The following is a 288,358-nucleotide window of genomic DNA, read 5'->3' on the forward strand; positions in this document are numbered from 1 at the left end:
GTCGCTCGTCGCTTTATGTCCTCGTTTGTTCATTGCACTTTAATATGTGTGGCTCATATTATATATCTATATATGTATATACATATGTATATACATAATACAAATGTCAAATAACGAAAAAAGAGGGTGAGAAATGATAAGGTCTAAATTTTTTTCTAAAGGTTACATTAAAATATCTTGAAACAGTATTCAAGTTCAGGGATATAGAATTGCTTTAAGGCAAAAAGCTTTTTTCTCAAATATGCGCGCACACTTTCGTATATATATATATAGGTTCAAAAGAACTTCTTTATAAATATTTCAGCTTGAATTTTTACAAACCACTAGATGCAAAAAAATGTTTCATTTATAAAGTTTATATGGCACTTAACAAATTCTAAATATTTGTAAGAAAAAAAATTGGTACAAATTATTTTATTTTTTGACAAAGTAATTATTTAATGTTATATTTAACAATATAGTTCTAGAAACTAATATAAATAATTTAATCAATTATTAATTTTATATTAATAATTAATAAATTTATATCAAAATTAGTAGATTTATTTTAGAGATTGTTCAAGTATTACTTATTGTTATTGCGGGTTTTCAGGGTCCGGTGATTATGAATCTGATATCAGATTTTCAAAATTCAAAATGGCGGATCCAATATGGCGGTGAAAAAATTCACCATTTTGAATTTTGTAAATCAGACATCAGAATCGTTATCAGCGACCCCAAAAACTACTGGATACCAAGTTTTATGAACAATTAATAACTATTTAAAATTTTGACTACCATATTGGATCCGCCATTTTGAAATTTGAAAATCTGACATCAGATTAAGAGCATTTGAACCTTCGTGACGTCACAAATCATGGCGCATGACACGCAAACTTCTCAGGTATGTGAAAAGCACAATTTTGAATATTTTTTAAAAAAACCTTTTGGAAAATGTTCAGAATAACATAGACTCTGTCTGTTATGTGCGGAAAATTCAAAATTTTGCGTTTAAAACGTTTTTTAAACAATGTTAAGGTCACAAATCATGGCGCATGACACGCAAACTTCTCAGGTATGTGAAAAACACAATTTTGAATATTTTTTAAAAAAACCTTTTGGAAAATGTTCAGAGAAACATAGACTATGTCTGTTATGTGCGAAAAATTCAAAATTTTGCGTATAAAACGTTTTTTGAACAATGTTTAAGTTAGTTGTCACAAGTAAGGAAAAATACACGAATTGCTTATATGTAGGCATTGTTTAAAAAACGTTTTAAACGCAAAATTTTGAATTTTTCGCACATAACAGACAGAGTCTGTGTTATTCTGAATATTTTCCAAAAGGTTTTTTTAAAAAATATTCAAAATTGTGTTTTTCACATACCTGAGAAGTTTGCGTGTCATGCGCCATGATTTGTGACCTTAACATTGTTTAAAAAACGTTTTAAACGCAAAATTTTGAATTTTCCGCACATAACAGACAGAGTCTATGTTATTCTGAACATTTTCCAAAAGGTTTTTTTAAAAAATATTCAAAATTGTGCTTTTCACATACCTGAGAAGTTTGCGTGTCATGCGCCATGATTTGTGACGTCACGAAGGTTCAAATGCTCTTAATAATCAGCGAACCCGAAAACCACCAGATACAAAGTTTTATAAAATATTAATAATTTTTGAAAGATATCTTGTCACTTTTCATTTAGGGGTTGTTATCAAGTTTATTTAACAAACTTTTTTATTTTTAATATTTATATTATTATTTTTTAAAAAACCCATAAAATTAAAAACTTTATTATTATAACTATCTATACATATAACTTTAAAGTATTGCAACTTTTTATGCTCTGGATCATAAACTACAAAAATAGTAGATAAAATTAAATTTCTACAAACTAATGTAAACAAATTATTGTTGTTATTTATTACCTTTTTTGCAATTTACATAAAAATTTTCAGTCTATTGTATCCTAAACATGGAAAATTGCAAAAAGAAAAAAAAACTGCAAAGTTTTATATGTATTCATAAAAATCAGGTTGCTGCATTTACATTAAGAAAAATAAAGTGGCCTTTGACTTTGAAAACTGGGAATTAACTTGAAATTTTATTGACAATTTGTGATTGACACATTTTTCAATAAAACAAAAAGTAATAGTAAATAAATCTGTTTTTAAATTTGATTTTGAAATGAAAAATTTTTTCTTCTACTTTGTATACATATTACTCGAAAATTTCTCAACATTGCATTACGTGGTGTGATTTTACAGCCCTATAAGTGAACGAAAACACTGTGAATTTATTGTAAATAAAATCGAAGGTGAAGACAACCTTGAAAAAATAAATTAGATTACGCCGTACCTAAGCATATTGAAATGAAAAATTCTCTTTTTAATAAAATGAATTTTTACTTTGAAAGAAAATGTAAAGGCAATAATATTAATAAAAAATAAGGTTTATAGTAAAAAAACGTTTTGTGCGGCGTAATTTTTGATGCATCATTCTTTAAAGTTGATTATTTAAATTGCGTCGATTTTAAAGTCACGTTGTTTCACTAAAATCTGACGTGCGCCTCTCATCTGTCTTTCTCACCCTTATAATCACCCTTGAAACTATATGTAATTTCAAATGGTGGGGATAAAATTTTTCTATATTTTCGATTATTATACATAATATTATATTTATAATACATTCCCGTGCAGAAAATTTGTCCAGGCCTTGGTTGGGCCCAGACCAGGCACGACCGGGGCCAGATCTGGCAACCTAATATTGATAGTAATTGTAATTTTCAATAAATTATAATTATTTATCTAAATAAATAAATAAAATAATAAAACTAACCAATATCATTTTATTTTATGAATATGCATTTAAAAAAACACCTTATAAAATGAAGATGAAATAAAAGTTGAAAAAAATTATTTGAATAATTGTTTCGTTTACTCTCTAAATCTGAATTAGTAAAAATGTTTACTAATTTAAATTAGTGACTCAGTTTTTGCTTATAAATTAGTACAATTTTACTAATTATTAGTATCTTTTACTAACAATTAGTAAAATTTAAGAGAGACTCACTTTTTGCTTTAGAATTAGTTAAATTTTACTAATTGTTAGTAAAAGTTACTAATATTTAGTAAAATTTTTCTAATTCATAAGCAAAAAGCGAGTCACTAATTCAAATTATTAAAAATGTTTAATAAATCAGATTTAGAGAGTAAAAAATGTCATAAAATGCTATAAATGTATTTTCACTAGTTTTTAAAAATTTTTAAATATGGCAACAAGCCCTGACCCTGGTCGGGCCCATAGAAAAGGAAATCAGATCGGGGCCAGATAATCGGGATGAAAAGTGGCAATTTTTGCATGGGTTCACGGAAAGACTTTGTGCATCACTTTCTGTCAAACTTGCCAAGAGATTTTAGTAAACTCGCGACCAAACTCGGAAAAAATGGAAAACTATCATTTTATATAAATGTTTTCAACAAAAAATGTTTTCTCTTTTATCAAAATTTAGTAGTCACGCTGAGAAATATTCATTAACGCTGTAAGAAAAATTAAGAATAAGAAAAAATGAATGTCAAAAGTATATTCTTTATATTTGTAAGAACGACATTTTCGTTGCGTCGTGTTTACAATTTAGTAGTCTCACGATGAAAACAGCACGCATACAAACAAGCGAAGTTTGTCCGTGTAGCGTCAGCAGTTGAATAGTTCCGGCATAGATAGAAAAATGTCTACACAACGAACACTTTTAATAATCCTGCTGGCATAAAAAATTAATTCTGACATTTCCTAAAATTGACCTTATTAATAATATTAAATAATTTATTTTTTTGAAATTTTTTTATTGCACTTGAAATAAGTTTAAACATAATAAAAATTTTCTCGTAAGTGGAAATGAAATGGTGAGATTAGTATATAAGAAAAATAAACTGCCCTCTTGATATCGTTGATATGAATTGTATTTGCGTTGCGTCGGTTAAAGCGAGCGTTTACCCTATCTGTATTTTAGACGATTTTAGGTTAAGATGTGATCTCTCGTTCATAGGTAAATTGGATTTCTACATTACTTATCAATTGTCGATATATATACGTATATATGGAGTTTCAGATGGCAACTTTAGTAGTCACGCTATTAAAAGCTATGTATATGTTTTTTTAGTGAAACTTCAGATTTTATTTTTTGATCGACTGACTATTAAATTTTAAAATTCTCAACAATCAATTATTGTACATCAGTAACTTTTTTCTGATTTTAATAGTCAGACTACGAATTATTAATATCTTTCCTTTTTTTCCGAGTTTGGTAAAAAGTTTACTAAAATCTCGTGGCGAGTTTAACACAAAGTGATGCACAAAGTCTTTCCGTGTTGTAATTAAAAATAGAATTTTTTTTGTTGAAAAATTTATATATAAGATAAATATTATATTTAAAATAAAATTATATAGGAAAAATTAAAGAGTGTGAGAGATAAACAGAGTCGCATTTCTAGCTTTTTGTCTCGTAATTTTACCTTCCGTTTTTCTCTTTATGTGATTGGTGCAATATTTAAAATTATCCTAGCGCGTCTAATTTTTGTACTATCATGTGATTTCAAATTCTTTCAACAATTTTTCAGGGGTGGGATTACTTTAGTAGCGTCGCTCAGCTATACCGATACATTTTCAAAAAGTACCTTCGCATTTGCCTAAAGACCACGTGTTTATGAAATAAATTTAAATTTTCATGAGTGAAATTTTAGCTTTCGGGAGTGGTCGTATTTTTTAAACTCGCGATCGAGTGACATGTATTTTTTTGTGAATTAAAAATAATAATTTTTCAATATCGGGAGTGTTCGTAATATTTAAAACCGCGATCGTAGAAGCAAAAATTAAATAAGTAGGGGAGACCGGGGCTGAAAGTGCCGACTTTGAGAAAACTAAATAAAATGCTAGTAAAAATGAGAACTTTTTGTTTTAATCTATAGTCTATATATCTATTTTAAAATTTAATGTAGTTTTTAAATCCATTTTTATTTTTTGACAATTTTGAAGAGCTTTTTGTAAAAAATGATTTTGTGCTGCGAGGCAACACGGCACGTTGAACTCCGCGTTAGGGAGAGTTGTGCCGACGCCAGGGTCGGTTGTGCCGCTCAGATTTTTTAGTTGTTTCAGTTGGAGCAAATGATTTTACGCGTAAGAAATAAAATAATTATTGCCAATTTATGATTTACGATTATTTATTAATCATTTGTTATAAACTTTTAAAGGTTTTTAAGAACAATCTTAAGATTTCTAGATTTTAGTAAGTACAAATAAACAGTTTCTGACTTATATTCTATAATTGCATAGTCAGTCAGTCACTTAAAATATAGTTTTCGTAATAAGTATTTTTATTATAAACATTCAAAGGATTTTTCCAATAATCGTAACATTTATAGATTTTTGTAAATAAATAAACATTTCTGACTTAAATTTTACAATTACATAATTAGTCAGTTTTTTAAAATATTTTTTGAAATAATTATTTGTATCGTTAATTAATTGTAAAAACTCTACTTTCTGATTAATAAATAATTTTTAAGACATGAATACTTATTTCGAATGCAATTTATTGAAATTACAATTGACACACATATAACTGACCCTTTTTTTACCCTTCACACATTTTAAATGTGCCCAGTTTTTTCAAACTATATGCATTGAATCAAGTTTTCTCTTGATTTCGGGTTGGAATAACTATTATGGTTATGTAGAGATTGACAGCGGCACAACCAGCCCCAAGCGAAAGGCACAATTACACAGTAAAAACAAAATCTGAAACCGAATGTAAGCTTACTTTAATTTTTAACTTATTTTAAGCAAGAAACTTTATTTAATAATGAAAATTAGCTTAAAATAAGAGTTAGTGGTTCTCTTACTATAAATAAGCTTATAATTCGACTGATTTTTAATTCACTGGTCTTAAGTAAAAAAAAGACGACAGTGACTTTTTAAAAGTTTTTACTTGAGCTGGGTGTCAGTCCGCCGAGTCTTAAAGTGGTAGTTGTGACGTCACAGGCAAAACGTCTGTTGTGAAAACGCCATAGCGTACGCGTACAGTGAAGCGTGGTTGAGAAATGATTTTCTCGTGTTTTAATTTTGGTTTTATTCATTTATAATTCACAAGAATGGGTTTTTTTACTGGGTTTTTAATATCGGATATTCCAGCAAAGCACGCATATCTTTCACCTTTGTCTCAGCTATACTATTTAGAAAAAAAGTCGCTAAATATTACCAAAAGTACAAAACTGTGTGGAACTTGTTGGAAGAGCTTAAATTATTCTAAACTGTTAATTCCTAACTTTATATATATATTACGTATAATGTTATTTTTTAAATTTAGTTTGCAGAATTGAAAATGAAAATGACAAGATTTTTTTAAATATAAAAGTTCCTCGTCATTTTCATTTAAATAATGCAAATTTATAAATTAGAAAAAATTGTTATAAGTAATATAAATATATATATATATATATCAAAATTCTAATATGCTTTTAAGTCATAATTTAGGATTATTATCACACCAGGTTAACGCTGAAAGACAGTCTGTAAGGAAGCTTAATTTCAGCCCTCTTTTAACATAAGACTAAATGATAGTCTAAAACCTAACTGAATTTCAGTTCTTCAACAAGCTTAGAGCTAAATTTCAGCTCGTATGACATCTTACTTATAGTAAGATAAGGGTATTCTTTTTAAACATTTTTTGAGTACTGATTTTCAGTCAATATGATCTACTTCCGTTTACATCTTGAAAAAAGACAACTTATAAGCTTAAAAGAAGATTTTGTTTTTACTGTGTATTAACCTCCTTGCGTCGACGCTCACTTTTTATCATATATTAAAAAAGTAGATAAGTAAAATGTTAAGTTCAATACATCATTGAATCCCTCGATAAATTTGGATCATTTTTAAAAAAAAATACGTATCGATATCTTTAAAAATGAAAAAAAATAGACCAAAAAGTGTAAACATGAAAACTTGCACGTAAGTGACGCCAAAGCACCAAATTACTAACAACTAATTATTCCGTGAATCAAACAAAATCAAAATAGAGTGACTATACACCGTAGTGAGAAGAGAAACATTGTCATGCGAAAGTAAGAAACTTTTCTCATCGATGAGTGAGTGAAATCAAGGTTGCAAACCTAGAAGACGTGTTGGTAAAGTAGGTATTGAATTTTTTCTTAAAAAACTATTCAATACCTACCTTACCAACACGTCTTCTAGGTTGGCAACCTTGATTTCACTCACTCATCGATGAGAAAAGTTTCTTACTTTCGCATGGCAATTTTTCTCTTCTCACTGCGGTGTATAGTCACTCATAGTTGCGAAAGATGCGCATAAGTAAAACAATACTTCTCTCACTTCCAGTTTTCAAAAAAAAAAAAAAATTTGTTTTTGAGATATTCTTATCGGCACAACTTACCCCCGGTATTTTCAGCCCCGGTCTCCCCTATTGCTTTTTTTTACAGTTAACACGTGGTTCGGGAGTGTTTGAAATTTTTTAAAATCGCGTGTGAGTTGTTTTTTTTCTTCAACCTGGAAAACAACGTTCGAGTGTCGCTCCGAGAAGATCATCGGGTATGGGGGAAGGGTGTCCACGGTAAGATTTTGTATTTTAGAATTAGTTATTTAAATAAAATATAAAAAAAAATACAGGGTCGTGAAAAGAACTTTTGACGGACCTTTTTGCAATATTTGAATTATTAGTGAAATATTTTTTTACGAACATATAGCGACTCAACCTGAAATGTTTAATTTCTCAAATATAAACCCTATATTTTAGAAATTAATCACCAAAAATAACAAACAAATTATAATTTTGTAAATTGTTATTTATTTCAGGTCTATCTGTTTTAATTTACCTTAAATAATTTGAAATATTTTTCTTAAAATTAATATAAAGATTTTTTTAGAAATAAATTAAATTAAAATTATTTTCATTACAAAATGTTTCTTGCAACAAGAATGTAAGGAATTTTTAATTAAATCAAATAATAATCTTTAAATTAAATTAAAATTATTATTATATTCTTCCTGGTGTGGTTGCTTATGTGAGGCAACGGATGCGTTCCGGGACGTAATCCCTAATGTAGGCCTATTTGCACATGGGCGGTATATGTGTGTGAACGTTTATAGTTTTTAAGAATTTTTTATGATTTATTCGTATTGTTATCTTATTATTCACTTGTTTGAATGTTTATTTACAGATTTTTGGACAAAAAACTTTTTTTTTTAAATAAAACTGTAAATGTGCTAAAAAATTTTTTGTGCTGTTTATAATAATGCACATTTTAAACCCAATCACAAATTAAAAATTTAGATTTAATTTGAAATTGAACAAACTGTTGAAGAGGCACGTTAAAAAAATTCATCTGCACTGAAAAAAAATTTATTTGATTCAAATAATCTGTTACCAATTTATGCACAGAATTTTTTAATTAACGTTTAATAAAATTATTGATTATTTGTAGGGGAAATGCTTTAGAGTATTAATTTTTTAAATGAAATGTGAACTTTTGTTTTGTATATATATATATATATATATATATATTCTTCTGAGAAATATAAATAAATCAGAATCAATGCCATTAGCTCCAAATTTACCAGTACATTGATTAAGCACTCCCAGAAGCCTTCCGAATCGGAGCATAAGGAACGTGATAATGTTATCTTCAAAGATCAAACATATTCTATGTTCTTAAGATCATAGTCCTGAATCGATGTTTTCCGTCAGGCTAGTAAGAATGGCGTTCAATACTAGAGTCGCACGCGTGGAAAATTGGAAGGGGTTGATGAAAGTACTTTATAGTTTCATCAACTCATTTATAAGATGATGATAAAGCAAATGCCTAGAATGGGGAAAATTACAAATCACCACCTTCTCAAATAATCGTCTCTAATTGTTTAAATTCCCCAACAATTTCAAAGTATACACTGGTAAGAAAAGGGAGTTAGGTTTTAACTCTCAACAGGACTCTACATAAGTCCCATCCATTTGGAATTGAAGCAAAGAGACTAAATACTAATGGAGTTAATTTTATTCCTAGAAAGTTTGAATTAATCCAATGTTAACTAGATTTTCGGAGTTGATTGTTAAATTCCAAACTTTTACAGGCAACTCTGGTTGACATTAACTGACAAAATTTTTTATAGTGAATTTTATAACAATTAAGTCAACTCGTAATTACTGTGAATATACTATTGTATTTTTGAAAGGTATAATAATCTACTCTCTAAATATGAATCAGTGAAAAAGTCACTGGTCTCAAATCAGTCGCTAAATTCTAGCTATTTGAATCAGTGGTTTTCACTAACAGTTAGTGACATTTTACTGGAGAATCAATTACTTTGGACTGAAAATCAGTGAAATGTTACTGATTCAAATAGCTAGAATTTAGCGACTGATTTGAGACCAGTGACTTTTTCACTGATTCAAATTTAGAGAGTAACAACTTTCTAAATTCTACATTATATCTGGCAGTATTTCTTGTATTTTTATGCAATGGAATAAATTTCGGGAATTAATTAATTACTCCCTAACCGGAGTTGGGAGTTAAGTTTTTGGAGTTAAAAATCTACTCTAAAAGTGAGTTCACATTGGATTAAGTCTCTTAGCATTAATACTCCCTTCTCTCTTAATTTGAATCAGTGAAATTTCACTGGTGAAATAGCTAGAAGTCGGTTACTGAATCATTTAGTGAAATTTTCACTGAAAATCAGTCATATATCACTGATTTCCAGTGAAAATTTTACTAAATGAATCAGTCAATCTGTTTTACCCATTACCGATAATACAGATTGACTGATTCATTTAGTGAAATTTTCACTGGAAATCAGTGATATATGACTGATTTTCAGTGAAAATTTCACTAAATGATTCAGTAACCGACTTCTAGCTATTTCACCAGTGAAATTTCACTGATTCAAATTAAGAGAGTTAGCATCAACTTCCTTTGCTCCAACTTCAAAAGGGTGAGATTTTTGAGGTATTTCATATGAGAATACAGGGTCATGTCTCGGATTTTTCTCAAAATTTGGTAAATTGTAAGAATAGTGGTGCGAAAAAAGCGTATAAATTTTGAATTTGAAATTTTTAATATTTTTCGAGATATTTACAATAACAAATTACAATATTTTTTTGCTTTACTTATAACTCCAACGAATATCGAAATCCGCATTCAACGAGCCCTATTTGAACTATTTTGGATAAGCGGGTGTTAAATTAATAATTAATAATAAAAATTATTTAAATAATTAATAACATTTGAAGAAATGAAGATAAACCGTCAATTCTTTTTTTATTTGGAAGATCATCTAATTCTGCGTCATAAAGAGAAAATTAAGTATATTACCAAGAATCAAAAAATTAATTATAAAATGTTACTTAGAAAAAGACCGAGGGTGAATTTACTAGTTAAAAACGTGTACACTTGACTACCAGTAATACACCTCATATTACCCTTATTACTAATTATTACACGTTATTACAGACTATTACACATTATTACAGAGATATTACAGACTTTTTTGCGTTATTACAGTACCGTAATAACGCATTATTACACGATATTACACAAGTATTACAGGAAGAGTGTACGCACTTGACTATCTGAGTAAATTCCCCCTCGAAAAAGACTGAAAAATACCATGCCGAGTAGGTAGACAGCCCCCTCCAACTTGTGTCGTAGAGTGCGGAAACCTCAATTTTTAATAATCATCTGTTAATAATTTAGATTTGTTAAAAATGTTATTTACACTGGTTTTATTTAACACAGAATTAGATGATCTTCTAAATAAAAAAAAGAATTGACGATTTATCTTCATTTCTTCAAATGTCATTAATTATTTAAATAATTTTTATTATTAATTATTTATTTCACACCCGTTTATCAGAAATAGTTCATAATATATGTCTCGTTGGGTGCGGATTTTGATAAGCATTCTAATGGTGTTTTTAAAATTACTCTAATTTTATTTGTTCGTGTAAAATATTTCATTTTTTATTAACTTTTGTTAGTTTCTTAATTTATATCTCGAAAACAAAAAATAATGCCATCTCAAAAATTTAACCATCAATTTATTATGACTCTTTTGTTATCTTTTGCGTAAAAAAAAAATTTGTAACATTTTTCTCTATTTTTAGTAGGGAAAAAGTTATGAGTAAAGCAAAAAAATATTCTCAAAGTAAAACTTGCGCTTCCAACTCAAAAAGATACTGAAATAAAATCACTAATTACTGGACAAATGTGTACTTGCGGGACCTCTGATACACATATATATATATATATTCAATGCTATCTATTGTGCTGTTAGTACTTTAACCACAAAAGACTTTTCAATTTATAGCAAAAGTTTGCCGACGAGGAGTTGAATATCCTCCTAGCTTCTACTGTACAATATCGAATTAGAGAAGACGTGACGATGAACGAGCACAGGAGATGAAACACTCGTTTCAAGAAAGCTTTACTTACACTAGTCTCGTTTACAAAAAAAAAAGAAAGTATTTTTTAAATATTTTTTTTGCCAATCAATAATTATTTATATTTATTTTAAATAACAAATGTAAAAATTATAATTATGGTTATTTATTTTGTTTTAAAAACAATTGGGAGTAGAAAATATTTTTGCTAAACTTTTACCCTAATAAGATTTTTTTTTTATATTATAGTATACCTATAAAATTTTTCCTATATAATTCATAATGAATTGTACTCGCATGACGAAATCTCATCTCATCTGCGTACCATGCTGATGAAATACTATCCCCTATTTTATTCTACACGAAAAAAGCAGAGATTGAATTTTTTGTTTTTAAACTTACTCTACCTCTGACTAAGAAATAACAAGCGCTTGAAATTTGTAATAAATGAAAATTTTTTTTGTTAAAAAAAATTTTTGTCAATTTAAAAAGTGATTCTGTATGTTTGTGACTGTTCGTAAAGGCTGTCTTAAAAGTGCTGCTTCTTTTGAAATAAGACTTCATTTTTGCCTTAAAATAAGATATTCTTTTTACTGTATACAGGGTGTTCAAAAAGTATGAAAATATCTAAAAGTACGCATTATTGTGATACTTCTTTCTTCACTGTTAGGTCCCGGGCCCAATGCTTTGGGTTCAAAAATGTGGATCTTCTTGTTGGGAACAACTTTTGTGTTGAACATTTTTCACGAAAATGCGTACTTTTTGAGATATTTGCAAGTTTCCATACTTTTCGAATACCTTGTATATGTAATAGAAAATTTTCTTAAAGTGCTTAATTTTTTACTATTCTTTATCTTTTTTTTTTTTTTTTATGTTTTCGCATTTTGATGATATACAGTCGCGACTGATCTCAATAAATATAGCATTTTTTGCAACTATACTTTTAATATATGTGCTGTTAAACGACTCAAACATCTTTAGACGCCTGGGGTCAATGGAATACATTTATCGATTCTATATGTACTGAATCTGACGTCATTTTCTTGCAGCTCTTTACCTCGTTCACATAAAACGATCGACAGTCTATATATCATCTGCCTCTCTTTATATCAAAAGAGGGTAGGTACTTGAGACCTTGTATCTACTTTCTTGCGCAAAAAGTTATGCTATTTGTGAATAAATGCTTCCACAAAAGTATAGCTGAGAAAAAAATTCTATATTACCAAACCTCTATATAGACGTCAATGTTAAAAAGATATTTTTGTTCAAATTTATATATATATATATTTATATAAAATAAAAATTATTATCAAATTTTAGACATTGCACTTATTGTCAGAGAAAAAGTTTATTTGACTTAACTAACAGTTTAATTAACCTATTTTGTTTAACACAATTAAAAAGTTTATTTAATTCAAATAAAAATTTATGGTTCATTCCAATAAATACGTAAAATGCGTTTTTGCAAAAACCAAACTCTGTCTAAAATGAGAAGAGATTTTGAGCTAAAATTTTAAGGAATAATAGAGATTGGTACAATGCACTTCACTGTTTTCCTAAGAAAAATATTGTGTTAAATTATTAAAAAAAAAAAAAAAATTAAAAAGTTATATATTTTTAAACGAAAATGACAAACATGTCGACGATTATACATACGTCGCATGAATGTGTCAATGATTCGTAGTAAACAACGCCATTGTGATACAGTGGCCACTGAATGAACTAGAAAAGAATACATTAGTTTAGTCTCTCTATAATTTTTCTAAAATTTTAACCCCAAATCTTTTTCAATAACATTAAAAGGAGAGTTTTAAAAAATGTCTTTTTTCGCACATTTATTTATTTAATTTAAAAAACCCCTTTTTCTACACGAATTTAAATTATTATAAAATATAACTAGTTTCTATACGCGATAAAATAATTTTCATACTGAAAATAGATTTTTAAGAGATATTTTTAAAAAATGATATATGTTTAAGCAATGTGTCTTGCAGGAAACGTGGGAACTTTTACAGAATATAAATGGAAACTGATGTTAAATTATGCATGCTGTATCTGAATACATATACATAGAAGAAAAAGAGAATCAAAATTAGAAGTACTACCATTTCACTCCCTCACACTATAATAACGTATAAAATATATATGAGGCATTTCACCTCTAATGTCCTAAGTTAAAAAATTGATTTCTCAAAAAAAACTGAAACTTGGGGAAATTGTTGTCCTACCTGATGATAAAATATATTTCAAAAAAAAATTTTAATTTTTTTAAATTTTAGGGGTTATAAAGGGGGGGGGGGCTATTTTATCAGTTTTCGTTAACACCGCCTAATTTCAATTTTCGTTGTCTATACATGCAATAAAAATAATTTTGTCAATTATGTTTCACAGTTTTCTGAGGATTTCAAATTGAGACCATAAAGTGTATCAAATTGTTGATAATGCAACGTTTTGATGCTGTTTATGGTCTCAATTTGAGAGCCTCAGAAAACTGTGTTTTTGAAGATTCTTTGATGCTCTTTCCAATGGTGAATTTTGTTTTTAAAAATTTTTAAATTTTCACCTTGATTTTCTATAATTAAACATAAATTTGCTATTTTCACGAAAATCGTGACTTTTTTTCAAGTATTGCTCGTTTTTAAATAGAATACACATTTTTAAAAATCATTCATATATAATAAGGTCAAATTAAAAGTTTCACATTTGAGGTATGGAAAACATAACCAAATAACAAAATAATTATTTAAAGCAATAATTAATTTAATTTATTAATTTAAGCAATAATTTCTGTATTTGAAACAAATACCATTTAATTGACTCAAATAATAATTATTTGATACAAATAAATATTTATTTAATAATATGTCAAGTAAACAATTATTTGAAATAAATAAATTTTTTTTCAGTGTATAGTAATTTTATTTAAAGTTTTAGAAGTAAAATTAAATATTCTATTAAATAAAATATATAATTATCGAGTATAAATTTGTTGAAAATAATTACATTATAAATAATGAAATAATAAATAATTCAATATTTTAGAGGCTTATAAATTATATTTCTGAATAATGTAATCACAAGGGTATATAAATAGAGAAAAAAAGGTAAATTTGCAGTTGGAGTGTAATGCAATTTTGAATCCCGTGTGATATTCTTTCAATTTTCTGCAGGATTCCAGTTGAATTCTCGTAGGGATTCACGAGGGATTTCTGATGAAATCCCACGTGGTTTTAAACTGATCCCTGAAAGATCTTCAACAACGCTATTCAACTTTTCCAAGACGTTGATTAGCTTTTGTGTTTTTATTGTTTTCTCGCAAATTTAATTAAACTTTTCAAATTTTCTTACATACATTTAAAAAGCAATTTACTTGAAAACATTTGCCCATAATATAATTCAATTTTTACGATTCGTGGTTATTTATGGTTGTAAATTCTTTTTTTTATTCGTTCTAGTTGTGCAAGCAATTTATCAAAATAAATTATAAATTGTAATTATATCAACAATGTAGAAAAAAATTGTCACAAATAATTAATAATTTTTTTAAATTAGAAAATGAAAGTTTAAGAGTTTTTAATTTTGCTTTATTCATATTTTTTTTCGTAAAGTTTAAAAAAAAGAATATATGTATAATGTTAAATTAAAATAATTTATTATTACTTTGAATGAAAAATTAATTGAATTGCAAATTCTGAAGTGATTGCGTTATTATATGAAATAAATATTTATTTGACCCAGTTAAACATTTCTTAAATTAAATGAAAATTATTTGAATCACATTTTTTATTATAGAATAAATATTTCAACTGCATTTATTTAAAGAAGAATATTTTTTCGTTTATAATAATAATCAATTTGTACGGTATTTGATTAAATTTTTTTTTTCGATGTAATTTTCACTCTTGAGTATATATATTTTATTTATTGGAAAAACAAAAATGATTTATTTTCCTTATCCTAAGGTTTTGAAAACAAAATTTTGTAAGATATCATCTTTTTGAGGAAATATTGCATCATTGAGTGTGGAATATAAACTTCCGGTTCAGTTCACAAAACCCTGACGCAACACTCGATCATAGTAAAATGAACCGTATCATCTAGTTATCCATATTCATGTCGTCATCATCAAATCCTCATAACAGGGAAATTTTGCGTCCTTGATCCTTTGACCTCTTGCCTTTTCAGTAATTTTCCACAATTTAAGCTCATCCTGACCTAACTATGCATTCGAGAAATCAACAAAAACGATAGTTTTTTTTTTTTTAAAGTCTTTTAGAGAATTAATCCATTTTTTATTTGAAAAAAATTTTGCTGAGAGAAAATTGTGAAAGTGTCAGTTAAAATTTTATCTTATGCGATAGAAATTTTATTTAAAAAGCAGTATTACATGTATTAAAAAAGTTGTATCAGTTCAGTGAAAAATTATTTAAGTCAGACGTAGCAATTTCATTCAAGTATATAGAAAAAGTTCCTGCGAATGAGAAAAATTTGTTCGCAAAGTAGAAATTTTTTTAAGTTTAATACAAGATAACTTTATAAATAAAAATATAATATTGCCGTGTCACAAAAAAATTGTTTATATTTATAATATTCATTGGTAGATATTATCTTTCATTTAGGATAAATGTACTAATTACGGCGCGATTCGAGTTAAAATACCTTTGAAATAGGAAAATTCGACATTTCTATTGTATAAAATCAATTTAAGGCTTATTAAACTAAAAGCTTATGTTATTTAGATATTAAAAAAAAGTAATAATAAATCTAATAAAAAGTAACTAATACCGTAATTTTCTATTACGGCGCGCCTGTATCAGTTTCGGTGTATCAATTTCGGTGACCAAAATTACGTGTATTTTGAAGATACTTTGCCCGCCGTAATTGAAGCTAATGGAAATCTTAAAAATGTTTCAATTACGGCGCAGGAAAAAATTTGATCTCAAATAATTAAATTAATAATTGTTTAAATGTGCATCTTCATTAGTAATTGTATCAAAAAAAGATTAAAATAATTTTTTTAATCATTTTGCAACAGTTATATTAAATGTAATAGTAATAATAGTTATTTTTTATGAACGCGCCGTAATTAATACACTTGCCTAAACTTATTTTTGTTGCTGTTCAGAATGAGATAATGTTAAACGACATAGAACGTGGCGCCGCCTACTTGACTCACTTTTGTTGCACTGAAATTCAAACATTTTAAGTATAAAAAAGGTGTATCAGGTCAGACAAAAGTTTTCAAATTGAATTTGTCATTTTTTGTTATTATTTCTTTCTAAGTATAAACAGTAGAAAAAATTAGATAAAATTCATTTTGCAACTATAAATTTTATATAGAAACGAAGAAAACAAATATATTTTATGAGTAGAAAATAAAATCAAGGTCTCAAAGAATGTTGGTCCTCACAGAAAAAAACCTGAATTCAAAGTGCAGCAAAAATGAGTCAGTAAAATGGCGCCACGTTCTATGTCGTTTAGCATTGGTTCATTTTTATTGCACTTCAAATTGAATTTGATAAACTCATTTTGGGTTCATTTTCTATTATTATTAGAAGGTTGTTGGTTGTATCAAAAAGTTACAAAAATTTTCTCAAATTTTGAGCATGTGTAGGTCAGAGGCTGCAGAACTCAGTTTTCCGCCGTCACGTCAAGTTGCTTCACAAATTAATAAAATTCGCCAAAAGTAACTGTGAACACGATATAAATACTGCCCTACAACGAAAGAAAAAACATAAGCCACATTGTCGCTTCAGTCGCTCTTCCGCAGTGTTTATATACAGAACTCGACCAAAGCGACATTGTGGCTTATGTGTGTTCTTCCGTTGTAGGACAGAATAAATATAAGCAAAAGATTCTATTAAAAAACAACTTTAACATACTGAAAAAATATTATATAATGTTGAGCAATCAAAGAAACTCCTAAATATTCAAAATTGAAAATGGCGGATCCAATATGGCTGACGAATTTTATAAAAATTTATTAAATTTACCTGAAACTTGTTACTCGGAGGTTTTTGGGGTCGTTGAATACCTAATTTCACCTTAGGTTAAAAAACTCAGTATATGTCGGATCCTATATAGGAACGAATGGTTAAAAAATTTTCTAAAAATTTATCAGATTTACTTGAAACTTGTTACTCGACGGTTATAGTTTATAATATAGTATATTGTTTGGGATCAATAAGTACAAATTTGAACTCAGAAATGTTCAAATTTGTCATTATTGTCATTCTTAAGAATAAAACGTCGGTGAAGTTTACAACGTTTATGATCAACGATTAAAAAAAAAAATATATTTTCCACTCAAAAAATAATAACTAATTTTTTGCCTATAAATTTTTTTTCAAATAATTGTTGATTAAGAGACGTTGCAAAAATTTTATAGATCAAAAATAATAATAATTTGCATAGGAAAATATTTTTTCTTCTTAATCGTTGATAATAAACGTTGTGAACTTCACCGACGTAGAATAAAAGATTATAATAAAAAAGCACTAAGGTGAAATTCGTATTCAGCAACCCCCAAACCCCCGAGTAACAGCCAAGGTAGCGCAGAATTTTTCAGGAATTTAATAGGAAGTTAACGACTATAAGTTCGGAAGTTATCACTGTTAACTTTCCAGAAGTTTTAACTGTCCTCAGAGTTTAAGTTAACACTGTTAACTTGCTTTAATTTAATTTAAAATTTAAAAAAATATATTTTTTCAAGATGTATGTATTTCAGTACACGGAAAGGAAAGTTATCGTTGTCCCAACCATGAAAATATTGTTGGTCATAATATTTTTGAGGCATCGATACATATATAGCTGAAGCAGCTTTCAGTATGGATACATTGACAAAAAAAAATAGTTGTGGCAACCATATAATATTTGTACCTATGATATGTATATATCAACCATAGCTTTAGTTGAGGTAATAATATTGGTTTGGATTTTAACAATTTTGTTATCCTATTCATTTTTGAATTGCTAAGGCCCCTATAGACGCCTGCGCACCTTGTCTACGCGGTGATGTAATATATTACGTCTATATTATTCGCATTAATTCCACAGCCACACAAAAAAAAAAGTACCCGGGCCGGGGAATGAGACCACCATTTCTTGATGTATTTTGATGCGCTGAACACGAATCTGAAGTCCGTTTAGCTCCATCACGTCAGGATTTTGACATAACCTCAAAAAACATAGCTGATTTTAAATGACAGGAGAAATTTTTTAAATAATGGCAGATTTGTTTGAATCTTGTTACTCGGGGGTTTTTGGGGTCGCTGATTACGAATTTAACGTCAGATTTATAAAATTCAAAATGGCGGATTCAATATGGCGGGCGAATTTTTAAAAAGTAGTTGGATTTTTACGAAAATTAGTATCTAGGGGTTTTGGGAGTCGCTGATTACAAATTTATCGCCAGATTATTCAAATTCAAAATGGCGGATCCAATATGGCGGACGAGTTTTTAAAAAATAGTTGAATTTTTATGTAACTTGGCCGATACTGGGGTTCCGAGTCCCTCCATCGTAATACGTTTCCTACGTGTGTCTGCCATGATGGCATCAAAGCCATTATCCAGGGACTTAGCCGGATAGCGGACAAACTCCGTTGTCACCGTCACCGCGTGGAGGTACCCTGGATGCAGACACATGTAGAAACATAAAGATATTTGACCACCGTACTATATCTGCCATTTTACATTTGAATAATCTGACGTTAAATTCGTAATCAGCGACTCCAAAAAACCCCATGATACCAATTTTTGTAAAAATCCAACTACTTTTTAAAAATTTGTCCGCCATATTGGATCCGCCATTTTGAATTTGAATAATCAGACGATAAATTTGTAATTAGCGACTCCCAAAACCCCTAGATACCAATTTTCGTAAAAATCCAACTACTTTTTAAAAATTCGTCCGCCATATTGGATCCGCCATTTTGAATTTATTAAATCTGACGTTAAATTCGTAATCAGCGACCCCAAAAACCCCCGAGTAACAAGATTCAAGCAAATCTGCCATTATTTAAAAAATTTCTCCTGTCATATAAAATCAGCTATGTTTTTTGAGGTTATGTCAAAATCCTGACGTGATGGAGCTAAACGGACTTCAGATTCGTGTTCAGCGCATCAAAATACATCAAGAAATGATGGTCTCATTTCCCGGCCCGGGTACTTTTTTTTGTGTGGCTGTGTTCCAAGCGTTCCGGTTAATGTGTTTTTTAAGTTAAAAAATGGAAGCTGAGTGCATTAATTTCTTTAAAAAAATAGGCTTCGAAGTTGACTGCGTCCTTTTAAACAATTTACATTCACCTTTCTCAGTCATAATTTGTAAATGGGGAAATTCTTCAATGTTTGCGACACTTAGGCACGTACTATATAATTATAATACTATATAATAAAAGGTGCGATACGATTGTTTATTTTGTTAACGAATTTGTATTTGGCGATTATTTCAAAAAAATAAATACGTTTTTCTGGGACTCAATGTTTTAAATTAATCAAAAATAACCTTATTGATAATATTAAACAAATAAAATAAACATAAATTGTAACCATATAAAATGGTTGCTTCAACAATATTAATATGGTACACTAAATAATGGTCGAAGCATCAATTAAAAATGGTTGTCACATCCATATTAGCATTTGTATGTTTTCCAAATATATGGTTCCCACAGCCATATATTCTAGTTGTGCTAACAATTTAAAGCTAGCTATTTAATATGGCTGGAGCAACCGGAGGTATGGTTGGGACGTAATTTTAGATATAATATGGTTGAGACAACCAAAGGTATGGCTGTGGCAACCATTGATTTTTTTCTGTGTACATCCATAGCTTATCTATAGGGAAATGTAATCAAAAAGTATTGCGCATCAGCCCTTGCTGCCATAACAAACATCTGCGCAAGGAAATAGATTTTTATAAGTTCACCATAAAAATTTTGTGTAAAATTACAAAGGAAAACTTTCAGCAAATTTACTTTTCTAACTTTTCATAAGTTAACAGTGTTAACTTAAACTCTGAGGACATTTAAAACTTCTGGGATGTTAACGGAAAGTTAACAACTTTAACTTCCAAACTTATCGCCGTTAACTTCCTCTTAATTTCTTTTAAAGTTCGGTGCTATCTGGAAAGTTTCAGGTGAATGGAATGAATTTTTAAAAATTCGACGCCATATTGGATCCGCCATCTTAAATTTTTAATATTTACGATTTTCTTTGATTGCTAAACATTGTATAATATTTTTTCAGTGTGTTAAAGTTGTTTTTTAGGGTTTCGTGGCCCAGAGCCGAAAGCCTTATAGTTTCTCTTTGGCGTCTGTCCGTCGTACACTCGTATGGTTGCCATGGTAACAGTTACCATAGCAACCGTTTCCATGGCAACCATTTCTATAGCAACCATACATTGGAAAAATTAAAGGAACTCTGTTATCTTTGTAGAGAAAGTTGTTGTGTTTTACACGAAAGGGTAGCGTACTCTATTACAGAGAGAGAAAGAGCTGATACTCTAAAAAAAGCGAACTGCTACTCTTTTTAGCGATCAACTGTTGTAATTTGACTGATTTTTAATAGAATCTTCTGTTTATTTTTATTTATATCGTGTTCACAGTCACTTTAGGCGAATTTTATTAATTTGTGAAGAAACTTGACGTGATGGCGGAAAACTGAGTTCGGATTCGAATTCAGCGACCTAAAAAACATATATATAAAAAACATGGTCCGGTCAATATTTCCTTTAAAAAAAAATTTTGTGGCATCGTCATAAAACAAAAGGAAAAAGTTGAGAATACATGGTTTATAATTTAATTAAAAATTTTCCTACAATTTTGTGAAAAAATTTTCCCATAAAGTTATTTATATGTTATATATATATATATATAATTGGGGAGTATATGCGGAAAATTCGTCGACCCACCTGTGCGTTAAACAATTAAAATAGGAATCAATTTGTCGATTTTGGTGCGCTGAGGTTAATGAGGTGACCTATGCAACTTTCCCGACACCGGCCGGTGTATGTGGCATGGTAACTTTTTCTCATATAGTTTCCTTTTGCTATCGCTATCAGCTGCATCGCGCCACGGTGGTTAACGTCGACGCAAGGGGTTGTTATATATATATATGTATTGTCATGCGCTCCTTCTCTTATCTAAGTGGGGGGTCAAAATTTCTTGCGCACGCGCTTTCAATTCACACAGGATCGCCGTTCATTTTATATAGTGTGGGAGGGGGGGGGGTGTTGGTGGAATTGCTCTCTGGAACCGGCGAGGGGGTTGGAGAGGTTGATCGGGGTAGAGAGAGAAAGAGGAACCTTCTGTGTATGTGTATGTATGTATATGCGAAACCGACGCAGCAAGTGAGGGGCCGCTAAGACTGTCAGAGAGCCGGCAGCCCGCAACGCGAGCTGCTGTCTTCAATTTCCGCAATTTTTTCGACTTTCAAAAAAAAAAAAAAAATACAAATTACACGAGAAATTAAAAAAAAAATTTTTTTCTATTTTTTCACGAGCACTGCGATTTGTAATCCTTGAAAAAAAAAAATTTCCTCCTCCATCACCTTTTGTTCCGTTGGCGGTGGATAAAGTCGCGTTCATCGTTTCCGGGCTGACAGCAGAAACCGCACACTACAAGAGAAAGGGTAATCGAAAAATAAAAAAAAAAAGGGAGGAGAGACCGTCTCTCCTCTCGCGAGGCCTTTTCTGAACCTTTCCCTTCACTTCCAGGATTTGGATAGCCGAGAAAGTTAAGGTGAGTTATCAAAGGTCCAGTTTCATTTTTTTTTTGTTCTTGAGATCCCATTTTTAAATACCCCTTTGTGACTAGATCAGCTGATTGTGGATCATGTATAAGGGTTTTTTTTTCCCTAAATGTTTTATTACGGTGAAATTGCTTGCGGTTTACACTGGGAGGGGTTGTTGCCAAGGGAAGTACTACTGCAGTGTCAAGAATGAAGTGGGGCAGGTTCTAAAAGTTTAATCGGTGTTTTTTTTTCCCAGTGATTCAACCCCAGTGCGGCTTTGTTCAATTTTCAGTGTTCCCCTTTTTTTTCCTCGAGTGCTTCTTCATTATTGAAGTGGTCAGCGTTTTTCCTCTTAATGGTGATTAAACACGTCAAGTGGAAATTTAACCTATTATTTTGGATTAGAGTCTTTAGAAAATCCGGATGGACTATATAATACACTCTAAATCTGAATCAGTGAAAATTTCATTGAATTCAAATCAATGGCTCAGTTTTCTTTAATTCACTAGTGGAATTTCACTGGGTATCAGTAAAAACCAATGATTCTCAGTGAAATTCCACTGGTAAATTAAAGAAAACTGAGCCACTAATTTGAATTCAGTGAGATTTTCACTGATTCAGATTTAGAGTGTACAGATTCTTGTTTGAAATTTAGAATCTCAAATGAAATAAATTTTGTCAGTGATTTTGATTGCGATAAAATAATTTCAATGAGAATCAAAGAAAGAAGATAATTGTAAAAAGAATTATGCTGATAGAGGAAAAAAGTATAGAGAAAGAAATTAAAAAAGGGTATAAAACAAGAAAGGATTAAAATTTTAAATTAAATTTAAAAAAAAAAACAGTCGTCAAAAAATAAAATTAAAAAAGTTTTTTATTTTCAGAATTTTACTAAGGCAATTGATTCTATTCGTGAGATGTAGGATATATATGATTTTTCTTTTGAATCATCTTGTCTCATCTACTACACCATCTCTTATCATATTCATCTCGTATTCTGATTGCCCACTCATCTATTCAAAATCGAAATCAGATCTTCTATTGGAGTATTTCACCCTCGGGGTTATTTATAAATTGAACTCCGAGTCTTAAAATATCCAAGATATATTATCGTTCTTATCGGTGATATTCAAAACGATCGATTGACAAAAAAAAATATGATATTTTAAAATTTTCATTTGATGATATAATTATTGTACCTGATAGGGAGAAATTTTTTTTTCAATTTTCAGAATAAAATTATCAAAATTTATGTTGATATTTTGAATATATATAAAAAGGGATGGACATTAAGTCACCTGTAGGGTCATTTGATGATTAATTTGGATCAATCATATGCTTTGGAGTCAGTTAAATCCTTGCGCATTCGCGACTCCGAGTCCTTTCAATCTTTCCTGCTAAAAGGGTTTCCAAGATCATGCGCATTACTCGAAGCCGGTATCCACATTGACCGAGACACGTCAAAAATCGAACGTGAAAGGTCCTGAACAATTTTTTTATTTTTTTTTTTTATGATGATCCTACCATTGGTGGAGATTATTTTTGAAATATCCGTAAAAAAAAAGAATAGGTCTTTGTTTTAACGATCGACTATTCTATTCAGCTTCTTAACAATTGTTTTTTCGGCCTCATGGAAAAGAAAAGGATTATCCCTTTCAGAAGGAAACGCCATATTTTTTTTTTTTTTTGGTCATTCAATTTTTTTTGTGTACTTAAAGGATTAGGATGGATTTTTTTATGAAAGAAATTTTTTTTCGTTTAAATTTCCGAGTTCTAGTTTATTCCATCTTTTTTTTAGTATAGATTTTTTAGCAGATTTATTTTAGTATTTGTTTCTCTAAACATTTTATTCATCATTTTTAAGCAAATAATTATTAGGTACGCTATGTAATAATTTTTATTTTTATTATTTAGAAAAAAAAAAATTTTAATAATATTTGATTAGTAACGAACATTCTATATTAATTAGACAGAAGCTTCTTAATTTGAAATAAAAAAAATTTCAGTCAAAAAATAATGTGTATATGATTATGAAATCATTATGAAATGAAATTTATGAAACAACTATAAATATTGATTTAATTATAATCAGAAAATAATTTAAATTTTTTCTTATAATTTTAAACAGCTATTTGAATTTATAAGACAGGATTCAAATTTTTTCACTGATGCCAAAAAAAAAAAAAAAAAAAATTGTCACATTTTCTAACAAGGTAAACCAATCAGCTGATGAAACCTTGCAAGATAATAACGAGTCTTCATTTTTAGTTGGTAAGCTTAAAGGCCAGCTTTAGGTTTTCTGCATTTTTTCTTATAGTTTTACAAAGTTAATAATAATAATAATAACCATGATAGTAATAATAATAATAATAATTTTTTTGGTGTTGTGTGAATGATGATATTCTCTTTAAGTAATTATTGTTTAAATTTTATCACATAGAGAATCATCTTCGATAATTACGTAATGATTTTCTTCCTGGAATAAAAATAGTTGATTTGATCAAGACGTCATTTGGTTAAATTATTTTTATAAAAGCTCAATTTCCCTTGAACTTTCTAACGCATCAGAAATCAATATTACATATCTATGTGATCAAGTGCCATATTTTAATTCTTAAAAATTCGCCTTGTAAAAATTTTTATTTTGCCCTATATTTTGTTTCTGCTTTAATTTTGATTATTGATAGTGTGCTATGTTGATTTCAATTAAAATCAATATGTAACTTCAATTTTTAGTAATTTCAATTATAATATTGGTACAGTTACTGAAAGATTTATGAAATGGTTGTTTTTTTCAAATGTTGAAAGTTTCAATTGTTGAGAATTGCAACCAATAGAAAAACAATTCTTTGTTTCAAAGAACGTTTCTTTGAATCAAACAAATTTGTGCATTGTAAGAAAATCTAAAACAAAATTTTGCTATTAATAACAAATTGTTAATACTATAAATCCGATTATAATTCTTTATCTTCTTCTTAATTTAATGGCTACGACTAATCAGGCCAATTCAAATCCGATTATAATTATCACGCCATGAACACGCTACCATGAGGCACACACAGCTGTTTACTAATTTACGTAGTCTGCGCAAACTCAATCGTGGTAACTCTGTGTATCTACTTAAGTTCGGAAGAAATATTTTATTGATTCAAAAAAATTATTTTTGGGTTCAAGAAATGATTCAAAGGAAAAATTTTTTTAATTCAAGACACTTCAAAATTTACTTTTGGTAAAAGCAAAGAAAATTTTTTTTAATTAAAATAAATTTTATCTTTGATTCAAAAAGTGAATTTAAAAAAACGATTTCTTTGTTTCAAAGAAATCTACTTTCTGGGTGTTGCTTCAATTTCTAATGAATATTATATATATGATAATAATTTCAAGTAATTATAGTTAAAAATGTTGGCGTTATTTAAATACTAATCTCTAAATTTGAATTTGAAAATAATTAATTCGATAGCAAAAAGTTGAAATAGTAATTCTTCTACTAATCTTTTAGTTAAAAATAACTATTTATTAGTGAAATTTACTTAGGTTATGTTAAAGTAACTAAAATGTCTGGAAACTAATTCGATTAGTCAAATTTGACTATTTTTTCAGTTATACTTTTCCACTGAAAATTATTTAATTTTTAGTACCTAATAATTATTTATCTTTTCATTAATTACTGAAGTAAAAAGTCAGCCAAGATTTTACTAACAATTATAGTTATTTTTAACTAATTGAAATTTAAAGAGTACTTATTGATAATAATTACATCTCATATAGAAATATCAATTCTTTACAGATTGAATCGATATATATATATATATATATATTTATATATATAGCAATATAATTTTTACATATATTATTATAGCTTCAGTTTCCAGTCAATTGAACCTATATTTTCAATCGTCAATAGCTTCAGTTATCCATAGTTTTAAATAATTGTATAGTTTTAATTCTATATAATTTGAACCAATAATTTTTAACCAATGTAATTGAAGTTACTATACGCAGTTTAAATTTTCGATAGTTTGAAATAATTGGTACAATGTTCCATTTTGAGAGGAATTGAAGCGTTGCGATGATAATTGAGGATAGTTCTAAGCAATAGTAGTTTCAACTATTGGTAACTTTAAATAGTCAACAGGATGTGATTGTTAGGTCCATTTTTTTTCGGGAACTTTACTCTTAAAATATTAAATGGATTGATTTGCAATTTTGCAGGAAATGTCTAAAATATGATGAGGAACAGCTTATTGTGTGTTGGAAAACTGTCATGTTTTGTTGTATTAATTATTATATAATAAATTTTGGAAATTTTTAGAAAATGTGAGGTTAGGTGTGACGTCACAGTTGAGTATTTTATAATAATTAATTCTTGTATAGAAAATTTTTAAATTGATGATGATTTAGGAAACTGTACCTAACCTCCAAAATATTTCCTACATTGTCTACTCTCTAGGGTGCTTGATTGGTTAAAAATATGTGCGCTTATTTAAGAAACGTTTAGTTCAACAAATCTCACAGCATTCCGAGAAAAGTTCCGAACTATATTCGGCATATTTCGGAAACGTTGGGGAATCAGTGTTGGGTAGTAACTATTGTTACTAGTAACTATGTTACTGCAAAAGTTACATTATTTGTAACTTATAACGTAACTTAGTTACTATGTAACTTTTAACTTTAAGTTATTTCGTTACTTTCTTTGTACTTTTTTTCTTACTTTAAAAACTTAATAATTTCGTGTTTCAAAAAGAGCACACAAAGTGATAGTTCCATCGTGTTCGGTTGGTTTACTGTTATAATATAGGAGATATACCTACCGGCATAATTTAAATACTGGACAAGATTTTTTTTAATACAAGAAATTAATTTAAAAGAATGTCAGCAGTATTTAATTGTGATATTTTTTCGGTAGTAACGAAAACAAAAGTGACTAATTTTGAAGATTTGATTCCATGTGTAGGATTTGTAGAATTTTTTACGTTTACTCTAAGGAAGAAAATAATTTGAAATTAATAAATACATCTACTACAATAATATTTTACATTTTAATTTAATTTCCATTTAATAAAAAAAATTGAATTTCGATAATACAGAAAATTTTATAATAACTTTTCAGTAACTTGAAAAATAACTTCGCAGTTATTTTTTAAGTAACTGTAACTACCCGTGTAGAAATTTATCGTGGAAGTGTATGAGAAACTCTCCAGTTGTGCTAGATTCAACCTAGCATCTAGATGGGAAAACTGGACAGGCTTGAACGTGGGATGTAACGCTAGCAACGTCAAGATTTTGTACAGGTCTTCTGTCTATTCCTTGTCTAGTAAAATAAAGTGATTCTAGCCAGTTCCACGATAATAAAAAAAGCAGTTTCTACCTACATAGAATAATTGATATTTATAAATATAAAAGAATATTTTTCAATTTTACTCTTTCGTTTTTCTAACAGAACTTATATTACAAAAGTATTTTTTAATAACACAATTCCTCTTGCAATTATTTTTAAAATTAATTGTAATACAGTTTGTTAAATTGGATTTTTTCTTTAAAACAGATACACAGTCACTACAAAAATCGTACTTGTATATTGATAACTAATTATATATATTCTTGCAATCACAAAAAATTCACTCTAAATTGTCAAGTTTTATTATTTATTATATAAAGATTGTATATTTTGAGAGACAATCTCTGAGACTATAAATGTCCTTTTTCTAATAATTGTTTGTTTTATGCTGTATATTTTAACCTGCACGCTGAAACTGTTCAAAAATGCAAAAATATGGAAACTGATCACTAGATTTATAAATTTGATTTTTTCTTCACAAAAAAATAAATTCAACAATAAACCTTTAGTTTACTTTTACCGTGCACTATGTCAAGAACTGATTTCGTCTGCTAGATTAACGGATTCGCAGTGCCACCTTCTCTACGACATATTATACTAAATTCTTCAGTCAGGATCCTAAACTGGGCCTGGCTAATTCCTAGACAACCTACTATACGAACTTGTACTGAATTTTAAAATCAGTGTCCTAGACAAATTTTAGCTAGATTCTAGACAAGCATTTATATCGAAGAAAATAAAGGGAAAACTGTACATTTACTTTTCGGGGCCAGGACAGTTTTTTCAGAATAAATTTCGACGACAAATACTGTCTAGCATTAGTCTATTTCTAGGAAGGCCACGATAAATTTCTACATGGGGTTACTAAAAAAAGTAACTTACCCAACACTGTAGGGAATATATATACTATAATGGACTATACTAGTTTTCTGTACCTATACTGTTTTTTTTTCTTTATACTTAATTTTTGTTTTCAAATTAATTATTTTTAACTAATTCAAATTTATAGAGATGAGATTTATCAACCATGTTAATTTTATAATAATGAATTCTCCAAATAATACTAAATACTTTAATAAAATAATGGATTTTTTTTCATTTTCCTCTCACGATTCATGAAATTTTCTTGCAAACTCCCTTTTTGTGAGTCTGGTCGTTGAATTTTATAAAGGGAAGTTTGCTTTTCTGTAATAGACTTGAAATTGTAAAGGGTATGCATGCAGACAATAGAGGTAGATGAATTCCATTCACGCTGCTGTATAAAAAGAAGGGGTAGAAAAAAAAGTAACTGATATATAGATTTCACGTCAGATAGGTATATATATATATATATATATATATATTCACTATTGCGCTCTGTCGGTCGATCAGCGGTTATATAGTGCACGAGGTTTAATACCTGCGGAGAGAAGTTAGCCGGTGTTGTTAAGTGATTACCTAATGTGCAACATTTTGTTGTTTGTCTTGGTTATCGCATTATATTAAACGAAAGATAATGACTTTCTTATTTCACTCAATTATCATTAAGAATTTCTATATACACACAATTATCATTTTTTAATGATGTAATTAGTAATTATGAAATTAATTATTAATTATAATTAGTTAATTATTTAATTATTATTCTTTCATCGTACAACTCAATTTTATTAAAAGGAAATATCAAATTGTAAATTTTAAATAACAAAAATATATAATAATTATTATATATTTTTGTGAATTAAAATTTATTTAACATTATTTACGGTTCAAATTCAAATTTAATTGTCCCTTATTATTATTAAAAGCATACATTTTAAGCTTTATTTTAAGGGGTAAAAAAAAGAAATATAAACTGTCCTTTATTAAAAAAAAAAGTCAAAAATATTTTTGATTTTCAAAAAAAAAAAATTTTCACCATTCGAAAGAGTAGGAAAAAAATCTTTCGAAATCATATTGGACAAATTTTTTTTCATCCTTTTATACAATAGTTATGATTTTTTTCAAAAAATCCACTGTTCATATTTTGGCAATTGGATCACTTCAGGAATTTCGCCTCATATGTATATATAAAATTATTATATATATATATATATATATATATATATATATATTTTGTGTAAACGGAATTGAGATAAAAAAAAGCTTTGATACCCTTATAAGTATAAAATTTTATGATATAGTAAATTTTTCAGAAACATATTTTGATGACTGTTAATATGCAAAATCTAAAAATATATGTGAAGGGCTCTTAGATGTTCTTGAGACGATTAAATGTCTCCAGGACGTCTGGGAGGCAAAATTACTATCCAGCATGCCACATTAATTCGCGTCAGTAGTACTAGCAGTTCAACGTCAGACGGACTGTTCAGATAAAGTTTACTTTATCTGACCAACTATTTCACTCTTAAGTGTTGATAAATTAATTAAATTTTTCTGCTCTGCTAAATCTTAAACAAATAAATAAAGACTGTCTCTCGCAAAAAATCTATATAAGAATAATAATAATCATTATTATAAAAGAAGTGCCAAAAGTTTTATAACCAAAAGGAAATGGAATTAAATTTTACAGAATATGAGTTTTTTTTTTATAATTAGGTATAAATATTGAATTGAATATGTTTCAAATTAATTTATAATTTAAAGTAAATATAGTATAAAATAATTATATATCTAATACAAATTTTAGACTCGTATTTACAATTATACAAATTAATTTTTTTATATTTTACCTACACACGTATAACTAAAAGTTTTATTTATATAGAAATATTTAATACAAATTAATTAGTAAACTATACTGCTGCTAATTTATTAGTTGTGGTTACTATTTTTATTGGTTGGCATAACTATTTTATTAGTTGGTTTAACTAATTAGTTTGTTGGAATAACTATTTAATTAGTTACCTTCTTAACGAAGTGGTTAGGCTGACTAACTAAATGGTAACAGTATAATTAATATAAATTAGCAAAAATACTCTTATTAACAACACAGAAAATTAAAAGGCATTAAAAGAAGCTGCAACGCTTCTTATTTTAATCCAATTTTGCTTATTTTAATACCAAAATGGATTAAAATGAGCAAAATTGGATTAAAATAAGAAGCGTTGCAGCTTATTTTAATGCCTTTTAATTTTCTGTGAAAATGGTAATCGCAACTAATCGTTTCTCTCAGTGGCATATTTTTTATTATATCACTGAAAAAGTTTCATTTGTTTCAAAATAATCGGTTACATTTTCTCTAAATTCGCGAATCAATTATTTCTGTATTTATGCAATAAATAACATTTATAATTGACTCGAATAGTAATTATTTGAATCAATAAAATTTTTTCGATGTTTTATTAATATATTATCATAAATAAAAAAATAGAATCGTAAAGATAAAATGTCACTAAAATGAATTGATTTTGATATTTAAGAAATGAGTACTATGGATCCTGCTGGGGATGGTGGAGGGGGAGAGGAATCCGGAACTGACAAAAATACAACCGCGGGTACACCTTTGACTCAACATCAACAGCATCCACCACCTTCACCTCTCAGCGGATGTTATCTTCTCGTGGTGCTTCCAGAACCTCACACCGCACAACATAAGGACCTCATCTTAAGTCGCCTCGCAAAAGGTAAGTTTTTCTTTAATTTAAAAAATCAAAAATTTTTATTTCATTTTTCAAATATTTTTAAACAGTCGCATCTAAAAAAAAAATTTTAAATATACATCATATATGTGTATCGAAAGATACCTAAGAAGCAAATAATTTTAGGTTATATTTTGAAATTTTTAAATAAATATAAACAAAAAGGATCAACCCTTAATATACAAATGATTAATATTTAAATCTATGTTTCAAAATATTCAATAAAAACTTATTTCCATTTCATATATAAATTAAAAGGAACTTTTAATCAACTTAAAATTGTCGTAAACATAACCTATAATTCGTTTGCTTCTTATCCTTTCTTCGGAGCGCGATACATATTTCAAATAATATTTTAAAAAAAAATAATTTTATCACAATTTATTTGATTACTTTTGAACAATTAAAATTGTTCATTTTTGTTTGTCTCTTCGCTCGGGGGAAATTCGTTTTTAACACTAAATAAACGAGAATTTAATTTGCAATTAATGAATGATTTTGACCAAGAACAAAATTGTATTAATTGGAGCGGAAATTTCAACATATAAATAAATGGATAACTTTTAGTATATATACCTTCACGTATTAATATAAATTTCAAATCTCGAATAATAAATTTTATAAATAATTTCTTTCGTAAATAATATTAATTTATATATTAATTATCAGACATTTTATTGTTTTATTAAACTCACAATTATTCTGCAATACATTATTTCATATGTAATTTTTTCGCCACAAAACACATTGGATTTAAATTTTATTATCTTGTTTTCCTTTTGAAAAAACAGTTTTTTTAAAGCAATAAATTGTTATAGGAATAGTATAAACATATTTTTTAAACGAAATTTTGTAATTGATTATTTTAATGGGTTTGATGACTTAAAATAAAATATATAATATGTATAATTGGTAAGTTTTCATTGTTAGGCCAAAAGAGTATCGATATTTTGGTTCCAGGGTCACGTGACTTCCGCATGCGTACAGATATCTAACGGTTCTTCCTTCTTTGCGTGTTCCTTCTAACTTATGCGAGTCCCTGAAATTGACAACTTTCTTATATTGTTGCTAAGCGAGCTTTTTGATAAAAAGAAATTCTTTTTATTTTAAAAATTCTTCCAAAAACGATTTTAAGTTTTTAATAATAATTTTTTAAAAAAATTCCATTTTCCCTTTATTCAAATCACTTTTTATCCATTTCTTTTTTTTATTCACGCATTTTCAAACACTGACCTTAATTTGCCTTATACGTATAATCGGTTCAAATTTTCATTAAATTCTTTATTATTTAAAATTAAGATAAAAAAAAAAAAAAATCTGAAAAGATTTCATAACGCAGTTGAGAATAATTATTTATAAACTTTTACAAAAGTAATATAAAAAAAATATAAAAGAAAAATATAAATGGAAAATAGAATTCTATATGGGGGAAAAATAATGAAAAAGAGAAGTTATAAATTGCATAAAAGACAAGAATAGTCGTATTGTATATAGAGTCTGTGAAAAAAATATGTTAATTATATAAATTCTAGATGAAGTTCATATCAATGGAACATGATATTGTGACATAAATCAAACTTGATAATACGACCTTGAAATTTTAACATCTATTGTTATATACTATATGTATATATAGTTTTCTCACAGCTTCGGGCATATGGAGCGCATTTTTTACATTTTCTTTTCATATGTACATTGCTATTTTCATCTTGCCTAGAATGTCATGTACATTTTGGCATCACTTATGCAAAACGATTGAGCTTCATAGTGGAAATATACATTTAAATGAGAAGATATTTTTATTATATATATATATATTACTTTTTTTTGACAAATTTTGACAGTTGAATCTATGATTTTGCTGTTAACCGTGTGTGTCGAGGCACTCTGCAAATCTCCACTTGACGTTCAGTTTTTCCGCAATGCGCCAATGCCATTTCAGAATATCACCTGCAATTCATTTTCTGCTTTACCACGATACGCGTCAGACCTAATGACCTTCAATTATTACAATAATTAAATATTATTAGGCAATTTTTAACTTGTATTATCGCAGTTTATGATCTCGAATATGAACATATTCATATACAAAACATGATATAATATATGATATATACATATATTGGGAGGATTTCACGTGAAGTGATGAAGATGAAAAAAATGTCTCTTTTCAAAAACGCGCTCATTCTTATAAATATAATTTTTTCAATTGTTAAATAATAAAATAATTTTTTTTCAATGTCACTTATGATGGTTTTTTTTACCAAAAAAAAAAAAAAATGAAAAATAAACTAAATTTTTTATTGAATGAAAGGCACAATTTTTTATTTATTTATTTTTTTAAGGGAGAGGGGGGACCACTGAAGCTTTAATCTACTGAAATTTTTATTGTTATTAGGCAACAATTTTTTTTTCCTAATATTATTTTAGAATCTAAAAATGACCCGTGAAGTTTCAAATTTTATTTAAAATTTACATTATGTAGATATTTTTTTAGAGATTTTATTTTTTGAAAAATATTAAATATTTTTAAATACGATTGATTGTTCAGAATGATGAAAGAAGTGTTAAAAAAAAAAATTGTCACTGAAAAATAAAATCAAATAATTTTTTTGTATAATTTTTTAAAATTTGAAGTACACTTTTTAAAATATACAAATGTTACGATTAAATAAAAACAAATGATAAATTAATTTTTATGACTCAATCACTTTATAGTTTGATATAAAAAATTATACTGTAGATAAATATATTTTAGACTTGTATCATGGTTGTAGTAAAAGAGCTTTTATTGTCCTTGAGTAACCATAAATGTCGGAACCATAAAAATTGATAGTACTAGAGAAATGTTCCCATAAATTTCTATTTTTCCTTCGTGTCTCGTGTATTATCAAAAGAAGACGACAAACTTCATATATACGATATTTTTTTTTTTAACACCAAGATTTCTTGTTGTTTACAAATATATGAGAGCTAGGGGCTGGTTGTAACAGGGGTAGGTTGTAACATGTCATTTTTGACGAAAATTTCAACTTTTTAATTTTAATTCATTAGATTCAATCTTATCATAACCCCTCGCATTATGCAAGCATAGCAAGTATTTTATTTGATGGCGTAGGGCGTAGAATAATGCCTAAAATTAATTTATTAGAAAATTTTTATTTCATATAGAATCTCATTAGATAAAATTTTCTTTTAGCCTAATTTTTATTTGTTCGAATTATTTTTCAAAAAAAATTCCATTACACCAATTTTCTATATTACCGAATTTTTATACAACCGAATATTTACTTCACAGAATTTCTATTTGTTCGAATTTTCATTTTTTAGAATTTTTAAGAATATAATATTATATGACAGATTTTTTACTTAACAAAAATTCATTTAACAGAATTGCTATTTGATTGAATTTTTATTTGACAGAACTTTTATTTGTTCAAATAAACAATTCGGCCTGAATTTTAAAATTAACGAATCAAAATTTTCTGTGTAATTTCTGATTGGTTAATTTTAAAATTCGTGCACAAAAGTCTCTGACGAAAGTTAATTTGAACAAAATAGAAATTCTGTGAAATGAATTTTTGGTTATATAAAAATTCTCTAATATAGAAAACTGGTTTAATGAAAATTCTGTCAGAAAATAATTGGAACAAATAAAAATTCGATTAAAAGAAAATTCTATCTTTAGTTTTTCTTCTTATGACTCTACAAGATTAGTTTTTTTTTTTGTTTTTAACAATCTCAACAAAAATATTATAAAATGCTCAAACAGAGAAAATTTTACTTTAAAAATACTTATTATCTAAAGCCTAACTTTCGATTTAAAAAAATTTATTAGTCAACCCTAATATTTAAAATATTTTACAAAAGCGTTATGCATTATATTTATCATTTTGTAAGAAGAGCTTATCCTTTTATAAATTAAAAATTTCATGTTTTTTATTACCTTAATTGTATCTATTACAACTTGCCCCAATACGGGGCAGGTTGTAATATCTGTTTTTTTTTTAAAGAATATGCCTTTTCTGTGAAAATGCGGAATTTCGTAATGTTTGTTTTATTGCAATTTATTGCAGAAATGATTGATTTATTGATAATATAGCAATTATAATTATAAAACACTTGATGATTTTCATAATTTATTCAATATTCTGAAAATTGTTACAATCAACCCCAAGCTTTCTTTATATTACATGTAAATAGCAAGATCGTTTAAGATAAAAAGTTGAAGTTTTTTAAAGACAAGCTATAGGATGTTACGGAGTAAGAAAAAAAAAGTGCTAATGGATATCCGATTGGATTCAATACTGATAATCGCTTGAATGCAAGATTGGAGTTAAAATCGAGTCTTCATAGAATTGGAAGTTGTTCTCTTTTCCTCTTGAAATTACCCGGAAAGGATAATTTACTTGTGTATTAGATTTTTATTGTCTCTTTAAATAAAGGCTTTTATCGTACATGTTCACCTAAATTATATTATTATACTATTATTATTATTTCGATATTACCTTAATTGATAGTCATTATGTAATTATTAATCACTTATTGATTGTTATAAGATTCTTTATACATTTATGTTTATATACATTTCAGAAAGTCACAATAATGAATATTATAAAAAAGTAATAATTTTATAATAAATATATCAATTATCTTAATAATAGTTTTCGATTATTGTTATAAATTTATAAAATAATTTAGTTTTCATTAAGAATAGTGCAGCAAAAAACGTATGTCTTATTTTAAGATACTTTTGTCCTAATTTTGAAGATATTGGTGTCTTAGATTTCGATCAATGACACTCATTTTTGCACTGAAATATAGTCAAAATAAATTTCTTTTTAAATTATAAATTAAATTCTAATTGAATTCAAATTATTTGTTTATATCAAGCAAATTAAATTCAAAGTTTCAAAGAAAAAGGAAATTATTTCTAGATTAAATTTTTTTTTATGTCAAAAGTGTAAAAAAAAGGTGAAAAATAAATAAAATAAAATTTTTTGTTAGTTTATTAGTATTAATAATATTAATAATAATAGTAATAATAATATTAAAAATAAAATAATGAGATTTTGTATATAGGGAAGTTACAAATTTAATTTATCAAACATGAAGTTAATGAAATTATCTCTTATATCTAATTACCACTGCATTAAAACTCGTCAGATTCATCCAGTTTTCCTCTTAATGTAGATAATACCGTTGGGAAAATTAAATTGAATTTTTAGTCGAAAAAAAGATGGAAAGGGAGAAAGCGACGTATAAAAAATTTAAAAAAATATATACTCAGTACTGTTTTTGTGGTGAATTTCGCGCTTAAATTGTTGAAATGACAAAAAGAAGGAAAATATTACTTCCTCGTGTGCTTGAATTACATGTGTTTTTTAAAAATGCATATTTACCAACAGTATTAAAAAAAAAAAACTTGAAATAAATTTTTTACCAAAAGAATGAATATTTTTTCTTTAACGTATATTTATAAAAAATATTATAGGGAGTGAATTTTTTTTTCTTTTTTATTTTTAATTATTTTTTTTTGTGAATAATAAATGACAAAAAATAGTTCACTATATGGAATATTTATACATCATCAAAAAAAATATTTTCTAATGCTTTTAATGCAAATTTTTACAAAAGCCCAGAGTTGAATTTAATTATTTTTGTTGCATCAAAGTTTTGACAACGCTTCAAAGCGTTAAAGTGCCAATTTCACACAAATTCCACTAAAAGTGTATAATAAAAAAAAAGAATAGTTAACAATATATGTTTTATGATTTTACATTGATTCTGAAGTAGAATTTTTTTTATAACCAAACTTGTAAGCATAATTTTTTTATATTTATAGGGAATAGCGTAAAGTTTTTTTTACTATTGGTATTTAATTAGTAATTTCGTTGTAACAATAATTATAAATATTGAATTCTCGTTGGATGTAGGAAACTGTTTCTTTTTTTTTTTTTTTTTTGACAGTATCAGCTGGTTGAAAAACTAAATATGGATTTTCTCTGCAAAAGAAAATAAGAGAAGTGGTAATATTTTTTCAATAAAGAAAGATGAAATTTGAATATATGTTACATCTGCTGTAGAGTTGAAATTTTGAATTTTACTGACAGAAGCGTGTATATTGTAAGAAAAAGGAGAAAAAAAAAATTTCAAACAGAGGAAAATATTTAATTGAGAAAGTTAACTTAAATTCCTATAGCATATGGAAAAAAATTATTTTTAACTAAAACAGGTAAAAAAAATATTATTTTATTTAGTTTAGTATTAAATTTTCATTTTATTAATTCTTATATATTTAATTTAATAATTGAATTAAATGTAAACCAAAAAATAGCTATCTATATATAAAACAGCAATTGAGTTAGCTGTTGTAGCTAAAACTTTTTATTAGAACAAAAAATTGGTTTGAGGCACAATACAAATAGAATTTTTTTTTTTATTTTTCTTTCTTAGGTAAACTTATTTTCAAAAAAAAAAAAAAAGAAAAAAAAGAGTTACCCAATGTTCAGAAATGTCGGTTTATTTAACTACAAAGAACAATACTGAGAAAAGTACCTTGTCTCGTGGTCCATTTCAGTATGCAACAAATGGAGCAGCAAATGTTTTGAACGCTTCAACCCCCCGCTAAATTTACGCGACACCGCAGACGAGTCACATAGACACATCGAAAAAGCCACAACTCTCATCCTATACTAAAGAGAAAAAAATTCTCTATTACTTTTATTAGTTTCCTTAACTCGCTCTATACACTTTTTCATCATCTTTAAAGTGTTAAAAAATTTTGCACATTTTTAATATATAACATATTATGAAAATCAAAAATTTTTCCAAAATTATTAAAAATCCATTCACATTTTAGAAGACCGACATATTCTTTAAATATTAAAAATTTATTTTCAAACTAAATTTGTTATAAATGTTTTTAATTTAATTTAAAAAAAATATATATTTTTTAATGGAAGATTAAGATTAATTTTTTTAAATATAAGTTCGAAAAAGAAAAAATGATTCTTTTAAATAATCATATAGAAAAATTACCCGCTCGTTATGAAAACTCTTAATATGAAAAGGTGGAGAATTATTTAAAAAGTTTTTCCTAAATCAAAAGGAGAAAAATCACATTTTATTTAATATGAAGAAGAGATGAACATATTCAAATTTAATGAATATTTATAAATAGGACTTAAAGAATTTTTTAAATTTAAATTTAAATTACATTTTAAAATGAATATTATATAAAAACCTTTGAAAAATAGTTTAACTATTCATATTTTTTATTTTCAATGCGTTTAGTTTCAATTACAATTTTTTAAATAAATATTCAACATTTTCGTGTTTTAAAAATATTCAATATTTATACTGTGAATGAAAAATTTTAAGAAATTTTTTAATAATAAATATAGTAGAAGTTTTATAGTGTAAATATTTTGCAATTTAAGGAAAACTTGTTAAAATGTGAAATATATTAATATAAAAAGTACTAGGCTTCTGAAAATTAATTTCAAATTTTAGTAACTATTTACGAACTTCATTATAATTTTTAGTAATTTTAATTTAACTCTTTTCTATAAGATTTAGTATTTTCTTATATCAATTTTTTCCATTTTTACACGCTTTCCCTAAAGTGTAACATATTTACTAAATTTTCGACTTATGGAAATTTTTTCTGTATTTTCCTTCACAGGCAATTTAATTCTATGACCTACATAATGATATTTTTTTTATAAAACAAACTATAACTATATACATTAACTTTTTCTATATAATTATAGAAGAAAAAAATAACTTATAATACAAACTTTGTTATAAAAACTAAATGTTATTGAATTTCAACAATGTCATATTTATTACGGAAAAAATAAAAAAATAAAATTTATTGCATATTATTAAAAAAAAAAAAAAAAAATACATTTAGAGGGGCGCATGATTATCCCATAAAAATCATTAGTTAGAATTTTCACATTCAACAATTTTATTAAATATAATTATTTTTGAGCCAAATTTTCATTTTTTGAATTAACATTTGTCAGAATTTCTTTTTTAAAGAATTTTTAGGTACTAAACTTTTATTTGGTAGAATTCTTAAAACGCCGAATTTTTATTTGTCCGAAATTGCACATGGTCGAACAAACAATCGACAGAAAGATTTCGGCGCAATTTTTAAAATCCACCAATCACGATTTTCTTGACTACTTTTGATTGGTAAATTTTAAACATCGCGCCGAAATCTTTTTTTTTTTGTCGATTGTTTGTTCGGCCATTTGCAATTTTGGACAAATGAAAATTTGGTGTTTTTTAGATTTCTGTACAATAAAAATTCGATATATAAGAATTCTGTTAGGTAAAAATTTGTTTAAAAAGAAATTCTGTTAAATGTTAATTCGAAAAATAAAAATTTGTCTAAAAAATAATTATATCTAATAAAATCCTTTAAAATGAAAATTTTAACTAATTATTTTTATGGGATAAACATGCGCCCCCACATGTACACAGAAAAAACCGTAAACTGAAATTAAGAATATATTCGTGGCGCATATTTAAGAATATTTTATATTTAAACTTAGTATATATTATTCTTAAAATAAGAATATTTTATATTTAAATTTAGTATATATTATTCTTAAAATAAGAATATATACTGAGAATAAAATATTCTTAAATATGCGCCACGAATATATTCTTAATTTCAGTTTACGGTTGTTTCTGTGTAGATATTATATTAAAAAAATTTATTTGATTCAAATAATCGGTTACTTGACTATTATCAAATAAATAAATAAATAAATAATGAACCGATAATTTTTGTAATTGAAACAAATATCATTTAATTGACTAAAATAATAATTATTTAATTAAAATTATTAAAAACAAATAAAATTTTTTTTTCAGTATTTAAGTAGGTATTATAATTATCGCTATAAGTTGATCAGATTTTTATGTTGACTGGAGTGAAGCTCCTTTTTAATGAAGCTTTTTAAATTATGACCCAATAAAAAGATTAAGTTGGAAAAAGGATGAAAACATCATTTTCGCAGTGAAGACGTTGTATAGAATATGTACGCTATTATAGATACTTGATGGAAATTCATAGTATCGTTTTCTATCAGAGTTTCATCAAACTATGTACAGCCACCTTGAAAGATCATATAGTATATATAGTATATATTAAATCCGTCTGAGATTTTACATCCTCACAATATTCGCTTTGAAATTTTCATGGTATCTCGAATATATATATATATATATATATATATGTGTGTGTGTAATATGCTACATTAATGTTTGTTCACATATGTTGAGGAAAAAGAGATCTATGAAATCTCGTAAATCCTAAGCTGATTTTCCCTTTATGTCATATCCGCAAAATATATTCCCTTAAACTCCGAAAATGTCACATTTTCTTATAACACGTCAAAAAAGTTACGTAAAACATCAAAACAATTGGAAAATTTTATTTTACAAATTGCAAAAAGGTATAAAGAATATATATATATATATATATATATATATTTTTTTTTTTTCATAAAAATATACAATAAACTTTGTGTATTTTGTCAAAAATTAAAAAGAAATTTTTTTTTCTTTAAAAAATTTTAGAAAATAAACTTTATATAGCGGGGGTCTTAAAATTTAACAGAATAAAGTTCATGTCACAAAAAAAAGTTTATTTTTACGAGTGCAAGCGTATATTCAAACTGGTGAACTGAAAAATAAAAAAATTTGATATTTAATTTCGTTTTCAATTTTAATAATAACATATGATTCAATTAAAAATATGGACGAACATGATATTTTTTTTTTTTTTAATTTTGAAACTAAATTTAATTTAAGGGTATATGGTAATCTCCCACGTGATCTAGTATGGGAAAATGTGTTTTGCTAGTATACATTTCACTCTAAAATGAGTAAAGATTTTTGTCTAAAATTTTGAGGGATGATACATTAGGGTATAAAGAATCTCGCTGTTCTTCGAAAAATACATAATTTTGAGTTAAATTATTAAAAAATGATGTTTAAAAAGTGGCATTTTTAAACGAAAATGAAAACAAAGATACACAGACGTTGCTTGAGTGTGTCAGTGCTCCAGTAAACAGCGACAATTCGAGCAAGTGGCCGCTGAATGAACTATGATAAAACACATTATATTACTATTTATTGCTTTATTTTTATTATTTTTGCGTTAAGTTATAGTAAATGAGTAGAACAGCGAGATTACTTGTACCAAACTAAATCATTTCTTCAAAATTTTAACCCGAAATCATTTTTTATTTCAAAGAAAGTTTCAAACCACAGAAAAACGTCCTTTGCCCACATATCCTTAAAAATATACTGACATTTCTATTTACCACGTGATGCTTTTTTAATTATATGTACGTTCTAAGTAATTAGAAACCATGATTTAATTATCATGAATTTACTAACTGAAATTACGTAAAATATGAGATGTGAATTATTCATATTTTTCTTTGAATTTTTATTAATTATAAAATATTTCAAAAAAATGTTATTAAATTTTTTTTATCATAAAATTTTACCATTTTTTATTTATCATTAATTATTATTAACAATATATATAATTACATTTTGAGTAATTAAATTCTTAGTACATAATCGCGCGAATGCAATTTTAATAATTTCACTGAAAAAAGTAATTTATAGCATTTCGCCAAATATATATTTTCTTGTGATTCTTGTTCCCATTGAGTAACGATTCAATTATGCAGAAAGTTTACAAAAGTTGCATTTTATTTTTTTGATGATGGACACAAAGAAAATCGATTATAACTTACTGAGCTATAATATTGAAAACTGCTATTGATAATTAAATTAAATTTTATTGATAAATTAATAAAGTTGTGATATAATTCTCGCTTCACAGAAATTTGATTTCATTTAATTAAATTTGCTCTGCGAAATTCAAATATATGCAATTTTACCGCCTCACTCACTTTTTCACTGTATAGAGAAAATAAATTCAAGTTTTTTTTTTGTTTAATATTGATCTAACACAAAATTGAGTTACGAGGAATAGCAAAAAAAAAATTACTTTTAAAAAAAGAACAAATTGAATTAATATTGAATTTGGATAATTGAATAAAAAATATATATTATAAATTGTCAATTCGATAGGATAATGTAAATAGTATTGGAAAATTTACATTTTATTTGTAAATTTTATACTGTAAAAAACAAGAGTAAATTATTGATAAATTTATTTTTATAAATTAATTAAAATCAATTAACTTGAATATTTGTCGTTTATACATATAAAGTTATTTTTAATTAAATTCTCAGTTTATTTGCAAATTATTTGATTTTAATAAAAAAGATGAACGCACTAATTATCGACTAACTTATATTATTTTTATATAAATTATAGTTAATATCGATTAACTGAATATTTGCGGTTTTATATATTGCTTTTTGTTGAAATTTTTGTATTTTAACTAGAAATTGAAGAACTATACGGAAATGGAAGCGAAATGTAAAACTTTTGTTTATTTTTATTATATAAATAAATGGCAAATTAAATTTTTAAAAATTTTGCAATTTAAAACAGTGAAAGTTTTTGCTATTCTAGAAAAACATATCGCTGTTCCAGATAAAGATTTTTTTCCTTTTAAATCAAGGTATTTTACATATATTTTAATGTTTAAAATTTTGAATTTTTTTCTTAATTCTGCTTTGTCTTTCACATTGTCCTCTGAAAACAAAATTTTTTTCCTTTACATTAATAATATATATAAAAAAAATAAATAAGTAGTATAAAAATTCTTATTGAAGATTTTTTCTTTCAAAGAAGTATGTCAAATGTTTTGGTTTTTCTTTTTTGTTTAAGAATTTCTCTTCAGTAGTATAAGAGGATTAATCTCAAAGTTTGAGCTTTTATATATAAGTATATTTTATTTATCGTTTCTCAAAAGTTGAAAATAGTTTGCAAAAATTGAGAGCGCGTTTAACTATGTAAAATGAAAAATCACAATAATTATTAATAGACAAAAACCTAGAAACTATATGATTATCTATGTTTACAACATAATGATTAAAAGTGGAAATAAAAACAATTTTTTTTTTTTTTGCTATTTATGGAAATGAGTGACACGGTTTTGCACCTATTCAAGTCTGGAGGTCACCAGGCGAGACTGGTGGGGAAAGAGAGCCAAGAGAAATAATAATTGTAATAGGAAAGGTGGTAACTATAAGAGGAAAAGGGAAAGTGAGAATAAAATGAAAAAGATAAAGGAATAAGATAGGGAAAAAAATAAAAAAGAGAATAAGAAAGAGAAAGGAAGAAACTTTGGTTGAGTCAAAAGAGAAAAAAAAATGAAGAGAAAAGAAGAAGGTAGCTCTGTAGCTTTATGCGGCATGCGCACGTTGGTACCTGTCTACATAGCTACATCCCCGCAGTCCCAGAACTTCGATCAATACCCCATCCACTCTCGTTGAAACAAAATTGTCGCTAAACCGAAATAACGATGCCGATTTCGTCATATCACCTCTCTCTCTCTCTCTCTCTCTCTCTCTCTCTCTCTCTCTCTCTCTCTCTCTCTCTCTTCTCTCTCTCTCTCTCTCTCTCTCTCTCTCTCTCTCTCTCTCTCTCTCTCTCTCTCTCTCTCTCTCTCTCTCTCTCTCTCTCTCTCTCTCTCTCTCTCTCTCTCTCTCTCTCTCTCTTCTCTGATGACATATGCTGCATTTTCATACGTCACTATGCTATATAAAACCTCTCCTTCAATTTTTCCGGGTATTTGACCCTTTGACATGCAAATCTAAAGACGAGACAGAATGTTACATATGTGAAAATCGATACACGCACGTGGTTTTTTCACTGAACATTATATAGAAAACTAACTAAATGTGATAAAAAAAAAAAAAAAAATTGAGACTTGAAGAAAAAAGAATCGCTACAATTGAAACAAGGAGGGGGTCCTTTATGTTTATTTCATAAACATTTTACTTTCTCATTGTGTGAAGCAAAAAATTTGCTTCCTCGTGGAGGAAGCTATGAATTTCTCCAATTCGATTGATTGATTTAAAAAATTTCGAGTTGAAAACTGTTTTAAATTAATTAAATTTTTTGAAAAATTAAGAAAATTTTAATTAATTTTGGGTGTAACATATACTTTATATATATATACATATCGATTCGTTTCAATGCAAGGAATACAATTATTATATTTATTAACTTGAATTTTAAAAAAACACAAATTTTTTTTATCTAAAATATGAATTTTTGATTTTTCAATTTTTATTAATTCTCAAATTTTAAATCAAATCTATACTTTATATATACCAACCAATTCGTTTCAATGCAGGGAATAAAATTATTTCATATATAAACATGAATTTAAATAAACACAACATTTTTTAGTATAATGTGAATTTTTGATTTTTTAACTTTCATTAATATAAGACGATTATATTATATATTACCTTAAATTTTTCGATTTAAAAATGTTTTCAATTAAAAAAAAATTTTTGGAAAAAAGACGATAACATTTTTTTTTTTTGGGTATTTTTAAAAATCCTCTCGTCATTTTTGAGAGATTAATGTGTTAAATAAGCCTACAAAATTTTATTCAAATCCATTAAAACCTGTTAAAGATATCGTGTTCACAAAAACGATCCACACACACATACACACACACAAACACACTCATACATAAAACCGGACAATTGATCAGGATCTCATATAACATGTTTTTATATATAGAGGAAAATTTGTTTTCACCATTTTTAAAAATTTTATAAACGAAAGGACTACAAAGTTTCCTCCACGAGGAAGCAAAATAATAATACCTTCAGAAAACTAGTTTTAAACAATTATTTTTCTAAAAAAAAATGATTTTAAACAACTGTTTATTTTCTAAATTATGGTCGATATAGGTCAATCTAATTTTAACAAACGATTAAATTTTATTTTTCTAGATATAAATTTAAGGTTATGTGGGAACCTCCCACGTGACCTAGTATGGGAAAATGTGTTTTGGTAGTATACGTTTCACTCTAAAATGAGAAAAGATTTTTGTCTAAAATTTTGAGAGATGATACATTAGGGTATAAAGAATCTCGCTTTTCTCCGAAAAATACATAATTTTGAGAAAAATTATTAAAAAATGAAGTTTAAAAAGTGGCATTTTTAAACGAAATGGAAAACAAAGATAGCGGCGCATACACAGACGTTGCTTGAGTTTGTCAGTGATCCAGTAAACAGCGCCAATTCGAGCGAGTGGCCGCTGAATGAACTATGATATCCCAACAAAAAATTTCAGTATTATACCAGAGTTCACTATTGGCGCAGTACTGGTATTTTCATCGTATCAGTACTGGTGCAGTACCACCCATCCAGTACTGGCAAACCAGTACAGAACCGATATTGAGCCAGTACTGGCCCAAATAGATTTTCTTTTTGATTAATACTGGTTTACAAAAAGTTCTAGAGTGAACCTGATGAATCTTTTTGTTTAAATATTTTGTTTATAAAAATTTTTTTACTTTGATTTTATTTTTGAAAATTAAAAGGTATTTTATTTTGCTTTTTTGTGGGTAAAATTATTTAAACAAAAAGTTTCCTGAGACTAATTCTAAAACATTTTGCAAGTTTTTTTTTATTGTTTTCAGATATGCAATATACCAAAAAAAATTTTAAACGATCAAACTAAAAATAAATAAAATTTTTTATAAAAAAAAATTAATAATTTTTAAAATTAAAATTTATATGTAAAAATTTTCTTGACACTTGTTAAAAATCAAAAAACAACTTTTATTTTCTTAAAAAAGTTTTTCAAAAATTTATTTTGATGCAAATAATTAAAGTGAATAATAAAATAATTAAATAGCTAATTGTATGATTATATACATTATAATTATTTTATAAACATTTTTATTTTTACTGAACTGTTTTTATATATTATAAAAACTTTGGTTTTATAATAAACATATTTTTATATTTATTTTTTGAATTTTTAAAATAATAATTTGCAATATATTTTATACTTAATAAAAAATAAAAACTCTTGGTGTTTTCGATTTTATATATATTAATAAAATATTAATTAGTTAGTTGACTAATTTAATTAATATTTAATTTGTGTTGGGTTACTAAAAATTTCACACATTTTTTCGTAATTACAAAACTACCAGTACTCAGCCAGTACTGGTGCCAACTCTGGCAGCCAATACTGGTAAAATGTTATCATCCCAAAGTTACGCCAACTCTGGCGCCAATGCTGGGTGCCAGTACTGCGCCATTAGTAAATTTTTGATTGGGATAATACATTATTTTACTATTTATTGCTTTATTTTTATTTTTTTTACGTTAAGTTATAGTAAATGAGTAGAACAGCGAGATTCCTTGTACCAAACAAAATCATTTCTCCAAAATTTTAACCCAAAATCATTGTTTATTTCAGAGTAAGTTTCAAACCACAAAAAAAACGTCCTTTGCCCACATACCCTTAAAATAACATGCTTTTAAGTATAAATCAAAATGTCATATATTAATCACTTTTATAGTTCCTTTTAAAATTTTATATTTCTCTAAACGACACAATGTTAATATTCGAAAATTTAGAAGTACTAATAAAAGCTTTTTAGAAGTAAAATGTAGCTAGACAGTAACTAGATAGTAGTAACTATAGATAAGGAAATTTTTTCTTGTCATGATAATAATTGTTCAGAATTATTCTTTATTTTCAAATCGTACCACAGTGTATACCATGATAAAGTTCCGAGAATCTAAATTAACGAAATTTGAAAATAGAAAAATCCGCAATCATGAAGAATCGAACCCCGGACCTTGTTGTTGTAAATCCAGTAGTGAAGCCACTCAACTATCTCACTTGTTAGGAACTAAATATGTGTGACAAGATTGCATCAGGCTTACTTGACTATTGTCAAATATTTATTTGTATTAAATCATTATTATTTGAATCAATTAAATAATATTTGTTTTAAATACAGAAATTTAAATTATATTGAAAAAGTTAATTTTTTTTCAGTAATGATAAATTTATTTAAAAAAAAAAAAAATATTTTGTATACAAAATTTTATAATACAACCAAAAATATGTTTTTAAATGGACAAATTTTATTTGAGATAACAAATTAACCGAAGACACTTGTTTCTTTTAATTCAATGAAGTAATTCAATTATCTGCACTCTCCATATCTCCAGCCAGATTCTTTGTGACAATATCCTGAGTCACAATTGCCCATACTTCCATCAGGTTGACATTGTCCATGTTTAACAATAGCCATAGCATTAGGAGCCATCAACATAATAATTGCGACAATCAACATTATCAATAGTCCGGAAAATTTGATGCTAGCCATTTTGATTTGTGTTTCTTTAAAATTTAAATTTAAAAAAAATGATTATAATTTCCGTTACTTTTTTGTTCGAGACGCATGATTATGTTCTAAAAATCATTAGTTAGAATTTTTATTTTATATGGAATTTCATTTGTCATCATTATTTTTGAGCCGAATTTTTATTTGTCATAATTTTTATTTGCTCGAATTTTCATTTAACATAATAGGCATTTTAAAGAATTTTTATTGGGTAGAATTTCATTACATAAAATTTTCTTTCAGATAAATTTCCATTTGTTCGAATTATTATTTGACATAATTTCCATATAACCGATTTTTCATACTACAGAATTTTTTCTCTACCGAAAAATCATTTAACATAATTTCTAATTGATAGGAATTTTCATTTGTCCGAAATTGGAAATAGAATAACAAATAATCGACAGTATAAGATTTCCGCGCAATTTTTAAAATCAACCAATTACAATTTTATATAGATAATTTTCGATTGATTGATTTTAAAAATTGCACCGAAATTTTTCTGTCGACTGTTTTTTCGGTCATTTGTAATTTCGGACAAATAAAAATTTTATGTAATGAAATTCTATTAAATGAAAATTCTAATAATCGAATTTTAGAACTTATTCATGCATTGCGTTTTAAATATACATAAATAATTGGTTTAAATAAAATTTCTTTGATACAAATAAAAATTATTTGATATACAAATAAATATTTATTTAATAATAATATTATAATAATAATATTTAATTTTAATATTAATATTAATAATAAATTAATTTTAATATTTTAATATTTAATAATAATATTAATAATAATTAATAATAATATTTATTGAAATTAAATAAATTTTTATATATTTGATAGTAGTGTTAGATACTTACAAGAACTGTTGAACAATGGTTCAAGAGAATTGGAATAGAAATGAGTAAATTTTGCAAAATGCTTCGACTTTTTATACTAAGAGAATAATGTAAAAAAAATCATTTGTCTTAAGGAAATGCTATTAATTTAAAAATGATTTTAATCACACTATATTAGCATATACTGATCAATTTTCTCATTCTTATCTATGTTTTTTGTATTCTATATCCATCAATAAATTACGAATGAGGAAAATTATTGTATTGAGAAAAATTAGTTTTTCCTGTTTATGCGATGCATGAGAGAACATTTAAATTAGGGGTCAAAGATATGTAATGACCTGACATTTATATTTAACAAATAAAAAAATTCAATTATTTCCAGCAATATAAAACCAAAAAATGTTGCTATTTTAATTAAATTAGTTTTTTTTTATTCCTTTTTATATAACTATTTTTTATAAGTATTCGCTATATTACCCTCACAGAAAAAACCTGGGCTACTCATTTTGAAATGCAACAAAAATGAGCCAGGTTGGTGGCGCCACTGTCTATGTCGTTCAGCATTGGCTCATTTTGAGATGCAACAAAAATGAAACTATGTTTTTTCTGTGCTCGCTCTTATATGTTTTATTTAATATGATTATTTAAAATTTTTAATTCAACCTTAAATTAATTAAATTTTTCTATATACATTTTTGTTATCATTTAAATTATAGAGGAGAGTGGGGCGTGATTAATAAATTTTTTTGTATAAAAATGTTATTTAAATAGTAATAGTAGAATAAATAGTTTAATTTACGCATTGAGAATTGAATGAAAACAATTTTTAGAATGACATTTTTTGCTCAAAACTAAAAAAAAATATATATGGGCAAATCCACGAAACTTTTAACTTTTATGATTCTCGAATCGAACACTTAAAAATCTGAATTATTTTTTAATTAAAACTTTGGGTATCATTTTTTTTTTGCTAAATTATATACAAAGGAACATTTATGTACAGTATTATAGAAAAAAATATTTATTTGACAATTAGTTTTATAAGTTAAAAAGTAAAAATATGCTTAAATTTCATTTGAATTTCTTGAAAAAGTTTATATTCTTAACGTTTTTATTTTTGCGGCGTGTAAAATATCACTTCAGCTACTATGGAAATATCTAACAGACATATTTTGTCAACAAATTTTCAGTATCCCATTAGTGTGCCACCACTAAAACTAAAAATACGAATGTTCGATTGAGTGATAGCACTTTTTAAAAAAATTCAATTGAACATCTTCTTATGAAAATATCTATTAAGGCGTTGGATAAAAATAAAAGTTCAATGAATTTCTTAAAAGGTGATAAAAAAACAAAAATTTTAAGACCTTTTTCAATGATGTGCCTCTAATTTTATTCCTGTGGCAACAATTTAATGATGATAATAAAAATCGTGATTTCCTTTAAATTTATCCATTTTTGAAAGGCACAACTGCATTTTTGCTTTAAATAGGTCAATCTATGGTGTGATCGAAACATTTTCATACATATATTTGAAAACAAAAACGCCGCTTAAGGATTTTAAGTGTAATAAATTTTATTAAGTTAAGGATATGCTGAAAACACTTTTTTGAAGTCTTTACCCCCTCTTTTCTCAAAATCCTGACGTGCTAAGCAAATTTGGGTGCCAGAATCGTGTTCAGAGGACGAAAATACTTTGGAAACCACTCCGATATCAAAAATAAAAAAAGTTGAATTTTCCAATTTTATATTTAATTTATTATCATTAAGGAGTTTAAAGAGTTAAACATTGATGGCGTGAGCTAAAAATGAATCACGCATATGAATTTTTAATGCTAAAATGTACTTAAACGTGTATACAAAGTGACATCAGTGTGCCTGCAAATTAAAAAAAGAAATTTTTTTTCTTGAAAGTTAAAAGTTTCGTGGATTTGCCCATATAAAGTAGTTTTTTCATAAAAAATTTAAGTAGAAAATGTAATTTTTGACCGACAAAGTTTATTTTTAAATAAAGTTAAAGGCAATATTCACTTAGTAGTTTTTATAAACAAAATTCATTCAATGAATTCAGAAAAAAAAATGAGAAAAATTCATTCACAAATAGAAAAAATACATTTGCCATGCAGACTTTATTTATACATAAAAAGTATAGTCTTGTCAAAACGATAGTGATAGTTAGTTATTTTAAACAGTATACAGTAGCTACAAAAAAAAAATGCGAAGATAATTTTAGAAATAATTTTTAGATGTAGATACAAAATTTATGTATATATATTGGTAAATGTTTATCTAATGGCACTTAAATTTTGCGTGTTTGAAATTCTTTTTCCTTGACTATTTCTAAGAAAATATACATTTATGCAAGGTTTCCTTTTTATTTTAACTCATAAGAATAATTTTTTTTAACAACCATCTCCTATTAACATTTAAATTTAACATACAAGTTGTTCGATTTAAAACAAGATGTAAATAACATTATAAATGTTGTTTATCTGAATTTTTTCTCCTATTTTTTTTTTTTTTTTTGTAAAATTTATGAGAAAGGGGCGCGAGAAATTTAATGAATAAATAATGAGTTGAGCGTTTTCTTTTTCTGTTTTTAGTCCAAGAATAATTATGTGTGAGAAGAGCAGGGAAAAAAGGATTATATAAAAAGAGGGAAATACGTTTAAGGTTAAAATAAAAGAGAGTTCTCTGTTTAAAATATTATTTTTATTATTATGTTACGTAGAACTGCTTTTTATTCTTTTTCAATTGTTGAACATAAATACTTTGTATCTTCAAAATTATGTCTTAAGGGTATGTGGGCAAAGAATGTTTTTTTGTGGTTTGAAACTTTCTCTGAAATAAAAAATGATTTCGGGTTAAAATTTTGAAGAAATGATTTAGTTTGGTACAAGTAATCTCGCTGTTCTACTCATTTACTATAACTTAACGTAAAAATAATAAAAATAAAGCAATAAATAGTAATATAATGTGTTTTATCATAGTTCATTCAGCGGCCACTTCCTCGAATTGTCGCTGTTTACTGGAGCACTGACACACTCAAGCAACGTCTGTGTATGCGCCGCCATATTTGTTTTCATTTTCGTTTAAAAATCTCTCTCTCTCTCTCTTTCTATGAGAAACATCACTATTCCTTGTCGAGAACGTAATTTTTCATAATTAATTATTCAAAGTTTCTTCTAAAGTTTGAAACACGCTTTGAAACTTTGGAAAAGGGAAATGCATTAAATCGGCGAACCGAAACTTTACATAATTAGGGATAAATTTCAAACCAAATTTCGGTGAAACACTTCATTATATTTTCAGTAATGAACTATTGATTGTTTTGGAAAATGTCTTTAACAGCTGGAAAATATTGAATTTTATATAAACTTATAAATATCCGATTAAAATTGTCAATAAAATCAATGTTAATTTTGAAAATTGGTTTAACGAAAATTATTTTTAATTTTATTTACATACATTATTTTGATGTAAAAAAAAAAGAAGAATACATAAAAAAAAAAATGTAAAAGAAAATTTTCCTAGATTGGAAAAAGAAGAAAATGTAAAAAAAATGTATATCATGCATTTTGACATCCTTTGAGTAAACTTTAACGTGATAAGTTTGTGTAATGAAGTTGTGGTCCTGTGTGATATATAATGTAATCAAGTTGAGTGAGTATAGATGAAATATTACATTTCAGGATCAAATTTCAAGGTCACAAGCATATTTCCCTATGCAACAAGTTTATGCGATATATACTTTGTTCTTCTTTTTATATTATTCAATACACATATATAGCTAATCATTCATGCAAATTAAATATTTCGCATTAAAGAAAAAAAGTATTGTTTATTTTTAAAATTCAAAAAATATTTAGTTTATATAGAGCTTCAAAATGTGATCAAATAATTTTTTAAATGGATACATTATATTCTCCTGATGAACAATGTTATTAAATTGATTTAAAAAATGTCGAGCACAAGCATATATATATGATTACGTTAAATTATGTGTTTCTGTTTAAATAAATGAAGCGTATGTGATTGAGTTCTGTCGTCCAGTGTTGTTGCATGCAAATTATAACACGATTTTATCTCTTGACAACTTCATTCATTTAGAAAAAAATATATTTTTTAATTATTATTATTATTATTATTATATTTATAATAATGTTTATTTTTTCAATTTCTCTCCATTATATTTCTTAGGATGTTTATACATATAAGTAGTCTTATTTTTTTTTTAATGAAACTAAAATATGCTTTATACAAAATTAAAAATTAAATTAATTAATATTAATTAAATTACATAATCCAGAGAAATTATATATTTGGCTCAGTGCCAAATAAATATTTATTTGAAATAAATTTTTATTTGATTTGAATAAAAATTTTATTTATAACATGTAAAATTTTTTCTTTGCGTTAAATAAATGGTAGAGTAGGCCTGAGACAAATATACGTTTATTTAACTTAAGTATATATTATATTTGGTTCAAATAAAACATTTTTTTGGGTGTATTAATATTTTTTTTTACTATATTATCGTTTACTTACACTGAAAAAAAAATTATTCAATTCAAATAATCGGTTACTTGATATATTAACAAATAAATATTTATTTGAATTAAATAATTATTATTTAAGTCAATTAAATGGTGTTTATTTCAAATAGAAAAATTATTGGTTCAAATACCAGTTAATTGACTCAAATAATATAATGATTTAATAGAAATAAATAATTAAATCTGACGATGTTAATTATATATAAAAATCTACATTTAAAACAAATTTCATATACATATATGTGGTTTTATTAATTTCTGCGCCACATATGGATTTTTAACTAAATTTTATAGGTCAATTGTTATATATTTTTTTCTCTCGTGTCAAGGCATTATTTATCAGAGATTTTGTGGTACTTTTTAATTTAAAAAAAAATAAAAAAAATAATATAGTGAAATATTTCTATATATGCATCGTAGTCAGCGATTTAAAACGTGTATCTTCATTTTTTCTTTTTTAATTTTTGAAATTTTTCCTTGGATTTTTAAAACTATATATCGATCGATATAGAATATCAGCCAACAAGATTTTAATCAAGCTTTTGAAACCCTAGCTGTTATGCACGCTTGACCTGGAAAATATGCTTTGACACTTGCAGATAAAAACAATCTGTAGATGATGGGAACTCTTAGAATTTATTTGGCCTTTTTCGAAAGAAAAAAAAAACAGAGGTAAAAAAGGTTTCACCCTGCTCGAATCAATCATTTCGAATGCTTGTACAATAATATTAAATTTTTATTATAGAAAAATTAGTTTTATTTATAGTAATTAATAAAAAAAAAAAAATTTCACTTTTTATATTATTTGTTTCTTAAATTTTATATATAATTAAAAAAAAATTGGAAATAAAAATAAATTTTTTATTATTTCTTATTCAATTGAAAAATATGTTATAATACGAAATGAAATATAATTTAAACGACTTAACGGTTGTGAAATTACAGAGAATGAAAATTTTTTATTCACTTTAGTGTGAAAATAGAAAGGCTATTTAAAAGTTGCTTCGTAGACTGTATGTCGTTTTTTAAAAATAGCAAAATTAAAGGAGAACGTTTTGTGTGTGTGTGTGTTTTTTTTTTTCAATCTTAAGAACGCGCTTGCGTGTGTCACATTTTATTTATTTGACTTGATCGTTAGCATAAAACTCACGTGCGCAAGTTGGAAGGTTCAAAATGACTCACAAAGGAACCTACATTGTTATAATAATTTAGTTTGAATAGTATATATATATAGAAAATCGAATTATATGATTTCATTCATGCCTCCATTTTTAATTCTTTTACTTTGACAAAATTCCTCTGAAAAGCAAAAAAGACTTTCATTTAATAAATAAATTAAATTAAATATATTAGATAAATGAATCCTTTATTATATTAAGTTAGTGTTGTCATAAATCAAAAAAATTCGTCAAAATGTCAAAATTTTTAACATCAGTTTTTATCATTATTTTTTAAACAAATTACCTACACAATTACTTCAAATAGAAATTTCAGGCTCATTATAATAGGAAAATTTGACAGTTAAAATAGCATAAGTTTAAAATCGTTTTTTCAATAAATAATAATCCCCTGTGAACTTTAAAACCTTATAAAAATAACAAAACTAACTTATTTTATTTTAATACACATTAAAAAACTGCATTAAGATAACCAAAATTAATATTAAGGATATTTTAAATAGAAGGTCTGATATTATTACCTTATTTATAATATAACGGATTCAAATTCTTATAATTTTAAATATATCATTATTTGTTAAAATTATTTATTTAAATATAATTATATTTTTAAACATTTTTTCAAACATATGTAAAATCTTAAAAATAGTAGATAAATTTAAAATTATATAAAATGTTTACATTTAAAAAATATTTAGGTATATCAACTAAATATATTTTTTTGTCGAGTCTTTATAGAGAAAAAAGATATACGTATTTTTCTTGTTTTTTAAAAAGTGCCCCAATTTTCAAAATTTTGGTTTTTTCAAAGGCGTATAACTCTAAAAGTATTGAATTTAAAAAAATTTTTGCCATTAAGAAAGGACTACATTAAAAAAACCAAAAATTTAAAAATTCATAACACAGAAAAAACTTGGACTCATTTTTGTTGCAACTCATTTTCTTTTGGGTATCGAAATGAGTATGGGACAAACTTCATGTTATTCAAAATGATATTGGCTGGAATTTCAGATTTCTAAGTTGGCATCATAAGCAGAGTAATTTTGTATTTCAATTATTGTTTCTAATATTTCAACAACACCAGAAAGATTATTTTGACCAGTACGAATATTTAGAAGTTTTTAAATAAAAATTATTTATTATTATTTACGTAGATAATAATTAATTTCATAAGTTTTTAAATTTACCGCTATTATTTAAGTTGGCAGTACCGTTCCTGTTGTCAAAACACATGTTTTCATTTTTCTAACCTAAAAACATATTTCCTTTATTATTTTATTACGCGATTACAAGCAATTTTTAATAAAATTATTCGTTATTTCACAATATTTTTCCATTTTTCTTTTTCTCAAAATGAAACTTGCCTGTTTCATTTTGATACTTTTACCTTAGAACTCGAAATGAGACAACCAGTTTCATTTTTGTTGCGAATCAAATTGAGTATAGAATCTATACTCAATTTGAATTCAGGTTTTTTCTGTGTCAATTCAAAAATTCGACCACTTTTATGAAAACATAAAACAGTAGACCAAATTCATTTCAAATCAGACAGGCAGAAGCTTTTTCAAATGAAAAAATAAAAAAATGAGTTATCTAAATTACTTTAAAAGTTATAACACATTTAAAGTTTTTTTTTCCCCTTAAATTTTAGATAAACGACCGACACATTTCAGCCTGCCAGTTTTGAAATGAATTTGGTCAGTACGTATACATTTTTTATCTAAAAAATAAAAAAAAATATATATATTTAATCGAATTTAAGAGGTCAACTTAAATTTCACGAATTATGTACAACTCAGCGAGAGACAGCAAGCGAGGAATTTATATAGAGCTATAATTTAACAATAAAATAAAAATCAAAGTTCGTTGTTTTTTTTAATCTTTTTGTTTTTAAAGTAGTTAAAACTAGGTGAACTGTGAAATTCCTGCTTGAAAAAAAATTAGTGAGTAATAATGTTATATACATTAAAAGCGAGAGAAAAAAATATTCGAATAAATGTATATAATAAAAAAGATAATTAGTCCATAAATGATGTGAAATTTATATTTTCGTTGATAAATTTTAATTGAATGAAATTGAGAATATATGAAATTACATGAATTTAATTATTACTATATATATATATAATAGGAGTAATGCGTACAATGTTGATCGAATAACGAAATAACGTGAAATGACCGTAATTCGATTGATTACTTTTGGGTAACTGAGTTTGTAACAGAGTTTGTGGTTCTTCTATATATACATATATATGAATGGAAAAAGTTATTCAAACTTTAAAATATTTTCCGATTTACGAAAAGAGAATTATCAGGAAAAATACTTGAAACTTTGAATATGAATTTTGCTAATTTCCCTTTTGTTCTATTCTTTTCTTTTTTTCTTTTTTTTTTTGCAAAAACTCTTTTCTTGCTCCCAAATCAAGTATGATTTCGAATATAATTATATTCCACTCATAAAACAGTATTTACTTCAACAAAAGAATATTATTTTTTAAATTAAATTAAACAATGTTCTGTTAAAAAAAAAGAAAAATTCAAAAAAAAAAATTGAAACATCATACTCAATAAAGGTACCGAAATTTTATTTTAAATATAGATGAATTCAAATGAATATCAGTATTTTGAATATACTTATCCGAAGTATTTTTTTAAATATGTTTTTTATCCATAGGTATAAGAAATTGGTTTGGGTATTTTATAATCGCTATGACGAGAATATTTGATTTTGACGATTATACAAAAAATTGATGAAAAAAATAGAATTTATATTATAAATAAATATGTGAATAATTCAGGAAATTTAAATATTTTTGAAACAAATCAGAGTCACACGATTTTTATTGCATAAGTACATACACCAAATGTTGGCGTCCTTTCAACTAATATTGACCCAGTCCTGACATTTCTGTTTCGTTTTTTTTTTTTTATTTTTTTTGCACGGGAACGCTAATTAGGTTACAGTCTATTCGAATTTAAAATCGCTCTCATATTTCCATTCGCTTTTCTCTTCCTCTCTGTATATATATATATATATATATATATATATATATATCTCCGTTTTTTTTCTAATGAAATCGTTTTATAAAATTGTTGCCTCGTCGAGATAAATACAAATAAAGTTTTTTTTTTCTTCACAAAAAAGAGTTTTCATTTCAAGTGAAGCTATAAAAACAATAATAACGTCCTTAAAAATTATATACAAGTTTTTAGCGACGATTAAACTGTGGAAAAGTGAAGCACAATTTACTTTTTTAATTACCTTGCCAATTAGGTGTAATAAAAGCATTTTCATGTTTTATAAACTATCAATAATTTCCATTTTTTAATTATTCATCCTTTTGCAAATTTTGTATATTGAAAATTGTTATTCAACTTTTTTGCAAATTGCGATCATAAATTAATATTCATTCTTTTTGGAAAGTTGATTTTTAAATTATTCATTGTTTTAAAAGATTTGGTAGCTTAATTAATACTTTTTTTTTCAATGTCGTTAATAATAATTGCTTTTCATTTTTTGAGATATATATAATTTTTTTTTCATTTAATTTTAATGTACTTTAATTTTCTTTTCAAGTTGCTAATTAACATTTGTCAGACAATCTTCTTTATTTAGCTCAAAGATTATTTTTCCACGTAAAATGTTTGTTTTATCAATCTCGGAATTCTATCGAAACATGAAAATCCTTTTTCCCTTTCAATATGTTGTAAATACAACATATTTCCTTACTCCAATGTCTGATGGATAAACTTAAAATTGATTTTCTCTTTGTGTTAAAACTTTAATGCTAGCAAACATCTTCTTTTTCCGATTTTCTCTAAGCTTTCAGTACTTCTCAAGAGTATACATATGTACTTACAGCTTATAAGCAAAAAGCAAAAATTATGTATATATTTATTTTTTCGTGCCTTCTTTTCATCGTTTTTTTGAAAATATACTTTTCATTTAAAAATTATTATTCAAATATCTTTAGTAGTTTAAACTTTATTAGTTTTAAATTTTAGAAGTTTTAAACTTTACTACACTGAGAAAAAAGGTTTGAGCTGACAACCAAATATTTCATTCAATATATGTGCAACTAAAATTTTTTGGTTGACACAACTAAACTTTATTTTGACAACAACCAAAGTTTGTTTCAGACGACTAAATAAGAAAATAAAAAAGAATTTGGTAGTCTCAACCAAACTTTGGTTGATGTCAACCAAAAAATTTTAGTTGCACATATATTAAATGAAATATTTGGTTGTCAGCTCAAACCTTTTTTCTCAGTGTAGTTTTAAATATCAGCAGATTTTTCTTTAGTGATTTCACACATTGATATTTTAATCTTTAGTAGTTTGAGAATTTGAACCATAAGTAGGTTCAAATTTTTAAAGTTTTTAACTTTGCAGATTAAACTTTGGTATTTTAATTTAAGTAATTTTAAACTTTGGTAATTTAAAGATGTTACTTTAATTTTTGGTAGTTGTAGGTTATAGTTGTTTAAAATTTATGTATTTTAATCTTTATAGTAGTTTTAAACTTCAGTAGTTTAACATTTTTGAAGTTTGAAACTTCGTTAGATTAACCTCAGTAGTTCTAAACATAGGTGTTTTAATTTTATAGTAGCTTTAAACTTTAGGAACTTTAAACATCAGTAGTTTAAAATTTTTGTAGTATTTTAATAGCTTTAAACTTTGGTAATTTAAAATTGTTACCTTAATTTTTGGTAGTTGTAGGTTGTTTAAAATTTATGTATTTTAATCTTTATTATAATTTTAAACTTCAGTAATTTAAAATTTTTGAAATTTTAAACTTCTGCGGATTAGGCTCTAGTAGTTCTAAACTTTGGTATTTTAATTTTAGTAATTTTAAACTTTGGTAATTAAAAGTTGCATCTTTAATTTTTGGTAATTATAAGCTAAAGTTGTTTAAAACTTAGATATTTTAATCTTTATAGTAATTTTAAACTTCAGTATTTATTTTTGAAGTTTTAAACTTCATTAGATTAAATTTTAGTAGTGCTAAACTTTAGTATTTTAATTTCAGTAGTAGCTTATAAATTTGATTAATGTAATCTCTAGTATTTTTTAATTTTAAATTTCAGTACACGGAAAACGGAAAACAAAGTTTTTCCGGGTATTTTCAAATTTTTTTGTATATTTAAACTTTTGTATAATTTAAAAACTTTTTAGTTTTAATTTTTGATTGTTAAAAAAAATTTATTAATAGTTTTTAACTTTTGTGCTTGTAAACTTTGATATAGTTGTCGACAGTATGAAGTATGAGTGTGTATTGTAAAGAGTGGGGACTATTGCACAGTCCTTTAAAACTAATGCATAAGCAGGTGTGGTCAGATTAATTAGTCGCTACTCAAAGTGATAGCACGGTTAGTAAATTGTCTTCCAAAAAGACTCAGTGAAGCTTTGAAAGGATTGATTATCTCCAAGTTTTTGTACTTTGCTTGTTAAATAAATAAAGTAGAGTTTGTTCTCAGTTGAGTAACCAACTCACAAAAATAATATTATTAGTTGTTTCTTACGGCGACAACATAGTAGTTTAAAATTTTTTAGTTTTAATTTTTGGTAAAACTATGGTACAGTTTAAAATTTTGTCAATATGCAATTAAAAAATTTTCAATTTTGCTAATTTCAGCTTTTGTCATTTTATATTGAACAGATGATAATTAAAGTTTGGTAGTTTTTATTGTATAAAATTTACAATTGATAATAGTAGTTAATTGCATGAAAATAATTGTATTTTCCATTAATGTCAGTCTCAAATAATTTGTTTGAGTTCTCAAATTTAATTAATCTGGCACTGTATGTATATATATGGTTCTTATTAATACTGTCTATAAAGAACCGCCCTATATATAGTGAAACTTGGCTAATTCGTATTTCACGCTACAAGTTCTTTACTTTAAACCATCAGCGGATGTAGAGAAATCTGGGTTTGCCCCAACTATGTTTAGACATCTCTCGACTTTTTTGCTTGCACCGTAAGTTCTTACGCTTTTATTCGTGAACTCCAAACTACATTGCTGGGAAAACAAGAAAAACTCGCATTTCCACTTTACTTTTTTTTTTTTTTTAATTATAATTATACTAATGAATTTTAAATTGAAGAAAATTCTTTTATTTGTGCGGTAAAATATAGAAAAATAAAATGCACTTTAAAAATATTACGGTTTAATGTATATGTAATATATCCTTAAAGCTCTGAATTATATTTGAAAGAAATGTTTAAATAACCTGATACAACATTTTTTTTAGAGATCTGTGGCATTTTCAATATGCATTTAGCAGAGCTTTTATAAGTACTGGTGAATATACAGAAGCTATTGTTTCGAAAGAAGGTCAAAAACTTTCTTTGAACATCGCTAACAACCCTTGTTAATCACACTGAATATATATGTAAAGATTCGATACAATAGCTTGATATTTGTAATCCTGTCATTTTTCAATTTCCTTCTGGTGTATATGATTCTCATTTATGAAGGTTTTTTGTAATAATTTTTCTTTCAAGTTAGGTACATTTTTTTCGGGATATTTTTCAAGAATTTTATTTTAATTTTACATATAATAGATATATTTTATTTGAACTTGATGATGAAAGAGAATGCGGAAATGTATAATAACCAGAAAGTCAAATACTGCATTTGCTAATGTAAAATCTGTGTGCAAAAATTTGAAACAATTGACAAAGACCTTGTCAAAAGAAAAGTATATGAATAATTATTAGTCAAGTGACATTTTTTACTTTGATGTTACGATCAACTTCAGTGGAATCTATTTTTACGTGTACCACACAGAAGAGTAATAAGACTGAAGAGAAAGGAAAATTTATAAATACAAAAAATAAATTAGAAGTAAAAAATACGATTAAAAATTTAAAAAAAAAGAAAAATTCCGATATTACGAAAACTGAAATCGAAGTATCTTGAACATAAAAGCAATATTAAAGTACCACTCAAAGAGGAAGAGAGAGAGAGAGAGAGAGAGAGAAGCTTTGAGTGTTTTCAAGAACAACATCTTGACTTTTATCTAACAAGTAACAAAATCCTGCTAAAGAATATTCTTTTCAAGGTCGTTAGGTTTCGAAAGATAATAACTTTAGACGTATCTACTAACCAGTCGATAATCTGATAATTCAAAATATTAAAAAAATAACATATTTTAAAAAATATTTTCAAGTTATATAATTATGTGGACATCCGCATGAAAAGGTCCCACTTTGTCGATTACAATAAGGATTATTTTTGCGTTTAATGTTAATGCGAATATAATCCTTATTGTAATCGACAAAGTGGGACCTTTTCATGAGGATGTTCACATATACTATAGTTTCCTAATACAATAGTAAAGTTGTGAAATTATAAGGGAAAATAACCTTTAATAAATATTTCTTTTATGAATTATGAAATTCCTCAAAAGAATATTTCAGAAAATATTTCTTCTATGAAAAGAAATTCTGTGCGAATTTCTCATAACGATTGTATATTATATATATATATATATTAGCCTTTTACTGACACTTGATTCTTTTAACCCCTTGTTTGCAACCCTAGACACTTCAAAAAGTTCTGTCGTTGTATATGCTTATAGATCAAAGGTTAAAAAAAAGTCCAAGCAGTTAATGTCACGTTCGCACTTCAATATTCATCCCTAATTTCCCATGTGAGATTCGCATTTTATAAATTTCAAATTACATTTTTCCTTTATTTTCACTTTTTCACGATATAACCCACATTTGACAACTGCATCTTATTTATATTCTGTCATATTTTTTTTTACAACAATTAAAGACAGAATGAATTTTTTTTTTAATTTTTATCATTTTGACTTAGAAAACTGAAATACCGCCATATTGGATCCGCCATTTTTAATTTTTAAAATCTGACTTCAGATTCGTAATCAGCAACCTCAAAAACCCATCAAGTTTCATATAAATCCATCAATTTAAAAAAAAATTTATACTACCAAAAATTTGACACGTTTTTTGAGATTATGTTTGACCTATGAGCTACAATTTTGAGGTTATGTTGTGTTATGTCCTATACGATCTTTATATAAATAACCTCAAACTCTGCGGTCCCTTGGCTTCACAGAAAAAACTTAGTCTCATTTTGATATGCAGCAAAAATGAGTCAATGCTAAACGACATAGACAGTGGCGCCATCAACCTGGCTCATTTTTGCTGCTTATCAAAATGAGTAGCATACATTATCATTTTGAGTTCAGGTTTTTTCTGTGTTGTGACCTTAAATTTTAAGGTTATATTGGACCTAAGGCCCTACAATTTTGAATTTATGTTTGTCGAACATAGCCTCGAATTCAACGGTCCCTTGAAATCGAATTTTAAATTTAATTTAAAAAAAAAATTCTCTCTCGAAAATGACCAGTTTGTGGAGAATCAACCCATATAATGTTTAGTGTCTTGAGGTCAGGTTCAAGAACAGAACAACTCACAGCTTGAAGTGCATGATGAGAGGTGTATAAGCGCGAATGCCATGATAAAATTAGCTCTGCCATTTTCGTTTAATCTCGCGAAACGACACAAGATCGTTCTCCCGATAGTTGCCTCGAAGAATTTAATTCATGAGTATCATCACTTTGTAAACTTTTGTCGTAATTTTGGATTATCATAAAACTCAATTAGGTAATATTAATAATATTAAAATAATAAATTATAATCACTTATTATCTTTTAATAATATAGGTAAAGGTATTAGATATTAGATTTATTAGGTCACATATTATATTAATTTTTATAATAATTTTGATTAAAAACAAAACAAGAAAAGATGTAATTTTAAACTTAGTAACAAAAATTCAGAAAATTTTACATTATTTAATAAAAATTTACTTTTATTTTACTTTAATAAATATTTAATAAATAGGTATTTTTGTTAAAAATACAGAAATTATAACGGTTTGCGAATATAGTTTATTTGATAAAAAAAAATTAATTGTTTCATTTAAATATTTATTTGATAATAGTCAAGTAAACGTAAGTCGCAAATTAAAAAAAATATTTAAGCATAAAATGTATAATGAATAATTAATTAAATGAACAATACATAAAAAAACTATACTTACGTAAGTATGAGACAAGATGAAGATTAAAGAAATAATGATAATATTAAAGGAAATAATAGTAATTAAAATTAAAAGGCCAAAGTGTATCAAAGACAAGTTTTGAAGCATATATATATAGTCCTTTGACATGTATACTATATATATATATATATGCATAATAACCACAAAGAGACTGTGAGCCAAACTTATCAGTAAATCTTTCAGGGTTGTCTATTCTAAAGAGAAATGCTAATTCACCCCTAAAAACAAGAAACAGAACAATAACAATTACAAAGTGGATTCAAATCGAATTCAAACGTATGATAACTTCACTCTGATTGTACTTTACTAAAAAAGTAAGGTGCATAAAAAAATTGTACTGAAAAAAAAATTTTTAATTATATTTTTAATTTTAATATACGTATATATATAAACATATTGCAATTAAAATTCTCTTCATATACGCACATTGTTCCCAAGGCAGTAATTAAAAAACAGCTTTACATAAAATAATGGAATTTACAGCCTTTTTTTAAAAAAAAGAAAACTCTTGTCTAAAGGGATGCAAAAAAAATAAAATTTCTTAACGTTGTTTTATTTTTATAACCGCGTGGCATCTGACCTATTATAAAGGATGGTTTTAGAGAATTCTAGATTGTGCCATTAAATAAATAATTATTTCAGCTAAGACTAAATGAGAATAACCAAAATAGATGTCTTCCCATTACACACGCGCAAAGTCTAAAGTCATTAATTAAGTAATTCTCTAATTATTCAGTCTAACCTGATTAACAATTTTTGGAGGAGAAACAATTCTCTCTGGATAATTTCATGTATAAATTAATCTTCCTCGAGTTAAACTATTAATTATATTCTTGTTAATTAATTTATAAGAGCAACCTAACGGAGTTAAATAAATAATTAATTTAATACCAGCTTATTCATTTTCATCTAAACTTATATATCAATTTAATTTAACATATTATATTTACAATTTGATTCAAATTAATAAATTTAATGACTTCCTTTATTATATTACATTTTTTTCTATGATATTTCCTCTCCATATTATATTTTTTTTTCCGGCTATAAAGGATGATTAAATTTATTAAATTTTTTTTTATTTGTAATTTGTTTATTTAGAAATATACTTTTTAAATTTAATTATTTGTTAATAAAATTAAACTTAAAGTAATATGAATTTTCATAACAAATAATCAGGGAAATTATATTTAAGCTTAAATTTATATAATATGTTTTTTTATACGCATTCTATAACATTTCAAAATTAAAAAGTGACAAATTAAATTTATTACATTAAAATTAATAATTAATAATTAAAATTATTACAAATTAAATTTTAAAACAAAAGATAACAAAAAAAATGTTTAATCTTTTTAAATAGTTTATGTAAAAGAATTTTTTAAAAAATAAATTTCTAATTTTTGTTTTACATTAATTTTTGACTAGGATTGATCGATATCATCCTTGCTGTATTATTTAAAAGATAACAAAATTATAAATAAATATATAACATCCTGACACATTATTAATTAATCCTCTTCTAATGTAAATGCTGATGAAAATAGGAATTAAAAATTGATACCATACTTATAAATACAAGTAAAGTTCAAAAGTAAAAATAAATAAAAAAAAATAATTTCCAAAATGTTATTATTGAAAATTTAAAACAGACAATTAATCATTTATTTTAACATGTGCGATTATAATTAATTTAACAATTATAATATATATTGAGAAAAACCTCAAATTTATCAAAAATTAACGGTTTCAAAACAAATAGTACGACTTTTGTTGCAGATGGTTATTTACATATATATATATGTTTCATGCACGTATAAAAATATTTAAATATATATATTTCTCGTATTGACATTATTTATCGATTATTATAGTATAAATGTGTTATTATAAATAATTCTATTCAATTATTATCATTATTTATTCATATAAAAAGATACTAAAGATTGAATATCTATTATTATAAATTACTTTATTATTTCCTCCAGTATCACAATTAGAAACAGTAAAAACTTTGTTTGAAATTTAAATAATAAAATAATGCAACTGTAAAATATATATTCACTTAATTGACTGTAAAATAATCAAAATTTTTAGATTCCTTTTGAAAGGATTTATAAAAAAAAATACAGGTGCGTTAAATATTCAATTATACAATATTTGTTCAAAGAGTGACGCTAAAATCTACTGTTTTTTAGTCCATTTTTGGGCCATCGAATTTCGTATTTAAACATAGTCCAAAGTGCTTTATACTGAGGGACGATAATTCCATAAACGTTTAGAGTTGAGGATAATCTTTGTTTTGATGCAGTGTTAAAAAAGGGTTAAAAAAGAGTTAAAAAAGAGTTAAAAAGTGGTTAAAATATAACAATTAAAATACGCTCAGATTCGCTTGAAACTTATTACACGGGGGTTTTTAGGGTCGCTGATTATGAATCTGGTGCCAGTTTTTTAAAATTCAAAATGGCGGATCCAAAATGGTTGAACGATTTTTAAAAATCTTGTCTGCAATTGTGGATCCGCCATTCTGAATTTTGAAAAATTAACGCCAGAATCGTAATCAGGGACCTCAAAAAACCCCCGAGTAACAAGTTTCAAGCGGATTTGAGCGATTTTTAGAAATTATGTCCGTCATTTTGGATCCGCCATTTTGAATTTTTGAAAACTGATGCAAGATTCGTAATCAGCGTATATTAATTGTTATATTTTAACAACTTTTTAACTCTTTTTTTAACACTTTTTATTTTTTGAGGTTATGCTCAACTCTAAACGTTTATAGAATAATTGTCCTTCAATATAAAACACTTTGGAGTATATTTAAATTTGAAATTCGAAGGCCCAAAAATTGGGCTAAATTTGGCGTCACTCTTTTGTGATGTCATTAAGAAAATATTATGAATATTGTAACAGTCATAAGTGCTGCCACAGTAAAAATTGTTTAATAAATACTTTTTAGTTTCTTCAATTATGCATATTTCAAATTTTCTAAATTCTCTTCAAATTATTTATATTGTTACACTTTACACCTGCATTAATGGTGATGGATCTATTTTACAATCTCAACATATGCCGTCTAAAATTAATGAAACTTTAAATGGCACTGAATCAATTGAGGAACAATTGACAAGAAAAAAAGAAATTGCACATCTCACAAATCTAGGAATGGATGAGCCAGAATTATTTTATAATTTAACGCATCCAAACAATTTTCCAAAGAACTGCACAAATTTGAAACAAAAGATGAGACATCTTTACAAGTCGACGAATTATTATTCTCATTCTCGTGCATTGTGGTTTAATTTTGTATTAAAATGGGCAATGAAATTTTACAGAGAAGGTAATTTTTCTTCTTCTATAAGATTTGAAGATTATTTTGCCATTCGATACTACACCATCAAAGGATATGGAGAAATGATATTTGATACAGATGTATCGAGACGAATTAAAAATGCACTTTTTAGTTTGGCAATTACACAATCCAGTGATCCAAATGAACAAATGGATTTTACTCTATTTAGAGGAAACACCGAACTAACATCATGGTACAAGGAACAATTTAATGAAACAAAAAATGAATTACAATGGCATACATTTATTGAAACAACATCAACTCGTAAAGAGGCAGAATTTATGACTGAAGATGGAAAATTTTCAGATGCATTTCTTATGACTGAAGGTGTTTATGAAATGCATTTTTCAAAACCATATCTGAGAGCAAACATCAATAATTATACTTCTTTTGGTGGAAATAACGAGACCGTTCTAATTCCAGGAATGAAATTTTTCATTAACGAAACAATTTGGAATAAAGAAAATGGGACTAACGAACGTTTAACAATTAAAATGACACACAATGATGAAAATATAGATTTATTTGATCAACAAAAGAAAGTTATGAGTGAATTAAAAAAATTACGTGAATCTGGAACTCAATTTTATGTATGTTAATTATTATCTTTATCCAAGATATGCAATCCATATTTTTTTCATTTTTTTTTTTCAATTTAGATAATTTGTGAAATTATTTTCTAATGTTATAATTTATTATTATCTATAAAAATGAAAAAAGGAAAATTTTAAACAAGTGTGTAAATACTTTTATTTTTTAAATTAACAAATAATACATATCATTTTTGACAGAATTGGATATTAATAAGTTTTTATTTATCTTTCTTGTTTAATTTTAATGAATAATTTAATATTACAAATATGATATCCAAGTGAACATTAAAAGTAATTATTCTTTATATATCTAAAAATATATCTTCTTAATTAAATAGAGATTTTTATTTCTAATACATTTATATTGACACTTGCAGGAAATTTCAGTCACATTGTAGAATGTAAATAAACATTTATTTAATTTTTAACAATTTTTTTGTCCTTTCAAATTTTAGATTATAAAGATTCCATCTTTAATTTTAAATTCGTAATTGCCTATCACAAAAATAGAAACTTTTTTAAAGAATAAAGTTGTATAAAACTTATTTGTTATATTGCACACAAATTTATGAATTTTTTGAAAACTGTCACGCAGATAAAATTCCGATTATTTTTTCGCATTTTTTGAATAAGAAAATAAAAAAAAATCATTTCGAAAACAAACAATTCGACAATTTTACAGGTGATCATATTTACATATTATAATATACGTTTGATATATGTAAAAAATTTAACAAATATGTTTCTAATAATTATTTACACGACATTTTGATGAAAAATTTATTGGAGATAATTTAAAATTATAATCATTATTTTTTGTGTATAAAAGACAAGAATTTGAACTCCCTAATATCAGAATCATAGTAAAACATTGTTAAACATTTAAACAGTAAAATAATGCAAACGTAAAATAAAAAAGTATTCTTTCATTTGACTGCAAAAAAAAACAATTTTCAATTTCATCTCAAAGGATTTCAAAAAAAAATACAGGTGCACTTAATATTCAATTATAATTTTTGTTTAAATTTCATGACGCGCTAGAAAATAGAAAAAACTTCATTAAACAGTAATTTTTATTTTATTAACATTTTAGAAAATTTAAATACTTTTTGCTCTTTTTTTTTGTTTTTTGATTGTTTAAATATAATAATCATCATAATATATTTTAGCAAAATCAAATTACGATAGTGAACATTACGAGAATTGAGATTTTTCATTTTTTAATTTATAAGACTTTCCTGAGGAAAGTTTCCGATTTTTATTTTAATCTGTATCAAAATTTTACTGATCAATAAGTTTTGATAAATATTATTTTGAGGCATTTCGAAATTTTTTTTTCGAAATCTATAATCAGTTTTTAGCCGAATTTAAGTTTGTATGTAACTTAACAAAAAATTCTTTACGGATAATTCCGAATTAATTTTTATTCCGAAGCTGAATTTTAGATTTTAAAAGCATTTTAATTCAGCTTCAGAATAATATGGAATAAAACAAATTTGTTTCGAAAAGAATTTTTGTTTATTTATTTAAATATATACAAATTTAGATTTGGATAAAATTTGGAATGTCTCAAAATAAAAGTTATTAAAATTTATTGAATATATCATTCCAAAATTTTGGTCAAGGATTTTATAATAAAAGAAATTTATTAAAGTATTTGATCTATATCTAAATTTATATTTAGATTGAAAATATAGAAAAATAAGGTGAAAATGATTGTATAAAAGTTGTATATATATATATTATTTATTACTGAAAATAAATAAAAATTCTTAAAAAAATTTTCAGTTCCCCAAACATGGATTTATTAAATTTTCTAAACACTCTGCAAATTATTCATATTATTACACTTTACACCTGCATTAATGGTGATGGATCTATTTTACAATCTCAACATATGCCGTCTAAACTTAATGAAACTTTAAATGTCACTGAATCAACTAAGGAACAATTAATAAGAAAAAAAGAAATTGAACGTCTCACAGATTTAGAAATGGATGAGCCAGAATTATTTTATAATTTAACGCATCCAAATAGTTTTCCAAAGAATTGCACAAATTTAAAACAAAAGATGAGACACCTCTACAATTCGACTAATAATTCTTTATCTCGCAAATTATGGTTTAATTTTGTTTTAAATAAGTCAATTAACTATTACAGAAAACGTAATCTTTCATCTTCTTTAAGATTTGAAGATTATTTTGCCATCAGATATTATTCCATTAAAGGAAACCATGAAATGAGATTTGATACGGATATATCGAGACGAATGAAGAATGCTCTTTTTAGTGTGGCAATTACACAATCCAGTGATCCAAATGAAAAAATAGCTTTTAAATTATTTAGAGGACAAACTAAACCAACAACGTGGTTCAACAAAAAATTTAACGAAACAACTAAGGAATTAGAATGGGATGCAATGACTGAAACAACGTCAACGCGAATAGAGGCACAACTTAATGCAGGAGATGGAAAATTTTCAGACGTATATAATGAAATGACGGAAGGTGTTTATGAAATAAATTTTTCAAAACCATATTTGAGTGCAAATATCAAGGATTATATTTATTTCAATGAAAATAATGTGACAGTTCTACTTCCAGAATCAAAATTCTTTATTAACGATACAGATTTTTACAAAGAATCAGAGACAAATGATTATTATAGATTTTGGAGTCAACGAAATTCTCCGTCAAATCAACTTTTGACAATTAAAATGACATACAATGATGAAAATATGGATTTATTTCATCAGCAGAAGAGAGTTATGAGCAAATTGAAAAAATTACGAGAAACGGGAACACAGTTTTATGTATGTTAATTATTATCTTTGTTCAATATTTCGGAACGAATGAATAAATTTTAAAAATCATTAGTTAAAATTTTCAGTTTCTAGAATTTTATTTAATATTTAATTATTTTTGAGCCGAATTTTTATTTGTTCGAATTATTATTTTGCAGAATTTTCATTAAATTCTATCAATAATAATTCGAAAAAATAAAAATTCATCTAAATTAAAATTCTATGTAGTGAAATTCTACACCATAATAAAAATTCATTAAAATGGTTATTATGTTGTATGAAAATTCGAGCAAATAAAAATTCTGTAAAATGAATTTTCGGTTATACAAAAATTCTGTGATACAGAAAATCGGTTTAATGAAAATTTTGCATAATAGTAATTCGAATAAATAAAAATTCGGCTCAAAAATAATATCAAAAAGGAAATTTTATAAAATGCAAATTTTAACTAATTTTTTTTAGAACTTATTTATGCGTTCCAATATTTCTTACTCCATATTTTCTTTTTTGTCCTTGAATCTAATGTTTAAATATTTATGAGTTGACAAAAATATCTAATTTCCATTTATTTATACAAATACATGTGTTGCAAAATAAAAATCGATCACTATTCTCTTATCTTTTTACCATTTGTCTTTTTTTTAAACTTATACACGTGTTTATAAAAATATTCAAAAGTTGAAGGAAGCAAAATTCAGATTTATTGAAAAGTTATTTTTATTAAGTATTTCTGTTAAAATGTCCGATATAAGACAGAATTTCAACAAAAAAATCATTTCATCTTTTAATTGCTTCTGGTCGGACAAAAAAGTTTCCACCTGCTGATCTTATTGACATTTTATTCGAAGTATATAAAAAACGGAAAAAAATTAAACATGCTATATATAACTTATTGTGTAATAAAAGAAATGTATCGAGGAAGCATCTATTCTCATAGGATTATGGAAAACGTGTATTGGCATTGTAAGAGAATATTTTTGATATTGCTGCAGTCATATTGTGAATATATATGTATCTAAAGATATCGGAAGAAAAAAGTGAGAGGGTCGACGAGCATTAAAGTTTCAACCCCTGAAACGGCTTCTCTTGAATCACCCTCAGGGCTTCCGATCAATTTTAGCCGGTGCTTTTCCTATACCACACAAATTTAAATGCATAAAATCAGTGCGTCCATTCTCCAGTTACATTTTCTCAGGCAATAAATATTGACACCCTTGTACAACAATTACACTTAACACAAACGTTTATATCCCAAACATATTCACTTTTTTTTTAAACAAATTTTTTAAATTTATTTAAAAATTATTAGAAACGAAGGTCATAATTACGATTTGTATCATAATTATTATTACGTAAGCTGTGAATATTCGGAAATTGGTTTCTTTCTTTAATTGACATTTATAAAAATGGAACATATTTTTCAAATATACTTCGAAAATATTACTTAACTATAAGAAAGAAAGTTATTTAAATTCCAGTAAGTTATTATTACTGTGTGGGGCGCATTTTCGGGTGTTTTTTAGGTTGAATTCCCTTGCCTTTCATTAAACTAATTCTACAGTTTACAAATATACGTCGAAAGTAATACGACTGAATCAATTTCAAATTTTATTTTTTTAGAATTGCCGCACTTTTGTAGATTGTCGATATCAGCGCTCTCGGTGGAAAAAAGTGGCACCATTTGTCGTCTGTTACTGTGATTATTCAGTGCAGATGTTGTTTTTATTAGACAAACAAATTATTAGAAAAATAACTAAACCTAAAAAAATAGTTAAATAACCCGACAAGTAAATTTTATAATTCTATTTAGGAAAAAACTAATACCAGCCCAGGAATTCCATTATTGTTACTTTACAGCAATTATAGACCGCGGAGAGAGGGATAAGGATAAACATCATTAATTAGACAAAATTTATAACAATAACACTATTTATTAATATTCACTTTAAATTTTAGAAAAAGTTAAATAATGGCAGAAGGCCGAAAGACAAGATTTATATTTTATGTATTCAATTATACTTTAATAATAATGAGATCGATCCTAAAGGAAGCGACTCCTAATTAATTTATTGGGACTCGCCGTCCATTTGACGACAACGATAACACCTCGTCTCATTTTTATAATTTTATATTTTAATTATTTTACACAAAAAAGAGTAGAACACAACTTGACTTTACGAACACCAGGATCAGAATGAGAGTAAAATGGCTGACGAGTCAAACTCGAAAGCATCGCTTAACAGCGGCCTTTCTTTTCGGTGTCATTGAGATCAATTAATATTCAATAATATAATACCCACGACCGATAATCGATACACAGTCGTCGGTAACGCAGATCCCTACACAATCCGATGTTAAATTGATTGATGCGAGAAGTATATAGGAAATTGAGTGCCAGTATTGATTTGACAGATCGTGTGAACAAAACAGCAATTTCGTCTTCTTGGCGTTCTTGAATATTCGGGACTCTCATCCAAGTATATACACCAGGAAGCTCATCTTCTAATTTCAATTATGGATAGTGATGTCCTCAACGTCTTTGTGACCCATCGAGAATCCTCAATGCCTCGCGAGAGTTTTCATAACAGTACAAAAAGACAAATCAGAATCGAATTTATTTATTACGAGTCGACTATTAATCTGACGACTTTGGCAAGTTGGTTTGTTAATTAGTGAATTTATTATATAAACAAAATGAAGTAAATATCATAAGAAAAATTTTTTTATAATTCATAACATTTTATAGCTATTATGTCTAGAGTCCCAATCTGGTGTCGTTTATTTACAAAATTTATTTAAATTTATCATTAGTATGTATGTATATATTTAATACTTTTATTCATAATTAATTAGATGTTGAAATAATATTTTTGTAAATAAATGTTATTTATCCAATATATATATATATATATATATATCTTCCTATATTACAAAAAGATATCGCCGCCGCCTCCGCTGTTTCAAGAAATCTCGACCTAGGAGGGGAGGAGTCCCCCCCTCCTAAATTTTGAGGTTATGTTCGTTTCAAGGCTCTGTATATAGCCGCAAGTCCCCCCTCCCTCCTCTCATTTCCCCTCCTCCGCCAAAATGGCCTAAATTTTAAGGTTATGTTCGTTTCAAGACTGAATATAGGCGCAAGTCCCCTCCCCGCCAGAAATGACCAAAATTTTGAAGTTATGTTCGTTTCAAGGCTATGAATATAGCCGCAAGTCTCCCCTCCTCCGCCAAAAATGACCTAAATTTTGAGGTTATGTTTGTTTTGAGACCCTAATAAAGCAGTAAGTTTTTAATATTTAATATTCATATTCAGATTTCAATGAATTTGTAATATGTAATAATTTTTTGAAATAGATGGTTCATTTGGAAAAATAAGATCAATAGAAAATTTAAAAAAAAATGATTAAAACAGGGGGGTTGGCGCGCGAAGCGTATATATATATATATATATATATTACAAAAAGATATCGCCGCCAACGCCGCCGCCGCCGCCGCTGTTCCAAGACTCTGAATATAACCGCAAGTCAAGAGAAGGGGGGGGTAGAAGAAAAGGGAGGGGGGGACTTGAGGCTATATTCAGAGTCTTGAAACGATCTTAACCTTTAAATTTAGGGTTGGGGGAGGGGAAAAGGAGGGGAGGAGAGGAGGGGGGATGGGAGTTGGCGCGCGAGGCCGCTGTTCCACGACTCTGAATATAGCCGCAAGTCAAGAGAAGGGGGGTAGAAGAGAAAGGGGGGACTTGCGGCTATATTCAGAGTCTTGAAACGGTCTTAACCTTTAAATTTAGGGTGGGGGAGGGGAAGAGAGGAGGGGGGATGGGGGTTGGCGCGCGAAGCGCGCAGGGGGCATAGCCCCCTAGTATATATATATATATATATATGAATTGAAACAGGAGAATCTGTCAAAAACAGGACGAAACCTAACGATAATATTTTGACAATATTGAACTTTGATTATTATTTATCGTAAACTCTCGCTTGAATGCAAAACTAATTTTTAATATCAGTATAGTAAATGTCAGTTTCAGAATTCCTCTAAGTTTTCTCATTATAAATAAATGATTCATAATTTTTTTTTTTTTTTTTTTTGAAAGAAATCATATACATATAGCAAAAAAATAAAAATAATATTGAAATTCATACATTTTTCAAAAGAAATCATATACTGTGGAAAAAATAGAAAATATTAAGATTAATCTTATGAGTAAATAGATATATATGTATATAGTGACTGCTATCAATTTTATCTGAAACTATAGAACGATAAACATTGGAACTGACACGAAGTTACTCTTCTTTGTGTTTTCGCGTAATTGAAAAGATCTATTCACCTGTTTCTATTCATAGTGTCAAGTTACATTTGTGGGAGTGGTGTGCGAAAATGGGGGTATATCCTTTAACCTTTTCAAGCATGCAAAGCTTTAAATATTTGTTTTAACATTATATATATTTCTTTCAATGATTTTCCTCGAGTTTTACAAAATAAGTTAAATAAAAAAAAGGTCGTTAAAATCTTACAAAGAATAATTTACAGATATTAAAAATTTCCTACAGAAAAACAATTTAATAAGTAAAATAATGTAATATAATATTTAAAAATTTATGTTTTGATTCTATAAAGAAACTATTAATGCAATAATAATTATAGTCAAAGCTCTTATCCGCAATCGATGATTTCGAATTATATATACTTTATATTTTCTTTGTTCATTAATAAAACAAATTTATTGTTGAATTTTGTTCTTTTAAATTATTTAATATTTTATTCGAGTGCTTTTCTTTGAATTTCTATATGTATATAAAATTATAATTTTTATTAGATGGCCATTTGAAGGGAAAATAAAGCCTTAAAATCCATGTTATGTTGAAAAATAAATTTTCTTCTATTATACACTTTGGTTTTTGGGAACATCAATATTACATTATTTGATATTCTTATTTTGGCTGTTTACAGAAACGATATGTTGTCCACGGAAAGAAAGTTTGTAGCAATATTTGATATTATGGTGTTACTTTTTAGTATATTTGGTTACAATTGCGGAACATTTTGGCATGATAACGATTTTCGATACTATTTTTAAGAATGATTGAGATTAAAATAAGAATATTTAATATAGTTAGAAAGAAAATTTGATATAATATTTACGAAATCTGAAATCTTTTTATTGCAACACAAAAATGTCAAATTTTAATAAGCTCTTTATCAATTTTTCTAACCAAATATTTCAAATTTCGTAATTAAAATTCTATAAAATGATATAATTATTTCAGATTTTGATATATTTGATATGAAAATTGAAAAAGAAATATCAAAGTTAACGAGATTCGACGAAATTTGCCGAAGTTGAACGTTCGGAATTGCCCGATCCTCACCGAGTGGTAACGGAGACTGACGAAGCTCTTTAGACAAGCCCCTTTTTACTATTATCTTGATACAGACCTGAATTTCTTTTATATAATTAATTTCGAAGATTTTACAATAAATCAGTAAAAAAAATTGTTCTTTAAAAAATAATAAAATATTTAATTATTTCCCAATAAATAATGATTTTTATTTATATTTTTAAACATGTTTTAATATAATTTCACCTTTCTCATAAGCGGTGAAAAATATGTCTGGTTAGTATATAAGAATGGTCACATCAGTTTTTCACATGAGCGTAAATTTGTATATGAAGCGTTATTCTGCGAATGTTATACGTATTATCGTTAGTATAGGTTAGGAATAAAAATAAGCCAATCGATGTAAAACAATGCGGTGTATGTGTGTGTGTGTGCATTTAAAAGTTCATATCCTCGTCTATCCTCGAGATGAGAAAGAGATAAAACTTTGGTGTAGAATCTATTGGTGTTTCTGTCGTCATCTGTCACGACTGAACCACTTCGAATTTTTAGTATAGTTTTAACAAATTTCGAAATAATCTTTCCAAATTTTCATATAAATTTAGTAAATAACGAAGTGCGCGTCGGTTTAACTTACTTCTGGTTTTTCGTATAAATTTATCAATTTACGAAATAATAATTTCAATTTCTGGAATATATTTACTAAAAAGACTATTGGTAAAAATATACCGATTTTCGTTATCAAACCCAAATGTTCCGCGTTTGAAAAAGAGAATACTAAAATTTCCTATCAGATTTATCAAATATTGCTACTAAATTTCTTTCCGTGTCATTCATAACGCATAATATTAGAAGGGAGTGACGTTTAACATCCTGATTCGACACTATTATTTTACTTCTATTGATCGATACTGAATTATGAATATATACGTATATTGCTTTGATGGATAATACCATATGCTCATATAGTATTGACTTACTAAACTTTACTATATCTATACTAAATTTCAAAAATGTCCAGTTCAATGTAGGTAATTTTAATAAAATTATAGAAATATAAATTTACTTTATTTACATAAAAATTAAGGGGACTTTCTGATTAAGAATTTGACAAAAGAACACACTTTTTAAAAAATTTTTTTATAAAAAAACTTTAATAGTTATTTGAAATTATTATGTGACGCTCCATGAGAGAAGGGACCTTAAGTCAAAAATATTTTAGGTTATGTTTGTGGTTTTTTGAATTGAAAACTTATGTTTAAGTCTCCATTACAATAAAAAAATTTAATAAAAACTAATTTTGATTTTATCTAATTAAAAAGAAATTTTTTATTGAGGTAAAACTATTACTATAAACATAAACATAAAACATAAACTATAAACATTTTTTAAAAATTACCCTTTCAAACTGGTGAGTAACTATTTTCAAAATTTATTCAACCGATTTTAAAAAACCATAAATTATTCGATTCATTTTTTATAAAAAATTATAGTGATGCATTCCAGAATCTATCTATCCTTTCATATAAGAAAAAAGACAAAAACTATGCATTTATTTGTTTTCAATGTATACCTATTTTTCACGAGATTTATCGTTCTCGTTGATTTTTTCGAGCGATTTCTCACTCGAATGTAATAATAACAAAAACTACAGAATATACCTTTGAAGTTTCATATTACTTCCCTCTATTTTTAATATATAGGGGAAAATTTCTACAAAAATACAAAGTTTTTTTATTCATTTATTTTTTTTTAGAAAAAGAGGTATAAAACGATTTAAAAATTGTTTTTTTTTTACATTTATTGTCTATAGTATTAAGTCTTGTGAATAGAATTCTATTTGAATTTTTAGTTCATATGTTATAATAAATAATTTATCCGAAAGTTGACTATAAAAAAGTACCTTTTAAAAATTATAAAATATTTCAGGAAATTTTTATTCGCTGTTTATATGGATTATATTAAAAGTATGTGCCTCAAATTCTGAACGTTCAAATGAACGAAATCGCAATTTTTTTTTAAATTACTACAGCAGTTAAAAATAAAAAAGTTAATTAAACATTTAATAAATTATTCATTTATTTTTGAATCCTGAAAAGAAAATTTTATAATAAAATATTAAACAAATTTTTCGTTCATTTGAACGTTCAAAACTTCAAGCACATTTGAAGGTGATTTTGAACCGAAATGATTAGTAACAGACAAGTATATTATAGATTCATTTAATGTTGAAATATACGTGAGGAATTATCGATAATGGTTATAATGAAAAATTCAATCAAACTTTAATACGAGAAATAAATTAGAATGAAATTTTAATTGACCAATCACAATTTTCTTGACAGTTTCTGATTGGTCAATTTTAAAATTGGCGCCGAAATATTTCTGCCGTTTGATTATTTGACCATTTTCAATGTAGAATAAATGAAAATTCTGAATTTTAAGATTTCTATTATAAATTACATTTTTTGTTAATAAAAATTCGGACAAATGAAGATTTGGTTTAATGAAAATTCTGGCATTTAAAAATTTGAGTCAGAGGAAATTCTGTTTCTGAATAATCATGCGCCCTCTAATTTTTGTTTACAAATTTGCAAAACTCCAAAACTTTTTCTTTGGATTTTTTTTTATTTATTTAAAAATAATATTGTGTAGCGAAAGAAACGTTATTTGCTCTAAAGCAGACAGATAAAATGTGTTTTCGCCTGTCAGGTGAAATCGGCAAAATCGACAGAGAGATCAAATATGGGGTTTAGTCAGCGGTGATTGATTCACAGTCGCTTGGCAACGTCTTTATTGCTTGCACGTATATAGTACAAAATATGCGTCGAGTCTAGAAATTATTCCTGCCTTTTCAATGGCTTAACAACAGGATTTTACTCCCCTCATACAAATATATATATATATACATATACGTCATTTCCTAGAAAATTATTATTCAAGTAATTTCGAGAAATTTTGTCCCTTTATAAATGTAAAGTTATATTTTTTAAATTCGAAATTTCATCGAAAAAAAAAATAAAATCTCATAGTGAGAGGAATATTTCTTTGGTAAATTATTTTTACATTTTATTTTTAATAAAAAAATATTTATCTTAAAGAAAGAAAATTTTTCGTTTGAATTTGAGAGGAATTTATAAAATAATGACTATTAATTTTTCCCTCTCGGATTAAAATTCATTTTTTACATTTAAAATTACTTTTTCTACTAAGATTATTTTTCTATATAAATTTGTTACACTAAAGAGATCTTTTTAAACGAATAGTTATTGTTTTCTTAGTGAAATTTATGGAAAATGGAGATGAAATTAAAAAATATATACAGTTTAATAAAAAAATAAATATTATGATTACCATTTTTTAAAACATTTGTTAAGTTTGTTTATTTAAAGATTATTTATAAAAAATTATAACAAATTATATATAACCTGTGAACAACTATTTTGTGGTTCGTATTTGTAATATTATAAATATATTGTACAAGATTTTAAAGAAAATTAATAAAAATAAATATATATTTTTTTCTGAAAATTAATTATAAATATATTAATTCAAGACAAATACATATATTTTCATTTAACTCAATTTAGTTTGAATGTCAAATTTTGTCTATTGATTAGAATATATTAATATATTAACGTTATTGATTATTATACATAATATTAATAATTATCATGATACAAGTATAATTAAGAGTCGTTTATATAAAATAAATATATCAAGTGGAATTTGTAATTCCACAGAGGATTCAAGAATAATTACTAATGAGTTGATAAAAGGAAGTTAGTTATTTGAGGTAGAATCGTGTAATTGTCTTCAATGTGAATTCATGTTTCTGAACTAAAATAATTAGCACTCACTGTTGCATACTAATGAATTAATCTAAGCAATAACTTCGATGAATGCACAACAAATTTTCAGTAAATATTACAATTTATATATAATTATATATAGACATTCTCTAAAGTATATTTTAGTGGGCCATTCAATTTGGAAAATTAAATCTTCCTCAATGTGCATGAAATTACAGTTTTGAAATTTCCATTCTAGATCACGTTCTGTTCATCATAATAATATGAAATATTTTACATGTTGAAATTTACAAAGTTTTCTCTCCATTTCATGAATATCTCACTAGAAAAATGTTAATTTGTACTAAAAATAGTCGCCGTTTAAAAGTACAAAGAATATAAAGATAAAGGGAGAGTTAAATTATTGAAAATTTATTCAAAATATGTATATCGATTAATGTTCCTGCAATTTGTTTGAAACAACCAAATTTTCTTTTAAATAACCAAAAAATTGTATATTTTGTTCAAACAAATGCAACGAAACAAAAATAATAGTTAATATTTATTATTATTCATAATAATAAATTATTACTTTTCTATTACTAAATATTTATTTATATTTTTCGATAAGGGAAAATTTTTTTTTTTATTTTTTCAATGAAAAATACCCCTTTTCCTCTGAAGCATATATATTTTTTTTTTCATATTTAATATAAAAAATTCTCGGTGCTTTTTCTACATAAGAAAAGAAAGTAAAGTCCTTGGAAATAAAGATTTATGCGAAAAAAATTTTTTTTTTTTTTTTTTTTTTTGTTGAACAACTGCGAGAATTTTTACGAAAAGAATATGAGGACTTTCTTGAAGTCAGAGGCGGTACGGTGTTGAGGTTAGGTCTTTGAGTGGGGTGCCCTCGGATCGATTCCCGGCTGGTAAGAACCACGTGATGGGGTGCGGTATTCATGACGTCACTCTGACCACCCTAAGCAGTTTTTTTGAACCCTTCATACTAATTTTAACGCTCATTAAAATAATTTTTTCTTTGAAAAAACAAATTTTTTCACCCACACTATAAGATCCCATTTTTTTTTAAATTCATAAAACTATTTTATCTATCAGTATGTAAAAATTGAGTAATAAATAAAAAAATTAGTTAATATTACATATGACATTGAATATATAATTTATCTTCAAATTAAATATAAAGTTTTACTAATTTTTTCCCCTCTTTCTTCTTTTCAAATTCTCTCAACTTTATAAATAAAAATTCTTAATTGAAGAAGAATAATATTAAAATATTAATTGGTTTGTTATACTTCCAATGAATTGGCAAAATATAAAATATTTATTAAATTTAATTTATTAAAAAAAAATTTTTAATTAAAATAAAGTGTATTATTCTTGTTTTGAGAGGATAAATAGAAAAGAATATAGAAAAAGGAATTTTTATTAATTTTTTTTCTGAATTTCCAAAGAAATGATGTGTATAGTTTATACGGGCAATCTTTTTTTCTCACCTACTTAACCTTAACCTTACATCATCAACTCCTGGGCGACCCTCACTTTATGAAGCCAAACGTGTGCCCGTCTTAGATATAGCAATTGGCGGTTATGACCCACTATTGCCCTCCTCCTTAATGCGCAATGAAATAATAACCCAACTTGTATATTTTTGTGGCAAAACGCCATTTTGGCGAACTTACTACGATAAGTTTATTTTCAAATCTTATTTTTTTACTTTGTTACGGTCATGCTCATGAATTTAAATTTTCTTTAAATATAAAATATTACAATTTGCATATAAATGAATATTATACGCTCTTGACGTTTGACCAAATTTTTAAGTGTATCCTTATGTGTTATTATCTTTGTATGGAATTTAAATTTTTTTCTAATTTTATTAGTCTAAGTTAGTTATAAGTGAGTTAATTCCCTTTTTATTCACTTGACGAGATATTTCACTTCTAATATTTCCATTTATAATTAAACCAAATTTTCAAGATCACGTAACACTTATTTTATATATTTTTAATTCTTTCACTCAAATTACAGTTAAACCCGCTGAAGTGAGACTCCCTAAAAAAATGCAACACTTTACTTTGAAAAAGTATCTCTGTTGTATATTTGAATTCAAACAATTCTCGCGCCATTTGTATTGCAGCGCCACCTTCACTATCTAAGCTTTTTTCTTAATTACTTACTTAAAATTCTGAGTTAATAATAAACGAATATTTTTACATCTGGTTTGGAATTTTGTAAGGTTTTAAAGTAATTATTAGCAGTTTTTATTATGGAACATTTTCCTCGATGGCAATAGGAAGATCTGAAGGCAAACTAAAATTTGAATAGGCGTTAATTTGATAAAACTGTATACAATATAATTTTTAAAAGAATCGAAAAATTGAGTTTATTTAAAATTTTATCGATGAATTTTTTTCGTTTTAATCTTAAAATTATCGCGTGGCATCACTGAAACGATATTAGAAAAAAAAATTGGATGAGCAAGAACTTTTGAGTTGAACTTAGTCCAAGCTCACCGTGTGAGTTTATTTGAATTTATTTGAAAAGATATTTTACTTAAACAATAACTTAACAATATTTCCAAATTGTACTTTCTTTACATTAGAGGAATAGTGTCAGGGTTGGACAGTTGGCTTTTTTTAAATAAGAACACTAGCGCCACCTGTGTGCGTACGTGACGAATCTTCTAGTAGTGTAACCTAACTTTTTGTGGCATTACATTTTTGGAGAATCAAAAGTAGCGTCTCCTGTGACTTCGGTGCAATCTAAGAGACAAAAAAAGTTTTGTTTGACTTGTGAATAAATCTAAAAAATATGTAAAAAAAGCTAGAATTCGGCAAGGTAATCTTATTGAATGTATTGTGGGGTACATAATTTAAGAAGAAAAAAAGTGAAAAATCGAATCGCGACACATGCCTGGTTATGGTTAGCACAATTCGAAAATGATGCTTCTAGTTAGGGTTGGACACTTTATACAGTTAGGGTTGGACACCCATATTAATTATGAATTTGACACAATTTATAAATAAATAAATATACAAATAAATTTTATTTTATTGATATTTCAGTGCAAAATTGTGCCAAAGATATTAGAAAAATAATACTTAAATTGTATAAATTTTGTTCATCATTTCATTGAGTTATTTGGAACAATAAAGCGTTATTTTTTGTAATTTGAGTTCATTCCTTTTTTAAACCCATGAAGCTTTACAATTTGTAAACAATAAGTAAAGATAAACATGAAAAAATAAGAATAAAAAACATTACAAATGTTATTTTACGTTTTTACCAATAATGCGTTTCGATTTTCAAAAAGTGTCCAACCCTGACTGAAAAGTCCAACCCTGACTAGATTTTTTTTTTTTTTAAATTTTTATAACTTTTTTAATTTTTATTTATTTATTTATTTATTTAAACATAAACGGGTTACAAAAAAACCCTTTCGTACAGAAGTACTTAATAATAATGGCATACAAAGCCTAGTTACAAATGACCAATTAAGGTAATATACTTAACGCTAGGCTTGGCTGTATAACAATTGTCTCAGACTAGAGATAAACCTGGTCAGTGAGGCGTCAAAAAAATCAAGCGTACCAGAACTAGTATTAGCCTCTCTGCTTATTCTTGCAATCAGAGAATTTTTCGCATAATTCGTTCTATGATACTGCACATAAAAAAGTGAAAAATATCTAGACGATTTCGTTGGTACTGAGAATTTAATCAATGACAAAAGTACTGAGCAATTCGTGTAATTGTTTAACAACTTGTACAAAAAAATTAAATCTGAATATAAAAATCTAGTGACAATTTTGGGCAAATTCAAACGATTTCGTAATTCATCATAATTATGTTCAAAAAAATTGAAAGGTATACCCAATTGTCTTGCCGCAAACCGAAGAAACCGATTCTGAACACGCTCCAATCTTATTAACAAATATGCGTAGTATGGCACCCAAATAACTGACGCATACTGCAATATACTCATGACGAAAGCAAAAAACAAGATTTTAAGAGTACGCTCATTTCGAAACAAGGATGCATTTCGTGTCACAAAGCCAAGCGACCTAAGTGCCCTGCTAATAACATCAGAAATATGAGAATTAAATGACAGTGTACTGTCAATAGTAACACCCAGGTCACAAACTTGAGTCACTCTCGGTATTACATCTTCACCAAATGAATACGAGTAAATAAGTGTACTTTGTTTCCTTGAGAAAGATATCACCGAGCACTTTTTAATATTAAGAGACATGTTATTTTCAGAACACCATGTTTTAAGATTGTTCAAATCTGATTGTAAATCAGCATAATCATTATCTGTTTTTATTACTTTATATAATTTTAAATCATCTGCGTACAAAAGAAAATAACTGTTTTTAAAAATAGATTTCATGTTATTAACATATAAAATAAACAAAAGTGGTCCCAAGTTAGATCCCTGAGGAACACCAGAAGTTGATAAGAAAGGATTAGAATTTTGGACCAATCAATTTACGGTCCACAGCAAAAGTGTTCCTCTTTTGTAGATCTTTCCACCCATATACCACAATTGACTGAATTTATCTAAACAAAATATTTATAAACAAAAAACCAAAACTGTGTCCAACCCTGACACTATTCCCCTACTTTTTTTATAATTTCAAATTTTTCACTGAAATTACAGTCGAACCTGCAGAAGTGAGACATTATGTTTATTTTGATTTAAATTCACTTGAATTGCATAATGTAAAACTTTCGACGAAATTGTACAAATATTTATACTGATTTTTCTGTAAAAATTTACGATTTTTTTGCGTTTATAGTTGCGCAAACTTTTTATTAACACGGTTTAACTGGCTTGCGGTGAATTCCTTTTGTGGAGCTTTATAATGATGATAAATACGTCAGGACATGAGCCAGGATGTCTGCGTAGGATTTACAAAGTGATATAGGGATATCACATGTGCTCAGCACTGTCGCTTATGAAAGGACTTGTAAAGGTGACTGGTTCTCAGTTTTAGAGCCTAGAGCAAAATAATCTAACCCAGATTCAACACTCATTGTGAATGTTTTATATTACAAGGATTTATTGGCATTTTTCAAAATTTTATCCAGTCATTTAATTTTCTCTTTATAAAAAGGATAAATTTAGAATTTATATAATGAAAATGATATTTCCAAGCATATATATTTAGAAAATGAAGGGAATAAATTATTTTTTATACTTTTTTTAATTCCTTGAATATTCTAGTGAAAATTAAATAATACTTATTTTTAGAATAAAATTAATTTTCCATTTTAATGATTTTTTTCTACTCTTGTTTTATATTTAAAACAATATTTCAAGAGCATTTTTTTTTTAATAAAATTTAGTTAATGAATGGTAATTAATGATCATTTTGTACGAATTGCGTATGTAAGTAGGCAATTAAAAAATTTCCTGTTTTCATTTTTCAAATAAAGATTTTAAATATTTTATTTCTCCTTTTTTCTGAACCATATAAATTATTCTTAGAAAATTTTTAATATTTACCGTTGTTACTCGCGTTTATACTCATATTGTTATTCAGATATTTTGAATAATAGTCACATTGAATCTTTTTAAAAGTTCTCAACTGCGAAATCATTCATAGATATTCCTCGGTTTTATGACAAAAATAAAACTTTTGCAATTTAAAGTTACATTTAGAGCTGTAAATAATGTAATAGAATGTTTTTTTACGAGGACAAAAAATTATTTCATTTTTATAAATAATTTTTATATTTTTAAGATTTTTCATTTTTTTTTTCATTAATGTAGTCTGTACTTTTTACATTATGGTCAGTTTTGAAAAAAATTTATCTTTTTACAAAAAACAATATCATTTCTAATAATATGAAATATTTTATTGTTGCAGGATTTTTGTCCTGGGATAAGGACAATTGTCATGTCGACCTTGAGAAGGAATTGCAAGCTCTCACTGCACAGGCACCGGAAGGTGAAGAAGCTAGAAATGGTGAGAGGATTTTTTTTATATTAATATAATGATAATAATAATAATATATTATGTAAATTTAAAGAATCACAAGCATAATTTTAGTAAATTATTTAACAATCAACAAGATGCTGAAGTTCACAATGTTTATGATCAACGATTTTTAAAGAAATATTTTTTTTGATTTTTTGTAAAGTACTACCCATATATATATATATCAATTTTGTGAAAAATAAAACTTTAGTTTGATGAGCAAAACTTTTGAAAACTTCTATATATTAGAGTTCTTTGGTTGTGTAAATAAAATACGAGGCGAAATAATAGATATGTGAAGAAAACTCCAGACTCAATTGAAAAATAAAATAAAAAAAACTTCTAACTTGTATTTCAATTCTGATTTCGTTATGAACATCACTAATTTTAAATGTGGTTTTTTCATTATTAAAATGAATCAATTTGGTTTTATGTCGAAATATATTTTAAATGAAGACAAAAAAAACGTGTAAAGTTGCCTTAAAAATAAGACTTCCTTTTTACTGTGGCTAAAATAAAATTATTAATTAGAAAAGAAATTTGAATTTGAAATATATAACGAGAAATTTAAATTTGAAGAGAAACTTATTAGCTTGTAAAACAAATTTTTTATGTGTATACCGCGAAATAATACAGAACAACCAAAACCCAATTGAATGACAGTTGGAAACTTTCGTAAGGATTTTGCAACAAAATTTTGCGAGGTTTCTATATATGTGTTTCAAAATATATATTTCAAAGTTATCAAATATTTACGTAAGAGTTCATACACATCTGTTATTGCTTCGAAATGGTAGTGGAGACTAAATGTTTGCTCAATAGAACTGGAACTCACTGTTGTGAGAAAATAGTATATATATCCCAACGTACAATGAAAGTGTATAAAAAGAAGAATCTCGAATTTTTATTTTGTATTGTTTTTTATTTTATCTTCTATTTTTTATAAAATTGATAATAATTTTATGTTGTAAAATAAAATAACAAAAATTTTTTTTTTCATCAAGAAAGTTTGTAAGAAATGTAAATAATAATTTTACTATTAAAATCATTTAGAATTTTTACTTTTTTTTTATTGAGCTCTCTTTATTTTTGCATTCTCTTGAAAACAAAATGAATAATTTATTGAAGGCTTGTTCTCAAAATCTCATTAAACCGAAACTGTACATGACAAAATGATATTTGCAGGCGAACGTCTTATTCAATATGCAACGGAGAACCTCGTGACGGAAGTTCTGATACATCCCCAAACAAATACTCTCTTACAATGCATACGCAATCTTCTCGCAAGTTTCACGAAACACCGGCACATCATTCACGCTGGATACACTTTTGGCGGAAATGGTTCCTGGATACTGCAGGTATACATTTTCATCTAATTTTTTTTTATTATTTTCCTTTTACATTCACGAATGACAAATTCATAAATGTTTGATGAAAACAAAATTCCTTATTGTTCCTTCATTAACCTCTTCACTGTTAGAGGAAAAATTGATACTGTGGTCTCAAAATGTCCAACAAATTCTGGACGACAAATTTTTTATAAAACATATATAAGGTTTTTTGGGGTCTCGAAATTCAAATATGACCTCAAATAAAAAAAAAATTCAAAATGGCGGATTAAAAATGGCTAACATTTTTTTTAATATATGCAGAATTTCATAAAACTTTTTATATAAAGGTTTTTGAGCTCATTGAATTCAAATATGACCTCAAAAATAAAATTTAAAATGGCGGACATATTTTTTTTATTTTATACTAAAATCAAGTTCCATTAAAATCCGTTAAAATTTTTAAAATTATGTCATCCATTTTGGATCCGCCATTTTGAATTTTTCAATTTGAAGGTCAAATTCGAATTTAGCACCCTCGAAAACCCCCTTATACCAAGTTTCATTAAAATACGTTAAAAATTTTTAAATTATGTCCTCCATTTTGGATCCACCATTTTTAATTTTTAAAATTGAAGGTCAAATTCGAATTCAGCACTATCAAAAACCCCCTTATACCAATTTTCTTTAAGATCCGATAAAATTTTAAAAATTATGTCCTCCATTTTGGATCCGCCATTTTGAACTTTTGAATTTAAAGGTCAAATTTGAATTCAGCGCCTCCTAAAACCTTTATACATCTAATGAGGGTTAAATATTGAAAATAAAATTTTTTTTCGTGATTTTTACTTATTTTTCAACTGTTATATTACTTAAAAATAATGAATAATTATTTCATTATTACTTAACCAAATATTATTGATACCTTTAGTGTGCGAATATTGATATATAATAATTTATTTTACAATTTACACAGAAAATTTCATTTATTTTGTGTTAAGGTGATCACGACACAACGTATGTGTCGCTAACAGTTAAGGGGTTAATAACAGGATTGAGAATTTTTTGTAAATTCTCATATATATTAGAATCGAGAAAATTTTTTTATTTTTATTATGAATCTAATAAATTTTACACTGAGTATTATTATATTGGTGTGACATTTTTTTCTATCTCGTTAATTTTTCCTAATGATATTTATTTTCAACATTTAATCTCCTTTTACAGGATGGAACCTTTAGTTATGCAGATTTTGTAGATGCATTTAGCGAACATGAGGTGCAAAGAGTGCTTCGTGCTTACGAGAATAGTGTAACTGTAGATATTCATTGCGCGGGTGTTGGTGAATGGTCGACTGCAAGATTATCCAAAGAACCCTGTACAAGGTTTGTTTAACTGATATTAATCTCTGTAAAATTCATTTTCAAAATTTATTCTCATTCTCAATTGTAGAAAAATTCTTTAGAATTTTATTTTTAAATCGCTGCAGCTTGCACAGTCTTTATTACATGATAATCATAATAGTGATTTTATGATAAAAATAAAAGATATTTTAATGATGATGATTTTAGGTCCTGTCAGGTAAAGGTGAATCCTGATGATGTTCTTACGGCAGGTGTTCCAGCCATTACTAGTTTTACACATTATATTGAACAATATCTTGTACCTCAAACATTAGATCAACTAATGGAACCTTCCGATGTTGTCGGAAATATTCGCTTTAGTCATCCAACCCTATACGTCTTCCCGGGTGGACAGGGGGACGCGGCTCTCTTTGGAATAAATGGTTTCAATATGCTTGTCGATGGGGGCTTCGCTAGAAAAGCCTGTTTCTGGGACTTTGCCAGACATTTAGATCGATTGGATGCCGTTCTGGTCACGAGGATAAACAACAGCAATATTGGTGGCATGTCCAGTGTTCTTCGAAAAAAGAAGGAGATGCACGTTTATCCTCAAATTGGGCATTTCTTCTGTAATCTCGTGGTAATTTTATTCATTCTCATAACAGTTATTTAAAATTATCATTGATTAATTTGCATTTATTTGAAATTATCTTCATTTGAATTTTGTTTTAAAATTACTAATTCACTTTGTTATTATACAGGAAAGAAGACACTCAAATTCACCAGACGGCGACAAGGATATTGATCCCTTAGTTTTGGATTTAATTGACATGGGTCAGGAGATGATGGTTAATCTTCGACACATAAGTCTCAGATCTCATCACTGCTACAGGGATCCAGATCCAATAAATCTCTATCATAAAGTCGGTCACGGAACACTTGATATGTATGTTCTGAGTCCCAGTAAAGACAGTAAGGAAGTACGTGAATTTCTCGCCAAATGGCACGCCTCGGATTCGAAACTATTTTCCGGTCCTCATAAAAAGGATTCAAACAATCTTGTCTTTCCTATCCAAAATGTTGTTTCCATCTGTGCGCTATTAGTCTGGCAACCTGCAAATCCCGAGGGTACAATTACAAGGATTCTCTTTCCCGGAAGTACGCCTCAACATAAAATCTTTGAGGGATTGGATCGTCTCAAGCATCTTGAATTTTTGAAACATTCAACATGCTCGGCCAAAAGTCTCTCGCCATCGACTTCGCTCGTCGCTCTTAAGGACAAACCCTTAAAGAAGATGGGTTTGATCGAGAGAGAAGTGAAAAAATTCGAAGCAAAACGCGAGAAAAAAGAAACATCAGAAATAAAGACTGTTAGAGGAAGTGATGAGTCGCCTCAAAAAACAATTTCACAGAGGATATCAAAAGTTGAAGGAAAAACGAGAAAGGTTGCAGAAAATAAAAAGATTGAATCTGAGTCGAAGAAAATTGAATCTGATACCAAAGATGGTAAGAAAGTTGATGAAACCAAAGAAGGTAAGAAAATTGATGACATGAAGAAAAAAATTGAAAAGCCCGAGAAGCAAGAAGGCGAAACGAAAAAGACTGATGTTATTAAAGCGGAAACTGAAAAGACTGTTAACAAGGAACAGAAACCGAAACCAGAACCAAAGAAGAAGGACGTTAAAGATGTTAAACCTATTGTGAAAACGATCAAACCCGAACCACCAAAACCAAGTGCTAAACCAATAGAGAAGAAGATTATGAAACCAGCTGATAAGAAAGATGTCAAATCATCACCAACGACACCAAAGAAAACTCTCAATGGAACTGCTACCAAAACGGAAATATCAAAAACAACACCTAGAGTCTCCATGAAACCAATTACCAAAGCACCATCTACTGCTCCAGCTAAAAGTGCAAAAGATGCCAATAATAGAAAAGTTGTTGAGCAAAAGAATATAGAGATGGCTGGATCAGTTGCTTCGGCATCAAAAGCACCAAAAATAAAGCCCGTCGAGAGAAAACCAATCAGTCGTCGAACAAAACCCGTGAGTCCCAACAAAGCCAGAGTTCCCATTAGTCCAGCAAAATCAACAAGAAGTACACCAACCACATCTGTTAAATCCGATAAGGATGGCGTAATTAGAAAAGTCAAAGGTGACAAAGGAACAACTGACTCTTCCACCGTGTCAACACCTTCCGGTATTGAGCCAGATTCAGTTATAAGACTTGCCGAAAAGAATCTAACCGAAAAATCCGAAGACATGTCATTGGATTCAATTGAAAGTAAAGTATTGGCTGATCTTAAGGAAGAAAGAGAGGTTGTTGAGGAGATTGAAGCAGTTCTACAAAAAGCCGAGAGAATAGAAGAAGCCAGAAAAGAGGAACGATTCGAGGGCGATGATGATATTACCGCTGAAGCTACTGATAAGAAAGAAGAAGACATGACTGAAGAGGATGTGACAGCTGAGATTGAAGATGCACCGAAAAAAGATAGTTCGAGAAAAGCCAGTCAGGAATTAACAGAGGAAGATGAATATTTAATTGTTGAGAAAGAGGAAATTTACACAGAGGACTCCGCTCAGAGTGGCGAAGGCGAACAGAAGCATTTTCTGGATGAAGTTGAATCAGAGAAAGCTAAAATACTCATGGAAAAGAAAATGCATCAAGATGATGAGGCTGAGGAGAAGAAAGATGAGATTCCTGAGAAGAAGTTAGATTTTGCTGAAACATCGGCCATTAAAAGGGAGGAAAGACGAGCTTCAGAGTTATTGTCTCCAGAACATAAGGAACAGCTCAAGGAAGAGATGAAGGAAATTATCGCATCAGCTACAGAAGTTGTTCAAAAGTCCGAAGAGAAAGATGATTCCGGAAAGAAAGACAGTGAGGACATAACAAAAGAACCTTCCAGTTTGAGTCCCGATAAGTTGGATTCTTCCGAAAAGAAAACAGATACTGACGTGAAACCTGAACTCGATCAAAAGGAATTAATACCCGAAAAAATGGAAGAGTCTCAAGAAAAAATATCGACACTTGAATCTGGTGCAACGACAACTGCTCCCACTCTTCCAGAAGATGAGCGAATCACTTTGGATGATATTAAAGAAGATATTGATGAGAAACATGTAGCTGAGGAAGTAAAAGAAAAAGTTGTTGCTTCAAAAGTAGAGGAAGTTATTCCGGTCGAATTGCCAGCACCCGTTGTTCGTCAGTCCATTCCAGCTCATCAGCGAGACTCTGTTAAAACTCCAGACGAAGTTGCTGATCTTCCAGTTCATGAAGAAGTTGATCCTAAACTTTATGCAATAGATGGCTTTAGTAAGGACAGCAAGGATGAAAAGGCTCAGTCTCCTCAGGATCCTAAGGGACCTTCCACTCCTTCAGCAAAGGAACAAAAAGGTGTATTCAGTTTCTTTGGAAAAGTTGCCGATAAATTTGAAAAGGGAATTGACAAATTAACCAAGAAGAAAAAAGATTCGGATAAAGATGATGATAAATCATCGTCGAAATCCAGTTCTCCAAAGGATCATAAACCAGAAGCAGCTGACTTTGAAGAAGTTGATATGGATAAAGTTTTCCAAAAAGTAGGAAAAGTTCATGAGAAAGCTGAAGTTTTCGAACAAGTCGAACCAATAGTGCACGACGTAAAGATGGCAACAATAAAAGAAACTGCAACATTCTTACAAGAGGAAATTCAAGATCTTCGAAGAACAAGTATCCCTGATCTAGAAGCAAAAGCTGTGTGTACGACTGTTGATGATGTCGAAGCAGAAAGAGTCATTCATGATGATAAATCACCTCTTGAAGAAATGAAAAATAAAACTTCACCCAAGCAAGAGAAGAAAGAAGAATCAGAAGATGCTGAAGGCATCGAAGAAGTTGAAGCACTAATAAAGGAATCGTCCAAGAAATTTAAATCTGTTAAAGACAGTCTCAGAGATTCTTTAGAGTCCCTTGAAGATAAGGGTCCAAAAGAGAAGGGAATTAATTTAGCTGATCTTCCTCCGCCAACTGACATTATCACAGACACTTTAACTGGGGTTGCTGAAAAATTAGAAGAAATAAAACCGTCAATCGAATCTGTTTCTCCCATTTCCAAAGAGCCTGAGAAAGTCAAGTTCTCTATTCCTGAAGATGTTGAACTTGATGATGAAGCAGCTGATGAAGACGACGACGATTATCACATTCCGGATCTGAAAGAAGCTGTACGAGATGTTGGCGAAGTCCTAGCTGGTACTGCTGGAATTCATTTTGAAGAAAAGCCCAAAGATGTCGTTGAAATTGTCAAAAAAGTTGCTGAAGTCCTTAAAGAAGACGATTTCTTATCGGAGAAAGCTCTTTCGGAGATTCCCAAAAAGGAGGAAGAAGGACCATCAGCTTTGGATACGAAATTAATTGAAGAAACGAAAGCAAAAGTTGAAGAACCCAGACCAAGTTTAGGAGACATTATGCCAAAGAAAGTAGGGGTCACTGAACAATTACCGTCTCAGGAAGAAGTTGAGGAGATGATAGTAAGTGACTTTGTTAAGCCTTTACCAGTTTATGAATCAGCAACCGGAGTTGAGGTTCAAGAGGAACCTTGTATGAAAGTTATCAGAGATACTAAAATCACTTCTCCAGCAAGAGAGGAAGCACCAGATCGAGAAGAAATTCTAGCAATGGGATCAGGATTGCTGTCAGATGTTAACATTTGCGAAAGAATGGGTGTATGTGCTGATAGAGAATTAATGGATGTAATGGACGCTGGATTGGAACAAATTTGTACCAAAACAATTCTTCCCCTCAAGCTTGAAGATACTGATACCAAAGAAGAAATAGAATCATCTGAGATTGGATTTGAGCAAAAATTATCACCAGCAAAGGCAGAATTGGTTATAGTCACTCCTGGATCAACGCCATCGTCTCCTAAATTTATAGAGAAGATATCTGATCAAGAAGTACAGAAAGCCTTAAAACTTGATACTTTGCTATCGGATCATTTAAAGCAGGTAATTAATCAATCGGAAAGTGTTGATGAAATAATTGAAGAAATCATCACATCGAAGAAACAAAAGATTACAACGGAAATTATAGAGTATATTATGTTCATAAAACGTATTTCTAGAGAAAGGATAATTGAAATAATTGAAAATGTAATTATCAGACGAGGCATTCGTCGTGAGAGTGCAATGGATATTGAGGATATTATAAAAACCGAAGTGGTAATTAGTCCTCAAAAGAGAACAGATGTTGAAGATTATATTGAAAAAGAGTTTGTTAATAAAGGAAAGAAAATTACTACATTAATTATCGAGGAGATCTCATTGTTAAAAATAATTCCCAAAGATGTTATTATGGAGATTATTGAGAGTATCATAATCAAAAGAAAAATTACTAAAGATTCGGTGCTTGATGTAGCCGATGAGAAAACTCAGGAAGTTAGCTCAGAAGATGTTCCTTTGCAAGAGACAATTGTTGATCAAAAACTAAAATCAATAACGGAAGTTGTCGAGAAAAAAGAAGTTCCACATATTGAAAGTGCTTTGGATATTGAAGATGAACTTGTTGAAGGATTTGTTAGTATTCCTTCTAAAGATGCTGTCACGGCTTTCATAAGTGAAGAAAGAAGAGGTACCCATGAAGAATTAGCTGTTGAAGCCAGAGGTTCCCCATCAGGCAAGACTCTTTCAGAGAAAGATGATTTTGAAGCTGTTGAGAGAGAAGAATATAAAGTCAGTGGTTCGATACAGTCACCAGATATATCGAGAAAATTGAGTGAATCAAAAACAGAAGAAGAAGAAGACTCGAGTGATGTAATTGAAGCTGATGAAAAATTTGTGAGAGAAACTAAAGAGAAAGAAGGAAAGGAGTTTGAACTTGATGACATCAAAGAAGTGGTGGAGGAATTTGATGTTCGAGTTCGTGATACTGAAGTTTCTGAAGCATCAGAAGTTGTTGATGCTACTGAAAAGTATCTTAATGAAGCCAAAGAAAAAGTTGTTGCTCCAATGAAAGAATTTGATGACAAAAAAATTCAGGATGTTGACAAAGTCATTTCAGAAAAAGAATCAGTTATTAGTTCGTCTGCAGCTATTGATGAAAGAAAAAAGAGTATTTCTGAAAAAATTGCTAATAGAGTTCCATTAACTGAAGAAGAGCAGGAAATTTTTGATCAGGATCCACAGGATGCGGCGGTACGTAAAATGTTTGTAACAGCTAGTAGTGAAGATGGTGGACACGAGACAGAGATTTGTGCTCCAGGGACAATTACATTCACAAAAACCGTGACACCGGATGATTCTTTAAAAGATGTTTCTACTAAGTCTACTCCAGAAAAAGATTCTTTGGTGATGGACAAGGATTCTTTGCATTCCGAAGAAAGTTCACTAGAGAAAGACAGTATTTCTGATAAATCGCCACTACAAGCTAAAGAAAAAGTTTCTCCAGTTGATAGTTTAGATAAGTCACCAGTTGGTACTCGTGATTCTCAGGATCTAGATGATAGTTTAGAAAAAAGGGATGAATTGACTGAAAAAACTCCAGAAAAATCGCTTACAAAGGAAGAAGAGTTGAAAAAAGTAATGCATCTTGACGATCTGAAGCCTATGGAATTAGATAAGTCAGGTGATATTTCTCCTGCTGATAGTGTTTTTTCGAAAAGTCCCAGTGAAAAGCCATCAATTCCTGACCAAACATCAATTTCTGAAACACCAGATCAAGCGAAAATTCCCTTTACTGAGGAAGATACAATAAAAGATTTACCTAAATTAGATGCTGAGAAATCTCTTGATAAATCTCGCTTCACAAGTATTGTAAGCGTTAAGGACGAAGAAAAACCTATTGATCGGTCTAGATCAACAAGTATTATCAGCGAAAAAGAATATCAACGAGAATCACGAACAGGAAGTATTGTAGGTGAAGAGTTAGATCTTAAAGAAGGCAAAATTTCTGATGAAAAGCAAGAATTAAAAATCGATGAGGATGAAGCAGCAGCAGACCGATCAAAGTCTCCGAGCATTGCAGGAGATAAGCCTGATGATAAAGACATTATTGTTGAAGTTAAATCCAGATCTGCAAGTATAGCTGGTGAAAAACCGGTAATAGATATAAAACATGATAAGGAATCATCTGATCCTTCAATATCTCCAAGTGTGGCTGGTGAAAAAAAGGATTTAATAGAAGAAAAAGTTTCAAGGTCATCCAGCATTGTAAGCGAAAAATCGGAAACAAAAGATTCTTTAGAAAAGTCAAAATCTCCAGTATTGAGTGATAAATCTGACGAAAAGGAAGCTCTTGATCGATCTAAGTCTCCTAGCATTGCTGGTGATAAACCAGATGATAAAAATTTATTTGAAGAGGTAGACAGTAAATCAAAAACCTCAAGTATTACCAGTGAGAAACCTGATTTAAAAGAAGTTTCTGATCGATCAAAATCTCCAAGCATTGTTGGAGATAAACCAAGTGATAAAGATATTATTGTTGAAGTTAAATCCCGATCTGCAAGTATAGCTGGTGAAAAACCGGTAATAGATGTAAAACATGATCAGGAATCATCTGATCCTTCAATATCTCCAAGTGTAGCTGGTGATAAACCAGATGAGGGAGATTTCATTGAAGAACCTCTTGTTAAATCCAGAACGGCCAGTATTTCCAGTGAAAAAGCAGATCACAAGGATGTTGATCCATCAAAAGTTGCCAGTATTTTAGAGGATAAGCCTTCTGCTAAAGAAGAAACTAAAGAGGCTGAAGTTAAAGATAAAGATAAAGATTCCAATCAAATTAAATCACCAGCATTGAGTGCTAAGCCTTTGGATAAGGATTTAATAGAAGAAAAATTTTCAATATCATCAAGCATTATTAGTGAAAAGCCTGAGATAAAGGATATTTTAGGAGAGTCAAAATCTCCAGTACCCAGTGATAAGTCAGATAAAAAAGAATCTCTGGATAGGTCGAAATCACCTAGCACAACTGGTGATGAATCATGCGAAAAGGATTTAATTGAGGAATCATCCGACAAGTCTCGAAAATCAAGTATCACTAGTGAGAAACCAGATGCAGAAAGTAATAAACCTTCAGCAATTGATATTGATAAATCGATTGAAAAGGAATCGAGAGATATTTTTAAACCCTCTAGTATCGCAAGTGATAAAACTATTGTAAAATCTACTGATCAGAAAGATACGGATAATCGAGCACTGCTGGATTCTAAAGATGATGAACCAAGTGATCGTTCTAAGTCACCTAGCATTGCTGGTGATAAAGAAAATGAAAAAGATTTTGTGGAATTCAGCAAGTCAAGATCATCTAGCATTGTTAGTGAAAAACATACACCAGAACCGTTAAGAAAATCTTCTTTGCTAGCAGACACCAAATACGATGAGAAATTCGAAAAAGATCAATTTGAATATCTCAGATCAGGTAGTTTAATGAGTGATAAACTGGATGAGGATTCTATTGACAGAACTAAATCACCAAGTTCAACCAGTGACAAGTCCGATGATAAAGATACATTAGAAAGATCGAAATCACCAAGTATTGATGGTGATAAACAGGATTATGATGGAGATCGAGGTAAATCTAGATCTCCAAGTGTAATTAATGAAAAAGTCGATCATGATAAATTGTTAGAAAAAGATGAATTGAAAGTCGATGATCGCGATAGGTCAAGATCATCAAGTTTTGGCAGTGGTATAGTTGAAGAAAAAGAATCCGCATTAGAAACAGAAGCAGTTCCTGATGTTGATTCTAAAAAACAGTCTGATAAAGAGGAAATCAGATCCAGGTCATCAAGTATCATTAGTGAGCAGCATGATGAACAGAAGCTCAGATCTAGGACATCAAGTATCACTAGTGTAAAACATGATGAGAAGGAACTTACATCAACGAAAGCTACTCCTCATGTTGATACTGAGAAAAAGGTTGATAAAGATGAAATCAGATCTAGGTCGTCAAGTATCGTCAGTGAGAAGCATGATGATGTGAAGCCTCGATCTAGATCATCAAGTATCGCTAGTGTAAAACATGATGAGAAAGAACTTGCATCAGCAACATCAGCGACTCCTCTTGCTGATTCTGAGATAAAGTTTGATGAAGATGAAATCAGATCAAGGTCATCAAGTATCGTCAGCGAGAAACATTTTGAAGAGAAACCTAGATCTAGATCATCAAGTATCGCTAGTGTAAAACATGATGAGAAGAAACTTACATCGACAACAAAAACGGCCCCTCATGTTGATTCTGAGAAAAAGCTTGATAAAGATGAAATTAGGTCTAGATCATCAAGTATCACTAGTGTGACACATGATGAGAAGGAACTTACATCAATAACAAAAACTGCTCCTCTTGCTGATTCTGAGAAAACGATTGCTGAAGATAAAATTAGGTCAAGATCGTCAAGTATCGTCAGTGAGAAGCATGATGATCAGACGCATAGATCTAGAACATCTAGTATCGCTAGTGTAAAACATGATGAGAAGGATCTTACGTCAACAACAAAAACTGCTCCTCATGTTGATTCTGAGAAAATGATTGATAAAGATGAAATCAGGTCCAGGTCCTCAAGTATCGTTAGTGAGAAGCATGATGACGAGAAACCTAGATCAAGATCATCAAGTATCGCTAGTGTGAAACATGATTTTAATGAACTTTCATCAGCAACAACAGCGGTTCCTCTTGCTGATTCTGCGAAAAAGGTTGTGAAAGAGGAAATCAGGTCCCGGTCGTCAAGTATCGTCAGTGAGAAGCATGATGATTTGAAACTGAGATCTAGATCATCAAGTATCGCTAGTGTGAAACATGATGAAAAAGAACTTGCATCTAAAACAGAAGTTGCTTCTAATGTTACTGTTGATCAAAAAATTGAAAAGGATGAAATCAGATCAAGATCGACGAGTATAGTCAGTGAAAAGCATGATGACCAGATGCCTAGATCTAGAACATCAAGTATCGCTAGTGTAAAACATGATGAGAAGGAACTTACATCAACAACCAAGGCTACTTCTCATGTTGATATTGAGAAAAAGGTTGAGAAAGAGGAAATTATGTCTAGGTCATCAAGTATCGTCAGTGAGAAGCATGAAGACAAAAAGACGAGGTCTAGAGCATCAAGCATCGCTAGTGAGATACATGATGAAAAGGATCTTGAGTCTGTAACAAAAGCTGCTTCTCATGTTGATTTAGATAACAAATTTGAAAAAGAAGAACATAGGTCAAGGTCTTCAAGTGTTGTTAGTGAGAAGCATGATGACAAGAAGCCTAGATCTCGAACATCTAGCATTACTAGTGATAAATCTGACGATAAGGAACTCGTCTCTGCAAAAAAAGTTTCAGAAAGTTTTCCTCATTCTGATAAATCGGTTGAACAGGAGGAAATCAGGTCAAGATCATCAAGTATCGTCAGTGAGAAGCATGATCCACGTGTTGTCAATTTACCTAGAGCAGAATCACCAACACATGATCAAACGCCTAAAGATCGATCTCGATCTCACAGTTTGTTTGAAGGGGCTGAGAAAACACCTTTAACCAGATCAAGAACTGGTAGTTTATTTGAAGATAAACCTGTTGAAAAGATTCATCTTATGGAGCAACTGAGTGGAGCTTTGGAAGATTCAATTCATTCAACTATTCTAGAAGAGAAAGATGAGATAAGAAGCTCAACAGAGAAACTTCCTGGATCCAGGAAGCAGAGTGAAGCAGAGATTTCACTATCAAAGGAACCTGTGAATTATCAAAAGGACTTAAGTGAATCAAAGTCGCAAATAGTACCTGATGTAGAAGACGTTTCGCAAGTGGATCCTAATGAAAGGATATTGTTAGAAAATTATGTGGCGCATGAGTTTTTGGGTAAGAAGAAAAAAATAAGTGCACAAATACTGGATGAAATGAGTGTGGCTCATTCACTTCCAAAATCAGTGATAAAAGAAATAATTTTGAATATGAACATTCCTAGAGATATTATTGGATTTGACCAAGAAGAGCAATTTTCTGACTCGGACGATGATGACGTGTTGGGAAAGTTGCAGGCGGATACTTTAAAAAATATAGAGAAATATATCATTGATACTTACATTGACAAAAATAAGAAGTTGTCCTTGAAAGTAGTGGATGAAATCGCGAGTGTTAATTTAGTTTCAAGGAGAATTATTATCACAATTATCGAACAGATTATTCTAGTAAAAAAATTAACGAGACAAAACATTCTCGACAGTGATATTTTAGAGCTTGAAAAACCTTCAGTTGAAGGGATAGATACTATTGTCGAATCACAGACCATTGAAGAAAAAAGTTCCGAATCAAAAGTTGGTGACGGGATCACTGCTGTGCCTGATTCGAAGCGGTCTAGTCTAGCTAGTGTTAAGGATCACGAAGACATTAAGAGCGATCTCATACCACATGATACGGAGGATGTAGCTGATAAATCACTCACAATGGAGCAAGATGTTCAAGGCCTTAAACCCATTTCCAAGAGTCCTAGTCCTGAAGTGGAAGAATCCTCTTCTCGATCAGTTTTCCAGCAAAGTTCCGATCTCTTGGAAACACAAATTCCTGAGGAGATATCTATATCGGAAGAGAAGCGCACAGAGGTAAAAAGTCTTTTGATAGAAGATTATATAACCAAGGGAAAGAAAATTACCGAGATATTCCTCCAAGAGATCATCAATAGAACCCGGGTACCTCGATACATCATTTTAGAAATAATCGATGAAATTATTTTTAATAAGAAATTATCAAGAGATAGTGTGATTGACAAATTATTGTTTCTGGAGGAGGACGATTCTCTTGAACGATCCCTCTTATCCACTCCAGATAGAAAGTCTTCCGGATATTCAACACCAGAAATTAAGCATTACGATGACAAGGTGACCAAAACAATTCCCTCGTATGTTGCTGATTATGAAAGTCCTTTCCATAAAGCATTTGTCGGCGGCATGACTGAAATCAGAACAACACATATTACAACTCTTTCTGGAAAATCAACTCCGGATCTAGGAGGACGGGCTGATACTCCAGAGTCTACTTCTGATGTTACTAGTACAACGGGAACTACTTCCCAGGACGTTACAGAGAAAAAGCATGAAATGAAAACGATTCAACCTGATGGTTCAAGTAAAACTGATGATGATGATTTGAAAACTACGGTTCTTAAAACAACACATTTAACTAGTCAATTTGAAAAGACTGAGGATCTAGTTGATTTACCAAAAACTGTTAAACAAGAAGTTGTGGTTTATGAGGAAGATCCAGATGTTTTGGAAACTGTGACAACCAAAACTACAAGAACTGTAATAATCGATGAAGGATCTGGAGAGACAGTTGTCACATCTGAAATCGGGAAGCCAGAACTCTTCACTTGCATCATTTCTCGCGATGGAACTCCACAAGTCACCTCAGATGTTGTGACGAAAGTTATTAGCAGAGAAACCACTCCTGAGATTACAACTGATGTCAAGAGAATCGTGACAACTGTTACAACCGTCACTGATTCCAATGGGAAAGTCACGACTATGAAAGATGTGACACAAACATCTGAAACATTGGATAGAGAAGAGCTTTTAGATAAACTTATTGATTCATCTCAAGGAGATAAGGCAATCAAGTCAGAAGTAAAATCCCAGGGTGCACTAAAATCCGATAAAATGATGAAAGAAACAACCGCAACTCTAACTTCAACATCTGGTGTTTCAACACCTGATGTGAAAATGTTCTACGATTCTGGAAAATCAACACCTGATCATCAAGAAGAAAAACTCGAGGTACTTGGTAAAACATCTGCTGAACGTCTAGAACACTCGATTTCTCCATTGGTACGCGACTTAGTATCAGATGAAAGGAGTTACTCTGGAAAATCTTCACCAGACATGTCGCTTCCAAAGGACATTGCTTACAGTGGATCCACTGGAAAATCAACACCAGATATTCCTATTTCACCGTTGATAAGGGATGGTGCACATCCTTCTGGAAGATCAACACCTGATAAACGGCTGGAAGGCAGGTCCAGAACAAGCACACCTGAAGGATTTCGGTCAGGTGAAGTTATAAGAACGACAATTACAACCACCAGAACTATGTCTGACGATGGAGAGATAATCACAACTACTAAGGAAGTTACAGAAGCTACCAATGAAAAAGGTGAAACTGTCGTGATTACAGAAAAAACAGATGTGAAAGTTGATAATCATCTACCAGAGAGTATTGGAAATGTCATTGGAGAGTTGAAATCGGCCGATATTCAACGAGGATCAAGTCCAGGATCAGATGCAATGAGTGAAAGGGACGCTGGACCAACAAGTCCACGTAGTGATCAAAGCAGTAGTCACAGCAGAGCAGCAACTCACGTCTGGGGTAGCAGTGAAGAAAGGCACACTTATTCTGATGATGAACCACCTAGTTCTCCACTTTCAACAACTTCACACGTTGGACAATCTCCTCGTCACTATGAAAACCAATCAATGACCAGCAGCTTCTACGGTGAATTGCCAACCACCGTAACCAAAACTGAAACTAGCGTTCGCTTCAGTGATCCTCAAACCGAAACCAAAAAGCTAACTGTCGAAATGGAATTCACAGGTGGATTCAGCGAAAAATCAGATTCCAAAAAGTTTATTGACGAAGCTGACTTGGATTCAGATAAAATTTTATTAGAAGAAAAGGACACGAAGGCTGGAACTTCTGTCGCATCTTCCCAAGATAAGGATGATAAAGATAAAGATGATCCAATTGCCGGTTGGGGCAGTCCTTTAGGTTTACCTTCACCTGAACCGCCAAGAAAATTTAATTTACGAACTCTTGTTCAACGGGACTTGAAGGATGATAAAGATGAATTTGATCCAATTGCTGATTGGGGAAGTCCTTTAGGTTTACCTTCACCCAAACCACCGAGAAAATTTAATTTACGAAGTCCTGTTCAACCTAGTAGCAGTTCCTGTGATCTGTCACCAGACAGCTTGAATTTTGATCTCCATGATTGGGGCGAGCCATTGAAATTACCTACTCCGATTCCATTGCCGAATGAGGTTTCTAATAAAGCATCTCCCGCAACTCCAAAAAAAGAGCGAAAACAAACGAAAAAAGTTATTTCAGAAAATATAAAAAATAAAAAACGGTCTGAGAGTCCTATTAAAAATGAGAAGAAGTTGAAGGACTCAAAGAATAAAGTTCAACCCGTTTACATGGATTTGACATATGTTCCTCATCATGGAAATTCTTACTATACGGCTTTGGAATTCTTCAAGAGAGTGAGAGCAAGGTATTACGTTTTCAGTGGAACTGAACCCAGTCGTGAAGTTTATGACGCTTTGCTAGAGGCGAAGAAAACTTGGGAAGATAAAGATTTAGGTAAGTTTATCTACCTCCATTTCATTCATTTATGTTTTATTCCTTCTACATATTTTTTTTAATGACCTTTTCTTCAATATTTTCTCTACTCCTTATTTCTTCATCTATTTCACCTCTTCTTCTACTTAGTTCTACAAAATAAATATTCTACACAAGGGGGAAATAACTAAAAAAAATTTGGTGTACACTTAATTCATAATTCATGATAATTCACGATACTTCAGATAATTCAGGATAATTCATAATACTTAAAGTTAATTCAAGATAAATCACAGTAATTTGAGATAATTCAAAATAATTCATGATAATTCATATAAAAGATAATAATTTATATACTTCAAGTTAATTCAAAATTATTCATAGAAATTCGAGATAATTCGAAGTAATTCGAGATAATTCAAAGTAATTCAAAGTATTTCAAAGTAATTCAAAATAATTCGTAATAATTCGAGATAATTCAAAGTAATTAAAGATAATTTATGATAATTCATGGTAATTCATATACTTCAAGTTAATTCAAGACAATTCATAGTAACTCGAGATAATTCAAGATAATTCATGATAATTTATGATAATTCAGATAAAGAATAATTCATATATTTCAAGTTAATTCAAGATAATTCGTAGTAATTCGAGATAATTCAAAGTAATTCAAGATTATTCATAATAATTTAAAGTAATTCATTATACTTCAGATAATTCAGGATAATTCATAATACTTCAAGTTAATTCAAGATAAATCACAGTAATTTGAGATAATTCAAAATAATTCATGATAATTCATATAAAAGATAATAATTTATATACTTCAAGTTAATTCAAAATTATTCATAGAAATTCGAGATAATTCGAAGTAATTCGAGATAATTCAAAGTAATTCAAAGTATTTCAAAGTAATTCAAAATAATTCGTAATAATTCGAGATAATTCAAAGTAATTAAAGATAATTTATGATAATTCATGGTAATTCATATACTTCAAGTTAATTCAAGACAATTCATAGTAACTCGAGATAATTCAAGATAATTCATGATAATTTATGATAATTCAGATAAAGAATAATTCATATATTTCAAGTTAATTCAAGATAATTCGTAGTAATTCGAGATAATTCAAAGTAATTCAAGATTATTCATAATAATTTAAAGTAATTCATTATACTTCAGATAATTCAGGATAATTCATAATACTTAAAGTTAATTCAAGATAAATCACAGTAATTTGAGATAATTCAAAATAATTCATGATAATTCATATAAAAGATAATAATTTATATACTTCAAGTTAATTCAAAATTATTCATAGAAATTCGAGATAATTCGAAGTAATTCGAGATAATTCAAAGTAATTCAAAGTATTTCAAAGTAATTCAAAATAATTCGTAATAATTCGAGATAATTCAAAGTAATTAAAGATAATTTATGATAATTCATGGTAATTCATATACTTCAAGTTAATTCAAGACAATTCATAGTAACTCGAGATAATTCAAGATAATTCATGATAATTTATGATAATTCAGATAAAGAATAATTCATATATTTCAAGTTAATTCAAGATAATTCGTAGTAATTCGAGATAATTCAAAGTAATTCAAGATTATTCATAATAATTTAAAGTAATTCATTATACTTCAGATAATTCAGGATAATTCATAATACTTTAAGTTAAATCAAGATAATTTATAGTAACTCGAGATAATTCAAAGTAATTCAAGATAATTCATAATAATTCAGATAATGAATAATTCATATATTTCAAGTTAATTCAAGATAATTCGTAGTAATTCGAGATAATTCAAAGTAATTCAAGATTATTCGAGATAATTTAAAGTAATTCATTATACTTCAGATAATTCAGGATAATTCATAATACTTTAAGTTAATTCAAGATAATTCATAGAAATTTAAGGTATTTCAAGCTAATTCATGATAATTCAGATAAAAGATAATAGACATACTCCAAGTTAATTCAAGATTATCATAGTAATTCGTGATAATTCAAAGTAATTTAAGATCATTCATGGTAATTCATATATTTCAAGTTAATTCAAGATAATTCGTAGTAATTCGAGATAATTCAAAGTAATTCAAGATTATTCGAGATAATTTAAAGTAATTCATTATACTTCAGATAATTCAGGATAATTCATAATACTTTAAGTTAATTCAAGATAATTCATAGAAATTTAAGGTATTTCAAGCTAATTCATGATAATTCAGATAAAAGATAATAGACATACTCCAAGTTAATTCAAGATTATCATAGTAATTCGTGATAATTCAAAGTAATTTAAGATCATTCATGGTAATTCATATATTTCAAGTTAATTCAAGATAATTCGTAGTAACTGGTAGTAATTCGAGATAATTCAAAGTAATTCAAGATTATTCATAATAATTAAAAGTAATTCATTATACTTCAGATAATTCAGGATAATTCATAATACTTTAAGTTAAATCAAGATAATTTATAGTAACTCGAGATAATTCAAGATAATTCATAATAATTTATGATAATTCAGATAATGAATAACTCATATATTTCAAGTTAATTCAAGATAATTCGAAGTAATTCGTGATAATTCAAAGTAATTTAAGATCATTCATGGTAATTCATATACTTCAAGTTAATTCAAGATAATTCGTATTAATCGATGTAATTCAAAGTAATCCAAAGTAATTGATAATAATGATAATTTGCAATACTTCAGACAATTCAGGATAATTCATGTATTTCAAGATAATTCTGGATAATTCAACACAAGTGTACACCTTAAGGTCAGGTCCAAGTGAGGCAGCGCCATCTACATTGAAACTAAAATTTTGGAAAATTTTCAACAGCCTTTTCTTGGAAACAAGAAGGTAAAATGCTTTTTCCTTCATGGATAATTGATTATTGGCAAGATATACACCAGCTAAAACTTTTTTTGAGTTAAAATAATAAAAAAAATTTCATGTCAATAAATTAAATATGAGCACTTTTTTCACAAAAACTGTAACAGTACTTTCTCAGAAATTACAATCAAAAATGCAATTTCCATTTGGAAAATTAATAAACGCTAAAAAATACACTACCTAAGATTTACCAATCACGAAAATAACAAAAAAAAAGTTTTTTAACATAACATATTTTACTCATTATGACAGCCGTTTGGCAGGTTATATATGTCACCAGACGTTTCGCGGTTTTGCCGAAAGGAGGAGATTGGCGCTGTTGCTAACCACCTGAAATACATAATCTACCAAAGGGCTGTCACAATCAGTAAAGCAGTATCAATATGTTAAATATTTAATAAAATTTTTTTTTGTTATTTTCGTGATTGGAAAATCTTAGGTCGTGTATTTTTTAGCGTTTATTAATTTTCCAAATGGAAATTGCATTTTTGATTGTAATTTCTGAGAAAGTACTGTTACAGTTTTTGTGAAAAAAGTGCTCATATTTAATTTATCAACATGAAATTTTTTTCATTATTTTAACTCAAAAAAAGTTTTAGCTGGTGTATATCTTGCCAATAATCAATTATCCATAAAGGAAAAAGCATTTTACCATCTTGTTTTCAAGAAAAAGCTGTTGAAAATTTTCCAAAATTTTAGTATCAATGTAGATGACGCTGTCTCACTTAGACCTGGCCTTAATTCACAAGTTACTTCGCCCTCGATTCTGCAGAATAAGATTCTATCAAATGTTGTGTAATCTCATTGAGAATTTGTATAGGTGTGACAAATGAGGGGCTGATAGTAAAAATGGTTTAAAATAACATTGGGAGCAAAAGTGGGATAAGTGACTTGGGAGCAAAAACGGGTTAAAATGATTCGTGTAATTTATTGATAAATTCATTATATTAATGATTAAAAAATATTAACAATAGGAAAAAATGCATATTTTATTATAATTAATATTTTTTAATCGATAATATAATGAATTTATCAATAAATTACACGAATCATTTTAACCCGTTTTTTCTCCCAAGTCACTTATCCCTCGTTTGCTCCCAATGTTATTTTAAATCATTTTTACTATCAGCCTCTCAAATATGTCCCATAAGTGTGAAAGTGTTAACTTTTTATGAGAAATTGTAATCTTTAATATTTTTGTTAAAATTTTTTTTCTTATATTTTCGGGTTTATATTGCAGAGGTAACAATGATTCCAACGTACGACACAGACACATTAGGATATTGGGTGGCAGATAATGAGGAGGCATTGGCAGCTCATCACATAGACCTCTCACCATCGGCATCACGATGCACAATCAATCTTCAAGATCATGAGACGAGTTGCAGTGCCTATCGACTCGAATTCTAGGGAATAGCAGGCTGCTCAGCCTTCATAGTCGAGTTCTGAGCCGCGTCCAGACAAACTTCCAATTCACTTTCTGGATCATTCATTCCATTGGAGATTGATTTTAGATCAATCGATCGTCCCGTCCCGTGGCTCCCGAAAATTGTACTCGCTACTTTAATAAGAAAAAAAAACGTGGACAGGCAATATATTTTCAAATCTCATATATTATTTACTATACATCAAACGAGGAAATTCATATGTCCCTTCTTTGTTGCGAGAGGAGAGTATGGGAGTTTTTTACTTTATTTAACAAAATTGTTGCTCTAATATTTACCATTGAATTTTTGAATAATTTTATTCGAAAAAACATTTCTTCAATCATCACCGATAATAATTACCACTCTTTTTATGAAATTATCAATAAGAATAAATTAAAAATAATTTTCTTATTTATTATCATTCAGATGATTGATAAAATTAAAAATATTTTTTTCTATTTTTTAATTTTCTTAATTAGAAAAAGGTAATTTACTGTGAAAAAAAAAATTATATAAAAAAAAAAACTTTTTTCTATTTTATTGATGAAAACATGTTTTTTCTAATAAAAGATTCAAACGCATATATAAAGAAAACGCACGATATATGAGGAGTATCGCGACGAATTTGCGCGATAGGTATTATTAACTGAATTTACAGTTGTACCTGCCGAAGCCTATAATTAAAAAGAACAATACTGAATAAACAAAGATAGAAAATACACTGGCATTCACTCGCACATAAAAAAAAAAAAAACAAGACATATTATGCACATTTTTAAAGGACTGCTTTAGTGATTGTATGACTAATACAAATATAACAATTTGAACAGTGAATGTTGATTATTGAACAGTAAATAATTGAATAATGAACAATGAGATTATTTAAATATTGAAGATAATGACTGATGCGCTGACGGGAGAAATGCACCGAAGTGACCTCGAGTTGACCTGTAGTGAACTTACCGATTATGGGACTGAATCATTGCATATTACTATATAGTTAATCCAATAAATTTATTTAGGAATTTTTAAATTTTGACGTGGACAAATCGTTATCGATAATATATGGCGTTTACGAACGAGAAGATGCTTCATTGATGCGGATTTCTCTGCTCTCATTCTCTCCTCGATCAACAAGATATAAACAGTTTAGTCTCTCGATAAGTGATCGCTAAAAAATTTTAAAGGAAAATTAATTTTCATATTAATAAATATTGAAAATTAATTTAAAGTTGTCACTTACCGAAAGTTTAATGTAGAATATGTGACTCATAAATCATGGAGTGGTAATAAAAAGAAAAAAGTGTCTTGATTCTGACACTTTATTGAAATAATCAACTCACCGAAATCTATTCAATTTAATAATTCTTAAATTTACAATTTCTCTTTTTGCAAATTACCGCTTGTTAATCGAATATCAAAAATACGAACATTTGATTCAAGTGGAAGTTCGCGATTCTACGAAAATATTTTACAAATTCTTTTCTTGAAGAAATTTTTCTTATATTATTTAAAAGTTTTTCCATGAATTATTCTAATTTAATTTGAAAGAAAAAAAGCATTTCAAGAATTCTAAAAGTTTTTCAAAAAATGAATTCAAATAATTAAAATTTGTAAAAAAATTTGAAAAAGAAATGATTGAAATCTTCAAGAAAAGTTTCTTTAATAAAATATATATATATATCTCTAAAAAAAAAAACAGCGGATAATGAGAAGTTTTAGGCGAGTACATAAGCCACTTCCTGAAACGGAAAGACTTTCCGAAAGTAGAGGTATAGACTATCAAAAATTAAAAATCCGTGGAACCATTTCCATTATTATCTGAAGTTCGAACAGCGTTCCGTTCACAGTAGCACAAGTCGCAAAACATCCATCCAAAGGACACGCCGCGATCTAAAAATGATAACGATAATTCTAATATTGCGATAATATTTCGTTTCCTCATGAATAATTGACGTATTATGAGAATCATTGTTTTTGACACAATACATCAATTGTTCATTGAATCAGATGAAATCTACTTCTAGAAAACTTAAAATTACTTACATAATATTAGATAATAGAAAAGAGTGCAAGAAGTGGTAAATGAATAGGAAAACCAAAAAAAAAAAAAAAAAACAAAAAAAGTGATTGAACTTTTGTACTTATTCCTCTGTCAACGATAACAATTACCAGTGATAATGATGAGGATAGGCTGTCGATTATATGAAGGTGATAACGCATTAAAATGACGATAATGATGATGATGATCAAGACCATTTATTATAATGAATGTCTCTTAGCGCTGTAATAGAAAAAGAAAAGATAATGCAAACAAAAGAATGTGGAGAGAATTTTTCACAAAGTTTTTAAATAGTTTTGAAAATTTTTCTATATGTTTATTTCAAATATTTATTAATTGTTTCACTTTGTTATATATTATAAATATATATAAATATATATTATATATATATATAAAAAATGAGCTATGCACTATTCTACGTTTTGAGCGATTGTGTGGCAATGTCAATTTATAAGAATTTGTGATTTTATAAAGTTAGATTTGCAAGATTTTAATAGGGGGTTATATTATGCCTTTCGCTAAGGCCTTCAGGTGCACCATTATTGCATAAATTTGACATAATTATATAAAAATAAATAAAAATCCATTTTTTAAATATTAATAAAAAAAAATTCCTATTTTTGTTTATTAAAGATGAATTTAAAGAAAATATTGTTAAAAATAGATTTTTTAAATAAAAGAAAAAATATTGAGTTTCAAAAGAAAACAGAAATTTTTTAACTTAAAAATATAAAAGAAAATTAAAATTATTAAAAAATTAAAAAAAATAATTTAACAAAAAAAAAATAAAAAATGGTGCGTCTGGAGTTTAAATTTTATGAAAATTTGAATGCTTGTAGGTAGAGTTTAATGACGTAAGATTTTTACCTAGATCAGTAAAAAAAAATAATACTATGTTACGGAACATATTATAGATTTTTTTCATTAATCGATTGAAAGTCAACGATTTTTCATGGATATCAGGGTCACGTAAGTTGAAGTTCGGAAAAAAAATAGATTTTTCTACTGCCCGCCTATTTCTTTTTTCTGGTGGTTTTTAGAAAAAAATAAAATACATTCAATCGTAATTTATAATACATAAATATTCAAACTTTGTTGCGCTAAATAATTTCCATTTATTTTTATAATTCATTAACACTTTTTATAATAAAAATAAAAAAAATGTAGATATGCGTTAATGTAAATAGGTGAAACTAAATCTTTTTTTTAAAATAGGAAAATTTTGTTAACTTATTTTGGAGGGAAGTTTTTTTTAAAAAAAAAGAGTACTCTTTCACAAGGTGAAAATTCTCTAATTAATTTTAAGTAATATGAAATTAATGACTTCAGTGAAAATTATTACTAGAAAAATTAATTTAGTTATTCAATTTATGAATTTGGAATAATATTTATTTTTTAAATAAAAATAATTAATAATTAAATTTATGTCAAAATATATCGAATTATTTTATATATAGATGAAATTTTTCTTTCGAGAAAGTAAAAATTTAAAAATTTTATTATGTATCGAATTATTATATCACCTTGTGCGCGTGTGTGTTTTTAAGAACAAAATACAAACTTGAACAATCGGCAGACATCGAGATTTAATTAATTAATAATGTTTATTATGAATTATCGCTATATTTCTACGTTGTAAAGTAATAATTAAGGTCCATGTCATCATCGTCATTATCATCGTTTCTTTTGTTTCGCGAATTAAAGCTTTTTATAACGTACATACTTACATACGAGAGAAGTTTAAAAAAAAAAAAAAAAAAAAAATTGGTGAGCAGAATACCTAAAAAATAAAAAGCAAAAGCAAAAAAGGATGAAAAAAGTATGTACTTATGTATTTATGTATTATTTATTGACAAGTAATAATGACCAGCTATCTAGGTAGGATGTTACAATTATTAAATAAAATTAAAGAGATGATAAAAGAAAACCTAAAACAGTGTCGAAGAATATTATAATACACTGGATGAGTTAAAAGCAAAACATTAAATTAGCGAGCGAGCTTTCACAGAAAATCAATTTTAGGGATGAAACTATAATATGACAGATGGAGAGCGGCAACACTATGGAAAAAAAACGTTGATTAAAAATTTTAAAACCAAAAAAAAAAAAAAAAACCCTAAATATGCGCTATGCGTACGGAATGGGAACGACGAAATTTGAATGTCAACTTTATCGGCGTATGTAATTAATTGCGTATCCGGATTTGTGGAAAGATCTTTATAGCTTACAAATAATAAAAGAGGGTAAATTTTCACGAAAATTATTACTGAAAATTTCTCTGGTCGTATATTTAAAAAAAAATGCGTAAATTCTAAGGATATTTATTGAACTGACTTTACTATTCCACCCAAATATATTAATTATAATTATTATTATATTAAAATAAAAAAAAAAATAAAATAAAATAAATTCTCTGGCCTAAAATAAAAACATCCAAATACAATATTGTAGCGTCCAATATTTTATGTCTTTCCGCATCAAACAATTTTGAACAAAAAAGATTTTTTATTGCTAATGTGCAAAAAAATAAAAGCGCCTGATTTTAATCAGCTTCAATTTTTGTTTTCTCGCGTAATAACGTATATATATAAATATGCGATATTTTTGCAAAAATCCTTTGTTCAGGATTGTGAGATTTTCGGATACGCGATAGTCTAGTCAGTAATTTTTGCGAAGTATTTCATGCGATTATAAACAAAAAAAAAAAACAAAAAAAAACAAAAAAAAAAACAAAAAAGAAAGAAAAAACCTCTAGTCATCCTTTATGTTCTCATTCCTCCAAGTGCACCAATACATCGCGTTTTCGAGTACGGAATTTAACTAAAAAAAAAAATGTACTGTGGAATGTTCATGGTGCTATATGATAAAAATTATGCTATATGATAAAAGGAATAATATAATAAATATAAACCATACCTAGAATTATTATGTTTTTTTTATTTTTTCTCCCTTGTGTACAAATTTAGAGGGCCATCAGGTTATGCGTTTTTTTCAAACCCAAAGTTTTATTATTGTTTTTTTATGTTAAAGCAAAAAAAAGGGAAAAAACAACACAACACAAATTTTTCAAATATATTCTTATAAATACCATAAAACGTTTTTTCAAAAAATAATTGTGTTCGCTCAAAAAAAAAAAACACTAAAATTACGTTAATTTTCGGAACTTTGGACTAGAACCTCCCTTTAAAACAAAGAAATACAAGTATATGGGTGATTCTCCGCGTAGCGCACGATTTGGTGTCTGAAACTTTAAAAACCGTAAAACGGTGTTATTTCGCTCATTGCGGATAAATTTGCTTACCCACTTTTATGCTTTATTTCAGCTTTAAAATAAAGTTTTTAACCTTTATTACCAGGTAAAAATGTTAAATTTGTTAATAGCAATACTAAATTTTAGTTTAAATCAAATTTAAAGCAAAAAACTGGGTGAGCGAGTTTACCCGCACTGAGCGAAATTACCCCGTTTTACGGAATATTTTTTTAACGAAATGATAAATATCAATATATATTTTTGAAGATAAAGTGTCAAGAAATAAATATCCATAGTGGGCCGGAAATTTTTTTTATAATTTTTTTAAACACATTAAAAAAAAAATTCTTTGCCTTTTGAATTCTATAAAATAGTTGAAATTTGATTTAAAATGTTTATGGGAATTTTTGGGGTAATTCACAAAAATATATATAGCGCGAACTACAATTAAAAATTTTATTTCTGTAATTTACAGACATTTTCGAGGTAATTTATGGAAATTTTTGCTATAATTCATAAAAATATGTAAAGCATAAATCGCAAATAAAAATTTTAATTTCGGTAATTTATGAAAATTTTCGCGGTAATTTATACAAAAATATAAATAGCGCGAACGACAATTAAAAATTTTATTTTGGTAATTTATGGAGATTTATGCGGTAATTTATGGAAATTTATACGGTAATTTATAGAAATTTATTTGGTAAGTTATAGTAAACTTACCGGAGCTATGATAGTTTATAATAAATATTTTTAATTTCGTTTGTCTCATTGTGTATTAAACTTGGACTAGTGACGGTCGAAATTCTGTGGCAGGTCGGTCGAACCGGTGGAACTGATGTTAATAATTTTTTTTTTTTTTTTGAGAAAATTATCATTTATTATTAATCGGTTTCATATGTTTCACATATATATATATATATAAATTAATCAGCATGTCTCTATTATTTTTTTACCTAAAAACAATAAGGAAAACCTTCAAAAAAAACCTACCAATAGAACCTAATTTTCAGTAGACTAAGAATATTCAATTTTATTCCATTTTTTGAATAGAATGTTTTCCTGGAAAGTGAAAAAAAACTTTACAAATTCAAATAAAATTAATCAGCATGTCTCTATTATTTTTTTGCTTAAAAACAATAAGGAAAACCTTCAAAAAAACCTACCAATAGAACCTAACTTTCAGTAGACTAAGAATATTCAATTTTATTCCATTTTTTGAATAGAATGTTTTCCTGGAATGTGAAAAAATTCCTTACTAATTCAAATAAAATTAATCAGCATGTCTCTATTATTTTTTACCTAAAAACAATAAGGAAAACCTTCAAAAAAACCTACCAATTAAACCTAAATTGCAGTAGACTAAGATTAATCAATTTTATTCCATTTTTTTGAATAGAATGTTTTCCTGGAAAGTGAAAAAAGTCCTTACTAATTTAAATAAAATTAATCAGAATGTCTCTATTATTTTTTTGCTTAAAACCAATAAGGAAAACCTTCAAAAAAACCTACCAATAGAACCTAATTTTCAGTAGACTAAGAATATTCAATTTTATTCCATTTTTTGAATAGAATGTTTTCCTGGAAAGTGAAAAAAAACTTTACAAATTCAAATAAAATTAATCAGCATGTATCTATTATTTTTTTGCTTAAAAACAATAAGGAAAACCTTCAAAAAACCTACCAAAAGAACCTAATTTTCAGTAGACTAAGAATATTCAATTTTATTCCATTTTTTTGAATAGAATGTTTTCCTGGAAAGTGAAAAAATCCTTATTAATTCAAATAAAATTAATCAGCATGTCTTTATTATTTTTTTACCTTAATCAATAATTATTTATTTAAAAAATTGAAGAATAATCTGCTTTTTAGTTATTATTATTAACAACATTGAGATAAGTAATTTGAAAAATTTTTCAATAACTGCTTTTTTAAAAGAGCTTTTGGAAAATTCAATATGTATGTGTTTTTTTAATAAAAAAGAATAATTAATGATTTAAAAAATTGAAAACTAATTCAATTTTTAAATATTACGTTTCACAATTTTTAAATTGGTAAATTTCAAAATTAGAAAAAAACTTTTTTTTCAGAGATTTTTTGAAAAATACATAAAAAGTATTAAATAATTATTTAGTTAAGTAATTGAAGAATAATTCAATTTTTGAACAAATATTTTTCACAACTTTGAATTTTGCAAATAGCAAAATTAGGAAATAACTGCATTTTTGTGTGTTTTTTTGTTTAAAAAAGTAAATAAACAGCAACAATTTATTTTTTAATTAGTAATAAACAATTTTAATTATTATTTATAATAAAATTAATTTAAATATTTGATAAATTACATGAGAATTTTCCAATTTTTATTCTCGTCTTTCCAAAAATGGCCTACATATAAGCAATTCATGTATTTTTCCTTACTTGTGACAACCAACTTAAACATTGTTTAAAAAACGTTTTAAACGCAAAATTTTGAATTTTCCGCACGTAACAGACGGAGTCTATGTTATTCTGAACATTTTCCAAAAGGTTTTTTTTAAAAAATATTCAAAATTGTGCTTTTCACATTCCTGAGAAGTTTGCGTGTCATGCGCCATGATTTGTGACGTCACGAAGGTTCAAGTGCTGTTAAAACTTTAAACGGTTTTGTTGAGGTCTTATCAATTAACCCATTAACACATAGAAATATCTGCAAAATCAAAATTGGAAATAGAACTGCGGCTCAAACAATGACTTTTGACGTTAAAAATTGTTTTAAATATAATTTGTTTAAACAAATTGTTATATTCAAAAATTGCGCCATACATGTCTAGTTTTGATATTTTTTTGTCTAGGTGTATTATATTTCTATACTATATTATTGAATGTGTGTGTAAGGCTGATTCGTGAAAAAATCAAGGTAAAAGATATTTTTAATATGCACTTGATTTTTTATGTATGTATATAACATTAGTAAGTTTGTTTTATGTTCTTTTATAAAATATTTTTTTTTTAACCAAGCTTCTTAATACATCTGCAGCTTTCTTCCTGGATAACTGTATATAAAATTCAGTGATATTTTTAATTTGCTGCATATTTCCATTTTTTTAGATGTAAACACAGTCTTGTTTAAATTGAATTTGAAGAATTTCATTCAGTTTTATAATTCAAAAATATCCAATTTATATAGGTATGGTTCATCATTGTTTTAAACTTCATATATAGTTGTACTTTTTAATATATTTTTTTTACACAGCCTTAAATCTTTTTGATCAAAATAATGTTATTTTTTAATTATTTTTTTTTATTTTTATCTATATCTATTATAAACAGACGGGGATTGAAATTGTCTAATATTACTTTACTGTTTTTTTTTAAATATCACAATTTTTAACAGTAAAATAAAGAAATTATAAAATGAAAAGAATATATTTATTTAATTGAAAAAAAAATTACTGAATAAAAAACGAATATTAAAAATGAGTGGAAAATTTATATTCTGTTTGTAAGTGGATATGGCTTGTTTTCAGTTTGAAAACAAACAATACGAATATGGTATTATTTGTCATACCTATATATTTTGTCTTCAATTTAACCATATGTATTTCTTATAATTATTTACATAGTCTAATAACATCTTTCATGAAAACGTTATTAAATATAATTTTACATAACTATTATCATTATTAGTGTACATTAAAAGTCAAGTATTGAAATTATTTCCTCTAGTATCACAGATTATTTGAAATAGTATAAAACTTTATTCAACTTTTAAACGGTAAAATAAAGCCATAATATAAAGTACAAAATACATATTCTTTTAATTAACTGCAAAATAAAACTGTTATTTAATTCTCCTGAAAGAATTTTTAAAAATTAAAGGTGCGTTAAATTAAAAATTTTTAAATCACAATTAAGAATCGCGATTTCTGTCTATTATAAAAAACACTTGTGCGGAAACTTTACTCATAAAATATTAAATGTATTGATCTGAAATTTTGTGGAGATGTCTAAAATATGATGAGGAACGACTGTTATTTGCGAAAATTTTGAGATTTTGTTGAAGTATTTTATACTTCAATTACGATAAATAGATTTTTTCGTTTTTAGTTCTCCATAATTATGGATATATCAAATTTTCTCAACTCTGTGCAAATTATTTATATTGCCACATTTTACATTGGATCTGTTTTAACATCTGAAAATATTCCTTCACCAAATAATGAAATTTTCAAATACACCGTATTTAATGAAAAAGAATTATCGAGAGTAAGAGAAATTACACGTCTCAAAAATTTAGAAATAGATGAGCCGGAACTTTTTTATAATTTAACGCATCCAAACAATTTTCCCAAAAACTGCACGAATTTAAATGAGAAAATGAGAAACCTTTATAATTCGACTTTTAATACTCGTAATCGCAGAAGTGACTTTAACTTTATCTTCCGACGTACAAGTGATTTTTACAATAAAGGCAATCTATCTTCTTTTGTAAGATTTGAAGATTATTTTGCACTTAAATATTACAGCATCAAGGGATACGATGAAATTCTAAAAAAATCGGATATATCTAAACGAATGAAGAATGCCCTTTACAGTGTGGCAATTACTCAATCCAGTAATCCAAATGAGAAATTTCATTCAATATTATTTAAAGGAAACAGCGAACGCAAATCGCAGTATAGAAAAAGATTTAATCAAACAGGGACAAAATTCAAATTATCTATATTTAACAAAGTAAATTTAATCCAAAAGAAAGCAGAAATTGAGGCAGAACTTACAAAAAAAGAGTCGAACAATAAATTTAATGACATGGTGGAATGTGTCTTTGAAATATATTTTTCAAAACCATATTTAAGAGTAAATCTTGATGACTATAATTATTGGAATAATATAGAGGATAATAGATATGAAACCGTTCTACTTCCAAAAACTGAATTCGTCGTTAACGAAACAATATGGAATAATGTGAACACGACAAATGAACGTTTAACAATTAAAATAATACATAACGATGAAAATATGGAATTATTTGACCAACAAAAGAAAGTGATGAGCGAATTAAAAGAACTACGAAAATCAAAAACAAAATTTTATGTATGTTAAATTACATTGTTTTTTATTACACAATATTTTTCTTCAAACCAATTCATAAAATTTTGTTGAAATAATTTGTGAGCTGATAAAAATATGTAAATTTTATTTTCTTATACATGCATGAATAATAAAAATATTGCATATTGATATTCAGTATCATTCTTTTTTTTTTATTTCTTTAGCATTTTTTCTTATAAAAACGTGTTCAATATGTAACAATCTTTTCACGTGGATCGAAGTTATGTTTTAAATTTTCAGCTTTATTAGATTAGATACTTCTATTTAAATTTTGATTATTTATGTCACCAATTCGATAAGAGAAAACTGGGTGAATATTAAACATTTTATAGAAACTCTATCCGTTACAGACTTTTTATAAACTCACAAAAAACTCATTCAGTGCGAGTTTTCAAGGAGTTTCCAGTGAATTTCCATTAATTTACTATCAGTAGAAAAAGGTATTTTTTCTATAATAAGAATGCATTCCTTATAATATATTCATAAATTTTTATTTCCATAATCTCCTTATGGTTACTTATAATTACAAATGAAAATAATGCTTTTAATATTAATGTAATGAATAAATGCACTAAAATGTAAATATCACACTATAAGGTTCTCACTTGGTTAGAATCGAGATCACAAAATATTTTTGTGTCTCGTCTTCTTATATGACATTAGAAATTAATTTCAAGTTGGTTTTTTTTTACCACTTCTTCTCGAATTATTATCTTTCGATAAGATTTTTTTATTAACTAATTACACAGGCCAAGAAAATTTTGTCCAAGAACCAGACTATACTTTTTCGAAGCATTTTGACGTGCTGAATCCAAATCTGACCTAAGAATTGACCACGTAAGGTTTTTGAGATATTCTAACTTGAGAGCATGTAACATCAAGAGATAATTTTTTTTTTAAAGAAAAAGTACTATTCGTACTCTTTAAAATACATTTTGAAACTTTAAAAAATCTTTATTTGGCTCTGAGTTAGTGTCGTCATTTGATTTTTTCGAGTTTGGTAAATGTTTCAATATCCGTAAACTGACAATGAGTAGTATCAGATAACACAGGCCGACAAGATTTACTTTCCAAGAATCTGACAATACTTTTTCGAAGGTTTTCGACGTGCAATGAATCCGAATCCAGCCTCCGAATTGACCCTGCACGTCAAGTTTTCGAGATATTCTAACCTTATAATGTGCAAAAAAATCCCTTTTTTTAACTGCATTTGAGGACATGCAACATCAAGAGACAATTTTTTTCCAAAAGGTGTATATTGTATCTGAAAGTGCTATTCTTCCTCTTTAAAACATATTTTGAAAATTTAAAAATCTTCATTTTTCTCTGAGTTCATTCAATTTTCTGAGTATGGCGAATTCTTCGATATTCCAAAATTGAATAGGAACAGATAAAATTTTGATAATACAGAAATAACAAACATCTAAATTTCAAATAGTTCAGCAGATTTTCGGTATAACTGAACACGAATTCGATGTCAAATTTTTAAAATTCAAAATGGCAGATACAATATGACGATTTTTTAAAAATCGGTTGCATTTGCTTGTAATTTGTTACTCGAGGGTTTTTGGTCTCGCTGAACACGAATTCGATGGCAGATTTTCAAAATTCAGAATAGTGGATTTAATATGGCGGACGATTTTTTTAAATTTCGAAGAATTTGCCATACTCAAAAAATTAAATGAACGATTACTCAGTGGCAGATAAAGATTTTTAAAATTTTCAAAATAGGTTTTAAAGGGGAAGAATAGCACTTTCAGATGCAATATTGACCTTTTGGAAAAAAAAATAGTCTCTTGATGTTGCATGTCCACAAATGTAGTTAAAAAACGGGTTTTTTTTGCACTTTAAGGTTAAAATAACTCAAAAATCTGACGTGCATGGTCAATTCTGAGGTCAATTCAAACCTTCGGAAAAGTGTTTACCTGATTCTTTGAAAGTAAATTGAATCAAATTTTGTTGGCCTGTGTAATACTTCAAAAATTCAAATGTCGATAACTCAAATAAGCCGAATAAAGATTGTTTAAAGTTTCAAAATGCATTTTAAAGGGTGATTAAAACATTATCTCTTGATGTTACATAACCTCAAATATGGTAAAAAAACGTCTTTTTTTTGCACTTTTAGGTTACAATATTTCGAAAACCTGACGTGCTGGTTCAATTCTGAGGTCATATTCAGATTCAGCACGTCAAAAAGATTTGGAAAAATATAGTCTGGTTCTTGGTTCGAAAGTAGGCCAAAATTTTGTCGGCCTGTGTTTCAAAAGAATGTAATTTATTTTTTAAAGAAATAAATAATAATAATTTAAAGATTAAAATTTTCTCTTAGAAGATTCTTCTTCTCTTAGAGATTATATCTCTTTTTTTAAAAAAACTAAAATTTTCTTTCAAAACATTATTTTAAAATTGGAATTTGTTTTGTAAATTTATCTCGTAAAATTACACACCTCTATTAAAATTGTACTCTCTTTTTTTTTAAATTACACTTTTAAAATGGCACTCTTATTCAAGAATTATATTCCTCTTTTAGGAATTCCATTTGTAAATAATTGAACTTTTTTTTAGAACTCCTATTCCTGAACTGGAGTTTTCATTGAATAGAAATTTAGAATTAAACCCCGTTTCTAGAAATGAGATCATCTAGAACGTAATTAATTCTCTTAGATACGGAATCAAAATCTGGTATTGTCGGGCATTTTGACAAAATAGGCAATCTGAACGTCTCTCACTTTATAATTGTGTATCCATCTGGAACCCTTTCTGAGACTTCCATCAATACCATCTCTCCAAACACCAGCTGGTAAATAGACTTCTCTCTGTCGACTTCCCGAGTACAAAATAGGAGCAACTATCAATTCTTCGCCAACTGAGAATTCATCAACGACAACGTGACAAGCCGGATCAGTTGGATCCAGCATCCACAATGGTCTTATTATTGGTAGACCAGTGTCTAAAGTATTATTTGCATATTTTTTCAGCAGCGGCGTAACAGTCTTTTGACGTAGAATTGTCAGTTGACGTGCCATATCGAGAACCTCAGAATCCGCATATTTACTTGGCAAATGGGTAAATCTAATCACGGGCAAAAAGGTTGATAATTGCAGCCATCTGACATAAAGTTCTTTATCTGGTAAACTGACTTCAAAATCATTATCAGGATTATTGTCGGACATTGGTAGAGCAACATCACCACCGACAGCTCCAGGCATGATGAAAGGATAGCCAATCATTCCGTAACTTAAAATTGTTGGAATAACCGTTTTTATTGCCTTCCAAGACGATGGAAATGGTGGCAAGGAAACAAAAACTGGAGCTCTGGGTCTGGAAATTGCCCCTGAGACACCAATTACCGGCACTGAATTTAAAATTGCTTTGCTGAATATTGTTTTGTAGTGATCAGGATTTGTCAAGGGATATTCACATTTGTAATATTGGGGCATATCATGAGCAGTTCCCATATCTAAATAAAAGGAATCCACATGATATTTAGAAATGAGATTCTCAAGTTTACTCATTAGCCAAGGAAGAGTTTTATTGTTGGTAATGTCAAGAACACCAGCGCTGCTAATATTTTTGTATCTTGTCAATGCTGGTATTCTGGGATCACTGCCTCTCTCGGAAATCAAAAGACGATTTGTTACAGCATCCTGAAAATTTTGTGACTCTGTGGAGATGAACGGTTGTATTGAGAAGACAATACGAAAGCCTCTTCGATGCATTATATTGATTGTCTCCTCCATTGAGGGAAATCGAGTCTCATCAAGAACAAAATCACCAGGATGCGTTTGCCATTCTTCACTGAGTAAAACGTGTCCTTGTCGTAGAAAACCAAGGAGAATCACATCCTCAGTGTAATTGTAAATTGCAGCTTCATTCGTGGGTGATATTTGCCAAACTGGTTCAGTGAGAAGTGCATGAACGGCATGTAATTCATCGGGCGTTAAACCATCCCAGAGAGTTTTTTCCGCCATTGTTGAATGAAGATTTTTCATATTATCAGTGGCGCATATCGAATAGCTTAAGGACGGTAGTGGAGTGGGATGATTAATGTAAGCGAAATTATCGTATTTGGCTTGAAGGCAAAATTCTTTGGTTCGATTGGCATTGATCGAGACATAGAGTGGTGTGTCTGGATCGACAAGAATTGTGGCACCTTTTGAATTGAGAAAATATCGTTTGAGAACATTACCAAAAGGATGTTTTTGAATGTCACCAGTTATGAAGGGACTCAACTCAAGTTTTCCTTGTTCGAGTGGATACGCCATATTTTGAATTTGTCCACCTCCATACCAATGTCCACGATTGTGTGACCAGTCAAAGCAATCCTTGGGGTTGAATGAAGGACTGAGACTTTGCCAAATGAATTTGTAACAATCCATTGAATCGCGCTCACCATGAGATAAATAGAGTCGAGTTTGATCCAACCACTCGAGACATACGGATTTTCGTTTCTGATGCTGGGGTAAACATTCGAATACTCCACTTTCTGACGAAATTCCTAGACCTAGTCGGGCTGCTATGATTTCTGATCCAGCTCGATTGTAAATGTGCATCAATCTTTCATTGTTGTTGAACCTGTAAGATGAAAAGTCACTCAATCATGTTATTAAAATTTAGTATTTAGAATAGTCATGAGCGAATTATCTAATAATTATTAATAAATTAGTTTTTCAATTTTTTGGAATACATAAAGATAAAAGAAAAAACAATCTTTCACTTTTTTAAAATTTAGACAACGTTTCGGTGGTCTAGTTCATCATCATCATCAGGTCACTTTAATAAAAAAATATATTTAAATAAATACAACACAAATTTAGAATCAAAGTTATAACATTAAATAAAATATAAATTTTTACCTAATTAAAATCAATAAATAAATAAAATCAAATAAATAAACAAAATACAACAAAAATATAAAATATTTCAATTTACAAATCACAAACATATTAATAGAAGTGATTAGTCAAACTGACTAAAAAAAAAACTATTGCATTTAATGTGAATCATCTCAGTAATTAATCGTTTTTTATAAGTTTCATAATCTAAAATTTCTGCATAGTCAAAATTAAAAGAAAGATTATATTCAATTGTATGTTTATTCACTACAGAGTCGAGATTTTTGTTTTTATGTTCACCAATTCTTTTTTTCAAAGTACGTTTCGATTCATCAATATACGTGGCTGGGCAGTTATTACAATTCATCAAGTCCTTTCAATTTTATTACAGAACTTAAGCATTTTTCCACAACAGGAATTGATAGTAAATTTTTTTTTATATTAGATAATTAATAATAAATATCATTAAAAGGAATACAGACTTTAGGTAGATATTGATAAATATTAACGACATTATTAGTTTGTTTTTTATCTATTTTTTTTTGAATTAATGAATGTTTTTGGTTTTTAATACTTTTTTGTATAAATTCTAAAGAATAATCGTTGTTCTGCAAAATTTTATAAATTCGTTTAATATTTTCAATATGAAAGGACTCATGAGACAATAATATAGTCTTGTCATATAAATTGTAAACAATGTTCTTCTTTTGTTATATTGGATGAGATGAAAAATAATTTATTAACCTATAAGACGAAACGGATGTTTGGTACCAATTAGTGATAAGTTGATCATTGTTTTTTATGAGAAATTAATTTTTTATCCACCTCTAGTTCATAAGTGAATATCAAATTAATATATTAAAGGAATTAAAAGTATATATGAAAAGTTCAACTTGATCTTTATGGACACACAAAAGAGTGTCGTCCACATATCTAAAATAAAATATATGCAAAATTAAAATTATTTTTGAGTAAATTCAAACAATCAGATTCTAAGTTATCCATCACAATATCCGCAGAAAATGGTGATATTGATGAATCCATCAGAGTGCCGTAAATTTGTTGATAAATTTTTTCATCAAAAACAAAATAAGTATTATCAAACAGAAATTTAGTACAATTAATAATATCAGCAAAAGGAATCTTACATTTATTGTGAATGATATTGTGTCTTCTATCGAGGCTCTGTATAACTAAATCGCATGGAATGTTAGTAAAAAGTAAACTAACGTCCAGAGAAAGTGAAACAAAATCTTGTGGTACAGTAATATTCTTCAATTTTTTCTTTTAACTTGAAACTATTGTTTACATGAGATTTTGGTAAAGGAATTACAGTTTTAACTCTTCGTATATGATTTTAACCAAAAAGTGAGTTGGACTATTTTTGAGTGAAATAATAGGACGAAGAGGTGCATTGTCTTTATGGATTTTTGGTAAACCATAAAATTTTGCCAAAGAGGTATTAGTCATAGTTAACTGATTATTATGATATTTGTGCTTAAGAAAATCATTGTCATTTAGATTTTTAAGAATTTTATAAGTTCTTGATTGTAATTTGGATAAAACTCCTTTCGTTAAAATTTCTTTATAATAATTATAATAGAAACTAATAATTATTAGTTAGAAGAATTTGAATTACCTGAATCTATCGAAATAGGCCCTTTGAAGAACATGTGTGTTATAGTAGGCGTATGCAAATCCAACAAGAAAAACAATGCAAAGAAAGAGCATACCAACAAATGCTCGGAGTCTAAAGGAAAAAATAAAAGAAATATTAATGATTTTTTTCTACTTTTTTTTTTATATTTTTAAATTATTATAATTTCAATATTTTTTCATCTTCTTACCTGTAGTCCGCATTTTGCCGTTGTTTATTGTTTCTCAGTGCTTGAGGCAACGACAACTGAAATTTCTCCTTTAACAAACTTTGAATACTATTTACACTAGTTATTGTAGAATGAGGACTTGGTGCTCCAGGAGGATTTAAATTATCATTTTCTAATTTCTGATTTGACGCTGGTGACGTTGATTTTCGTCTGGGGGGAGGTTGCACGGGAATTCTGAAAAGATGGTTTTTTTCTTTTATTACGTACAAGGTTAGTTAATTAATATTCCTGTTTTGTTTATTATTTTATTTTTATATAATTATTATTTTAAATATTTTTTGTCATTCTATAAATATATAATCTTGTTTTGAGTAAAACCCGAAAAAAAACAATTTTCGGTGAAAGTATTTGGACACTGAATATACATATATTCCACATCGTGAATTAATTAGAGATAAGAATCTTTTTTAATATTGTAAATTCAAATACAAATCACAATAAATGATAAAAAACAATTTAAAAAAATCGTGAAAATAAAAAATTTAATTATTAATTTAATCATTTACAATTAAAGTTATTTTTAAAAAAAATTTAATAAAGTTGAAATATATAATAAATGTAAAAATAACTTTCTTTTTTTTGTCAATGTACCTTTGCAGAGATACCGCACTCCCGACGTCATACCTTGGAATCATTCTCACTCGACAATAATTTGGAAATTATTAACCAATAATTGAAAAACTATTTTATAAACTCTATTATGAAACAATAATAAATGTTTTATATTTAAGATTTATGAAATTGAAAAATATATTTCTTTTACAAAACATAATTTACAAACAATATTAATAGATCAATTAATTAATTAAATTATAGAAAAATATACAAATAGAAATATTTTTTTTGCATCTTTTAACAGAATTTTTACCCTAGACTCGTTCAAAGATAACAGATATAATTAAAAATATTGAATTTCAACTGATCGCATTGGATTTATAGTAATGAAAAAAAAACATTCGATAACCCTGAAGCGATACCGAAAGAAATTGTGGTGACGTTCACTCGTGAAGACCCTGAACGCGACTGGCATTCATCTCTCACACGGTAGTATATTGGAAAAAATAAATATTTCCACAACTCTACCGCGACTTGAACTTTAAACATGTTTTTAAAAAGTCGAGTTTACATTAACCGAAAAAAGCGGAAAAAAAAGAAGATTTTGATTGAGAACCACTCACACTTTGATATATCACAGTGAGAACCTCGAAAAATAATGATAGTAACAGATCGTTCTAATATATAGGAACTTGAGCTTCAATTATATTACAAACGAAATAATTGGCCCTTATTGCAGATAGTGTAACAGACAATGATACGGAAACTAGCAATACATTTTTAAACTTCAAATATTGTTACACAATTTTTTATTTTTTTTTTCAAAAATGTATTTAAAGTGAATAAAAATTAATTTAATAGTACCTAATTAATTTAATTAATTAATTTTCACACAGCACCTGAATTTGCATAACATTACTCTCTAAATCTGAATTAGTAGTTTTCTACTAATGAAAGAGTCGTTTACCAATTGAATTAGTAACAGTTTTGACTCTTTTTTAGTAAAAAACTACTAATTCATGGAGTAAATCGGCTTACTAATTTAAAATAGTAAAAAATACGATTTACTCCATGAATTAGTAGTTTTCTACTAAAAAAGAGTCAAAACTCTTTCATTAGTAGAATACTACTAATTCAAATTTAGAGAGTAGTCTCAAAATATTCTAATATTGCAAAAATAATGGTAATTTTTTGATAATATATTACTTCAATTTTAAATTTTGTAGCGGTTTATAAATTTAAATACATATAGGTATAAATTACCTATAAATTATTTAAATAATTATTTTTAAAATTATGTTTTAAATAATTTTTTTGTTTTTATTTTAAAATAACGTTTTATTAACCCATTGTCTTTGAATTGCTTGAAATTTTTTGCTTACTTTGAAAATTTTTCATCATTTTCTTCATCTTCAGTTTCTGAACACAATTCACTTCCGTTTGGTGTTGATCCACTGTTACTAAAAGTTGTACTGCTATCACTTTCTGGTCTCGAAAATTTAGAAGGAACTCCCTAAAAAGTGCAGAAAAAACTGTTAAAAATCATAAAAATTGTACTATTTAAATAATAACTATAATAAAAATAATACCTAATAATTGAAAATAATTATAAAAGAGATAAAATTTTGAAAATATTTAATTTTTATAATTTAATTATTAAATGATAGAATATTACATATACAACCTTTAATAAAACTTTTTGTTTAAAATTTAAAGAATTTTGTGTATGTTTCATGATATTAATTCAATGTTTTAAAAATTAGAAAAATTCCTTTTAAAAAAATATCTTTAAAATTTCCACTTTATAATAAAGATTTTGCACAAAACTGTCGTCTGTAAAATTTTCCTACTAACTGAATTAAGGACAATTCACTTTTTACACGACACATCCATTTGGTGATTAAATTTGTTATATAATAACGTTATCACGTGCAAATCAAGTTTTCTGCAATTTAATATATAGATTTGATTTACTCAAATGTCAAAACCAAGTGTTAATTCTTTAATTTATATTCTTACTTGATTTTATTTATTATAAACCATAATAAAATAATTAGAAAATCGAAAATGCAGCAATAAATTATTTAACTAGAAAATTAAAAAAAAATTTCTTTATCAATGTTTGATTATTTTCATTAAACAAAGTGAAAAGAATAATTTTTAATTTATTAAAGTGACAATTATTAAAAATTAAATAAATAAAAATAATAAATATTTTTAAAGTTTTGAAAAAATATTATTACTGACTGACCTCTTGTATCGTATATAATTTATAATTTCCCTGATTCAAAAACATACGTTCCAGTGAATAAATAGAACTGTATTTATGATCCTTTTTATGATCCTTATTCATTTTTGTTAGAAAAATATAAAAACTACCTTTGCAAATAAAATAAAGTATAAAAAATTAATTCGTAGGAGTATTCCTAAATTAATTTTTCACAAATAACTATAATAGACACGTGAGTCATTTCGTATAATTTACGCTAAACACATATATATAATAATAACTTATCATATTATATTATTTTATTATATTGTCTGTCTGATTCATAACAGAAAATTTTCAAATATATTGGTATTATTGGAAATTTTAATCATTCGTCGGATAAAAATAAAAGAAAATCTATATTAATAATTAATTTTTATAATTATAACATAGTTTTATAAATTAATTAATTTATTCATTTTAATGAATTAAATAATTCTAATAAATTACCTTCTGATCATTAATTCGGAGATCATCCATGTCATCTAATTTACTTGGCATAGATATACTAGTTTTCCGAATTTTTGATCCGAGACCTATAATTTCCGTTGTGGATGGTGAATTTGAAGAATTTTCACTTTTTTCTTCTGTTCTTGAATTCAATGGAATTATTTCAATTTCGTTGAATGGAGTTAATGGAACGTTTTCGTCTGTAAATTATTAAACTAAATTTCATCATTAAAAATTAAATATTATCTTTATACTAAAAGTAGCAAATTTTTTTTTAGTAATTAGTAATTTAAAAATTATTAATCAAATTAATAATTTAATTACTATATTATAACAAATTAATTTAATTCATTAATTATAATTATTGTCAATACAATACAGTTTTTGTGGGATTGAAATAACAATAAGTAAAAAAAATTTTTTGAAATCAAAGTTTGCATACTTTAATTGCAAAAATGTAATCAAATTGTGTATTCAGCTAATCTTTTATTTAAACACCAAGAACTCAAGATGCAAGTTTAATCACTGTAATTTACAAGTGATTTGATAAAAGATATGATAAAAGATCAAAAGACTTACAATTGTTTACCGATTAAAAATAATTGAAGTCAAAAAAATAGCAAACTTCATTAAACATGTTGACTTTTGTAAATATTAACCTTCTATTTTGTGTAACTTTATAATTTCCTTTTCAAACCTAGTAAGTTATGAATTGTTCGAAAAAAATAGTTCATCTATTTCATAAATGGTCAATCATTTCAGAAATAAAAAATTTTGTTTCAGATTTTCCGATTATTATTATTAAAGTATTAAAAAAAAATTGTTTTCATCTTCTATTTATATAATATACAATTATTACCATACATTTGAAGCACTTTTTAAAAATAAATTTTTTTTTATCAATTTTTCAGTTCTTTCATTTTATCTAGAATGTCTGACGATTCAGAAGAAATAGAAAAATTAAAATCATTGGAAAATGAATCGTTTGAAAAATGTATGGAAGATACAATGGAAAATGATATTTTAGAAAAAAAAATTGTTGTCTGCAAAGATAGAATATCACAATCGGAACCCTCATTAATTTATTATAACACAAATGATCCACAATCAAGCTCCTCTGGCTCAAGCACTTCTACAAATACTGTAAATAATTCTCTAATAATTATTAGTTTTATTTTTAAAATTATACATTTTTCAACAAATTTTATTTTATTTATTTAATAAGCTTGAATTATATAAAAATTTCTCTTAAATGAAAATTCATGTAAAATCTAAAGAATTTGACATAATATAAAACTTAAACGTAATATATTACGTGCTACGTGGGCTTAAACCTAGTATGAAAAAATTTTTTTTTTTTTATCATAACCAAACTTTCTCTAAAATCAGAAAGATTTTGGGGTAAAATTTTGAGGGATGATAGAAAAAGGTACAATAAACCTCATTGTTATCTTAAAAAGAAATAATTTTGCGTTAAATTATTAAAAATTTAAGGTCAAGAAGTCTTATTAAACGAAAATGATAAGAAACATGACGACGAATATACGGGACGTATGATTATATTATGTTCTAAAAATCATTAGTTAGAATTTACATTTTATGGAATTTTAATTATCATATTTAGTTTTGAGCCGAATTTTTAATTGTTCGAATTAGTATTTTACAGAATTTTCTTAAAAACCATTTTCTATATAACAGATATATAATCGAAAATTCACATCACAGAATTTTTATTTGTCACAATTTTTATTTGCTCGAATTTTTATTTCGTATAATAGGCATTTTAAAGAATTTTTATTGGGTAGAATTTGATTGCTTAGAATTTTCTTTCAGATGAATTTTCATTTGTTCGAATTATTATTTGATGTAATTTCCATATAACCGATTTTTCATACTAAAGAATTTTAACTTAACCGAAAAATCATTTAACAAAATTTCTAATTGATAGAATTTTCATTTGTCCGAAATTTCAAATGTCCAAACAAACAATCGATAGTAAGGTTTCGGCGCGATTTTTAAAATCAACCAATCACAATTTTATGGATAATTTTTGATTGGTTGATTTTAAAAATCGCGCCGAAACCTTACTGTCGATTGTTTGTTTGGACATGTGAAATTTCGGACAAATGAAAATTGACCAGGGATGGGTAAATGTCGCAAACTCAAGGTTTGCTACGTATGATACCTAAAATGTGTAGTATACGTAACAAATTGTCGCAAACGTCGCAAACCATATTATAAATATAACCTCACTTTTCGGATGTCAACTCGGACTCGCCTCATCATCATAACAGATAAATTATAATAATGTCTCAGGCAACTCAGGTAAATAGATCTACTGGTAAATATAAAGAGATGAAATATTCTTTAAATAATAATTTATTGCACTTCAGTTTAATAATTTTTATTAAGTTAATAAGTGTTTTTATATGTCTTTACTCTTTACTTTGAATTTCTATAATCCTACAAAAAAATCTCGAAAATGCTTCTGAAAAATTAAATATAGATCTTTTTGATTTTTAGAAACAGCAGGAAGAAGCGGATGAAATTTCGAAGATATTGAATTTATCAAAAGGAGATCTTCAACTAGGGATGTTCTTTTTTGGATGTAATATTCCATTCGCGGTAGTTGAATCCGATTTTTTTAAAAAGTTTGTCAAAACTTTAAATCCGAATTACTCGCCGCCTACCAGAAAAACTCTTAGTAATTCTATTTAAAAAAAATTTATAATAAAATGTTAACTGATCATTCATCAATACAGACATTAATGTTGAGAGGCCTTCCACCTAGATTCATTTTTAAAAAAAATGTCCACAAAGCAATAATAATCAAACGAATCAAACAAAAATTCAAAGACTAAACACATAGCGGGAACCAACTAGATTGAGGTTATATTTGCTTCTGACCATTACGAGTGCCTACGTCATGAAATGTAACAAACGTTGTGTAGCAAACTGGACAAGTTGTATACACATGTATCATACGTAGCAAACTTAGGTAACATACATGAAGTATGTTACTTACCCATCTCTGGAAAATTCTATCAATTAGAAATTTTGTTAAATGATTTTTCGGTTAAGTTAAAATTCTTTAGTATGAAAAATCGGTTATATGGAAATTACATCAAATAATAATTCGAACAAATGAAAATTCATCTGAAAGAAAATTCTAAGCAATCAAATTCTACCCAATAAAAATTCTGTAAAATTCATTCCATAAAATGAAAATTCTAACTAATGATTTTTAGAACATAATTATGCGTCCCGAATATACAGACTTCACGTGAGTATATCTGTGGTCGAGTAAGCAGCGTCAATACGAGCTAGTGGCCGCTGAATGAACTAGGAAACAACACATTAGTTTACTATTTCTTTATTTTTATCATTTTTGTACTAAATTACAGAAAATAAGTATACAAGAACGGTGTTTCTTATACCTTTCTCTATTATAATTCCCAAAAAAAATTTTTTCATTTAAAAAAAAGTATAAGAATTCTAAAAAATGTCTTTTCTACACATTAAATCAAAATTTAACCTTATAAAATTCGAATTAAGGAAAATTTTTGACATAATTAATTTTAAGAAATATTAATGAATTTGTTAAAATAATCATTAATTATCAACAAACAGTATAAATGCGTAGACCCTATAGAAAATTATTTTATGAGAAATGAAGAAGAAGAAGACGAACAATCCCGAATTATTTGTGAGCCTTGTGTATTGGATGAAAAAGATGAGGAACTTGAAGAAATACCGGATGTAGAATGCACTTTAGCAATTATAAAACCGGATGCTGTGAATTATCGTAAGGATATTGAGCGTAGAATTTATGAAGAAGATTTCGAGGTGTATCAAGCGAGATGGTTGCAACTGAGCCCAGAACAAGCATCAGAGTTCTACTCTGACAGTTATGGGCAAATTAATTTTGCTCATCTCGTTGCGTATATGTCTTCCGGACCAATTGTCGCGATGGTATTAGCCAAGCATCAAGCCGTTCATGAATGGAGAATGTTAATGGGACCAAAAGAGGCAAATGATTCATTCTTTGAGTTATCATATTGTTTCTTTATAACTGATATATACTTGAAAATATTCTCGAATTTTTTTTTAAGAATCTAATTTTCCACTAATTTCAAGTAATATCAGTTATGGTAGTTAATTGTAATTTCAAAAAGAACCAGTATTATATAAAAAATTGTATAGTGTAAAATTAAAAATTATTTATTAATAGTTCATTAGAAAGATTGTTTCTTTATGGTATTTTCAAAAATATTTTTTCTTTTTCTTCAAATATTAATAATTATAGTTTTAACTAATAATAATTTCGACTAACTTTATAGTTCCAATCAATGATAGTTTTAATTATTTATACTTCTGGAAAATGACTTCCAAATTGTTAATGGTTTCGAATTAAATTGCAATTCTTGATGGCTATACTTTCAATGATATTGTTTTTTTTTTTTTTTAATTTATACGATTATCGTTAGAATAAAATAATTATATATATTATTAGTAATGATAATTGTAGTGTTTCCAAAAAAGTAACTTGAATAAAAATTGATCATCAAATCTAGAATCAATGATATTAATTTTATAAGAAAAAATAATATTAGAATGGCTAAAAAATAAAAATTATCTCATAGGTCACACAGGCCCAATTGTATTTTCCTGACAGTATTCGGGCCCAATTTGGAAAAAATGACGATGAATTTCAAAATGCTGTTCATGGAAGTAGTAATCGTGAGGAAGCAGAAAAAGAAATTCACTTCTTCTTTCCCGAATGTAAGAATATATTCTATTCTAATAAATATGTCAACAAACTTATTAGTACATAAGAAAACATAATATAGGTAATAATAGATAAATAATAAAGTAAGTAACAAATAAATATAATAAATAAATATAAATATGTGTCGCGCTCCGAAGAAAGATATAAAGAAGCAAACGAATTATAGGTTATGTTTATGCCCCCACAGCACCGAAACTTTCCTAAAGAATTCCTAAAGATTTATTTTGAAATGTTCGGAATATTTCATTGCAATGTTTTAGTGAAAATTGTGTAAATATTTAAATGTCCCGATTAAATAAATGACATTTAAATCTTTACACAATTTTCACTAAAACATTGCAATTAAATATTCCGAACATTTCAAATAAATCTTTAGGAAAGTTTCGGTCCTGTGAGGGCGATAGTTCTATCTTGATTAAAAGTTCCTTTTTTATTTATATGAAATCGAAATAAGTTTTTATTGCATTTTTTTGAATATAACGAAGACATAAATATTACATTGGCACACAATAAAAAAATTGAAATAACCTCAAAAAAACGCAAAATTTGACACAAAAATTTCGAAATCAAGAAAAATTCTTATCTCTTTGTCTCACTATGACTGCTTTATATTTTTGGAGTCGCTGAATCCGAATCTGAAGTCTATTTAACCCCATCATGTCAGGGCTTTGACATAACCTCAAAAAAACTAAAATTTAGGAGTTTTTTGAAGTTATTTCAAAACCCTGACGTGATGGGGTTAAACAGACTTCAGATTCGCATTTAGCGACCCCAAAAACATAAAGTAGTCATGGTAAGACTTAGGGCGCACTCACACCTTTGTGGCTGCCTGCCTGCAGGAGTTGTCATGGCAACGTGCAGGAGTAAGAGAAAGAAAATTAAAATTTGAATTTACTATCTTTATTACTCCTACACGTTGCCATGACAACTCCTGCAGGCAGGCAGGCATCCAAGAGGTGAGAGTGTACCCTTATAGATCCAAATTTTTCTTGATTTTAAAATTTTTGGGTCCAATTTTGGTTTTCTTGAGGTTATTTCAAAATCCTGACGTGATGGGGTTAAATAGACTTCAGATTCGCATTCAGCAACTCCAAAAAAATAAAGTAGTCATGGTCTGATCAAAAGCTCATCAGTTTATCAATTTTTTTTGTGTGCCAGTGTAATTATTAATAATTTTTATATTGAAAGTTGATTTATTTTTACTTAAAAATTTCAAAATATAACCTAAAATTCTCCGTTATTAGTAAAAAAAAATATTAGTAATAATACAATAACTTTTTTATTGAACATTAAATATTCATTTTCAGTTATTGTTGAACCTATACTCAAGGGGCAAATGGCTGTCGATTATTTATGGGAAGTAATTAATTCAGTCCTAGTAGAAGGTTTAAGCGAGGTAATAATAATAATAATTTATAAACAAAAAAAATTATTTATATTCGACAAACTATTAAATTATCAAAACAAAATTTTAATAAAAGTGTTGCAAAGTGAAACCGGAAGATCCGATTTTATGGTTGGCAAATTGGCTCCTTACGAACAATCCTTACAAGCCAAAAATGTCCACGGAACTAATGATGATTCCCACGTAATTTAGTATTTTTTCCAAAATATTTAAGAAACAAAAATTTATCTCCGTGAGAAATGAATAATAAAACATATTTTTTGTATTAAATATATAGCGGATAGTGGACAAGAGTGTATCATTTCAGTTTTCTAGAAAATGATTTTAAAAACTCTAAATATAAATGAAGTTTACGTATACCGATTTATTTATATGAAAAGTTTGGTAGCATTTTTATAATTCATTTTCCAGAAAAATAAAATGTTACCCATAAATAATAAAAATAAAATTTATATAAACTTACCTGTTTGATCAATTTTGAATGGAGTTTGAGACGACAGAAGTCTTCTCGAACGTTTATAATGTGGTGATGATGGTGTGTATCTAAGAACAGAAATTTCGTAATTTTATAGTAAAAAAAAAAATATGCAAAAAAATATTTCTTCTATTTTTTAATTTATATTATAATTTTTAAAAAACACATGATAATTATTACTCCATATTACCTTGATTCCACCAATTCTTGAACAATAGATCTCAGTCGATTGCTTTTGATTTCTGGTTTTAGTTCATTGTTTTTTGTATTGTTAGAATTTTCATTATCACAATAATCCTCAACGGTAATTGTTATATTATGAGGAAAATGAGGTTTAAAATTGGCAAAATTTTCTTGATGACCTACACTAATATCATTGAGCTTAGGTGCCGTTGGATTTATTAATTTCGAACTTGTTTCTCTGCCGTTTGCAAAGCGTACTCGTGATGTATCAGTAGGTGAATTGTTATTATTAACATTTATAAACTCTTCAAATCCGATTGGAAAATTACTTTCAACTTTTGTATTTTTATTATCCTTTATTGATTTATTCGGCTTAAAAGTTCCATCCGAAGAGAATGCTCCCGTATTCAGTCCAACGATTACTCTGTGTGATAATAAATCAATTATTTAATCGATTGATGATTTGATGACTAAACTGAAAATCTAATAGAAAAAAAAATTTTATAAGAAAATTGACGACTTTTTAAAAAAAAAAACAAAATCTTTTGTACTTTAAAGACATTTAAAATAATTAATGACACAGATTATTATATTTTGAAGATATGAATCTTTCAAGATTTGTGTTTTTCATTGAAACGAGAGTTAAAAATATTTTCAAATGACAAGAATGACGCTCAATTGTTCTCCTTCACATAATGTGGTACGTGATCGATGTTACAATTTGTATCTCAATTCGTCTCTCATTCGACCTACAAATATACATAAAATAAAACGTTGAGCATAAACTTTTTAATTTTCAATTCTTTTCAAAAACACATTTTTTCACGAATCTTAACATCTTTGGATTTACAACTACCAAAACATTTGATTACATTCAAAATATGATTAAATTTGTTTCCCGCAAATTATTTAATTAAATTCCTGGTAAATTTATAAATTGATTTTTTCTCAATTTATAATAATTAGGTACTATTGTACAGTCATTTGATAAGTATATCCTTAAACACTGTTAATAAATTTAAAAAAATGAATTTATACCTTGGAATACTTTTCAAATCGCATGCTGAATGTGATTCAAATGGTTTTCTGGCATCACTGTAACAAAAAGAACTGCTTCCTGGTTTGTACCAAGGTGATGGTATCTTGATAGGACTATTGGATGAGGGCCAAACTTGACTTCCGGTATTCGTAGATGTTGGTATATCGGATAAGGAAATACCTCGTCGTTCATGCAGACGAATTGGATCGACACTGGCCACTTTGACATCCCAGGGATCGACAATGGAGAGCAACACTTTCTGTACCGATTGAAAAGAGACAAAACTACACTGACCATATAGTGACTATATAAAGTGATATAAAGTGTAGGAGTAGAGAGATATTATTAAGGCTCATTACAATCATCAAGACCCTACAGTCTATACTCAAGCCAGAACATTCAAACAAACAAAAAGTTTCGTCCAATATTCGATATGGACAAATTCCATGGTATCGTACGATTTAAAAAATTATAAATATCAAATTTTTTAAATTGCAATCCCAAGTAGCACGTAATATTACAGCAATATTACCCGGTAACATTACAGTGATATTAAAATGTCCGCCTCATGGTAATATTACCGGATAATGTTACTGTAATATTACACGGTAATATTAAGGCATTATTACTGTAATATTACAGTAATATTATACCATAATATTGACACGTAATAATACACGAGAATATTGCAGTAATATTAGAAGAATATTATTTCACGAAAAAAATTTACCCAACAAGGGAATCGAACCCCGAACTTAAGGCACACAAGTCCTGAATTTTACCAACAAGCCACACTGACTTACAATATATTTATGATTGTGATGCTTTATGAGTAACTTAAATCAATTTGTAATATTACACCGTACGACACAATTTTTGATCCACAAAAAAATTTAACATTTTCGGAAACTAGGACCAAAAAAAAAAATACCCGTATCTGACCGATTTGCTAGATCAAGTCGTTTGTGGTTTTTAGAGGTGAAAACAACCCCTAAATGAAAATTGACAAGATATCTTTTAAAAATTATTAATATTTTATAAAACTTGGTATCTGGGGGTTTTTGGGGTCACTGATTATTAATCTGATGTCAAGATTTTCAAAATTCAAATTGGCGGATCCAATATGGCGATCAAATTTTTAAAAAGTTATTAATTTTTTATTTTATATCCGTTATTTTGAATTTTGAAAATTTAACATCAGATTCGTCATCAGCGACCCAAAAAACTCCCAGATACCAAGGTTTAAAAAAAATTTAATAACTTTTTAAAATTTTGACCGCCATATTGAATCCGCCATTTTGAATTTTGAAAATCTAACACCAGATTAATAAAAAGCGACCCCGAAAACCCCCAGATACCAAGTTTTATAAAATATTAATAATTTTTAAAAGATATCTTGTCACTTTTTATTTAGGGGCTGTTTTCACCCCTAAAAACCACAAATGACTTGATCTAGCAAAATTGTTAGACACGGGTATTTTTTTTGGGTCCTACTTTCCAAAAATGATGGATTTTTTTGTGGGTCAAAAAAAAAGTTGAATTTTGTCGGACGGTGTTACTGTAAGATTACCGTAATATTATGTACTAGTTGGGAAGCACATATTTTATTTATAGAAATGGGTGATTCCAATTTCCACGTGAGATTTACTTATATAATATTTTAAATTCGGATAAATATATTTTTTTTCGTTCTTTGCAGCAAAAAAAGGTATTATACGTATTTTTTAGTTTTTTGCTTCCTCGTAGAAAGCTTTATAGATAGTGATGACAATTTTCGAACTTCCTAAAATCAATTATTTTAAGAAATTTTTAACTAATATAGTTATATTTCGACATAAGGAACAAATGTCCGGATGTATGTGTGTGCCACCGCTTCTTGTGTACAAATTATCTCAAACAAATGTTGACGGATCTCCCTGAAATTTTGCATGCTAATTCTACTTACTAATACCTTCTACACAAGGATTTCCAAAAAATATCCACACAATTTTTTTTGGGACAATTTTTTCAAAAAGTTAAAAATATATTTTTTGATAAAAAAGCTTTTTATTATATAAATTCTCACTTTATTTATTTTAAAAACGTATTCTTTGCGTTGAAACGAATTTTTTAACCTATATTAAGTTCATACTCTCTAAATTTGAATCAGCGGAATCTCGCTGATTCTCAGCTATAAGTATACCACTGATTCTAATCAGCTTATATGCACTGATGAATTAGTGGAATTTCACTGATTTTTCAGCGTATATCCGCTGATTGGTACCAGTGGTATACTTATCACTGATTCAAATTTAGAGAGTATTTTATCTAAATTTATAGATAAAATCATTATGTTTATTTTTTCAAAAAATTTAAATTTTATGTTTTTGTTAAAAAATTTTTTTCTTGTTTCTTAATAAAAATTTTCAAAAATTTGAGTTATGACAAATTTTACGCAAAATTGCATTCCTTACATAAGAAACTAATTGATTGATCTATATATTTTATCTTTTATAAAATTAATCGTTATTTTTAACGTCAACAAAACGTAAATAAATTCGAAATAAATTATTCGAAAGAACTTAAGAAAAATAAAAATTTAAGAATTAACAACAACTTCTTCAGAAAATGCAAAATTGAAATAAATTAAATTAAAAGTATTAAAACATTTTTTTTTTTTAATGTAAATTAAATATTTCCTAAAATAATATATTTATTTATTTTTTTTAATATTTATTAATAATATTTCCTAAATATTTCCTCATAATGTTCGTGAAATGAACATCACATTTATGTAATATAAATGTCCACCCCTTCTTGTTTATTAAATTTTCCAGTTATCAATTTTTAAAAATCTGGTTTTTTCAAGGCAGACCTAATTTCAATGATATCTAACTCTAAAAGTATGTATTCAATTTAAAAATGTTTTTCCAAGAGAAAAAAAAGTTTCAGTTATTTTTTAAAAATATAATAATTAATATTAGGAGAGAGTGGGGAGTTGTATACTCCAGGTTTTGTTTTTTGATCAATAGTGTTACATAAATTTTTTTTTTTTTTACTATTCATAGAACTTTTAGTACATGTACAAACAAAACTTTTGGTATAATTGATTAATTGAAATTCAAAACGGAAATAGAAATTTTTCTTGTTTTTCGAAAATACTGGTTTTATGATTTTTCAAAAACAGTGAGGAGTTGTGCTCGACTGTTGAAAATTGAAGAAAAAGACATGTTTAGAATATTCTTTATTCAAATTATGAAATGTGAAAAAGTAAAATAACTTACATAAAATAAAGTAATAGATAAGATAATAAAAAATTAATTTTAGATAATTTAGATAAAATAAAATTATTTTAGAAATAATTGAATTAAACTAGGTAATTAATTTCATTAACAGTGAATACAGATGTAAAAAGTTTCATTTCATTAAAGAACAATATTTAAATTGCATAAAACATTCTAATTATTCATAAATAATGCAAAATAAAAATAGAGAGTGCGTATTAGAATTAAAAACTGTTAAATATAGATGTGAGGCACAACTCCCCACGAGGCACAACTTTACACTATCCCCTACTACTTGTTTAAAATTAAATTGATATTGCTTTGTAGAAAACAAAAAAAAGTTGTAAAAAATTCTATCATTTAATTTGTATGTGTATAGAAGTGTTAAAATGGAGTATACTTCAATTCTTTGATTCATTAAAAGTCAACGAAATTGTAACGGTTTTTGAAAATTTTATTGGTATTGAATTTCACTATTTAAATGATAAAGGAATTATAGTGTAGATTTCTGTTTTTCAATTTGAATGTTCAAAAATCATTGAATTGAACGCAATACTTAAAATTTAATTGATATTGCTTTGTAGAAAACAAAAAAAGAGGTTGTAAAAAATTTTACCATTTAATTTGAATGTATAGAAGCGTTATAAAATGTAGTACACTTCAATTCTTTGATTAATTAAGAGTCAAAGAAAATGTAACTATTTCCAAAAAAATCGACTTGTTTCTTTTTTTTTTATCAAAGTACAACTTTTTAGAAATATTTTCCCCAAGTTTTGAATCAATTTGAAGTAAATTCATAATATTATAATAAATATTAATTTTTAACATAAATATACACGGAGAAAAAAGATTTCTTTTATAAAGTAACTTTTACTACTTTCAGAGTAAAACTGGACCAACTCGAAGTTTCTGCGCATCTCTGGCAATTTTTACTCCAAAAATAGTAAAATTTACTCTAGAAATAGTAAAACTTACTACGGAAAGAGTAAAATTTACTACAGAAATAATAAATTTTACTATTTTTGGAGTAAAAATTGCCAGAGATGCGCAGAAACTTCGAGTTGGTCCAGTTTTACTCTGAAAGTAGTAAAAATTACTTTTTCTTTTTCTCCGTGTACCATTAGTTGTGTGCATTTTTTATTCATTAAGTTATATAAAGTAATTAATATTTTAAATTAATTAAAATTAAAATTAAAATTGTATTGCATAATTATTTAAATAAATATTACATTGAACTAAAAGTTAAATAAAAAATTTTATTGAACTCAACTTGAATTGTCATTATATTGGAGAAAAAAAATTGAATAAGAATTAAATGTTGCACGAAAATTTCAAAAGAATAATATAGCACAACTTTCTGAGTTAACATTTTATTGTACTGGCATTTGAATAAATATTTCATCAACGGGGGTAGTTGAATTAAAAAAATTCCATTTGTTTAAAGAAAGTAAATTATTTCATAGAAAGTTAAATAGAACAAAATAAATTACGTTTAGTAACGTAAGAGGAAAAAAATAAAAGAAAAAAAGTAGTACAAGTAAAAATAGTAATTTAATCAATTTCAAAGACCTTATTAGAATTTAAGATATAGTAATGTAATATATTTTACTAGTATGGGTAATCAGATATTGCAAAGTACTGATGCGATTTTATATAACCATTATACGATTTATATTAATAAATAATATTGCATATAAGAATGTAGTGACAGGCGATATTTGCAGATTGAATATAACTCAGTATATAATGAAAGCTTTCAATATTTTATTCCATATTTGGTCTCAAAAATGTTCATGAAGCAATTTACATGTAAACGAAAAAAAATTATTTCTCATAAATTTGAAATTCAACCTTCATGTTTAAAAAAAATGCTTCTAACATAGTTTTAATTTGCAAGAAAATTGAAAATCTCTTTTTTTATTTTAATAGATGGAAAACTAAAAAATAGATATTTAGTTTTAATTTTAATAATAACGTATATTTATATACAGAAATTTGAATTCAAAAAATATGACAACGCCACTGTAATTTAATTTTATTTTACCAGTTACAGATTAATTCTTCTTGTATGTTGAAATCTTTGAAAAAAACTGCTTTTATGTACAAAAAAAAAATGTTTGTTATACTAAAAAAAAAAAAATACAAACATTTAAGTTGATATTTAATGCAAGTTATATATACATATTTATATTTATTTATAAATTATATATAATTTTATTGAATTTAAAATATTCAATGATGATGATAATAATTATTACATAACATCACGATCTCTATTTCACGTGATAACATAATAAGGTCTAGTATTTTCAAGAAATTCCCTGTATCGTAAAACAAACTCTGACTCACTTTTTATATTAGAAAAAAACTTATTAACTCGTCTTTTTATAAACTCGATAGGCAAAGAAAAAATTTGAACCATAGTTTTTAGAACAAAATATTATGAATTTGGTTCATTATATCTTATATTATATAGATTGATGCGAATTTAATTGGAAAAAGTATTGCTGTTAATTGTGACAAGTTCAAGTCTATTAACTCCATAATCTGATTAAATGTAATGCGATAAGATATACAGTTATGAAGAGTGAAAGGACGAAAGTTTTTCATTTAAAAAAAAATATATAAAATATAGATTCAAGAAGAGAACAATAAAGTTTAATTGTTATTTAAATTAAATACCTATATTCAGATTATTAAATAAATTTTATTATTTTTAATTTAATTATCAACTTTTATATCCGAAGAAAAATATAATGAATATGTTTTTTATATTTTTAATTTTTTATAATTTATAATATAAGAAATCGCAGTTATTTAGTTCTAAAGAATTACAAATAGCAGAACTAATTTTCTTTGACGTAATATCACTTACAATCTTTGGATTTTAATTGCATTTTTGGAGCACGTGTTGCAATTTACTAGTTGTAAAAACTTGTGATTAACTAACTAACCGTGTTAAATTTAAAAAAAAAGAATTTTAATATGAAAAAAATAATCTCAATCTTTGTTAAAAAATTCTATTAATTATTTTTCAATCTATCTTTAAATATATAAACTATTACAAAAACAAAAATTTCAACTATTGACAATATTTTATCATTTTTTAAAATTTCAATTTTCATTTAAAAATTTTGGAAAATCCTACCTTCTCCTTTAATGGCTTCTTCTTTTTCTTCTTTGTCCCATTCATTCTTTCACTTATTTACAAGAAGATGGTCCAAAAGTTGATTATTTGATTTGTTTTGAAGGAAAAAATTTAAAAAATTAAAAAAAAAAAAGAAAACTATATTAAGACCATTTTGAAAATCAGAACTAACTTCTTGAACAGGTACTTGTAGACTGATCATGTAAACTGTATATTGGTAACCACTTAGCGATATCTTCTTAGCGTCTTCTATTGTCTTTGTATAAGTTTTATGTATACATATATCTTACACTTACATACTCAAATGCCCATAAGTATGTACGCAAGTTGAGCACAAATGAGTAAACATCTTTATGTACATGCATGACTGCATTTTATGTTCCAGTTGAGAAAGTTTATGTTTATCAATAGTTTATGATATGTGTCTAAGGCAGAAATGCTCATTGTTGAATATATTTTGCTTTCTTGATGACTTTTCGTTGGAGATTAAAAAAAAAGTTTCAAAAAAAAATTCCCATTTTAATATACAAAAGCTTCAAAAATTTATAATTAATTAAAAAATTTTAAATATAGCAACAAAAATCTAGATTAAAAGAAATAATAATAAAAATTACAAAAGACTGTAAAATTATATTTAAAAAAAAAAAAAACATATTTATACAAATTATTCTCTAAAACTAAGTTTTACTTCAAAAAATTTTTCTAGTAAACACTTTAGTTATCCCAAAATGTTTGAATCATATTTTGCCTTTGTTTGTTTAAAAAAGTGAGATTGGTGATTTTTAATGACTATTATTTTACTATTGTTACACAATATCAATTTTCCTGTACGATCAGTGATGTGTGCCTCTATTGTCACAAGTGATCAAAGGAAAAAAAAAAAACAATTGCATCCATATGACAATATAAACTTCGCATTATCTTCGGAATTAAAGTATAAGTTTATTTTTCACGTTATTTTTATAATAATATGTTTCTGCTAAACTCATAAATAATTAAATTAACATATATCATTTTTCAATATGAGTAAATTTGAATCACATTTTCCTTAACCTTGATAAAAATGAAAAATTTCAGATTCAATTGAAATCGACATTGTTTACGGAACGTGACTTTGAAATTAATTAGTAAATTAATATTGAAATTTAAGTTAATTCTTCCAAAAAGAATTATTTTCTAAAAAAAAAAAGAAAGGGAATAAAAAATAAATAGAAAAAACAAAACAATATTAAATAAGAAATAAAAAAATAGTGAGAAAAAAAGAAAAACTGAGAAGAATTTTTCTTTTCTCTTTGTAATTAACAAATAAATAAATTAGAGAAAATAGAAATAAAAAAGAAGTTTTATAAAAATGAAGAAAATTGAAACAGAAGAAAAATGTAAAATAAGGAAATTATAGGACTAAAATGAAAGGAATGTCTTAAAATAAAAAAACTTCAAATTTTTGGATTTGTTTACTTTTAATTTCTCACTTTGTTCGCTAAAACAATCAATCGATAAGGACACGAACAATTTTCTTAGATGAAAGTTTATAATATATATATATAATATATATCTGTTCAGCAAAAAAAAAAAAACTATTTTTTTAATTAATAAATTGATTGACAACTTGAAATTGGTAATCTACGTCTAAATATTTATATATATATAATTGAATGTTAATTAATTACTATTTAACGCCTAAATATTTAACTGTAATGATATGATCTTGATACAACGATAATTAAATTACAAGCTACTCGTCCTTAAAAGTTAATTATGACCGATTGACGACTAAATAATCGAATTATCAGGTCCTACTTCCAGAACGAGATAAATCACAGAAAAAATAATAATCTAAAAGAAAAAAAAAATACGGACAGATTCTTGATATTTCAAAACAATAAATTGTCGGAAAAATCAAATATTCTTATACATATAATTACTCTTATTCTCATTGTCTCTCATCAAATAAAGTGGATCAATTATATTAATTTTAGATTGCACTTATCATTAATTAATATTATCTTTAATTACTATTTAAATCCAGTAATAAAAATCTATTATATTCAGTGAACAAAATTATTTGAATCGTGTCTCTTTTTAATAAATCGGTCACTTAACTATTATCAAATAAATATTTACTTGAACCAAATAATTAAATTAAATAAACTGTATACTTGATCCAAATATTTGTGTATTTGAAACAAATACCATAAATTTGACTCAAATAATAATTATTTAATATAAATAAATTTTTTTTTTGTTCAGTGTAAGTGTAGTTTTTCAAAACTTTATAGAAAATAAAAGTAATAGACTTTAAAAAAAAAAAAATCGTCCAATAAAAATTTGGTATTGAGAATTTTTTAATTTCGACAAATTTGTTTTTTAAAACAATAATAACATTTAACAGTTTATTTCAATATTATATTGATTCGAAAATGTCTAATAAAAATTATTATAATTATTGCCTTAAATACTAGATATGTGCTAATATATTGAATTTAAATTTAATTTTATATATCGAAATCGTATATTTTTGTTCGTCAATTTGTTAAAATTCAAATTTTTCAAAATTTGAAACGTATTTTATTTTTCCAATTAAATATTAATAAATTAATATTAGCACATTTCTAAAATATCTTATATAAATTTTTTATTAACAATTACAGGAGCGACGATTTATAATGAAGAAAAATTCGATATGTTTCAATAAATATATAATTAACATTTTCAGCGAAAAATTCGTTTGAAAATCATCGCTCATTACTTTTATCTATGGATTTTTAATATTTTAATATTATCATTGAAAAAATGAAAACACTTTTCGTTTAATTTTTTCTTTTTTGTACTGCTTGATTTTTGAAAATCTTATACAAGAATGAGTTAAATTGCAATTTCACTGGAATGAGAAAAAATTCAGTGTTTCATTTGTATAATACAATTTTTTTTTTCAATATCGATATTGTTCGCAATGAATACGGGTTTTTTTTTTTATTATCACTTTTTCATATTTACAATTTTCTTTCGAAACAAAAATAATTCCAGTAAAGACGTTTACACATAACACGAAAAATTATTTTTTATATCACTACCTAAACTCTTTATATATAATTATTTATTATGCAATAAATTCATATTTATCTGACTATTTACATTATCAATTTCTCCGGATTCAAAGATCCATACAATTACATAGTATTATTCACGTAAATTAACATTAAAACATTTCAAGTGTAATTTCTATAATAATTTTTTCTTTTTGTTTCAATGAATAAATTTTTCAGTGACTTTATTAGTTTCAAAATTTTCAGAAAACAAGTAACATTCAACAAACTAGTTCTCTTAGAACTTTTAATAAATAATTTATTTTTTTTCTTCCATTATTTATATTAATCATTATTTTTTGAAAATGATTGTTAATATTAATAATTTGAAATAATCGTTTTATGAGAAAAAAAAAATTAATAAATAGATATATTAATCAAAAATAAAAATTATAAAACGTTTTTTAAAATATCTGAAGATAATGTAACTAAGAAAGTCAACAAATATTTCCTAAAATTATAATAATGAAATATTTTAATGATTGTAAATTCTCGATTGTTATATAAATATCGCGGTATTATATTTTGTAATTATTGTTTCCGCTTTATTTTTTTTTTCCACTTTCTTAAATGGAATTTATTTATTTTTTCCCTGTTTCAAATAAACACTGACGAACACTTATAAATATACTTTTCATAATTTTTTTTTTTTTGTTAAAACTTCAAAAAAGTTAGAAATTTACTTCTATTTTTAACGTACAATAAACATCAAAAATAAATTCTATCTTCATTAACAATTAATCGGGAATGTTGATAAAATAATTTAAATATATTTTCAGAAGACAAAGTAATTTGTCATTGATCATTTCAATGTTTTGCGAAGTTCCATATTAAAATTTTACCATACAATTTATTAAATTCGTGTACTGTTAACAATCATTTTTCTCGTTTTCATATTTTGTGAAAGATAAAATTGAAATAATGTAACGTAACCAAGTGAGAATAAAAAAATATTTGATAAAATTGCTTAAAAAAAAAAGGTTACGTGTGTTTAATTTCTTACAAATAAATGACTTTCCCTATATTGATTATATCTTTCCAAAAGTACAATGGATGAGATTATAAAAAAAAAACAGATAATTGGAAAATGTTTATTTAAAAATTTAAAAACAAAAACATTTATTGTACTCTATAAATTGATTCTTTTTCATGAAAAGTTAAAGTGAATGAAATAATATAAACTTGTCTTAAAATAACACTCGTCCTAGAATCTTCTAAGTTCTACCTAATGCAAATCGCTATTTTGCGATTGTATACTTTTACGGTAAAGATTCATTATTATCAGTACCTGTCTTATTATTTTTACATAATAAAGTGAGTATTAATTCTCTTCTCAATGAAAATAATTTTGTACACAAACAAAATTATTATTTCTTTTTTTTTTAGAATATAGATATATATAATTTTTTTATTACTATTATTTAAGTCTTCCTACCACAAATAAGATACAAATAGCATTATTTTCAAATTGAGAATATTTTCCCATTTTTTTTTTTTTTTTTAAATAAATTCAATAAAATTTATTTTTTCATATAACTTCTTTTTCTCAAATCTCTTTATATATATATATATATATATATATATATATATATATATAAGAATTTAGTAAATAAGAGTTTTATTTAACGATTTTAATAATCGATTTATTTAATAAAATTATATAAATTTTAAATAATTTTCAGTCAATTAATATAAATAAAATCAATTTAATATTTCAAAATAATTTATAATTTAAAAAAAAATTTGGACAATATATCTTCTTTTTAATTAAGAGGACCTAAGTAATTATCGTAATAATTATGAGCAGGCAATTTTTTTTTTTTTTTTTTTGCTAGTACTGTGTATTTATATATTTGTGAAATATATAATAAACAGTATAATAAAATACTAATACCAAATTTTTATCATTCTGCTGTCCGAACTGTTTTTTTTACAAAATTTAATAAAACTGACTTTGTATTTTAAGTTTTAAAAAATAATTGAGTTAAAAGAAATTTTTTGATCATGGCACTTATTAACCAAAAAGGAAAAAATTTTATTTTTAGTTTCACTTTTTAGTAATATTGACAGAATGTTATTTAAAAAGAAATTGTAATATTTCGTTGATAAATATTAACAGTCTTATATGGCACAATTATAAAATTATTTATTTTATTTTAAATTATCTCCTTTAGATTTGATTCAATTTTTACATATAAATATATATGTATACATACGGAAAAATCGTTAAGTAACAATATTGTATATAAATTAATTTGTACACTACTTGAAAAAAAAAATTCATCTATGATGAGTTACAAAATTAGTAAGAAAATGACAAAGGTTAACAAATGAAATTAAAATAAATTATTAAATATAAATTGAAAACAAAAGATAATAAATATTTAAGTTGGATAGCAGAATGATTCATGGCTCACCTATGTAAATAATAATAGGTAATTCTTTTTATCGTTTCTAAAAAATATATGTGAAAAAATGCTAACAAGGAAATACCTTCATTTTCTTATTGCTTTAAGAAAGAAGAAATTAATTTACGGTTTTTTTTTTTTTAGTAGGCCAAGTGAATTATGATTATAATAGGCGACTATGTATTTATTGTGCCTTTTTTTTCTTTTACGTATAGAATACTTTAAATTGTTTTCCCATTATAATAATTATTATTTTTTCGGGAACGAAAGACTGCTTTGCATATTTATAATAATAATAATAATAATAATAATAATTATATATTAAAATAAAGTGCATCTATAACGAAAAATTTAACTAACGCATTCATATTAAAATAATATTTTTTGCGATGTTCAACTGGTTTATAATTTGAAAATTCATGAAAACTTTAATCTCAATATTGATAAAAGTTTCTATAATATTATAACTGCTATTTATAATTTTTCTAACAATTATATTCTTGCCTCAGATCTTTGAGTCGATAATAAATGTAAAATTATACTGTATATATTGAAGAGTATCGGTATAATTGTATGCAAACACAATGCACACATATGAGGAATTTGCAAATAAAGAAATATTAAGAAACATATACTTATTTTTTTGCATTTCGTCATTCGCCCGAATCATCCCATTTTCCCTCCTCAGATATTCGATCAAAACAATCTGCCAGGAACGTAAACTGCGAAAATAGTTGTCAAAATATTAATTAAAAAGTTTTTTTTAAAAAAAAAACAGAAAATTTGAAACGAAAAAGATTTAAAAAATAGTTTAAATTAATAAATGATTAATTAAATTTAAATTATTATGAAAAATTATCTTACATAGGGTGTGAAGACTTTGAGCCAACGAGGTGGACGATTATCGGACCTTGTATATTGGAAGCAAAAAGCCATTCCCTCCTCATCGGTTTCCCATCGAGTAATGGTATTCCATTGAAATTCGACCACTTGCGATTCTAAGGTGCCGTCTTCTTTTGCTGCGTGCAATTTAAATGACGCAGTTCCAACTGCCGCAACTACGTGACCCTCTTTTCTCGAATCACAAGCACAATGAGGAAAAACGATATCACCATAGCCACTTAATTCACGAGCTAATTTCAGATACTAAAAAGAAAACAAAAATTAGTTGAGAATTAATTTAATTTAATTTACAATCAGAATTAAATAAATTTCAATGAATTTTAAATAGTTGAAAAAAAATTTGCACAATAACAAAAAATTATTTTTCTTTTTACTTAAAAAAAAAAAAAACAAAAATAATTGAATTTAATTTTATTATAAAATTAAATTTTTATGAATTTTACCTCATGTTTTCTAGAAGCATCTTGCAAAGCTTTAAGTTGATAGAGTCTCTCGCCTGCAGAAATATGTCCCCTATTAACTTCGTCGACAGTTTGCCAAAATATCCACGTCAAAGCTTGTTCGCTGAGGGGTCTCGAAATATTGAAGAGCCATCTTCTTATACATAGACAAGTTGCACTTGCCGTTGAATAATTTTGAATATACAAAGTGTGTGGATGTTCATGTGGTTGTAATTTTCTCTCTGAAAGTAAAATTTATTTACATATTACTAAATTTATACTTGTTTTTAAAATTCAATATTTGTCTTCGTCAAAGATTTTAATTTTGGCATTGAATTAATTTTCGATTAAATTTAATCAAATTTGTTGCTTATCCTTTTTGAACCTTTATTTTCTTGAATTTTATTTTATTTTTTTATTATTTTTATTTTTTATGAAACTTTTATCTTATTAAAACAAAATTCGTAAATGACATTATTGTCATAAAAATAAAATGTGTAATTTGTTATATATGAAAGACGAAAACAAATTTTAATGTCAGTAGTAAAGTACAGTCTTAGTCAGACAACAAATTTCGAATATTTGGAATTTTAATATTAGTCATATTTCCAAATTCTAATAAAAAGAATCAATTACAGTCAGTGTTATAAATTTTTAAAAATTTTAATACAATTACTAAAAGACGTCAGCGAATTTCACAATATTCATGATCAACGATTAAAAATTAAAAAATATTTTAACAAAAAATAAAATTTTTTGCATAAAAATTTTTCTTTTAATTTGTTGATCTAAAAACGTCGTATAAATTTTTTCAAATAAAAAATTACAATAATTTATATAGAAAAATATTTTTTCTTCTAAATCGATGATCATAAACGTTGTGAACTTCGCCGACAAAGTAAAAGTTGAGTGTTTATTCAAATTTTTAAATTCTTGTTAATACGGTCAGGCAAGATTTAAAATTTTTGCAATATTTTAATATCAGTATGGTAAAAGCCATTTTCAGATAAATAAAAGGTTCTTAAATTTTTGCAAATATTGAAGTTATAATGGAAAACGTGAGTTTTATTAAAACAGAGATTTTCTAGGTTCTTGTAATTTTCGTATCAGTGATTATAGTTAATTTTAAATAAACAATAAGATTTAAATTAGTGTAATTTTTATGATCAATTGTTTTGAAAAATCATAAAATAATGAAAATTTAAGTACCGAAATTATATTCAACGATTTCGAAAAGATAAAAGTATTTTGCAGTCTCTGCGTCTAATCCAACTCGGCAACAAACAGCATCGTAAACATCTTTTACAGGTGAAGCTTTAGCAACAGTAACGGTGACAACTTCACGATCAGGAAGTAAAATTTTTAAATCCACTGCCGGTCCTTGATCGCCATCCTCTTCTAATCTATCCGTAAGAAATTCCTGCATTGCATCACTTTCAGCAATGACCCTAACTGCACAAACTTTTTCTAAATACTGTTCCAATCCTCGTCTTCTTGCATCTAATTGTTGTTCGCTTAATCTGAAAAATATCCATTTTTTTAATTTACAAATTATATAATAATTATTTTTTAGACGAATTTTCATTTTTCAAATAAAATAAATTTGACAGGATTTCTTTTTGAACAAATTTTTTTTGCTTTGTCAGTATAATTATTTTACAAAATTTTTCTTTACCAAACTTTTTATTTAAAAAATTTTAATTTAAAGAAACATTAATTTAGCATAATTTTGAAAATGATTCGAATTTTTAAATGTCAGAATTTTCAATTCACCGAATCTTCATTTGTTCAATATTTTATTTGCTCGAATTGTTTGACAGAAAGATTGCGGCGCAAATTTTAAAATTAACCAATCACAATTTTCTTGATAATTTCTGATTGGTTAATTTTAAAATTCGACGTTTTAAAAATTCTATCAAATAAAAATTCGAACAAACGAATGAATGAATTCTGCTAAATTAATATTTGGTTAAATTAGAATTTTTTAAATAAAAAGTTTGGTAAAACAAAGAAAATTCTGTAAATCGAAAATTCCTCTAAACTATAATATTTAATTAAATTCTTTAAAATAAATAAATTCTAACCATTGATTTTTATAGGAAATTCATATAATTAAGAATTACTTAATAATTTGAAAATAATCATAAAATGAAAAATTAATTATAAGACTATCATCTTTGATTAATACAGCAGATAATATTGAGAAAAAGTTAATTAAACATTTGAAAACAAATATTTTATAATTGAGTTTGATTTAGTTCGTTATTGAGCTATATATATATATATAACGGAAGTATTGGCAATTTTCTCTCGAATAATGAAAAGTTGTGATAGGATACGAATGATGAATCTTTTATATTCGGAATTAATAGGTATTATAAATATAGATTTGAATCGAGTTTCAAACTAAATAAACTGTCGATTCAGTATATGGAAAAGACAACCAATTTGTTTTTAACTGCTTGAAAAATCATATTCTATCTGCTTGAAACTTTTATTATCTCACTTTATTCTTTTATCTGTTTAAAAATATTACTCGCGATTTTTTCCTGGTTTGGATGATTTAAAACAGTAATTTTTTTTTTTTTTCTTAAAACTTTTTACATTTCATCGGTTTTTTAAAATATAGATATTATTTTACGTCTAAACAAATTTTTACATGTATTGTTTTATCAGTTTAAAAAATTTTTACATAATATTATTTTTTTTTAATTTTCATATTTCATTTTATTTCTTTGAAATTTGAATTTAACATTTTATCTACAATATGGCAATATTGTTATATAGGTCTAAGATTATTTTCAAATAGAAACTTGAAGAAAAATCGTTCAATAAAAAGTACTAAACTGAAAAGTGATGCCGGATCAAATACTTTAATTAACTCTTTCCTTCCGTTTGTACATTTAATTGGTCCTTAAAATACTCAAAGAAGATATGTACAATTTCTTAGATATAACCAGGGACTGTCTCGAAATATTTGTGTCGTGTCCGTGTAGTGTCGCGACTCGACACGTTTGAAAACAATTAAAAGTATCGTGGCGAGACCCGACACTTTTAAAACTTTTCAAACGTATCGTGGCACGACCCGACACAGTTAAGAAATTCATAATTGTATCGTGGCGAAGCACGATACGTTTAGAAATTTGTAATCGTATCGTGGCAGGACTGGACACGTTTACGAATTTCCAAAAGTATCGTGGCGCGACTAGACACATTAACAATTTGAGAATCGTATCGTGGGGCTGAACTACACGACACAATACAAAAATAATTATGAATTTCGTGTCGCATACAATGAAACTTGTTGATCAACATCTTGAAAGTTTATTAATCCTTCAATAACATTTCAAGAAATAAAATTAAAATAAAATAGATATAGATTAAATATATATCAAATGTAAATTATTAAATTTATATTAAATTTATATTATATTATATTAAATTTATATTATATTATATTATATTATATTATATTATATTATATTATATTATATTATATTATATTATATTATATTATATTATATTATATTATATTATATTATATTATATTATATTATATTATATTATATTATATTATATTATATTATATTATATTATATTATATTATATTATATTATATTATATTATATTATATTATATTATATTATATTATATTATATTATATTATATTATATTATATTATATTATATTATATTATATTATATTATATTATATTATATTATATTATATTATATTATATTATATTATATTATATTATATTATATTATATTATATTATATTATATTATATTATATTATATTATATTATATTATATTATAATTATTACAATATTATATTATATTATATTATATTATTTCCACGAATTTCTGTTTTCATCCTATACTGTTTATTTTCACGTATTTCTTTTTGTATTATCAACAACTTATTGTCTAGTATGTAAACAAACCACACTTAAAATTAAAAACAATTTTGTTCAATAAACTTAATAGATTAATTTAATTTATTAACATTTTAATATTATTATGATTTAAAGAATTGAAAAAAATGTAAGACTTGATTACGAATTCAATATCAGTTTTTTAAAATTCAAAATGGCGGATCCAATATACCGAATCAAAATAACTAAAAATGGGCAAATTCGTCTAAACCATGTTACCCAGGGGTTTTCGGGGTCGCTGATTACGAATCTGACATCAGTTTTTCAAAGTTCAAAATGGCGGATCCAATATGGCGGAAGACAAAATAAAAAATTAATTGGATTGTATTAAAAACCTATTACTCGGGGGTTTTCAGGGTCATTGATTACGAATTGTGACAAAAATTTTTTAAAATTTAAAATGGCGGATCCAATATGGCGGACGACAAAATAAAAAATTAATCGGATTGGATTGAAACCGGTTACTGAGGGGTTTTCAGGGTCGCTGATTACAAATGTAACATCAGTTTTTTAGGGTTTCGTGGCCCATGGCCGAAAGCCTTATAGTTTCACTTTGGCGTCTGTCTGTCCGTAGTATATTTTGGGGCACCACAGCTCCCAAAATCAAATTTTAGGGCACAGATCCCAAATTAAAATTTTGGGGCACCACAGATCCCAAATTAAAATTTTGGGGCCCCACAGATCCCAAATTAAACTTTTGGGGCACCACAGATCCCAAATTAACCTTTTGGGGCAACACAGATCCCAAATTCAAATTTTGGGCAAACATAGCTTCCAAATTCGAATTTTGGGGCACCACAGATCCCAAATTCAAATTTTGGGGCACCATAGCTCCCAAATTCAAATGTTGGGGCCCACAGATCCCAAATCTCCATTTACTGAATGGACATTTTCCCGAATGGACATTACATGAATGGACATTACATGTCCCATTAGTTAACATGCCCCTATAATTGACATGTCCCAGTAGTTGACCTGTCTCAGTAATTGACATGTCCCAATAGTTGACATGTCCCAATAGTTGACATGTCCATATAGTTGACATGTCCATATAGTTGACATGTCCCTATAGTTGACATGTCCCAGTAGTTGACATTAAAATTTAAAGCGCCACGAAACCCTAGATGTAGGCGCAATTGCGCCTAGTTCTTTTCCTATTTTTAATATTAATTAACCCCTGGGTAACATGGTTTAGACGAATTTGCCCATTTTTAGTTATTTTGATTCGGTATATTGGATCCGCCATTTTGAATTTTAAAAAACTGATATTGAATAATATTAAAATGTTAATAAATTAAATTAATCTATTAAGTTTATTGAACAAAATTATTTTTAATTTTAAGTGTGGTTTGTTTACATACTAGACAATAAGTTGTTGATAATACAAAAAGAAATACATGAAAATAAACAGTATAGGATGAAAACAGAAATTCGTGGAAATAATATAATATAATATAATATTGTAATAATTATAATATTATAATATAATATAATATAATATAATATAATATAATATAATATAATATAATATAATATAATATAATATAATATAATATAATATAATATAATATAATATAATATAATATAATATAATATAATATAATATAATATAATTCGATATTATTATTAGTATTATTATTATTCCATATATACTATATTATAATAGATAATACATAATAGATAAGTTTAAATTAATTGAACAATTTTTTTTCATGCGACACGACATATTTATGCAGAATTATCGTGTCGTGGCAAGTCATGATACGATACGATTCTCAAATTGTTAATGTGTCTAGTCGCGCCACGATACTTTTTGGAAATTCGTAAACGTGTCCAGTCCTGCCACGATACGATTACAAATTTCTAAACGTATCGTGCTTCGCCACGATACAATTATGAATTTCTTAACTGTGTCGGGTCGTGCCACGATACGTTTGAAAAGTTTTAAAAGTGTCGGGTCTCGCCACGATACTTTTAATTGTTTTCAAACGTGTCGAGTCGCGACACTACACGGACACTTTCTTAAAATTCAACAACATTTCGTGTCCGAGACAGTCCCTGGATATAACAGTTTTAAATTTCCAGAAATAATTACGACTCTCAAAATACAATGGTATTAATTTCTTTTGTATTTAAGACAAAAAAAATCTTTTCTATTCAGAGATTGTGTTTTAAAAATTTTATATTAACTTTACAAAAATTTCTAAATTTTTAACATCGGTGAAGTTTACAACGTTTATGATCAACGATTGAGAAGAAAAAATATTTTTCTATGCAAATTATTATTATTTTTGATCTAAACAATTGTTTGCAACGTTTCTTGATCAATAATTTTTTGAAATAAAATTTGTTGGCAAAAAATTAGTTATTATTTTTTGAGTAAAAAATTATTTTTTTTTTTCAATCGTTGATCATAAACGTTGTGAATTTCACCGACGTAATTTTTCTATGAAAAAAAAAATTTCTTTTTTACACTGAAAATACCAAGAGTGTTTTTTAAAGTTAATTTTTTACCTTATGGTTTATTCAAATAATGATTTTTCGCAAAGAATGCGATAATAAACAAAAAAAATTTATCAACTCACTGAAAAGGCCATTTTCCGGGTAATTTTGGGAAGTTGAACCCAATAAATTCCTTCTTCAAGGCCATATGGAGTGCGGCAAATTCCCGATAACGACGAGAGCACAAATGACGTCCTGCCATGTGAACATTAAAAACGACATACCGCTCATGTTTTCTTTCGCGAACATGGTAATCCGGTACACTAATTGGTAAAGATCTTTTCTCACTGTAGTCAACCGAAGCATAACTGGAAATAAATTTTTTTTTTATATAACTTTTTGTGCACATAATAATAGTAATAATAATAATTTTTACATAAAAAATTCTTTAACGTCCAACAATAATTTATTAAAAAGAATATCGATCGAAAAAAGAAAAAATAATAAATACACAAAATTTATCATAAAATAATAAAAACTTTTTGTATTATTTCAATAAAGTTACTTTGTTATAATTTAATTAATTATATAAAATTATTAAATCACGCTTACTTGACTATTATCAAATAAATATTTATTTAATTATTATTTTAGTCAATAAAATGGTATTTGTTTCAAATACAGGAATTATTGGTTTAAATACAATTTATTTAATTGAAATAAAAATTATTTGGTTCAAGTAAATATTTATTTGATAATAATCAAGTAACTGTTTATTAGAATCAAATAAATTGTGACGCATGAATATGTTCTAAAAATCATTAGTTAGAATTTTCATTTTATAGAATTTCATTTTGTCATAATTATTTTTGAACTGAATTTTTATTTGTTCAAATTAGTATTTTGCAGAATTTTCATCAAATCGATTTTCTATATATTACAGAATTTTTATATAACCAAAAATTCATTTCACAGAATTTTTATTTGTTCGAATTTCATTGTATAGAATTTTCATTTGTTCGAATTATTATTTGATATAATTTTCATATAACCGATTTTTTATGCTACAGAATGGAAAAATCATTTAACAGAATTTCTAATTGATAGAATTTTCATTTGTCCGAATTTGCAAATGGCCGAACAAACAATCGACAGAAAGATTTCGGCGCGATTTTTAAAATCAACCAATCACAATTTTATGGATAATTTTTGATTGGTTGATTTTAAAAATTGCGCCAAAATCTTTCTGTCGATTGTTTGTTTGGACATTTTCAATTTTCGAGAAATGAAAATTCTATCAATTAGAAATTCTGTTAAATAATTTTTTGGTTAAGTAAAACTATTAGGAAAATCGATTATATAGAAATTATATCAAATAATAATTTGAACAAATGGAAATTTATATGAAAGAAAATTCTATACAATGAAATTCTACCCAGTAAAATTTCTTTAAATTTGCCTATTATATTAAATAAAAATTCTGACAAATAAAAATTCGAACAAATAAAAATTCTGTGAAATTAATTTTCGATTATATAAAAATTCTGTAATATAGAAAATCGATTTGATGAAAATTCTGGAAAATATTAATTCGAACAAATAAAAATTCGGTTCAAAAATAATTATGACAAAATGAAATTCTATAAAATGAAATTTCTAACTAATGATTTTTAGAACATATTCATGCGTTTCTATAAAATTTAGATTACTATAATTTAATAAAGTTGACGCTACATAGAAAGCAGTGGCTAGAGCTTCAGTTTCAATGTTTTTTTAAAAAAAAAAAATTATAAAACTTAAAAATCCTTTACTCTTTTACGAGAGTGCTGCATTTATATGTAATTGAATTAGAAAGTCTACTAAAGTTGATTTGCAAATAAACGTAACAGGATCTTCTTTAAAAGAGGAAACGTGTACCTTATATCCTCGCATGGTTCCAATCTCTCTGCTTCCTGTGGTGTTACTGAGATCACAGTTAAGGTCAAAACGTCGCCTCCAGACTTTATCAGGTCTACTACCTGCTTGTGAGTTGCACCCTCAACGTTAACATTGTTCCTGAAGAAAAATAAAAAAAAAGTTTATTACATAGAATCAAGTTTCACCGGAAATTATCTTTGTACAGTATATTATATTGTCAATGTAACTAAGAAAAATTATCCGTCAATATTGCCAATTAACAAGAAAAGTATAGTTTATATTCTATTATGTAATAAATTAAAAAAAAGTGGAAATTTTTTTTTTATCATTATTTTATATTACTTTTATAAGTATATATCCATTTAAATTTAAGGAAAACTATATATATATATATGAGGAAAGGTCAGGAATATCAGGAAAACGAAGAAAATAAAATTGAATGAAAAAAAAATTAATTTATTAAGAAAAATTAGAAAAAAAATAGGAAAGTATCTATTTACTTTCAAATCTATATGTATGAACTATGTAAGAAAAGGTCAACGAAGTAGCATCTTATTAGAATTAAAGATGCAGATAAAAGAGATAAATATACCACTTGATTAATATATAAATGTACAATCATTCTATTTATAACTCAGATAATAATAATAATAATAATAATAACAATTTTAATAACCTAAGATTTTGTATAAAAATATATTTCTATTTTTAAAAATTTAAGTATGTACTTTTAAAAAAAGAATATTATCGTACACGACTCATTTTCTTCGTCGTCAAAATGTATACCTATATATTTAAATACAACATAGCCTACTTCAAGCTGATAATTGTTAACAATTTTAGTCGATTGCTAATTAACGGATATCAATGTCTGCGGGTTAAAATTTCTACTTTTCACATAACAGTTTCACTTTTTTATTTATCGTTTCCTTACTGTTTTTATTACTTTTTAATTTTTTTAATTATGTTTATTATCATAATTGTTATTATTCCACGATAATTTTTATATTATAAAAAGACATTATTTCTAATAACAATAATAATAATAATATTTATCATTATTATAAAAATATGTTAAGTTGAATAAAATTATATTGATATTGCTAGAATTTAAAAAAATATTAAAATAAAATAAAATTATTAGTTCAGTGATAAAAATAAAAGTATGTTTATAAATTTTCAAATTTTTCAAATTTTTTTTTATATATTCAGGTAATGTAGATAAAAAATAGACTCGAAAATTTCTAAATTTATTATCAATAATAAAACTCAGTGTTTAGTAAAGTAAGACGTTATTTAAATAATTATGATTTTCGTATCAGTAGTAAAAGTTGTGACGTTATAAAATTTAAAATCACAAAAGTTTATTTTGTTTTCAATATATTAATTAACTTTTCTTCATTATTCCCGAAAAAGATATTTCAATATAAAAATTTACTAGACGAAATCACATTATAGATTCGAGAAATGGAAAAATCTTATTTAATAATAATTTAATATTAAGAATTAATGTTTGTAATCCCTTTTTTATTTATGTACTTTTGAGCCAACATTCAACTGAAACAAGAAATTAAGATAAATATTAAGATTTAAGAAAACTTTGAGAAAATTAATTATATTGGATATATTTTGTATTGGTCAACCTAACCTCAATTTTGATGTCAACAATAATTGGATATTTTTGAAGTTTATTATCGAAAATTTGGATTCTTGAATATTTACTTCCGATGTACCTATTAATTGGATAATTAAGAGATGCCAAGTATTTTCATGTTTTATGCAAATATCACCCTGAGAATATCATTGACTTCGTTTCTTGGCGAAACACATAAGATTATTATTGATTTTTGGAAGGCTTCTTTATATTTTTAAATTACAACTATTTAAAACTTCTATTGCTGCGGGTTAGCCAAAACCCATATGAAATATTTGCGATCTTTTGGATTTATGTCAATTTGAAGTTTGAAGATTTTTACCTGAGTGTCATCGTCTTTGTAAATTTCAATATTAATTCCGAATTCATTGATGTTTATATTGGAGAAGAATTATAAAGATTTATTATCTTGCGTCGAATTAACGTATTAAAATCGTTAATCAAGAAGAAGTATTATTATTATTCAAGAAAACAATTTTTGTCAACAACATATATTATCGAATTTGAATTTTCGCACCTTTTTAATGTGGACCAATTGGCATCAAGTTTCATGAGAAAACCTTTTTACCGATCGTCGAATTAATTTTTTTTGTCCCAATCTTTTTATTCTTTTTAGATATTCATTTTTTTTTGGTTGGCAACGAAAATCTCCTAGGACTAGGAGAAAACAAACAACGTTTTCTTTAATCATTCTTTAATGTGATTTCGTGTAAGCTAGACGCTTTTTATTTCTATCATTTAATTTCATTTGATTTTGGAATCTAAATATAATAATTGGAGAAAATATATAATAAATATTTTAAAAAGGAAATATAATATAATTAATAAAGAAGAAAATAAGGAAATTAATTTAATAAAAACAAGGAATTGTTTGAAAATCTCTATTGGAAATTCCTTGCCAACAACCATTTTGATTCTATTAATTTTGGAATTCTCTGGTAAAATTTTATTTCTCATTTATGAATGATATCTCAAAATTAATTATTTGTTAAAATTTTCCAATAATGAATTTTCTTTAGATTTTAATTTAATTTCAATTTAATTTAAATATGATTTCTTTTCAATTTAATTGATTTTTACTTTTGAAATTATTCAAGAATGAATTTAATTTATCATTTTTATTTTTGAAATTGATTGAAATGTCATTCATTTAATTTTATAAATCCTACTTTTTTAACATCACAATTTTATTATAAACTATTGCCTTATTCAATTAAAAAATAAATTAATGATAATAATTAATAATAATAAATTAAACTCGACATTTAAGAAAAGAAAGCCGCAGTTATGTTCCTATAATTTTTAAACTCGCTGATTAAGAATCTGACATTAGATTGACAAAATTCAAAATGATGAATCCAATATGGCGGGTTTTCACTGTCGCTGATTATAAATCTGATAATAAATTTGTAATTAATGACCCCGTAAACCTCAGAGTAACAAGTTTTAAGTAAATTCAATGAATTAAAAAAAATTGTTCAATTAACAAGTTTCAAAGTATTTCGAAAAAATTTTTTAAAATAACTTAATTTTTTAAAAATAAGTAACTAAACTAAGTAAATCGTGAGCAAGGATTTATAAACTGCAAGTAACGTGTGACCTAAATAAATTTGTTCAGATCTACTTTATTTGATTTTATTGGAGGTATAGTAAATAACTTTTTCTAATTATACAGTTAACTTTAAAGTATCAAATTGATCCAAATTTTCATATCAATCCGATAATTTTGATATCAATTTGATACTTTTTAAATCAACTGTTTATTTTATGAAATTTCAATAAATATTTACATTTTTTTATAAACAATAGAAAGTCTTGAACAAAATCTGTTTATATTTTTTGATAATCAGACTTATAAATTCTTATTAACTTTTTAATAATGGAAAAAGTCTGTTAAAGTAGGACAGGGTTTTAATTTACTATGGTATCAAATTAATTAATTAAAAAAAATTTTTAATTAAGACAGACCAAAGTTTCTGAAAATTTTTTATAATTGAAATGTCAATAGTTAACGTGATTTTTATTCAGACAGAATATTTTTATGATTTTTTAATTTTATATCAGTATAGTTGAAGTTAATTTTAATCAGACAAAAAGTTATAAATTTTTTTTAATTATTCTGGTATCAGAATAGTGAAATACGATCTATGCTTTTGTAATTTCGGTTTCTTATATTTTGATGTTAGGGAGTGAAAGACAGTTTCAGCCAGACAGAATTTTAACTCTTTTTAACGGGTCACATGATTATCCCATAAAAATAATTAATTAGAATTTTCATTTTAAAGAATTTTATTAGAAATAATAACTTTTTTTAAAAGAAATTTCATTTTTCGAATTAGTGTTTAGACAGAATTTTTTTTTTAAACAAATTTTTATTTAACAAAATTTTTAGATAACGAATTTTTGTTTGGCACAATTCTTATATTTTATATTCTATATTTTAAATAAAAAAATTAAAAAAAAAAAAATTGCGCCTAAATCTTTCTATCAATTGTTTGTTCGACCATTAGCGATTTCGGAAAAATGAAAATTTGGCGTCTTAAGAATTCTATCTATTAAAAAATTCGTAAAAATTAAAATTCGATAAATTGCTTTCATTTAAAAATTCGAATCACATATAAAATTCGATTGAATGTAAATTTTGCTAAATTAAAATTCGCTTAGATTAAAATTCTTCCAAATAAAATGTCATATGTAAAGAAAATGATTATAGAATAAAAATTTTGTCAAACAAAAATTCGGTAGCTAAAATTTTTGTTAATTAAAAATTTGTATAAAAAGAAATTCTGACAAATTTTAATTCGAAAAATGCAAATTCGTCTAAAAAATAATAATGGGCAACAAAACCTAAACAAAAAAACAAGTTACACAGTATTTAAGTTTTGCACGGCAGAATAATCAATTAACCGATTATTTTGAATCAAAAAATTTTTTTTTTCAGTATATAAACTTTAATTATTTTTGAATTTCTAAATTTTTAGTAAAAGTTAGTTTTCGATTAAAAAAATTAATATTTATTTTTAACTTATAATAGAACTTGAATTACCTTTTGGTTTGATTAACTTGGGATTTTTGGATGGTTTTAAATTTTTCATTGTTTTGTCGATTTGTCCAATTACAGTGGACCGCGACTATATGATAATTGAGCATTTCTTAAAGTTGTTTATATATATATATGTAGTATAGTGAAAGAAAATAAGAGCAAATTATGTATGACGGTATATAGCATATGCTATGTAATACGTGCGCAATTGGTGCATTTTAACACTCAACAAGTACCCACGCTTGATATATATATATAATTTTTTCTCGCGAACTTGCATGATGGGTAAATGAACTTTTTCCGGGTTTAGAAATTTTCTCTGATTAAAAGGCTTTGCACGACTTTCATGGAATGTGACTCCCGTGTGGATACAACTTCCTCGATCTTCGTTGAGACAGGTGACTGGCCTTGCCAAGGAGAACCTTCGCAATCACTCAGTGAAAGGTAAAGTCCAACTTGTTAAAAGTGGAAGTTAAAAGTTCAGTTTTAATATATTCTACATTTCTCCCTTTGTTTTGGGATCCATTAAAAAAAAAAAAAAATTTATTTATAGCAAGTTCAACATTTTCCAATCGGTAGGAAAATTTTTCTAATATTCTGTTCTAGAATATATAATTGTGAATTATTTAATTAATATTCGGTTCATTGATTTAGTGCAAATATATAAATTTAGTAATAAAATAAATAAATCAATATTGGTATAATATTTCATCTAATTATTAATAATTCCACAATAGAATTAACAATTATAATTTATAATTGAATTTCTTCAATGTTATTTTAAAATCCAGATGTTATAGTTATAAATATTTGCCAAAGTTTTTATTCAGATTTAAATCTCTGTCTTATATTTAAACTTTGAATTCAGAGAAAATCTTTGAGAGTTCTCTCTTTCTCTCTCTCTGAGGGAAAATCCTTGACTTTCTATACGACTTTCCTTGACCGGAAAATACCATAAATTTTCTCGTGATTTTCAAGTTTTTCCTGACCTGCGTGAACATATCGTGATTTTGATATAAAAATGCGTTATTTTTTATTAAAAATATAGAAAAAAAAGATTGCCTATATAACTTTTTTTTTATCTTGACGGATAAATAAACATTATCTTCATTTAAATACATACAAAGTTTATCTACATAAAAAGTTTATTATATTCAAGAAAATAATTGTAGTTTTTCAACAAGTTTAAAAAAAAAAAGATTGTAAAATTCTAAGAAAAATAAAAAATCTTGAATTTTCATTTATATACGTACATATACATATGCAAAATTTATTTAAATTTCCTGATTATCAAAAGTTGTATTATAAAAATGTTAGGTAATATATAAATACAAACTTTTTTAATTTATTACTTTTTTAAGTAAAAAATTTTTTTTAATCTTTAATAATATTATTAATCTTATCTAATATGCATAATATAGAAAAAAATTATTTTTATAATGATAAAACATTAATAAAATATTTTTTCTAAATTAATTTTTAATTAAGTATTGCAATAAAATCAAATTTTTTTAAATTTTCCAGAAAATTAAAAATCTTATAATATATCTTTATTTGAATCAAATTGATTTGAAATATATGTAAATAAATATTTAATTAATTAATAAATTAATTTGAGAATTTTATTAATAAATCTCAATTTCCAAATAATTATAATGCATATTGTATATATATATATATATATATATATATATATATTTCAGAGATGAAATTAAATGATGATAATAATGATAATTTTAGTTTACGACTATTTCAGTAATATTGACTTTCACTCGGTAAAATTTGAAATGATTTTTATTGAGAAAGATATGTCTCATTCAAGGCTAAACATTTTTTTTTATTGAGATTTCTATTATAGAATCGTGATCAAGTATTGTTCCAGCGTTTCGAACATTACATGCGTCGAGGGTGTATTATATATATTTTCAAAGAATAGTAACATTTTATGACCTTGACCGTTTGTCGATTCCATTGCCAAGCCATATTTAACAGAAGCCTTTCATAATCCAAAACCTTTTAAGACCCTCCAATAATGTTGTTTTAATTTCAAAACTCCACAATATTACCAGATATTTGTTAAAAATAAAAAAAAAAATTATCAAAAAATATTTTTTCTTTTTGAAATTTTGTTGTTGTCATTATTATCATTTGATGTATATTTCTCTCTATATTTGAATTAATTGTTATTTAATTATACTAGTCATTTACCTAATTAATAAATTATTAAATAATTGTATTATAATTATTAATTATGAATTTATTTAATTATTTAATTACCATCATTAAATTTATTTATTTAAAGAAAAAACCATGAAACAGTATAATTTATTGTTTCTTGATGAAAAATTAATTTAGTTCGAGTAATTTTTTTTTTTTTTTTGGTAATTTTATATGATATATGTTTTTCCTTATATTTATAATTAAGATATGTTCATCATTAGTAAAATATACTTGGGAAGACATTTATCATTTTTATCACAACTTGATATATTACATTATGATTATGTCAGAAATTCTCTAAGCCTATAATTAATTCATTATTTTTACTCATAGAGCGAGATTCCAGGAAACCCCTTTTGTCTTTCAATAATGAAATGGACCGTGAGTAAATTCCACTGTACTTATTAATTTTAATTACATAGAATTTCGCAAAATTTGCACATTACAAGATTTCAGTTTGGGAAATTTTTATTATTCAACTTATATCATAAACTTTTATTTTCATTATTTTGCCTAATTTTTTAGTCAATTTGAATTCAATTTTTTAACTGGTAAATATAATTAATAATAATAATAATAATAATAATAATAATAATAATCCTAAATTTTTTTATAACTAATGTAATTATCATTAAATTATTATTTTTATAATTAAATTTTTTTAAATTTTAATTTTACCAGTTAGTAAAATTGAACAGCAATTGAAGTTACTGGAGTTTGAAGATTTTTTTTTTTTTTTTTTTTTGACAAATAATGTAATTAAATGAAATGAATTAATTGAAATACAATAATTTGAATTTGTAATTGAAAGCCTTATAGACAAGTAGCATCGATTTTAAACGAAGGTTCATTAATGTTAAGTCGATAACTGCTGTAAGGCGATCTCACCAGAAATGGCGTCGAGGATTAATTTAGATGGTAGTTAATTAAAGGGGCGTTTAACTACGTCGTTACAACTCATTGCCAGAACAAAATATTATTTATAGATTATATTAAATTCAAATCTATGAAACAGAATTGGATTAAATTGAAATTTATTTTTTTTTATTATAGCTTTTAAAATAATAATTTAAATCAATTTCATAAAATAAAGTACAAACAAGTGTTTAACAGAGTTATATATATTTCAAGCAATAGGTATAATTAATCAAGTTTTACGGATTTTTAAATAAAAATTTTTTTTAAATAATAATAATAATTTTGAAAGAGTTAAAGTTGAAATTTTTAGAAATAATTTTTCAGACAATAATTAAATTAAAAAATAATTAAATTTTACAGAACTAAAAATAATTTATTAAATAATTTTAGATAAAATTTTTTAAAAGTAATTGAATTTTCAAAGATTTACAATTTAGAATTTTGAAATTAATTGAACTTCAAGTGATTTTTAATTTAAACTTTTTGATGATTTCACTAAAAAATTTATTAGAAATTGCAGACAAAAATACAATAATTTGAAAACTTTTTTGGTAACTTTATTTGCTAATTTTTTTAAAATTACATATAAACAATTTATTAAATTTCATAAAAATTTTAATTGAAAAATAGTTTACGATAATTGAATTTGTGAAGAATTTCATTAAAATTATTAAAAATAATTAATTTAGTCAAGAGTTTTAGTTAAAAATTTGTTAAATAATTGAAATAAATAAGATCTGAAGAAGATCTGCATTGATAACTAAAAAAAACGTATTTTGTTTAAAAATTTTTTTTTAAAAATGTAAAAAAAAAAGTCGAAAAAATCGCATTTTATTAAAATTAGTCGAAAAAAGTCGTATAATCCGAGGCTTGAGACAAGTAAAACGAGCAAGATTTGTATGCCTCTAGCTTTGTCGCGTTTAAAACGTAAAATTTTTCAAATTTTTCCAGAGAATTTAACGGGTTGTAAACAATTTTTGCTGTCGTTAAAAATGCTTTGGTATCTTTCTTTTGAATCATTCGTGCCTGTCGTTAGAACAAGAATGACTCTGCTAAATTGCAAAGAATACCAATTAACTTACAGATGTTCCATTGAAAGATCATTGAGAGAAATTGTATGTTTCTGCAGTGCACAAAAGTCTTAAAAAATTTATTCTTTCATGACTTCAGGGAACATTGATCTTTCTACTATATTATAGAATTGTAGAATACAATATATAGAAGAAGTTTTCTGTGGCAGCGAATTTTTCACTGCAACAGCAAACTATTTTGCTGTTGTTGCAAACTTTTCGCTGCCATATATAGTAAAATTGTTCGCTGTTCTAGTAAATTTTTGTAGTTGCTTTATGTAGAAAATTTTGACTGAAAAAAATCAGTTTGCTATACTCGAATTCATTTTTTTCCGTGTATAAAAAAAATATTTTTTAATCAATTGGAATTCAATTTAACATCAAGTTTATTATATTTTAAAAAAACAATATATTCATAAATATTCATTATACAAAATTTGAAATTCATTTTTAGAAAATTAGTTTTTTAAAAAAAATATGTTTTGCTGCGTATACGAATTTGATATGCACTTTATTAATAAAGATAATAGAATTGTTGACGTTTCCTTGTTTAGAAGGAAAATTAAATGGAAATGAGTAAACAAAATTGGATCACCTTACATTAACTTCTATATTGAAGATGACTATTGAGTTCTGATTACGGTTTAAAGTTCAAGGACATTTGTCACCATTTATCAGATCGTTGACTTATAGACAACAAATAGATACGATCGTAAAATGATTTTTATTCGCCGAGAGCGTATTTCTTTATAACAATTTAATATATTCATTTTATTTCTAACTGTAAAGATTTTAAGTGAATGTTGTTTAAAAACTAATTATAAACATTCAAATTATTCTAAACCAAAATTCAACCTACATTGGACAAACATTGAACATATAATGGATCTACTACTACACAGTAAAAACAAAAACTGAAACCGAATGTAAGCTTACTTTAATTTTTAACTTATTTTAAGCAAGAAACTTTATTTAATAATGAAAATTAGCTTAAAATAAGAGTTAGTGGTTCTCTTACTATAAATAAGCTTATAATTCGACTGATTTTTAATTCACTGGTCTTAAGTAAAAAAAAGACGACAGTGACTTTTTAAAAGTCTTTACTTGAGCTGGGTGTCAGTCCGCCGAGTCTTAAAGTGGTAGTTGTGACGTCACAGGCAAAACGTCTGTTGTGAAAACGCCATAGCGTACGCGTACAGTGAAGCGTGGTTGAGAAATGATTTTCTCGTGTTTTAATTTTGGTTTTATTCATTTATAATTCACAAGAATGGGTTTTTTTACTGGGTTTTTAATATCGAATATTCCAGCAAAGCACGCATATCTTTCACCTTTGTCTCAGCTATACTATTTAGAAAAAAAGTCGCTAAATATTACCAAAAGTACAAAACTGTGTGGAACTTGTTGGAAGAGCTTAAATTATTCTAAACTGTTAATTCCTAACTTATTATTTTTTAAATTTAGTTTGCAGAATTGAAAATGAAAATGACAAGATTTTTTTAAATATAAAAGTTCCTCGTCATTTTCATTTAAATAATGCAAATTTATAAATTAGAAAAAATTGTTATAAGTAATATAAATATATATATATATATATATCAAAATTCTAATATGCTTTTAAGTCATAATTTAGGATTATTATCACACCAGGTTAACGCTGAAAGACAGTCTGTAAGGAATCTTAATTTCAGCCCTCTTTTAACATAAGACTAAATGATAGTCTAAAACCTAACTGAATTTCAGTTCTTCAACAAGCTTAGAGCTAAATTTCAGCTCGTATGACATCTTACTTATAGTAAGATAAGGGTATTCTTTTTATATGCGTGCTTTGCTGGAATATTCGATATTAAAAACCCAGTAAAAAAACCCATTCTTGTGAATTATAAATGAATAAAACCAAAATTAAAACACGAGAAAATCATTTCTCAACCACGCTTCACTGTACGCGTACGCTATGGCGTTTTCACAACAGACGTTTTGCCTGTGACGTCACAACTACCACTTTAAGACTCGGCGGACTGACACCCAGCTCAAGTAAAGACTTTTAAAAAGTCACTGTCGTCTTTTTTTTACTTAAGACCAGTGAATTAAAAATCAGTCGAATTATAAGCTTATTTATAGTAAGAGAACCACTAACTCTTATTTTAAGCTAATTTTCATTATTAAATAAAGTTTCTTGCTTAAAATAAGTTAAAAATTAAAGTAAGCTTACATTCGGTTTCAGATTTTGTTTTTACTGTGATACTACTTCAGATTTAGAGAGTGCATAAATTGAACCAACTTGAACCTACATTAGATCTACATTGAACTTACATTGGACCTACTTTTAAAACAAGTTGTTTCATATGATCATGATTTCATATCATCATAAAAATAGCGATCAATTTTATAAATATTGGTAAAATGTAAACTTTATATACTTTATTTATAGATGAAAATGATTCCATATAACCTTCTTCTGAAAAATTTGAAAATTATCACGAATGAAAAGCTTTCTCATGAGGATCTCTTCGAAATAGTTCATAAAGGGCTTGTTGGATGTGGATTTCGATAAGAATTGAAATTGTGTTTTTTAAAATTATTCTAATTTTATTTGTTTCTCAAATATTTAATTTTTTATTAATTTTTATTAGTTAATTAATATCTCGAAAATAAAAAATAATGCCATCTCAAAAATTTAACCATCGATTTATTATAACTTAAAAAATATTCATGATTTTTTTCGCGCTTCTAAATGAGGGAGAACATGTTTAAAAGTTATAAAAAAATTTTATTTTTTAAACAAATTGTTTAAAAATTAATATTTTTTTTTTAAATAATTTTTATCTAAAAGTTTAAGATCTTCTGCGTAAAAAACATTCTTAACATTTTTCTCTATTTTTAGATAGGGAAAAAGTTATAAGTAAAGCAAAAAAATATTTCTCAATGTTATTGTAAATACCTCCAAAAATATTAAAAATTTCAAATTCAAAATTTGTACTAATCGGTACAATGATTGGCCACCCTACAATGATTGGCCGTCTTGATGAAATATAAATATAATAAGAAAGAACTAACATCAAATCATTTTTCAATTTATGCTTAATAAACTTCACACAATTACGCTGCGATCATTTCAGTCGGGATTATCTGGTCCTTCATTATTAATTTAAATTTAATTATTTATTTACGTGTTCTGAAAACAAAGTTTGACAGCAAAGAATACTATGGTGATCAGTAGTGTACCCTAATAAAAGATTAGAAATTTTGTAGTGTAAAAATATGTTTTTAAGAAAATTTGTTCTTATATAAACTTGCAGTGGTTACAAATACACGATAAAATAGTTTTTTATTTAAAAATATAACGTTTTTTTAATTTATTGGGAGGCCAATAATACCCTCTTTGAATTGTACGAAAATACAATGATTGGCCATGGTGGCTAAAGAGGCCAATGACTGTAGTTTTCAAAAATATTGTAAAATATTATCAAACATTTTTTACAACACTTAAATATTTGTTTTTAATAAGTCTGTTTATGTAAAAATGTTAAATAACCTTAAATTACAATTTTTGGCCACGGCCAATCATTGTACAACGATAGGGGCCAATAACTGAAAATTCAACATTTTATTTTGCCACCAGTGTCGCCTCTGTTGCTTTCAAAAAAGTACAGGTTATATTTATTTGCTGTCACAAAAACGTTTACCTCATGTGAATGCAAAAAAGTGATTTTATTTAGCTAATTTATTTATTTAGTGTTTAAAAAATGCCAAAGACAAAGCACGATTCAGAGTACTGTAAAAAGTACAAAGAGATATTATATATTAAATAAATAATTTTTATTAATAAAAAATAAAAAGATATAATAAATTAAAAATTTTTTAAATATAATTCTAATAACTTCATGTTAATAGAAAAGGTGGCCAATCATTGTATTTAAAAACTTACAGAGAGGCCAATGATACAATTATTGGCAACTGCCAATCACTATGTTTTTAAGGCCAATAAATGTATTTTCTGACATTTGCATTATTTTCTTAACATATCTGTTATTTAAAATTTTCCTATTTTTTTCTAATTACTAATATTTAAAATAGAATAAATTTATGGGCGATTAGTGTTTCTCAAATATTTTTTTGACATATGGTGTGAATTCGACAGTAAGTCAAACATAAAAATTTTCTTAGGGGGGCCAATCATTGTACCGATTACCCTATTTAGCACCACTATCACTACAATTTACCGAATTTTGAGAAAAACCCTATACATGACCCCGTCTATTCATATGAAATGCCTCATATAGAACCTACTTTAGATAAATATTGAACCTACATTAAATCTACTGCAATGTTATTGAGGCGCCGGTGTAGAATGTACGGACAAACAGATGCCAACGTTATAGGGTTTTTGGTCTTAGATCACAAAACCCTAAAAATATGAAATAATATAAATTTTACATAAACTAAATTTGTTAATGTATATAATATAAATTTGTAAAAAAAATGAAAGAATTTTTTGTTATTCTTCATGAAATGTTACTTCTGTCCTTTTGTCAATAAAACTATTTAGCGCGACATTTAATTTAAGAAAAATAAACTGTTGCTTGATTCATCCGTTCAAAAGGCAACACTTTAGTAGTATTTGCTTTTGTATAGCTTGACAATTGCGAAATGTGCAAAAAGGTGAATGTAAAACTCGTTGAGAGTGATTAACATTGAGAAAATGAGAACTCATTCACATATTTATATACAGTGGAAGTCGTATATTTAATCAATTCAAACTAAAATCTATAGTTATTATTTAATCATAATGGGTAAAAATATAAATAATATAATTAACATCAATAATGATTAATTATAATAAATTAATTAATTTGATAATTAAGTGAATGAATAAAAAAATACGTAACAATAGATATATTTTCAAAAGCGAGTTTTTTTTGTTTCTTCTAAACAAAAATATTGTCTAGATAATTTTTTTTTAGTTTTCTACCCACCAAAGATAAGGATTATAATAAATTTTTTTTTCAATGTAGGTTCGTGAATCATAAAGTGAAAATAAGAAGAAATGTGTAAAATTGTATATAGGAAATAATTGAAGTCTTGAAATAGAGGTATACAATTATCTGATAAAATTAATAAGCATAATTTGATAGTCAAGTGTTGATTTGACAAATTCTTAGCTTTACACAAAAGGCGCGCTATTATAGTTACAAAAAAGATAAATGTGAACGTGTCATTTCTATTCACATTATAACGGAAATAGTGAGAAAGGAATTCTCGTATATACAAAACTATAAAAGAAAAATTTAGAAATTTCTGCACAAATTCACAATAAGAATTATAAAGTTATTATTTAAAATTTAATTTGAAACAAAAACTTCAATAAATATTCGAATTAGTGAAAATTTGTCCACTATTTTTAAATTAGTAAAAATTTCTACTAATTTTTAGTCATTTTTCACTAAAACTTTAGCAAAAAAAGAAAAAACAAATATTACTATATCAAATAGTAATAATTTACTAAAAATTAGTGAAAATTTCTACTAATTCAAATTTATTAGCATAATTTATTTTTCTTAAAATAAAATCTCTCACAATATCACATTGTAATATTACACCAAATTATAAGAAATAATATTACCTCCATATTACATGTAATATTATCTTGAAGAAGACATTTTAATATTACAGTAATATTACGAATTTTTCATATAATATTTATAATATTACGTGATACTTATTAGGATATTTATTTATTTATATAAATATATGTAAATATATTTTTCAACTATATTTAGCGAGTAATTTATAAAAATAATTTTCTAAAAATATTAATATATGTATATATATAAGCAGCTCTTATGCTTTACTATAAGAAATTATTGAAAAACTGAATATTTCATACTTCCTTTATGTAAATTATTTAACCGTAATTCACATTTATAATATTATAATTGTAGCTCATAATTATTTTACAATAATTAGTGCATTATTAATTTGCTAACGTTCTACTTGCGATTTATAAAAATATATTTCAGTTAATTCTGGCAAAATTTATATTTAATTCAATTATTTAAACAAATTATGGTAATAATAATAATAATTAATAATATTTAATAATAATAATAATAATAATAAATGAAAAAAAATTATTAAATAAATAAAAAGTAAGTCGATAAAAAATTTGAAAATCATAAATTAAAATGAAAAGAAATTTTAATTCTATAACTAAATGGGAAAGTATTGAAATCATGTCAGTTTAATTTTTAAAGTTCATTTAGTAGCGAAATTATTTTTTTTCTTTTTATCAACGTGTCATACGTGTTCAGAGCGCAGTTATATGAAAGTATTACTACTGCTGATATGTTAGAAATAAAGGTGAGAGACACATTTTTAGTGATAAGAAGCCATTGCTCTATTTTTATACATGCGATTTATTTTGTCAAGATATATATTATATTTGTATTGCATAGATTGCAGTTGAAAAAAAGTTGTTACGTTTTTTTTTTACCTTTTATATTAATTAAAATTTTAGTAAAATTACTTAATAGTACATAATTAATTATAATGTAAAATGATTTTATTTTGTGAACCATGAGATGATATAAAATTGAATGTTAAATTTTTTGTGACTTTAAATCCTTTATTAGAAATAAATTATTAGTCTTTTCTTTATATGTTTTCATCGTCTTCGTCAGTAAAAATGTTTTATTTTTCTTTTAATTACATAATTTTAGATAAAATTAAACTGAAATAAAAAATTATTTAATTTACAGAGAAAATAAATTTTTTTTTTACCTTTTCTACAAGGGTCGAACCATTTAAAGAAAAAAACAATATTTATTTTAAATAAAGGACCATAAGATTATAAAAAAATTCAACAGTCAATAATTAATTTTTTCTTTTTCTTGATTGCTAATTATAGAGTAAATAAATGTGATAATGCATAATGAAATTTTAATTATAGTGTCAGCTCCGGTTAAATTTATCTTTCATTTTGATATTAATGTTTTGATGATTTAACGATAATTATCCGCCAAAAATATTGTCTTATCTAAAAACGATAAAAAAAACATTTTACCAAAATGTATGATGATTTCCCACATATATTCATATATATATCTAATATATAAACAAATTAATATCAATTTTAATTTCGCGCTGTTAATTGTAGACAATCTTCACTTCGGGGGGTTTGTTTTGGAAATTGAATTTAATTGTTAAACAAACGCGCAACTATATCCAATCAAGTGAAGATTAATCCTTTAATACTCGCAGAATATAAAACATTCTTTATGGGATTTTCTATTGTGCAACGATGTTAAAATAAAATAAAAAATTTATATGATGCTCCGCGACAAAAGGTACCTATAAGCTCCCAAAATTTTTAGGCTATATTTAGTAATAGTTTTACCTTAATAAAAATTTCTATATTTTAATTAAGCAAAATCAAAAGTCGATTTTTTTAAATATTTCAGATGTAATAAAGACTTTAATAATGTATAAAGAGTTGACCATCTTTATGTATTTTCACTTCAAAAATCAAAAATGTAACCTAAAAATTTTGGGAGCTTACCCAATGAGCAAAACTCCATATATTATTATTAACATTAACATTAATAATGTTCTAAAACATTATTTGAACATCTATATACTCTTTAAATCTGAATTAGTAACTTTTGACTAATTCAATAGCACCGATTCGTTTGTTAAATGAATTAGTAACAGTAATGATTAATGTGTAGTCAAAAATGACTAATTCATAAGTTAATCTAATTTTTAGGTTATGTTACATGACTAAAAAATTAGTAGATTTATGTCTACCAAATATTTTAGTATTTTTTTGCTTCCTCATGGAGGAAGCATTATAATACCGAAATTTTTCAAACTTTATTTTTTTATGTATCTTTATGTTTTTCGACCTCAGAAATCCAAAAAATCACATTTTTAAAAAATGTTGTTCCGTGTGTGTATATATATATATATATATATACACTACATTTTCTTAAATATCTCGAAACTACCCAATCAGCCTGAAAACTTGCAGCAAACTTGCAAGAAGCTTGCAACAAAATGTCCTCTTGTGGCAAGCTTGCAGGGCAACGTTGGCGCAAGCATGCTGCAATTTTGCAAAACTTAATACGATGCGCAGTTGTAAACGGAAGCTTCTACGGCTGCGCAATAAATTTTTTAACCTCAAAAGCAGGGTGCCCTTTATGTTTATTTAGTAATAAATTGTTTCGAAAAATTTTTTTTTAGTATTATACAAGCTTGCAGCAAGCTTTTTGCAAGTTTGCTTAACTACCTTGCTACAATAGGACACTTTGTTGCTTGCACCAAACTTGCTACATGTTTGCACTGCAATCTTGCACATCTTGCACGACAAACTTCCTGCAAGTTTGCTGCAAGTTTTCTTGCTGATTGGGTATAAGAGCTAGAGGGATATTTTTTTTTTAAATTGTAGGTCTCACTGACGGACAAATAATGAGAGTACTTTGAGCAATATTAATAAAAATTAACTATTATTTTTTTGGATTTAAAAATTTTTGAAAAATCGTTTTTTGACCCATAAATTTAAAAAAATGTTAGCGAACATTCTACTGATATTCTATCCAAAGTTATTGAATTTTTAAAAATTAAAGAAAAACGTTTTTTGCCCATAACTTTAAAAAAATGTATTGACACCAATAAATATTTATCTCTAGTTTTGTAGAGTTTTTCAAGACGCATCTTTTGACCTATTAGCGAATATCCTATTGTTATTTTATCTAGAGTTATTAACATTTTGAAATTGAAAAATTTTGAAAAACCTGCCTGTTTTGCCTTATTTGTTAAAAAATATTGATGTATCTTTAAAAGTATTATGAACAACTTGGAGAATATTTAAAAACGAATCAATTGACCTATTATTGAACCTTTTATTGTAAAATATTACGAAGTTATTGATGTTAAAAATCTATCTCTGCAAATACCCAAAAATACAACTTAACACCTTCTTAAAATAATTATAATACCAAATAAGTTACCATAAATTGATCACAAAAAATCTCCATGGGGAAGCAAAGTGTTCATTTTATGAATACAAAAAGTTCATACTTCAACTTGGCAGCGGTTTTTACAAATAATTAGTTAAATTTGACAGTTAAATTAGTTGTTTTCTATACTAATTGAAATAGGGCCTATTCGTAAACGGTTTTACTGTTAATTAGTAGTTTTCTACTAATTCAGATTTAGAGAGTATGTTCTTAAAATGTTTCAGAACATTATTTGGCAGACATCATACTGCAAAAAGAAGTATCTTATTTTAAGATGTTTTGGTAGCGTTTTCAATAAGACACCATGATATCTTAAACATCTTAATGTCTTAAAAACGCTACCAAAACATCTTAAAACAAGATACTTCATTATACTCAAGATACTTCTAAAAACGTTCTAAAAACGTTCTTAAAACGTTTTTAAAACGAACATGGTTTTTTGCCCACTGGGTACCTTTTATTGCGGAGCGTCAAGTATACTCAATAATTCTGAAGAAAAAATACAAATGAAAAAAAATATAAATGAAATCTATTTATTTATTGAAAAAATACAATTTTTTCGGTCACGTATTTTCAATTGTTTACAAATTTCTTTCAAAGAAAAAACGTTTTATATAATTTACTTCGAATGAATAAATATGACTATTGATCTTCAATTCCATATAAATGTCGCATGTAAATTCTCTGATCGTTATATGTAAATGTTCTAAAAATTATTTATGGTTTTAATTCCTTTATAATATTTTTTATTTATTTATTTATACAAAAACTGACCCATTTTTTTAACTGTTGTCGACATTTAATAAAATAAAAAAAAAATGCAGTAGTGGAAAATTCTTATTTGATTTGCGAAAAATGTTTTTTTTTTTTAATTACAAACAATTTGTTTAAGTACATGTTTTATTATAAAGAAGCTTAAAAGTTAAAACAATATCTTTGTATAAAAAAACGAAATGACAACTAATAAAATCCAAAATATTATTTTGTACTATTGTTATACTTTTAATTTGAAGAATAACTTAACTTGTTATTTTCAGTTGTTACAAATAAAATTTAAAATTTTAATTGTACAACAACCACTGGTTGTACAATAAAACAACCCCTACAGCACCGAAACTTTCCTGAAAATTTAGTAAATATTTACTTGCAATATTTGGAATATTTAATTGTAAAGTTTAGTGAAAATTGTGTGAAGATTTAAATGTCCCGATTAAATAAATGTTCAGGAAAGTTTCGCGCTAAACATTTATTCAAGTGGGACATTTAAATCTTTACATAACTTTCAATAAACATTGCGCAATTACATATTCCAAATATTGCAAGTAAATATTTACTAAATTTTCAGGAAAGTTTCGGTGCTGTGGGGGAATTTTTACAAAAAATGTTATGTCAAAATAATACTATAATCAAAAATTTCTAACTTATTTATCATTTTTTTTTTTGGGTTATAAACAATTGTTTATTATTATAAAGATGCTTGACAGTTAAAACAGTATATCTACGGTAATTAATGTAAAATTCTCCATAATCAAAATATTTCCAATGTTTTTTTTTCTTTTATACGTCATAAAAGCTATTCAAAAATTAGATTACTTATATATTTTTTTATGCTCAATTACCACTTGACCCGCAAATAACGAGCACAATTTTATGAATATAATATATATATATATATATAAGATTATGATCAGGTCGCAAGTCCATCAAAAAAGATTAAAGAAGACCAAACAAATATAGAAGCTAAATTCCAGAGCCTATTTTCGAACAATCAATTGTCTCTCTTTCTCTCTTTAGTGTGTGTCTATATCTTTGAATAATTGGCAAAGAGGTCTATATAAGCATCCTACACACAATCAAAGCAATTTTTTTTCAAGTTAGCATTTGATTCATTGTCTCAAGTGAGTAGTAGATGCGGTAATTGCGTATTCGTGCGTATATCATTGATGGATAAATGATAAATAATTTATAATGAAGAAAACGTCGAGAGAAGACATGGTATTTGTGTGAGAATCCAGGATAAGAATAGAGTGGAGTAGGTATTTACTCCAGTAGGGGAAGAGTATGTATATGATTGTCAAGAAGGTTTAAATACTTACACTTCGAGAATGCGATCGCCCTTACGAACACCGGCCTTTTCAGCAGCACCTTGGGCCAAAACAGCACTGACATGTTGAAGTGGTGCATAAAGTTCCCCGTTGATGCTCCTGAGTTGTCCACCCTCGCTGACCTGGCCGCGTACGTTGAACCCAAACCCGGTTTCAGTCTTGTAAATTGTGACGCACCTTGGTCCCTGTCCAATTGGGTCCGAGGTGTTTACTGTAGAGTGCTGATGAGGCACACGGCCATTATTGACCATCGTCACTGACGTTGTATTCATTCCGTCAAAGTTGGTCACTGGCGTTCGAGGCTGCTGCACTTCCGACTCGCAGTCTGCCATCTTATGCTATGACTATCCATTGATGTTTCTCGGCTGATGGCCCACCACGACACTGCGCCTGTGCTGTGATCACGATCCTACGAGATATTCGTGGTGTAGCCACGGTGCATGCAACCTCAAGGATCAATCTATTGTGAGACTTGGTGGTAAGGGGCAAACAGTAAAGGGAAAGTTGCGGCCAGGAATGGAGTCACCAATCGTTGAACCCAGGGATATTCGTCATTCTTCAACTGGTACATGCTGATGCGATGATAATGATGATTTTTATCCTGCAAATGAAGATTATGTTTGAGGATTTTGAGAGGTGAAGATATGTGATAATTTTGAAGAAAAGTATAAATATCATGATAATGAACAGTTGTATTGCTAATGATGATAAAACAAGATACTACTAATATAATGATAACTATGAGGATATAACAATGATAATGTGATTCACAGAATCATGATCAGAATTTTGATGAAGATATATTGATGATGTCAATGTTATAATGAAGATTATTATGTTGAGCGGGGTTAGACCACTGTGAAGACCGAAAATCAGACGAATTTTTAAGATTTTTTTTCAAGATCAAAATAAAATGAATTAAAAAATCAATTATATGTGTCTTAAGCCCCTCTGAGTGAAAAATTTGCGAAGTTATAGAGATTCAAAGTTAGAAGTGCCAAAAATCTAATTTAGACAAAAACGAGTTTTAAAGTTCAAATCTACCATTAGTTCCCATGTTAATTAAAAATGAGAATATAAGTTGTTTTAATTACTACGAAGTCATTGTGAACACTTTGTAGTTTGACTTTCAATAAATCTGAATCTGAACCACTTTTAGAAAATTGCGATTATCTCCTAAAATAAAATCGACAAAGTGGTCCCTTTTCATGCGGACGTACACATATATTATTGTTAAGTACATATTAAACTACTAAAAAATTATTTTCAAAAGTTAAAAAAATAAAATTGCAGCGCTGTAAGTCGATCCATAAAAACCCTTTTTTATGCAGAGGTGTACAGCCGGTAAAAAATCTTTTTCAGTTTTTGACTTAGAAAAAATCAAATTTTTTTTTCATTTATAACTCAAAATCTTTGGAAGTACGTAAGGAATAATTTTTTTGTAAAAAAAAATCGGTACAAAATTGTTAATAAAAAAAACGCAACGTTTATGATAAGCGATTTTAAAGAATTAATTTTTTAAAATGAAGAATTCTATAATTTTTCGCTTAAAAAATATTTCTTGTAGTTTTCATTAATTAACAAATTATAAAAAAATATTTTTTAGGCAAAAAATTATAAAATTTTTCATTTTAAAAATTATTACTTTAAAAATCGTTTATCATAAACGTTGCGTACTTCAGCTTCATAAGAATGTTATCTTAAAGCTGTAAACCAATTTTTAGCTAATTTGGTCAAAAATTATACGAAAAAAGTTACTGGCCAGTTTGAAAAACTTGGTTTTGAGAAAAACGCGTACACGTATACGTTTCTGTGATATACAGTGCCTTTATAATCACAAGTCAACAAAATTAGAAATTTTTTTTGGTGTGGCAAATGTCAAAGCTGTTTCTGATAGGTTTTTTCCTACTGAACACGAATCCGTAAAGAAAAAATTTCTATCAGCTCTGATGTTTGAAAAAAACGGGTTTAAAATGTCAAGAAATCGAGTTTTTGTCAAATTACCTCTAGCAGTGAAACAAAAGGTCGTAGAACCTTCCACGTGGGTTTAAATTGAAGCTTAATATTTCAACTATAATCCCCAAAAATCACCTTTCTTACACCATGACCTCAAAGTAATTTGTAATCCATTTTTGAGTTGCAAAAATTAATTTTGGAATAATCTGAGTGCGTACCTACAGCGATGAAATGAAAGGTCCTATATATAACCTTTTTTTTGGCTTAAACTAAAGTTTGAACTTTAGAGTACAATCCTTGAAAATTAATTTCCAGCACCTTAACCTCAAAGTCATTAATAATAAATTGTTTTTTTCTACAAAGGAAGCTATTTTAACAATGGTTATTGTTGCATCAATATAATTTTTAGGGATTGTAATCTAAGCCCTTTTGTTTTATTTATAGCGGTACGCGCTCAAACTTTTCTAAAATTAATTTTTGCGACTCAAAAATGTATAATACAAATGACTTTGAGGTCATTGTCCCATAAAGGTTCTTTTTTTGGGGATTATAGTAAAAACATAAAGCTTCAATTTAAGCCCAAAAGTGGAAGGTTTTACGACCTTTCGTTTCAGTGGCTAGATGTACTAAAAGTTTGCCAAAAGTGCGATTTTTTGACACTGTAAACCGTTTTTCTCAAAAACTAGAGCTCATAGGATCTTTTCTTATTTATAACACCCTAAGGCACTTTTTTAGCAAAAAAAATTCGATTTTTTTTTAAATTTTACAGTGTGTGGTCTAACCCCTTAAGATAATGATAATAATAATGCTGATTATAACGATGTTGTTGAAGATGATGATGAAAATGTCGATATAAGTAAAATGTTGAAAACGATGTTAAGTAAGATGGTAATAACAATGTTAATAAATTTAATGATGATAACAAGTTTAATAATTAAGATCATAATGTCGAAAATGATGATAAAATATGTTCATAAAGATAATTATGATAACGATGCTAAGGTTAAGAGAATAATGTTAAAAGTGATGGAAACAATATTGAGGATTATGACAATATCTATGTAGATAAAGATATTGATCTAAAAGAGGATGAAAATCCGACACACAAATTTTATTGAAAAAGCACAGAGGATAAACTGAGGACTAATTATGAATAAAGAAGAATTAAAAGAGGATGCTGAGGACTAATTAGTATTCAATCAGCAATAGGGAGAATTAATCGAGTATTAAAATTTCGACTCGGGATGTTAATGACAATAAGATATAATTTGATATGACTATGATTATAATGACAATGTTAATAAATAAAATTAAACTAATACTAACCTTGAAATTTAAAGAGATAATAATATTTACAGGGTTATTCACTCAAAAAGAATAAATCACGTTTTCACGGTAATTTGTTCAAAAATAATAAAATTAATTGAAATTATTAAAAATTCTGTTAGCCATACGTTAAGATTTAACAAATTTCAATCGGATCACTAAAGAAAAATTCAAAAAAGTTCAAATAACTGAAATATTGAATATAATCTGATGTTACGGAGGGGAGTTTTAACACTACTTTTTATTAAATAATTCAGTTATTTGACTTTTTTTTTGAAATCTTCATTAGGGATCCGATTGAAAATTGTTAAATCTTATCGTATGGCTGGCAGATTTTTATTAAATGGAATTAATTTTATTATTTTTTAACAAAAACACCGTCTAAAATCGTGCACGCTTTGATTTGTCCTTTTTGAGAGAATTAACCGCATAATTTACCATGTTGATAAAGACGAAAATGCTATGAAAGTTGATGAAAGATCACAATGGTAATCATAATGTTAATGGAAATAATGATATTGAGAATAATAATAAAAATGTTGCTGAAGATATCTAATGATATTTGATATTATATCCACTAATGATGCATATTTCGACTATTATCAAATTATTTATTCAAGTTACAATTGAACCTAACACATTAATTAGAGCATGCGTATATTTTTCTCATGCTGCTATTATTGTGGCTCTATGTATACATAGAGAGCATAAAACCTAAAACTTTTGGCACTGACTCTGATGACGCGTTCTGCGTCTGCGTACACGGACAGTGAGAGAGAAAAAGATCCCCAATTATTGTTGTCTGTTGCAGGACCGTTTTCCACTTATTTTTAATTGTTGATGTTGTTCAAAATGATGATCATTTTTCTGTAATAATTATGTAATGATTCAATAGCTAGATTATAATAAAAAGTAATATTGGTAATAATTAATACTAAACATACTTATTCCTTTATCAAGAAACAATATGTCATCAATAGTAAAAAATTATGACTATAATGTTCTTCTGATAATAATAAAAATAATAATATAAATAATAATAATGATAATAATAATTTTGTTATATAAATTTAAGTTTAATTAACAATTGGAAACTAAATAAAAATTTTCAAAAATTACTTTTGAAACTCTTGATATTGAGATAACCTGGGCAATGAAGAAACTTTGGTCTTTCGACAGTATCGTATTAACTCATGAGGTTTTATAAAGATAACATTTTTCTTTAAATTTAATTTCTGATTTTATCGCGAGATATAATGCGATTTCCCTTTGACAGATGAAACTAATATAAGCAGGGTATTTAATTAAAACCATTCACTATTCGTTAACATTGCAGTTAAGATTAAATTTTCTACATAAAATGGAAATTTTGCACATATTTGAGAAATTTATAAGCAATTTGTAAAATAAGATTTTGCAAAGTTTTAAAATAAATTATACATTTTTATTAAAAATAAAACAACTTTTTATTGTAAATGAATACAAATTCAAAAGAAAATAAAAATTTATTGAACACTATTTGTATAAATTAGATTCAGACTAAATTTAAATTTATTGTAATGATTATAAATAAATTTACCAATAGTTTTTTAATTTAAGAAATAGTTCTTCTAATACTGATAAATAATAATAAATAATTAATTAAAGTATAGAGAATATAAAATTTTTGTATTATATATTTTAGGGTCTACGATTTTAGTAAGAAGAGACAATAAAGTATATATATATATTTGCAATATATTAAATTATTATTATTATTAATAATTAGATACAATGTGCGACATTAATTCGAGGTCACGGTATATACAATTTTTAATTTTTTTTTTTTTTATCTTCACCTTCAACGTTTCACTTTCACGTTTCTTATCATTGTATTTCTGACATATACGTGGTGTTATACTTCGCATGAATATTTTTTTTCATTTTTAAACTGTATTTAAAACTAGCAGCAATCAATTAAACGCAGGACATAATTTAATGTCCTGGAAATTTCTTTTCTAATTCGTTAAAAATATTATTAAAAAAAATCGTTTTTTTTCCCTTGATTTTTCATTATTTTGTCTAAAAATTGCAATTTAAACGGAAAACTTTTACAGAAATACAAATTAAATGAAACGTTTAGACTGCTTTTTTTTGCTATTTCATATTATATTTCTGAATAAATCAGAAAATCGACATAATCCATACAATATATAATCATTCTTTTCGCAAACGTTTTACACATCTTCTCAAAGAACAGAGTGACGTGGGAAAAATTTTCTTCTATAAATTTTTTTTTAAACTCTTTTTTTAACGTTCTCAACGAATGAGAAGGTAGTTTTAAATAATTTTTTTTTATTACTTAATTAATTTTTTGTACCAATCCGAAGATTCAATATCCAAAAGACTTTCTGAGAAAAGTCATTTTGTGAACACTGACATCACCTGACTTTAAACAAAAAAAAAAAAAAAAATAAATAAAAAAAATGGCTCATTTCATTCACACAGTTCTAAACAAATACAAGAACCAAAGATAAACTATTGTTATTATTTTCATTCCTTTTTTTTTCTTGCTAATAATCGAGTTTCGTATAAAAAAGAATACTGTTAAAATCATGTCCAACAAAAATACAATTGATTTTTTTGGAGGTATATAGTACAACCCTCGAAAAAAGCAAGACCACAATAGAATTCTTTTTTTTTTCCTTGACAATTTGCAATAAATAGCTAGTTAACATATCTAATTATAAATGTAGACAGTAAATAATAAAATAATGCGTCAATAATGAAATTAATAAGTATAATAATAATAATTGTAATATGCCCTGGACAGGTATTCACATTCATGGACCCGTGTTAGTCAGTATAGTATTAACGTTTTCATCTTTTTCTATATCATCGAAAATCATTTCTTCAAGTTGCTTTTCGAAAGTTTCATATTTTTAAGAATATCAAAACACAAATATTTTACGAATCACAAAGATATAAAAATGCATATAAAAATGCATTTTAAAAATCCATGAGTGATATTCCTCACTGACATTGTACATCAACAATATTATCAACACCATACATTTATGTCTTCACACTGGAAATAAATTATAATTTATGACAATGATTACATTTGTTTGTTTTTTTTTGTTTTTTTGTTTTATTATAATTATAACAATACGCTAAATTTTCGCGTGAGACGGAGAACTTGATTTTTTGACAAAATTTCACACACAATTTTGTATTCAATCAATTATAATTGTTTATTTAATTTATTTTTTTAAACTTGAATTCAATATTGTGTATCAAACATGTGGACGCATCACTAACTAGAATCGAAAAAAAAATTTCTTTTCAAATTTGAGCTTATTTTTCTTAATTCTTTTTCGATATATATATATATATATATATATATATATATATATTTAAAGCTCAAATTTAATAAAAAATAATATTTTTTTTACTCCAATTTCAGATCATTTTTTATATAATAACCAGTCAGATATCGCGCGTAACAGCGAATGGAAGAACACAAACGTTAATTTCAAGTTTACAGTCGTATGACAATAGTTTCCAACATTAATGAAGCTTTTTTTTTTTTTTTTTTTTTTTTGATAAAATTTATTTCTATTGTTTTATGCAAAATCTTTACCCGCAAATACAAATCTACATTGTCTTCTAAATTTACTACTGTTTTTAAAGTATACTATTCATTATGATTTGTTTTTTCTTACAAGTCTGCAGATAAATTCTTAAAAAAAATATTCAAATTTGAACAAAAATATTCTTGTTTTTTAAAAATTACTCAGATTTTTTTAAAAGTACTGAAACTTCATCAAGAGGACTTAAAACTTTTAATAAAATAATAATCTTCAAGTTTTAAACAAATAGTGATATTTTCCCAAAAGTTATTCAAAAGTACTCAGCTTTTTTTTCAAGTATACTCAGATTTCATTAAAATAATAATAATAATTATTATTATTTTATCCAAAGTATTATAATTTCAACAAGAGAATACAAATTTAATTAAAAAAAAAATCATTGTGGATTAAGAAGAAATAAATTTCATTAAAAATATTCTAATTTAAAAAAATACTCAGATTTCAGTGTTAGTACTCTAATTTCATTAAAAATAGAGTTTAAAAAAAGTATTAAAACTTTATCGATAATATTCAGATTTCATAAAAATTGCTCTATTTTGATCAAAAGTATTCAAAATATTGCATTATCCACATAAAAAATATGTGTACCTTAAATAAAAAATAAAATTTAATATAAAAAAAAACATGTAATATAAATAAAAATTCATTAAAAAATGAATAGAAATTAAAATCTGCAGGCTTGATAATCACATTTACAAAGTAATTTTTTTTTCTCTAAAGGTATCAGTCAAGAAAGCTTCTGCAAGTAAAAACTTCGTGTAAAATTTCCAAAGTACAATTGGATGTTTTTTTTTTTTTTTTTTTTTTTTTTCTTTTAAATCACAGGTTCTAGCACATCTGATAGAGTGGGAGGGGGAAGGCGTTTATCATAAACACGTATCGAGTAAAAATCGACTATTCATAAATTACAGGGTTTCATTTTTCCAAAAATGACACAGTAACAAGTTTAGTTTTTCGTAGACAATTATCATTTAATAATAATATAGAGAATTTTTGTTTTGAGTTTGCAAACTGACAAAGTAGTATTTTTTTTTTAATATAATGATACCATTGGTGCTTTTCTCCTGTGTGTACTTTGATCAACATCCAATGGATTTAAGAGGAACACTGTTTCTAGGTAGACATTTGAATAGGCACATCGAAGCTATAGATTAGAAAAGAGTTTATAGGCAAAATTAAAATTCATTTGCATAATTTTTTTAGGGAGGGAGGGACTCCTGTTTTCAAATATTGTCCTGACTTTTTCTTCTTCTTTTTTTTTTTTATTTTTTGATGTATGTCTAAAATTCTAAATTAAAAAAATGTCAAAGTGATTCTTGATTTCAAGTCCTTGGAAGATAACATCATTTAGGACCAATACATTTTATCATTGGCAAGTTTTGATCTCTATGGCAGAATAGAAAGTAATCTTTGGTTACCCAAAAATGCCTATCTGGTTTATCATCAATCGCCTAGCTCTTTAAAAATTGGTGCTTATTGTAATTATTAATTATTCCTTTTGTTTTTGTCTTTTTTAAAAAAAGAATTTTTTTTTCTTATCCTCTCTGATGCTTAAGCATTTTGATAATTGAAAAACTTGAAAAATTGAAATTAAATTTCTTTACAAAAGAAATTCTCTCGTGTTCGTTTTTTAAGAAAACGCTACTTAAATTAGCCTTTAAATTCCTTAAAGTTTAGTCTTTTTTAAATTCGTCACTTTTTTTTTGGGTCAAGCTCAACAAACTGCATTCCTCAAAATATTTTCTTCTTTTGTAAGATATCTCATCAAGAAGCGGAGAATTCCATATACAAACTCACGAAAAGAGAAAAAAATCCTCTTCTGGAAATATACAAATGTGTATATAATTTTGGAAATTAATAAAGATTTAATCAATTTCTAAGTTTAGTTTGGCTGTATAGTGGATTATAGAGAAAAAAAAGAAACTTGTCTGAAACATCTTACTGATCCATTCATTTTGATTGATTTGCATTTGATGATCAGAGAGAATTCCCCAAAAATTATAGAGAATTCTCATCTGCTTATATATTTCCGGTATCTTGTGCTTGACGGGAATTTTTTTTTCGTCTTTCCTAGCTAACAGGCCGACTTAGGAGAACATGAGAAATATTATTCAAAGTCATTTATATATATATATATATAATGGCGATGATGATAGCAAACTGATGATTTTAATTCGATAACATTATTATTATTATTTTCATTCGTTATCTGATGATGATTTGGTTTGAAACCTGACAAAATGGAAGGGAAATGCAAGAATATACCTATTATTGGTAAGTATATCAATCTAAAAATGTGTTTCTAATAAAATTAAACCTAGTCGGAGTCCTCTTCGATGGTGGGTGGTAACATGGCAAGATGCTGTGGACTCAGCATACCTCTGGAAAGAGCATATTCCGCCAGGGCACGATGACAAAAGACATATTGGTCTGGCATTTGAATACTGTAAGCCCTTTGTGTTCGAATTCTTTCAACTGTTCCTCGGATATCTACAGTATTTGTGTCTTCCAGTCGAGATATGCAAATATCCAAAGTACAAAATGTTCCTAAAAACAATTTATTGGTTTCATCAAATCTTCCAACAGTTAAGTTACGTCTTTTTAAAAAATTTTTAAAATTAATTTTTCATTTAAATATATCTATACTCAAATCTTATCCGAAGTGATTACAATCAAATTTTATTGCCAACTAATTTGGATTTTAATAAAATAAATATTTAAATTTTACTAAATTTTCTTAAATTTAATTAATATATTAATTTGATATCATCAAAATATGTTTAGAATAAAATATTATTATTATTGAAAGTATAAAGGTCATTATTTAAAAAAAAAAAACTGTAAGAGTTTATTTAGTAAAATATCTTTTATATTTTAAGAAAATAATTTTTAAATTTTACTGGATTAAAGCGGGTTAGTTTTTGGCAATATAGTTGAAATCAAAGAAGAAATAAAAAGATATATTTTTGAAAAGTAGATACTAATTATATCAAAGTAAACATGAATTTTTACAAAATTACTCAACTAAATATTTAAATCTCTGTTTTAATCGTATATTTAATAATACAAATTTAACCTAATTTACATTCAATTTTTGTTTGATATCTAGAATAAAGTTTAGATTGATTAACTTAAGTGTTGATATTCAACAAAAATTGAATCTAAATTAGATTAAATTTGCATTATTTTCAGGGTTTTTAAAATTATTAATGAGACGAGATCCCATTAAAATATCACTGTGAATATAATTGTAATTTTTATACAAATTAAACATTACTTTTTTTAAAAGTTTAAATTATAAATTAATTTTTAAACTTTTTATTTGTTTTTATTGAAAATATTCAAAAATGAAAAAATCAATTTATCACTGTACAAAAGGATTAAAACCGTGATTAAAATATTTGAGCAATTTTCTAAAAATTTATGTTTAGTTTGACATAATCAGTGTGTATCTACTTTTCAAAAATGTTTGATTTAATTAATTTTTTCACTTTTTCTGTGTTTTTTTTTTTAAATACTGTCAGAACTAACTTATTATAGCCGATTAAAATAGAAAAATTATTTTCTTAAAAAATAAAAGATATTTTACTAAATAAACTTTTGAATAAAAAGCAATGTGCATAGAGAAATATTGTATATTGATTGCAAATTTTTTTTAAAATAATGACGCAACCCAGTCTAAATGATTTTCGTTGGAGTAATCCAAATAGGATTGGTTGATTGGTTTGGGTTAGTGGCCTAAGTAAAAGATTTGATGAAAAGAAGTTGTAAAATTATAGTAAAAATTTGAAATTTCAGTGAAAGACAAATTACTATAATTATGAATGACTTACCTGTTCTGCCAATACCTGCGCTACAATGTACAACAATAGGGGGTCCCCGAGGATGTCCAGCCCAGGTATCGCCTCTACTAGTTAAAAGTGAATTTTGTTGCTGTCGTACTAATGAAAGGAACTGTAATAAAGCCCTTGCTGACTGAGGTACTCCATAATCTGGCCAAGCAGTATACAACATGTGACAAACTTCTCTTGTCTCTTCAGTCTGTAATTAAAAATTGCAAATTTTCATTTATAAGTTTTTTATTTTAAAATCATTCAAAATTCTCAAAACTTCATTTTAAAGTAATTATTTTCATAGGGGGACACTTATATATTTTTGAACTTTTTTTGGTATTATAAAGTTTCAACTCTTTTCTCGACAATGTACATATTCTATAAAGATTATATTGTGATTAAATAAAAAAATTTTTAATTTTTGAAACTTGATACATTTTTCTTGTTTTGAAGGTTTGTGTTTAACAGTGGGACACCTATTATTAAGAACCGAATAATTATTTCAATAATAATATTCTGCTTCATACTTTGTAAATATAAATTTTTTGCATTAAATAACGTTAACAAATGTTGCAAAACACTCATAATTTAATAATATTTTACATTTTTATAATACAATGTCAAGTTTCATATAAAAAATTGCTATTATTTTTTTTCACGTTTACAGTACTGCTGATCATACGTCATAATTTGGTCATAACCTAAAAACAATTTAGGGCAAAATTTAAATAGTCGTTCTCTTATCGAGTGTTACTTTTTAAATGTTGTCGAACAATAATTGTAATAATTATTAATTATAAATTTTGAATTTTTTTATTGTTTTTTAGCATAAAAAATCACATTTTTAGTCGCTGTGTAAGTATAAATGCGCATGCGTATAGCTGACACAACTTATAATCAGTGTTGCCAAAATCCACGTTTCATAAACTTAAATTTTTGCCTGTCCCAGTGTTTAATGTCCCACTGTTTAAATTGAGCAATCGCAAGAAATTATTTAAATAAAAATTGTTTGTGAAATTTTAAAATATTTTAAATTATTGGATATTATACTTAAAAACATGAGTAAACGAAGTAACAATTACACTTTTTTTTTAAACTGTTCTATCTATATAAAAATCAGCACTGTATTTCAAGAAAAAATTTACTCTGGTACGTCAAAAACAGTTTGTTTCAATTTTCTTTGTAAATAATGAATCAACGTGGTTAAAATTTTTGGAGATAGTGTGTTTTCATAAACATGGTTTACATTTAAATTTTGGTCTAGTTTCTTTAAGTAGTTTTTCAGAAAATTAAAGTGTTCTACTGTTTAAACTGTCCCACTGTTTGTCACTCTCCCCTATATGTACATTCAATGTATTTTTTTTTTTCATTCAACTTTAGAATTCAAATTCCTATGTGAATACAAAAAATTTTTTAAAATTATTTCCAAAAAGTATTCTATAATACAAATACATATAAATACAACATGTATTTAGTACAAATTATTAAATTTTTCTAAAAGTAGACCACTATATTTTTTATGAAATATAATGGATTGAGCCAATAATAATTTAAATTAATGGTAATTTTATTATATTAATTGATAATTTGAAACAATGGTAGTTTTGAAAAATGGTATCTTTAAAGTGGTAATTCAAAGTAATCTCAAAATAAAAATTTTTAAGTTTTAATTATTAGTTTCACACAAATACCATTTTTTATTTCTATTTTGTACTAAATTTTTTTGCTCTAAATTAATATACACTACTATGTTATTTGAAATTTTTAATTTACATTAAATTTAATTTGAAGGAATATTTAAATAATTTTTAAATTTAAAATAAAGTGTGAATAAAAACCTTGTTATTGGCGAGTAGGAGTTTTGATATTGTGTAATCCGGATTCGTGTCTACCTCCAAGGTAGTTACAGTGAAGCCACCTGCTGATACTTCATCTCCAGGTTCCGGACCCCAATATTGTGCACATTTTGTACGTCCTCTCTCGACTACCCTTTAGTTTTAAATAATAATTTTTAATTATTATTATAATTAATATAAATAATAATAATTAAGTATTTACTGATTTTATTTCAAATGAGTGAAATCTCTTTTTTACGCTTAGTTTTAATAGTATACTTATTTACAAAAGGACTTGTCCTGTTTATAAATAAATAAATAAAATCTCATGAAAATTTCACTGTGTGAAATGATTAAAATTGTGAAAACTTGTTAACTAATCGAAATCAGTGATATTTTTCCTACTATTGAAGAAGTAATTGAAGACTTAATTATATTTTGTTTGATTTTCATATATTCGAAATTATTAGTTTTATACCTAGTTGTCATGACGATGACGAGTGTCTGTTGCTCCCAGATCATTCGCCAAAAATCACCGCACGTTTTTGGAAGTGGACCCTGAGTACTGATAAATGCATTTCTTTGTTTGTATCCGTCAACAAAATTTGCATTAATATAATCAGACGTTGGATCACCATCTAATAAGGACAAACAAACTCTGCTATGATCGTAACACAACACGTCTGTGTATCTGTTCTTTGATTGATTCGATCTAATCCTGAAATGCAAGAATATTTATTAACTTTAAATTTCAATTATCTTTTATTTTCATTATTTTTTGGTCTCTAATAATTTATAAATAATTTATTTTTATCTGATTCGAATCAATGATTTTCACCGAAAATAGTGAGTGAAAATCACTTGCGAAATTGAATCGCACTTAATTTTCCCCTACTAGGATAAAAGCAGCAAAAGAATAATTTTCTTTTAGAGAAAAAAAAATTTAATTTTCATCTCTCAACAATTGATGCTTGGAATTAATTAATTTTTCATCATTGTTTTTAATATATTTTGTGGATGAAAAGTAAATTTATTTCCCTTGAATTTTATATTAATAATGAATGCGGAGACGTACTTGGCATTATTGAATGTACCCTCGGGCGGTCTTTGTCTAATTTCAGCATACTCTGCTACGAGTCCAGCGCGACCTCTTGAATGTATCGTCTCGACGAGTTGTTCCATGCTAACTGCCTGAAGACCCAAGTCGCCATGAAGACTATCATCATCGCTAAAACCTGAACTGGCTGAGGACGGAGGCTGAACTGGTGATGGAGCTTCGTCATTTCCACTCCACGTGTCGCCATTTGTAATCTCAATGTCTCCAATATTTGCCATACCATTTTTGATTTTGTTCTTATCCGCCATAGGACTAGTTGGGTTGCTAATTGGAGTTCCATTTGGACTCTGATGCAATGTGTGATTCTTTGACGTCGGAGAAAGAGGTGTACCCGCCCGCGGGGTAACCTACAAATTTAGAAAAATTATCAAAATATTATTTATATTTATATAGATACTAATATTGAGTACAATCGAAATTAGAAACTAAATTATCGATTATTTTATTTTATTGTCAGAGTGGCAGCAGAATTTCATTTATAAAATTTTTTGACTTTTTCATGATTAATTTTTCTTTTTCCCTAATAAATTTTTTAATTATTTAATTTTATATATATATATTTTTTTTTAATAAAAATTTCATATATAAATGAAAAATAAATTCTTTACTAAGCAAATAAGGTTTGGTTAGTTTTCTGAAATTATTTAAAGAAGTAAAATTTTGATATGTAATTTGTGGTTTCTTTGAATAAAAATTTCCTGACTTGTGGTAATAATTATGTTATTAATAAAAAAAAAAAAAAAATTTATTCACCACGCAATTGTAGCATTTAATTTCTTAATAATAATTATTGATTTATTAATTAGTCACAGTGACGTGACAATAGATATGCCTGAAGGCCTTTATAAATATATATAGGAAACCATAAAATTTTTTTAAGACTTTAAGTAAATACTTTTGAAATGAAACCTTGCAATTGACAGGCGACTAATTGTATGTTTCTCAAGCAGCTATAGGGGATGATACTGCTACAGTAAAGTCGTTAAAAAAAAATAAATGGTAATTTAATTAACTGAATTTTAAAGCAGTGTGCTTCAAAGCTCTTCAAAGAAAACTGGACACTTTAATTTAAAAGCTCTCAACTCATATAGGACATTGAATTTAGAAAGATTTCGTTAAAGATTTTCAACATAATCCTAAAAGAATTCTCTTAAAAGGAGCTTTAAAAGCCACAAAAATGTCTTTCTCGAATAAATAAAAAAATTTAATTTTTGATAAAGTTGATTAAATTTTATTTCGGTTCAATTAAAAATATTTTTGAATTTAAAATTCTTTTCTTTGTGAATTTTGTAAAATAAAGTAAATATTGTTTAAATATTTAAAATTAATTTTTGTCGATAATTTTAATTTAAATTTAAATTTCAAGAATATTTCTTACAACGATTATAATTTATAATCTAAAAAATATCTAAAAATCTTAAAAAAAAAAATTTTTTTTTTGAGAAAATATTTTTATAATTTTCCCATCTTAAAAATTATTTTTCTTTTCTAATCGTTGATCTGAAATGTTGTGAATTATTATTTTAAATTAAACTTAATTTTTTTAATAAATATTAAAAATTTGATTATTAATTGAGAATATACTGACCTCGCAAAGTTCACCCCCTCCCCGATTCGTCATAGATTTAAAACAATGGAGAAGCCATGCTTCATGCTGAATTTCCAAGGAACCACCTAAACGACGTGGCAACGATTCTCGTGGAATATGAAGCGTTAATTGAGGAATGGATACTGTAAAAACTCTGTCTCGCAATTTTTCTCGTACGAATAAACGGAGAATTTTGAATGGTGCCTTGAACCACAATGGTGCCGTAACAATGAGTACTTTCTTCAATTTTGCTGGATAACCACCCTGAAAAATAGATTATTAATAATATTTTTAAAATTTGTTTCTTCTTCTTCTGTATAAATAAAAAATTTCAATAGTTTAGTAAATTTATTTCTATATTTTTTATTATTATTTTAATTTCATTAATTAATTTAAATGTATTTAATATATTTTTTTATTTAAGTTCCTCTTGAAAAAAAAAATGTTTTAAATCTCGTCAGAAATAAATCGCAGTAAAACTAAATGCTTTTATTTGCGTTTCGTATATGGCATTTGAAATAAAATTTAAAAATTAATAATAGCATCGAATATGACGGCAAGAGAGAATCGTTAAATATTCTGAAAAGATTAAATCCTATTAAAATCCACCTTAATAGTTAAAAAAAAAAAATAAATAAAGGTGAAGAATCATTTTTTTCAATAGGGCGTTAAAAAGATTTAATTGTCAGATATTGAGACCCTTAAAAGAAGAAATATATTTCTGTTTAATAGAAAATTTTCAAGAAATTATTAACTTACTTTATATATTAATTAACGTATTCTTTCCATTTGGTTATGTTTCAATGTTAATTATTTAATAATGTTAATTAAATTCGTTAAATAATTAAAATTAATGTTATTATTTATTTTATTTTATAAATAATCTGCAAAATAGTAATAGCACGATGGAAAAAAATTTTAACTTATTCTTAAACTTCTTTCTATATATAATTAAATATACGCTTGATTTAATAAATTAAATTTTTATTTCAAATGAAGAAATTGTTGAACTCGAAAAATATCGATAATTACTTGGGCTATTTTTAATTTCGAGTTAAGTGAAAATTAAAATTAGAATTAATATTTAAATTGAGAGGTAAAACTAATTAGCGGAAATTTAACACAAAGGTTAAATGGTGAGTTGTACAAAGGTCATAAGGTCGAGGGAAAATGTTATACATTATATCCTATATATAAAGTGAAATGCAATTAAAAATTTGATTCTCGTTTTTATCGGTGTGTTTCTTTAAAATTTCATCAAGTTCATGTTAAATAATGGAGAAACCAATTAATTAGTTAACAATGAAAAAACGATATTCTAATTTTATATATAAGAATATAATCTTGCGGCTGCTGATTAAAAATATAATTCATTCATTATTTTATTCACATGCAATTAGAATGTATTCTTGAAAATATTTTTCAAGGTGAAGATAAAACTATAATCTAAATTTAGAAATTTTTTCTTATTTTAAAAATACTAGGTACTTTTTAACTGTATATATAAGAATAAAATGTATATCATTCGCGCTTGAATAATTTTTATTTTTTTTACTGATTTAAAGATTTTTGTTAGCTTTGAGAACATCTTAATTTTTTTTTTGTATTACATCATGCAAATCATTATATTACAAGAATATTATATACTTTTATTGTTTACGAGAAAAAATTCGTTGTATCCATCCGGTTACATAATTTAGTAATCAAGTATTAGTGTAAAATTATCATTACCAGAGAGGACGCACGTCTTTTGATATTTTTTTGGACAAATTATATAATAAGAAAATACTTATGAAATTTCAAATTTTTTTTATAAAGAAAAAAAAATTATTTCTTTAAAATTGTTTTTTATTATTAAAGTAATTTTCTAATTGTCTATAAAAATATTTTTTTTTTTTTTTTTGCTTTAAAAAGCAAATATATTTAAAATGATTATAATAATTCTATATACGAATTCCTGTATAGAACAAAATTTATTACAATAAGAAAATCAATAATTTTCTCACAAATATGAAATTTACATAATATTATACGCAAGTGGAATTTTGTTATTGAAAAATTAGAATTTCCTCGGTGCAATTAATCCTTTATTTTTCTAAAACGTTATTCTTGGAAGAGAATATGAAAAAAAGGAATATTAAAACGTAGTTAAAGCGCAATTATGAAACTTAATTTTTCGTTGTTCTTTTATTATAGTTTTTTATGAATCTAAAATAATAGATAAAAAAAATAATACATATATAATATAATTAGCATAAGCAGAGAGTTAATTATAACTTGTAAATTAAAAAAATTGTAAAAATTTATTATTATTATTATTATTTATTTATAGTATAAATTATATAATACAAATATTATATAGTTTCATCCCAATAAGTAATTTGTAAAAAGAAAAATTCAATTTCTGGTGTATTTTCATAAAAAAAAAACTTTATAGACTGTTTTTTATAGTCTGATTGCTTAAAAATAAAGTTTGTTCTCACGAGAGACGGAAAACGATTTAAAATGAAACATTCATTTCTAGTGCATAAAGCTGTATTATTGTCTCTCTCTTTCTCTCTATTTCAAATATAGAAAAGCGCTTTATTGCAAATATCTTGAATTCCAAAAATAAACATCACGCTTTTTGCATCCTTGATGTTGAGAGTAAACTTTCGTCATCATAAAAAAAGATTGTAAAATATTATTATTTAAAAAAAAAAAAAAAAAAAAAACTGTTATGCGAGAGAAGAAAATGTAATATTAAAAATAATGAAACATGCAGAACAGTAATAATAAGTATATAAAAATGAGAGAAAGGAATTTTTAAAAATTTAATTAATTGAAATAACTCAATTTATTATTTTTTTAATTATATATATTCACAATTATTACTTAAATAATGATATTAATGATTAATAATAAATGTTAAAATAATAATAATAATAATAAATAAATATTTATTATTTAATTATCAAAATAAATTTTAATTTTTAATTCAAGAAATTATATATTTAATAAGACTCATTTTTTTACTTCAAATAAGGTTGAATTTTTACAGTAAAATTATATTAATATTTGATTTCTTACATCTACATATGTGTCCGTCCGCACGAAAAGGAATCACATTAGTTTTTTTTCATAAGAGTCATATTTGCATTTAAAGTGCACGCAAAAATAATTCTTATTGTAATTCTTTTTAATGCGGTAAAATTTTATTTTCTTCTTACATAAATATTGTGAAAATTTATTACTGATTTCTGTTGTATTTAGAATAATTAATTTTGTTGAGAATTTTCTATTAATTATAAAACATAAAAAAGAGATGGAAAAAAAAACATTTTTATTTTAATTATCAAAAAATGTGATGTGATGTATTTGAAAGTTTTATATATTAATATTTATCAGATATACAATGTCGATGAAGTTCAAAACGTTTATAATCAACGATGTAGAAGAAAGAATATTTTTTTATGCAAATTATTATAAAATTTTGACTAAAAACATTTTTCCAATTCTTCTTGATTAACAATTGAGGGCTCCCATACAATAAGGGGACGAACGCTTGGCGAGTTACTTTCTTGACAGTCAAAGGTATGAAAATGTGCATAAAATTAAAATTCGAAATTTTGATTTTTGAAAAGTACTACCCTATAGTAAATAAGACGGCGCATCCTTTTTTTCCTTTAATATTTTTTTTATAAAATGAATGTTTTATTTAATAAAGTTAAAAAACTTTAAATATTTTATTTACAAATTTCATTGAATTTTAAAACATAAATTGTCCTATCTTCGACAATAATTAAGGAATCGTTTTGGAATTGTGTATACACACGCATTTGGGTCCATAGAAAGCAAAGATATAACAAGAAAGTTAAAAATCATCAATTATTGTTTAATTATTTTTTATTATAAATAGAGAAATGTCTGCTACGACGATTTCATGACTTTGCCGAAAAAAAGTCTGCGGGGAAGTTTAAAGAACTTCCAGTGAGACATTTGTCATTCATTATTTACAAAGAAAATTGAAAAAAACTGTTTTTGACGTACCAGAGTAAATTTTTTCTTGAAATACAGTGCTGATTTTTATATAGATAGAACAGTTTAAAAAAAAGTGTAATTGTTACTTCGTTTACTCATGTTTTTAAGTATAATATCCAATAATTTAAAATATTTTAAAATTTCACAAAAAATTTTTATTTAAATAATTTCTTGCGATTGCTCAATTTAAACAGTGGGACATTAAACACTGGGACGGGCAAAAATTTAAGTTTATGAAACGTGGATTTTGGCAACACTGATTATAAGTTGTGTCAGCTATACGCATGCGCATTTATACTTACACAGCGACTAAAAATGTGATTTTTTATGCTAAAAAACAATAAAAAAAATTCAAAATTTATAATTAATAATTATTACAATTATTGTTCGACAACATTTAAAAAGTAACACTCGATAAGAGAACGACTATTTAAATTTTGCTCTAAATTGTTTTTAGGTTATGACCAAATTATGACGTATGATCAGCAGTACTGTAAACGTGAAAAAAAATAATAGCAATTTTTTATATGAAACTTGACATTGTATTATAAAAATGTAAAATATTATTAAATTATGAGTGTTTTGCAACATTTGTTAACGTTATTTAATGCAAAAAATTTATATTTACAAAGTTTAAAGCAGAATATTATTATTGAAATAATTATTCGGTTCTTAATAATAGGTGTCCCACTGTTAAACACAAACCTTCAAAACAAGAAAAATGTATCAAGTTTCAAAAATTTCAAATTTTTTTATTTAATCACAATATAATCTTTATAGAATATGTACATTGTGGAGAAAAGAGTTGAAAGTTGAGTTCTATAATATTTTTAATTGTTTAAGGTAAATTTTTTTTAAAAAAACTTAAAATTACAATGAAACTTGCGCTCGTTTTAAGGGTATGTGGGCAAAGGACGTTTTTTTGTGGTTTGAAACTTACTCTGAACTAAAAAATGATTTTGGGTTAAAATTTTGGAGAAATGATTTAGTTTGGTATAAAGAATCTCGCTGTTCTACTTATTTACAATAACTTAACGAAAAAATAATAAAAATAAAGCAATAAATAGTAAAATAATGTGTTTTATCATAGTTCATTCAGCGGCCACTCGCTCGAATTGGCGCTGTTTACTGGAGCACTGACACACTCAAGCAACGTCTGTGTATGCGCCGCCATCTTTGTTTTCATTTTCGTTTAAAAATTCCACTTTTTAAACTTCATTTTTTAATAATTTTACTCAAAATTATGTATTTTTCGGAGAACAGCGAGATTTCTTTTACCCTAATCTATCATCTCTCAAAATTTTAGACAAAAATCTTTTCTCATTTTAGAGTGAAACGTATACTACCAAAACACATTTTCTCATACTAGGTCACGTGGGAGGTTTCCACATAACCTTAATTGTTAAATGAAAGTACATCTTTTTAAGAATAAAGTTAAGAATAAAAAAAGCAATTGTTATGAATAAAATTAAAAAAAATAAATCATTGAAGCACAAATTTTGTCGAAAGCTTATAAAAAAAATTGTTCACAAAAGTCTATGATGTAAAATTTATACCAAATATTTTACAATTTCTACATTAAAAATACGTAATTTTGGAATTAATATAATTTCTATGAGTTTTTGGCAAAAAATTTTAATGGTATATATTTTTTTTTTCTCAATGTATAATCCAAAAGATATATATATATATATATAATCAAAGCCACAGAATTTCAACATCTCATATAATAGTATGTGCATTGTAGCATCCTATAAATTGCAATATTACATAATCGCGGTTATGTAGATCACAAGAAGATTCGTATAGTTTTCACGAGAGCTGTAGTGCGCGACTTGAATATATATATATATATATATATATATATGTACATACGTATATATATATATATATTTCGTACGGACACGTGAACGAGATGTACATCTTTCCAAAGAGTTGTTACATATAGGCATATGATGGCACGACCTTTTGGAAGACGTGTCAATAATAGAACGATATATACAATTACCGCGCACAATGCTCGTCATCAGCCTAGGCACGGTCATTCATTGAAAAAATAATTAGCGCGTGGGTGAGGAGAAAAAAAAATTTTTTTTTTCTTAACCAAAGCGTAGGTTTTTTTTCCTCGACATTCAGGTTTTTGCATCATCAAGAAAATAAAAATATATAACAAATTTTTCTCATATAAATATTATATAAATTTTTTTCCCAAAAAAAAAATTATCGTTTCTCATTTCAATAAATTTTAAATTAACTTACATATATTCCATTTTCAGTTAGAAGTAATCTCTTGAAATTTGAATCACAATTTTTATAACATTTTCCATATTGAAGATATTTTTTCTTTTTTCAAACTCAAGTTGGACACCAAACGCAAGATCGTTACGCACACAGGTGAGAATGTATGTGGAAAAAAAAAACAATTTTTTTGCCTTGATTTTTGGGATGGAAAAATTTTATCAGAAAAAAAAACACGAGTCACGCTAGTTACTCAACAAATCGATAGTACGCGATTAGTATTAGCGTGTACTGTTCGTAGGGGTGCAAAGAAGGGGAGGATTGCGAAGAGAAATTTTTCATCTCTTCTACTGGAGAACATTATTGTGTTTAGTAATATGAAGAAATGGAGAGGAAAAAAAAGACGTAGAATTGTGAAAGTGTATTATTTTTTTTTGGATTGGTAACAAAAAAAAGAAGAAAAAGAGATGAAAAAAGAGGCAGGGTCTTGGTGGCTTTAACATAAAACACAACGTGCCGTAAAGAGTTCCCGATGATCACTGAATAGCGAGCGTCGACGTTATCCTATGTCTTGGCACATGCGCATACCAACAATATCATTTTATTACCATTTCGCATCCCCTGTGCTGTGCAAGTTTCTTTGGCTCGTGGGGTGACCTCGTGACGCCGCACCAACCCCTGTCAGAATGTCCTATACGCAGAGACTATATAGTATCCTTTTCGCGTCACAACGCGTTATATACTATACACAAGTCCAGGGGTTGGTGGGAATAAATTTATATATACAACATTTTTTAGATAAAAACAGTAATCAACATTTTTTTCTTTTTACCTATAAATATTAAATAAAAATAAAATCATAAATTTTTGAAAGAAATTTTAAATATTACATTAATCTTAAAAATTTAATTTACTAAAATTACTTGTGTAAAAATAAGATGTTACTAAAAATCGTGTAATTTTTATAGATCCATTTGTGAACAATCAGAAAAAAAATTTGTTTCAAATAACTAAATTTTTGTAGAATAAACCAAATAAATTTTTTAAAAATAAAACTTTGAGATATAAATCTAAAAAATTATCCACGGTGATCAGGAAGAAACTACAGGCTTGTTTAACGCGTATAAAAAAATCGTCTGGAACGTCTAGAGTCAAGCCTGGCACAAGCTAGAAAGTGTCTAGCATCGCTAGATTGGAAGGTATGGCTTGGCCCAGTTCTGGCGCTACTCAGTCACTAGTCAGACCCCCCGTACAGAAAATTTGACCAGGCACGACCGGGGCCAGATCTGGCAACCTGATCTCGTCCCGATCGATACATTTTTCTTGTTTTGAAGGTTTGTGTTTAACAGTGGGACACCTATTATTAAGTACCGAATAATTATTTAAATAATAATATTCTGCTTCAAACTTTGTAAATATATATATTTTGCATTAAATAACGTTAACAAATAATGCAAAACACTTATAAATGCGCATGCGTATACCTGACACAACTTGTAATCAGTGTTGCCAAAATCCACGTTTCATAAACTTAAATTTTTGCCTGTCCCAGTGTTTAATGTCCCACTGTTTAAATTGAGCAATCGCAAGAAATTATTTAAATAAAAATTGTTTGTGAAATTTTAAAATATTTTAAATTATTGGATATTATACTTAAAAACATGAGTAAACGAAGTAACATCCGTGTGGAAATTAATCGTGGAAGTCTAGCTATAGCTAGCGCCAACACTGGATTCGTGATGGCAGTCTAGCCTAGCGATTACACCTAGCCCCGTCAATGGCGCGAGTTCATTCTGCTAGAATGCAACATAACCTAATCCAATAGAATACAAATCTTTGTACATAGTGTTATAATAATAATACAAACAAAATTCAAGATTAAAAAAAACTATAATACAGAAAATTTATTTGGTAATTTATGGAAATTTATGAGGTAATTTATGAAATTTTGAGGTAATTTATAATTACAATACAAACAAAATTTAAGATTTAACAATTATCGCAGGAAATTTATGCGGTAATTTATGAAATTTATACGGTAATTTATGAAATTTATGCGGTAATTAATAATATATAAAAGAAAAACTTGAAAACTAATTTTGGAAATTTATGTAAATTTATAGGGTAATTTATGAAATTTTTAAGGTAATTTATAATATACAGGGTGTCCCATTTTAATCTATCAGGCGAAATAACTTTTAATCAGTTGATTTTACAAAAAAATGTTATAGACAAAAGTTACTGTGCTCAGAGGGGGACATCCAATGGTAAACTTGAATTTGTCCTAAATGACCTAATTTAGGTCATTTCAAGGTCAACTCATTTTTTTTAAATGGAACCACTACTTTTTATGCCGGAAATCGATAAAGCAGAAAATTCCACGTCGAAATCGTTGATGCACTTTTTTTCGATAGATCGACCTTTTTAGGACAAATAGGTCATTTAATTATTATTGTATTTGGGGAAATAACTTTAAACTAATTAATTTTACAAAGACATGTTTCAGTTTAAAGTTGTTGTGCTTAAAGGGGAATATTCAGTGATGACCATAAATTTGTCCTAAAAAAAATGTTATAGACAAAAGTTACTGTGCTCAGAGGGGGACATCCAATGGTAAACTTGAATTTGTCCTAAATGACCTAATTTAGGTCATTTCAAGGTCAACTCATTTTTTTTAATGGAACCATCTACTTTTCATGTTACAAATCGGAAGAGCAGGAAATTCCACGTTGAAATCGTCTAAGTACTTTTTTCTACGGGTCGACCTATCCAGGTCAAATAGGTCATAATCAATTTCACCTACAAGGCCTTGGTTGGGTCTAGTGTTTTTGACATAAAAATTCTTGCCCTGACGATTCCTTGCATAAAAACTTGATCTTTCTTCATGAAAAATTATTTGACATAGACTAGATCTAATCAAGGCCTTGAAGGTGAAATTAATTATGACCTATTTGACCTGAATAGGTCGACCTGTCGAAAAAAGTACTTGGACGATTTCAAAGTGGAATTTCCTGCTCTTCCGATTTGTAACATGAAAAGTAGATGGTTCGTTTAGAATTAGTTAAATTTTACTAATTGGTAGTAAAATTTACTAATAATTAGTAGAATTTTACTAATTCATAAGCAAAAAGTGAGTCACTAATTTAAATTATTAAACAATTTTACTAATTCAGATTTAGAAAGTAAAAAAATGTCATAAAATACAATAAATGTATTTTCACTTGTTTTTTAAAAATTTTAAATATGGAAACCAGGCCTGGCCCTGGTCGGGCCCATAGAAATTTACTAACCCGGGGCCAGAACAGAAAATTGAATCGGAGCCAGGTCGGTAATCGGGATAAAAAGTGGCAATTTCCGCACGGGCCTGAATAGCTTCGCTTGTCTAGAAAGTCTAGCCAGACCCAGATTTGAAGCTATTAAGAAGGTTTAGATAACTAAAAAATTTTATTTCGTAATTTCTAGACTGTGTCTATGCGATGGTGGTCTGGAAGGTCTAGCCTGATCCAGGTCTGGTGCTGGCCAAAAGTAATAGATAATTAAAATTGTTTAATTTGGTATTTCAACGCCCCCAGTCAATAAAATATTTATTCAAACGCCAGTGCAATATAATTTTAACACAGAATGTTGTTCTATATGATGTTTTTTGAAAATTTCGTGCTTTGTAGAAAACAAAAAATATTTGAAAAAAATTCTATCATTTAATTTGAATGCATAGAAGTGTTAAAATGGGAGTACACTTCAATACTTTGATTTATTAAGAGTTAACGAAAAGGTAAAGGTTTTTGAAAATTTCATTCTATTGAATTTAACTGACAAAGGAATTAGTGTAGATTTCTGTTTTTTAATTTGAATGTTCAGAAATCATTTAATTGAACTCTTATTTAAAATTTAATTGATATTGCTTTATAGAAAAGAAAAAAAAAGTTGTAAAAAATTCTATCATTGAATTTGAATGCGTACAAGTGTTAAAATGTAGTACCCTTCAATTCTTTGATTCATTTAGAGTCAAAGAAAATGTAACATACAATGGTAACTAAAGGGAACATATCCAGTCATCATTTTCAAAAAATCGACTTTTTTCCTTTTTTTATTATATTACAACTTTTTTGAAATATATTTTCCTGAAGCTTCGAATGAATTTGAAGAAAATTCATAATATTGTGATTGGCGGTATAGTGACTTTTACCTACTTCGTCAGAAATTTTGGTTTTTATTTCTCTTTCTATCGGTTTAATTAAAGAAAGACGAGAAAGGAAAATGTTTGTCAGAAGTAGGTAAACACCAGATGGAGTATTGAAGTTTATCCAATCCCAATAATAAATATTAATTATTAACGTAAATATATTATCATTAGTTGTGTGCATTTTTCACTCATTAAGTTTTAAAAAGAAAATAATTTAATCATATACCATAACTTTCTGAGTTAACATTTTATTGTACTGCGGCGTTTGATTTCTAGACTGTGTCTAGCGATACTGGTCTGGAAGGTCTAACCAGATCCAGCTCTGGTGCTGGACAGAAATAATAGATAATTAAAATTTGTTAATTTGGAATTTCTAGACTACGTCTAGCGATTCTGGTCTGGAAGGACTAGCCAGACACAGGTCTGATTCTAGCCATAAGGTCTAGATAACTAAAATTTTTTATTTGGTGATATGACAACATAATTGAGATTAATCGGATTTTTCAATTTTTTTCATTTAATTTAAGCTTACATTTTATTTACTATTTTAAAAAAGAAAATTATATATATTAAACACATAATTCAATTGCAAAATTATTAAAAATAATAATATTAAAAAAATAATCCTTTTAACTTTTTTATAGTTAAAATAGTATAACTATTATTAAATAGTTAAATTAAGTAAAATTATTAAAATAAATTTCGATTTTCACAATTGAAGTTCATATAGACAATTTGAATAAAATTTTTCAAGTCGATTTAGCCGCGCAGTCGTTAAAGCGTTAGATTTGATTTTAGGTTAGGTATAGGGTCGTGAGCTCGATCCCTGTGGGTTGTAAATTTTTATTTAATTCTTGAAATTTAATGTTAGCCATGCAAGTGTACTGAGCTAATAAGAATTGTGGATAATGTTATTTTTTATTATATGCGAAATTTTTTTTTAAGTTCAGAAATATCACGAATTGTTCTTTATAAATTAAATCAATTAAATTGAATAAAAATGCTTGTCATCTGAAAAAATTTGTACTAAAAGTCTGTCTTAAAAATATTGCAGCTTAAAGCAAGGATTATTTATTATCTTAAACTAAAAATTCCATTGACTTTCAATGACTTATTATTTTACAAAAGAAATCTAAACATGTATTTCTTAAATTCCGATTGACTAACATCTTATTTTGATTTGAGTTTTAGGGGACTCATGAATATCCCATAAAAATCATTAGCTAGAATTTTCATTTGTATGAATTTCATTTGACTGAATTTCTTTTTAGACGAATTTTCATTTTTCGAATTAGCATTTGAATTACTTTCTTTGTAAACGAAATTTTATTTAACATAATTTTTAGGTACCGAATTTTTATTTTAACAAATTTCTTTTTACCCGCACCTTTTATTTAAAAGTATTATAATTTAATTCAATTTTAATTTATAAGAATTCGCATTCAACTGAATTTTAGTTATTCGAATTGTTTAATGTCAGAATTTTTAATTTATCAAATCTCCATTTGTTCGAATTTTTATTTACACGAATTGTTATTTATAATAGAATTCCTACAACAGCGAATTTTCATTTGATATAAATTACAAATGGTCGAACAAACAAATGTTAGAAAGATTTCGGCGCTAATTTTAAAATAGACCAATCAGAAATTATTAAGAAAACTAGCAAAATTAAACGCGCGAAATTAAATATTGCATTGTTTATTAACAAAAAAAATTTAAAGAAACCGATTCCTAAATTTGAAAACACAATTATACAACTTTGTCAGAAATGAGAAAAGTAATTTTCAAAATTTAACACAAATTTAACACGTCATAACATTACAATTCAAAAAACACGTGAAATCAATATATACCAACTTCAATTTAGGACAGAAGGACAGACCAAGCATTTTATTATTATATAATATAATTGTGTTTGGTCTATTTTAAAATTAGCGCCGAAATCTTTCTAACATTTGTTTGTTCGGACATTTGTAATTTCTAACAAATGAAAATTCGCTGTTGTAGGAATTCTATTAAATAACAATTCGTGTAAATAAAAATTCGAACAAATGGAGATTCGATAAATTAAAAATTCTGACATTAAACAATTCGAATAACTAAAATTCAATTGAATGCGAATTCTTATATATTAAAATTGAATTAAATTATAATACTTTTAAATAAAAGGTGCGGGTAAAAAGAAATTTGTTAAAATAAAAATTCGGTACCTAAAAATTATGTTAAATAAAATTTCGTTTACAAAGAAAGTAATTCAAATGCTAATTCGAAAAATGAAAATTTGTCTAAAAAGAAATCCATACAAATGAAAATTCTAGCTAATGATTTTTATGGGATATTCATGCGTCCCCTAAAACTCAAATCAAAATAAGATGTTAGTCAATCGGAATTTAAGAAATACATGTTAAGATTTCTTTTGTAAAATAATGAGTCATTGAAAGTCAATGGAATTTTTAATGATCTAATTGTAAAAAATTTTTTTTGAATAACCGTACCTGCAAGCATATGAATTCAATTTATTAAAGCAGTGTCTGCTTAAATTAAAACTTAAAAAATTTGAATTAAGATTAGTTTTATTGTCATTGTGCTTATTGAAGATAATTTAAAATTTATCTTAAAATAAGATTTTCTTTCTACTATATTATATGTATATATATTGTTACTGCATAATGGGAATAATTATACGTTGCGCACTTGGAGAAACTTATAAGATATAATATCCCTAGAAAAGTTGAATATTATTTTTCAAATGAAAGATAAAACAAAAGTCTTTTAGAAACTTTTAAGTCATTTGAGTGAAAAGTTGTTAATTTACCACAAATTTGTTATTAAAATGTAAAAAGGATTTGTGAGTATAAAGAAAATTATTTTCCTCCTTTTTAATTAATGCGAAATGATGAAGATTATTAAAATATATAATTCATGGATTTGTATTTTTCTTTTTCATATTTTGCATTAAAATATGTTTGTTACTATTTTTTCCAAAAAAAAAATTTATACTCTTATTTCATATAGAACGTGTGTTGTGAAATAAAATAGAAGAATTTTTTTTTCCTTTTAATAAGAAAAATGTAATAAAACACTTTTTATAAATTTTTTTAAATTATATATCAAACATTTCTTTACGTAATTCCTTATTTTAATGAATATTTTATTATTTCTATAATGACAAATAGTTCTAAATAAGGTATTGTTTCTTAGCAACGTTTTTGTAGGTCACTTGAAAATTTTTTTTCTCTTATTTATATATATTTTTGCATTGTTTCTACTTCAAAAATAAAGAACAATAGACGGTCTCTTTGTTTCTTTGTTTAATATTGTCCTGTTTTCTTTTTTTTTTTTTTTAATATATAGAGAAGTTTAGAAGAATAATGCGAGTATGTTATATATATGTTTCTAAAAATGGAAAATACAGTAACCCCAAGTGAATATAATTTTATGTAATGAGGACAATGCAAAATGGGAATTCTTGGGGGAAATGTAGGTATGTTCAAGAGGAAAAAAGAATTTGTTTAAAAAATCTTGTGTATATTAATGAACGGAGAAAAAAATGAAATAAAAATGTTAGTTAAGTTTGTGATAAAAATAATAATATACGAAAAAGAAAATTATTTTATAATTTTTTGAATTATTTACATAATTAATTTCAAAATAATTGTTGATTTAAAAAATCGCAATTTATTTATAATGAAATATTTTAATATCATCTAAATTATATTTTATTTTTCATTCTACATTTTTTTTGTTGGTAAAATGTAGGTTGAAGATCAATGGCCTATTTTTATCTCTACAAATGGGGAAAACGAGAAAGGGCATGAAGACACGAAATCGGAGAAAATAATAATATATACCTACTAACGTAAGAACAAAAAGTATTTAAAATTTTACCTATATAATTATTCTTAAAAAAAAATATTATACTTGTTTCTATATAGAAACAATATCAATTTTTAATAAAAAATTATTATTATTTTTTTTAATGTTATTTTATTGTCGTGATATAATATTACGTTCATGGAATTTTATGTCGGTGAAGTTGACAACGTTTATGATCAACAGTTGAAAAAAAAAGATAATTTTCATTTAAAAAATAATAAAATTTGTTGCCTACAAATTATTTTCTTTTAAAAATTATTGATCGAGAAATGTTATAAAAATTTGTTTAGACAAAAAATTATAATAATTTGCATAGAAAAATATTTTTTCTTTTAAATCGTTGATCATAAACGTTGTAAACTTCACCGACATGGAATTTTAGCATATTATAAAAGGTAGATTTATATTATTGATAGCTCGAGTGATTCAAAATGCGATTTAACTGTCAGGTATAAAAGAATAATATGAGTGAAAGTTTAATTGATTCTTCAATGGAAAGCTTTGTTATACATATCAATTTTCAATATGATTTCACTTCCAGATATTACAAAATTAATTATTATTATAATATTCATATACAAGACATGCACGGAAGTCATCGTACAATTTCATATAAAATTGTACTAAGTGGCTTGATTACATCGTCATTTTAATGTTGACAATCTCGAGTACCGGAAATATGCTACAATGTGTAAAATATACATTAACTGCATCAACGTTTGACTCACGGACTATGGACACAATGAAAATTTCTATATTGAGTAATGCCAACTTTTATTGTCTTTTAATATTCATTACACAAAATCTAACCTTGTCAAATTAAATTAAACGAAAAAATCTCACCGTTCTTTCTTTTTTTAAGGACAAAACTTTATTAATTTAAAAATCACTAATTTTTATATATTAACCTATACTTTATTTATTATCTTAATTTTTTAATTATTATTAAAATTTATAAATTTTTGAATCAAAAAGAAAATATTTTTTATATCTAAGGTATTTTTCATTTGTATTTCTCAATTGCATATGTAATTATTAAAGAAATCTTCTTAAATTAAAAGGAACATTTTCATGTAATTTTAAGAAAATTTTAATTTTTAATTTCCAGAAAATTCTCTTAATTTCATTTTGAAAATTTAAAACACAAAAAGAAAAGAATAGAATTAATTTTAAAAAAGTAAAAAAAAAACAACAAAAATATTTACTGAACAAAAAAAATAGTACAAAATCCTTTGATTTATAAAGGAAATATTAATTTCATTTAATTTGATTTTTTTTTAATAAACTTAATAGTAGAATTAATCAACAAAGGATTAAGTTTAATGATTATACCGTGTGACAATGAAAAATTTCTTTTAATCGGACCTATCAGATGTTGTTGGTCTTGAAAAACTCAAAAAAATGGTTTGTATGAAATTGCCCAAACACCTTCAAAATTTCATTTTAGAGAAAAAACCTTAACAGGGCTTTTTACTCCAAAAAAATAGGTGTTATTTGTTATGATTAAAAATTAAAAAAAAGATCGAGAATTGTGATTTTTCACTAATTTTTCAACTTTAATACTCATTTTCGAAGCCAATTTTATTTAAACTATTTTATTCTAATTACAACTTTAAAGGCGATTCCCTTTTCTGCTTTTTTTAAATAATGCAGTAAATCAATTTTTTAATCTAAATATTACTTATTACCGATTATTTTTGTAAAATTTAAAAAAACTAACAGTGGAGGAAAAGAAGTATACATAATTAGAATTACTTTTACCAACATTTCAATATATTGACTTTTCGAAGACGTTTATAAATTTTAACAAGTCAATCATTAACCAAAAAAAGCATATATTGAAATGTTGTTAAAAGTTAATGTTTTAATTTATTAAATATAGTTTCCTAAAACGCAATACATTGTTACATTTTGTTTCCACAAGATCGATTAGCATTATATAATGTTGAAACAAATGAAAATGACATTTATGTTAAATTGTGCTTTCCTTGGTTATTGTGCTTTCCTCTAAAATGAAATTTTGTGAGTGTTTGGTCACTTTAAATACATACCATTTTTTTCAGTTTTTTAAGACCAACAACTTTCTGATAGGTCCAATTAAAAGTGATTTTATTTTTTGAAACGCAGTGTTATTAAAGTTTATCCTCAAAAGGAAGGGAACATGATTTTTGTCTATATAAAAAAATATATCTATACTTATTTTAAGAAGAAAATTCACAAAGAAAAAATATCCGTTTTAGGGGAGTCTACATTTTTTATGCAACTTTTCAACTAAACAAAAACTCCTAATCAAAGACCCAAATGGTAAAATCATTAAAAAAAATGAATCATTTTGATCATTAAAATCATTAAACATTATTAGAAAATTATAATAATAAAATCCTCTACTTCGAAGAAGAATACTTTTATTTAAAGAGAATTTCATAAAAAATATGCCAGTAAGAAGATTCTTCTCTCAATATACAATTTCTTCTAAAGAAAATTCTTAAAAATAAATCTTAATCTTAAATTCTTAAAATATTACTTTAAAATTTTTTAATTTATATTATGTAATTCAAATAAATAGGAAGCTATTTTGCTCACTTTGATGAAATCTTATAATGTAAATAAAATGTTGCAAAAATAAATTATTGATTATAACTATACTGGCTTACATGAGTGTTGCAAACTATTTAAATAATATTGTAAGCATAAAAGTGTTAAGATTTTCGGGGTCATTGGATGTTTAGTTCAGTATGTGTTAAATTTACTTTTTTTACGGTTCAATGCCGTTCAAGCATAACGTGTGACCTTATGTGCAAATAAATTATGTCCAATGCCGTGAAAGGGTTTCACCTATAGGGTGCATAATATTACATGATGATTAGTCTCTGCAATTACGGATATATTATATCAGTAAAAAAAATCACACCGATTATTTACAAAACCTTTGTCACAAAAATTTCAGAAACTCAAATTCATTTTTACGCAAAGATTATAATATTTTTCTATTAAAGAAAAAATATCTCTTCATAAAAAAAAACGTTTGCAAAACATTCTTTTTATATAAAAAATGTTCTTTTTTATATTATGCAAGACATTTATTTTATATGTACACAAAAGAAATTTTTTTTTCAATGGAAATTTTTTTTGTGACAAAAAATAATTTTCTATAAAAGGGAATTTTTTTTTTTTACAAACAAAACATTTTTTCTGTGAGAGAAATATATATTTTTACTATGTGAAGGAATTAATTATTTTTATGTATTAAAAATATTTTTTATTTTAAAGAAAAATCATAAAATAAAATTATTTAATGCAAAAAAGACTGTTTTCTTAACAGAGTCTTTTATACATATAGATAAAATTCTCTTTTGTTTTTTTTTTTTTTTTTTGAAAGAAAATTTTTTTAATTGAACAAATTTTTCTATAAAAAAAAATATTTCATTTCTAAAAAAATTCTTTTCTGGCGTAAAGGCAAAAATATTTATCAAAGGATGTCGCATTCATAAGGAATGTCAATAGCAAAGAGAGTGAGAGAGAGAGAATGCGTCAACTTACCTTTAACAGTGTGAGAATCTTTTGAGACAAGTCGTAATCAAAATTTTGGTATTTACTGTCAGACATATCGTAAATGAAGACTAATCCGTGCCTTTGTGTCTCTGTACTTTCAAGTGCGGCATCAAGTTGATAAACGACACCCTGTGAAATATAATTTTATCGTGGACTATATATAATCATAATAATAAAAAAAAAATTATAATTAGCAAACTAAATGAGCGCGCAACGAAAGAATAATTAAACAAAGAATAATTAGCGATTGCACTATCTAATCTGCGCACCTGTAAGGTAGTCTGATGTGTGGTATTTTGGGGGAGATGTAAATGTGCTGTAAATATAGCTATGGCTGCTCCAGTCGCATCTCTCGAAGGCTAAAGCATACAAGCAAAATAGTAATTTTTTTTTTCTAATAAAAAACTGAGCAAAAATTTTTCGTTTTTATATATATATATATATATATATAGGGTCAGAATTTCTAAAAAGGATCATCAAATATTTTCAAAAAGTATAATTAATTGTTAATATTATGTTTTTCACTACTAATAAGTGATCAAAATAAGTTTCTGAAAATGTTAGATCACTGCGATTCCAGGTGAGATTTTGACTTTTACGGAGTAGGTTAACCGATTGCAATGAAACTTTGGAATTTTGTTATATATATAGTAAGACTAATCTTTAACGTAAATTTCAGCTTAAAAATATTTGTTAGTTTACGAGATTTGCAATAATACCAAAAAAAATTTAAACTGCTATATCTTCCGTTCTAATAATCGGATTGAGGTCTACCTTTTTTTAAAATGTCAAGGAAAATGAGAGGAATAAATCTCTTTCAGAACAATTTTTTTATAATTTTACAACTAAACAAATTATTAAATAATAATTGAAAAAATTTCACGCGACAATCTAAAATTCAATCACTTAAACGCTAAAATTATCTTACCTGTTTTTCCTTTAATGTTCCAAAGGAATCCAATTGTAAATGCAAGTTTAACTTATTTAATTTTAATAATTTACGAGTATAAACAATTGCGATTTCTGCTAGTTGACGCGCAGACGACATTGCGCACGCAGCATTCTCACGTAGCCAATTTAGTCCACGAATCACTTATTAGGGTACATAGAAGACGATAGAATAATAAAAAATTAAAGAATTATTTATTTTTTAATAATAATTAATTATAAATAGTGAACGGTCGGTAATCGCGTTTTCTAACCTATGACGAAAAAAAGTCTGTGGGGAACTTTAAAATTAAAAAAAACTTTCAGTGAGACATTTGTTTATCATAATATAAGGAAGTTTTCTGGAAATTTTCAAATCGATTCACTTCTTAAAATTCCAATTTTATAATAAAACGAAAATAATATTAATATTATCTATTTCAACTTATTTTATTTCAATTCAAAAAGTTAAGTATTAATAAAACGTTTTTTCAAGCGACTGTAAATGATTCGCTCCGCGTGACGTCTCGCTAGCGCGTCGCCGTTTTTTGGAAAAACACTTAAATATTTTCAAAACTTATAAATGAATCAATTTGAAAATTTCCAGAAAACTTTCTTATATTATGATAAACAAATATCTCACTGGAAGTTTTTTTAATTTTAAAGTTCCCCACAGACTTTTTTTCGTCAAAGACGATTTAAGTTTAAAAAATTTAATGAAATACGTGAAAAAATTTTTTTTCAGTTTTTTGCATTTAATATCAACGGTTTTTGTCCTATGAAAAAAAGTCAAAGAAAAAAAAGATGCGCCTTTTTATATCAAACAGGGTAATACATTTTAAATATCAAAATTTCGAATTTCAATTTTTCGAACATTTTGGGTCGTTTGACTGGCTTTAGAGCGTCCAGCCGAGCGCTCGGCGAGTTGTTCCTCCTGGCTCCTCAATTATTATTTAATAATTTTTTTAGTTGTAAAATTATAAAAAATTGTTCTAAAAGAGATATATTCCTCTCATTTTCCTTGACATTTTAAAAAAAGGTAGACCTCAATCCGATTATTAGAACGGAAGATATAGCAGTTTAAATTTTTTTTGGTATTATTGCAAATCTCATAAACTAACAAATATTTTAAGCTGCAATTTACGTTAAAGATTAGTTTTAATATATATAACAAAATTCCAAAGTTTCATTGCAATCGGTTAACCTACTCCGAAAAAGTCAAAATCTCACCTGGAATCGCACATCAAAAAAAAGTTTTGTTAAAGTTAAACAATTGAAATTAAATTTGTCAATTTTAGGTGATTCAGTTGAGAAATTCTGACTCTATATAGAGGAAGAGAGAAAGTGGATGCACTTTAATATTTCCTAAAACTAATATTAATTAAAATTTCCAGTGAACCAAATATTATACGGCTAAATTTTTATATATATATAATTTCCGAATAATTAAATTTGAAACACTAAAAATTGGAAATAATGTGATTTTTAGGAATAATTTATATATGCACCTCACAGAGAGAAAAAAAAGAATGAGGAAATTTTTCTCTTAACGTACCAAAACTGTAAATTTTCCTGTGCGTAGTTCGCTTAAAAGTGGTTCTTGGGTGGGTTGCAAAAGTGCTAAACCTTCTCGTTTCCTGGTAGCTTCATGCTGCTCGTAAAGTGCTAAAGCTCTAGCAACTTCAAATTTTCGAGCAGCTAGGAACTTTACGGCTGTGCTCCATGACACTGGACCTGCTCGTCGACCTGCCCGACACTTGTTAACTGCCTCTATAAATTCCTTTGTTGCCTGGAAAAAGGAAATTACAGTTTTCATTTAATTAAAACCGTTTTTTCTTTTTTCTATATTGCATTTCTCATAAGTGGTTTTTATTCCTGACTTTTTTTTTTAGCAAATAGTAGAAATTAAAAATGTTTCTTTTGTTAAATAAAATAAGTAATTGCGAAAAATAGTAAATAATTAGGTTAGAAAAGGGGTAAGACCAATTTTATTGCTAGCCCCATAGAGGCAAAACTGTATTAGTCTGTTGGATAAGACTTCCGACTTGTGAGAATTAGGTTCGGTGTTCGATTCCCACTGGCTTGATTTTTTTTTCTTAAAGCAAAATATCTCAATATTACATTGTAATATTTCACCAAGAGTATGTGTAATATTAATTAAATATTAAAATATTAAATTATTAATTAAATGTGTAAAAACGAAAATTTCAGAAGACACAGAAATAAATAAAAAAAACATTTAATTTTTAATTTAATAAAGAAAAAGAAAAGAATATAAACATATTTGAAAAAAAATAAAATAAATAAAAATAATTGAAAAAAAAAACATTTAAAAAGAAGTTGATGCAAAACTTTTGTAAGAAGAGATTGTCATCCTGTTATATAGAATTTGGAGACGAAAAAAAAGAACTTTGGAAAGTTTTAATATGGAATTGGGATTAGTGGAACTTTCGAACTTTGAAGCATGAAAACGAGATAAACTTTATCCGATATTTTGAGAAAGAAAAAATTCAATGTGTAAATTGCTTTTTTTTAATATTTCATTTATAGAGATAAATCCAAAACACTGTAAATGACAGCAAAACATAATTGATTCTTCAAAAAAAAAAAAAAAAATAAACTTATTTTTAAAAAAGCGTATAAAAATGTTATTAATATTTAAATTAAAAAAAAATAAACATACAAATAGAAAAATACTATTCAAAAAAAAATTTTTTAATATTGAAAAAATCGTTTAAAAGTTGTAAATTATTTGACAAAATTCAATGGGAAAATAATAATTACAGTTTGATAATTAGTATTTTTTTTCAAGTGACTCAGTTTTCCTGACATTGTTCGTTTGTGAAAGTTTCGAATAATTAACTCACATTGCAGTATCTTAAGCGCAAATTTCGAGCCACTTTCCCCATTTTTTTATTAATTTGTTGTAAATATTTGCACACACAGCACAAAGAATGATCCATTGTAGCAAAAAAAATTAATTAATTCTCAATTATTTAATTAAATAATTATCGTAATTATGCTCAACACGTTTTTTCGATTGTCAAATTATATATTTAAAAAACTGTCAGAAATTTGATTCGTTTAACAATATACAGTGCTCCAATATTTTTTTTAAATTACATACATTAATTTTTACATTTTACATATTTTATTATGTAAAAATTTTTTAATTAAAAACTACTTAAACGTACGTTCGAAAAATTTAATTTTTCATAAAATTTATAAATATGTAACATCTCCTTCTTTTTTTTTAAAAAAAAATTACTTTGTAATCAATACATCCATACGGTAATATTAATTAATTAACTAAATTAAAAAATACTGTTTCAAAATTATAATTTTCAAAATTTTTAGTACATGTTATTTTTTTGCGATTTAATGCACTCACGCCCGACACACGTTTCCTTTTACACTTTCGAATCGACTTTCCGATCGACAATACAGAACGAAGAAGATGTTTTAATGGCACATGCCACGGATGCCGATATTGCTTCCGGTCTACCGGTTCTTCCCTCTCTCTTTTGCTTCCGGTCAGGGGCGGCTCATTTATATAAAACGACCGTGTCTTGAATATATGTGTGTCAATTTGGCGGCTAAATTCAAAGCAAGGATTATCATAATTATTTCTGTTTAGACAATAAAATATGAATCATATACCTAACACACACACACACATATATATATATATATATGACCGCACCGCAATCATGATATAGAGAGGATGATGCCATCATTCAATCATTGCTAACTTGAATCTTTCGATATGAATAATCCGTTCTCCCCCTACTTCTATATATAACAAAGAAAAAGTTTATACATCCATCTATTGCAAAAAAAAATAGTGATGCAATGAATTTGCCAATAAATCTTACTTTTTCTTTTATTCACTTTTATATATAGCGTTAATTGAACTAATTCAATTAGATTAAAAATTAGTAAATTTTTACTAATAATAAGTTATTTTTTCTACTAAACGCTGAAGCAGAAAGTCAGCCAAGATTTTATTAACAATTAGTTTTTTTAACTAATTCAAATTTACACGGAAAAATTTTTAATTATAAGGGGTTGAGCCAACAAACAAATTTTGTTGGTATTTAAGCAACCAAACTATTTGTTTGAGTCAATCAAAAAATTTGGTTGAGTGTTCTTTGTTGGCATAGCAAAAATGTTTGGTTAGCTCAACCAAATTTTTTTTGTTAGGTCTGTTTTAAAACATTAGAAATTGTTGGAAATAATCTGTATCAAAATGGAATGTTATAGAAATATACTGAAAAAAGATTTATTTGATTCAAATAATCGGTTACTATTGATCATTATCAAATAAATATTTATTTGTATCAAATATTTATTATTTGAGTCAATTAAATGTTATTTGTTTTAAGTATAGAAATTATTGGCTGAAATGCAGTTTATTTAATTCAAATAAAATTTATTTGGTTCAAGTAAATATTTAATTGATAATACTCTCTAAATTTGAAAAAGCTATAAGTATGCAGCTGCGAATCAGCGACTAACAACTATTTCAATCAGCGGAATACTCCATTTTAAAATAAATTTATCTTCCGACGAAAATGACCGACGTTCGCCGATTCGTGTTTCGCTATTTTATTAGCTGTAACCGCTTATTTGCAGTGAAAACTTTATTCGCTGATTCAAACAGTGAAATTTTAGCTAATTCAAATTTAGAGAGTAGTCAAGTAACCGATTATATGAATCAAATAATTTTTTTTTCAGTGTAGAACTGATGAAATACAGTTGAACTTTAGGGAACGTTCACATATGACGTCACGCTAATTTTCAGCTTTTTTGACCCCTACCCCCCCTTTGTCATGCTCTGTCACGATTTGACAAGACCGCCTTGATAATGGACGTCACGTTCTTTAAACACCCCCCCCCTTTTTTTTTTGTTTTTTTTAAATCTTAAAAATTTTCTAAGGCATTAAAATTGTTTTTAAAGAAATAATAAATGTTAAGACTACTTAAATGTAATAAAAAGGGTTTCTGATAAAAATAATTTATTTTTTCTTGCAATTATATACTTATAAATATTTTTTGCTTAAACAGAGTTATTAAACTTAAAGATGAGTTAAGTTAAAAGTTTTGAACGTTCATATGAACGAAATTTGTTTTGATACTTCTTTAAGTACGAATTTTATTACAAAATATTGTTTAAAATATCTAAAAAGAAGTTATTAATTTAATAATTGTTTAATTAACTGTTTTATTTCACATGGTCATCATAATTTTTAATAATTTATAGATTGAAAAAAATATTTCGTTCATATGAACGTTCAGAACTTTCGGCTCATAACTTAAAGTTTAATAACTCATTTTTTCAACAATGAAAATTAATTTCATTATTAAAAATAATACTTGATTTTTAATTATTAATAATCACAGCAGTTCATTTTTAATCTTTTCTCAGCAATTTTTTAAAACTAGCAGCTGATTATTGCAGCAAAGATATATGTATAAAGCAGTATAAAGATGGTATAAAGCAGTACTAATATGATGATATAATACGCATGACACATCACAGGGCCTTGATATTCGATTCGCGGGAAAAGGTATCAAATTCAAAATTCTACTATAACAGTAGTAAACATACTTCGTGACATCACGAAGGAACTGAGCCCCCCCGTACGCCATGTCACGTTTTGTCATGTTTGACCAAGACCCCCCCTACCCCCTAATGTGTGACGTCATATGTGAACGTTCCCTTAGATAAAGTTGTTGCTTAGGACAGAAAAGACTGTCTTTTTGTGCGGTCAACATGGGTCAATCTCTGTTGACACGCTATGCATACAGGATGAATTTACTACATGTGACCGATAATAGGACATGGGAAACTAGGATATTGTTGAAAAGATCGTAAGGATATCAAAGTTTTTGTGATAAATAAAAACCGCGTATTCTCTCGTGGTTAGAATTTTAATATACATATATTTCATTCTATTTTGGCAAAATAATTGTTTTAAAAATCATTGAAAATAAGAATATGTGAAATTTTACTGCGAATATCGAATGTATCATTTTAAAGTTATAAAAATAAAGGAAAAAATATACTAAAAAAACGATGAAAATGTACAAATTGCAAAATTTTTCTTCAAAAATTAATTACCGTAAAATGGGGTAAAGTCGGCGTTTGGGGGTAAAGTCGGCCGGCGCTTTAAATCATTTTAAAGTTTAACTATTACTTTTTTCCAGAAGAAATCCGAGTTTTATTAAAAATGTAGTTAGAATTAATGTAAATTAATAAATGAAATACAATATTTAAGTGTTAAAAGCGCCGGCCGACTTTACCCGCAAACGCCGACTTTACCCCATTTTACGGTAATTATAAAAAAAATAAAATAAACTTTTTATACAATTTTTAAACAGTATTTAAATTATTTGAATTAATTATTTAATTTAATTATTTTAAATCATTATTATTATTTCAATTGGTAAGTTCAGAATTACGGTAACTCTGTTTTTTCCAAAATAATTCATTTTTTATTAACATTAATTATACCTAATTAATTAATTTAATTAATATCTCGAAAACAAAAAACGACATTTTTTTTAATTTGTTTATTAAAAGCACACATTTTAAGCTTCATTTTAAGGGGTAAAAAAAAGAAATAACAACAATATATGTACAGGGACAGCCCTGGAAAAGTAATCGGGAGGTATGACGTAGGCACCCGTCAAAGTAAAGGATGAGAGAAGGGGAAATTTTAGGCAGATCCGTCATTGTGGAAGATTAACTGTAGGTTAAAATTTTTTTTCACCCTGTTACACAATAGTTATGATTTTTAAAAAAAGTCACTGTTCATATTTCACTAAAATTTTAAACCTCTCCCCCCTCTACAATTTTTGATAAAAATTAATAATAATTTATGGGTGAAGTACTTACTCATAGTACTAAATATTATGCAAATTGCAGCCCGATGTTAGAAATTTTTTTTTGAATTATTGAATCACTTTAGAAATTTTGCCTCATATATTAAACTGAATTTAAATTTTTTACAGGAAAATCTCACGTGGAATCACCCATATACATGGAGAGAAAAATCTAGCTTTTATAGCATGATAAGGCATACGTTTAACGCATGAATCTTTTCCATGTTATTATAGTAGAGAAATTCTAGTAATATTAGTCAGAATTCATACGTTATTAGAGATCCATCAAACCAGCACCTCCACAATTAAAATTTAGAATTCGGAATACACTATATTTTTGGACTTTTTTAGGGCTATTTTTGGGCCCTATTAAGAAATTTTGGGCTCTTTATTAGTATGATTGGTGTTCATGCTTAAAAGGTTTGAGAAACATGCTTTCGTAGTATGTATTTAATACTTTAAATGCATAAGCGCCACGCGCAAATCGTATGAAACTGAAACCTAGCTACTACTATTGCAGGAGTCTCATGCTTTTTCGGTATTAGAGCCCTGCAACTGGCGATTAAGCCCGCCTACTTTAACTTGACTCAAACTTGGTAATCGCCAGTTGCAGAACTCTAATACTGAAAAAGCATGAGACTCTTGCAATAGTAGTAGGTTTTGGTTTCATACAATTTACGCGTGGCGCTTAAGCATTTAAAGTATTAAATGCATACTACGAAGACGTGTTTCTCAAACATACTAAGAACGTATGAATTCTTGCTTTGAATTTAGCGAAGTTTATTAAAAATTGTAATTTAATCAGCACAAAAATAATATAATAAAAATATGAAACACCATCAGAATAGAAATAGAAATCCAATTTACAAAAAAAAGTTAAAGAACTATTGTAAAAAAAATTTGGTAAAAAAATTCAATACCTATAGAATTTAATTGAAGGCTAGATATATAAAACCGTTTTGAATGTAAAAATAATTTTCATTTTAAAAACTCTCGAAACTCTGACGAAAATAAATGATTATTTTCATTCATTGATGTATATAAACTTTTCTGTTATAAAAATACAATATACAAATGAAAAATTGATTTTTATTGTCTGAAAGTCATTGATTTTTCTTTCTTATCACTATGATGGTTGCGACAAAAATAATTAGAAGTATAGGTAAATCCGACGCAGGAATAATAACTTTGAAGCACGCATACTTCCAAAACGATATAAAATTTATATGATGTCATTCAAGCAATGTTTGACGCACACGAGTATATGATAGTAAAGTCATTTTCGTATTTTAAATCGACAAAAATCTCCCTCCATACACAATGTATAGTAGTTTTAGAAAAAATAGTGCATTCATTGCATTCACACACGGCTATTATGGTTCAGTGAATTTACGAATTTTCTGATGCAAAAAATTTGCTCAGTTACAAACAAACTTTTTGATAAAATGAAAACAAAAATAGAAAAAATACCCAAATATTGCTCACAAAATATTTATTTTTACAAAATAAAAACCGCTGCCCGAGGGGGAATTTACTAGTTAAAAACGTGTACACTTGACTACCGGTATTACACCTCATATTACCCTTATTACTAAGTTATTACATGTTATTACAGAGTATTACACATTATTACAGAGATATTACAGATTTTTTGCGTTATTACAGCACCGTAATAACGCATTATTACACGGTATTACACGTTATTACACAATTATTACAGGAATAGTGTACACTTGACTACCTAAGCAAATTCCCCCTCGCCGCTGCCAAATTAAAGTATGAACTTTTTGTGTTTATGAAATGAACACTTTGCTTCCTCATGGATATTTTTTGTGATCAGTTTATGGTAAACTTATTTAGTATTATAATAATTTTAAAGGTGTTAAGTTGTATTTTTTGGGCGTTTGCAGAGATAGATTTTTAACATCAATAATTTCGTAATATTTTACAATAGAAAGTTCAATAATAGATCAATTGATTCGTTTTTAAATATTTTCCAAGTTGTTCATAATAAAGATTTTTTAATAAATGAAAAAATGATGTGCAGGTTTTTTAAAATTTTTCAATTTTAAAATGTTAATAACTTTGAATAAAATAACAGTAAGATATTCGGTAATAGGTCAAAAGATGTGTCTTGAAAAACTTTACAAAACTGGAGTTAAATATCTATTGGTGTCAAATAATTTTTTGTTATGAGCAATAAACGTTTTTTTTATAATTTTTAAAAATTCAATAACTTTGGATAGAATAACAATAGAAGGTTTGCTAATAGCTCAAAAGATGTGTCTTAAAAAAACTCTACAAAATTAACGAATAATATTCATAGGTGTCCTAACATTTTTTTAAAGTTATGGGCAAAAAACGATTTTTCAAAAATTTTTAAATTCAAAAAAATAATAGTTAGGGGAGAGTGGGGAGTTGTGCCTCGTTGGGAGTCGTGCTCTACCTTAATTTTTTTATTATGGCAATTAATATGACAAATTTCAACTATTGGCATATTCTTTTCTCGTTAAGAATTAACTTTTTAAGTGGTACCCGTCATTTTTGGAAGCATTTTTCGTGTCTTTACAGATAGTGAGTTAAAATTTTGTTTCAAAAGTTTTTTTGTCTCTTTATGTTTAGATCATTTCCACTAATATTTTCAAAGTGATTACAATGTTTAATGCATAAAAATTAACTGTCATTAATAACTTTCGACGTACAAAAAAAAATTCGCATAAACATTCGACGTATTAATTATTCAATGACTATTTTGTAAATGTAGAAAATGAGGAGTTGTGCTCCAGCTTTAGTGGGGAGTTCTGCCTCACATCATATTTAACAGTTTTTAATTCTAATACGCACTCTCTATTTTTATTTCGAATTATTTATGAATAATTAGAATGTTTTATGCTATTTAAAATTGTTCTTCAGTGAAATGAGACTTTTTACATATGTATTCACTGTAAATGAAATTAATTACCTAGTTTCATTCAATTATTTTTAAAATAATATAATTTTATCTAAATTATCTAAAATTAATTTTTTATTATCTTATCTATTACTTTATTTTATGTAAGTTATTTTACTTTTTCACATTTCATAATTTAAATAAAGAATATTCTAAACAATATGTCTTTTTCTTCAATTTTCAACAGAGGAGCACAACTACCCACTGTTTTTGAAAAGTCATAAAACCAGTATTTTCGAAAAACAAGCAAAGTTTCTATTTCCGTTTTGAATTTTAATTAATCAATTATGCCAAAAGTTGTGTTTGTACGTATACTAAAAGTTCTATATATAATAGAATAGTCAAAAAAAAATATTTATGTAATAGTTTTGATCAAAAAACAAAACCTGGAGCACAACTCCCCACTCTCCCCTAATCTTTATTAATACAGTTCAAAATACTCTCATTATTTGTCCGCCAGTGAGACTTAAAATTAAAAAAAATTTATCCCTTTAGCTCTTATAGTATGTATTAGAGATATTTATGAAAATGTAGTGTATATATATACACACACACGGAACGACATTTTTTGAAAATGTGATTTTTGGATTCCTAAGGTCGTAAAACATAAAGATACATCAAAAAATCGAGTTCGAAAAATTTCGGTATTACAATGCTTCCTCCTTGAGGAAGCAATAATAATAAAATAACTAATAATATTAATAAAAAAAACTATAACAATACTTTTCAATAAGGAAAATTAAAAGTTACATCAGATTTTTCTATGAAAGGTAAAAGTAAACGTAAAAATTACATGTTTATTAGAAAGTATTAGAATTGAAAAACGAAAGTGAAATAATTTCATGAGAAAAATAATTATTTTGAAGTAGGAAGTTAAAGTATTTTTAGTACAATAAAGAGGATATTTTCAATTTTTTTCTTTTTTTTTTGGTTAGAAAAATAAATGTTTTTTGTATAATAAAAATTGTATGTATGTGAATTATTCACAAAATTTTGTTATTTATATTCAACGAAATTTTGTTCAATTGAAAAAAAATTTGTTTTTATTTAATTTAGTACATCATTAAATGTTATATTCTCTTATAAAGAAATGATTATTTTGTTTAAATAAATATGAATATTTTTTTGATTTTATCAGTTTCTTTCAATTGTAAAAAAAAATTTATATAGATTCTTATGGATTTTAATGGCTGAAGTTTAGCAAAAAAAAAAAAGAATTTTCATGATATCTATTTTTCCCATTGAAGAGATATATATCGTTCTTATTGATTATTGTATAGAAAACAAAAGAATTTCTCTATTTTTCGCTGACTCGGGGTTCGAATGTACTTGAGTCGGCTTTACTTCCGGTTACCCTTCCCTCCCACCCTTTAAAGTACTTTAAAGCGAGAGTGTATATAGTCTAGGATGCTGTCAGGGACGACTTCAAGATATTTACGCCACGGAAATGTAGAAAGAGAATATCATTTTTTTTTACCGTAAGTGCATTAATCAAAACTTCGTGAAGAGAAAAAAAATCACTTCTCTCGTAAAAATCTTTAGTGTGAACAAATAATTTTCTTCTATGTCATATATTCAAAAGAAAAAAAAATTTTTTTTCCCAAAAAGAAAAAGTACAAAAATTATATAAAATTATTATATGGAGAGAATTTATTTTTTATTTATTTATTATTATAAGAAAATAACATCAACGATTATAAATAGAATATTTTTTCCTCTTAATATAAGATTACCGTTTTTCACAATTGTTTGCAAAAATTTTTGCAAAATTTTTAAATTTTCACTAATTCGAATTAATGACGTGACTTTTTTCTATATATAAATTAAGTAAAGTTTACTAATAAATGAGTAAACAATTTTTTTTCACTTATTCATAATTAAAATTTAAATAATTCATATAGCAAAAATTCATGAAAAAAATTGTTTATTTAAATTAGTTAAAATTTTTAATAATTCAAATTTAAAATATATAATAGGAAAAATTTTTATTATATTATTGTTTTAATTTTTTCACTTTTTTTTAAAAGACAATTTTTATTTTTCTCCAAAAATTTAACAATTTTAATTTTATTTAAATTTTGTTTCAAATTAATAATAAATGGAATTAAAAAGTAAATTCTTTAAAAAAAAATAATAAACCTAATTAACAAATGAAATATACAAAAAAATAAATTAATCTAAAAAAAAACGTAGTAATGAAAATTAAGAAAAGTTATGAACTAATGAACTCAATTTCTTAATAAAATAATAATAAAAAAAAAAATAGTTTATTTGGAAAAATGTTTATCTGCTTACAGATAAATATGCATAAAATATTAAATTTGTAAATAAAAATAGCATAGCAAAAAAAGAAGATAATCGAATAATGAACTAAACAAAAAGGAAATAACAATAATAAAATAAATCAAAAATATGACATGTTCAATATAAAAAGATAACGATCTATAAAAAACAATAAAATTTTATATATATTAAAAAAAGTCTTTAATACGTTTATGCAATAGTTTTAATTAAAAATTAATAAACTGCAAAAAAAAGAATTGGAATTCATCAATTTCATTGGAATCGTTGGCCTAATTAATAATAAAAATAAAGTATTTTTTATGAAAAGTGCAGACGCGACCGGATGACATCGATTAGTATAGTTATAATATTTTCACGGTCTATCAAAGCCCCATACAAAAAGAATATACACTTTGAAATACTTTAAAAATATTTCTATGCCCCTAACAACAAGTGAATATAAATATGAAAAATTAAATCATTCACAAATGGTAAAGCCGACAAAAATGTTGTGATGGAAAAAAGTTTATGGTGATTGTATATATAGACGTATGTTTTTATCAATTTTAAATTTAATTCAAATGATGTAAAATGTGGGTAAAAAATGTTCTCTGATTCTTTAATAATTATTGAAAAATAAGGTAATAATAGTTTTATTTTTAAAATAAAAAAACAATGGAAAATTAATAATTATTGCTTACTTGTTCTTGTTCGACAGTTAACGCGGCCGCCATTTTGGCTCGACGACGAACTAGACAAAAATTACGCTCCCTGCAGTCGAGACATACAAACTAACGTTATCCATTGTATTTTTTATTGTGATATAGCAACAATAATATTTTTTTATAATACACACAAAAGAAGATTGCAATAAAGTAATTTTCGTCAAAATTAGTCAATATTTTCAATTAATGTATTATTTTTTATTCATAGAGTTAAATAATGTTTATTATACTGATTAAGATATAATATAAGAGAAATATTTTGAGTATAAATTATTTAATTAATAAAAAATTAATGTAATAATGCAATTAAAAATCGATGCAGTAATTTAAAAAATATTAAAATTACATATTTTTACGGTTCTAAATTGAAAATAAATTATTTAAATATTTCTTATATTCTTCAAATTTTAACAGTATTATATTTTATATATTTTGTAATTAATTTTTTTTTTTTTTTTCATTGAAATTTCAGATTTTTGAAAACAAAATATATCGATTTCTGTTATTTTCTTTCGAATTAATTTTTATAAATCATATTTTTTCGATTACATGTATTCAAATTGTTGTATTTTATTTTTCTACTGAAATTTTAGAAGATTTCTATACGCGATGGTAAAAGAAGATTCGGAGAAGTGAATAAAGGACAGAGTGATGCCATCTTTTAAAATTGAGCCAAACTCCTTGAAAGTTTGAGGAAAAATTCTAACCTTAAATATTATTCCTAATTGTACCACACAATTTCGGTGACATGTCACAACAACCTGTTAAAAAAATTGAGTTAAATATAATCTCGAAAAAATGTCTACAAACAAATTTTTGGAAATGGACATTCAAAAATTGTTCGAAGCTCATACTATAAAGGAAATAGAACAAATTCAAAAACAAATTCAACAGGAAAATGAAAGGAAGAAAATTGAATTGCGGACATTGGTTGGGTAAAGTTTAAAAAAAAATTCCTTAAATTTATGATTTTGTTTCAATGGGAGTGATTATGCTTATCAACAATGTAGTTTTAAGAATTTTTTAATGTAACTGATAAATTATTAGTTGAAATTTGTATATATATAGTTTAGAAATAAATATAATTTGAGAAATATATATTTTATTTGTGTGGTAATCTTTTGCATCTTACCTGCTAATGTTTTTTAAGATCTTATTAAAATAATTAAAATTTATGTAAAGGCCTCCCGTTGATATAATTGTAATTCAATTGTCAAATATAATCTCGTAATTCAGAACTCAGTTTAATATGAATGTAGCTCATTTTCCGAATAATAAAATCGTATCTCAATTTCCATTTAATATAATCGTATCTCAAAATTTAATACATAATAATGTTTTAAAATCTAAATTAAATTAATCATCTTAACAGATAAGAAACATTATCAGTTAATTGCAATTCTTGTTATTTTTTTATTGAAATACAGTAAAAACCCGTTTATCCGGACTAATAGATGCAGGCAGTTGTCCGTATATGCGAAAATCCGGATAATCGAAATTATAAAACACACAAATTTTCTTTATATAATCTTTGGTATGTATTTATTTACAAACATGAAAAAAAGAAATTCTTAGATACTATATAAATAAATACATAAATATTTAGTAAAAATTATTTTAGAAAAGTTTGCATAGATATTTTTTTTTCATTTTAAATAAAATTTACATTCAGAAATTAGAACAATTATAGGCATACATTAAAATGCCTATAATCATTGAGAAAAAAAAAAGAAATGAAAATTTGTCCGGATAATCGAAAATTCGGTTGATTGAGGTCCAGATAAACGAGTTTTTACTGTACTGAAAAATTATTTGAAAAATATTTAATAAAATAAATAAAAATTTTTATTGATTTTTTCATCTATTATTAATGTTTAAATATTCATTATATTATTATTATAACTTATTTATTTAATTTAATTATTTAATACCTATTATTTCACATTGAAAAATTTAAAAACCAAATTTTCTTTATAATTAAAATAAAATGTATGTATGAATAAATTTATTATTGTTTTAGAAAACTTATTAATTTAATTTATATTTTTCAACTTATTATTCCTAAAAATTTTAAATTTACTTGCACGTTAGTAAACAATTTTTATTTTACAAAAACTTAAATGAGAATTATAATTTATTATGTTAAAATTTGAGATACGATATTATTATAGGAAAATAAGCTACGTTCATTTTAAATTGATTATTATGTTTTGTAATGAATAAAAATTGTCCCTTTATGAAAAATTTGTTAGATATTGTTTAAAAATTATTTACTTCCAAAAATTACAACTAAATTGAAAAAGATACATTGGAAAAAGTATTTTGTTATTTATTGAAAACAAAATATTTATGATATTTTTGCAAAAGTACGTTCTTGTACATCTTAAGGCACAATGTTGGTGACAAAATTGTGTTTTTCGATATTAAGAATCTGATTATAAATTATTATAATTTGTAAAAAATCTTTTGCAATAAAATAAGTTTAAATATAAAATATATAAATATAAATAAATATAAAATATGTAAAATATTTTTTCTACTCTCTAAATCGGAATTAGTGAAGAATTGACTGAATTGAATTTAAATCAGTTCATTAATATATTTAATTTAATTAATTTTTCTCTGAAATAGATGAAAATGCACTGTTAAATCAGTGAAATTTTAATGATTTAGCAATTAAAATAAATGAAAATCAGTGAAATTCCATTAATTAAAATTAAGAAACTGTAAATTGTAAATTATGTAACATAGTTATTATGTAATAATGTAAAATTAAGTTAGTACTAAAATTAATTGTTAAAATGGATGATAATCAGAGAATTTATCAATAATTTATAATACTGACCTCATAAATTGCAATAAACTGTTATAAATTATGTTTACGTATTTATTTATTATACACATTCTTGAATAATAATAATTATTATTAATAAAAATGATTTATAAATGTTAAAAAGGTCTTTAAATGGACAATTAATTGATAAAATTAAATAATAAGTAAATAAATAATATATATTAACAAAACATCTTTTCTTTTTTCTTGTTATAATATTAGATAAAAATTTTTTGTTAAAAAAACAATTTATGCTTTTAGCGAAAGATATCGAGATTTAATTCAAGCAGCAGACACTATTGCTGAAATGAAAGAAACATCAGAATGTGTTGTTTCAAGAATTGGTGCCATACAAGAAACCTTTCAATTTTTACAACAAAAATATTTAATTGGATTCAAGATGGAACCTGATAAACAAATTTTAACCAGGTATTTTTTTAAATTTATTTAATCAATTATATGGGCAAAACTCATTCGTAGAGAGTACTAAGTAGATATATATACAAAAATTGAATGGCTGCATTATTATTAATTATTATTGCATATTTAAATTATTTAGTAATGAGATTTTACCTTGCAGAGAATCGCAACATATTTCTGATTCTGTAGTGATGCAGATAAAAATTTTAATGGATATTCCAGAACACATTTGGTCAGCAGTTGATAGCAAAGACTTTTTATTGGCCACAAAAGTATTTAAAATAGCGCAACATATTCATTTTAGTTTAAAATTTGAAGTAGGCAATGCAGAATTGACAAATAAATATCCAATCGTTGGTAAACAATGGGGCATTATTAGTCAATTTAAAACAATTATTTTAAATGGTTGCCATAATTTGCTTCAATCTTTGGATCTTTCTAAAGAGGTAAATTAAATATGTTTGACTGTATTTGAAAAATGGGTGTTATATAAATGCAAAAATTGATTTTCACTTTTTTGGCAATGTATTGGTCGAATGTCAATTCTGTTATCTTAGTGTTCGGGGAATTAAAAGTTTTGACAAATGCAAATTTGGGAATTTCAATATTCGTATAACTAGAGATTCAGTAAGTTTATTATTTGGACAAATGGATATTCGGGAAGTAAAATATACTGACAAATACAAGTTTGGGAAGATAAATATTATGACAACCGAAATTGTGGGAAGTTAGATATTATGACAAATGGAAATTCGGAATGTTAAGTATTTTGACAAATTGCGATTCGGGAAGTTAAATATTCTGACAACTGCAAATTTGGAAAGTTAAATATTTTGAGAACTATAGAATTTCAGAAAGTTCAATATTCTAACAATTGGAATTTGGGAAGTTAAATATTATGAAAAATGAAAATTCGAGAAATTAGATATTTTGATAACTGGAGATTCGGGAAGTTAAATATTTGGACAAATGCAAATTTGGTAATTTCAATATTCTGCCAACCAGAATTTCGGTATGTTAAATATTATGACAAATGGAAATTCGGAAAGTTATAAATTATGTAAAGTGGAAATCTGTAATGTTAAATATTCTGACAAATAGAGTGTTTGAAAGTTAAATATTGTAGCAAATGGAAATTCGGAAACTTAAACATTCTGACTAGTGGAGTTTTTGTGAATTAAGTATTCTGATCAGTGGATTTTCGGTTACATAAGTATTTGGAGAAATAAGTTTTTGACTTTTAGATATTTTGTCAATTGGGTTTTGGAGAAAATGATGGCGACCCATTTTGTGCGGGGTTCTTTTTTTGCTCCATCAATGAATAATGTCACTGTTTTAAAATAATGTTTTAAGTATTATGCCTTATGCCTAAGTCTTATATTAAATGAATTTTAATTTTTTTCTTTTCAGTCAGCTGCCAATTGTCTCGCATCTTTAATGTTACTCGCCGATATATCTTCAACAGATCTTTTAAATAAATTCATCACATTTAGAAATCAAGCAATACAATTTATAATCTCCAATGAAAATCATCACAGTGTTAGAAATCGTATAAAATTGAGTTTAAAAATGTTTATGGAAACAGTTTCTTTAATTTACAATTGTTTTGTCAGTAAGTATTTGTTTAAAAAAATTATTTTTGTACTTTAAACAATTTAATTTCTTTATTAAATTATAATTAATATATTATATTTTTCTTTATCCTTATTTTTAATTCTCTACAGAATCGAATCAAAATCAAGGACTGATTTCGCAGCATATTAATGATCTTAATCAAGTAGAAGCAACACAGATGTTATCACAGTTGGATTTAGATCAAGATCTTTTAGAGAAATATCTTCCGTCCATGACAAAAATGCATAAACCATTTGCAAAAGTAGAATTTTCCATTGTTGCTTTAGATGATCTTCAGCGAAATATGAAATCTTGGCTGAAATGGACAAGAAATTTTATTTCTTCTGAAGTTTCTCAGTTACTTGATCTTGTAACATCAGTCAAGGGTGTTTATGTGATTCGCGAAGAGGCTCTGGCTCTGCAAGTTCCCGAAAATTGGAATTCCATTTGGAATGATCTTTCCTTGCCTGGCGTCAATTTTTGGACAGAATTTTTTCAACCACTTCTTACGAAACGAGTAAAAGGTATTGAAAACAATTTTTTTCCCCTTTTTTTTGTATATAATATAAAATTATGTACATTTTTAAAATTAAATTTAAAATTAAAATCAAAACAGATATTGTCGTCGACAAGTGGAAAGAAAATTTAACGAACCTACGAGCAAATGTTTCGGAATTATTGATTAAAGTTTCTAACGAAAAGTTCGAATATCCTGAACACGATTTGCGATGGTTTGTGTGGAAAGATTCTCCAACTGATATTCCTCAAAATCTCTCCAAGAATATAGGTCTCGATCACAAGAGATCATTGCTAATGAAGGCTAAAGGATTTTCGCCGAATATTGTTAAACTTTGTGAAGATTTTGATCAGAGTCTTTACGTTCTTTTAACAGATCTCGAGCAATATTTGTATGAAACAGAACGTACGAGTGTAGTGAAAAATAATTTACTTGACATTAATATTTCCCTAGTTTCCAATAAATTCATTGATCGCGAAGAAATTCAAGACAATTTACAAAGAATAAGCGCCGAAATGATTAAGAATTTCATAAAATTTATAAAGGAAGATTGCATTGTTTTGCAAGCTAAATTTGGAAAACAGAATATTAATGCTATTTTTTCAGCAAGATTCTTACAAGCTTTGACACTATTGTGTCCGAATTTAAATAAATGCTTTACACTTTCTAAAACATCGGGACTAATCACAACGAATGTTAAGTGGCAAGAAATGTGTGAATTATTGAAAGAAGAAAGTATTTTTGTTTGGTCAACTTGGGCTGAAACTTTTAAAATGAGAATAATTAAACATCAGGATTGGTATTTAATGAAAGAAATTGTTAGTGGATTGAAAGTACATTCGATGATATCGGAATGGGAGAGAGTTACAATTGAGGAGGAGGCTGAAGAGGGAAAGAGAATTAAGTCTGAAATTCTTGTTCCTTATCAACCATCTGTCCATTTGCAACAGTATCTTTCAGCGATCTGCAAAGATTTGAATAAGATTGTGCCGCACAGCATTCCAAAGTGAGTCATTTTTCTTACTATGTCACTTGGAATTTTTTTTTGTTAATTTTCGATTCATGTTTTATTTTTTTTCCTCCTTCATCAATCTTATTTCCCCTCATTTCTCGACAGTTTCTTGCAAGCTGACAATTATAGTTTTCTTAATTATTTTTAATAAAAAAAAACTTCAAATCTAAACGAATTCTAGGATTGTCCTGAATCAAATAATAGTTGAAGTGGTACTGGCGGCTTTCGAGTATTATGAGAAAATATCTGCAAATCAAGATTTAAGGCAGAAATTAGCTATTCAAATTCTCTTTGATGTTAAATACGTGACCTTATTGATGATCCCAAGGGAAAATAAAATTCTGGGTGAAAAATCGACAGCTGTCTGCGATAATATAGTCTCTAAAATTGATCCCTTTGACTTAGATGTCTTCTATCCATTTATACACACAAATGTGAAGAAAGCAGTTCAAAGAACATTGGTGAGTTATTCAAAATATGTTAAGGAAAAAAAATATTTGAATTTGTTTAGAAAAGACAGCGATTTTTTATAAAAAAATTAAATTTTTTTAAATAAATAATTGAATTTATCACTCGGTCGCCTTAATTAAGATAAGAAGGTGAATAGAACGATCACTCCGAGTCAGGTTTAAAATAAAACAATTTCTTGACGTTTCAACAGCTCAGCTGCCCTCTTCAGAAACTATAAATTTATTAAATAATTATTGTTAAAAACGCGTTACATATATATTAATCGTGAAAATTATATAAACATGATTACCGGAGAAAATTGAAACAGAACGTCTATGTCATAGTAGTTTTGATTTTACACTGGTAAAACAAAAATAAAATTTTTCGAAGTACATGGTATCGGCTGTGATGAGGTGAATGACCACATCAGTAAATAGAAAATAAAGTAAGAGAAATGTCAAGGTATATCAAAATAGATAAGCGAGTTATGAATATTTCTTTTCATTTAAAAATTGAATGTAATAATTTTGTATATCCTCCTTTTTGTTAACCGGTTTTTTTTTGTAAATTAATATGTATAATCTCTGATATTAAACGTTTTTTGTATGTCTAGTATTTTAAAATTGTCCCAATCGAAATTGTGTTTGTAAGAATTTGGGCGCGATTTTTTTTTATTTTTTTTATTTTTACACACATGAAAATAATATAAAAATTTTTGAGCGAGCCTGATAATTCTTTTGTATTATATAATTTGTTTAAACAAATTTTTTACTTTTTATTCGTTTTTTTATATTTTTTGGGTGATACTTTTAGAGTTGGATGTCATTGAAATTATGTGTATTTAAAAAAAAAACTCGAAAACAGATTTTTAAAAATCCATAACTCGAAAATTTGAGCACTTACTTATAAAAAAATACGTTAACCTTTTTTTTCTATAAAGATCGAAAAAAATATATTTACCGAATTTAAAATGTCATAGGTAAATCTCACGTGGAATCACCCATATATAATTAAATATTGCTGTGAGCAATTCAAAAGTGATCTAATCAATTAAAAGTTTTGTCATATAATGAAAAGATTTCCACTCTTGGGCTTTTTCTGAACCCCCAAAAATTGTCGTTACAATTTGTATTTTCCGAGCTATACCGAATTAGTCATTTTCAACTCACTACAATGAAATTCCAAACTTTTTGAAAATAATTTTTTCAATTTTGAAGCTTTTCATTTGTTATCAAAAAAACTTTTTTTTATAAACAAGTTAAAAATAAACGTGTTCTGGATGAGTATATTGAATTTTATAAACATAGATTAATAGACATGAAGAGAATTTATTGAGGGTTGAAATAAAAAAAATTGTAACTCTGGAATAGTTTAATAACTATGAATTTTTTTTTGAAAGCGCGCTCGCAACCCATGCAACGCGTCTGAATACGTTGCTTTGTTACGCCTTTGCTGTGAGAACACTGTTTTAAAAAATTCCATGCTTCAGAATAAGAGTTACAAATTCAATTTTTATATATTCGTTATTTTATGGTATTGTTTATTATCACTAACAATAATAAATTCATTTACTTTTTATTTATAAGGTATTAAATGTACTATACTATATTTTTCTTAATTTAATAATTTTATTAAATACAATAAATACATCTTCAAGTCTATGTTTATAAAATTGAATATAAACATCCAAAACATATTTATTTTTTAATTTGTTTATAAAAAAAGTTTTTTTTATAACAAATGAAAGGTTAAAAATTGTAAAAATTATTTTCAAAAAGTTTGGAATTTCATGAGTAATTTACAAAAAAAATTTCGTCAATTTTTGTCAAAGCTATGCAAAAATGTTATGCATAAAACTTTAATTGTTTATAAAACATAACCAAATGGATATTTTTCAATAAAATTCAGGGGATGTTTTCAAATATATCGGAACTATACCTATTTTTGTGAAGTTTCGATAAAAAATTCCGACCCTTGACAAATCGGGGGCCATTGCAGGAATTCTCACCCTTATGTTATCAGAAAAACCAGTTTTTTAAAAATCCATCGCTAAAAACACAAAAATTGAAATTAAAAAAAGCGCCCGACAGATTTTGATTTTTCTTTTTGGAAAATGTCCAGTAAACATTTTCCTCTAACAAGTTGCAACAATAGTCGGCGAAAGGAAGCAACTTGAAGGTTGAAATTGTTTACAGGGTACCGTGATACTTTTACTATACGACAATCAAAACTAATTTCATTGAAATATTCTTTAAAAAATATTCAGTTTGGATTTTCAATTTCATAATATTTTTTTATGGTAATGCATATAATGATTATTATTATTATTTTATATTTCAGCTAATGTTCGGAAATCTAGTTCCACATTTAGAACAACTACTATCCGTATTAGGAGCGAGAATTGACAATTCTAGTGACAAAATAAAATCTATGAAAGATCCTCCGGGTGTTCTTGCTTTATGCACTGGAGCTCCTTGGTTTCCTCCATTGGCTGTCACAGCTCCTTCGAGAAATTTGCCACTCATCTCAGTTTCAATGCCAGGAAAATCACAGGTAATTTGGGTTGGGGAGAAATTCAAACTGTAATGTATAATTGATCATTTATTATTTTTTTCTATACATCTCTCCTATTGGTTGAAAATTAGATTTTTTTAAATTAAAAATACGTATAAAGTTTGATGTGCCCGTAGATTGACCTTTTCTTCACGTAAAAATCAAAATGGTAAAACGTAGTGGAAACGTGGCGTATACGTTTGGTAAGAAATAAATAGTTGCATGTGTTTCGCATGGTTTTTTATACTCTATTCAAAAACTAATGTTTAATTGTTACGAACCGCAGAAATGATTTGTTTTGAAATAATTATTATTAAAAATAATTAGAACATTACATCTGGCTTTTGAGATGGCCCAAATTTCAGTGGTTCTCGGAGGTCCAAACTGCCAAGGCTTGACGGGTCTTGTTTTAATTTATGGGTTCGTTTCGTCCTAATTGCTGATATTTTCCAAGATAAGATAGAAAATATACCACGACTTCCTTTTTGTAAATTGTTATTATTAGAATGGAGGGAAAAGAAAATGAAAAGAAGAAAGAATTAAAAGAATTATTAATTTTATTTTATCATTTAAAAAAATACTGCTGACAAATGTATTCCACTCTCTCTTACAAAGAAGGATTAGTATTCCAGGGTACAGACAAATCCACTCTCTCTTACTCTAATTCGTTAAGCCGTCAATTGCAAGGGCAGACGCGGGCTCTCCGCACCCGGCTGGTCTTTCGACAAAAATTTAGAAAACGACAATTAATTATATTTAAAACTCTTCACTTGAATTGATTCTTAACCGGCCTCCGTGGACTTCGAAGTAAGTTAGCGTTTTACTTTACGTCCGACCGAAATTATTCGTGTAAGCACACAAATTATTTCGGGTCCTTGGTACCGGACGGGAGCGCATAGGCTTTTTAATCCGGGCGGTTCCAAACAGAGTTGGAACTTCGATGCTCGCGGAAACCGTACTGAACGAAAATTTAGGGGCTGGAGATGCCTCTACATGTCGGCTTAGGGCACCTGGTGGGAAATTCTGCTGATTTTGAATTTTGAAATTGTAGGTGGAAAGGGAAGGTGGGGCCTGTTGCCATGCCAGTTTTGCTGAATTTGCAAATTAATAAAATCGGTTTAGTGCAATAGTGTTGAAATAATAAAGTCATTTCGAAATAAAATTATTTCCAATTATTCTTTTGAATAATTTTGTATTTTATATAATCTTTAAGATTTTTTTTAGAATTAACCCTCTCATATAAAAGGTTAATATAATTTAGGATAATGGACATTTCCAAGCAGAAAGAAATTACATTTTTTTTTAGTATTTTGAATGTTGTTCCAATTCCAGTTTTAAGATCAATTGTCTCAATATTGATCTGGAATTGATCAGTTGCATATAGATCTAAAAAAAGCACATTATAGTAAAGCAATGGCAGGCATGGCTTGTAGGCTTGAGAGATACAGAAGGGTAAGGTAGGATAGGCTGAGATTAAGGAAGCATAGGTGTATTGGTGATATAGCGTACAGCATAGACGTCTCCAGCCATACTAATGTGTATTATGGTCGTAATACCTATCGAGTGCATCCACTATGCATTCGACAGCGTAAGATCAAGAGAGACGCGTACTGGTCGTTGGAGCGAGAGAGAAAGTCATGCGACGGAGAGAGAACGCAGTACTCCGCGAGAACAGTGTGTCTGAGAGAGAACGCTTTGCCGTTACATACAATCTTCTTTCTCACTCGCGCAATGTCGAGGGCGTGCGAAGAGCCTTCACCAAGAAGACTAGAACCAGGAGGGGAAACTCCGTTGTAAAGATGCGGCGTGAAAAACAAGCCACTAGAAGGCGTGGCTTATCGTTCGTGCTTTGCTATTCAGACTAATTTGAGTGTTCTGCGCATACTTTCTTGACACTGATATTTGAAATGTAGCAGACGCTGTTTTTAAGTTTCTGTTTATGCGGTTATGGCAAATGGTTTACCCATAAATTTTTTGATGCGATTATATTTAATTAATTATATTTAACTAGCAAAATTAAACGCGCGCAAGCGCGCCAAATTGAGTGTTTAATTGTTTGTTATAAAGAAATTAAAGATTAATATTATCAATAATAATTTAATTTATTAGAATATTATTACATATTAAATGATAATAATGAAAATTATATGTTTACAAGCCTCGGATTATACGACTTTTTCTGACTTTTTTCAAAAATAAGACTTTTATCGACTTCTTTTAATAAAATGCGACATTTTTTTTAACATTTGAAAAAAATGTAAATAAAATACATTTTTCTAGTATAAAATGTAGATCTTCATCATATCTTCTTCAATTAAATTATTTAACAAATTTTAAACTAAAATGATTCTTCACTACATTAATTATTTTTAATAATTTTAATGAAATACATCACAAATTCAATTATATCAAAATTATTTTTCAATTAAAATTTTTATGAAATTTAACAATTGTTTATAATTTTTTAAAAAAAATATCACAATAAAATTTAATTATTTTTTAAAAATTTCAATTCAAAATAAACTAAAATTCAATTATTACCCAAAATTTTAATTCAAAATCAATTAAAAATCCAATAATTATCCAAAATTTTCAATTTAAAATTTAATTATTTACCAAGTTTTCAATTTAAAATGAAATAAAATTCAATTATTTTCTAAAATTTCTATTCAAAATTAATTAACCAAATTTTCAATCAAAAATGAACTTAAATTAAATTATTATCCAAAATTTCAATTAAAATTTAATTATTTACCAAGTTTTCAATTTAAAATGAAATAAAGTTCAATTATTTTCTAAAATTTCTATTCAAAATTAATTATCCAAATTTTCAATCAAAAATGAACTTCAATTAAATTATTATCCAAAATTTCAATTAAAATTCAATTATTTCCCAAAAATTTTCAATTTAAAATCAAATATAATTTCATTATTCTCAAAAATTGGAATTCAAAATTAATTGAATTTTCAATAATTTGAATTTAAAAGCATCTAAAATTTAATTATTTCTAAAATTTTCCATCGAAATTTTTTTTTTTTTGAAATTTAATAATTTCAATTATAACTCTAAGGAAATTCAATTATTTTTAACTATTTTAATAATATTCTTTGAAAATTCAACTATCTGAAACCATTTTTCAAATTATTGTATTTTGTCCGCATTTTCTAATAAATTTTTAGTGAAATCATCTAAAATTTTAATTACAAAACACTTAAAGTTTCAATTAATTTCAAAAATCTCAATTTTAAATCTTTGAAAATTCAATTAAATTTAAAAAATGTTTTCCAAAAATTGTTTGATAAATTATTTTCAGTTCTGGAAAATTTAATAATTGTTTGAAAATTAACAATATCTTTGAAATTTAATTATTTCTAAAAATTTCAATTTTAACCCTTCGAAAAGGATTATTATTAAAAAAAAAAAAAAAAAAATTTTATTTAAAAATCTGTAAAATATTTTTGTTAAAATAAAAAACAAATCCACTTTTTTTTGGAATATAAATCGACTAAAACGACTTTTTTGTGTCTTTAAGTTGATTCGAGGCCTGTGTTTTTATAATTAATATTTAATAGGTATTCGTTGGCCCCTGGTACCTTAAAAATTAATTTTTAAAAATAAATGTTTTTCAAATTACTATCTTATACGAAATTTCCTGGCGCATCTTTTTTCTCATCATACATTTTTTGTACAATTTTTGAATCAATATACAACTTTAAAAAGAATTTCGTTGGTAAACGTTGTGTACTTCAGCTTCGTGAATTGAATTTTCGAATTTGGAATTTTAAAGAAACTTATTCCGAAATTTGGAAACACAATTATACAACTTTGGCAAAAATAAGAAAAAGAATTGTCAAAATTTGACACGTCATAAGATTACTATTCAAAAAAACACGTGAAATCAGAAAAGGCCAACTTCAAGTTAGGACAGAAGGACAGACCAAGCATTTTATTATTATATAATTTACCTAACCAAGCAGACGCAAACATTTGCAGCTGCTTGCTACGAAATTTCCCCTTCAAAACCTACAAGGTTAGTATGCGCAGAATTCGTAAATTCGTTCTATTAGCAGTACACGAACTTAAACGACACGCCCACCCCCTGTTGAAAATTCCGACCTCGTTTACGACGTCGTATTCTAAGTAGTTTGTGACGTAGTAAACGACGTAGTAAACGACGTAGTAAACGACGTAGAAAACGACATAGTAAACGACGTCGTAAATGAAAGCGGAATTTGGGATAGTAAATGACGTCGTTTACTACGTCGTTTACGATGTCGTTTACTACGTCGTTTACGGTGTCGTTTACTACGTCGTTTACGATGTCGTTTACGATGTTGCAAAAATTATTTTAATATTATTTATTTAGTAATTTAGTAAGTCCAATATCCAATATTAAAAATTTGAATAATAATTTAAAAAATCAATAATTTAAAAAAAAATTTATTTTTATTATTTTTTAATAGTTATTACTATTATTATTTTATTTTTAATATTTAAATTAAAATAAAAAAATGGTCATCAAAATATTAGTGAAACCATTTCTTCCAAAAAAGAATTTGTCTCAAATCCAATAAATAGGTAGGAGAGACATCGGGCAGAAAAAAATTTCGACAAGAAAACCCGCAATGAGCGAAATAACCCTGTTTTACGGTACGTTATTTAGTTAATTAATTTATTTACAGAGAAAATTTGACAAAAAATTATTTTCTCACCGTGATATTTTTTTTGAGCTACCAATAAATTTTTTACAAATAAAATTTTAAAAAAATTATTTTCTCATGGTGAAATTTTTTCTGTGCTACGAGTAATTTTTTTTGTTAATTATATTCTCATCGTGATATTTTTTTAGGTCACAAATAATTGTCTTGAAAAAATTTTTTTTACTACAAAAATTTAACAAAAAAATTATTTTTTAATGGTAATATTTTTTTTGGCCAACAATTTTTTTTTTTGTCAAATTTTCGTTAAAAATAATTAATTAACGAATTATTAAGTATGACATTATGTTATTAATAATTATTCATGACATTAGTTATTTATTAAGTTAATTATTTGTCATATTTAAAATAAAATAAAATATCTAATAAAATCAAATTTTTCAAATGTTTCCGCGCTGCGCTGATGGCTCAGCTCTGGACTTAAGTTCGCTCAACGCCACAGGGAGGGCGAACATCATAACTGTTTCTCGCAGTTGAGGTGCCATTAGATTGGTATATAAGCAGTGATCGTAAATTTTTTTTCTTGTCGAAATTTTTTTCTGCCCGATGTCTCTCCTACCTATTTATTGGATTTGAGACAAATTCTTTTTTGGAAGAAATGGTTTCACTAATATTTTGATGACCATTTTTTTATTTTAATTTAAATATTAAAAATAAAATAATAATAGTAATAACTATTAAAAAATAATAAAAATAAATTTTTTTTTAAATTATTGATTTTTTAAATTATTATTCAAATTTTTAATATTGGATATTGGACTTACTAAATTACTAAATAAATAATATTAAAATAATTTTTGCAACATCGTAAACGACATCGTAAACGACGTAGTAAACGACACCGTAAACGACGTAGTAAACGACATCGTAAACGACGTAGTAAACGACGTCATTTACTATCCCAAATTCCGCTTTCATTTACGACGTCGTTTACTATGTCGTTTTCTACGTCGTTTACTACGTCGTTTACTACGTCGTTTACTACGTCACAAACTACTTAGAATACGACGTCGTAAACGAGGTCGGAATTTTCAACAGGGCCGTGTGCACGTTTACCATGCCACTACTCACTGCGGTAAAGCGTGGAAGTTTCACCTCCTGGTTCTAGTCTTCTTGGCCTTCACTCAACGCGTTCAGTGAGGACTCCCACCCATGGCTGCAGAAATATTATTTTAATTTCGAATCTTATTATTTTAATTTATATTTTAAATTTAGTTTTTAATAATTTAAATTTTAACAATTCTTTTGTAACAATAATATAAATACTTTGCGATATATTTAGGATAATATAATAATACATTTTCATGAATAATTCATTAATGATTTTGAAATGAAATTCGCGCTTATTGCGTAACACCTGATTATTAAATATATGTATCCATTCAATAGCTACTCGCAATGTTGCTGGAAGGTTTCCGGACGATATCACGGCTGTTTACGGATATACTTCCGAAGTAGGGGTACCTCCGATTTTAATAAAACTTGGTATACTAACGTATTTTGGTGCGCTGATTACGAAAATGATAGTGAAAATTGGCGCAAATTTGATTATCATGGTAAAAACCATAAAAAACACCATAAAATAATGGTTTTTTACGATTATCTCGTAAAAAACGCAAAATTTCGAAAAAAGTTTTAGACAAAAGTTGTAGATCTCAAAAAAACACACATTTCATGTTTTATGCATTTTTTACCAAAAGTCATTACTTTTGGTGAAAAATGGTCCGAAAGTAATTTGCGGAAATTATGGGGTGGAGTCTACAGCAGCGGTAAATGCAAAATATTAAACACGGCCTTCGGCCGCGTAAGGTACTGCTCGCTTCTCTTTTTAAGAAATCTTGGCGAGAGGGGGTGGATGTGTCCGAAAGTAATTTGCGGAAATTGTGAGGTGGAGTCCACAGCAACGGTAAACGCAAAATAGTAAACACGGCCTTCGGCCGCGTAAGGTACTGCTCGCTTTTCTTTTTAAAAAAAACCTTGGCGAGAGGGGGTGGATATGGCCAAAAGTATTTTGCGGAATTCGTTAGATCCTGACTAATGGTGAATATGATACTATATACGAGTCAAATAATATGTCTAACTATGACGGCTGTATATGTTTTCATTATCATGGTGTTTTTCGTTTTTTGGATTTTTCTCGAAAAATAATGACTTTTGGTAAAAAATGCATAAAACATAAAATGTGTGTTTTTTTGAGATCTACAACTTTTGTCTAAAACTTTTTTCGAAATTTTGCGTTTTTTACGAGATAATCGTAAAAAACCATTATTTTATGGTGTTTTTTATGGTTTTTACCATGATAATCAAATTTGCGCCAATTTTCACTATCATTTTTGTAATCAGCGCACCAAAATACGTTAGTATACCAAGTTTCATTAAGATCGGAGGTACCCCTACTTCGGAAGTACACCCCTGTTTACCATTCAATAAGATTTTAGCATGATTTATTAGCTTCAGGAGGTTGTGGCAATGTTGGTTATCGAAGCCGCAACATTCGCAAAATTGCGGTTCGCTAACTACGTAAGTTACAAGTCTGTAACATTGCGACAAGGTCCATTCACTTCTCAACGATTTCAGAGTCATAAATTTTTAATCCGCAACCTTCGCAAAATTGCGATTCACTAATTATTTACGAATTTCGTCTGCAACGTCGCTACAATGTTACTAGTGTACTACAATAGTTGCGGGCCTTCCGACGACGTTATAGACGAAGTTACAAGCTATTTTTGTTTAAAATAAAAGAACAATCAATCGATGAAGATTATGAATTATTACTCTTCATTGTTTGATATATTCTTACAATTCGTGTTGGTTCTAAGAGCTTGCTTTTTATATAAATTAAATTTTTAAAAAGGAGTAAAATTATTATTTTTCCAAGATGCGAGTTGCCTAATAAAGTCGTATTATTTCTTTATATTGTTTCGCTGACTTCCCGAAATTCCTGACGATAATATTATATTAGAGTTGCTACAATCTAACTTGAAGCAAGTTTAAGAATAAAGAAAAATAATTTTAGAGTAAAATAATTTCGATTTGTTTAATTAATAATTTAATGTTTTAATTTTATTTACGTTGCCAAATAAATATTGGCGTAATATTAATGTTGACAAAAAAATGTTTAAAGCATAAGAAGAACATTAGAAAAATAAATTAATGTTTTAAATATTAATCATATTAAATTCAATCAGATACCATATATCATATACCACATAATTTAAATTATGTTTTGTTTCACGGAAGCACTCCCTTTTTGGGAAAATCATATTTCTGATAAATTTTTTTATTTATTTATTTAAAATTATTAAATGAGAGTGGAAATCCATATTGGTGAGTTTGAGGTTAAGTTTGTCAATCTACTTAAATTTTATTTTTATAACAAACTCAAAAAATATAAATTTAATTTCAGTGTTTAAATCTGATGAGGCCCGCTGTTAACGGGCGAAAGCTCATTTAATAAAGAAATTTAAAAATAAAATGTGGATTTTTACCAAAAAACAATTAACATCTTGATTAAATTAGAAAAGTTATTTAATTAAAATATTGAAAATTTAAATATCTATTTAGTTTTAAAAAAAATTTTTGTTACAAATTATTGTTAGTTACTAACGAAAGTTTGATATTTTCGTATTTTGTAATATAATAAAGTTGCAAAGAAAACATGTGATAAAAGTTAAATATTAATATATGTTGATTAATATTGTTTGTTTGAATTATAGAAAAAGAAGACAAAGGAACATATTAGAAATGATTCTACAGGAGCTGCAATAAAATCAGGAGCAGCTGCATTTTTTGGAGCTATGGGATCTGACTGGTTCAGTGCAAGTTGATTTATTAATACTTTTATTTATTATGTTGTAAAAAATCATGTTTTATGTATAATAAAATAGATTTTTCATAAATTTCAACCATAATTGCTATTAGTTTATTTACATAACTATAAAAAATTGATAGAAAATTTTTAATGGAGAAATTTAAAAAAATTTTAATTTTCAATTTTACAAATAGTAATTCATTTTATTTAATAAACAAACAGGACATTTTTCATTATATTTATAGAAATTTTTTTATAAATTCAGATTCTTTTATTTTATTTAGCAATTTTTCATCACGTGAACTGGAAGGCCTGGAAGAATTATTTCATACTTATTATATAATAAAAGAAGGCTGAAAAATAATTGTGAATAAAATAAAAATAAATGAAAATAATATTTTAGTAATTAATACGTGAAAATTGATTTTGATGATAATTATTATTTTCCAAAAAGTTTTTGGGAGAGCTGACGTACTAGTATAATACATTAATTTATCATGGTAATATTACCATGAGGCGGACATTTTAATATATTACGTGCTAAATGGGTTATAATAATTATATTATATCTAAAAAGTCAACATTCCAAATGATCTAACTTTATTAAACAAATGCAAAATTTTTTTTAACATATGGGGCTAGTTGCATTGTATTTTTAGGAACTCATGTATGATATAACAAAAAAATGTTCATGTTGTCCAAAGGCAACACTGGTCCTCAAAGGGTTAAAAAAATGTATACACAAAACTCTTCACTCACGTAAAAAGGATGTGTAAAAATCTCCAATTAATCCAATTTCATTTATTGGCTTTTCCGCAACTTCACAAATTATACGTAATAGACGTCCTTCACCAGGAAATTCTACACTAAATGGAAAATAAATGTACTTTTTAAAAAATAATTATAAAAAGTCCATTAAAAACTAATGTGACGTTTCACGATGAGGGGAACCTAACGCGACAAAACAGTAAAAGTAAAGCTTGTTTTACAGAGAAATGAGCTTAAAATATTTGTTGCATCAGGTCCCTTTCACCTCTTCTTTCACCGTGAGGTTACGGTCACACCAGATCCGTTCCACTGGAACCTCCATAATTGAATTTTTATAATTCAAGTATACCAAAATTTTTGGGCGCAAAGTCCGATTATTTGGCTCCTTTATATTTTTTAAAAAATCAAATTTTGGGTCGAGGTGCCAGGGAAATTTTCCGCTAGCATCTCCATTGAAGAAAAATTAAAAATTTTTAAAAATAAAGTAGGTGGGATTTTTGGGCTAATTTAGGGTTTTCAAAAAAATATTATAAAAATTTTCAAAAATCATCTCTTATAATAAAACGGTCACCCCCGAAAAATCATTCACTCCAAAAAAATTACAATTTACTCTATTTAAATGTGCCTTTTTTGGCACCAACCCTTAACTTAAAACTAGTGCCAAAGTGAATGAATGAAACCGAAAAGCAAAAACGTTAAAAACTCTTTATCAGTTTTAATATCAACAATATTTTTTATGTTTCTAAAAAATATCCTCTTCGATTTGAGGAAAACATCCGTTAACTCAGGATCACTCCAAACTGTTAGAGGTGTTGATAAAATGTTACTTTTCATCTGCTAATATTGATACAATATTTTTGGGTTCTCTAAAATTATCTTTCTTGATTTTTGGCCTTCAACCGCCTTACTTTAAAACTACATTAAAAAAAATTATTTGATTCAAGTAATTCAAATTATTTGAAAAATACTTACTTGTTTCAAATACTTTTTATTTGGATCCAAAATATATATTTGATTCACATAACTTGATTTATTTGAATCACACTTGTGCGCTCCTCCTGGAACATCGTTATTTCCACAAGCAGGGCACTTTAATATTTGCGCTGGTTTTACGTATAGTTATTTATTTCAGCTTCTACCACATGTGGATTGTCGGCTTCTTCTACGTCATTTAATTTATCTTTATTTTTTTATTTTCTGTTTCCTCTCTATTGGAACTGTTTAATTTTTTTTAATTCATTTTTTTAATCATTAAATTCTGATTCCGATGCGGCGCTAGTTGCTGGTACCTTACCATAGCCGAAGTCATCCCTATATTATATGCACGACCACAATGGGATCCAATGAACGTGAGAAAGTATTTTTATTACTTACTCTGGATAATACTTTTTATTTTATAAAATGATAAAAATCATAACTAATGATTATTAAATATTTTTATACTATTAAATAAGGATCACAGATTTTTGTTTGAACCCTGGTATTTATTAATTTGGTGATTTTATCGATATTTTGCTTTAATAAAGCTTACATTACCATGCTTTAGCACGTGTAACTTTCGATGTTTTTTAAGTATTTTAATTTTTTTAATTTTGTTTCTTTAAAAAAAATTTTTTATCACTATTATAAACTATTTAAAAATATCTAAACAATTTTATAAACAAGGTAAAAAAGTGTATATTAGGGTGGTCCTTAAAAAACAAATTTTCGAATTTTAAAGTTCGTAACCCCTCATTTTGTTAAGCATGGAAAAATAAGAGACACGTATTTTTTTTTTTTTTTTTAAATTAATATTTAATGGTGCCTCATCGCACTTGAATTTTTACATGCATTTTGCATGGGGAAAAAACGTTTTTTCGTAGATTTGCTATGAAATGATGAAAAATGAATATTTTTTTATCGGACCACTTTGTTTTTCTTCATTTATTTTCAAAGAATAAGATCCAATAATTTATTTATGAATTTTTAATAACAAATATTTTTTAAACAGCCCCTAAAAACCCTCAAAAAATGCAAAATCAGGGAAAAATCGTTAAAAAATGTTTATTAATATTTTTTATAGTCTTTTTTGCAAGATTTTTTATTTACAAATTGAACAAATACTATTAATCGTATTTTTCAATAATTTGCAATTTGTTTAAACAATATATTGTTGTTACTGTAAAATTGTTGTTAAAAATATCTGGAAAATGATGTTTTTTTTAATTTTATAACTTTTATTGACATGAACTGCAATAAATAACAGTTTATTTAAAAAAATGTCAACAAAAATTGTTTAAACAAATTATTTTTGTTATTTTAAAACTAGTGTTTAAATGTATCTACAAAGTTGCTCTTCCCCCTTAATTTTGCAAGTAGTTCTGCTGTTTACAATTGCAATAGTATCTTAAATTTGAAACTTCATTTTCGACAATTGTTTAAACAATTTAATTTTTTAATCAATTTAATACTTTTAGATTTTCTAAAATACATACAGTGCGAATTATTAACTGTCAGAATTAGGCTGGGCCGCAGTTAATAATTCGCACTGTATGTATTTTAGAAAATCTAAAAGTATTAAATTGATTAAAAAATTAAATTGTTTAAACAATTGTCGAAAATGAAGTTTCAAATTTAAGATACTATTGCAATTGTAAACAGCAGAACTACTTGCAAAATTAAGGGGGAAGAGCAACTTTGTAGATACATTTAAACACTAGTTTTAAAATAACAAAAATAATTTGTTTAAACAATTTTTGTTGACATTTTTTTAAATAAACTGTTATTTATTGCAGTTCATGTCAATAAAAGTTATAAAATTAAAAAAAACATCATTTTCTAGATATTTTTAACAACAATTTTACAGTAACAACAATATATTGTTTAAACAAATTGCAAATTATTGAAAAATACGATTAATAGTATTTGTTCAATTTGTAAATAAAAAATCTTGCAAAAAAGACTATAAAAAATATTAATAAACATTTTTTAACGATTTTTCCCTGATTTTGCATTTTTTGAGGGTTTTTAGGGGCTGTTTAAAAAATATTTGTTATTAAAAATTCATAAATAAATTATTGGATCTTATTCTTTGAAAATAAATGAAGAAAAACAAAGTGGTCCGATAAAAAAATATTCATTTTTCATCATTTCATAGCAAATCTACGAAAAAACGTTTTTTCCCCATGCAAAATGCATGTAAAAATTCAAGTGCGATGAGGCACCATTAAATATTAATTTAAAAAAAAAAAAAAAAATACGTGTCTCTTATTTTTCCATGCTTAACAAAATGAGGGGTTACGAACTTTAAAATTCGAAAATTTGTTTTTTAAGGACCACCCTAGTGTATATTATTGCAATGTAAAAGATATAATGCTTTTAAAAGTGTCCCTCACTTTTTGTGTCGCTGGTCAAATCACCTGGTTTTCTATAAAATAATCATTGAAATACTGAACAAAAAATTTCGAAACTAGAGGCACAGTTAAATTGTTCCTCAATTTTCACACCACTGTACTTTATTTTATTTTTTTACACATTTTAAAGAAAATATATTGTTTGATATCTGTGTTAATCGAGAAGTACTATAAAAATGTCGCTGGTCAAATCAGCTAGTTTTACGAAGTTTCTTATCGAATCAGCACCAAAATTGTGGCACATATACTTTTTGATGTACCTAAAACGATGCACATGTTTTTATTTATTTTAATTCTTATTTAATTATTAATTTAACGTGGATATTCAATTTGTCGCTCGTCAAATTGTCTCTTGGTCAAATCAATCTTTTTCTGATCAACCTGAATTTGCGCATTTTTTGTTTCATGTTTTTTTAACTTTAATGATAAACCAAAACATTGACAAAAATGGACGAAGCAAAAGTAATTAAACGTGAAAAAATGAGAGAAAAGCGAAAAAAGGAAGCAGAAAAACGTGAAAAAAGGAACGAGGGAAGAAGAGAATATCGACTCAAGACACTTAAGTAATATTTATTTATTATTCGTGCGAATTAGTTAAGTAAATGAAAATGTTATTATTTTAGGTTGTGTTGAAAATCTCACTTTATTTTCTCAAAACAATCGATTTTGTAAAAAGTTTTTTTTACTGATGGTGACTGAAAAATATAAATTGTATAAAAAGTGAATAATTATTGTTTTCTTATTTCCTTTAATTATATTTATATTATTTTATTAAATCATTTATATAATAAATACATATTTATTGAATTATATGATATTTGTATCATTTTTATAATATTTTATAATACATTTTATGATATTTTCTTATATATTTTATATTAATTTATTATATTCATCATATTATATTATACTCCACAATTTATTATAATTTTATCATGTAAAAATACAATTTTTTATATTAATTGCAAATTTTTTATTACATTGGAAATTTAGATAACCTCACAATTTTTCATTACAAAAAAGTGATATTTTTAAATAGGGCGCAACTGAAAAATGATTGTACTATAATAAAAATGAAATCTATTTCGGTTAAAGATGCAGTACAATAAATATCAAATGTGTGCTCACAAAAATTTATTTTTTAAAATTTTAATTCAAATGTTAAAGGTTCTAGAGATTTGCCCATGTAACAATTGTAAATTGAATGAAAAATTATTTTTTCGAAAGAACCTTTGATCTAACTTGAAATTGTGCGAATTATATTTTAATCAAATTCTCATTTGCTATAATGTGAAATTACCATAATTTCTATATGTCGGAATCACCACTTAACTTAATTTTCAGCTGATCAAATTATCAAAGGCTATAATGTAAAAATAACCGAAATGCCAATTCATAGAATGATAATTTTTATTAAATACAATATTACAATTTTACAAATATGCCATACATTTAATACAATGCACTCGAACAGCATTGGAATAGAATTTGACATTCTTAATCAGTCTCTACAAGCTTTTGTAACAGCGGCAACAAGTTACATGAAACATATTTCTGAGAATTAAATTATTTTTAATTAATGTAGCCTATAAAACTATATATTTATAATTATAATCCTGTAATTGATCCTAGTGACTGTTGGATTTATTTCAATAAATAAAATAAAAAAATAAATAAATATTTCATAAACTTTAATTATCCGATTTATAACATAAATTAAACAGCATGTTTCATATTTCTTATTTATCATAAACTAAATACGTTGTAATTATTATTTAGCAGAATTTCATTTATTTCGTTTCACATCTTAATTTTAAGTGAAAATTTAAGAATTTTAATTTAACCTAAACGAAATTTTAACGAAAATATATTTGAACTAATTTCCAATACACGAAATTGTAACACGATATTAATTAATTAACCGACTTTGTATTTTATTGGCGATTCAAACAGCTACACTAGCGCCACAGTTGAACTAACGTAAGCGTGACTCGCTCTAAAGCAGTCTCTGTTTTGACAGTTTATTTCAAATTATTTAATTATTCTGATATTTTTATTGCGTTTGTAAAATAATTTTTAAGCGTTAAATAAAAAAAAATAATTTAAAACACATGGAGTGCTACAGAGCGAGTCACGCTTAAGTTAGTTCAACTGTGGCGCTAGTGTAGCTGTTTGAATCGCCAATATAATTCGCAATGAACCGAATTCTGATTTATTCGAATCTTGGGGCGCTAGAATTGTGAATCGTCCTAAATTCAAAATCACCGAAAGTTGAAATCTTCGAAAATCAAATATTTGAACGAGTTTCCCATCCCTGATATTTATATGGGAATAAGCGACAAGGTAGCACCCCGTGGGGACAATGGAAAACAACATGCAGCAGATGTGTTTAAGCGCCTTAAGTCTAAATACAGTAAAATCAATATATTGAAAAGGAGAATAAAAAGAAAAGTATCTTATTCTTTCTTATCTCAAAGTTCATATTTTACGATTTTAAAATATTGAAATTAAACATAATAATAAAAATTCAATGGCAAGAAAGTTGTTGAGAAGTTTCCTATAAATAGAGAAAAGTATGATTTACATAATATTGCGTAAACTGTTCAAGGTCGGTCACAGCTGACTCGGCTGTATTGCGTTTCAAACGTAAGGTTGGTTCCACAATGGGAATTAAGAAAGATAAGAAGTTTTAATTCTTTTCTATTGACTTATCTGTATTGGGAATAGAAAAAAAAATTCATTTTTTTATATTTAGATGTTCACTGGAGAATTGGGTAAAAACTTAAATTCGCCTACTCAGAATAATTGAAAATGATCAACTTATGCTTAATATATGCAAAATTTCAATCTTTCTCTATTTCTCGCTTCTTACTGAGATTGTATATACCGTCAAAGTAGGTATCTATGGATTGTTTTTGATGTATTTCATTATAATATTTTATGAAAAAATATCCAAGGACTCGATTTTTAGAATTTAAAATCTTTAGGGTCTTGTGTATTGGTATGTGTCATTTAAATAGTTCTATTTTTTTTGAAGTAAAAAACAAGTTTCCAGAGTTTGGGCGCACTCACACCTTTTGGCTGCCTGCCTGCAGGAGTTGTCATGGCAACGTGTAGGAGTAACAGAGAGAGAAAATTCAAATTTGAATTTACTATCACTGTTACTCCTTCACGTTGCCATGACAACTCCTGCAGGCAGGCAGGCAGCCAAAAGGTGTGAGTGCGCCCTTTGTCTCCAAGGGCGGGTAACTTCGAACATTTTATAATTTTTTTCTAAATTCAAAAATATTTTGGATAATATTAATATTAAAGGTATTTTTGTTTTAATAATAAACTACATTTTCTAACTTTTTTACAAAAATAAAATAAATTAATTAAAATCAAAATTAATGGCACATTTGAATTTTCAAGTGATCGCTCCATGTACTCTTGGGTCCATTGTATTTTACAGATGCTCAATTAATTTCTCCTAACCTCCGAAAGGGCTTTTTGAATTGTGCTGTCAAAATAATATTTTAAATAAAACACATTTAAGAAATATTTTATGAGTCTAGGTTATTAAAATTAATCTGAATTTTATGTTAATGAAGAGTACATCAATTTTAAAAAAGAAATAGTACTTTACATATATTCGTATAAAAAATACCAACGCAAATAATGGTTGCCTTCAACCATTTTTGTTTAACAATATACTTTTTAGTCTATATTTCACCAGTGGTGAATCAGCTAAAACTGACAAAATTTCCTATTCTGACTTTAAATACGTGCAAATGTTTTCAGATAAAAAAATTGTAATGAACCACACTTAAGTAAAGGTCAATAATATAAATATATATAATATATATATAATATAACCAATTCAAAAAACGCGAGATATTTTTAAGAGAAATTAAGAACCAGCGCCTAATGAGTACAAGCGACCGGTAAGTTCGGAAAACAGAATGTGATTTTATTAATTGTCTTCTTTTTATTTTAATCTTAAATTATTAATTGTGTGATCTTCTTTTATAAGCAGTTTCATTATTGCCTCAATTCTTCTGACTATCGAGTATGTGTTGAAGACCAACAGCTATTATTGAATAACGAGGACGCCCGTGAAAACTTTAAAAGACAAGACTGGTAAAACAGAAATTTGTAATTTCGATGTGATGGGAAGATTTATTTTTATATTTGGAAACAGTCAGGGAATAGATTTGAAAATTACTATTTAAATTCATAAATAATTTTTAGATAAATAGTTTTTGGAAATATTGCTGTAAATTTTTGTGAGCTTTTAAGATTTTTTTATAGTTTAAATTTTCAAAATATATATGTCGTAGGGAAATAGAAGAATCCGGGAGTAAGTCTACTTCCTAGGCAGTAGGCTTACTGCTGGCAATTAGAGGAATTCACGTAGAAATCATTCACATTCATCTATTTGCGTAGGGAGTAAGCTTACTGCTGGGCAGTAGGCTTACTGCCCGATAAAGATTTGGCATTTAGACAACTTACATCGTCATCCGTGTATTTGTTTATGAATCAACCCAAAGTCGCAATTCAAAACAATGAATTTAATTAGATACTAATGACTCCTAGATTTTTCTCGTCTAATATTCATAGTGTAAGACTTCATAGGTATAGTGAAAAATTTGTATTTACAATTTACAAACGTCTTAGAACCGTTGAAGCAAACAGTAGTGATTTTATTCATTTTTAATTTCTATCGTTTTATTATTTTTTATATAAATTAATTACAATTATTAATAATGGAAGTTAATTCGGTGAATCGCTGTGAATTTGAAAAAATATTTAAAACGAAAGTGGAGGCTCAAACAGGAAATAGATCCGTGTAAGTATATGTAAGTGTAAGTTGTCTAAATGCCGAATCTTTATCGGGCAGTAAGCCTACTGCCCAGCAGTAAGCTTACTCCCTACGCAAATAGATGAATGTGAATGATTTCTACGTGAATTCCTCTAATTGACAGCAGTAAGCCTACTGCCTAGGAAGTAGACTTACTCCCGGATTCTTCTATTTCCCTATGACATATATATATATATATATATCGACGACTTCTATTCATATAATGCTTATTGAAGTAACAAAGCAAGATAGTTCTGACTGAATTTCTTGTGCAGTATGATTCTTACAGAAACAGTGCAGGATAATTCTTATTCTAAATCGCGTCCAAAACAGTACCTACTGAAGCTAGCGGTCAATATAATTTTTTTTAAATGTTAGTACAGAACAATTCGTATTCAAAATTTTGTGGAAAATAATTCTAGTGATTCATATTTAAAGGTTACTGGCGAACATGGTAAATGTAATTTAATATTACTTGTGTAAAATTGAGGTTAAATAAAAAGTTTTGTTGTTAATTGTACAAAAATGATGAAATTAATTGAAAATTAGATATCAATTATTTATTAATTACGTACTGCATTTTAATTTAATTTATAATCTTTTCAAGAAAAGATCACCTCATTAAGTTTGTACATATAGAATTAAAAATAGAAAAAAATACACTTTTAATAACAGAAATTATGTGAAATATTAATTTGTGAAAATAATTTAAAAATTCCTAATCAAAGTAATTATACTACGTTATAAAAGTAAAAACGATTTATAGAATAAAATTTTTAAACAGTTTCATTTAAAATACATTTATATTAAAAAACATACTCATTTAACTGAAATGCATAAAATTTATAAGTATACTTCATTTGATCAACAACTAATTTGAGACAAAAAAAAATTTGTTATCTTTTTTCTGCTCTTTAAAATTTTTGGAACTTTTACTCAGAAAAGAAAATTTGACGATGATAACTATTTTGCCCAACATAGACGCTCGAAATTTATTCTTTTTAAATGTTGAGGTAATATAATAAAATTAAGGAATTTACTCAAAAGTTGTATTTTAAAAAATTTTTTCATTTTAACAATGTGTAAATTTGAAAAATTTAAATTAGAATATTTTTTGAAATTGTGAATTAGAAAACAAATCAGTTTAATGACTTTCCAAAAAATGAATTATAAATTCTCTGCCTTTTATTTTTCCAGACTGAACAAGAATTTTTCCAATTTAAAGACATAAAAGAAAAGTATAAATTGGATAGAAAATGTATTAAATCATTATATCGTTTTCATGGGAAAACTAATAAACGAAGGTTCTTTAAATGTCAGTCTATGTGGTTATTCAAGAGCTCACCTTTAAAATATCATCGAATACCATTTTGGATGCAATAGATACTTACTTCAAATGCATGGTTGTTTTAACCCATTAACGCCGAAAACCAAAAAATTTTCTGTGCCCAACTGCCCAAATGTCATTTGAATTTGCCTGAATTTTGCGCCTTGAGGGTTTTTGGGGTCATTGATTACAAATCTAAATTGCGTTTTCAAAAATTTCAAATGATAATCATATTTTTTGAAAAAGTCTTCTTTGTCTTTTAGCAGCCTTTTATACGTTTCCAACTCTTACTGCTTGCACTGTAAAAAGAGAGGTATTAATTTAATACCAACTTTAGGTACTAAACTGCCTTTTGGTTCTATTCTAATACCTAAAATCGGTACTATATTAGTACCTACTTTTTACAGTGTGGAGGTAGACAAGTACGAGAGTCATTTTTTTAGTAGTATGCTGAAAATGGAAACTATGTTTTAGTAATCGACTAACTTTAGCCGCTGCCCGTTGAAGACAAATGCAGAACTTACTCACATCGCAGTAAATCTGATGAAATTTAAAAACATGTCTCAATTTGGATTCGCCATTTTTAATTTTTGAAAACAAAGTTCAGATTCGTAATCAGCGACTCCGAAAACTCCCGTGTAACGAATTTCAAGTGAATTGCATTGAATTTTCAAAAAGTCGTCCTCCATATTAAATCCGCCATTTTGAATTTTTGAAAACGAAGTTTAGATACGTAATCAGCGACCGCAAAAACCCACGAGTAACAAGTTTTATGTGAATCTGATGAAATTTTAAAAAGATGTACTTTATTTTGGATTTAATGCATTAATTTAAATGTCGAAGTCAGCATCGAAACGTCGTTATATGACGAATTTTATGTGTAATAAATATTTTTATCTAGAATTTCCTGAAGAAATTATTCTTTGAAAATATCACTAAAACTGAATAAAATATACGATTTTTTACAAATGTATTGCTCCAAATTGTTAAAATGGCCACATGTGTACGTCCACATAAAAAATTGTCAACTTTGTGACTATTAAACTTATTTTTTTTCAAAATTCCTTGTTAAAGACGTCTACAAATTATGAAAATAAGACTAAAAACGAATAACAGAATAAAATTTATCAAAAATAAATTTGACCGAAAATTTTCCAATTACTTTACAAAATACTGAAACGAAAAATTGTAACCTGAAAAGATCGCTACATTGTCACATAAATCAATAAAAATAGAATAGAAATTAAACAAAAATAAATAAGTTGAATTTTACAAAAATAAATTGTTCTGTATATTTTTTATTCAAAACTACTTTCATATAAAATACCTGAAAATTCTCCTGCACTTATCTGAGTTGAAACGAAAGCCGCCATACGTTATCGAAGACATTTTTTTCACGTATCACAGAACAATAAAAACAATAAAAACAAAAGCATATTCATTTGATAAAACAAGTTTCATTTAATTTTTATATGGATTGAGTGCTCAATATATACTCTTTGTTTACAACTATAAATGATTTTCTATCCAATTTATACTTTTCTTTTATGTCTTTAAATTGGAAAAATTCTTGTTCAGTCTGGAAAAATAAAAGGCAGAGAATTTATAATTCATTTTTTGGAAAGTCATTAAACTGATTTGTTTTCTAATTCACAATTTCAAAAAATATTCTAATTTAAATTTTTCAAATTTACACATTGTTATAATGAAAAAATTTTTTAAAATACAACTTTTGAGTAAATTCCTTAATTTTATTATATTACCTCAACATTTAAAAAGAATAAATTTCGAGCGTCTATGTTGGGCAAAATAGTTATCATCGTCAAATTTTCTTTTCTGAGTAAAAGTTCCAAAAATTTTAAAGAGCAGAAAAAAGATAACAAATTTTTTTTTGTCTCAAATTAGTTGTTGATCAAATGAAGTATACTTATAAATTTTATGCATTTCAGTTAAATGAGTATGTTTTTTAATATAAATGTATTTTAAATGAAACTGTTTAAAAATTTTATTCTATAAATCGTTTTTACTTTTATAACGTAGTATAATTACTTTGATTAGGAATTTTTAAATTATTTTCACAAATTAATATTTCACATAATTTCTGTTATTAAAAGTGTATTTTTTTCTATTTTTAATTCTATATGTACAAACTTAATGAGGTGATCTTTTCTTGAAAAGATTATAAATTAAATTAAAATGCAGTACGTAATTAATAAATAATTGATATCTAATTTTCAATTAATTTCATCATTTTTGTACAATTAACAACAAAACTTTTTATTTAACCTCAATTTTACACAAGTAATATTAAATTACATTTACCATGTTCGCCAGCTTTAAATATGAATCACTAGAATTATTTTCCACAAAATTTTGAATACGAATTGTTCTGTACTAACATTTAAAAAAAATTATATTGACCGCTAGCTTCAGTAGGTACTGTTTTGGACGCGATTTAGAATAAGAATTATCCTGCACTGTTTCTGTAAGAATCATACTGCACAAGAAATTCAGTCAGAACTATCTTGCTTTGTTACTTCAATAAGCATTATATGAATAGAAGTCGTCGATATATTAAAAATTTTAAGCTTATATCGATATAATTATCACATGAAACACCCAATTCCAAACCAAGGAGTTTAAATGACATCTAATAGATGTCACTTTGCTGATAAAGTCGAATTCTTCAATTTCGTAATTTTCAAAAATCTTAATCAGCGATAAATATAGTATTTCTATATAAAAATATATCTAACATTCTTTAAAGAAAATTTTAATGCAGTTTACTCCGAAACTGAATTTTTATTTTAAAATTTTCAATGTCAAAATTTATTTTTTTAAATAAAAGTCGCCATTGAAAAGTACGTTAAAACCTTTGAGAAACACATTGTGCAAAATTTAATTTTTTGTATTAGCAAATCTTAATGGGTTTTGAAAAAATCAACAATATTTGGCACTTGAACATATAATAAATTGTTATTGAACATTGCTATTGAACATATAATAGAACTAAATTTTGAGATATTCTTCAGAATTTTTTATTTTTTGAACTGGTACATTAGATGTGAAATACCCCGTATATTTAATGAGATTTTCATAGAACACAATTTTAATTGAACATAGGGGAGACCAGGGCTGAAAGTTCCGATTTTGAGAAAACTAAATAAAATGCTAGTAAAATGAGAACTTTTTCTTTTAATCTATAGTCTATCTATTTTAAAATTTAATATAGTTTTTAAATCCATTATTATTTTTGGATAATTTTCAACGGTTTTTTTGTAAAAACTGATTTTGTGCAGCGAGGCAACACGGCACGTTGAACTCCGCGCTGGGGAGAGTTGTGCCGACGCCGGGGTCGGTTGTGCCGCTCAGGTTTTTTAGTTATTTCAGTTGAAGCAAATGATTTTACGCGTAAGAAATAAAATAATTATTCCCAATATATGATTTACTATTATTTATTAATCATTTGTTACAAACTTTTAAATAGGAACAATCTTAAGATTTCTAGATTTTAGTAAGTACAAATAAACATTTTCTGATTTATATTCTATAAATGCATAGTCAGTCAGTCACTTAAAAAATAATTTTCGTAATAAGTATTTTTATTATAAACATTCAAAAGATTTTTCCAACAATCGTAATATTTGTAGATTTTTATAAATAAATAAACATTTCTGACTTAAATTTGACAATTACATTATTAGTCAGTCTTTTAAAATATTTTTTGAAATAATTATTTGTATCGTTAATTAATTGTAAAAACTCTACAGCGGCGCATAACCAGCCCCAAGCGAAAGGCACAATTAACCTCGTTGCGTCAACGCTCACTTTTTATCATATATTAAAAAAGTAGATAAATAAAATGTTAAGATCAATACACCATTGAATCCCTCCATAAATTTGGATCATTTAAAAAAAAATACGTATCGATATCTTTAAAAATGCAAAAAATAGACCAAAAAGTGTAAACATGAAAACTTGCACCTAAGTGACACCAAAGCACCAAATTACTAACAGCTAATTATTCCGTGAAGCAAACAAAATCAAAATAGTTGCCAAAGATGCGCATAAGTAAAACAATACTTCTCTCACTTCCACTTTTCAAAAAAAAAAATTTTGTTTTTGAGATATTCCTATCGGCACCCATTTCAGAACATTTCTACTTAGCCGAATTTTAAAATAATAAACATTGAAAAATCACATCTTTTTTGTAGGCTTTTCCGATTATTTGGATCTTAATGTCGAGAAAAACTGCAGAATCTTACAAATCGGTTTTCAGGCAAATACGTAACATAATTCCTGAATTTCAAATTCAAGAAGCAATGGTCGACTATGAAGGGGCATTGCAGAGAGCCTTACTTGATGAATTCCCTGGAATAATTCTACACCGATGTCACTTTCTTTATTTTCAGGTAAATGAATGTTTTTTTAGTTAATAAAATGGTGTTATTCACTTTTATACGTATTTAAAAGGAAGGAACGCTCAAATTTCAACCTTTCGAAATTAAGGCCATATAAAATTGTCAATTTTTTGTGCCAAAATGAAGAATTTAAATGTGTAATAAACTATTAGAAATTTAAAAACAATTCATTAATAATTTTTTAAATTAAATTCAAAATTTTAAAAAACTAAAAATGCAAACTTCTGTCTCAATTTTTATTATTTTTCATTACACATTTTGTAATACACTTTTATCATGATTCTGAACAATCAATCGTATGGATTAAAATAAAATAAACAGAATTTGTAAAACGGTAAAATTTTTTTTTTAAATTTTGATAATTCACAATAACTTAAATCCCCTAAAAAATTGACACTCCTTAACAACATTAATTTCGATGTGTTGAAATTTCAACGGTCACTCCCTTAAGAGCACTTGAACCTTCGTGACGTCACAAATCATGGCGCATGACACGCAAACTTCTCAGGTATGTGAAAAGCACAATTTTGAATATTTTTTAAAAAAGCCTTTTGGAAAATATTCAGAATAACACAGACTCTGTCTGTTATGTGCGAAAAATTCAAAATTTTGCGTTTAAAACGTTTTTTAAACAATGTTTAAGTTCCAAAAATGGAATCAGGTTGGTGGCGCCACTGTCTATGTCGTTTAGCATTGGCTCATTTTGATTTGCAACAAAAATGAGACTACGTTTTTTCTGTGTATAAGCAATTCGTGTATTTTTCCTTACTTGTGACAACCAACTTAAACATTGTTTAAAAAACGTTTTAAACGCAAAATTTTGAATTTTCCGCACATAACAGACAGAGTCTATGTTATTCTGAACATTTTCCAAAAGGTTTTTTTAAAAAATATTCAAAATTGTGCTTTTCACATACCTGAGAAGTTTGCGTGTCATGCGCCATGATTTGTGACGTCAGGAAGGTTCAAGTGCTCTTAAGAGTACAGCTTTTACCTAAAAAAATGGTGTCTATTTGTAATTTGTAAATTATTTTTTTTGCAAATTCATTCAAAGTTTTAAAATGTTTCTTTCTTGATACTCTTCAAATTTCCTCGTTTATATTAATAAAATCATTTTGCCACTATACTTGCACGTTTTATTAAAATTTCAGTTCGTCGCATTATTTTATGCTTCTAGGCATTATATAGAAATGCTAAACGTCTTGGATTAAAAAATTACTTGAGAAACAATGAAACCATTCGTCATTTAATGTAGTTCAAGCTTCATACAATCTAATTTGTGCCTCTTTAAATGCAGAGATGAATGGAATACTTCGTCGATTTTTAATTTATTATTCTCGTAGGTGGCTAAGAACGATTACACCACAAAAGTTTAGTGTTCATATGTTAGTCCATTGCACTAATAACTACCTAGAAGGTTACCACAAAACACTAAAGGAAAAACTCGGAATTCATTCAGCGACATGGAATTTTACAAGTAAAATTTACGATCAATGATTTAATATAAAAAATTTTTTGTATTATAATTTATTCCTTCATTTTGCTTCCTCGTGGAGGAAGCTTTGTAGTCCTTTCGTTTATAAAACTTTTCAAACCCTGGCGGAATCATAAAATCGGTTTTAAATCAAATTTGATTTGATTTTGATTGAGTTTGATTAGAAGCAGAATTTTGCTGCTAATTGATGAAATTTGATCAAATAAACCATTGCTAATGAAAATGTATCATTATTTTAGTTGATTTGTGCAAGAATTGATTTCAATTATGTTCAATTATTCTGCTCCTAATCAAACTCAATCAAAATTAAATCAAATTCGATTTAAATCCGATTTTATGATTCCGCTAGGGAAGTGACGGAAATAAATTTTTTTCTTTTTAGAAACATGTTATATGAGATCCTGATCAATTGTCCAGATGTATGTGTGTGTGTGGATTCCTTTTTTGTTTAGACGATAACTTTAACAGGTTTTAATGGATTTAGATAAAATTTGGTAGGCTCATTTATCATATTAATATCTCAAATCTGACCAAAGGATTTTGAAAAATACCCAAAGAAAAATTTTATCGTCTTTTTTCCAAAAATTTTTGTTTAATCGAAAAAATTTTTAAATAGAAAAATTTAAGGTTATATATAATAAAATCGTATTCCTTACGTCAAGACGAATCGATCGATATATATAAAGTATACATTTGAGGTAAATTTAAAGAATTAATGAAAGTTAAAAAAAAAAAATTCACATTTTGGCAATAAAATTTTTCTTTCTCCACGAGGAAGCAAAATGTTCATGTAATGAACATCTGAATTTACAACTTGCTTGTATTCTAAAGATTACTTTTTTAAAATTCTTTTTGTCAATAATTTTTGAAATGACAATTTTCTAAAATTAAAAAAATTATTCTTTTAAATAGTTTAATATATGAATATTATAATAAAAACTAATACTTACTTTAAATGTTACAGAAGACTTTATATATATTTTTTTTATATTTACAATTATGCACGGAGAAAATTTGTTCCGAGAGTTTTACTGAACTTAGTTCGGTAAAATTGGGATAAAAAAGCAAAACGGTCATTTTCAATAATTAGTACAGTAAAATGAATTTCATAAAACTGTAATGCAAAAGGCATAAAATATTATAACACACATATGAGGCAAAATTCCTGAACTGTCCGAACAAAAAATTAAAAGTTCTCGAATTTAATCCATACTTTTCTAAAATGTTGTTATTGGTGGTGAAAGTCTAAAAATCAATTATTATTGAATTTAATAAAATAGTTTTTGAATTACAACGTTTTTAATTTTTGACTTTTGAAAAAAAAAAATTTTTTTCAATGTACAATATTTATAAGTAGAATGCATAAAAGTTAACATATATATAATGATTTTTAAAGCTTTTTTGACGAGCTACACGCTGTTAATGAAATTTTTTTTTTTTAAATAACATTTGACCTTGAAATTCAAGGTCAAAATGTTAATTTACGTTTATCTCAAAATCGGATTTTTTAAAATTATTTTTAACTATCTCAATGGGATCTTTTAAAGTTTTTGAGATATTAATTAATTAATTAATTAATGTTTATAACAAATGAAATATTTTACAAACGAATAAAGTTACCGTAATTCTGAAGTTAGTAATTGAAAGTTAACGTAATTCCGCATCCAACGAGCCCTATATGAAGTATTTTGGATAAGTAGATTGTTAATAAACAATTAGTTAACATTGCAATTGTTTATTAACAATCTACTTATCCAAAATGCTTCATATAGGGCTCATTGGATGCGGAATTAGTTTAACTTTCAATTGGTTAGTTTAGATTTACGATAGCTTTATTTGTTTGTAAGATATTTCATTTTTTATTGTTATTTAACTAAAATTTAACAAAAATACTTCATATAGGGCTTTTGGATGCTTGTTGTTAGTAAAAAATTAAATATTTTACAAACAAATAAAGTTATGGTAATTCTGAACTTACCAATTGAAAGTTAAGGTAATTCCGCATCCAACGAGCCCTATATGAAGTATTTTGGATAAGTAGATTGTTAATAAACAATTGCAATGTTAACTAATTGTTTATTAACAATCTACTTATCCAAAATACTTCATATAGGGCTCGTTTGATTCGGAATTACGTTAACTTTCAATTACTAACTTCAGAATTACGGTAACATTATTCGTTTGTAAAATATTTCATTTGTTATAAACATTAATTAATTAATTAATTAATATCTCAAAAACTTTAAAAGATCCCACTCTGAAAATTACATGTTTTGTAGGAAATTAGTCAAGCTTTCCATTGAGATAGTTAAAAATAATTTAAAAAAATCCGATTTTGAGATAAACGTAAATTAACATTTTGACCTTGAATTTCAAGGTCAAATGTTATTTTTAAAAAAAAATTTCATTAACAGCGTGTAGCTCGTCAAAAAAGCTTTAAAAATCATTATATATATGTTAACTTTTATGCATTCTTCTTATAAATATTGTACATTGAAAAAAATTTTTTTTTTCAAAAGTCAAAAATTAAAAACGTTGTAATTGAAAAACTATTTTATTAAATTCAATAATAATTGATTTTTAGACTTTTACCACCAATAACAACATTTTAGAAAATTATGGATTAAATTCGAGAACTTTTAATTTTTTGTTCGGACATTTCAGGAATTTTGCCTCATATTAGTGTCTCAAATTCAGTTCGGGAAACCGTAAGGTACTGGCAGTACATAAACTAGAACAATAGCTAAGAATATTAAGGTCTGTTTTTGATAAATCAGAATTGAAATTTCATAAATTATTTAAATTATTAATGAAGAGTTCGGTAAAACTTCAGGCAGAAATATAAAAAATAAATATTACCATTACTGGAAATCTCAATTCACCTACTTTAATTATTCTCTGATGGTTTACAATTTGATACTCACATATACGTGGTGCCGTAATTTTCCCCAAATCTCAAATGTCATAATATTCATTTGACATAAAACCAGTTGACATAACCAATATTTGTCATAATTTTTTTGGTCATAATTTTACTTTAGCATAAATTTTAATTGAGATACTAATTATTCAGCATAATTCGCATTTGACAGAATGTTTATTTAGTATAAGTTATATTCGGTATAACTTTCAATTGTCAAAATTTTTATTTGGCATAATATAGATTTGTCATAATCTTTATTTGACATAATTTTCATTGATCATAATTTTAATTTGGCATAATTATCATTCATCATAAAATGTATTTGATATAATGTTCATTCGTCATAACTACTTTTTGACATAATATTTATTGGTAATAATTCTTAACTGGTATAACGCTAATTTAACATAATGACTATTGGACATAATGCTCATTTTTCATAATTCTTAATAATCATAACTGTCATTTGTAATAATCACTGTTTGATATAATGTTTATTATTAATAATCAGCAATTGACATAACGCTTATTTAGTATAATGTGTATTTGACATAATGTTCATTTGTCATAATTTGCATTTCACAAAATGCTCATTTGTCATAATTCTTATTAGTCAAAACTTTCATTTGTCATAATTTTTATTTGGCATAATTATCATTTAGTATAAAATATATTTGATATAATGTTTATTCGTCACATCGATTGTTTAATATAATTTTCATTTATAATAATTCTTAATTGGCATAAATTCAATTTCACATAATTGTTATTTGATATAATGTTAATTTGTCATAATTTACAATTCTCATAATGCTCATTTGTCATAATTCTTGTTAGTCATAACTGTTATTTGTCATAATAACTGATTGACATAATGTTAACTTTTTATAATAAGCACTTGACATAATGTTTATTTCGCATAATTTAAGTTTGACATAATGTTCATTAGACATAATTTTAATTTGACATAATGTTCATTGTTCATAATTTTTATTTGTCATAATTATCATGCAGTATAAAATGTACTTGATATAATGTTCATTTGTCATAACTATTTTATGACATAATGTTTATTTGTAATAATTTTTAATTGGTATAACGCTAAATTAGTATAATGTGTATTTGACATACTGTTCATTTGTCATAATTTTCATTTGACATAATTTCCATTTGTCATAACTTTATGTGTCAACGATTTTTTGCTGTATCTTCCCATCCTTGGTTTTTTAATTAGTAGTTTGTATATGTTGGTAAAGTAGATTAGGTGGCGCTGTCTAATATTTCTGAAATTAATTCTATCTTGCTTTTAAATATGAAAATTACAATTTTAATATTGTACAATTTTTTAATGTCATCATTATTAATATGAATTGTCATATTATTTTTAAAAAAATGTAATTGAATTGTACAATATTAAAATTGTAACTTGGAAAAAAAAGTAATTTTTCATATTTAAAAGCAAGATAGAATTAATTTCAGAAATATTAGACAGCGCCACCTAATCTACTTTACCAACATATACAAACTACTAATTAAAAAACCAAGGATGGGAAGATACATCAAAAAATCGTTGACACATAAAGTTATGACAAATGGGAATTATGTCAAATGAAAATTATGACAAATGAACAGTATGTCAAATACACATTATACTAATTTAGTGTTATACCAATTAAAAATTATTACAAATAAACATTATGTCATAAAATAGTTATGACAAATGAACATTATATCAAGTACATTTTATACTGCATGATAATTATGACAAATAAAAATTATGAACAATGAACATTATGTCAAATTAAAATTATGTCTAATGAACATTATGTCAAACTTAAATTATGCGAAATAAACATTATGTCAAGTGCTTTTTATAAAAAGTTAACATTATGTCAATCAGTAATTATGACAAATAACAGTTATGACTAATAAGAATTATGACAAATGAGCATTATGAGAATTGTAAATTATGACAAATTAACATTATATCAAATAACAATTATGTGAAATTGAATTTATGCCAATTAAGAATTATTATAAATGAAAATTATATTAAACAATCGATGTGACGAATAAACATTATATCAAATATATTTTATACTAAATGATAATTATGCCAAATAAAAATTATGACAAATGAAAGTTTTGACTAATAAGAATTATGACAAATGAGCATTTTGTGAAATGCAAATTATGACAAATGAACATTATGTCAAATACACATTATACTAAATAAGCGTTATGTCAATTGCTGATTATTAATAATAAACATTATATCAAACAGTGATTATTACAAATGACAGTTATGATTATTAAGAATTATGAAAAATGAGCATTATGTCCAATAGTCATTATGTTAAATTAGCGTTATACCAGTTAAGAATTATTACCAATAAATATTATGTCAAAAAGTAGTTATGACGAATGAACATTATATCAAATACATTTTATGATGAATGATAATTATGCAAAATTAAAATTATGATCAATGAAAATTATGTCAAATAAAGATTATGACAAATGTATATTATGCCAAATAAAAATTTTGACAATTGAAAGTTATACCGAATATAACTTATACTAAATAAACATTCTGTCAAATGCGAATTATGCTGAATAATTAGTATCTCAATTAAAATTTATGCTAAAGTAAAATTATGACCAAAAAAATTATGACAAATATTGGTTATGTCAACTGGTTTTATGTCAAATGAATATTATGACATTTGAGATTTGGGGAAAATTACGGCACCACACATATACGAATTAAAACAGTACATCATGTTAACCTTACACCTAATGCACGCAACACATTTTTATTTAACGTAATACATACTAAACGCATACATATAAAATAACGCAATACATATAATCGCTCGCTTTACATTGCTTCACAAGGTTTGACCTGTCCTTATATATTAACCAGGATTTTAGTTTACCGCTTGTGAGAAACGTTCAAACAATTTATTAAAAAAAAAATAAAATAATTTAGATTCAATTATTTCTGAATATGACAACTAATTTTAAGACTACATATGACAAAATTAGGAAGCAAACTTATTTTTTAAGTAATTAATTCATTTTTTCTGAAATTTTTATTTAAAATTTATTTGTGATTTAAATAGAAACAAATTAATGAAAAAAAAATTATTTTGTTTGTATATTAAAAATAAATTATTTTCCCTAAAATTTAATTTAAAAATATGATTTAGTTTGAAAATATATCTGAGCAAAATTCAATTTTTTGTTTTGTTACGTATGAATCTCGTAACGTGTTATTAATAAATTATTAACATTATTAATAATTCATTAAAACAATACTTGAAAAAGAGGACACATTATGCAACACAGAAAACAAATAACACTTTATAAACATTATAAGAAATGCCTTTAGAATTTCTTAGAGCTGTTTAAATAATTATATATTAAATATTAACTTTCAATTAATAACCTAAATTTTAAGGAAGACCTATTTAACTTTCATGAGAAAATTGAGAAACTAAGTGATTTAATTTAATACAAGAAATAAAGGATGATGCAATAAAGATTGCTGCATCCGAGGTATGTCCATTCAAACTGAACTGGAACACTACCCCAATATTGCAAAGGTTGCAATAAAAACATTGACAACAATAAATTTGTTAAATAAAATATACTTTTCCCCACCAAAAGTCAGCTCAATAAAACCAGTAGACACAAGTAGTGTCAGTTAGTTGTGAGTTGAGGAGATCGAGAGAGAGCTCAGTGTAGAGCTTGGAGTTTGAGAGTTTTGAGTTGGAGTTTGAGTCTCTGAGTTGAGAGACTTTTTGAAACAAACCTCTAGTTTCGAGGTTGTTTCCATTTGGAGTTTTATTCTGAGTTTTAATTTGAGTTGTGATTTTTGAGGTGAGATTATTTAAAGAGTATTTCATTTTGAGTATTTCCAAGAGTGAATACCCAGTAAAAAAAGATTGTTCGAGATAGCAGTTCGGACAATTGAGCAAGCCGTTTGCTCAATTGTCTAAAATGCATTCGGACAATTGGAGTGTTTGTTCAATTGTCCAATGCATTATCTATTTGATGTATAATTATAATATATATTATAATACATAATATAAATAATAGTAATATAATATTATTAATTAATAATAATAATAATATATATATGTATAATTATAATTATACTTATGTACTAAATAATTTCAAATAATTAAATTAATTTTAAATAATTAAACTAATTTTTAATTTAATTAATTTAATTAAAATTTAAATAAAAATATTTAAATTAGTACTAAAAAATATAAACATATAATAAAAACATAACAATAAATGAAATTCAAAAGTAAGAAAATTTTTAATTCAATTAATTCAATAATTATTCCTTTTTTAAAAAATCAGAAAGAAATCTACTATTATATTTTACTATTCGATAAATATTGAGAGTTGATAATGAAGTGTCACTCATTATCATAATCTTCTCTTCTTTACCCATAAAATGTCAAGTACAGCAGTATACTGTCAGTTAAAAAGTGATTTTTTGGAAAACTCTTTCCTTTTCCTCGATCAAGGTATTTTTATACTTTCTTTTTCTGTATATATCAAGAATTATGCATTTTCTACCGGTTTTTCAATGTTTCAATAGTTTTTATATTATTTTAGCAGCTTTTTAGACACGAGAAATATTGCAGATGATTGGGCATAATGCATTGGACAATTGAACAAACACTCCAATTGTCCGAATGCATTTTAGACAATTGAGCAAACGGCTTGCTCAATTGTCCGAACTGCTATCTCAAAAAATCCTTTTTTACTGTGTAATTGCAGTTTTGAACAAAGAGAATTTAATTTTGAATTTGATTAAAGAGTATACAATTGAATTTTTGAGATCACTTAGTTTTGAAATTGAGATTGAAAAATAAATAGTAAATGAGAAATAAAGTTTATAACTTATACTGAGTTTTGAGATTGTTTGTAATAATTGTATGAGAAAAAGAGAATATAATATAACTATAATAAATTGGAGAATTAATTTAATATTTAAATTGAGTTACGTCGATTATTTTGGAAGATATAATTCTGAGGAATTCCAAAGGTAAATATACGTAAGAGTCCAGAGACTCTTAGCAAATTACACACACAACATCCTTATACATACATTCATTCACACGTAAAATTGTATTAGAATACAGAATACTGTAATATTGTATTATTTGGATTTTTTACACAATATATATATTTATATACAACTATTTAAATGTTTGTTTAATCTTTTATTTCAAATATTCCTAAACCAATTGTTCTATTAATATGGAATCTCAACCAACTCACTGAATAATAGTGAGGTAAGGAAGGGATTCACTACCTATACAAAATAATTTGTCCGAAGGGCAACGTATGTTAAAGTACCAAGTTCTTTTAGAGTTTTTGAAAATATCAATCTTTGATTGATATTGATAAAAACTAATTTTCGAAATTCATCTTTAACATGTTTATTTCACCTCTAATAATAGTTAATGAATTAAAATAATTTTTATTATGTTTTCTGAAAAATTGAAAAAAGACTGTGTAATAATAATAATATATATATATAAATAAAAGGTATAAGTTCATAAAAAAGTACTTTAATCCTGAAAACAAATACGATTAGAATTGAACATAAGTTTTACCGAACTGTACTTGAATTATGTAGTGCACAGAAAGGAAATACTCAGGAGAGCTGGCTATAGTTATCGTAATATAAACCAATGTTTAATGATTCAAATTTTTCATATATTTACAGTAGTAGCTTGTAATAAATTAAAATATTATATCAAGTTTTAACTATCATCACTACAAAAAATAAAAAAAATATTTTGAAAAATTCCTTTTGTGCAACTATATCCCAACTTTCAGTTAAAATTCAGTAAAATATCCGGAACAAATTTTCTCCGTGTGGAAACACACAGATGGGTAACTCGCGAGATAAAATTCTGTAGGTCAAACGAAATTTCCGTCACATTAAAATTCACGCAAATGGGAATTTGGTTAAAAATAAATTTTACGTACCAAAAATCATGACTAATTAAAGTTCTTTTGAATGGAAATTCAATAAAATACAAATTGTGTCAAATTAAACATTCAAAATACAAAAATTATTTTTAAAAAATACAAAATTATTTCGATTATATGTACATTTCGATAAATCAAAATTTCATTCAAAAGAAATTGTGAAATTTAAAAATTATATTTAATAAAATATTCATTTAATAATAGTTGAGATTAATGAAAGTTGTAATGAATAGAAACTTTCATTATAGCAAATTTGTTTAAATAAAAATTCTGAGATATAAAAATTTGTATAAATAAAAAATCGTCCACATCAAAATTTTCTTAAACAAATTTTTAAACAATAGAAAATTTTATTAACAGTTTGTTAGTTCATTAAAGAATTTGACAAAATAAAAGATAGCATTTAAACTCGATTGGAATAAAAATTCTGCACTACAAAAATTTACATTAATTTTAACTCTGTTAAGGGTATGTGAGCAAAGGAGGTTTTTTTGTGGTTTGAAACTTACTCTGAAATAAAAAATGATTTTGGGTTAAAATTTTGGAGAAATGATTTTGTTTTTGGTACAAGGAATCTCGCTATTCTACTCATTTACTATAATTTAACGTAAAAATAATAAAAAAAAGCAATAAATAGTAAAATAATGTATTCATAGTCATAGTTCATTCGGCGGCTAAAAGCTCGAATTGGCGCTGTTTACTGGAGCACTGACACACTCAAGCAACGTCTGTGTATGCGCCGCCATCTTTGTTTTCATTTTCGTTTAAAAATCCCACTTTTTAAACTTCATTTTTCAATAATTTTACTCAAAATTATGTATTTTTCGGAGAACAGCGAGATTCCTTGTACCCTAATTATCATCCCTCAAAATTGTAGACAAAAATTTTTTCTCATTTTAGAGTGAAACGTATACTACCAAAACACATTTTCCCATAATAGGTCACGTGGGAGGTTCCCACATAACCTTAAGTCTAAATCTTTAAATGAAATTCAATTTGATAAAAGTAATTATTCTATTAAATTCCTATCAATTACAATTTCTTTCATTTAAAAATTCATATAGATGAATATTATTTTTATCATGTTTCGTTTAAATGACATTTTTTTACGTACGATTTCTTATACAAACTAATTTGAAAAAATGAAAAATCTATTAAACGATCGTTCTACTATGGAAAATTCTATAAATTAAACTTTATTTGTAATAATTTCCAGGGGATCATCATCCGTACCTACTGGGCCAATGTTGAGCCGTATTAGCAGTCTTGACATTTCGCACTTAAGCAATCGTGCGTCTCAAAAAAATTTTTAATATTTTTATTTTCTTATAATGTTTATTTTAAACTGAGAGTTTTTTATTTTTCAAATGTAAATAAACATGCTTCAATGTTGACATTTCACATTCAACGTATTCAATGTTTATTTTAATAGTTACCACAGCAACGTTTTTTGAAACTGTTTTTATAATTATTATTTAATATTATTTATTATTTTAATTTAATATTATTGTTTTTTTTATTTTATAGTATATATCTACATACATTAATAAAATATTTTAATTTTTGCTTACAAAAAAGGAGTAATTAAAATGAATGATTATAAAAATAAATAACAAAAAAAACTTTTAAAAAATTTTTATTGGAAATTTTTATTTTCGTATGTAATAAATTTTTTAATTCTAATAAAAAATTGTAAATCAAGGATTATAATAATAGACGTTAATTCTATGAAATTATAAATGACAATCTAAAAAATATTAATTTCACAAGTTTGTGAAATTTAAAAATTAAATTTAAAAAATTTTTTAAAATCTTTCGATCTACCAGTAATTACGTCAAAATCATGTCAAAATTCGGCACCATGGAACTGAAAAAATAGGTATGAGTCATTCCATAATATTTCGACTAATGTCGTTGCCGGCTAATTTTAAAAAATTATAATACTTTGCAGAAAGTCTGTTTTTATTTATATATATAGATAGCGAGATGAAAGTAAAACTCGGAAATTAGTTTTGTGCTATATATTATATTATTAATATTTTAATTAGTAAAATATTCAATTTAATTTATATAGTTTTGATTTTTTATAATAAAATTACCTTTAACGGTTAGCAGTAACTTTTTCTTATGAATATTTCTTTTTTTATTTTGAATTTAATGTATACTATACCGCGTAAACTTTTAAAATGGACGTCGTTTGTACCGCGTGTATATTGGATGAGTTTTTCTTAAGGCGCTCGCACACCTCCGGCTGCCAGCATAGGCAGCCTCCCACCACGCAGAAAATGTACGAGAGTAAGAGAGACAGAAAATTCAAATTTAAATCTACTGACTCTCTGATTGGCCCTTACCTGCGCGTGGAGAGATCTTGTTATTTGGATCATGACTTATTATTTATTTTTTTTCTTAAGAGTAGACGGACAAATTTTAAGCCATTTATTAAACTTTTGTGATTTTATTTGGGATTTTTATATTAATACACTATTGCCTACAATATTCGCATAGTAAGAACATAATCTATGTTGTAGCAATATTGCCATGAAATATTCGCAATATTGTCAGGTAATATTAATGCAATATTGTGTCAACATGTGCTATTTGGAGATTGTTTGCTCAACAGTAATTGCAATTTATTAATAACTTGTTACTAATATTCCATTACAGAATTTCTATTAATACATGGAGAAAAAAAATCAAGCGAATATAGTAGAGACAGTAACTATACTACTTTCATGCGTGCGCTTTCTACGATATTTGCAGGGATCTATACTCTTTTGATATAGGACCCTGAAAATTGGGTATGTTTTTACGAATATCGTAGAAAGTGCACGCGCGAAAGTAGTATAGTTATACTGTCTCTACTATGTTCGCTTGATTTTTTTCTCCGTGTACCCATTACTTTTGAAATATGTTCTCTTAAATATAATATTCTTTTTAGATAATAAAATTTAAAAAATACGTTAAAAAATTGATTTAATTTTGTTCAATCGCGTTTTTTAATCTATTTCAATTCAGTGAATTAGTTTAATAAGTTTTTCTAGTAGGATAAGTATATAATTATTTGATAATATATAACAAAAATGTGATTTAGTTTCAACAAAGATAATTTTCAAACGACAGTATTACTTAATATTGTGATATATAGTTCATAATATAATATATAAAATAAAATATGTATTTGTATTCCACATTCCACGCTACAAATTAGAAAAATTCAATTGAACACAATTTTTAATAATATTGTATAATATAATAATATTTTTAAAAATTATATGTTTACGTTTTTGGTATTAAAATTTTTTAATTGTAGTATTTATTTTCCTTTTTAATTTTAATTTAATTAACATTTTTGACAACTCTCTCTCTCTCTCTCTCTCTCTCTCTCTCTCTCTCTCTCTCTTCCCATTATATTTATCCCAAGACTATACATAGAATGAGAGGGCTGAAATCTATTACAAATAAAGTAATGAAATATTAATAATACAATACAATTAGACAATAGTGGATTGTCTAACACAGCATAAGGGTGAGAAATATCTCCATGGGAGGTCTAGCCTTTGCCATTATAAGATTTTCCTTATCACTTCAAATGTTTGAACCGAAGAAATTATTTGTTTTTGAGATAATTATTATTTAGGGTAAGTCCGGGGGAGTTGGCCATAGTTTTTTTAAAGGCCTGTGAAAATAAGAAGAAAGTGATTTATGTATTAACTTTTATTACTAATTAAACATTGAACATTTATCTTACAAATAATAATAGAAATGATAAATTTTTTAAATGTAAACAATCTTAAAATTAATATTTTTAAAAAAACACGTTTGGCCATCTCTCCCGGAATGTACGGGGGAGATGGCCAATACTTTAAAATCATTCTTTGGCTTTTCGCTTTATCAGAATTCTTTATTTAAAGTGATTAATGTCTTCTTTTCTTCTTCTGACCACATTTTGAACATTTATCATTAAATTCAGTGCAATTTTCATGAAGCCAAAGGTGACAATCATTGCACTGAATCCAGTCTTCGACAAGCGCTCTCTGCTTGTCTGCCTCACCAACACAACAAGTATACAAGGTATTTTTTTGAGATATCAGAGTGGTTTCCAATTTATTTTTGTGTCCTGAACACGATCCCGGGTTACAAAATTGCGTATCACGTCAGAATTTTGAGTAAAGTGGAGGTAAAGACTCCAAAACCCGTGTTTTTGAGGGTTTTCAGTATTTTTTTTCTCCTTAACATGACGTGATAGAGACTTCTATATAGGCTTAAATTAAATCTTATATCTTACACTTTAAGACTCATATGCGCAAGGAAAAAAAAATTTTTAATTTTAAATAAAAATTAGGTTCAAGTCACCTAAAAAGATTTTTGGGGTATTTACCCACATTTTTTTCAAAATTTCAAATTTTTTTAATCCTGCGTAAATGAGTCTTAAAGTGTGCGATCTAAGCTTTAATTTAAGCATATATAGAAGTGTCTAGCACGTCTGGTTAAGGAATAAAAAAATAATGAAAACCTTCAAAAACACTGTTTTTGGAGACTTTACCTCCACTTTATTCAGAATCCTGATGTGATACGCAATTTTGGAATCCGGAATCGGGTTCAGCACACAAAAATACATTGGAAACCACTCCGCTATATATATAAAAAAAGTCTTATTTTGTAGACCTGTGTTATGATTGTTTATAAACGTTTTTAAGATTTAATTACACAATAGTGATTATTTTATTTATTTGAAAATCTTTGTTGGAGTGTCTTGTTGCAATATATGTCATAAAAAATGTCATTTGCCACAGAATTAATGTTTTTTTTAGCGAACACACGAATCTCAAGGGTACCAATAACTTAAACGGTTAAACAGTATGGCCATCTCACCTCGAAAAAACATGGCCATCTCTCCTAATGTCAGGAGACAAATTGACACAACTAAAATATAAATAAGTAAATAAAATTTTTGAATAAATGTAAAGTTATGACAAAAATACAAAAAAACTTTACAAAAAAAATAAAATTCAAAATTATTCTATAAAATAACATAACACCAGTGAGAAACGAAAAGTCATCACTTTTTTTCCGAACTAGTCAAAATAAGAAATCAGATTTTTACATACTTTTTCAATATTTTTCGTGAAGTTTTTTCTTTTAATTGTGTTTTGCCACAAAACAAAGCGAACTAATCTTTAATAAGCGATACCTAGCAGCAAATTCTATAAAATATTTGAATTAGCCATCTCTCCCGCATGGCCAACTCCCCCTGACTTACCCCAAAATAGAAAAAATATAATTATTACAATGCAGCGGGCTTTTGAGATGACCCAAATTTCAGAGGTTCTCGGCGGGAGATGCAGGTTTCTATTTCAAAACCAAAAAAGCGAAAGACTATAAAGTCGAATTCACAAATTTCTAATGACCAGTTTCCCTATTCTCTATTCATACGAATTGTAAATTGAACGAAATATTAGTTTTTCGAAAGAACATTTGATCATATTTGAAATTGTGCGAAATATATCTTAATCAAATTCTTATTTGCAATAATGAGAAATTACTGTAATTTCTATATGTCGAAATCACCACTTAACCTAATTTTCAATTGATCGAATTATTAAATGCTGTAATGTAGAAATAACCAAAATGTTAATTCATAGAATGATAGTTTTTATTAAATACAATGTTTCATAAACTTTAATTATCCGATTTATAACATAAATTAAACAGCATGTTCCATATTTCTTACTTGTCATAAACTAAAAAAATAATTATTATTTCCTTATTGAAAAAAAACACGTATTATTATACGTATAATAATACGTATATTTATACGTATTATTATACGTATAATTACCCAGGTGGAAAAGTCGGACTATTGCCGGATCGAAAAACCGGCTGGGATCAGCGGCGGTTGGTTCGGAGAATTAATGCCGGTACGAGCAGTTGGTACCAATTCAAATGTTAAATTACTGCTGGCGTGGCACCAAGTCGATACCGAGTTTTGGATCCGTTTTTCTACGGTCCTCAGTACAGGCGCTGTACTGGATTTATACCGATTTTCGGATCCGTCTTTCTACGACACTCGGTATAGGCGCGATACTGGATTTATACCGATTTTCGGATCCGACTTACTCCCAAAGTTGGAAGAATATACTGTTTGATAGGTCAATACTGGTTCTGTACTGAGGCGGTTCCGACTTTCGGATGTTTAATAAAATGCAATTTCTAATTTATTAATAATAATTGTCCAGAAATTTCTGAGATAATAAATCGAATATTTATGAAATATTTATATAAAAAACAAAATTAATGCATCACGTAAATATTTTGTTTTTAATTTTTAGAGAGTATTTTAAAAAAAAGTTATCAATAAAAACAAAATTAATTTGTGAAACTTAATTAATTAAATAATTAATTTGATTAATTTTTCAATTTATCAATTTCATCGAGTGTCACTAGGATCATTAATAAATTCAAATATTCAAAATTTTAATTTATTAAAAATAAAATTATTCAAAAAATTCAATTATTTCAAATTGCCAATAATTCAATTTTAATTTGCAAAAAATTTACTACAATATGAAATTTCAACTGCATAAAAATTTAATTTATCCATTTACCTTTTCAAAAATTATTCACTTTTTCCATTTAAAGAAAAAAGTATTGTGATTTCTGTTAATTCAATAAGAAATTTAATTAATTAAAAAGTAATCGAAATGATTAATTTAATTTAAAAAAATTATACGGTTAAAATTTATTGTTTTATTTAAATTAATTTTGTTTTTATTGATAACTGTTTTTTTTAATATGCTATATATTATATAGCTATGCTATATTTACATGATACATTAATTTTGTAGAATTATAAATAATAATTATACCATATATATTATTTATAAATATTAATCAAAATAAATAAATAGAAATAATGAAAACATTGAATAATAAAAAAAATTTGTTTGCAGTAATTTATATCAGCATTGTTTTGCTCAAGTTCTCAAGCGAGGGAATGGCGTAGTGGTTAGCGGATTAGACTTCGGTGCGTTAGATTAAGATAGGCTTGGGTTCGAATCCCCCTGCGAGCGTTAGGGATTTTAATGTGTATAAAAATGTGATAAGTGTGTGAAAAATTCTTTAAGTGAACTATAAATGAATAATAATTAATAAACGTCTTGAATAATAAATTAAAAAATTATTTTTAATTTTAAAAATAGGAATTTTTTTTGGTTCCACGCCGGTTGCTGGGTGGTAGAATATTTATACCTAGCCCATTGCCTGCTCTGCTCTTTAACACGTCATCTTTCGGAACTATACCAGTTCCCAGCTGTTTGTTTGTCGGTACAATGCCAGTACCCATACGGATGTTAAGTCGGTTCTACAATGAGCGCATCGGACGTGGACGCGAACGTGGACGTGCTGACGTCACCCATTTGATTAAAATTGTGACGTCAGCACGTCGCGTTCACGTACACGTTCATTGTAGAACCGACTTTACGCTGAAGAACGCCGGTGCGCGTGCGGTTTAATGGTGATTTCACAAATGGAACGCGCGTCTGACGCGCGATCCATTTGTGGAATCACCATAAGACCCGTACCGAACACGATCTGCGGTCGGATCTTTTTGGCGTCATTTTTCGGAATAATACCAGTTCCGCGAGGCGTTGTCAGCCGGTGTAAATCCAGTACCGCCACTCCGGCGTCGGTACAGGCTGGGATCCGCGCCGGTTGTAAATTTCCGCCTGGGTATACGTGTTTTTTTCAATAGGGTTAGCAAAATTTCATTTATTTCGTTTTACATATATCTTAACCTAAAGTGTAAGTTTAAGAATTGTAATTTAACCTAAACGAAAGTTTAACTAAAATCTATTTGAACTAATTTCCAATACACGAAATTATTACACTATATAATTGTTAATTCACTGTCTTTGTATTTTATATAATTCGCATCCCTATTGTAAATTCCCGTATGAGTTATTTAAAAAAAAAAATGAGACATATTTTTTAGGATCCTATATGGAATCCTGTATGGACACTGATGAGATTTTTCTTATGAGATGCCCTTATAAGATTTCGTATAGAATCTCATATAAAAAACCATAAGCGATCTTATAAAGGATCTCATACGGGAATTAACAGTAGAGATTACATCGAATTCTTATTTATTCGAATCTTAGCGCGCTAGAATTGTGAATCGTCCTAAATTCGAAAACACCGAAAGTCGAAATCTTCGAAAATCAAATAATTGAACGAGTTTCCCATCCTTGATATTTACATAGGAATATCGGTAAAGTAGATTTCTTTGTCGCTTATTTCTATGGCCGTTTCCGAATTGGGATTTTTGTAGCACTTTTGATAAAGTGTATACTCGGGAAGTATGCTGTGTCTTTTTTTCGCACGGAAAAACAAGGACACTGCATACTTCCCGAGTATACACTTTATCAAAAGTGCGTCAAAAATCCCAATTTTAATGATTTCAGTTCCTTATTACGATATTAATGACATATTGAAGGAAACAACAAAATGATTTGACCCAAGAAAATAAAATATTTAACGTAAATCACTTGACATGAGAACATAATATTCTTGACTCAATACTTTTTTGGTTCTTGACGAAAGTAAAACAGCTCGTTTGAAACAGAAAGATATATTTACTTGTATGAGACTCATATTTTCTTATTTCAAGAACATTGCCCAATGCTCAAAATTACTTGACACAAGAAAATAAATTTCTTCCAATAAGAAAATATCGTCTTGTTTCAAATAAAGTATCTCAAGTAAATGCATTTACTTGATTCAATTAACTTTTTTTTCAGTGTATCCTGAATTGATTATTTGGATCAGATCAAAATAAATACACGTGCTTTTAATATGACAGCATGGTAGAGCGTAAATTGCTGGCTTAGACAGGAGCAGGGAGGCAAGGAGAAAGAAAGCTATGGGTAAAGGCAGTAAAGGAAGTATAGTAGTGGTGATGTAGCGTACAGCGCAGACGCCTATAGTCTAAGCGGGTGCGAGCGAGTCCGCGGCTACCATGCATTCGAAAGCCCTAATGCTGATTCTACACTCATCTAAAACTGAGCGAGCGGTCCGCATTTGCGTTACGTTTTTTATATATATATAGATATAGTTAAATATGGGAAGCGTCACGGATAAACGGACTGCTCGCTCAGTTTTATGCTGATTCCACACTCACCTAAAACTGCGCGAGCGGTCCGCATTTGCGTTACGTTTTTTATATATATAGATATAGTTGAATATGGGAAGCGTGACGGAAAAGCGGACCGCTCGCTCAGTTTTCAGTGAGTGTAGAATCAGCATTAAGTCGGTTCTAAAATTGGCACGTTTGTACTTGAACTTGTACGTGCTGATGTCACATTGTTATTACCATCGTGTGTCTGAGAGAGAACACTTCGCTGTTACATTCAATCTCCTTTCTTTCTCGCACAATGTCGAGGGACGCGCGGGGAGCCTTCATTCAACCCGTTCAGTGAGGACTCGCAACCGTCACTCCTGGGTAGCGATATTATTTATTATACGTAAACCATTTTTCTATGAAGAACGAACAAATATTTTATATATATATATATATATATATATATTGTAGTGACAGTGGTGCTAAATAAGTGTACAAATTTTTAATTTGAAATTAATATTTTTTGAAATATTTACAATAACAAATTGAGCAATATTTTTTTGCTTTACTTATAACTTTTTTTCTACTAAAATTAGAGAAAAATGTTTTAAATGTTTTTTACGCAGAAAACATTAAACTTTAAGAAAAAAATTATATTTTTAAAAAAATATTAATTTTTAAACAAATTGTTTAAAAAATAAAATTTGTTTATAACTTTTAAACATGTTCTCCATCATTTAGAATCACGAAAAAAATCATGAATATTGTTTAAGTCATAATAAATCGATGGTTAAATTTTTGAGATGGCATTATTTTTTGTTTTCGAGATATTAATTAATTAACTAAGAAAAGTTAATAAAAAATGAAATATTTTACGAACAAAGAAAATTAGAGTAATTTTAAAAACACCATTAGAATGCTTATCAAAATCCACATCCAACGAGCCCTATATGAACTATTTTTGATAAACAGGTGTTAAATTAATAATTAATAACATTTGAGGAAATGAAGATAAACCGTCAATTCTTTTTTTGTTTGGAAGATCATCTAATGCTGTGTTAAATAAAACCAGTGTAAATAGCATTTTTAACAAATCTAAATTATTAACAGATGATTATTGAAAATCGATGTTTCAGCACCCCACGACACAAGTTGGAGGAGGCTGCCTGCCTACTCGGCATGGTATTTTTCAGTCTTTTTCTAAATAACATTTTATAATTAATTTTTAATTCTTAGTAATACTTGATATTCTTTTTTTGACACAGAATTAGATGATCTTCATTTCCTCAAATGTTATTAATTATTTAAATAATTTTAATTGGAGTCTCGTTTGAGCTGTCGTCGAGATCGGTCGTTTTTTGAATTCGCTCTTCATAAACACTTGCCCCCATACCACACAACATTGCAGCAACATTGCTGCAATGCAATTGATTCAAAAATTTCGGAAATATTCCAGAATAACATTATAAGAACATTACATTATAAATGTAAGAATAATATTGAGCATCATGACAATTATTTTTTACAGCATTTATAAATATATTAGAGAAGAAACATTGCTGAAACATTAGTTTAAAATATCAATCGATATTTAATTCACTGTCGCAAAATATTATGAGAAATTTTTTTGCAAAACTAAATAAATCATTTTATTTTAACCAAAATACATACTAATTAAAATATTAGTAGTAAAGTTGTCAATATTGTTAATAAGATTGAATATTAAAAGAATTAAATTTAAACTGTGTAAATCAATTATCTAATCCTTTTCATCGTCGGCATCAACTTGATTCTCGTCATTCACATTTCCGTCAATTTCATTTGTATCGTCCTCATTTTCACCTTCTTTTTGGTCATCTCTATAAGTAAAATAATGCAATATTATCTTAAAAATAGTACATAGTTAACATATATATTTAAAAAATGTAAAATAATTAGTAATTTTGGATAAAAATAATTATAATTAATTAGTCAAATTTTAATTTTATTAATTTTTGTTAAATTGAATTAATTAATTTTTTAATTTGTTTAATTAACTAACTTAATTTTTACATGTTACAATAGTCAAATTAATTTTAAAATAATTATAAAACTTTATTACCCTCCTCTTCCCAATCTAGTTGTTATTTCAGCAAGCCATTTCGAACCATCTCCTTTTATATCTTATATCTTCCTCAGAATAATTAGGATTATATGTTTCGCGCTACCTGAATTTTGAATCAATGCCCTACTGAAAATTCTCATGTCGGATCTTATATAGGATCTCACATAAATTCATATATTAAAATCCACATAAAATCCTATGTGTCATGTAAGAAACTATATAGGATCTTACGAAAAATCATACAGGAAATTGAGACATGATTTGAAGTGGGATTCGATGTAAATTCTTATAAACGTATTCTTAAGTAATAAATTATGTAAATTCCTATGTGAAATCCTACAATTTTTTCTAGTCCCACTTTTTCCTTCAATTTCTTATGTCAATTTCCTTCGTGTTTTCTCATTAAAAAACATACTAAAATTCATTGCTCAATCCTTAACCAGAAATTTTCCTATATCAAATCATACATCAAATTTTTTTTCGATTCTTGAATAAAAAATTATTACAAAAAATCTGCCATGAAATCATATCAAAAATCCTCACGTGGGATCATATATATGATTGATTTGAACATAACAAATCATATAGGATTTCATGTAGATTCTGAAATATCTATATCTAAGATTTCACATAGAATTATATAAAGGAAACAATATAGGATTTCATATAGGAATTTTCAGTTGGCAGACGGCAATTTATAAAAATTATTTAATTAAAAATCAAATAATATTACTGCAATTCATCTAAAAAGAAAGAAAATTGTGCTTTGCAATACACCTTCTGAGTTAGAGTCTCAGCTTTTATAGTATGATGATGCTATGATGATCTACATCTATATTGGAATTTCCCATATAATTTCCTATATAATTTCTCATATAATTTCCGACTTGGTATATTAGATGGACAAATAAAACAGTGAAATCCACACATGACATCCCACATAAATTCCTATATGATTAATTCTTACATGAGATCCTAAATAGGATTTTATGTAAAATCTTATGTATGATCTTATATAAGATCAAACATAAAATCCTATATAGGATCTCATGTAAGAATTTAACATACAGGAATATACAGGGCGATTTTTATGTTCCGGACCCCCAAAATATCTTGAAAGGAAATAGTTTTTGAGAAAAATGTTGTATACAAAAGTTGTCGGGTTGAAAAAAATCTATTAAATTGTATAATTAAAAAACGGGCCCAGGGCCTTATGTGGGCCCTACAAACAAAAAAGTAAATTTTTTAAATGGAACCAAGTATTTTCAAACTCAGATTCTTGTAGCCAGTGATTTCCTCTTTTCAGACATGTGGTAACTTGTGGGCCCAAAGTTAAATTTGGGCCCGAAATTCGATTTTTTGTGATTTTAAAGGTGATATTAGTGTAACTTAGTTCCAAGGGGTTTTCGGGGTCCCTGATTACGAATATGAAGTCAGTTTTTAAAAATTTTCAATAACGGACCCAAAATGACTAATTAAAAATGAAAAAATTAAGGAAAATTATGAAACTTCTTATTTTAGACTTACTTTGCCTGCTAATTGTTAATTCAATGTTACTTTTATTGCTGTTAATTTAGTATCATAAAACTTCGGGTAAAATAATTAATAGATTTTTTCAAATTTTAAATTTAGGGGCTTATAAGGCCCAAAATTCGATTTCTTGTGATTTTAAAGGTGATTTTAGTGTGACTTAGTTCTAAGGGGTTTTTAGGGTCCCTGATTACGAATCTGAAATCAGTTTTAAAAAATTTTTAATAACGGACCCAGAATGACTGATTAAATATGAAAAAAATGAAGGAAAATAATGAAACTTCTTATTTTAGACTTATTTAGCCTTCTAATTGTTAATTCAATTTTATTTTTATTGCTTTTAAATTAGTATCATAAACCTTGGGGTAAAAAATTAGATTTTTACAAATTTTAAATTTATGGGCTTATAAGGCCCAAAATTCGATTTTTTGTGGTTTTAAAGGGGATTTTAGTGTGAATTAGTTCTAACGGGTTCTTGGGTTCCCTGATTACGTTTTAAATTCATTTTAGTGTAACTTAGTTCCGATGGGTTTTCGGGCTTCTTGATTACGAATCTAAAATCAATTTTTAAAAATTCAAAATAGCAGACCCAAAATGACTGATTAAAAATAAAAAAAATTAAGGAAAATTATGAAATTTATTATTTTAGACCTATTTAGCATTTTACTTGTTAACTTAATGTTACTTTTACACAGCTCTAAATTTACTATCCTTTGGGGGCAAAAAGGAAGATTGGTTTATTTTTTAAATTTAAATTTTGGGGGCTTATGGGTTCCAAAATTGGATCTTCTGTGGTTTTAAGAGTTATTTTAGTTTAAGGGAACTTTCTGATTTAGAATTGAAAAAAGACACGTTTTAAGTATTATGACGTGTGGAATAACCGGTACACTTAACCTGATCTTAAATTCAATTGATCTAAATTTTAATCTATTCACATTTTAAACTAACTAAATTTTAAGTTGTGTAAAAGTAATGTGCAATTATCAATCAGCAGGCTAAATAAGATTAAAATAAGAAGTTTCACAATTTTTCTTAAGTTTTTCATTTTTAATCAGTCTTTTTGCGTCCACTTTTTTGAATTTATAAAAACTGTTGTCCGATTTTTAATCAGGGACCAAAAAACCCCTTGGAAATAAGTCACACAAAATAACTCTTAAAACTACTAAAAATCTAGTTTTGGGACTTATAAGACCCTAAATATTAAAATTTAAAAAAATCTAATTTTTTACACCAAGGTTTATGATACTAAATTAAAAGCAATAAAAGTAACATATTGTATTAACAATTAGAAGGCAAGTCTAAAATAAGAAATTTTATAATTTCCTTTGATTTTTTTCTTTCTGAATTAGTCATTTTGGGTCCGCTATTGAAAATTTTTAAAAACTGATTTCAGATTCGTAATCAGGGACCCTAAAAACCCCTTAGAACTAAGTCACACTAAAATCACCTTTAAAATCACAAGAAATCGAATTTTGGGCCTTATAAGCCCCTAAATTTAAAATTTGAAAAAATCTATTAATTATTTTACCCGAAGTTTTATGATACTAAATTAACAGCAATAAAAGTAACATTGAATTAACAATTAGCAGGCAAAGTAAGTCTAAAATAAGAAGTTTCATAATTTTCCTTAATTTTTTCATTTTTAATTAGTCATTTTGGGTCCGTTATTGAAAATTTTTAAAAACTGACTTCATATTCGTAATCAGGGACCCCGAAAACCCCTTGGAACTAAGTTACACTAAAATCACCTTTAAAATCACAAAAAATCGAATTTCGGGCCCAAATTTAACTTTGGGCCCACAAGTTACCACATGTCTGAAAAGAGGAAATCACTGGCTACAAGAATCTGAGTTTGAAAATACTTGGTTCCATTTAAAAAATTTACTTTTTTGTTTGTAGGGCCCACATAAGGCCCTGGGCCCGTTTTTTAATTATACAATTTAATAGATTTTTTTCAACCCGACAACTTTTGTATACAACATTTTTCTCAAAAACTATTTCCTTTCAAGATATTTTGGGGGTTCCGGAACATAAAAATCACCCTGTATATAAAAATCCGTGTAAAGTCTTATGTATGATCTTATATAGGATCCTACATAAAATTCTATATAGGATCTCATGTAAGAATTTATCATATAGGAATATATATATATATATATATATATATATATATATATATAAATCCATGTAAAATCTTATGTTTGATCTTATATAGGATCATAAATAAAATCATATATAGGATCCTATTTAGGATCTCATTTTTTATTCAAGAATCGAAAAAAAATTTGATGTATGATTTGATATAGGAAAATATAATTTATTACTTAAGAATACGTTTATAAGAATTTACATCGAATCCCACTTCCCACATAGGATTTTATGTGCATTTTAATATATGAATTTATGTGTGATCCTATATAAGATTCTACATGAGAATTTTCAGTAGGGTGTTATAAAAGTATTAAAAACAGTTTTGTATTTATAATTAAATATTAAAATATTTAAAAATATATTTTCGTATAAAATACTTTGACATTTGGTATTAATTAGAAAATTTATTTTTGTTTTAGAAATTTTTGTTACAAAAAATCACTAAAAATGTTTAATTAACGAAATTTAACTTTTAATGGCGATGTAGAATGGTTAATTGATTATGCGATATATAATATTGTTCCATTTAGAGTACACTGAGACTTACTGATTATTATAGCAGCAAAATTTGTTTTTTTTAATAGTGCGTTTAGATTTGAAAATTATATATGACAGAAATAAAAAAAACTGCAGAAAAACAATAAACCTCTTCAGCAGTTATCAAGAAGATATTCTGAAATGGAGAATCTGAAAAAACCAAATACTTTCAAATCAGGTACAAAAGTAAAAGAAGAACATTTTAATGGACCCATAATAAATCACAATTGCACCAAAGTAATAAAACAGTACAAAACAGCTTTACTATGGACATTTTTTCATTAACTGCAATAACTTGAGAGATAACTGCTTACTTCTGAAGGATAATTCTATTGCAACAATAGTGAACATTATTGAATTCGAAAAAATAATATTTATTTGATAGGAAAAAAAAATTTCATTGTACAAGACCTTTATGAAAATCCAATCAATTCAAATAAGTTGAATATTTACATATCATCTCCTGGTGAAAATGAATTGGTTTTATTGTCTTTAAAAGATTTAAAGGCAAAATGTTGGAAAATTCAAAGGAAACGTAACCTATTTATTACCTTACCCTATCTTAGTTTTTTTTGGATACACTCCTCATTAAAAAAGATGGTAAACTTATTACTAACTGGTATCATAAAAGTACTTTTTCCGGAAGATACTTGAATTTTGGATACGGTTTAGTTGATAAAGGTATTAAACTTTTCTAATGTCGATTTTTACGAAGAAAATTTACAATTTATTTTTAATACCCTCAAAGAAAATAACTATCCTATTTATTTTTTAACAAAATATATTAATTATAGATTTCAAAAAATTTTCTTTGACGAGAATAATGTTGCCGAACCTTATGACTGCAGAAATTGCATTATTTTTCCGTTAACAAATAAATTAGAATATTTTTAAAAAAATTTATGTCGTGATGTTGACATTAATTGCATTATTTTACATACAAAAGAGATCGTTTTCAAGTTTTTTCTAAAAATAAAGACAAAACTCCTTTTTCACTAACAACAAAAATCGTTTACAATATACCTTGTCAATGTGGGGCTTCCTATATTGGACAGACTATTCAATATATTAAAAATATAATTACATAACATAAAAGTGACTGCGGAATCGATAAAAGAAACACAGCACTAGTTACACATTCTCATGAAATGATCATATTTTTAATTTTGAAAATACTAATATTATTTGTTTAGAATTTAATTATAAACACAGATTATTTAAAGAAATGTTTCACATTTTAAAGTGCAATAATTCAGTAAACAAAAAACTGAAATTAAAGATTTGAAAAATATAAATTACACTCTTATTCTACATACAAATTAAAGTACGCTATCTTATCTTAAAAATGGTCAGATAGATTCCTTTCTTATCATATAATTCTAGATGCTATTCATTTCGTTACATATAATGGGTGTCAAAAACTCAGTATATATTAAGCGAAAGTTTTGTCTTTTTCAAAGATTTTTAATATTTTAAAAATTAAAATCCTTTTCTTGTGGCATATTAATTTCCATTATCAAAAAATGCCTTTCCAATACTGCCTTCCCCTTTTGTATGTAATATTAATTATATTTAATAATTACGTCAATATTCGTATTCCACAAGCATTTTGTTTCATAATTAGAGAGGAAAATTTGTAAAATATAACATTGTTCGATTCCAAAATTGTAAAATCTAACATTTCGAAACTTTTTGTTAGTAAAATCTAAAAGTTTCTTTTTATCTTTATTATAATATCAAAATATTCACGATTGTAAAATATAACATTATGACAATAAAATTTGCGTGAAAATGATACTGACTCCATAATTGTATGTAATATTAATTATATTTAATAATTACGTCAATATTCGTATTCCACAAGCATTTTGTTTCATAATTAGAGAGGAAAATTTGTAAAATATAACATTGTTCGATTCCAAAATTGTAAAATCTAACATTTCGAAACTTTTTGTTAGTAAAATCTAAAAGTTTCTTTTTATCTTTATTATAATATCAAAATATTCACGATTGTAAAATATAACATTATGACAATAAAATTTGTGTGAAAATGATACTGACTCAATATTTTTTTCATTCGCAATTGAGATTTTTTCAAAAATGATGGAAAGAATCCATGTGGTAAGTTGAGGTTATGTTTATTAAAAATTAAATTCATGTTTTTGGAAATTTAAAATTTGTACCGTAAAATGGGGTAAAGTCGGCGTTTGCGGGTAAAGTCGGCCGGCGCTTTAACACTTAAATATTGTATTTCATTTATTAATTTACATTAATTCTAACTACATTTTTAATAAAACTCGGATTTCTTCTGGAAAAAAGTAATAGTTAAACTTTAAAATGATTTAAAGCGCCGGCCGACTTTACCCCCAAACGCCGACTTTACCCCATTTTACGGTACGTTACATTTAAAACAGTTTAAAATTCATTTATACATATATATATATATAACTTTTTATATTACATTTTATTGTAGCGACAAAAAACCATAACCTTTTTTCATCTGAAGAGGACTAATGTTTTAAGGCGAAAAGCTTTATGTTAATAAATTAGTAAAATAATGAAGCAAAATATTGATCTCCTTTTCTAAAAAACTTAACATCATACTACATATTTAAAAAGATCCAAACAACTTAACATCAAAACTATATATATGAGGCATTCTTTGTCAACTGAAGCCCCCTTCTGCCCAAAAATAGTTTAAATATAGAAAATCGGGCATAGGCTTATTACTTCAATAAAAACAAATACTTTTCAATGTCGTGTGGCGTTTTTCAAAATTCAAACAGGCGGATCTAATATGTCGACTAACTTCTATCAAATTAATTAAATTCACTTGAAAATTGTTACTCGGGGGTTTTTGGGGTCGCTGATTACGAATACGATGATGGTTTTTAAAAATTTTAAATGGTGGATCCAATATGGCGACTAAATTTTATCAAATTAATTAAATTCACTTGAAAATTGCTACTCGAGGGTTTTTGAGGTCGCTGATTACGAATCTGATGTTAATTTTCAAAAATTCAAAATGGAGGATACCATATGGCTACTAAATTTCATAAAATTAATTAAATTCACTTGAAAATTGCTACTCGGGGGTTTTTGGGGTCGCCGATTACGAATCTGATGTTAGTTTTCAAAAATAATGCCTGGCATAAAATACGTTAAATCCGTCAAAACTGATGGCAAACGGGTTCTCAAGCCAAAAGGACAATTGCACTGCATTCTAATGGGAAGTAGTGGAACACATACTGTGTGTGTTTGTACTAATTATACTAATTATAATTTTTATACTAATTATACTAATTATACTAATTATAAAGATGCTCTTTCTTAAATAATCTGTAAAAACGCAACTACAGCTTGCAATCTTGCTGATTGTAAAGATTGTCCAGGCAGCACAGAATTAAGCAATGGAATCAAACATCAGTTTGCAATTTTAGTGGGTAGTATAAACACACACTGTATATGTGTTCCACTATTTCCCATTAGAATGCAGTGCTGACGACACATTTGTGCAAATTTGCTAAAACTGACTGGACAGTCTCGATGCAAATCTTTATATTTCGAGTAGAGACCATTCAAATCCAGAAGCAATTGTCGTTTTGGCTTGAGAACCTGTTTGCCATCAATTTTGACGGATTTAGCATCCGTAAACGAAATTTTCATCTATTCTGCAATTAAAAAGTTAATTAGGAACGCAATAAGTTATCATATGTTTTCAAAAATTAATTTTAGCCAAATTCTTTAAAAAAATTTATTCTTTTATTTTAAAGAATATATATCTAATATACACTACGGATGACGTCCTACTAACCTGTGACCCTAATTTTGAGGTTATGTCAGTACTTTTTTCTATGATTTTGACCAAATTTTGAGGTAATGTTCGCCTGCACGCCTATGACATTTGACGTAAATTTGAGGCTATGTTCTCTTTTGACCTATGACCTTTGATATTTTAAGGGGAGAGTTATCTCTTTACTTCTGATACTAATTTTGAGGTAATTTCTGCCTCAACTACTTCAAAAACTTTGATTTTTGAGGTTATGTTCGTTTTAATCTATGATTCTGTTGTTCGACCTTGAGTATGGATGTTATCTTAATTTTTAACCTACATTTTTGATATAGATAGTACAATCTCTGAAATTTGCGAGAGCCGTAATATTCGCAGTAAGAGTCGTACCACTATGATGGGCAGGAGGGTCCTTGTCAGTCATTTTGATTATGGTATTGTCTCTATTATATATTATTTTATGGAATAAAGATTTTCTTAATTGATTAGCCAGGTTGTCGCAAAAATTAGTTAGGTCTCAATGCACTAAATCCTGATGACCCTAAAATTCCATTCTCATAAGCTCCCTGTAATAAACTTTGAGATGATATTACGTAAAATGTCAGAGCCACATTGGGAAAGAACAAATTTACTTCGCCTAGGATAAGATGGTAAGCGTTACCAATTGGATAATAGTATAAGGGATACCTTCTTTGATAACCAATCAAGGCATCTTCTGAAATAAAATTGTAATATATGTCAGATGAGATATTCAATTTAATATTTCTTTATCTTAAACCGGAAGACAAAATTAGTACTTCTTCGGGTGGTTCTAAAGAAATGGCTTCGGCCATCACGCATTCATTATTTAAACATATAATGTGCTTATTACTTTATATTCGAAAATTATTAGGGATCCGTACACCTTCGATGTACCGACGGAACCCATATGAAAAGACTTTTGCGTTCGTCTCAGCACTATGTCCCCCCTTAGCTTTTACATTTTTGTATATAATGAACTGCAATTTAGTACACATACGTATTTTCACGTGTAGATTACAGGAAAATATAGCGATACCGATTGGATTTGATGGCTACGAGCTAGAAAGGAAAGAAATGGGTTTTTTCGAAAAAATTGCAAAAAATGACCCTGTCCCCCCTTAACTTTTACATTTTTGTATATGAAGAACTGCAATTTAGTACACATATGTATTTTTACGTGTAGATTACAGGAAAAATATAGAGAGACCGATTGGATTTAATGGCCAAGAAAAGATTGAATCGTATTGTCTATTATTGTCAATTGTTCTTCAGAATTATTGAATGTTAAATTTTTCCAGAATGGATTCATTCTATCATTTAAATGCCCTTTTTAATACTTAGAGATTTAAATTCGTTAATTAGGTCTTTTATCACGTTCTCTTGTTCTGTCAAATTTTCTCTTATTTCAATAGCCGAATCTACCAACGCTGTGTTCTAATCACTAAGAGCATACAACCATGAAGATAAAAATTTAATTCGTCTTTCAATTTTTTCTAAATGGCAATAGACAGATTTGCAATAAATAGCTAACTGTTGATTGTGATGTTCTAAGTTCTCTAATCGCTCGTTTATTTCTGACCATTGATCGCTAGATAGTCCGGAAGCTACCCTAGTTAGTCTAGGAAACATTTGCCCTTTTTGTATATTATTATTAGGGCAACAGTCCTAAAACTTGTCCTGTTATATTTCCTATGGCACCGGTAACTATAGGATGGTTAAAGGGCGTATCTTTTGATATTACCAGAAAAGTCACAATTATTTCGAAAGCAACTACGTATTATTATTGACTTTGTGATCTTCTGGTTGTGAAAAATGAAGAAATTCCACTTGCAAATCTTCTTCCGAAATATAATTGTACGGTGTACATGGAAAAATCGATAATCTAACTCTATTTCCGGTTAAATGTGGAGATTCAAAAAATAATTCCGGTAGGACGACCAAATAAAACACGTATATCATCAAGTAAAGTCGCTATTAAGAATTTATTAATTTATTATGTCGATATCATTATTTTCAAATTCAATTTGTCTGATTTTCTCCTGCTGAGATAAAATTTTTTTTCGATAGATTCTTCAACTGTTAGATCTATAATCGTAATGTCGATGTTTTCATTGTTATTATTCACTGTGGAATATTCCCATGATGCGGACATTTTGATTTTCCTGGAAGATCATGGGAATATTCCACGGTGGTATTCAAGGGATATTCAGGGGATATACCGTGCTGCTTGGGTGGTATTTCTCTAACGGTTGGTTTAACTTTTGCTACTGGTCTATTTACATTTTGTGAATTCACTAAATTTTGGTAAAGAGATGGTTTTGTAACGAGCTTAATTTTTTTGGATCCGCGTTTACCCCTTTTCGAAGATGTTGAAGATGAAGTAGATTCTGAAATATCTATCTAAGATTTCACATAGAATTATATAAAGGAAACAATGTAGGATTTCAAAAAGGAATTTTCAGTTGGCAGACGGCAGTTTATAAAACCTAAAAATTATTTAATTAAAAATAAAATAATATTACTCCAATTCATCTGAGAAGAAAAAAATTTGTGCATTGCAATACACCTTCTCAGTTAGAGTCTCAGCTTTTATAGTATTCAAGACTGATCTCAACGGTGAGAAAAAAAAATTATCACCATCTGGCGGCGTAAGAGTGGAACTATGATGATCTACATCTATATTGGAATTTCCCATATAATTTTCTATATAATTTCTCATATAATTTTCTACTTGGTATCTTACAAGGAACACTACGCTACGTATATTTTTATAAGTGCCCTATCGCATATTTAAAGGGTGAAAACAGCCTCTAAAGTTCACCCCCAAAAATCGTTTTTTGTGATTTATAACCAAACTAATAG

At 26.5% G+C, this 288,358-nt stretch overlaps 9 protein-coding genes and 2 long non-coding RNA genes across 15 annotated transcripts; 6 read left to right on the forward strand and 5 right to left on the reverse strand.

Annotated features, from left to right (window-relative positions):
• The first annotated feature begins 21,735 nt into the window (after positions 1–21,735).
• On the forward strand, positions 21,736–111,318 carry LOC127278683 (microtubule-associated protein futsch). The gene is made up of 8 exons (XM_051300501.1): positions 21,736–22,159; positions 30,891–31,094; positions 84,916–85,014; positions 86,212–86,384; positions 87,582–87,739; positions 87,926–88,337; positions 88,459–102,010; positions 106,148–111,318. The coding sequence occupies exons 2-8, from the start codon at positions 30,902–30,904 to the stop codon at positions 106,315–106,317; spliced, it is 14,757 nt and encodes a 4,918-aa protein (XP_051156458.1). The 5' UTR covers positions 21,736–22,159; positions 30,891–30,901; the 3' UTR covers positions 106,318–111,318.
• Positions 47,178–48,528, reverse strand: LOC127278684 (uncharacterized). The gene is made up of 2 exons (XR_007842532.1): positions 48,329–48,528; positions 47,178–47,458 (listed from the first exon to the last, which is right to left on the reverse strand). It is a non-coding gene; the product is annotated as an uncharacterized LOC127278684 (long non-coding RNA).
• On the forward strand, positions 65,123–67,144 carry LOC127278677 (uncharacterized). Its single transcript, XM_051300495.1, has 2 exons — positions 65,123–65,278; positions 66,103–67,144. Exon 2 carries the CDS (start codon positions 66,114–66,116, stop codon positions 67,092–67,094), a length of 981 nt encoding a protein of 326 aa, XP_051156452.1. The 5' UTR covers positions 65,123–65,278; positions 66,103–66,113; the 3' UTR covers positions 67,095–67,144.
• On the forward strand, positions 67,923–70,202 carry LOC127278675 (uncharacterized). Its single transcript, XM_051300492.1, has 2 exons — positions 67,923–68,078; positions 68,877–70,202. Exon 2 carries the CDS (start codon positions 68,887–68,889, stop codon positions 69,907–69,909), a length of 1,023 nt encoding a protein of 340 aa, XP_051156449.1. The 5' UTR covers positions 67,923–68,078; positions 68,877–68,886; the 3' UTR covers positions 69,910–70,202.
• Positions 111,319–114,635: 3,317 nt separating the features above from the next.
• On the forward strand, positions 114,636–116,870 carry LOC127278676 (uncharacterized). Of its 2 annotated transcripts, none has more exons than XM_051300493.1 (2): positions 114,636–114,812; positions 115,733–116,870. In XM_051300493.1, the coding sequence occupies exon 2, from the start codon at positions 115,745–115,747 to the stop codon at positions 116,726–116,728; it is 984 nt and encodes a 327-aa protein (XP_051156450.1). In that variant the 5' UTR covers positions 114,636–114,812; positions 115,733–115,744; the 3' UTR covers positions 116,729–116,870. The 2 variants fall into 2 exon arrangements, with proteins under 2 accessions (XP_051156450.1, XP_051156451.1); XM_051300494.1 differs by lacking the exon at positions 114,636–114,812 and adding an exon at positions 115,366–115,504.
• A 336-nt stretch (positions 116,871–117,206) lies between these two features.
• On the reverse strand, positions 117,207–141,224 carry LOC127278670 (myogenesis-regulating glycosidase). Of its 4 annotated transcripts, XM_051300484.1 has the most exons (9): positions 141,035–141,224; positions 134,623–134,882; positions 133,592–134,008; positions 133,390–133,469; positions 126,733–126,932; positions 125,396–125,526; positions 123,420–123,632; positions 123,212–123,322; positions 117,207–121,312 (listed from the first exon to the last, which is right to left on the reverse strand). In XM_051300484.1, exons 1-9 carry the CDS (start codon positions 141,077–141,079, stop codon positions 119,410–119,412), a joined length of 3,360 nt encoding a protein of 1,119 aa, XP_051156441.1. In that variant the 5' UTR covers positions 141,080–141,224; the 3' UTR covers positions 117,207–119,409. The 4 variants fall into 4 exon arrangements, with proteins under 4 accessions (XP_051156441.1, XP_051156443.1, XP_051156442.1 ...); XM_051300486.1 differs by lacking the exons at positions 133,390–133,469; positions 133,592–134,008; positions 134,623–134,882; positions 141,035–141,224 and adding an exon at positions 126,265–126,392 and having other exon boundaries at positions 126,733–126,867; XM_051300485.1 differs by lacking the exons at positions 126,733–126,932; positions 133,390–133,469; positions 133,592–134,008; positions 134,623–134,882; positions 141,035–141,224 and adding an exon at positions 126,265–126,515.
• LOC127278678 (nucleoside diphosphate kinase homolog 5-like) lies at positions 127,370–133,371 on the forward strand. Its single transcript, XM_051300496.1, has 6 exons — positions 127,370–127,432; positions 127,644–127,875; positions 130,363–130,761; positions 131,376–131,514; positions 132,829–132,917; positions 133,003–133,371. The coding sequence occupies exons 2-6, from the start codon at positions 127,663–127,665 to the stop codon at positions 133,111–133,113; spliced, it is 951 nt and encodes a 316-aa protein (XP_051156453.1). The 5' UTR covers positions 127,370–127,432; positions 127,644–127,662; the 3' UTR covers positions 133,114–133,371.
• Positions 141,225–142,475: 1,251 nt separating the features above from the next.
• On the reverse strand, positions 142,476–176,598 carry LOC127278674 (sorting nexin-27). Its single transcript, XM_051300491.1, has 7 exons — positions 176,183–176,598; positions 156,168–156,305; positions 154,394–154,618; positions 149,081–149,391; positions 147,875–148,113; positions 147,393–147,674; positions 142,476–147,250 (listed from the first exon to the last, which is right to left on the reverse strand). Exons 1-7 carry the CDS (start codon positions 176,521–176,523, stop codon positions 147,182–147,184), a joined length of 1,605 nt encoding a protein of 534 aa, XP_051156448.1. The 5' UTR covers positions 176,524–176,598; the 3' UTR covers positions 142,476–147,181.
• Positions 176,599–181,190: 4,592 nt separating this feature from the next.
• Positions 181,191–223,186, reverse strand: LOC127278673 (tyrosine-protein phosphatase non-receptor type 9). The gene is made up of 10 exons (XM_051300489.1): positions 223,100–223,186; positions 211,833–212,066; positions 209,620–209,709; positions 209,339–209,479; positions 191,479–191,742; positions 189,849–190,237; positions 189,252–189,491; positions 188,777–188,927; positions 186,939–187,146; positions 181,191–185,652 (listed from the first exon to the last, which is right to left on the reverse strand). Exons 1-10 carry the CDS (start codon positions 223,130–223,132, stop codon positions 185,423–185,425), a joined length of 1,980 nt encoding a protein of 659 aa, XP_051156446.1. The 5' UTR covers positions 223,133–223,186; the 3' UTR covers positions 181,191–185,422.
• Positions 223,187–223,712: 526 nt separating this feature from the next.
• On the forward strand, positions 223,713–241,146 carry LOC127278672 (conserved oligomeric Golgi complex subunit 1). Its single transcript, XM_051300488.1, has 9 exons — positions 223,713–224,058; positions 226,218–226,385; positions 226,537–226,822; positions 227,787–227,988; positions 228,101–228,514; positions 228,607–229,513; positions 229,701–229,980; positions 232,310–232,522; positions 240,958–241,146. Exons 1-9 carry the CDS (start codon positions 223,922–223,924, stop codon positions 241,066–241,068), a joined length of 2,718 nt encoding a protein of 905 aa, XP_051156445.1. The 5' UTR covers positions 223,713–223,921; the 3' UTR covers positions 241,069–241,146.
• Positions 241,147–277,067: 35,921 nt separating this feature from the next.
• On the reverse strand, positions 277,068–282,962 carry LOC127278686 (uncharacterized). Its single transcript, XR_007842535.1, has 3 exons — positions 282,709–282,962; positions 277,465–277,570; positions 277,068–277,222 (listed from the first exon to the last, which is right to left on the reverse strand). It is a non-coding gene; the product is annotated as an uncharacterized LOC127278686 (long non-coding RNA).
• Between the last annotated feature and the right edge of the window lie 5,396 nt (positions 282,963–288,358).

Source organism: Leptopilina boulardi, unplaced genomic scaffold (genome assembly GCF_019393585.1).
Source record: "Leptopilina boulardi isolate dan_hultmark-lab unplaced genomic scaffold, ZJU_Lbou_2.1 LbouV2_210, whole genome shotgun sequence".
Lineage (NCBI taxonomy): Eukaryota > Metazoa > Arthropoda > Insecta > Hymenoptera > Figitidae > Leptopilina > Leptopilina boulardi.

What these genes read in the sequence shown, in the direction of transcription:
- LOC127278683 (XM_051300501.1), top strand. Translation starts at nt 30,902, where the DNA reads ATGGATCCTGCTGGGGATGGTGGAGGGGGAGAGGAATCCGGAACTGAC. An exon ending in AGGTGAAGAAGCTAGAAATG is followed by an intron (nt 85,015 to 86,211) that starts GTGAGAGGATTT and finishes TGATATTTGCAG; the next exon opens with GCGAACGTCTTATTCAATAT. An exon ending in TCCAAAGAACCCTGTACAAG is followed by an intron (nt 87,740 to 87,925) that starts GTTTGTTTAACT and finishes TGATGATTTTAG; the next exon opens with GTCCTGTCAGGTAAAGGTGA.
- LOC127278677 (XM_051300495.1), top strand. Translation starts at nt 66,114, where the DNA reads ATGCATATTTCAAATTTTCTAAATTCTCTTCAAATTATTTATATTGTT.
- LOC127278675 (XM_051300492.1), top strand. Translation starts at nt 68,887, where the DNA reads ATGGATTTATTAAATTTTCTAAACACTCTGCAAATTATTCATATTATT.
- LOC127278676 (XM_051300493.1), top strand. Translation starts at nt 115,745, where the DNA reads ATGGATATATCAAATTTTCTCAACTCTGTGCAAATTATTTATATTGCC.
- LOC127278678 (XM_051300496.1), top strand. Translation starts at nt 127,663, where the DNA reads ATGTCTGACGATTCAGAAGAAATAGAAAAATTAAAATCATTGGAAAAT. An exon ending in TGTTAATGGGACCAAAAGAG is followed by an intron (nt 130,762 to 131,375) that starts GCAAATGATTCA and finishes ATTATCTCATAG; the next exon opens with GTCACACAGGCCCAATTGTA. An exon ending in TAGTAGAAGGTTTAAGCGAG is followed by an intron (nt 132,918 to 133,002) that starts GTAATAATAATA and finishes TTTTAATAAAAG; the next exon opens with TGTTGCAAAGTGAAACCGGA.
- LOC127278670 (XM_051300484.1), bottom strand. Translation starts at nt 141,079, where the DNA reads ATGAATGGGACAAAGAAGAAAAAGAAGAAGCCATTAAAGGAGAAG. An exon ending in AGAAGCCATTAAAGGAGAAG is followed by an intron (nt 134,883 to 141,034) that starts GTAGGATTTTCC and finishes CAATCGGTACAG; the next exon opens with AAAGTGTTGCTCTCCATTGT. An exon ending in TCCGAATTAATGATCAGAAG is followed by an intron (nt 125,527 to 126,732) that starts GTAATTTATTAG and finishes TGCACTTTTTAG; the next exon opens with GGAGTTCCTTCTAAATTTTC.
- LOC127278674 (XM_051300491.1), bottom strand. Translation starts at nt 176,523, where the DNA reads ATGGCAGACTGCGAGTCGGAAGTGCAGCAGCCTCGAACGCCAGTGACC. An exon ending in AATCGTTGAATATAATTTCG is followed by an intron (nt 148,114 to 149,080) that starts GTACTTAAATTT and finishes TTTTACTTTCAG; the next exon opens with AGAGAAAATTACAACCACAT. An exon ending in ATGCTTCTAGAAAACATGAG is followed by an intron (nt 147,675 to 147,874) that starts GTAAAATTCATA and finishes TTTTCTTTTTAG; the next exon opens with TATCTGAAATTAGCTCGTGA.
- LOC127278673 (XM_051300489.1), bottom strand. Translation starts at nt 223,132, where the DNA reads ATGGCGGCCGCGTTAACTGTCGAACAAGAACAA. An exon ending in AGATTCTCACACTGTTAAAG is followed by an intron (nt 191,743 to 209,338) that starts GTAAGTTGACGC and finishes TCTATTTTTCAG; the next exon opens with GGTGGTTATCCAGCAAAATT. An exon ending in GTCATCGTCATGACAACTAG is followed by an intron (nt 188,928 to 189,251) that starts GTATAAAACTAA and finishes TTAAAACTAAAG; the next exon opens with GGTAGTCGAGAGAGGACGTA.
- LOC127278672 (XM_051300488.1), top strand. Translation starts at nt 223,922, where the DNA reads ATGTCTACAAACAAATTTTTGGAAATGGACATTCAAAAATTGTTCGAA. An exon ending in GAATTGCGGACATTGGTTGG is followed by an intron (nt 224,059 to 226,217) that starts GTAAAGTTTAAA and finishes TTATGCTTTTAG; the next exon opens with CGAAAGATATCGAGATTTAA. An exon ending in TCTTACGAAACGAGTAAAAG is followed by an intron (nt 228,515 to 228,606) that starts GTATTGAAAACA and finishes AAATCAAAACAG; the next exon opens with ATATTGTCGTCGACAAGTGG.